At 36.8% G+C, this 243,793-nt stretch overlaps 6 protein-coding genes, 1 long non-coding RNA gene and 1 pseudogene across 16 annotated transcripts; 5 read left to right on the top strand and 3 right to left on the bottom strand.

The window, feature by feature from the left end:
* The first annotated feature begins 2,582 nt into the window (after positions 1-2,582).
* LOC137243245 (enoyl-CoA hydratase domain-containing protein 3, mitochondrial) lies at positions 2,583-6,685 on the top strand. The gene is made up of 6 exons (XM_067770741.1): positions 2,583-2,748; positions 2,806-3,063; positions 3,129-3,313; positions 3,400-3,524; positions 3,585-3,748; positions 3,817-6,685. Exons 1-6 carry the CDS (start codon positions 2,716-2,718, stop codon positions 3,910-3,912), a joined length of 861 nt encoding a protein of 286 aa, XP_067626842.1. The 5' UTR covers positions 2,583-2,715; the 3' UTR covers positions 3,913-6,685.
* Positions 4,772-21,023, bottom strand: GstS1 (Glutathione S transferase S1). Of its 3 annotated transcripts, none has more exons than XM_067770743.1 (6): positions 20,918-21,023; positions 20,756-20,807; positions 9,002-9,262; positions 8,632-8,811; positions 8,435-8,568; positions 4,772-7,485 (listed from the first exon to the last, which is right to left on the bottom strand). In XM_067770743.1, exons 3-6 carry the CDS (start codon positions 9,216-9,218, stop codon positions 7,318-7,320), a joined length of 699 nt encoding a protein of 232 aa, XP_067626844.1. In that variant the 5' UTR covers positions 9,219-9,262; positions 20,756-20,807; positions 20,918-21,023; the 3' UTR covers positions 4,772-7,317. The 3 variants fall into 3 exon arrangements, with proteins under 3 accessions (XP_067626844.1, XP_067626846.1, XP_067626845.1); XM_067770745.1 differs by having other exon boundaries at positions 8,435-8,577; positions 8,644-8,811; XM_067770744.1 differs by lacking the exons at positions 20,756-20,807; positions 20,918-21,023 and adding an exon at positions 20,162-20,315.
* Positions 21,024-30,086: 9,063 nt separating this feature from the next.
* On the top strand, positions 30,087-66,919 carry LOC137243244 (guanine nucleotide exchange factor DBS). 7 transcript variants are annotated; one of them, XM_067770739.1, is made up of 9 exons: positions 30,087-30,651; positions 40,119-40,167; positions 40,668-42,040; positions 58,749-58,841; positions 59,339-59,645; positions 63,644-63,730; positions 63,794-63,898; positions 65,054-65,188; positions 65,262-66,919. In XM_067770739.1, exons 3-9 carry the CDS (start codon positions 40,944-40,946, stop codon positions 65,769-65,771), a joined length of 2,334 nt encoding a protein of 777 aa, XP_067626840.1. In that variant the 5' UTR covers positions 30,087-30,651; positions 40,119-40,167; positions 40,668-40,943; the 3' UTR covers positions 65,772-66,919. The 7 variants fall into 7 exon arrangements, with proteins under 7 accessions (XP_067626840.1, XP_067626841.1, XP_067626839.1 ...); XM_067770740.1 differs by lacking the exon at positions 40,119-40,167 and having other exon boundaries at positions 40,674-42,040; XM_067770738.1 differs by lacking the exon at positions 40,119-40,167.
* A 2,206-nt stretch (positions 66,920-69,125) lies between these two features.
* LOC137245842 (transferrin-like) lies at positions 69,126-69,889 on the top strand (annotated as a pseudogene).
* A 3,237-nt stretch (positions 69,890-73,126) lies between these two features.
* LOC137243243 (rho guanine nucleotide exchange factor 25) lies at positions 73,127-127,992 on the top strand. Of its 2 annotated transcripts, XM_067770731.1 has the most exons (7): positions 73,127-73,579; positions 77,253-77,396; positions 78,045-78,378; positions 120,499-120,585; positions 127,008-127,112; positions 127,180-127,311; positions 127,388-127,992. In XM_067770731.1, the coding sequence occupies exons 1-7, from the start codon at positions 73,296-73,298 to the stop codon at positions 127,820-127,822; spliced, it is 1,521 nt and encodes a 506-aa protein (XP_067626832.1). In that variant the 5' UTR covers positions 73,127-73,295; the 3' UTR covers positions 127,823-127,992. The 2 variants fall into 2 exon arrangements, with proteins under 2 accessions (XP_067626832.1, XP_067626834.1); XM_067770733.1 differs by lacking the exon at positions 77,253-77,396.
* A 76,764-nt stretch (positions 127,993-204,756) lies between these two features.
* Cda9 (Chitin deacetylase-like 9) lies at positions 204,757-210,287 on the bottom strand. Its single transcript, XM_067777059.1, is given in 4 exon segments — positions 204,757-205,144; positions 206,957-207,681; positions 207,759-207,807; positions 210,211-210,287. Coding segments are annotated over 4 exon segments (1,104 nt in total). The 3' UTR covers positions 204,757-204,891.
* Positions 210,288-222,587: 12,300 nt separating this feature from the next.
* Positions 222,588-225,485, top strand: LOC137243241 (uncharacterized). Its single transcript, XR_010950477.1, has 2 exons — positions 222,588-222,807; positions 225,029-225,485. It is a non-coding gene; the product is annotated as an uncharacterized lncRNA (long non-coding RNA).
* LOC137246212 (uncharacterized) lies at positions 224,758-229,102 on the bottom strand. The gene is made up of 2 exons (XM_067777296.1): positions 228,548-229,102; positions 224,758-226,120 (listed from the first exon to the last, which is right to left on the bottom strand). Exons 1-2 carry the CDS (start codon positions 228,822-228,824, stop codon positions 225,813-225,815), a joined length of 585 nt encoding a protein of 194 aa, XP_067633397.1. The 5' UTR covers positions 228,825-229,102; the 3' UTR covers positions 224,758-225,812.
* Positions 229,103-243,793: the final 14,691 nt, after the last annotated feature.

Below are 243,793 nucleotides of genomic sequence, written 5' to 3'. Positions count from 1 at the left end.
TATTAATTTTTATTGAAATAATTCCCAAATTGGCGACCCTGCAAACATACGGCCAATACATCAACCCTACAATAAAATAAAATAAAATAAAATAAAATAAAATAAAATAAAACAAAATAAAATAAAATAAAACAAAACAAAATAAAATAAAATAAAATAAAAAAAATAAAAACATAATATAAAATAAAATAAAATAAAACGAAATAAACTGAAATAAAATAAAACAAAATAAAATAATACAAAATAAAATAAAATAAAATAAAATAAACTAAAATAAAACAAAATGAATTAAAACAAAATAAAATAAAATAAAGTGAAATAAAGCAAAATAAAAGAGAACAAAGCAAAATAAAATAAAATAAAATAAAATAAAGTAAAATAAAAGAAAATAAAATAAAACGAAATAAAATAAAATAAAATAAAATAAAATAAAATAAAATAAAACAAAATAAGGTGAAACAAACTAAAATAAAACAAAAAAAAAAATAAAATAAAATAAAAAAATTAAAAAAATAATATAAAATAAAATAAAATAAAATAAAACGAAATAAACTAAAATAAAATAAAATAAAATAAAACAAAAAAAAATAATACAAAATAAAATAAAATAAAATAAAATAAAATAAAATAAAATAAAATAAAATAAAATAAAACAAAATAAAATAAAATGAAATAAAGCAAAATAAAATACAATAAAATAGAAGAAAGCAAAATAAAATAAAATAAAACAAAATAAAATAAAGTAAAATGAAATGAAATAAAATAAATTAATATAAAACGAAATAAAATAAAATAAAGTAAAATAAAATAAAATAAATTAATATAAAACGAAATAAAATAAAATAAAATAAAACAAAATAAAGTGAAACAAACTAAAATGAAGATAAATAAAATAAAAAAAACAAGAAAATAAATTAAAAATAAAATAAAATAAAAAAATACAATAAAATAAAATGAAGTACTATTGAACAAAACAAAATAAAATAATGTAGGGTTGTTGTTTTAATTTATCATGTTACGAGTTAATTGTTGTTATTTACTTTATATAGTTTCTACATGAAGTTTTGTTATGGATTCTTGTTGTTAAATTTTCAATCTTCAATATTTTCATTAAATAAAATACACTGATAATTGTACAACGTTATTAATAATTCTTTATTAATTTTTATTGCAATAATTCCCAAATTGGCGACCCTGCAAACATACGGCCAATACATCAACCCTACAATAAAATAAAATAAAATAAAATAAAACAAAATAAAATAAAATAAAACAAAACGAAATAAAATAAAATAAAAAAATTAAAAAAATAACATAAAATAAAATAAAATAAAACGAAATAAACTAAAATAAAATAAAATAAAATAAAATAAAATAAAATAAAACAAAATAAAATAAAATAAAATGAAATAAAATAAAATAAAATGAAATAAAATAAAATAAAATAAAATAAACTAAAATAAAATAAAATAAAATGAAATAAAACAAAATAAAATAAAATGAAATGAAGCAAAATAAAATAAAATAAAATAGAACAAAGCAAAGTAAAATAAAATAAAATAAAGTAAAATAAAAGAAAATAAAATAAAATAAAATAAATTAAAATAAAATAAAACCAAATAAAATAAAATAAAATAAAAATAATATAAAATAAAATAAAATAAAATAAAACAAAATAAAATAAAATATAATAAAGTAAAATAAAATAAAACAAAATAAAATTAAATAAGTTAAAAAAAATAAAATAAAAGAAAACAAAATAACAACGCGCGAAAATAAAACAAAATAAAATAAAATAAAAATAAAACAAAATAAAATAAAATAAAATAACATAAAATAAAATACAATAAAATAAAATAAAATAAAGTGAGAAAAAAATAAAATAAAATAAATTAAATAAAGTTAAATTAAATACAACAAAATTAAACAAACTAAAATGAAATAAGTTAAAATAAAATAAGGTGCAATAGAAAAAAAAAATAAAAAAACAAATAAAATAACAAAATCAATAAAGTAAAAAAATAATAATAATTATTATAAAAAGTATAGAATAATAAATGAAAAAAAATAAAAAAAATATTAAATAAGATAGTAAAATAAATTAAAACTAAATTAGATAAAAGACTATTCATAAAAAATAGGAATAGAGTAAAGTAAAATAGAATAAAATAAAGAAACCAAAAACCAAGTAAAATCCAATCCTTCTCGCCATTTCTGCGAGAATTGAGTATTGGACTTTGATTGGATTGTTTGGATTTTTTCGGATTTCATTATCCTTTTAATTCCCGCGTTACTCTCACACACGAACGTCCGTAACTTACGACAACACCTAGCAGTATTTAGCACCCGTTCGCGAAGTTGGTTAAGTAACCGCGACATCTGTTGTTGATTAGGCGCAGCACAAATCACAAATTACTAGCTGGTTGCTATGGCGACAGTTGTGATTAGGTTTGTGAATTCTATTATTGCTGTCACGGCGATTTGTTGTTGTTGTAGCAGAGCGATTTCTTACAAGCTTGTGATTTTCTGTGATTTTTCAGTCGCAGGGACAAAATCGCTATAAGTTGAACATTTGCCCACACTAGTGCGTAAACAGCTGACTATCTTATCAAAATTTTTTGTGGTGACAATTGTTTTTCCCCCATGTTTTTGCCAATATAAATTCGCAACAAGTGGACTATTTTCATTATTAAATACTTGATCTCATATGTAAAAATGTTGCGCGCGCTATGTTCCTCCTTTTCAAAGGTAAGAAATCTCGGAAACATTACAGTTTATTCGTTTAAATTGAAACTCAATTTGCAGAATACCAACTTAAGCGCTGCTGCGACGTCTTCGTTACAAAGCGGAAGTAATCGGAAGCAAAGTACAATAATTAACCAATGCGATGGTGTACGTGAAATTATACTAAATGATCCAAAATCACGCAATACATTATCCCGTGAGGTAATGGACTGCATACTGGAGGGCATTACAAAGGATGCGCATGATGAGAGCTTGCGTTGTATTGTGATTAGCTCCACTGGGCCAGTTTGGTCGGCGGGGCATAATTTGAAGGAAATTGTAAGTACAAATAATTACAGATTCAATAAAAACAAATGTAAATATGCATGTCATATTCTATACAGTCAGCCTCAAGTGATGGTGGTCGTGAAATCTTCAGCAAATTAGTAGAAATTATCATGAATATCTACAAATCACCAGTGCCAATTATAGCGAAAATAAATGGTATGGCTACTGCTGCAGGTTTACAATTAGCAGCCTCATGTGATATGGTTGTAGCGTCAGATAAAGCAAGCTTTGCGGCGTCGGGGTATGTAACATCGGGTTGAAGTGCATTTTGAGAGATAAAAATAAAATAGATAACCCATTTTTGAATTACTATCTTTAAATAATTAGTATAAACTTGGGCATATTTTGTACAACTCCTGGCATAGCGATATCACGTGTTATGCCACGCATGAAGTCCTCTTATCTGCTTTTCACTGGTTTTCCTATTAATGCGCAGGATGCTCTAGCAGCAGGTACCAATCAGATGCGTTTATATTTGTACATAGTTATTTAGTATACCGTACATTATGTAGGTTTAGCTAGTGTTGTTGTGCCGGAGGCGCAGTTGGATGCGGAAACAGAGAGGATTACAAAATCCATAAAGGAGAAACCCCGTGCAATTCTTGCGATGGGCAAGGTATTCTACTACAAACAGTTGGGTTTGAGTGTAAAAGACGCTTACGATCAGGGCACTGATGTATGTACATATTTATAGTAAGATATATTTTATAACTTGTTTCTTGAAATTGTGTATTTTTTCCATAGGTAATGGTGAAGAACATATGCATGGAAGATGCTCAAGAAGGTCTGAAGAGCTTTACTGAAAAGCGTAAACCAAATTGGTCAAAATCAAAGTTGTAAAGCGATATTGTCGTGTTATAAATTAAATCCAACTTAATCGGTGCCTTTTTGAAAGTCTCAAGAAGTAAACAGTTCATGAATTAGCTTAAATGTTTGATGTATTTATATTTTGTATATGATTATTTTCTCCTAGAATTTAAATATTTGTGTGATGCTGTTGTGGTATGTATTTATAAAATAATGCTATGTATATTTTTTATATCGAATGCTGGATTGGCGTAAAAAATTTTATTTTTATAAAATTTTGGTGTTGGTTGTATGGCCTATTAAAATCAAATGCAGGAAAAACTATTTGTGTTTTAAGCTTTGGGAATAAGCAAGTACTGAATGAGATGAATTGGTTCAGGCCCTTTAACTGAAATTATTCAAACGCAAACACATTGACGATAGCTAAACCTCAGTGCCAAAAAATACTAATCCAAGTTTTATTAAAACAAATATGGACTTTTACGATGCGAGCTGAAATAAACTGCAACACGTTCCTTTATCCCTGCTTATGGATTTAAGGAGCACTAAAATTGGCTGTGAAGATTGCCAATTTGGTTGTCAAGCAACAGCACTATACGGGTACGCTTGTAATGTGTCCCCACATGACAACAATCATCGTTTTAATTGCAATGTGAAACCAGCGCCTCTGACAACAGTATCTCTTTGCTCCAAGTCTGTTGAAACTGCATGTTGTTTGCGGACTTCCGTTAGAGAATTTTGATGGTGTGTGGTCGCACTTAATGGCCGGGGCTAAGCACTCTACAACAATAATGGGTACGATCATTGAACTCGCCACCACTTTAGGCATTCTAACATTTTTCCCCTTTCATTTTATATTATTACACTGTAAGAAATTGAATGCACTCAACTGTTTTGTTTCCTTTTAGTTTTTCTCTTTATTGTTGCTCTTGTCTTCTGTAGCAATATAATTAAAGAAAATTTTTTACATGTTAAAAATTTGTGTTCAAAAATTAAAACAATTTTTGGTTTATTAAAATTTAACATGTTTTTTGTTTTTAGTTTTATTATTTTGTTTTTATTTGATGTGTGTAATTGTTTTGTTAATTGTTTATAGGTATTTTTTGATATATGTTATGTTTTTGGTGTTAAGTGCAAGTTTTTTTTAGTTTTGTTATTTTCAATATTTTTTTAAAAGAAATTTTTAAAATTTAACTCGTGGTGGGCATAGTCTTTTCGTTTGTTAGTTTTATCTTGTTTTTTTTTTATTGTTTTATGTTTATTTTGGCTTATACAATTAAAATTTCAAGTAGTTTCGCGCGATGTTCAGGGAATTTTTAACTTCGAAAAATGTTAAATTTTTAGATGCGGTTGTTCTGATGAATGTTTAATGTGTTTTCTAAATTTGTTATTCTCAAGGAGTGTTGCGGAGTATATACAAGTTAATTTAAACTAAATAAAATTTAGAAAAACATTACAAAAATTATTCTTTAAAGCATTTTCGTGTATTAATTGGCCGAGAAGAAATTTTACATGTGTGCTATACTATTTGCATTGGCTGTTTGTTAGTCTAAAATTAAAGTACAATTTATAATGGTTAACAATATTTGTTACTTGTAGATATATATTCAATTAACATCAAAAAGTACTACACTATTCACAAATAGCAAACAAATATACATTTTTTATAGACATTTTCTAAAAAAAATGTAGTTTGTCCTTTGACACTTGAAGAGATAAATGTCAATACGTACCTACTAATAATTTATAGAGGAGCTTGTCGCTTATAATAAACTTTTAAACTTTTCTCTTATATAGAACATTAAACTACTAAATATATATAAGCACTTGAAGCATAATTTAAATTTTTTATGAATTTTTCTCACAACTGTGAGACACTTGACACCCGTTCGCTGGAAGTGCTTAGAAAAATGAATGCAAAGAGAATAGTTATAAGTAATATAATTTTATTTGCTAGGCTAATATAAAGTTTGTTTTGAGTTTTTTGTTTTTAAATATGAAGAAATATATTTTAAAAATAGAACATGTGCAGTACCTTTTCCCGAGTTATAACTGTGAACGTGCATGCAAAATTCTGCTTTTAACAAGAATTTAAACGCTTGCTTTGAAAAAAATTCAAAACTCATAAAAAAAACAACATAAAAAGTAAATTAAAACAAAGATTTGCAACGGTCAAACAAAAAAAAGATATTCGCTAGGCTAGATAAAAACTTAAAAAGGAAAAATATATTCGAAACTAAAATGTACTAAATATCAAATAGCAAATATTTAAAATCTAAGTTTTTGGACTATTTACAAATTTATGCAGAAGAATCGTTTACTTTTTCAAAAATCTACAGGTTTTTAAGGGATTAAAAGAAAAGAAATTAAGAACTGGAGAATGTAGAAGAACTTTTATTCAAAGCTTCCAAAAGAGCAGCTTAAATTTTACTGAAAATAAGTTTTTTTTTTTGCGTTAAAAATTTTGAAAAAATTCTACTGAAAAACTGAAATTTTAAAAGAAAAAGTCGGAAGTTCAATTAAATTGTTAGTAAGAAAGATCTACATAATAAATATATACAAAAAACAAATTTTTCTGAGATACTGACAGATTGATGGGAAGAAATATTGATACAAAATTTTATTAATTTAACTTAAGAATTTTCATCAAAAATTGCTAAAGCCAACAATTTGTTTGAAGACTTTGAAAATTATTTGATACACTTAATTTGTATATTTGAAAATATAAATAAATTTGTTGAAGCTGTAAAACAAGGTCAGATAAAGTAAAATAAAAAATAAAAATAATAAAAAATAAAAATAAAAAGTTAATAACTTCTATATATAATTTATGATACAAATAAAAGAAAGAAATTACTTAAAAAATCTATTTTCAAACTTTAAAAATAAATACTAGTTATTTATAAATATACCCTTCCTCCCGTCTATATTAATTAGCTTTCAATTGTTATTTTAAATATATATATTCATATTATTAATCCGTAATTGTTAGATTTCATAATCCCATTTAATAATTAAGTAGTTAATTACCATATAAAGTATACACAAAAAAGGAACAAAGTTTTATGTTGATCAATATTTCTTTTTTCTTCAAAGATGTTTTTATTAATTAATGTTATTGTTGTTGCCTATCGTGATTATCCGTACAAATGTATATATTTGTATGTGTGTGTGTGTGTGTGTATGTGGAAAAATCTAAGCTTTTATACATATATTATTTAAGTATATGTATGTGATGTTAAAAAGCTTGTTTTAAAAAGTTTTCGTTAGTCCTCTTCCTTTTCCTACTCTCACTCGATTCGCTTTGGACGTCATTTATTGTATAACCAGATGTTTTCTGAATGGTTCTTAATCATATGTACTTTTATTTTATTATTCTGTAGCTTTTTTGTTGTTTTTACTGTGAATATGTTTTTATCTTTCTGACCGCTCTCTCTCTCAAACTTCAGTCACTGGTCTCTTTTCGATCCATGCCTTAATCGGTTCCAATGCATTGACTTCGTCTACGACGGCTCTTAGCGCTGGATATGCCTCCAAGAGATCACGTTTCACCATATAGTTCATGTAGTCAATAATACCGGCGAAATAGACATCGGCCCATGTAATCTGGAAACGTAAAAGTTACGAGATTTTTGTATTTTTTAGAGATCAAAATTTGTATTAAATTCTATTCTAATCTATTCTAATCCAACTTAAAAACTGATATTTGTGGGCTTACAGTTCCTTTTCGAGCACGTAAAGACTTCTCCTTTGCGCCCTAGTAAAATTATTGTGCCGCAAGCTATTTGCGTGGTCGAAAATAATTTGGTAAATTTCGGAACCAAGAGTTAAAATCACCGAAATTCCCCCTAGATTGAAGCACAGACCGTTTTCTCTCACTATAATAACAGAAGCCGGTTAATGGACATCAAACTCAAATTACGATATTCGACAAAGAGAGCATCATTTAGCTCTGTTAGAATTAGAACAAAACTGGCTAAGGAATCATTGTTAGCTGAATATCTACTAGCCTTGACGTGTTCATAGGAATCCCAACAAAATACTTTTGTCGTTGTTTCTGAGCCCTTAGTTCAGTTTCGGCATTCCATATAAAAAAATTTATTTACCTCCAAGGAAATTAAGTCCGAATTTCTCTTCGAATTTGCTTCGTGCTCCTTTTTAATTTTTCCTACAAGTTGATGGGACGGGACCTACATGCTTCATGCCGAAACCGAAGGGCAGCTGCAAGGCAGATGAAATTTCATTGAGAAGCTTTTCATTCAAACCAGTGCCACTGAAAAAATTTGTTTCTAAATTTTTTATATTGCTTTGTCGGGGACTGGAACCCAGAAATCATTGCTAATATAGTGCTTGGCCCTCATACCTAAGACCCGGAGTTGAAAACCGGATCTCGTGCTGACTATGACTGAATTTTTGCAATAAAGGCGACTTGAAATGTTGCGTTCCTCTAACATGTAGTAAAAAAAAATCTAGTACTAAAAGCTAGACCTAGCTTATCCGTAATAACTTTGCAGCTTTTTTTAATAATACCACTCCCCCACATTATTTCACCCACCTTTCCAAGTGCAAAATGTCCTTCATTATCCTTAACAGTTTGTTCCAACTTCTCCAAATAGAATGGAATGACTTCGGTGTTGAGTGTTACAAGTTTTTTCTCTTTGATTTCATCCTCTGGTTCGTAGGAGACGACTGCAATTTCTATAGATTAAAATAAAAATGAATCAAAACAACATGCAACATGCAAGCGCACACATTGTTCGCTACTTAGACGGAAATCGTTGATTGTATCAACAACAATATCAATTTGTAGATCCTCCCACGGTGTGGCACCGTTCAAACCCACTGTGCGAGCCAAAAAGCGGGCCATCGAAATGCTTTGATGAACACGTTTGCCATCCACTTCAAGTACTGGCATTTGACCCATGGGCATTGCTATGGATAGAGAAAAAGAAGTTGCGTATTATGAACTTAGAAATATACAAAGTGCGTGTGCAGACACGGTACCTTTTCCCTTGATAACTCATAGGGTGAAGCGGAGTGTCGATGGGATATCTTGGGAGACAAAGTTACCGTGCCTGAGTAACGTCAAATATACATAGTTGGAAATTAGTGGTGTACTTACTCGGCTTAAGTGCCGGCCACTCGTCACGCGTAACACGCACATCCTCGTACTCAATGCCGCCGTATGCAAACAAATAACGTAGCGGCTCAGCCAATGCTTTCACATTGAAGTAGAAGAGGGTGTAGGTGTGTTTAATGGGTTCAGCTGGTGCTTCTTCAGCACCCTCCGTTGGTGGCGCCTCCTCAGTTGGTGGTGGTGCTGCTGCTTCATCGGCCATTGTTTATGTTTCTTTATATATTTTTGTTGTCGATGATTGTGTAACTGCAATGAAATAATGATAAAAAAATACTTTAGTTCTAAAAAATCTAAAGTTTGCTATTGCTTTACTTGTTGGAGTGACAAGTTTTGCAGGAAATAAACAATGAGAAAAAATCGTGAGTACTCGACTTAATTTTTGGCTTTCGGCCACTGGCCAAAGTGATTTCCAGGTGCACCAGGTGCACTACCAATCGAAACGGAAAGCTTGACAGTTTATTGTAATGCCGCTCAAGCCATAAATCAAAATTAGCGAAAACTTCCTAAGCTAAGCGGCAAGGTGGTCATTGGTATCCACTCCTAGGAATCTTGTACCATATAGAAAGCCAAATCAATGACCATTAAATAGTCTGTCCAAGCCGTGAAGTACTTGGAGTTCTCGGCCCCTGATAGAAATGTAGAAGGACCCGCGGCCAGGAAAGATTTCATAAAAATGCCAAAGAGCGCTGAATTTAAAATATGAGGAGCTCCATTTTGGCCAGACTAATTTGGCAAATGTCGACAACAGAGACATCTCCGCCAACGGGGCTGATGACGACCTGGTCATGTGTCCCCACATGACACCAACCATCTCTTCCATTGTAATGTGGAACCAACGCCTCTAGCACCCCTCTCATTATGGTCCACCACTGTTGAAACAGCAAGTTGCCTTGGACTCTCGTTAGAGGATATTGATGACAATTTGTGACCGATCATACCTATTGGATGGGGAGAAGCACGGCTACAACAACAACAACAACGACCTGGTCATGATGACTACATATTAGTCAGACATAAATTAATCGTGTACCAAGCATTCTGATCTCTGTCTACATGTAAGCACTGCAAAGACGATGGGTGGCTTTTACGAACTCGTAGGTGATTTTTTTTGGAAGATTGTGCTTGTTCAAGCGGAAGGCTTCCACCCCATACTAAACTAACCTAACCTTGGAGCAACTCGAGACTAGCATTCAGCACTCACGGAGTAGGCCTTTGGCTCACTTTTAAAAAAAGTGGGAACCTCTGCTAAATGTCAGAAATTGGTTTCCAGAAGATACAAGATCATGAAAAGCTCTTTGAATTTAAAAGATAAACGCGACATATGTATGTATATTAAAAACATCCCAACTTTTTGCTTCCTTTTATGGTACACTATCTCTGTATGCCACGACTGCACAGCGAACTGTGTAAATATGGTCTCACGTATGCATTCAAGGGATTATGAAGCTTAACGCTTTGAGGGAGCTGCCAGCGTAGTTGAAAGCTTATCCAATCCAATTCTCAACCTCACATACCCGTGCTAAATTCAAGTTACTTAGAGGCGAGGCTTTGGTGACCCCATTTTCCTTATGAAAGGAGGATATTGGATGACTTAAAAGGTTCAACGTGGTCAACTTAAATCGTTCCCGGTATGGTCCGACTATTACCATAAATAAAAAAAAAAAAAAATAAATAAATTTAAGGCGCGATAACCTCCGAAGAGACCTAAGGTCGAGCTTCTCTTCCAATTTGGGTCGTGCTCCTCTTGATTTTCCCTACAAATTAGCCGGACGGGACCTACATGTTTTATGCCGACTCCGAACGGCATCTGCAATGCAGATGAGTTTTCACTGAGAGCTTTTCATGGCAGAAATACACCCGGAGCGCTTGCCAAACATTGCCGAGGGACGGCTCCGCTTAGAAAAATTTTCTTCTAATTGAAAAATCTTATTTCTAAAATTTTGATGTTGTTTTGCCCGGGGTTTGAACCCAGGGCATATGGTGTGGTAGGCGGAGCACGCTACCATCACACCACGGTGGTCGCCGGCTATTACCATAATGGTGTCATTTTCCGGAAAGAACAGGATCGGTATACCGCAAAGGACCATCAAATAAAATGGGAATTTGGTCTGAGTGGGAAGTTTATTAGACTTCGGACCGCAAAAGACTAAAAACGATTCAAGCCACATGCCTATTTGCTTTTGTATTGACGAGCCACTAAGTGGATTTTTATACCGAAGCCGTGTAGTTACAAGCGCATTTGAAGCTGTCTTAGCGCTAAAGTACGCTTTAAGTCTTTAGACACATTCCCTTTTAGGTAATATTCAATGAGACGAACATAGTATTGCATTTCCAAGTCAATTTTGTTGCGCCTACATGCGTCTACTGATTCAAATAACTAAATATGAGCATGTAAGACTATCTATGGAAAACAATAAATGCGACAATAATTTTATAATTTATTTATATAAATTTACATATGTACGTACTGTGAACCACTGTGATGCTGAGACGAAGTGAAGGAGAGAAATGGCGATATGCAAAGACATTGAGGCGTGGAAGACACCTAGATACCATTAATCAATGAGAATGGGTTAATGTAGCAATCTTGTCATTTCAGGGTCAAAGTCATGAAAAGTCATGGAGTGATTAAAATCGTTTAAGCTAGAGCTTCAGCCCAACGAAATATTTAGCTTCATTTACATACTAATAAATAGCTGCTAATTTGATATTTTGCAAAAGATCGCGTTTGAAGTAAACTGTAAATTCTCATTGTGCACCCATCCAATAAATTAGCATAGCATTGCAAAAATGGCAATGGAAGAGTTTGACTAACGGAATGAACTACCGCACTACTTAGCCCACAGATTTGGAATGTGATGAAGTAAGGAAGCTGAGGAAAGGCATTATTGTTTTACTCTAATGCTGATGTTGAAGAGGTCAACGGGAAGGGCAAATCCATGAAATTCATTGCAGGCAGTATGCTAGCTGTGAGTGGAGCTTCGAAATTCTAAAGAGAAATCCTGCATAAAGTTGGGGCGTTGCAGCTGTGATGCCAGCCTCGAGAGCAGCGAGAAACGTTCTGCTAGCATCGGCGCTTCAACAAAACATCCACTACCTCTTTCCGCTGGAGTTGCAGCTTGAATCCCAGGAGTTTCTATGTTCCCACCGAGGCTTCAACATGCAAGCACGTCTCTAAGTGAAAAAGAACATTTTGTTTAACTGAAAACACGTTTTTAAAAATTTGTATGCAAATTTACTCGTGTCTTGAACGCAGGAACTCGGTGTGGTAGGTAGAGCACCAAAAATCTGCACTACTATGCATAAGTCGAGCCATCCGCACAACGCCAACGGAGGCTATGAATGTAATACTGAACGTACTACTCAAAGATATAGTAGGCAGAAAATATGCAGCATGTGCAGCTATTAGGTTGAGGAAACTGACCACATGGTCTCACTGCAACCATACTGAAATTCTCGACAGATTCGGCATACCAGAATGGACAGATTTCTGCAAACCACATACCAACTTTAACAAGGAATACGAGATATTAATCCCTGAGAGGGAACAGTGGGTGAATGACCCTGATTTGCCCACTAACAGCATTCAGATCTACACAGTTGGATCTAAACTGGATAACAGGGTCGGAGAGGAACGATTGGACATACAAAGATCGTTTCGCCTTCCGGATCACTGTAGCGTATTTCAGGCCGAGCTTGCGGCCATACAAGACGCTGTGGACTGCCTTAGGCAGAAGGCAGTCCCTCAGAAGCTCATTTATATTTTCTCAGGCAGTAAAGCAGCACTGAAAGCCCTTGATTCTGTCACAACTAATTCTGAAACTGTAGTAGGCTGTCGCAGATCACTTAACGTGATGGCTGAACAGTTTACTCTGCATCTGGTATGGGTTCCGGGAGATAAGGGCATACCAGGTAATGGGATGGCGGATGAGCGTGCAAGGAAGGGTACCTCCCTTCCACTTTCTCCATCCTGGAAGAGGTTGGGCATGCCGCTCTCCACCTGCAAGCTCAAGATAGCTGCTCCTCGAAGCTGCAGGGTCTGATGTACATATGTACTGGCTTCGATTGCTCAAATGTATTGTGCCCACGGAAGCTCCCTACTTTTAAGAGATCATATGTTTTTTCAGCTGAATGGAATATGCTCCTTCAGCTATTCGGGACTGGGTGAATTGGGGCAAACAAGGATCGAGGGGAAGAAACACCCTTCGGACACCCACCTACAGTATTTGGTCTTCCCTGCTTAGACATTTTTGAAGCAGTTCAGTTCTTAAAGAGCAATTAATGTGACGGAATTTTAATTGGAAATAAATCTCAATATCTAGTCGTCAGCGCTTCTTACGCTATGAGGAAAAAGAAACATGACTGACTGTTGTGGGCGTTTAATAAATGTAATTAGTTATGATTGAGGAAATACGCCCAATGCAACTTGGGATGCGAGCGCTCAAAGCGAAGCGAGCAAATCCTAGAATCAGTTGTGGTAACCAACCGCGAAGCTCAAGCGACGCCCACATATTAAGAGGCGGCGCAGTAAAAAAAAACGACATTTAAGCGCCGCTGCAGTGTCTCTGAACGATATCAAGTACAGTTTGTTTGAAAAGCTGTCGGAATCGATTTTTTTCTCTGGCTGCGCTTTTTTGTTTGTTTCGAAGAAAGAAAAGCCGCTACTGACGCCTGCTCTACTGGAGCGGTAAAAAAAAAAAAAGAAAAACAAGCGACTGCTGTCAAAAGCGGTTAAATGCACTCAAATTAATCATATAACAATGCCGGTGTAACATTGAGATTTACCTTGCGCCGGTTGCGGTTGAATTTAGGGCGTTGGCGCTTTCATCTGCTTCATTGCACAGCGGCGCCGTTTGTTGCGCATCAATTTCCTTCTAGACATGTAATTCGATGCAATGCGGTGAATGGTGAAGCCAAAAGGAAAAATAAAAAAAAGATGACCCCGCAATGAATTTTGCAAGCCTAACAAATCTACAAACGAGACGGTGCGCAGATCGGCTAGTTGAGCGCACAAACTGAGCAGAACAAGGTGAAGCTAATAGATGGATTTTTTGTTTTTTGGTAGACATAATTTGAGGTGCGTTTGATAAAAGAGCCTTTTACACGCAGCCTTTTCAGCCAAACACGTTCGAAGCAAATGGCAAAGTTTGATTATACAGAAAAGTGGAAACGGCAGACAAAAAGCCGGCAATGTGATGATTCAACGCAGCAGTTGCCGGCAAATTGAACGTAGCATATAAAAAAGCCGGTAAAAAATACCGGTTTAACGATGTTAAAATACATTCAAGAGCTTTGGTGGTCAGCAAAGAAAAATTTTCTTATGGATAAGTGGATTGAGAACAGGCGCAAGCAAAGTTGGTGAACTTGAAGACAAAGGGAAGTACAAAATAAAAAGAAAAATTACTATACGGAGGCTTTATTTAGCCTGCCAGGTAAAAAACTTGCAGGTTGAATGCGGATTAATTTACTTGAAATGGAAGCAAGGAGTAGGGTGACCAGATTACCGAAGTGAAAAATACAGACATCTATATATACGAAGTCCTGCACAATTTCAAGTCATTCTGATTCGTTGAACCGCCTTTTGAATCATTATTATTTATTGGTAGCGATAGAGGGTGCACGGGGCTTCAAAATTTTAAATTGAAGATTGATTTTTTTAATGCATGTAGCTGTTGTTTTTGTAGGGCATCATTCTGTATTGTGAACAATAGGTTAGAGTCTAAGCCTTAGACTCACGAATCGTCTTGTAGCGATTTCGTCCACCATCGTTATCATCTCTATCATTAACGTATACCCCAGCGGGTGGGGGGGTCAGAATATACCCGCGGTGGGTATGCCTGTCGTAAGAGGCGACTAAATTACCAGATTCAAGGGGCTGTGTAGCGCAACCCTTCAGGTTGCCAGCGCAATATGTAGCTTCTCCAAACCCAATTTTCAACCTCACCTATCCGCGGCGAATCCTGTTTCACTAACAGACGGGGCTCTGGCGACCCCAAGCTCCTCATGGAAATCGAAATTTCGATTGAAATATTTCCTATTTGCATTTAAACTTTGAAATATTTACTTTCTATCTGCATAAATGCTAAAAAAAAGACTAGGATAAGATAGCATAGGTTAGGTGGTAGCTGCCCTGATAAGGATAGCTCACTTGGACAACACGAAGGTCCGTTGTGATACCACATACACCAAAAATAACGGTGACTTAGATCTAGCTACTTAGAGAATCGTTGGGTAGCAGCGATAAAGCTCCGAATGATACCGATCTCAACTTTGGATAAATCCTCGGGAGATCCAAGTGAGACGCGACCGAAGTACCTTCACCTAGTTCTGGCAAAAGCAGGGCAATCAAGCATAAAGTGATTTGGTGATTCCACCTCATCATCCTCCATACAGCTGCAGCAGGATGGAGTTTCAGTATATTGAGACGTACCGCATGGATAACCATGGGACAGTGCTCTGTGAAAACCCCAATGACCATTGATAGGCGAGCCTTATGGGGGTTCACCCAATTATTTCAGCAGACCTGCTGCCATTCACTTTCGCCCAACGTTTGCTGAGCTGACTCGAGGCCCAGCTATGGAGGAGCAATCCACAGGTGGCCAGCGGGATCCCGAAATCCTTACAGCCATCTTCATCCGGTTCAGTTGTACCGATGCGGGCTAAGAGATCCGCTTGACAGTTACCCGGGATATCACTATGGCCCGGGACCCAGATAATCGTAATTGTAAAATAATTCGATGCAATCGCAAGCGAGGTCAGGCACTCCCAGACCACCCTCGATCGCACTGTAGTTGAGCTTAAGGCCTTGATAACCGCTTGGCTATCAGAGTAGATGTTAAATTCCCTAACCGTAGTAGCACTGGAGAGGATTCCATCCACCACAAAAAAGACTAACTCATCACCAAAATAACCCCAGAATTGTTCAGAGCAAAACGCCATTAAAAAAAAAAAATTTATAAAAAATTTCATTATGATTTGGAAAAAGTTAGAATTAAAAAGTAAAATAAGAAAGTCTAAGTTCGGGTGAAACCGAACATTACATACCCAGCAGTGCACTTGAATAGCTGACTCATCCCTAACATCGTGGAGTAAAGTTAAAACTCACAACTATGATATCATACTGGGATAAACGGACTAAGTTTATTACTCCAGCCCAGAAAGATCCATCCACTCTTATCTAATATTAATATTCTCTTATCTTATGCTCTTATCTTTAGATATGGGTTAGACTTGCGTGAAACTTTGAATCTTTAAATGGGAAATAAGATTCTCCTGGTATGCTTTCGCTTAGCTTCCAATACGATTTTTTTTTTTTTTTTGATTTTGTTACTCTCAGGTGAATTCCTCAAATCCCACCTTCAAGTTCGTTTGGTCTTTAATTAAAAAGTTATCTATTGGCAGTGTTCCCAGTCAGTCACTAAAGTAATTTAGTTTTATTGTTGCTATTTATAAAGAGTAAAAGTTGGAATTTCGAATACTCTGATGGCAAATGTTCTATTGTGATTCGAATTAGAATCGTATTAAGAAAATAAATTAATTATAATTAAATGCAAAGGAAGCAACAATTTATGTATGTCCGAAAACGATAAATGCAGCAGAAAAAATTTAATTAAATTAAATTTAAATCAATGAACAATAAAATACCAATTTAGCATTGCAAATTGTTACTAATTCAATTTGTGTGTTCGTCTTTCGTTGATAATTGAATTTGTTTTTATCTTTTGTGTATTTTTAACTTGCAATTTTGAATTAGACAAAAGCAACAAACACATACTCAGGTGGGTCGGTGAGTTTCTGTGATTTTTTTTTTTTTTTTGGTATATTTTTGTTATTTTCGAATTTAATTTCTCATCTGTTTAGTGATTCGGTTTATTGTTGTTGTCGGCATTATTTGAATGTTATGCAGCGCTAATGGGCGTACTAATTGATTGACAACATTCATAGCTATGGGAAAATAATCTGATTGATTGCTTGTTTGTGGTTGATACGGACTTCCCAAATAGGATAAATCTCTAATTCACTTAAGTCTAGTACCTTTAGAGTTCCTAGGATTCCCCTAAGTCTTTGCCGTATTTGCAATAATTTTTCTTTCTTTCATACCTCATCACACCGCATATTCTTTCGAGCTGTAATACCCTCAGAGATGCCATGGTGAGAGCGAGAACAATACTTTCGCTGTTCTTTTCTTCGGCCGAGTTTTGTTCTCAGAGATCAATCGTGAGATAAATTATAAACTATGTTTTAGTTGACCAGTTTCTTGACGGCGAAATTTCAGGTCATTATTACTTTATTAGGTTAAAACCGTCTAGAAAATCATGCTAGTCGCCTATTTGCTGGTCTACCTGGCGAACTCATTCGTTTTCCACGTGTTCCTGTAATAGGGTAAGGTATTGCCAACTTTTGAGGTTTTCATAGGCGTATTCCAATATGAATATCTTCAGCACCGAAAGTTTTTCTTGCAATAAACGTTGCCTGGTCAGTACATCCTCTGTGGGCTCAGAAGGTGCACACATTTCGGACTTAGAAACCTTGTCTACAATCGATCACATCGTAATCGATTTAGTTTCATATTTTTCGATTAAGTTTGGTGACCATATTTTCAGCCGCGGAGTAGTCTATTAGGTGCCTACCATTAACAAAGCACGAACTAACGACCGCACGTGCATTCACAGAGCTTATAGAAACTTCGTTCGTTTGATGCGAATCGCTGCGAGAAACTCGTCTAAAGCTTTAATCCTCATTACATATTCACTGTAATAGAATTATTAAGATTTAAAAATCTTGATGCTTTGTCTCTTCTGTAGCATTTCTGTAGTCCCTTTCAGGCTCATATCCTTAGTATGTTTACCATAGTCGCCATTAGTCATTCCAAGCTGTTTGGTGGAAATTCCCAACACACAACCTATGATCCAGGCAGCGTTGTATACAAATATTAACACATTTTTATATACAAAAATCTTTTGAAGGCCGTGTAATCTTAGAACGCGTGGAAATTATCTTATCTTTATGTCAATAAAAGCTTTCAGTTGATATATGTATATTACTTTCTAGTGGCAACTGAAGCGATCTACGGACTCTTTTTATCAGAATCCTATATATACCGCGCATATAAAGGAAGCTAAGTCAAAGTAGTAGTAATGCATGCCAAAAGGTCTCTCATAGCTCATAGTTTACATAAAAAAGGCAACATGAGTGGACGGGAATCTCTCCTCCGCACGGATGCTTCGAAAACGAAGCATACAAGCATGAGCAAGCGAGCGATGCCACGAAGAAAAACATTATGTGATGAATGCTAGCTTCACCGCCCACCTAATCTCAACGGAGGAATGGGATGGTACTCCGAATTTAGCATGACTTGAGAGAACTTGTTTACCGATGGATTAAAATGGGGTGCAGGTTTAGAGAACTGGTTAAGAGCATTGAGTTAGGGGAATCTACTTGCTCTATGTGTATGGATAGAGAAGTATCTGTTCAGCTTTTTTTCCTAACCAACCCGATATTTCCCTAAAGTTCCACCCGTCGTTAATAGCTGTTGAATTAATTTCGCAAAATTGTTGATTTTGAATTAACTGTTTTAACAGCCAAATGAGTAACAAAAAACATAAATAAAAACTTTTGTCTAAAGATTTTGATGTCGCTTTTTCCAGCCCTTGATTCCATGGTTATCGGTGTGGTAGGCGTAGCACGCGACCATCAAACCGTGGGGCCGTCTAATCTGATGTTTCAACTAACAGTTATTAATGTCACCCTAGAAGTAACCAATGAAAACTTTTAAAATACTAGCGGACCCGAAGATGTTGCTCTGCCCTAGCTTAAGTATATCTGCATAGCCTTCAAGCAGTTTTTACCTCTTACTCTCCTTTCCCCTTTCTCCAAATTTCAATCACCCTTATCTTTTTATTCACTGTTCCCTGCGCCTTTCTCTTTATCTGCTCTCTTTCTCCCTCTCCTCCATTTCCCCCTCTTTTCCATCTATCCATGTCTCTCTATCTTCGTCTAACTCTATCTATTCTCTCTAGTTCTTCTACACCCCTTTTTCCCAGTTCCAGTCCAACACCAAGTCCAAGACCCAGTACCAGTCGCAGACGCAATCCTAGTCCTAGTCCGAGTCACAGTGGGTTCCTGTTCCATTTCCCGAAAAAAGGTGTCATAAATACTAATCTAAACATAGGGCTATCTATTACCTATGTACCCAATTTCAGGTAAATCGAATCAAGAACAGAATTTGTTCGAAAAGATCGGTCCCTGGCTTTCTTCCCAAAAAAAAAAAAAGTATCGTATATACTAATCTAGACGAAGAGCTACCTATATACTAAAATTCAGGCAAATCGAACCGTGAATAGAATTTGTGCGAATAGATCGGTCCTTGGTCCACTTGCCGGAAAGAAACATCACAGGAACGTTATCCTATATTTCAAGTTGGATCAAGGTGCACACGGTGTGCAAATTTTATTGAAATCGGTAACGTAGCTTAGGAGTCCATCGCGGACAAACAACATGACACAACAACGTGACACGAAATTTATATATATTAAGAATACAGTGGCTTTTGATAATACAGAGATTTCTATTTCAGCAGAAAAATTAGTTAGATTGATTGAGAATCTGTCAATTTTACAGAATATTGTTAACTTGAGACCAACAGTTTCTAATTTGTAGAAATGACCAAACAAATTTGTTCTCTTGACAAAAAAATTGGTTGAACAAAGCATAATACAATTTTAAAATTGAATCGAATTAAACGAAAAGGGCGTTTTTGTACAGGTTTTAAGTTTAAGTGTTAATTTAGTATTTATACCCCGTTTACATCGCTACAAATAAATTTTGAAAACCTCCAAACCTTGTGATAGTTTCTTGTAGTATGTTGTATAATCACATAAGCTGTATAATTTTTTTTTAAAGGTGTAGACATAAGTACGCTGTATATTTCTTTTTTAAGTATTTTTGTTCAAATAAAATTTACAAAAAAAAAAAAAAAAAAAAATTTTATTTTATTTTTTTATTGAGAGCTAGAAAATCCAAAAATTGTTTAATTAATAAGAAGAAAATCTAAAATGACAGCCTCAATTTATTTTCAAGTAACACAAAGGCACATAAGTATATTTATTTTTAATTTTGTGAATTTCAGAAAAAAATCGAACTCACACTTTTTGTCCCTGAAATTGTTTTTTGGTAGCACTCGTTTCACGTTCACGCACCCACTGCACCAGAATGCGTGCAACAACTACGAGGCAACCTTTTCAACGACCACCTAAACCGAATATTGATTTTTTTGGGTATTATTGAGGCACAACCTCATTAGCATTGAATTGAATCCGATTGTCGAAACTTTTTTGTTAACACATCGGTAAATTCCGAATTGACATCAATTGCAAGTATTTGCAATTTCGACAACCACGCACACACATACCCATACATGCGCACACCCCCACAATGAGTTCCTTTTCACTACATTTGATTGATTTTTTCGAAACAATTATTGCTTTCTTTTCTATACAACACTTTCTCAATTTCGAAAATTTAAAAATAAATTCGCAAATATTTCTTTACTTTAATGCAATATTACATCATTTAACACTTCTAAAATTTATTAGTTTTTTTTTTTATTAGAAAAATAAGGAAATATAAGTTATAACTTTGTTCATAAATCTTTCTGCTTCCAGCTTTCATAGCCATTTATCACTCCAGCAAGTTATCTTTTTCTTTTTTTTTAATAATTTATCATTCTTAGATTCTTACCTTAAATCCAAATTTTTGTTTACTTAATTTGCTATATTTTTTATATTTTAAACTAGAAAATTAATAAATAAAAATTAGTAACAAATATAATAAATCTCTTTGCCAAAAACAGAATTTAAAAGCTTTATGTATAGCCAACAAAAAAAGAAAATGGAAACACACTTTAACCGAATCCTGTGAAGCCTTTTTTCGCTAATGCACAGCTGAACCTACGAGTGTTTCTGAACAGACTACAAAAATTCGGTTGTGCGCTCAGCACTTAAATACTACGAACAGAGCGCATAGCAAAGACCGACAAACCAAATGGCGAGGGAGATAAAACTTGCTGAGCGCTTTGCTGCTAGTGAAGCGTAAAAAGCCGGCAAACTTATTTTGTAGCTAGTAGAATATTATCACTCAGTGGCTAATTAATTCAGCTGGGCTGAACTTGAGGAGGCGTTGATAGAGAGTGCTGTTTGGGTGCGGTTCGTTGATGGCAACGAAAAGAAAGTGCAGCTATCAGTGGTTGCTGAAGCGAGGGGCGCGATTTGTGGTGTGAGTTGAGAGTATGATGGGAGGTACGATGTTTCTGATCATAACAAAGACTATAAGCTGAAGAGAAGAGAAGCTCGGCCTAAAGTCTCTTCGGAGCCTATCGCGCCTTGCATTTATAATGTTTTTTTTTTTATAAACTGAACACCGAAATTGATTTGAGCGTTGGTGAGTTGGTGGAGCTAATATTTTCATTACCTACAGATATCACTGTCTTTTATGCAGTCAATGGTGAATTCTAAATGAAATTATGTTAGCAGCTCGCACGCATGACTCATCTGATGCGCTGAAGAAGCTATGAAAGCGCTCGTCACGCTGCCTTCATGACGGAACCATACAAGGTGGCAGCACGGTGACATACCTACAAAGATAAATAAAAGTTCCATGTACTTAGTTTTTGTAAATCGATGTACTAATGTCAAAATCGCCGGAAGTTGATGTATCAAATCATATTAAAAAAGTACAAATTAACTCTCACCGTGCTGCCACCTTGTATAGTTCCGCCATGTGCTGCCTTAAACCGATAGAAGCCCAAGCGGGTTGTAACGCATGGGAGCGAAATCGCTAGGTATATGGAAATGAAATATTAATTAAATATTGACCTTACTCGTAGAGCTCGGCCACCACCAATGGTACGTTACTTCAAGTCATAGAGAGGTTATCCTTACCCTCTGTTTAAAAGGATGAACTGACAACTATCTGAATGGTAGACAATTGTATGTTGAAAAAAAAGTTTAGAAAATCGAAGAAGAGGTGCCACAGGGTGCTAGCTTCTTCCATTTTTTTTTTTAATTTCTCCAATTTGAATCTCCTTTCCCTCCCAGAAGTAGTTAGTATTCTGTACTATGCAGATGACTCCTAATAAAGTCAACGATCCATAGCTGATCTATGACTGAAAATAAGCTGTTATCTATCCAGACTACCTAAGTAGCTTAGTTCGCCAGCCATTCAAAGAACTCAGTACTATGTATTTGCTTCCTCAGTTCTGTACATCACTAGTGCCCATGAGTAGTGTGTTTAATTACTGAAAGCGGTGAGCGGTGAGTTTTATTTAACTAGCTCTCATATTACAAGTTCCTTATAAAAAAGCCGGTTGTATTGATATTCTCGCGTAAATAAACATAAAGTAATAATGCGCTATTTGTTCATAGGCCTTTACAATTATAGTGCCACGTACAAACTCGCCGCTTAAAAAAACTGGACTGTTTACATCCAAACTTCTCATAAAGGAGGACGTATTTCAAGGTCCCCAATTCAACAGTCAAACGCCATTAGTACCTACTTTGTCCCTCCGTCCGTCCGACTTTATATTCGGCTGTGCACACGAAAACATGAGTGTCTACTTCAGTAAAATAATTTTGAATGCAAGTGGTACATACAACATACCTAAATAAGTGCTAGAATGACTTTTAACATACGGATTACTTGTTAGGGCGAAAATATATTGTTGAAGTTAACAGTAAAGCTTTTCAAAGCTTTTGCATGAAGTTTATACAGTAAACACAAGAACCGGCAGACACTGACACTGTACTATGTCCATGGCAGAAGCAGTAACACGCTAAAGATGCCGCTGTAATCCTTTTCCACAAAGCATTCAGTTCAACTGCCATAACAGACCGGTCTAGACAAGGCATATGAGAAGGTTTTCATGTCAGAAAAACATTTGGAATTTTTCCCAAACCACTGTCGAGGGGTGACATATGTGCATACAGGTGTGATAACAAACTTATAGATCATGATGTTTATTCGTTTCGAGAGACATTTTTGCTGTCTCGCAAAGAGGTCATGCCAATTTGCAATATCAAGGATGATCAAGTCTTCATCCACCTGATTTCCTTAATTTAGTTGAGTCCTTTTCCTCTCTCTGCAGCCGAATTCGGTTATCGATAGAAAAATTTCTAAGGCGAAACTTTTTTATCTAAATCGCATAAAAATATGTATCTAGTTTGTCTAGCCTTTGGGCCTTCGTTAATTGCACTATGTTCAAACTTGCGTGGAGCACGTACAGTTCTTTATTAAACTCCCTTCGATACACGTCGTCCGCATAACGGGAAACTATATATATCGTCTCCTCCTGCATACTACAAAATCGATCTAATACTCAACCGACATCGTTCATGACTTCGAGCCATACATAGTACAATTATGATGAGAGAATTCTAGAACGTTATTTTTTTTCAAAAAGAGAGGATTTCAATTCTGCTGTACTATGTCCATGGCAGAAGCAGCTGATTGCTACTTTTTTAATATGATTTGACACTTTAACTTCCGGTGCAGGCCGATTTTGACATTAGTTCATCGACTTACAAGAACAAAGTATGTACATGGAACTTTGTTTTTATATTTATAGGTATGTTACCGTGCTTACACCTTGTATGATTCCGCCGTGACTATGCCGATGTTCGCTTGTGCTTCCTTTGTCAGGGCAGATATTATTAGGAGCCATAGTAAGAGAGTAAGACTTCACTTCTGAATTGCCTACACAGTGTAAATGGAACATTTATTTTCAACAGAGAGTGTTTCCCCTTGAACTTAAAAACTGACATTCTTTTCATATTAAATTCTGGTTTCAAAACAGTTAAAGCCATTTACGATTTTTTATCTTTAGCTGTGAAGCTTGACTTGTCTTACAACCACCTTGTTCATATCTTCCTGCCCTAGATTTCATTTCATTTCATTTCATTTATTTGCAGTCAATGGAATAAATCCTTTCAGACTAAATATATTAAATAGTTCTTAAATTCAATGTAGAGCTAAAAGTATGAAACTTATATACATATATAGACCGGAGAACTTAAAATGCAGAGTTTAAAATAATTAAAAATTTAAACCTTGGTAGTAAAAAATCCAAGGAAACCGTGACGCTCAGGAGTTAAACTCACGTATAGCACGGGCAATAGGAGCATTACAGGCATAATTAGTTCTAAGATTATCACCATAAAAGGGATAGAAATTTGGGAGAGAACGTTGAGGGACATTAAATCGAAACCGCTCCAGCAAGTACGGGTAGTCAATAAACCCATTAATAATGTTATAATCGAAACTTAAGCAGATAATAGATCTACGATCCAACAAGGTCTTAAGGTTTAATAGCAAGAGACGAGAAGGATAAGGAGGCATAGGTTCAGAGAAGTTTAAAGGTCGAAGAGCATATTTAAGAGAGATCTTCTGTATACGCTCTATTCTATTTACAGCTGTCTGCTGGATTGGCCTCCAAATAAAAACTGCATATTCCAAACGCGACCTAACAAAGGCCGTGAATAATAACTTGATCGTATACGGATTTGAGAATTTTATAGTATTACGCTTAACGAAACCAAGCATAGAATATGATTTAGCAGTTATATAGTTTACGTGATTGTTAAACGAGAACTTACTATAAAAGATAATATCAAGATCTTTAATCTCATTAACACACTGAAGCTCACAATTTGAAATTCTGTAAATCGTATGTAGTGCACTAGTTGTTTTCACATAAGTTATGTGGAAACATTTGGCGGGGTTCAAGGAAAGATGAGATTCCTCGCACCAGCGGTAGAGTTTGTGTCATTTTGTAATATTGAGGCATCATCTGACCCCTTAATTGCTGAGAATAGCTTCAGGTCATCAGCGTAAAGCAAACACTTCACATAAGTTATGTGGAAACATTTGGCGGGGTTCAAGGAAAGATGAGATTCCTCGCACCAGCGGTAGAGTTTGTTAATGTCATTTTGTAATATTGAGGCATCATCTGGCCCCTTAATTGCTGAGAATAGCTTCAGGTCATCAGCGTAAAGCAAACACTTGTTGAACGAGAAGCAACTACTAATGTCGTTGATAAAAATAATAAAAAATAACGGTCCCAATATACTACCCTGAGGTACACCAGAAGTGGCAACAAAAGGCCTGGAGGATACACCATCAATATTAACAACACATTGCCTGTTAAATAAATAAGAGGCAATCCATAGCAGAAACGAGGAATGAAAGCCAAGAGAAGCTAATTTTCCTAGTAAAACTCTATGAGAAACTCTATCAAAAGCTTTAGAGAAATCTGTGTAGATGCAATCCACTTGAAGCCCAGCAGAAAATGACTATACAATATTCACTAAAGACAGCAAGATTAGAAACAGTTGACCTGCCAGTGACAAATCCATGTTGATAGGGAGAAATGAGAGATTTAACAGCAAAACTTAGCTTTGCATTGACGGCATGCTCAAAAATCTTGGAAATAGTAAACAGCTTGGATATGGGCCTGTAGTTGCGGACATCGTTCTTGTTACTACTTTTAAAGACTGGGGTAATGGAAGTTAATTTCCAATCATTAATGAACGTCCCAGAAGACAAGGATTTATTGAAGATCAGTCTTAACGGATATATTACAGCTGGACAGTACTTTAGCACTATAGGGCACAAGCCATCAGCATCAGACCGATAGGAGGATTTTAATTTATTAATGGCTTTACTAATATCCTCAGAAGAGAGACATAGCGATCCAAAGTTAACAGCGCAGTCCTGACTCTCCGGAAATTCAAATATTTGATTATTACTATCTTCTGGGTCAAAATTCGATTTGAAAAACTCCGCAAATAAATTGGCTATTTCAGTTGGAGAATTCGCAGAATTGTGATCGAGAAAAACACCTGTTGGGACACTGGCGCAGCATTTTTTTTGACTTTATGTAATTCCAGAAGGAATTCGGATTTGACTTTATGCTCGACTCAATGTTACGAATGTAATTGGTGTATAGATTCTTATCCAAATTGTTGAAACTCCTAAGATAAAACTTGTATTTAGTAAAAAACAAATGATTCTTCGAGTTTTTGAATTTTTTAAAGTATTTGTTCCTAAGATTCTTCAATTTCTTTAAGTCCCTTGAATACCATGGCAATTTATAGGATATTTTTCTTTTAACCGGGATCCAATCCAAGCAGTGGTTGTATAAAATAGTTTTGAAAGTGCGGAAGCTATTAGCAGTATCAAGTCCCTCAAGTAGCTCCTCCCAGTTTATTTGAAATAAGCAATCATTAAAACCGGAGAAATCAAATGAATTAAAATTTAAAGAAACACTGCTTTCAAAATTCTCGGAAGCAAAACAATAAAAATTAACTGTAGTAATCAGAGACAAATGATGCCTGTCACTAGGCGTAATAGGGTTCATGCACTCCCTTACTTCACAGTTAATATTATCACTAATAAATACAAGATCTAAAAGTCTGTTTAGAGAATTAACATTATTGTTAATTTGAAATAAATTTAGGCTCAATAAATTATCAATGAGGTACAATTCATGATTTCCAGAAAGATTAGAAGGCGTAAGGCCGTTATTAGATAAACTGAGTGACCAATTGACATTACATAGGTTAAAATCACCTAGCACACAGAGATGGTTATCACTTAAATCACTTAAAGCTAAAGAAACAATATTGTCTGTGTGAGCCTTGTATAACCCAAGTGCGCTCGAAGGTGGTACATATGATGCCATAACGTACAGAGAACCTTGCGAGGTGGTGCCAGTTAAGCAAACGCAGATCTGGTCCAGCAAGTATCATAAAACACCACCGCCTCGATTGAGGTGAGTTTTTTCTGCATAACGATCCTTGCGAAATACATTAAAAAGGTTGGAATCAAAAAACTCAGAATCAAAAAATGTTTCATTAAGCCATGTTTCCACGAATACGAAGATGTCATAATCTAACTTCGCGCTAAACTTGTACACCAGGTCAGCTTTGGTCCTCATGCCAGACAGATTTCAATAATAAATTTTCAATCCACGCCTTACTACCTCCGTAAATGAGTAAAAAAGGTCGTCGGAAACCGTGCCTTCTTTAAAATTTCCTGCTTGATGAACAGCCGTTCGACTATTCTCCTGAGAAATCATGCACGCTTTTACCTAATCTTCATGAATTTTCATTTTGTATACTTTGTCCTCTCTTTTCCGTTCTCTTATAGTTATGTCACTTCCGCTTGGATTTTTCATTCACTAACAGGAAACATCGTAAGTCATAAAGTCACTCGATCACGAATCTAACCTCATACTGTCTTATGGACGGACTGTTCCCTGGACGAACGTTAAAAATTTCGTCTGGGGGTTAGAGGAACCAGTATTAGGGTTCGTGGTCTCATGATGTCAGCTAGTTCAAGCTTATCAGTCCCATGGCTCTGGATCTTTAAAGTTTCTTCCGTACCGTAGACCCAGCCTAAAGTAAGTTCAAACGTCGGAACATCTGATTGATTTATGGTTTTGGTGCCGAATTTTCGAAATCGGAGTTATAACAGAGTCGTTCAAAATAAACGACCTTTCTGAAATGGAAAAGGCTACTAGGCCGAATTTTCTTATTTTCGTACAGAATAAAGTAAAACGAAAAGATGTGCAATAAAAGTTTCGGACATTTTTTTACTGAAATTTCCAGAATAGGGACAGTTTTGTCAAATAGTACAAGGTGAGGTACCTTTATTTTTGAAACTTCTGTGGTCATGAAACTATTGGAAAGTCTCCCAGATTAAAAATAAATTTCAAAAATGCTCTGGCAAAAATCTTTTTAAAAAATGCAGTGTTAACGATTGAATTACTCTGTATTTCAGAATTCACAGATAAGGCATTTTCGAAACTTCGGCCAAGATAGGGTGATATTCTTTTCAAGCTTCGAAATAAGAAGAAATGTCTATTGTATGCTTTTTCGGCTTCCAATTTCGGTTTTAGTAGATTTCGATAAACCAAATAAAAAATGGCAGCGATTTAGTTTAGCACCCCCCGAGTTCGGGGTTAAACTTGGTATCAAATGAAAGAGGGAGTTTTCCCGATCACAAATATATATAACTTAAAGTGCGCAGACTTATAGTTTACGAGTTATTTGATGTTAAAGTTTGCAAATTTAGCAAATTTCTATAGCACTTTCAGTTACAATTTACACATCTTTCAAAACCTGTATGCACATAAATATCTATATAAATTGGCAACGATACACTTAAATTTCATTTTAGTATATTTCACATATAATTCTTGCATTGTTTTTACTTTATTTAAATGTTTTTATTAAATAAATCACGCTTTTGTAGCAACATTCACATTTATGTATGTATATATTTTATCGATGACATTACAAAGCTGTGCTGCCACATCAACAAAGAAAAAACAAATATAAATATTAACGTGCCACCTTTCAGTTAATAAAGAAAAAGGAAAATATATATTTTTACTACTATGCGGAAGGACATCACCGTGGCGGTAGCCACGGTTATACCACGCACCCGGACTTGGCATGGCGTAACCCAGGGTTATTTTAAATAAGCGCGGCCGAAGGCCGCCTACGCGAAAAGGTGTTCTACGCAGAATTACTGTGCATGGCGCAGCCGGTGTTGGATCGGATAACATAACAATAAACATAAGAGTTATAAGGTAATATGCGGAAGGACATCACCGTGGCGGTAGCCACGGTTATACCACGCACCCGGACTTGGCATGGCGTAGCCCAGGGTTATTTTAAATAAGCGCGGCCGAAGGCCGCCTACGCGGAAAGGTGTTCTACGCAGAATTACTGTGCATGGCGCAGCCGGTGTTGGATCGGATAACATAACAATAAACATAAGAGTTATAAGGTAATATGCGGAAGGACATCACCGTGGCGGTAGCCACGGTTATACCACACACCCGGACTTGGCATGGCGTAGCCCAGGGTTATTTTAAATAAGCGCGGCCGAAGGCCGCCTACGCGGAAAGGTGTTCTACGTAGAATTACTGTGCATGGCGCAGCCGGTGTTGGATCGGCTAACATAACAATAAACATAAGAGTTATAAGGTAATATGCGGAAGGACATCACCGTGGCGGTAGCCACGGTTATACCACACACCCGGACTTGGCATGGCGTAGCCCAGGGTTATTTTAAATAAGCGCGGCCGAAGGCCGCCTACGCGGAAAGGTGTTCTACGCAGAATTACTGTGCATGGCGCAGCCGGTGTTGGATCGGCTAACATAACAATAAACATAAGAGTTATAAGGTAATATGCGGAAGGACATCACCGTGGCGGTAGCCACGGTTATACCACACACCCGGACTTGGCATGGCGTAGCCCAGGGTTATTTTAAATAAGCGCGGCCGAAGGCCGCCTACGCGGAAAGGTGTTCTACGCAGAATTACTGTGCTTGGCGCAGCCGTTGTTGGATCGGCTAACATAACAATAAACATAAGAGTTATAAGGTAATATCAGCTCGTTCACGAATGCAAAAAAGAGCTTTTTCAAATTTTTGGTAAATAAAGACTAGAAAAGTTAAAGATATATATACATCAGATGAAATATATTTTTATAAGTTATTTTTCGATTCTGCACTTGTTCCGTTTTTTAGATGTGGCAGCACAGCTTTGTAATGTCATCAATAAAATATATATATACATAAATGTGAATGTTGCTACAAAAGCGCGATTGATTTAATAAAAACTTTTATATTAAGTAAAAACAATGCAAGAATTATATGTGAAATATACTAAAATGAAATTTGAGTGTATCGTTGCCAATTTATATAGATATTTATGTGCATAAAGGTTTTGAAAGATGTGTAAATTGTAACTGAAAGTGCTATAGAAATTTGCTAAATTTGCAAACTTTAACATCAAATAACTCGTAAACTATAAGTCTGCGCACTTAAAGTTATATATATTTGTGATCGGGAGAACTCCCTCTTTCATTTGATACCAACTTTAACCCCGAACTCGGGGGGTGCTATTCTAAAATTTTCCCGTTAATGTTAAATAAGCTTTTATTTGTTACTTCACCGCCAGCGAATTCATTAAAAGCTGCGCTGAAAAAAAAAAAACAACAAAAACATTGTAATTGTCTGTAGTGTAAATAAGCGAGAGACATGAGAACACAGGTGGGAAGAAAATTTGGAACAACCAAAGCGAAGAGCTTAGTGCAAAAAAGCTTAAAAATACTAAAGAACGCGCAGAAAATGTAAAACAAGAAAATAAAAAAAAATAAAAAATAAAAAAAAGTAAAACAAACATGTCAGCAAGTCTTTGAACGGGGGCAGAATGATTACAATTGAAAACAACAACAACAAAGCACCAACCACTAACTAATACAATAGCGACAACAACAAATTGTTTAATTCCAATGCTAGCGAAAGGGCAATGTGCTAACAACAACAACAATGCAAAAAGTGAAGGGGTACAAACAGAATGTAATAAATTTTAATAAAACAAAAAACTTGAGACAATTTAAGAACAAAACACATTCATAGCTGGTTCTGCAAAACCCTAAAAAATTCATATCAGCATTAGACGCGCCGCAGTAGATAAGAGAAATGCGCCAAAGTTAAAAAAAAAACTTCATAAGATAACAAAAACAAAAGATAAAATACTTAAAAATAATTTTTAGCGATATCAAGGTGAATATTAAATACTGTGTTAAGAATTTTTTGCTGACTTTGAAATGTTGATTTTTTTCGCACCAGTCACCAGTACAATTTTAAAAAGTCAAGTGAATAGACGTTTTATGGAGTGGTGCGGTGAAATAACAAAAAAAAAACTGTTCGGGCGTTTGATAGCTCTGTGAGACGATACGTTATATCAAGCTAATGAAAAGTGGTGGGGAAGACATGTGAAGTATGCCAAAATTTATGGAATGCGAAGTGATGAAATAAAAAAATTAAGAAAGTGTCATGAAATTATCCAAACTAAATCTAGCGCCGCAGATTTCAAGATTTTATATTAATGCATTGATCGATAACAATGAGTAAATACGAAAGCATACGAAAGAAAAAAAATTAAAAAAATTCAATTACGGAGAATTTAAAAAATTAAAATTAAATGGTAGGGAATGAAAGACTAAAATAAAACCATCTATTTACCATTAAAAACAAATAATAATACAAAATAAATAAAATCTACATGTCCGGCAGGTGTAAGGCTTCCAGAATGAAATATGTATGTCTGAAGCGTAATAATTCAAGTTGGCGTGATGTGTTCAGGAGGAATCAAGGCGAATTCATGCCAGGTGGTGGTAAAGCGAATTCAACCAATTCGCCGTGCAGAAGAATGTCAACTCAAAAGAAAAATTGCATTCATTCGGATTAACTGACATGTTGTAGTACAAGGCGTTGTATGGAAAATAAGAAAGAAGAAGCAATCAGCTGTTGGGATAGCAACACCTGCTACTGAATTCGCCTTGGGAGGGATAGAGAATATCGACGTCACCATATCGCGGTTTCCAGTTGGAAAAATTTCTAGAGTTTCTTTGAAGAAAGCTTCATCTTTGAAGTTTTTTGAAAAACTTTTTTATCTCCGAAATTGGTTAAAGACGCCCGATTTAAAAATGTTCAACACCCGCCTGTCTATCGATACATATACTGAGAAAAAAGATATATTTACGATGATTTCTCCTGCTTGAATTTTCTCTCGAAGGTGCATGATTCCATATTCCAGCTAACATATAAGCAATAGCATACTTTTATTTAGATTGGGTGTGCAGACGTGCGCTATTCTCATTTACTCAGTTGTCGAATCGGTTGTAAAGAAGTTTTAGGGCTTGTAGGTAATCTCAATTTTCACTTAAACCACCACTTAAGGTGGTAAAAAGCTTGGAAACTGTCAAAGGACTCTTGTGAATATGCAAATGTTTCTCACCTAGTGCTGTCGGCAAGCGGTCAGTGAACGTTCTTAAATTAACTTAGAATCGTTTAACCTTCACGATTGTTATTTTGACTGGACATTCTCTTATATTTGAAGTCAGCCTCATACGGAACAAAATATAACATTACAATACAAAATTTTGCTCACAAATCGGAAGTCGTAATTACAGTTAAGGTGGATTTACATAAACACTTTGGTTGCTTCAAGCAGATTAACGCGTAATAATGATGTAGGGTACACAGTCTGAAATGCAGAATCTACATACATATATTGCAGTTTGACACCGGCAATCAAACAAAAAAACAAAAGGCATGCTAAAGCACTCGCTATGTGAAACTATTGATAACCAATTCTTCTGTCATACCTATTTAAATAATTGAAATGTTTTAATAAAAAAAATCTATTATTACTTTACATGATAATTTCATTAATTGCACTGTGTGACAGAGCTAGGTAGGTAGATCTAACCGAGTGTGGATTTAAGGTCAAAAAATTCCAGTTTTCAAATCATTTCTTGGAGTATAACTTTATTTCTGTTTAGTATAAGGACAAACCTGATATAAGGAGTTCAAAGCCAAAATGCAATAAGTGACTCGTAACAAGTTCCTAGTTAAATGAGAAAAAGTTACCTGTCTTAAATGGAGGCACATTGTCGAATTATACCTAAATAATAGGAGTTATGGAAGAACACACATGCAGCCAAAAAATCACATTTACCTGATAAATAGATTTGAAGTTAAGACCGATAGTTGTTATTGCGTTTTGGCTCGAAATTATTGCATTTTAGTTTGGATGTTATTTTATTTTGTCTACTTTGGTGTGAATAGTATTTACTATTTATAGAACAGAAGGTTTAGCATCGTCCCTGGAGAAAACGATTGAACCATGTGCACCATTTTTGTCATATTAGTACTGCCATATGAAGTTCATGGCCCAGTTCTGGCCTTGCTTGTGAGTAGTCCATTCAGTAATATTGTAACGAATTTACTGAAATTCCTCTTATTTGCAACCTTCAACTAACGTTCGTATCGCTAAACTGTCGAATAAATAACTCCAATATTCAATAATGAAAATGGCGGTTATTAAAGTACTTCACAATACCACTGATACTTCACAACCAATAGCCTGCGCTGCTTTTATACTCTTCGGTTTCCTCGTTTACATATTTCTAGGAGTTTCTAGAATTTACTACTTGTTTACCAGCTATAAACTCACCAGCTATAACTATAGATGCACGATTATAGCTTCTCGCATATCCATATGCGCGCGTATATGTAAGTGATACTTCCACCGAAGATTGCCTACTTTTGGGAGTATCTCAGATACATGCATGTGTTTGTGCGTTTCTACCCGCTGCTTGTATGGACATATGTGTAGACATAATGATTGATTTGTTTATGTGCATACAAGCTCAGTATCGGCTTAGACATGATAGTATCCCTTAGTGTTGCTAATATTCGTCACAATATTTTACTATTTGATGTCGTGGAATGGTCAGACGGAAATACAGACGTATGATTGCGCGGCTTTTAACCGATTTTGCCCATATTTACAAGCCAAGTTTTTGTCATAAATCTTAATACCAAATTTTCGTCAAGATTGGTCGATTTATGGCATGAATACATACTTAAAAAAGAGTCGGGGCCACGCCCATTTTTAAAAAAATTTCCATTGTTGGACTTTACTATAACCATAATCATTACTGAGGTAAAATATCAGTATACCTTTATAATATGCTGCAAAGATATTGCAATTTTTATTACCATTCGACTTTGGATTTTTTTTTTCTAGTAGGTGTGGTCGCAGTCTGATTTTGTTAATTTTTACTTAGTGGATATATGATAGCAAATACAACGTCAATGACAAATTTCAAGGGCGTAAACCCACGTATACGTTCACACTGACGGTAAAAAAAACCTTGACATTTGGCTTAAAGTGGGAAAGATGGCCAAGGGTGAAGGGATTTAGTGAAAATACCAAAAAATGGTAAGCATTTTTCCACATTTCAATAGAATATTCAACTACTTTTACTATGGCTACCGGTATTGCTGCACTCAGCAATCACAAAATGTTGCAAGATTATTGCAATCATTGACTCAATTCGCACTTGCCCGCAAATGATCCCTTCTCATGTTTAACATTACATTCGCCTTTTCCTTGCAAATTTTCCTAGTGTTATCGTTGTGGTAGTTATAGTGATTGTTGTTGATGTTGCTGCTATAATTACGTGTGAATTCAGTTATGTGCCTTGAGCGGCTCAGGATATGATTGATACGGCAATAAAAATGTGAATGGGAGGTGCCACTTCCTCTTTTCTAATTTAACTTACACCCCTCCATTATTCAAATAAATATGTTTTGCAGCTATATACATGCCAAATGTCATTACACTAGCATTACTAGCCTCAAAGATATATGATTTTTCATATGTTGTCCATATGACAGATGTCTTTTTTTTTAAATCAGAGAAATAAAAAGGATGCATGAGTATTCATGAGAAGGTTATGGAGACTCCTGAGACGCCAAAGGTGTTTACTTAGTACAATTTTTTGCCAGTGACTTTTTTGACTCAAGAAAAAAACTTAAATTAAACTTAATTTTTCGAACAAACCCACTGTACTCTTAATAGGTAATACAATAAACCAATCATAAATTCGTCAGTCTGTTGCGTGCAATTCGCACAACGATAAGTAGGTAAAAATGAAAATAAAAGCAACAACATTTTAAGTTAACAAAATTTACGAGCAAAAAGTAAAAGCTCATGTAATAACTTAAACACTACTTCAAAGCGAAACAAAGAAAATTTGCAAGAAAAGAAAAAAACAACACAAAACAAAACAAAAGCATTAATGAATACAAAGTACGATAAAAAATAATGAACACATTTGTTATATAATATATAAAGAATTAATATGAGCATGCCAAAAAATGTGAATTGTTAAGACAAACGACCAAGAAAGCCTGAGTGAGAGTAAAAATAGAAAAAGAGAGAAACATAAATTAAACATTTGCTAAAGATGATACTAAAAATTATATGGATTATACAAAGGCAAAACTGAAATGTTTGGTTTTTATAGGAGTTCTTACTTCAAAGAATTTTAAACAAACCCTTTGTGATCTAAGCATATTTTCGGGTACTGTATATACATACATACATGCCATATAAATTAGATTTATAAAAAATTGTTTTTTTTTTTTTTGGTTTTTAGTATATAAACTTTAATTTCAAACGGAAATTTATGTTTTGCTCTTCTGACGTCGCTGAAAATTGAATTTAGCAAGAATCACGTTGTTGCCAAATTGGTCCATTTAAATCCAAAAATGGTGCTTTTTACCTATACATACATCATCCTTTGGTGACCCTTCGACCTTTGGTAACTTTTATGAAAGTGCGTACGATCATAATTCAAAAATTAAGGATTTTTTGAGCTATTTTTTTTGAGGAAGAAGTCTTATTGCATATCATTGCACTGTTTGAAAACTTATAAAATACGTACAAGCAAACATTTGGGGTATTCATGCCACCTCATTATTTATTTATTTATTTATATTTATTTATTTATTTATTACAGCTTTCCTAAGCCTAACTTACATCTATTTTACATGTTTATAATTTTCTTCTCGACTATGCAACCAATCTGGATTAGTTACATCTATGTCCTACCGTAGAGTACTATGGATGGGAGACTTCCAGATCATGCGAACAAAGTGTTGTGCTAGTGTAGTATGTAGGCATTTTACGCATGTTAGTAAAGCGCGAAGGCAACATCTGCACGGCGATGCACAGAGTTAATCGAGTGATGGGTTTCAGTATGTGCTTCGGCAATCTTTTTTGTATGCGTACAAGAGCTTGGAAGCCTTGGCGGTACATAGCAGAATAGTTTCGCTGCACTTCTATCGATGCTATGGAAGCCCGCCTGTTCAGCACTAAATTGGTAGTGTACTACAACAATTGTACAATTTTTGTTTAAATTTATTGGAATGACATGATTTAATATCATTCGGTAGTTTATTATAGAATTTAAGACCTTTATAATACAGATTACATTTGTCTCCTTCAGTTTTATAAGCCGGCAGATTAAAATCATTTTTATTACGAGTATTTACAGAGTGCATATCTTTTACATATTTATTATTAGTCCTCAAATACGCCGGCAAATTTCCTACTATTATGTTTTTAATAAATTTCATGGTATAATAAAAACGTTTCTGCTTATAAATTAGGAAGTGGAGAGTAGTCCAGACATTTTTTTTCGTCCAGAATGAAATATAATGAATTAAAACAGCAAAAAATTTGAGATATTTGTACTGAAGCTAAAAAATTATTTGTACTCAGTGTATTCCGTTTTTGTAAACTGTTTAAAAGATATAACTACATAACAAATTAATAAATAGATATATAAGCACATTCCGCTGAAGGCATAATGCGAACTTCTTCAACCGTTTCGAATGCGGAAATAGTAAGCCAAGTATTTTTTATAGCAGCAATATACTACTTACTTAACTGGCGCTTAACTGTTTAAACGATTATGGCCGTCCAACAAGTCGCTTCTTCACTGGGCTTACTTGCGCCAATTAATCACACCAAGGAAATTTAAGTCGTCTTCTACCTGCTCCTTCCAGCGGTGTGGAGGCCGCCCTCTTCCTCTGCTTTCAAAGGCGGATTCCGATAAAATACTTTCTTAGCCGGAGCATAATATTTTATTCGCATAGTATGACCTAGTCAGCGTAGCCGCTCCGTTTTAGTTCGCTGGACTATGCTGAAAACTCGTAGATAAAGCTCAAAATTAAATCTTCTTCGGACACGCCGTCGCCAACGCGTAGAGGTCCGTAAATCTTTCGAAGAACTTTTCTCTCGAACACTCCCAGAGCTGTTCCATCTGATGATATAGCAGGACGGGTATGATAAGAACTTGTAGAGCACGATTTTCGTTTGCCGAGGGAGGACTTAAATTTCCAATTGCCCACGTAGTCCAAAGTAGAATTTATTGGCAAGACTGATTCTTCGCTGGGTCTCAGAGCTAAAGTTGTTTGTGTTATTGCTGCTTCCTGAATAAACGAAGTCCTTTGCCATTTCAAAATTATTGCAGCCAACAGCGGAGTTGTTGGCAAGGCGCGAATGTGCTATTTGCTTGGTGATAGCAAGCAGGTACTTTGTTTTCTTCTCATTCACCGTCAAACCCATATTTTCTGCTTCTTTTTCAAGTTTGGAGTAAGGAGCACCATATACGTCGAAAAATCCCCGCAGACGTTTCACATCATCATTGAGTGTATTAAAATAAAAATTTAAGGCCTTACTCTATAGTTTTGGTCATTCTTTGATCATAAGTTTTTGTCTCGAAAATAAATGTGATCTGGCAACAGTGTTTAAGTGTGCAAAATTTGCGCGGGGGTATTTTTGAGAGTGTGTGAGAGTGTAGCCCGTCTATGCCATATTTATTGTTAATATTTATTAGTTAGTTAAGATTTGTACGCGGGGTTTATTGGTTAGTTAAATAGTTAGACGTTCTATTGTTCTAACTGAGAGCGAAAAAGCAAAAACAACATTAATGTGTTTTAATTACAAGTGTTTTTTTGCTTTCCTTTGTTATGCAATTTGTTATAAATATGCTGACTTGTGAAAAACAGACAAGTGTGAAGAACGTGTTGTTGTTTTGTTTTGTTGTTTGCTTTGTTTGACACATTTTTTTTTAAATTTTACGAACATACTTAGAAATGTCTATTTCAATTGTTTGTGTGACCATTGTTGGCCATTGTTTTATAGAATGTTAGTTAGTAGACGAAACATTTGCTGTTTTGCCTGAACGTCTTTTATAGAGTACATATTAGGGGGACTCATGTAACCGTATAAATGCCTTATAAAGTGTGTAAACGTATAAATTTATCTAGTTTACGTAGGAGCTGTCAAATTTTGTATGAAAAATCATTTACACAATTTGTATAAATTTACGCGCACATTTCATTGTGTAAACGCGGTAAACTCAAAGGAATGCAACCTTGCAGACATTACAGACGGCATTTTCATCAAAAATCTCCAACATCAGCAAGTAAAGGCGTTTTAGTTTTGATTTTTCACTTAATCTTGGTATTTTTTAATTTGTAGAACAATCAAAAAAATTTTTTTGGAAATAATACAGCTGAAAAACAATCAAGTTTATCAAGAGTATTACTAGGTGCGTTCATATAACCGCGTGTGTAAATGGATATAATTTTACACCTTATAAGTTTATATGCTATCATGAGTCCCCCTATTAAGTTTGAATAGCGTCCCCTCTCTTTCCACGGGTATACTTTTTGCTTAATATTTCAGAAGCTGCCGGGTTATGAAAATTCAGCTAAGCACACTTTCGAGCCCTTATCGAGATGGGTGCCCATGAAGTAAAACCCTCCTTCGCATTTAGTTCACACTGAAAAACTTCCGGGACTTAATTTGGAAAGGGGAGCGGCTAAACACGAACACCTCATTACGTAAACCCGACAATTCTGTACATTGAGCTTTCAAGACAAATCCTGTGCAGTATTATAGCAAATATCTGGAGCTATAATTTGGCTGCACTCTTCCAGTTTTAGCTTTATCCAACTTGTTCTTTTATATTCTATGGTGAATGGAATGAGATTTTTCTGCTCCCTATTGATGCTCAGCTCAGCTCTAGGGGCGCATCATCGGCATATGCCGTTGGTAGGTAGTGATAAAAATTCAATTCTAAATTAGATAAATTGAAAACTAATAAAAATAAAAATAAAATTTACCAAATTATCAAAATATATTGGACTAAAAAAATATAATAATAGTCAGGTCCAGTTTTGGATTTTCTCAGAATCTGTATTCATTAAGAATATACTTTTTTGAAACTGAAAAAAAAACCTACGAAGATAAAATAAAATTTTAGGAAAAATATTAAAAATAAGAACGAAAAAGTTACAGCAAAAAAAATGTAAATGAAAGGTCATAAACGAATTTAATTAATAATTAGAAAAGTCTTTTATAATATATTTTGTGAGCTGCGCTTGGCTGATTAGAGAACATAATAAAAACTGCAAAACACTTGCTTTATAGAAAAATAAGAACATTTAAATATTTGTCAACTTTAACTTTTAAAAATAAAAACACATAATTATTTTCACAACTTTTACTTAAAAAAAAAAAATAAAAGAAAAACTGAAAAATTAACACATTCAAAAAAGAACAAAAAAAAAAAGAAAATCATTTGGAAATATAAAAAGACTAAAATTTAAAACTAAAAAAAAAAACACATAATTTTAATAGAAGAAAAATTACGAAAAAGAATCAAATTATAAAAAGGGACTTATTAAGAAACTGATTTTTTTTTATCAAAAAACTAGAAACTCAAAATTATAATTTATAGTTTTTATTGAAAACTAAAGAAAATTCCAAAATTTAAATGAGCTATTGGAAAAGTGAAATATAAAAATTCTATTTAATTCACAGCTATCTTAAATTTCAATGAGCCATGAACCAAATTATTTCTTAACTCCTTTTTTAAAAACAATAAAATTTTGAAAGAAAAGACAAAATTAGGAGAGAAAAAATTAATTTGTAAAATTAAAAATTCTTAAAATTCTATTCAGACATGATTCAAAATGTTTATTTTTTCGAAAACGAAAAAGGCTTCGAACAAAAATAAAAAAGTGGAATGGAAAAATAAAAAAATGCAGTAGAAAAGAAAACGTTTTTTTAAAACATGAACATAAAAGAATTAAAAAAATAAAACACTTATTTTTTAAAGTTCTTTAAAAATTAAAACTCAATAAATTCTAAGCACACATAAAGCAAATTATTTCTTTTTCGAAAATGAAATAAATTACTTGAGCAAAGACCAAATAAATAAAATTGGAGTAGAAAAATGCCACAGACAAACTCCATAAAAATGCGGTTTTGAAAAATACAATTTTATATATATGTATATTTTTTTTTTGATTTAATAATAAATAAATATATAAACTTAAACCAAACTGTTTTGAATTAGATTATACACAACATTTTATGGCCTACGAACCAAAGTATTGCTTAAAATTTTTTGTTTGAAAATGAAAGTGAATAACAATGTGTAAAAGATAAATAGTGACATAGAACAAATATATGTACATAAGTGTGCAAAAAAAAGCCGACAACTATAAAAACATTAAAAAATGATACAGATAATCTCCTCGTAGTTCATAAAAACAAATGTTTTACAAATCCGTCATAATTTTCCTATTTTTAGCAACAACGATAAACTAAGAGAAAGGGCAGCGACAGGAACACATACATATGTAAACATTGGGTTGGGTCGATTTGTATGGACGAAAGTTAATCTATATCGCATCATCGATTTCTCGACAGGATTTGGGCTCAGGAAAAAAGTTCCACTACGCATACCAAAAAAAAAAAAATAAATTTCGAGCCTGCGAAAAAAAGTCAATTTTTAAACCAAAATTCTTCTAAATCTGCATAAAAGAAATTTTTTTTCAAAAAACTGCATTTACCAATTTTGCATTTGCCAATTGACACGAAAATACATAAAAAATGATTTCGAGCCTTGAAAAAAAAAAAAAATGCATAAATAAATAATAGTAAATTTTTGTTGTTATATGTTGAATAATAATAAATAAAAATAAAAAATCGATGAAATTTCGCAGTCTCGAAAATAATTTTTTTGGGTATGCGTAGTGGAACTTTTTTCCCGAGCCCAAATCCTATCGAAAAATCTACGGCGTGATATCGGTTAATAAATCGGCCCAGTCTAGTAAGTATACATATTTATATATATAAGCAAAAGTTAACAAATCCAAGAACAACAAAACGTGAAAAAGATTTAAAGAATAATAAAAGCTAAAAAAGCGGCGAAAAGTGCGATAAAGACTAAGCAGAGAGGCGCTACTCTTGCTAGATAACAAATTATTATTCGCTTATGTGGGAGCCAGTGTATGTGTGTTGGTGTTGGCACTTTATATCCAAGTTAACACCTGCATTTGTATCTCGGTTAGCGCTCCCATACCTATCAGATCGACGAACCACCTAAAGAATACAAACTTCCATACACTCTCACATGGCCGATGGGAGCGACAATGAAAGTCCACGTCCATTTCGACGTGAACGTAATCTAAGCAACCGTAATTTCGCCAAAAGACGTTCAGCTAGACGTATAAGCGTTGAGAGTCACAGTTCAGTGGAATCGTTTAGTGTTAGTGCAGCTGATAACTCAGTAGCAAGCTCAACTCATGAGAACAACTCGAGCGTCAGTCACAATGAGCACAGTAAAGCAAGTAGCACCGGTAGTAGTGGTTCACATTCGTTAAGCGTCGCTAGTAGTAAATTACAATATTCATATTCGGTCGAATCGGATACGGACAGTGCATTTTTACGTGCATCCACACGTAGAATGATACCACCACCATTGCCCATAAGTGGGCCACCACTGGAAGCGGATGAACAAGCGTCAAATTTTGCGGAAGGCGCAGACGCAGGTGAAGATGGTGGAGAGGGTGAAAATGCGGGAGGCGAGGGAGACCGTCAATCGCCAGATCCAGCTTGGTTGGGTGTGCGACAAAAAGTGCATCGTTTTGAAACTTTGACAGCTGAGCAACGAATTTTATTTAAAACGGGACGTCATCAATTACGTAAACAACAACTACAATACAACAAATATGCAAATATAGACGCAACAGCAACTACATCAACTGATAAGATATCTACAACTGGTTTATGGCGTGTGTTTCCACCTGTAGCGCGGCAGCATATAAACGAAGGCGATAGCTCGGCGGCAAGTCAAAATTCGCCTGCAAGCTCATTTCACACGTCCATCGATGAAGAACGTTCGGTTGATGATGTGGATGATTTTTCTGATTATGCAGAGAATGAACATGCAGGCGCTGTGACTGGTGATTACTTTGTGCCAGAAGAGGCGCGTGAATTACGTGAGGATGTAGTGCCATCACCATTGCCAGGCTATTCGCCCGACGAAAATCAGTCTTTGACTGTGCATGCTCAGGAGCTGGGCTTAGATAGTTTTGATAAAGTGGAAGTGGCAGCGCGTCGTACCGTGAGCGAAGATTATGGTGCCACAATGCCGAAAAGTAGAGCAAGAGCGAAGAAGCAGAGGGAGGCGAGTAATGCAAACAAAGAAGGAAATAAAGACTTTCCGAGGTGAGTGAAAAAAATATATAAATTTGTGATAAAAGTAAATTCGTACTTAAGAGTTAGACGGGCATTTTGACTGGACACTGCCTTCTGGCATCACATGCCTTTAAATTAGGCTTGGTCAGTGATAGCAGATACGTAGGAAGTGCGGGCTGGAGAAGGAAACGATCGAGCACGTTTTGTGTTGCGGTTGCCAGGCTAAGACTCCTGCTATTACGAGTGACATAGCTGTCAGATCTAGAAGCAACAAGTGGCATAAGTCCCAGAAAGCTTCTAGTATTTGCCAAGAGGACGGAGTTATTTTATAACATAGGTCCTGGTTTTTGATAGGGTTTTTCAGTTTGGTCGTTAAATAAACTTCTGGTAACACTACGGACTCGTTCAGTCTATGTGAGGTCCTCATGGACCAGCTAGTTCAACCTATCCTAATACTGCATACGTAAAGAAAATTTAGAAAACTCGAAATAAAAGTATCGAAACTTTCGTAAATTTTTCTCGAATTTCCTAATTTTTTCGAAAGCGCGTTTGAGATTGGTTTGCATAGTTACAGTTACAAAATTCATCAAATTCTTTTAAAAAAAATGTAACTGTTGAAATTTGATAAGAATTAACACTGCTATTTTTCTGTTCGCCTCTGTACTTAAAAAAAAAAAAAAAAAATCGGTGCTTTAAAATGATTGTAGAGCGGTTCTGTGAATTTGGTTCTTGGAAATATGTTTTGTGATATTTTCTAGAGGCTTGATTGATGAATGCTGGTTCCTGGAAAATGCTTTTGACATAAGTACTGGTTTTCGGAACATGTGCATGAAAATAATATTTTCGAACTATATGTTGGAGAAGTAGCTGTAAAACGAATGATTGCTTAACTTGTTGATGGAAACTCTGATTTATAATTTGGTTTAGAAAATCTGTTTCTAGAAACCTCTCTAGAGGGAATTATTTCTGTAAAACAGTTGATCATACCGATCATCAGAAACTCTGCGTTGCATTCCTATACTTTCGAAATCAAACACACATTTTATACTAACAAAATATTTAACGACTTAAATGTGTAATAAATCAACAATGAATTTTCCCCAAAGTGCCAATTAGGTGAACACATTTAACGACTTTGTACACGAAAAACATGAGGTATTGCCTATTTCTGTTCCTTCGAAGTGTTAAGACACAATGACACAAGTGGTTTTGGCGGTCATCGCATTACAAAAACAATAAACAATTACTAAATAATAATAAAATTTGACTTAATATATATGTATATATATATTTTTGCGGCTAAGTACATACATAAATAGTACAGCTGTCAAAGCAAAACAATAATATGAATATAAACAATACGAGAGTTTTCATCGCCATATTATTGTTGTACAGCCTTATTAAGTTAAATGACAAAAATAGGCAGCCTGTTAGACATTAACTAGTATTTGGAATTACTTCGGTGTTATATTGACTTTTTTACTCTAAGATTTTGACTATTTAGCGTTACAAATTAGTTTGTACAAATTTTAAGGCCTTTTATTGCTAATTTATTTGCTCTCTGTCTTTGCCTTGTTAGTTTGCTCACTTTTCTCTCTGATGTGTATAAACATGTTCCTGATAATGTTGCGCAACTTCGTTTGCCAATGACAAACGCTTGACTTTTATACCCAGCTGTACTTGTACACAGCGTATTAAAATTTGATTGGATAACGGTTGGTTGTACAGGTATAAAGGAAGCGAGATAGATATAGACTTCCATATATCAAACTCATCAGTATTGAAAAAAAATTTGATAGAGCCATGTCCGTCCGTCCGTCCGTCTGTCCGTTAACACGATAACTTGAGTATATATTGAGATATCTTCACCAAATTTGGTACACGAGCTTATCTGGACCCAGAATAGATTGGTATTGAAAATGAGCGAAATCGGATCATAACCATGCCCACTTTTTATATATATAACATTTTGGAAAACACAAAAAACCTGATTATTTAGTAAATAATACACCTCTAATGTTGAAATTTGACGTGTGGACTGAAATTGAGACTCTTGATAAAAATTTGAAATTTTTTTTATAAACGGGCGTGGCACCGCCCACTTGTAATAAAATCAATTTTGCAAATATTATTAATCATAAATCAAAAATCGTTAAACCTTTCGTAATAAAATTCGACAGAAAGATTGCCTTTACTATAAGGAATGCTTTGAAGAAAAATTAACGAAATCGGTTAAGGACCACGCCCACTTTTATATTACGAATAAAATACGCTATATCTTTGCAAGAAGAGGTTTATATCAATGGTATTTCATTTCCCAAGTGGATTTATAACAATAAATATGAAAAACTTCAAATTTAAAAAAATGGGCGTGGCACCGCCCCTCTTATGACTAAACAATTTTCTATGTTTCGGGAGCCATAACTCGAAGAAAAATTTGTTCAAAATAGAACCATATGTGTTTGTATTATTGCGCAGCTTTGTAGCTCTATTAAGCACACAAAACAAAGAACAAAAGCATTTCAAGTGTACAGCTGGGTATGTAATGTTCGGTTTCACCCGAACTTTTACTTCCTTACTTGTTTTAACTGTTTTTTTGTGTTAAACTTTGTTGCGTTGCTGAAGCTTACGCGTGAATTAGATGTAAACAATATTTACTTAAAACTATTTTATAACATCGCACACTTTATTCTTAATTTAATCAGGCCACATTGTTATTCTCTCGCTTGCTTGTATGTATTTAAATGTGTTGTAGGCGCTGTTTTTAGATAAAGTTAATAAAAATATATTGTTTGACGTCTTCTAAGTGATGTCGCAAATTTTATATTTGAGCCATAAAAAACTGGTTTAACATGTTTATAGATAAGTTTTACTACTCTTTTTTGTTCCCTGCTTTTCAAAGCAATTGCGTCTGTATTGATGTAGGTCTTTAAGCTCTTAAATATAAACAAAATAAATTTTTCAGTTGTGGGTTGTGTCATGATTGAAACGATAATCTTGATCAAACTGTTTGATTAAAAAATTGAGAGTTCTAAATAAAAAAAAAATTGTAGTCTTATAAATAAAAATGCATATGTGTGTGTGTGTTTGTGTGTATTTTATAGGCGTCCAAAGCACTTAACCGTTCCTCACAAAATTCCGGTATTTTTCTGGCTATATACAATTTTGAAAAAGTGTGCGGTCTCAGCGCCTATAGCAAATATATAAGTTCGCTTTATTCCCGCATTTTTTGAAGCAAGTTTCCAATATTTGATGTATAAACTTCAATTATCAAAAAAAATTAGTTGCTATTGTTGGCGCGAGTAGAAATGAAGGTCGAGGAGCAAGAGTGAAAATGGAGGTGGGAATGAGTGAAACCAAAAATGTTTAAATTCGCTATATTTTCTCGTTTTGATATATATTTCATATGTGAGTTTATTTTATATGGAAGATATAGAAGGTGTGAAAGTGGGCGTGAGGGTGGAAGTGAAAGTGGGAATGAAAGTCGGAGTAGAAGTGAAATAAAAATTCAAATACGCTATATCTATGTAATTATCTGAAGGGGGTATACCATATTTAAGTAAATTGTAAATATGAGGTTATTCAGATTAAAAGATGGAGTAAGACTTTTACTTAAAAGTGGGAGTGGGAATGAGAGCGGGAGATTTAGAATGAGAAGGCAGTAAAGGAAAGTTGAATAAGCGAATGACAGGAATCAGAAGGAGAAATGAAAAAAAGTAGTAGGGTCGTGGTCTTCTCGATAATACAGAGAGCAATAGTAGGAAGGGAAGTCTACTTTTCAAATATAGGACAACACGACGTCTGTCGGGTGCGCTATTAATTTATGAAATATTTATTTATTTGCCAGATTGGTAGATATTAATACAGTAAGATTTGGATTTATCCAAAATAAAAAAAATAAAAATAAGTTTTCTCGGGATATTGGGACTGATTTCGAAATGGTATTAAACTTATGTACTACTGTAATTTTTTTTTTTAATAATTTTAAATAATGCTTCAGCATAAAATCTTACGAGAATGTGAGAAGAATGTAGCAAGAAAAAACATGAGCAACACAATTTTCTAACGATTTTTTAATCAGGAAAGGTTAGGAGTCTGAATGTTTCGAGAAACTTCCATGGTACGAATTTTTTCTAATTTGAGGTTCCTCATTACTTTAAAAAAAGCATGTTAGTGGACTAAAAGCCTAATCCGAGCTTGACGTACAATATTTTGATTAAACTTATGTAGTTCTCCCCTCAATTCGCCCACTCTTTGACTTTTCTTCATCGTCTTGCAATCAGCTATTGTTATTTGATCCTTCAAACTGGCAAAATGATGGTTCTGAGTTCAAAACTAATTAAGTCTTGAAATTAAAAAAAACACATACATTTTTTTAAGAGTATAAGACTTTCAAGAAACTTTGAAGAATATTTGAATGACTGAAACTGACATTTTTTGGAATTTTGGAAATGTTTTTTGATGAAACGTGAACATGTATGTGTGTGTTTGAAAAATTAAAAAAATGTTTCATTGCTTGAAATTTTTTAAACTGCGTTGAACTGTTCTACGATTCTTAATATTTCCACTCGTGCGCTAACTAGCAAAATTTCACCGCTCCCCTCGCTTAGTGTCATTTGTTTTAAAATTGATTTGAAGAATAAATATCTAGATCTCTTCGCTACTCTTTCTCTGCCGTGGATTTAATTGTGTAGTGGGTTGCTTTCCCAATTACACACTTACTGCGAAGTTACATAAAAATCAAACTCAAGATTCCATAATTTCTTTGGATTTTCTCATTATCTGCGTCCTTTGCCCACTACTGAAATCCAACTATTTTCAGATTTGCAAGTTAAACTATGGTAAAAATTTTATTTTTCAAAATTATCAATGAAAGATTTATCGTCAGAAACACCTTCTCGAAAATACGCCAAAATATTGAGCCTTTCAAAACTAATAGCCTTATTTAAAAAAAAAAGCTCTTTCTTCAAGATCCCCTAAAAAATGAAAATTGCTTGTTTTTGAAAAACAAATTGGCCGGACCTTGTTGAAATTTATACAATACTAGCTCATGCCAGTGGGTTCCACCCCACGTTTCTATAAAAAGATGCAAAATAAATAACACAAATTTTAAAGTTATTTTAAGGATGTGTATTTGCGAATTTAGGTACTGCTGAAACCATATGATATACAATATTTTTTGTAAATTATTTTGAGTATAAATGAAAAGATTTTTTGATGAGTCAACTCTGAATTAGGCTACCTATAATTGGCCATGGGTGAAACATGAGTTGGTAAGATTGACTCCTACTACAGCTAATAACTCTCCTTGAGCTTTATTGATAGACATTGCGAAAGCCAACCTAATAGGAAATTTGAGGCGTTTGAAATTTAAAGGCATATCTGTCGGCATTAATTGAATCCTTGGCATGAAAACTTTGTTGTTTTCGAAATTTCCCGATTAAGTCATTGCTTCAATGACATTGGAAGTTTTGTGATGATAAGCCTTGTCACATTACATAAGCGCGGAGAATCCAAATTACGAAGCATAATATTATGGACCTTTTTTAAGGATCAATCGATGAGGAGGAATTCCTGGTGGCTCCAGGGAGTTAAGAAACGCAACCGGACAATGCACAGCTTGCGTTTCTTCCACGACTGTGTCAATAGATTGATAAGTAGTATCGTTTGTTTGAATTTTATATAGATATAGAAGATGTAGACAAACTGAAATTAACAAAAAATTTTAACGGTGCAGATTACTAAAAGTCCAAACGGAATAACAGCCAAACTCAAGTCTGTAGTTAAACTTTAGCTGTTAAAATAACCTAAGTTTGTACGGAAGCCATAGTTCTCAAAAATCCCATTTTTAGGGAAGGTGCCACGCCTGCTTTTCCCCAATTCCACATTTTACTGGAGGTGTTAGGACTTAACGTCATATAGCTCCTTACCAATTTTTATTATGCTACCATTACTACATCCGGATATATAAGGTATGTTATATTCCATTAGTATGGGAGGTGCCACGCCCCCTTCTCCTTCACCCACATTTTCTTGGTGGTGTTAGGGATTGACCTCATATAACTCCTTACGGAATTTCAATGTTCTAGCATGAATACCTTCAGAGTTATGCAGTATCAAAGATTCCATTTGTATGGCAGGTGCCACGCCCCTTTTATATATCGAAATTATTTTTAGCCTATGACCATCGCTGGAAGGTTTCAAGTGGGTCGTGCAAATTTGATTGTGATCGGTCGATCCGTTTAGGACGCAACCCGATCTATACTTACATACATAATTGGAATTTTATATATATAGATGTAGATAGACTGAATTTGATAAAAAATTTTAACGGCGGCAGATTACCAAACGTCCAAAAGGAATAACAGCCAAACTCATTTCTGTAGTCAAACTTTAGCTGTGAAAATACCCTAAGTTTGTATGGCAGCCATAGTTCTCAAATATCCCATTTGTAGGGAAGGTGCCACGCCCTATTTTCCCCAATTACACATTTTACTGGAGATGTTAGGACTTAACGTCATAGAGCTTCTTACCAATTTTCACTATGCTACCATTACTACATCCAGAGATATGCAGTATGATATATTCCATTTGTATGGGAGGTGCCACGGCCCCTTCTTCCTCACCCCACATTTTCCTGGAGGTGTTAGGGCTTGACCTCATATAATTCCTTACTGAATTTCAATGTTCTAGCATGAATACCTTCAGAGTTATGCAGTATCAAATATTCCATTTGTATGGCAGGTGCCACGCCCCTTTCATATATCGAAATTGTTTTTAGCCTATGACCATCCCTGGAAGATTTCTAGTGGGTTGTGCAAATTTGGTTGTGATCGGTCGAACCGTTTAGGATGCAACCCGATCTATACCTACATATGTACATAATTGGAATTTTATATATAGATAGACTGTATTTGATAAAAAATTTTAACGGCGGCAGATTAACAAACGTCCAAAAGGAATAACAGCCAAACTCACTTCTGTAGTCAAACTTTAGCTGTTAAAAAACCCTAAGTTTGTATGGCAGCCATAGTTCTCAAAAATCCCATTTGTAGGGAAGGTGCCACGCCCTATTTTCCCCAATTACACATTTTACTGGAGGTGTTAGGACTTAACGTCATAGAGCTCCTTACCAATTTTCACTATGCTACCATTACTACATCCAGAGATATGCAGTATGATATATTCCATTTGTATGGGAGGTGCCACGGCCCCTTCTTCCTCACCCCACATTTTCCTGGGGGTGTTAGGGCTTGACCTCATATAATTCCTTACTGAATTTCAATGTTCTAGCATGAATACCTTCAGAGTTATGCAGTATCAAAGATCCCATTTGTATGGCAGGTACCACGCCCCTTTCATATATCGAAATTGTTTTTAGCCTATGACCATCCCTGGAAGATTTCTAGTGGGTTGTGCAAATTCGGTTGTGATCGGTCGAACCGTTTAGGATGCAACCCGATCTATACCTACATACATAATTTGAATTTTATATATAGAGATTTTCGAAGCTGCTTTAATATTCCTTGCGAGCAATACTTGCCTAGAAGAATAATAGCAAAGTTCCTCTTCCTTTAAAAGCTTGATATCTTGGTGGCATGCGTTATAGCAAGATATTCAAAATAGCCAATCGGAAATACCTTAATGGACGTTTGGCTATACAGATATTTATCTGCAGTTTCCACCTACATGTGTACCTAAAAACAATCTAATATGCCACTAATTATACATGCTTATCAATTCTGGGAAAATAAATTCATTTATCAATTTATGGCTAAAGGCGCTAAACATTAGTGGCGTGCAATAAAAGCCCGAAGGCTTTCGTACGCACAGGTAATTTATCGCGTACGAAATGTAGGGTAAATTTGTCATTTAAATGTATGTAGGATCTTTATTAAACTACTGACTAAAATGAAAATAGGTAAACGCAATACTAATATATGTACATCGATAGAAATTAATTTGCTTTTTGCTATTAATCCCGGAAACTTTAGGTCTTACCCTTAAAAAGTAAGCATAAATTCAAAACATATCGCACATGTAGTTCAAAACAGCGTTCACCTCAAAAAATCTCAACGTTCAGAAAACGGGAAAAACTACCCCCGGACACGGGGTTTCTGAGGGGGCCCGCGATTTAGAAGTACTAAGATATTTTTTTTAAATTCAGGAGAGTCTTTAGGTGTTCCATGTGCAATTTTAAGCTGAATTTCAAAAGCAAGGAATATTTGCATTTCGTTTTAATATTATAGTGAAATGTGAAAAATAAAAATCTATATACATATATAAAAGGAAAGACTGAAATGTGTGTTAGTTGGTCGCCGGTGTTTGAAGAGATGCGTCGGTGGATTTTGTTCAAACGTGGAGCCGGGTACCCCTGTTGTTGTTGTTGTAGCGATAAGGTTGCTCCCCGAAGGCTTTGGGGAGTATTATCGATGTGATGGTCCTTTGCCAAATACATATCCGATACGCTCCGGTAACACAGCACCATTAAGGTGCTAGCCCGACCATCTCGGGAACGATTTATATGGCCACATTAAACCTTCAGGCCATCCCTCTCTCCCCACCCTCAAGTTCCATGAGGAGCTTGAGGTCGCCAGAGCCTCGTCTGTTAGTGAAAGAGGATTCGCCGCGGAGAGGTGAGGTTGACAATTGGGTTTGGAGAAGCTGAATATTGCGCTGGCAACCTGAAGGGTTGCGCTACACAGCCCCTTGAATCTGGTATTTTAGTCGCCGCTTACGACAGGCATACCTAAAAAAATAAATAAATAAATGTAAGGCGCGATAACCTCCGAAGAGATCTAAGGCCGAGCTTCTCTTCCAATTTGCGTCGTGCTCCTATTGATTTTCCCAACAAATCGGCCGGACGGGACCTACATGTTTTATGCCGACTCCGAACGGCATCTGCAAGGCAGATGAGTTTTCACTGAGAGCTTTTCATGGCAGAAATACACCCGGAGCGCTTGCCAAACACTAACAAACATTTCTAAAATTTTGATGTTGCTTTGCCCGGGGTGTGTACCCAGGGCATATGGTGTGGTAGGCGGAGCCCATCACACCACGGTGGCCGCCAGGCATACCTACCGCGGGTATATTCTGACCCCTAACCCGCTGGGGGAACCCGAGTACCCCTAGAATGTGTTTATATAATATGGATATCAAATGAAAGCTGTTGATGAGTGCTTTAGTACAGGGTAATATATTATACCGCTTGGTGACTAGGGTATCAAGATATAGGCCAAAACGTGGACCTGGATGCCCCTAGAATGTGTGGATAATATGGATATGAAATGAAAGCTGTTGCTGAGAGCTCTCAAGTAATTTTCATTCTAATATTCGATTTAGTTGCATCAACTTTGCAAAACTGATAAATATGCATACGAAGCCGAAATAGAGACATGAATTAATAATACCCACATATCTATTTACATACGTCTTATTCGATTTGCCTGAAATTTGGTATATAAATTTGTCTATATTAGTATTTACGATTTTTTTTTCCGGGAAGACCAGAGACGGACTGGGACTGGGATTAGGACTAGGACTGGCACTGAGACTTGGAGTGGGACTGGGACTGGGACTGGAACAAAATTCATACCACCCTCTGGGACACGCAATAAGGGATGAAGAAGAATGATAAGAACGTGAAAGAAGAGAAAAGAGAGAAGGAGACTGAGAAAGAAATAGAATGAGACGAATATGGAGATAGATGAAGCGAAAAAGACGGAGGGAGGAGTGAATAAAAGGATCAGGAAAAAGTGAAGAAGTGTGGGGGGAGGGCAGAGTTTGACGGAAACAGCTTATTAAAATGTATGCAGATAGGCCAAATTTAGGGCAGAACAACGTCTGCCGGTTCTGCTAGTATGATATAAAATTCAAATTATGTATATGTCTATGTATGTATGTATGTAGAATAATGGAAATTGGTAAGAAGCTATATGAAGTTGAGTCATTGCGGAAAAGAAGGCGGGAGGTTATTTAACAGCTAAAGTTTAACTGTAGAGTTGGGTTTAGCTGTTATTCCTTTTGAACGCTTAGTAATCTGCCGCCGTTAAACATTTTTAGCTTCCGTCTAACTACATCTGCTATATACAGACATGTATACTGATATAAAATTCAAACAAATTAATTTGAAGTGCAAGTTCAGCATGCGGAAAAGCTTATGAAATCGTCACTTTATCGACCATTACGGGAGATGAATTATGATATCGAGGTTTTGCGTACATTTATAAATGCAAACAAACCATTATTGGTTTCAGATAAAAAGCTCGCATACGAAACTATTCAGCGAATGATTTTTGACAGCATGGGAGGGTTGGTATTTTTAGATGCGCCTAGAGGAACCAAAAAAACATTTCTGCTAAATTTGATATAAACTGTTGTAAGAGCAAAGAGAGAAATCGCTGTGGCAATTGTTACCTCAGGAATCGCGGCTACTCTTTTGTGTGGTAGACGTACAACTTATTCCGTATTTAAATTACAATAGCTTTTGCAAACATTTAATACACCGATTTGCAGTATAAGCTCAAGCCAAAGTGAAGTTCTAAAGACATGTAAGCTTATAGTGTGGGATGAATGCACCATCGTTCACAAATAGTTGGTGGTAGCCTTAGACTGAACCCTTAAGAACTTGGGGGATAATTATCATCCTATGTATGGACCCATCATGTTATTTAGTTAAGGAGCGCCTTCCATGCATACCAACTGCATAATATTCTAAGTCCTGGAAATCGTCTAGTATTTGCCGAGAGGACAGAGTTATTTTATAACTTAAGTCATGGTACCTAACTGGGATTTTTTCGTTTGATCGTCAAACAAATTCTGGGAACACTATGGACACACTCAGTCTATGTGAGGTCTCTATTAATCGGCTAGTTCAACCATAATATGGCACTAAGTATCAGAAAGTGTTCCTATCGGAACCCGCCTATGGAAGCAGAGGTAGAGCGCTTTTCAGGAATACTTCGGTAGTTTAGTATAATTTGAGACTGTTTCGAAAGCATTTTTGGACTACTACAGAATCGTTTCAAGATCACTTCAGTTACGTTTTCGATATAATTTCGGAACAATTTGTGGAACATTTAGAGACTATTTCGAACTCATTTCAGCACAGTTACAGGGTCAATTTAGAATCACTTGAGTAATGTTTTGGCTCGCATTCCGGGATATCTTCTGGATCAATCTGATTCTGGAAAACTTTCTAAACGGTTTTAGGACTGTTACAAGATCCCTAAGGTATTATTTTCAGGTATCATTTCAGGACAACTTTTGGATCATTTTTATATTACTTCAAACTCATTTCAGGACAGTTACATGATCTTTTCAGGATGACTACGGTATTATTTCCAGAACAATTTCTACACTTTTTCGCAATAAATTTGGAACAACTTCAGGATCACTTAGGGAATATTTTAAGTAATGTTTCGAGACCAATTTTGGACCATTTCAAGTCTTTTTCGAGCCATTTTGAACTGTAATAGATTCACTTCGAGATTTTTTAAGTATCTTTTTAGGACAAATTCTGGATCATTTCAAGCATATTTTAAACTCATGTCGGGATAATTACAGGATCATTTCAGGGATTATTTTCGGAATTATTTCGGGACTGTTTCGGAAACAATTTGGAATTACTTAAGAACCATTAAGGGATTATTTATGATGAATTTAAAGTATTTTCTTGTTAAGCTAGAGACTTTAAAAAATAAAGCGCGTTGCTCGAACAAAGGCAACTACTTTTTGGATTCGTTGGTCACTCTGTTTCAAGTTATTTGACGTATCAGCAAAATCTTGCATGCATGAATTACGAAGCCAAAATTCTTTATTTATCGTCAAAATTTCTTCAATGCATATTTAAATCTGATAAACTTAATGATTTCGGCTTGCAGCTACATATATTTTTATTCTTCACACATTACTCATACGCCATGTACGCGTTCATATGTGGATTTGTTTATTATGATTTACAAAGTTCAAGAATGCTTACACCTTCATAATATTATGTTTTATTTCCAGACACTTAAAACCATATTTCTATGTGTGTATATTTCTATGATTTATTTAGAAATTTATAAGTAAATTAAGTAAGAACACTAATAATGGGACTTTGACAATTAGAAACGATTTATTGCTTGATTTTTTGTATTTGCTGCTATCAGACACTTCAATGACTCAACTATAACAAAGCTAAACATGCATGTATGGGCACACAAGCATCCCTGCAGGAAAACTGTTTTACAGTGACTACCAATTATTACTTTTTTAACTATTGGTATTTGCCAGTAGTGATAAGCTGGGCCAGTTTCCCAAAAACACAAGTAAATTTGTTCTGAAAATTGTTTGCCTTTCAGAAGAAGAAATGCGCCCTCTGGTTCAAAGCTGCGAAGAAGTAACATACGGCTATATTTGAAAAATGTCTGCACCGTGCCATTATTCGTATTTCCTACCGGGAAGTTACTTTCTATTCACTTATGTGTGCAATGTATGTATGTATATGCAAACCTAGCTACAAGTACTTATTAGCGAAGCTGATTATAGAAAATGTATAGGTATATATTTCTAGTTTTGATACAAATGGTTATATTACACATGTTTCCTTATTCATAGCCAAGATAAAGTAGATGTTTTTCTGACATATGGCTTCTCGGAAATTGTGTCAAAAAGCTGAAACTCTCTTTAGCGCCTTCTTTTTTTAAGATGAATATGGGCCAATATTTTTAAAAATATATTTATCTAAATCGAACAACATCTTTCAGTTCAGGAGCATTACCATTAGCGCTTATTAGCATAATACGACTGATTAGCTGGGAATATAAGAACGAAATATGAAAAGTTATATCGTTCAACGAAAATCAAGTTTCTTTAATAAGAGCTGGTGTGAAAATTAGCAAAAATAAGAACTGTGTGCGTGCATGAGTAAATGAATGAGCAAATGAAAAGGTGGAAAAAAGAAAAATATTATAGTTTTCTAAAATATCTCTTCACTGCCTTTTAAATTTTTAAGTGTTGCTTATACAAAGGTGATAACAAAATTTTTAAGCAAAATTCTAGGTAAAAAGGCGACCGCCGTGGTGTGATGGTAGCGTGCTCCACCTACAACACAGAAGATCCTGGGTTCACGCCTCGGGCAAAGCAACATCAAAATTTTAGAAACAAGTTTTTTCAATTAGAAGAAGAATTTTCCAAGCGGGGTCGCCCCTCGGCAGTGTTTGGCAAGCGCTCCGAATGTATTTCTGCCATGAAAACTCATCTGCCTTGCAGATGCTGTTCGGAGTCGGCATAAAGCAGGTATGTCCCGTCCCGCCAATTTGTAGGAAAAATTAAAAGGAGCACGACGCAAATTGGAAGAGAAGCTCGGCATTAAATCTCTTCGGAGGTTATCGCGCCTTTCATTTATTTATTTATTTAATATTCCAGAGTAGTAACGACTTTAGAAGCTCAATAAGATTATTTCACATTTGTTTTGGGTCTGTTCTCTAACTTAAACTAATGATTGTATTAACATTAACTATCTCAGTTTATGGTAATATTTAGATATCTATATACATATGAAAGATAGGACAGCGTATTAAGTGGCTCTCGAGTTTCGTCGTTATCAGTGACGCCGCTGGCCTTATGCAAGCACATATGTACATACTCATGTGTGTATGTGTAGATTGCTGTAGAACTGATTATTAAGTGATTGACTCATTCAAATTTGATAGAACAAATAAGAAATATAAAACAAAAGACAAAATTAAAAACAAAAAAAAAAAAAAACAAGTAAGGATGTCTAAATTCGGGTGTAACCGAACATTATATACTCAGCGTGAGCTTCAATTGCACATTTCATTTCAGATAAATTACTTTTCTACAGAACACGTGGCAGCGCCCGTTTAAAAAAAAATGTCTCCCCATTTCCTATTACAATTGATCCAAAACTATTTTTTGCTAAGTTATAGCTTATTATTCTAGTCTACGACCCATTTAAACTTGTGTTGTATCTAAGTTGCCGTGGTGTTTAACAGATCCCGTACATTTTTACTAGAAATATTTCCTTCTATAGGGAAAATATGTGCACACAATTTCATTACGATATGTTAATTTTTCTTTTCTTCGAGTTATGGCTCCCGAACCATAGAAAAGTGCTTAGTCATAAAAGGGGCGGTAACACGCCCATTTTTTTTAATTTTAAGTTTTTCCTATTTATGGAGTTCTCCAAAATCCTTTGAATTGAGCGGTCGTGGATAGTCGAATAAAAAACGGTCAAATATCGATTAAAAAAAAATTCGAACTAACATAAACAAACGCCGCGATAAGGGTCTTCTAATTTAGCCTCTATTTTCACCCCTCACTCTCGGAATCGACCTAACTTTTGCTAACCTGAATTCGTTCCACAGTGTTATTGGAGGTGTGTAATCAATGATCAATAAAATGGAAACTTTGAAACCACCCCGAAAGCAGCATTGCAAAGCATTCTGCACATCTCTTTCGTATACTTCAGGTCAGTAACATAGAGTCACAAATTCAATGAGAATTAGTTCTTGCGGCAACTTGATCGCAGGCCATACACCCATGGTATATAGTATATCGTCATGTACTTAATAATGGACGAACAGACTACCTTATCCCGTATGTACGCTTTTATTCGGATTTAAGCCATAACAGAGGTGAAGATTGGCGAAAGAAGGAAGGCAGACGACATGAAAAATGTTGACCTACAATTACAAACCAACAGAAGGGTTAGAGCCTGCAGAAAACTATGCTAATCCAGTAATGAATAGGTCCTATAGGCGACCATATCACTTTAGTGTCTGCCAGCTAGATGAAGTCAATGCACTAGATATACTAACCGAGAACAACATAAGCTGTATCAACTTTGACATTATCAGAAAAACGATCATCAATTCTAAAAGTAGATAAAAAAACAAGGTTGCGCACGGTCAGTAGAAAAGTCATGGTATGAATCGAAAACCTGTAAAGTGTCAAAGATCATGTGCAATTATTATGACATTCGACTTGCATAGTTCCTCTTAATACTAAGAAGGAAACTCTACAACCTCATGACCGGCAATCGAACAAGGTACTACCTTTAGGGATCACATGCTTGAAAATTAGGTCCTATCAGTGATAGCAGGTGTCCAAAATTCGCGCTATGCGAATATGTGAAAACCATCCGGCCCTGCAAGTATACCTGTTATCCCCCAAATTAGGAAGCAGGTAACAGAAGAGACTTACACAAGTTGGTAGAAGTAGATGGAGCTTCAGTTTTCCGTCAGTTCTCGCTAAGAAAATCCCTCGCATACTTTGTTATCAGACAGCCAAATTCGCCTGGACTATTAAGCACTAAGTAATGAATGAATAATGTAATGTTTATAAAAAAAAAAGTGTAAGGCGCGATAACCTCCGAAGAGATCTAAGGCCGAGCTTCTCTTCCAATTTGCGTCGTGCTCCTATTGATTTTCCCTACAAATCGGCCGGGGACTGGGCCCTACATGTTTTATGCCGACTCCGAACGGCATCTGCAAGGCAGATGAGTTTTCACTGAGAGCTTTTCACGGCAGAAATACACCCGGAGCGCTTGCCAAACACTGCCGAGGGGCGACCCCACTTAGAAAAATTTTCTTCTAATTGAAAAACCTTATTTCTAAAATTTTGATGTTGCTTTGCCCGGGGTGTAATGTTTATCCTATAATAAAAAGAGTTAGCCCTCAAAATATGACACTCGCAAAGCAATTCATTCAATATTGAATTACTTTTTTATACTCTGTGTGCAAAGCACACGGTATGGACTGGATAACGGTTCGTTGTACAGGTATAAAGGAATCGAGAAAGATATAGACTTCCATATATTAAAATCATCAGTGTCGAAAAAAAATTTGATTGAGCCATGTCCGTCCGTCCGTCTGCCCGTTAACACGATAACTTGAGTAAATATTGAGATATCTTAACCAAATTTGGTACACGAGCTTATCTGGAAAAAATATTTTAAAATGGGCGTGGCACCGCCCACTTGTGATAAAATCAATTCTACAAAAATTATTAATCCTAAATCAAAAATCGTTAAACCTATCGTAACAAAATTCGGCAGAGAGGTTGCCTTTACTATAGGGACAGCTTTGAAGAAAAATTAAGGAAATCGGTTAAGGGCCACGCCCACTTTTATATAAAAGATTTTTAAAAGGGTCGTGGACAAATAAAATAAGCTATATCTTGGCAAAACAGAACTTTATATCAATGGTAAGTGGACTTATAACAATAAATAGGAAAAACTTAAAATAAAAAAAAAATGGGCGTGGCACCGCCCCTTTTATGACTAAGCAATTTTCTATGTTTCGGGAGCCATAACTCGAAGAAAAATTAACGGATCATAATAAAATTGGGTACACAGATTTTTCATGTAGCAGGAAATATTTCTAGAAAAAATGGACAAGATCGGTTGAAGACCACGCCCACTTTTATATAAAAGATTTTATAAAGGGTCGTAGACGAAAATAATAAGCTATATCTTAGCGAAAAAGAGCTTTGCATCAATAGAATTTTACTTTTTAAATTGAATTATAACATTAAATTGGAAAACACTCAAATTTTTGAAAACGGGTGTGGCACTGCCCTTTGTATGAATAAGCTCTAAGGCTCACCCCTAGTTAACTTTAACTGGAGTTTGTACTCGTTCTGAAAAATCGGTCATTAAACTAAGCGAATAAAAATACACACCTGTAATAAATTGATATGATTCTAATAATATATTTCAATTTTCTTGCAGAAACTATCGTTCAACGCCCCGTCCAAAGACTGAAATAATTGGCACCAAAAATCATGCGATTTTGAATAAATGCAAGTCGCTATATCATCCAAGGTAATTCAGTTCAAAAATTAAATTTAACGACGTCCTAACCAAATTCCTTGTGCTTTTTCTAAATAATATAAAAAGATAAGAAAGTAACAAGATATACTATGTATATTGAAGGAAATAAAAGTACGACACAGCGTATGAGTCATGCGAGAAAGAATTCAAGGAGTAAAACAATTCAGTAATTTATTGAAAAGAAGTTTGAAGGGAAATTTATCTAAAGAAATTGATACGCGCTACAAAATAATAGCAGTAACAATAATAAAATAAAATTTTGCAAGATATGTATTTAAGCGACTGACACGATAGCAAAAAAGTAGATAAATTCGAATACAAATGCACAGTGTTTTCTTATCTTGAAAGTCGCGCTCTTACTTTTGTTTGTAAACTTAAACTTTTATTTAATTTATTTTTCTTATTTAATTTACGTTCTTTTACTTATTATTAAAGTCCATTATTTATAACAATTTATCTTTTCTCTGTTTCTTTCCGCTTTGACGCAGTGACGATCATGGAGAGGAAACTGAAGCTGAGCTGCGCGATAAGAGCTCTCAGCACATCAAACCCATTCTCGATGAACTCATTAAAACCGAAGAAACTTATGTGGAGAATTTACGTATGGGCTTGCAGAATTATGGCAATATATTTTCGCGTAAAGATTTACCAATTGGCTTGCGTGGCAAAAAGTATGTACTACTTGGCAATATAAGTCAAATTTATGAATTTCATATGGAGGAATTTCTGCCGATGGTACATGCAAATCGTAGAGATCTCAAACGATTGTTCGATGAATTTCAGCAATATATTGAAGTGAGTATAGAGTAGTGTACCCCCATCATCTTCATAACACCTCATACAAGTGTACTACCTTGGTGTAGCTTAGTAGTTCATTTGGCTTGAGTATTTAAATGTGGGAATACTCTGGCGTATGCAAAACACTTAGCCCTGCGTCTCGGGATTACGTCGCATTCAATGAGGACATCACCGCCATCACCGCTAACCATTTAGAGGATCGGCCACCGTGGTGTGATGGTAGCGTGCTCCGCCTACCACACCGTATGCCCCAGGTCCACACCCCGGACAAAGCAACATCAAAATTTTAGAAATAAGGTTTTTCAATTAGAAGAAAATTTTTCTAAACGGGGTCGCCCCTCGACAGTGTTTGGCAAGCGCTCCCGGTGTATTTCTGCCATGAAAAGCTCTCAGTGAAAACTCATCTGCCTTGCAGATGCCGTTCGGAGTCGCCATAAAACATGTAGGTCCCGTCCGACCAATTTGTAGGGAAAGTCAAGAGGAGCACGACGCAAATTGGAAGAGAAGCTCGGCCTTAGAGCTCTTCAGAGGTTACGCGCCGTACATTTTTTTTTATTTATAGGTGCCATTTGATTATATGCGAAAATTTATGGCTGTTCACTTTACAATGTTCTGTAAGAATAGCTGTTAGAATTCTTAGGTTATTTTTTGAAAGGTCTATGATTGCCCTACAGCAAGTTGCACTATAACTTTCTAACAGCGTTTTTTATTGTCTTAATACTGGCCCATTGTTCCAGTGATTTTTTCTCCTTTTCCAATTTTCTGCAGGACAACTGGCAGAAGCGGCTCAGGACCGATGAGTCCTACAGACGCTGCCTGTCTCTCCCGACTGTCCGCCTACTCATTGCCCTCCAGTCCCTTGTGACCTAGAAACTAGTTAGTTTATCTTTTCTACGAACTCAAAGACTAGTGCTGACTTGAAGTGAGTTGTATGGATTGATTGTAGAAAGATTACATAGACTGAAAAAATTTCAGATACAGAACTGTATAATAAGAAATAAATGTAAGGCGCGATAACCTTCGAAGAGATTTTAGGCCGAGCTGCTCTTCTAATTTGCATCGTGCTCCTTTTTTAATTTTTCTTACGAATTGGAGGGACGGGACCTACTTGTTTTATGCCGTCTCTGAACAGCATCTGCAAGGCAGTCGAGTTTCCACCGAGGGCTCTTCATGGCAGAAATACACTTTTCATGCCAAACACTACCGAGGGGCCACTCCGCTTAGAAACATATTCTTCTAATTGAAAACCTTGTGTCTAAAATTTTTATGTTGCTTTGCCCAGGGCGTGAAGCCAGGATCTTCGGTGTGGGAGGTGGAGCACGCTGCCATTACACCACGGCGCACAGAGTTTCGTGTAGAACAAGCTAGCTGGACAAAATTATTTTATGAGATTTTCCGTTTCATATGCAGTCATTTATTACAACTACGTAATTTTTTCTGCCATATGTTCTTTTTTTTATTTTTTTCCAAAATTTTACTTCATATGCATACATTTGCTTATTTCATATACAGCAACTCATGTAAATAAGTGACATAGATCCAAACAATTTTAAAGGACTTAAGAAAATTACTTTATTGTAATTAAATTGAATGGAATACAAATCTCAATACTCTAAAAAATTCTAAAAATTCGGGAAAAAAAAATTAAAATTTTTTATGAAAATTCGTCGAATTTTTTAAATATAATTTAGTTTTTGTTATAGATCGTGACACATTTTCTTATGGGAAATTAGTTAAAATAAATTTGCGAAAGCGAAAATTGTAAGAATTATCCAAAAAGGGGTGTCTACTTATTTATGTGAGTGACTGTACATATGTACATACATATTTTGTATTTATTTGAGTATTTATCCTGGCACTACAATTTTTACAGAATTATTTTATAGTACCAGTCAAGAATGTAAAAGTGAATTATAATAATAATAATAACAATGTAAATAATTAAATTAATTATGTCAAAATTACTTATTACAAAAACTTAAAAGTAAAGTATCATACAAAGTAGAAAAGACAATAGATTTAAATTGAATAAAACCTGATCCAACAAAAAGTTATAGGGTAGGTTATCTTTTATAATTATGTTATTATTCGCTATCATCACTTTCATTGGATGAGTCACTTGTGGAATAGTCATGAACATCAGGAACACTACTGTGAAAGCTTGAAACAACTGGGGTATTTATTGACTCCTCAACATTATCGGGGGACAGTAAATTTAAGACTTCTGAAGTCAGACTTTTAAATTTTCTCTTAGGTATCTCCCTAAAACTGTTAACTAAAGGATCCGATGTTATAAGCAACATATTCATAAGATCTCTATTCGTGGCTTCACGCGTCTGCTTTTGTGTGTTATAATCCCTGAATCGTCTCAAATCTTTGTTACGGGCTTCCTGTGCTTCCTCGGAAAGTTGACCAATAGGTAAAATTGCTGATTTTATAATTTCTGTAACTAACTGTATAATAACTGTAACAGGCATATTAAACCATGGATAGAGATCTATGTATAGTTTTTTAGTCTCGACCGCAAATTTTTCAAATCTTTGGATATTTATATTGTACCCAGATGCTAATGCGCGAAGGAGAGTGTCGAATCTTTTGATGAGCGTTACATCCAATCCCGTAATCTCAGCACTAGCCCCAGAATTTTCGAAAAACCTACGAGCAGTGTTGCCGTCATTGGTATTGCCGAAACCTGGTTTTGGTTTATCTTCATCAATCCATTGTATGTACCTGTTTTTATGCCTTGGTGACTGGTAAGGTAGGTTGTGGCAGGTTGAAGTCAATGATCTTCGCCTTTTTGCGTTTGGTGTGCTCTTGTTGACCTTGCGCGTTTTTTTATTTTTTGTATGTTTTATGGCTACGTGTTTGTTCCCAGTACCAGGGAATTGGTTTTGCCGTTTGTAGATCAGCTTTAAAGGTTCAAATATCTCGTCGGAGCTGGTACGTACATAGATCCTATTTGATATGTAGAGATAACTAAATCTACAAAAAAAAAAAAAAAAATTAAAAATAAATGTGCAAAGAATTCGCAATGGTTTTTTCTTTCGACTATTAGAGAATACTTGCGACTATAAAATATGTAAAATTAAGCCCGGATGTCCACGGATGTATGTAACTTTTTTGTCCCTAAAGTTAAAAATACCTTTTCTTCTTAACAACGGTTAATTAAATATATTGAAAATACTCTAATTGTGAAAGAATTACTATTAAAAAATTTTACTTACCTTCGAGCTTAGAATCCATCAAAAAAATTATGTAAAAGTGTTCACCTAAAAGAAATATGAATCTTAATATTCAACAAGAATTTTGCAAATTAATCAATGCATTTCACGGCCACTCCTGCCTTCTTACTTCAATTACTCAATATATATGAGCAAAAATCTCAAAAAAAAACCAAAACTCCCGTTATTTTGTTTGTTTTATTTCATTTCTCATTACACTTTTCTTGGAATAAGAACTTTGTTTTTGTCCAGCTAGCTTATTCTACACGAAACACTGTGCGCCGGCTGCCAATAGATATACATATACATATGTGAAAAACTTGTCACATGGCGTTCAGTGATTTTCAAAAATTAATAGAGAAGGGCTATAAAACTAAGGATATGACTTATTATTTTGAGCTAACTCTGAAAAATGGGATGAGAGACTTTACTCTTCCTTTAAAAGCAGGTTTTTGTGAGTACACTAGATGAACGCAAGTCTCCATTCTAATACATCGGCATCTCGCAAAGCCCTATGATTTATGGCAAATCAATCGAGCTTGTTAGAAGTCCATGAGCAGAAACTTCCAAACTGTTTGGGGTGTACTGTAAATAACTCAGCTTATCGATGTGTCATGGTTCTGACAGTAATCTTAATATTATGCATTCAGAGGGCTAGGTCTCCTATAGAATATACGCTTTTTCAAGACTGTTAGATTCTTGTGTTTTTTTTTTGTTAATTTGGCTATGAAATAAATTAAAATAAAGTTTTCTATCCTTTTTTATATTTTTCAGCAAAATTATTTTTACTGTTATGTTATATTCACCATGAATAAGCAACGTTCGCTCAAATTATGTGATACTTATAAGAACTATTTTAAGGTATGTAAATGTAAAACTGAAATTTAAATAATGAGTTTCTGAAGATAATTTTTTACTTTTTAGCGTATACAAAATGAACTGGACGACAAATTAGGTATAAACAGCTTTCTTGTCCAACCCATACAACGAATGGCACGATATCCACTGCTGCTGCAACAATTTATAACGGTAAGTACGTCCAAATTTAGAATAAGTAATATAGATAGCGATCCTATATTATCTATTACAACAAAATACTTAGTTTCGGAAATAGTGGCAAAGGTATCTGCCCCAGTACCGACGGTATGGTGTGCGATAAATGACGGCGTGCTACAGATCTATCTTGCCGGAGGCATGCAAATTGTCGGCTATGCAGATGATATTGCAACAGTGACCAAGAAATTGGAGTTGCTCCAAGCATTATGTAGTAATGTGTTAGGAAGAATAAAGAAATGACGAAAATAGGGCTGGAAAAGTGGTGTTGTCTTACTAATGTGGACTGTGGTTAAGTTAGTCCAAACCATCGGAGATTATAAGATAAATTCAAGGCCCCACTTAATATAAACATTGATATAAAACTAATAATTAAAATCACTCCAGAGCGGAGTAAGTAAAAGTTTCTCAAATTAGTATAGCGTTTATGCGAATAATAGTTAAACTTGGCGGCCCAGGCGAAGTTATCCGTCAGCTATTGTCCAACTTGTACGCAGTACCAGTGTGGCAATTCGACAGGAGTGGTGTTGTCCCAACCATAGGAGATTATGAAATAAATTCAAAGCCTTTCTTGAAAAATTTAGGAGTGAACATTGACTCAAAAAAACCTTTAATTGGCACTTCAGGGCGGTGGGAGAAAAAGTTTCTAGAGTAGTGGAGCCCTAACGCAAAAGGATATACTAACAGCCTACCGACTTACTACTATACGGATAGCAAGTTCTTATCGGACGGTATCCGACAACCCGAAAGTCCCAGTTGATCTACTGATCTGCTAGACCTTGGAATTGAGCGACAATGTGAAGGCTCAAAAAACGCAAGGTCGCGAGCAATAGTTGAGTGCAAAAACGGTGGGAGGAATCGGCGAAAGAGCGTTGAAGCTTCACGATAGTTTGAAGTATAGCGAAATGGTATGAGCCGAAGCACGGTTTAAAAAAGTATTTAAATATGTGTAGGGTAAAGGAGGATCCTTTTTGTCTACATTAACCCACCGAATTGAAAAACGCAGAACACGTTATTCTGTACACAGAAACTTGGGGAGGAACCTTTCACGAGGAATTTAGTTCCCCTATTGTGCAGACACATATATTGTTGGACTTCAGTAAACAAAACATTTATTTTTTACGATTTCAGACCCTTTTTAAGCATCGCGACTTTGAGATCAAACCATTGCTTGAGTCATGCTGTCGATTGGAGAAGAAAATGCGTACTTTGCTCACGACAACCAACGAATCTGAAGTCATCAACGATATTATCGAATGTAATGAGGTAAGGCATGCATTCAAATCAGTTTTACGACAAATGAAGTAATTTGCGTTTTTTTACGTTCTTGCACTTTCAGTTCAACGTCTTTCATCAGGGTAAATTTCGAAAAGTGAGCGATTTCAATATCACCGACTACACACATCGACGCAACTATCGCGGAAAAGTCTTCATCTTTGACAAATGCATCATTTACACTGAAATCAAAGGTAAACATTTGATCTTCCATGGACGTTATCCATGCGAACATATTGGAATTTTGGCGAAAACCAAACATTTTACACTCTTCTATGAGCGCCGTAAGCAACAAGAATGCGATTTTAGTGCTGATACACAACAGATCGAGACATGGCTGGAATTGATACGCGAAATGATTAGTTCGTATGTTATGGAGGAGCGGCAAAGGTTGCAAGAGCGTTATGCGCGCGAGGGTGAACAGCAATACAGGAAGCCGGTGAGCTTGTCACTATTTCGTGATTCGAATCGCTTTAGTTCGGATAGCGGTATAGGTAATATATGGGTGTTACCTAAACCGGAGGTCGAATCGGAGGTTTCAAGTAATCGGACGACATGGTACGCTGTTAATTGAGCGTATGTTTTAAGTGTGGCCATATTTGTTTATAGGAAGGAAATTATTTAAAATTTGTTAAAGACAGAAGAAAAGCGACATGGTTTTAATTTTTTCAACGAACTATTGTAAATAAATTATTTAGTTTATAGTTATTTAGTTGAAAATAATTTTTTTTATGCATACTAAAAAGTATGTATCTTAATAAAAATGCCAAAAAATTATCTATATTAACTAAGTATTGTTCCGAGTATTTTGTAGTTAAGATAATGAAATTTTTTAAAATCTTGAAAAATAATTTCTAAAACTACAAAACAAAAAAATATGTAAAACGAAAAAAAAAACCAAAAATATATTGTAACATATTTAGTTCTATTACTAAAATAATATTAATTTAATTTAAATTGCTTATTCAATATATGAAAATAGTTACTTAAATTACATATAACTGTAATTTTTTAATTAAAAAATTTTAAATAAAATTATAAAAAATTTCTAAGAGTTGCTAAAATCTGTACTATTTATAAACCGGTCGCCGCCGTGTTGTGGTGGTAGCGTGCACACCGAAGATCCTGGGTTCAAGTCCCGGGTAAAGCAGCATTAAAATTTTAGAAACAAGTCTTTTCAATGAGAAAAAATTTATAGCTGTATTTAATTAGCGAGACATGCTCATATTGCTTTATACAAATATTTATGTTATTGATATTAGAGAAAAACTACAAAAGTTACAAACGGCGCAGGGTGTGGTATTTCATCAATCTAGCTGGCCAAAATTCGATTTTTTCAAAATATTCCAATTTTTATACTCAGTTGAGCAGAGCTCACAGAGTATATTAAGTTTGATTGGATAACGGTTGGTTGTACATATATAAAGGAATCGAGATAGATATAGACTTCCATATATCAAAATAATCAGGATCGAAAAAAAATTTGATTGAGCCATGTCCGTCCGCCCGTTAACACGATAACTTGAGTAAATTTTGAGGTATCTTGATGAAATTTGGTATGTAGGTTCCTGAGCACTCATCTCAGATCGCTATTTAAAATGAACGATATCGGACTATAACCACGCCCACTTTTTCGATATCGAAAATTTCGAAAAACCGAAAAAGTGCGATAATTCATTACAAAAGACAGATAAAGCGACGAAACTTGGTAGATGGGTTGAACTTATGACGCAGAATAGAAAATTAGTAAAATTTTGGACAATGGGCGTGGCACCGCCCACTTTTAAAAGAAGGTAATTTAAAATTTTTGCAAGCTGTAATTTGGCAGTCGTTGAAGATATCATGATGAAATTTGGCAGGAACGTTACTCCTATTACTATATGTACGCTTAATAAAAATTAGTAAAATCGGAGAAGGACCACGCCCACTTTTAAAAAAAATTTTTTTTTAAAGTAAAATTTTAACAAAAAATTTAATATCTTTACAGTATATAAGTAAATTATGTCAACATTCAACTCCAGTAATGATATGGTGCAACAAAATACAAAAATAAAAGAAAATTTCAAAATGGCCGTGGCTCCGCCCTTTTTCATTTAATTTGTCTAGGATACTTTTAGCGCCATAAGTCGAACAAAAATTAACCAATCCTTTTGAAATTTGGTGGGGGCATAGATTTTATGACGTTAACTGTTTTCTGTGAAAATGGGCGAAATCGGTTGATGCCACGCCCATTTTTTATACACAGTCGTCCGTCTGTCCTTCCGCATGGCCGTTAACACGATAACTTGAGCAAAAATCGACATATCTTTAATGAACTTAGTTCACGTGCTTACTTGAACTAACTTTATCTTGGTATGAAAAATGAACGAAATCCGACTATGACCACGCCCACTTTTTCGATATCGAAAATTACGAAAAATGAAAAAAAATGCCATAATTCTATACCAAATACGAAGAAAGGGATGAAACATGGTAAGGTAATTGGATTGTTTCATTGACGCGAAATATAACTTTAGAAAAAACTTTATAAAATGGTTGTAACACCTACCATATTAAGTAGAAGAAAATAAAAAAGTTCTGCAGGGCGAAATAAAAAACCCTTAAAATATTGGCAGATATTACATATATAAATAAATTAGCGGTATCCAACAGATGATGTTCTGGGTCACCCTGGTCCACATTTTGGTCGATATCTGGAAAACGCCTTCACATATATAACTACCACCACTCCCTTTTAAAACTCTCATTAATACCTTTAATTTGATACCCATATCGTACAAACTCATTCTAAAGTCACCCCTGGTCCACCCTTATGGCAATATCTCGAAAAGGCGTCCACCTATTGAACTAAGCCCCACTCCCTTTTAAAATACTCATTAACTCCTTTCGTTTGATACCCATATTGCACAAACGAATTCTAGAGTCACCCCTGGCCCACCTTTATGGCGATATCTCGAAACGGCGTCCACCTATGGAACTAAGGATTACTCCCTTTTAAAATACTCATTAACACCTTTCTTTTGATACCCATATTGTACAAACAAATTCTAGGGTCACCCCTGGTCCACCTTTATGGCGATATCTCGAAACGGCGTCCACCTATGGAACTAATGATTACTCCCTTTTAGAATACTCATTAACACCTTTCATTTGATACCCATATCGTACAAACACATTCTAGAGTCACCCCTGGTCCACCTTTATGGCGATATTTCGAAACGGCATCCACCTATAGAACTAAGGCCCACTCCCTTTTAAAATACTCATTAACACCATTCGTTTGATGCCCATATTGTACAAACAAATTCTAGGGTCACCCCTGGTCCACCTTTGTGGCAATATCTCGAAAGGGCGTCCACCTATGGAACTAAGGATTACTCCCTTTTAAAATACTCATTAACACCTTTCTTTTGATACCCATATTGTACAAACAAATTCTAGGGTCACCCCTGATCCACCTTTATGGCTATATCCCTAAATGGCGTCCACCTATAGAACTATGGCCCACTCCCTCATAAAATACTCATTAGTGCTTTCATTTGATACACATGTCATATAAACACATTCCAGGGTTTCCATCGGTTCATTTTCCTACATGGTTATTTTCCCTTATGTTGTCACCATAGCTCTCAACTGAGTATGTAATGTTCGGTTACACCCGAACTTAACCTTCCTTACTTGTTTTTTTTAAATATACTACCTGGCGTTCCTAGATGTTCACTGAATAGTATACATACCCCAAAACCTATCGGCAACGTCAACGGAGCTAACCGCGAAATTCTAAAGTTGTATAAAAATTGTGTGCAGTTCGATCTATTTTTGGATTAAAAAGCAATATACCCTTCTAACCTAACTACTTGTTCATTTGTTTAGCCTTAATCAAAATGGCGGCCACCGTGGTGTGATGGTAGCGTGCAAAAAGGTTAGGCATGGCTGCGCTGGCCGAGCAAGTCGATGAACAAATTTATCGCATGTGCGTACCCGAAATATATTATAAAGACTGTTTGGATCTCTTGAAAGATCCCTCTGAGGCTGGAATACATATGGAATGTGTCGCAGGACGTGATCGTATCGATTGCTTAGATAAAATTAATCAACGTAAGGCTGATGTCCTTGCTAGCGTACCAGAGGATATGTATGTGGCTTACCATAAAAAAAATCAGGACTATCGCGTTGTCTCGGAAATACGCACTAAATTTGATAAAGATGCTGATTTCCGTTACGAAGGCGTTATCTTTGTGAAGGGAAACTCAAATATTAATAGCTTGAAAGAGTTACGCGGCAAGAAATCGTGCCACACCGGCTTCTGACGTAATGTGGGATATAAGATTCCCATTACCAACTTGAAGAATATACAAATACTCAAAGTTTCTGCAGACCCTGATGTAACAGCAACCGAACGTGAGCTCAAAGATTTTTCAGAATTTTTCACACAACCTTGTTTAGTTGGTAGATACATATTCGCCTTATCCAGAAACTGATCGTCTACTTAAGAAGAAATACTCTAACTTGTGTGCTCTCTGCGAGAAACCGGAAAAGTGTAATTACCCAGATAATTACTCCAGTTATGATGGCGCGATACGGTGTTTGGATAAAGGAAAAGGTGAGGTGGCGACCACCAACCAAGAATACCATAAAAAAAACAACTCCAAGAATTCTAACAAAATCTATGTTGCATCATCGCACAATTAATTAGTATTCTTGTTTTTTTTTATTATTTTCTGAATTCATAGCACTTGGCATATTGATATTAAATTTTTTTACCCACGAGGCTGAATTGGGGAGATTTTATGTTTTTTTCGTTGACGCCCTTTCTTGTTATTTTGTCTGCATAAATGTGTCAACACTTCATTGTTATAATTTGTAGCAAGAATTGCTGTTGTTTCACTTTAAAACTTCGATCTCACTGAGATGATCCTATACTTTACTTGATGTTGAAGCTCATCAGAGCTGCAGCATATTTGTATTTGATGTTAAAGATTGGCCGTTTTTGGTGATTCGTTCTAAGTTAGGGCATTCACTGGTGCTTCTTCACCTGTGTCTCCTAGGCCTCCATTGCTGCCCAATACAGGAACCTAAAGACATACTTTTTGAGCCCGAGCGTCTACTTTCGTATAACATGGTGTAACTAGCGAAGCACTTGACATTTTCCATCTTTCTATGCTCATATCTTTGTAAAGCTCCTCCATTATTATACTTCCTTCATTCGCAACGTTGGAGTCGCAGAAAAGCCCTTAAATTTTCCGGAGAACTTTTGTTCTTAGGGTCATCTCATCTTCTTTCGATAGGGTGCCAGTTTCCAGGACATACATATATTGGAACAGATATGACGAGAGAATAATAGAGCGTCGTTGTTGTTCGTCCTCTCCCGGCTATCGACAGTGGCGCTCTTTAATTTTACTTTTTAATTACCTATACTCAGCCTAAAGTAGTACTTATTGATATGAGTGACTCCCCGTTGGACTTGGACGTTTAAGAGTTGCGTTGGATAAAAGCAAATATATTCGAACGAGCTTAAGTTCGTCCAGATATACGAGGACAAGGCGAAGTGTTTGCTATCATTAAAGAAAGAATCGGAATATTCGCTCCTTCGCAATCTCGTTCCTGTTGACGGAGTCGCATTGTGAATTCTTGTTTATTCCAGCGCTGATTGGAGCTAAATAAAAGTATGAAAAACAAAAATTGACGCCTTTAAGTTGATACATGGAAAGTCTAAACACGAGCCTTGACTATCATCAAAATTTGTGCCAAAATTAACCAAAACAAAATAAAAATTCAAAAATGATTCTCATATTATAGTTAATCTGCTTTCTCAGTTGATAGAATAAATGAGACATCGCTATTTGTTTATAAACAAAAGTCAACATTATTTTTGTTTTAAACATAGTAAATAAACCGGCTGATAATAAATTTATTATAAAATGAGAATATAAGAGTAAGAGAGTAGGAGGCAGAGAGAGAGAGAAACAGAATAGAAAAAATTGCTGGAGAGCGAGAGATTATTTATAATCGCGCTAATATTTTTTTGCAATGTACATATGTATGTGTCAGATGCTTTAAGCGTTTGTAAGCTACGAAATTGCGATCGTGGTTGCCACTTTTATTTATATTAGGCCAAATTTGGCACTTTTTTCTTATTTGGTCCATTAGTTAATTCTTTGTAAAAAATTTGCTATAATTAAGAAAATTCTGAAAAAATTGCATTTATATTGAATTTAAATAAGGGTGGTCCTTTAAGCTCTTATAAGTTTATAAGTTTACCACACCTCATAAAACATTTGTCAAAATTTGTATGAACAATCTTTTACGCAGTCTGCATAAATTTTTGTTCAGTTCGCCGTGCAGAAGAGTTTCAACTCAAAAGAATATTAGCATTGATTTCGATTTACTGATATATTGTTGTGCCAAGGCGTTGCTTGGAAATTATCAAGAATAAGGAATCAGCTAATGGGATAACACTACGTGGTACTGATTTCACCCTCATTCAAGACTTCCAAGTTTTTAGCGATATTTTCATTCGGAAATCTTGTGAGAATGCTAAAATTTCGGAATTATAAGGTAATCACCAGGAAGGGTTCCTCTGCTGGGATATAGGCGTTTAGATTGCCTGTGAACGCGCTTTTCCCGTTTAGTGAGTATTTCGTTTTCGTTGTGTGGATAAGGTGACATATCGTGGCAGCTCTGGGCGCGGTGTTTTTGCAGGCCAGCAGTGTCCTCCAATATATTTCTGGCTGGCCTATTGCTTTATAAGTAGGCAGCTGCGTTTCCTTGTCCTTGACCCAAGTGCTGTAAGCGAGGTTCTGTACATTAAGTGCAAATGCGGCTGCATGTTCGTGGAAGTATACGTCACTATCGAACTACACGCCCAATACCTTTTACCATTATTGTGAAGTCATCGGGAAGAGAAGAATTCTAACTCCGTATGATGGGGTGCCTATGATGGGGATGTCTCGCCTTGCACACACCTGTGTCATCCCAAAACGTCGACTCGTAGGTGCTTGCACCCTCCTCTCGCATGCTCAGCTGGAGCCCCCTCGTGGTAACACCTGGTATCGCCTCGGCGACGAATTTGAGCAGCGACCTTTTCCTCCACCCTATAACCTGATTTTGCTTTTGCCTCAGCTCCTATCAGTTCCCCTATTCCCTTTCATCTATTTCTCATTGAGCAGGGCCTATTCTATACTTTACCCCAAGATCGTACATACATAACGAAGAGTCACACGTTGCGTAAGGTGCCCTAACTTTTCATTTAACAAATATGGCTTTTATTCTGTTTTTAATTTCAGCAATAATGATGTTACTGCAGTCTGCTTCGAGCGAATTAGCAATATATTGTAAGTGGTCTCAGCGTATATGCCCAAAGGGAATGTAGCGGGACCGCCACCTGCTATACTGGTTGAAATCACTGCTGAAGCAGGGCGGAGAGGTCTTGGCGTGACTGTGGGTGCCGATGTGAACGACAACCAGAGCATCTCTTGAAGCTCGTATACAAAAACGAGTTGTGAGTCTTTATTTACTTTTATTGTTGATGAGGGACCCTTGTATTTGTCCCTAGGGGAATGACCCGACTTTTTAATAATTTTCGTCCTTTTTCACATTTTTTGATACTTACTTTTTTTTTGTTGTGGCAACCTGGATTGCGATCATGCTTATCTCATAGCGAATTGATTCACTAAGCTTTGAGCAAAATGCTAAGTATAATATTTGCTATTTGTGTTTATGTATTAATTTTTTCAATATTTTGTGAGCAGCAACTGGTGGCACACAAAGAGACCCAGAAACGCTGCATGTGTGTGTTAATATCTGTATGCATGTTTTTATGTATGTATGTGTTTATAGGAGTATCTGTGAATTTTTTTTTTTTTGATATTATTGCAAATATTAATAAAGATAAAAATTTATAATAAATCGCATGTCGCATTTAATTGAATTTAGTTGAGTTTTTGATCTAGTGGCGGTGGGTTCTATTTTAGAAGAAGCGCGATGTGACAAAAAAAAAACAAAATAGTTTTTGAATAAGCGTTAAAAATTAAACTAAAATCCAAAACAATAACAAATTAACCTCATTATTTCGTAGTGCTTTGGTTTTGTTTCAAAAATGTTTTACGGTCTAATTCAGTTATCGTGGTTTGATGCCACAACGGCTGCTTTGCCTTTTGTTACCGTAATTTTGTTACATTTCTTTAATAAAGTCTTGAATGATAAGGCGACGCGTAGAGTAGCCAAGGCCAATGAGATAACAACAGCAAAGAATTTGTTAGACGAAGAAGGCGCTACAACAACTACGGCAACAACAGCAGCAAATGGGAAAACAGCAGCAGCAGCCAACAACAATGCAGTTAATGGCAAAGTGCAAAAACAAAAGAGTGAACAATGTGAAGAGTGAGTTTGGGTGTTGGGGGTGTTCGCAATAGAAATTATTTAGCAAATAAAAAAAGGTGGAAAGAAAATTAGAAAAATATAAACGTTTGTGAAGGTTTAACCCAAAATATTAAATAAATAAAAAAATTAAATATTTAATTCTTATGTATAATAAGGGCTTCCATGAACTGCATAAAAACTCAAAAAAAGAAGTGAAATTTTCTTGGAAAGAGTGATATTTGAAAATGCGAAAGGATTATTCAGCCGAAAACAATAAAAAATACTGAAAAATACCTACTTTTTTTAATAATTTTTTTAATTTGATTTATTTGAGCAGCTAGTTCCGGAAGTGGGTATCACCTGTGGCTCTGCGGTGTTGACTTTGAGCCACCCATTTGGGATGGCAAACCTACGCTGTCTTTGGATTATAAGCGCATGCGTGGTTTACAATTTTTTTATACATACTAAAGATATTTTTTTGTAACTAAAACAATTTCTTGATTATATGTTTTGATTATTTTTTACATTATATTAAAATTTATAAAAAATAAACTTAAAAATTTTCCTTAAAAATATATAAAATGATAGGAAACTAGCTTTTCCACCGGAAGTTCGGAACGAGTACTTTTTTTACTTGTCTGTAGGATTTGTTATTGAAACAAAATAACCTCAGGAAAAACCACAAAAAAAAAAAGCAGAAAATTAACTTTAAAACAAATATTCCGCAGTTTTTATACAGTAAAATATTTTGGATGAATAGGGACAGCCAAATTATAAAAACGTATAAGGTCTATACTCGGCGCGTCTGACTTGGGAGTCAGCTGTGCATGAGTTGAATCGCCGTCAAAGTCAAACTCATTTTGATAACCATGTCATGGCTATGTGACTAACTATAATATATTTTCACTAACACATCGAAATCTGCTTTTGACTCTGACTCGCTGTGTAGACCCTATTACATTCTTTACAAATTTGAAAAATGGCAGTGTTTTGAAATTTAAGAAGATTCAAGTGCTACACTCATTATATACAAAATTTTGAAAACGAAATTTTTTGACGCGACTCAGTCACATGATCACACATGTTTTACGTTTAAAAATTGTGCGAAGAAAAAACTTAAAAAGTGACATCGTAAGAATACGTGAGAAAAATTGGTTGAAAAATGTGAAAAGACAACACATAAATTTATGAAGTGATTATAATTCAACAGCAAAAGTTTCAAAACAAAGGAAACAACAATAAATCACCTGCAGCTTGTATGAAACACAAAATATAAATACAAAAAAAAAAAAAAAACAGCCGTAAGGAAATAATTTAATGAGGAAAGATCTTCCTTGTGATATTTTTTGTTAAATATATAACAAATAAAAGAATAAAAAATATTTAAAATAAAGCAAAATGTGGAATTTGAAACATAATTTATTTTTACAAAATTCGCAAATTGAGTGTTAATATACTATATTATTTTATGTATTTTTACTGTGCCTTAAATATAACGAACAAAAAAAAAAAAAAATAAATAAATAAAATCACAAACATATGTATTTTACCCGTTTAGGGTCTACACGCAGTGAATCATAGTGAAGAGTCATTTTAGTATTAGTCACATAGATATGACTCTGGATGACTCGTGAAAATTAAAATGAGTGACGTCGAGTCAACATATACACAGCTGACTCGCGAGTCAGACGTACAGTGTGTGGACCCTATTAATAACACGATCAATCGAATAAGAGTTATGTTTCATATGAAATTTGATAAGATAATACTATTATCGTTTCCGTATGTTTTTTATTCTTATCTGCAAACCAATTTCTTCACTCCTGTGCGTGTTTATTTATTTATTATATCTGCATGCCTATGTCCTCACTTCTTTTTCGATCAAAATAACTTTGTCTTCACTTTTATTTAAGAATTTTGTACAGTTAAAAGGTTATCATGGAATTTTATAATATTATATTTTAAACCCTTTTTCCTTTACAGTTAATTCTTTTTAGTTCTGTTAAATTTTATGTTGAACTAGATTTTTGCCAAATAATAAAATTCTTTCGGTTTTTGTGATTTGATTGTTTTTGATATTAGATATTTTAAAGAAAAATATTAAAAATATCTAGCATAAGTTCGCATGTGGAAAATATACCTAAGCATTCTTTCTCGGGCTTTGTCGTGCCCTGCTTAGCAAGATCGTCTGCAATACAGCTTCTTTCACTGTCCCAGTGTCACGGAACCCATGTAATGTGGTCGAAGAAGAGGACTATAATTGTTTGGTGCGGTAGAGTGTTCTCAGGATTTATTATTCCAACTGGACGACTCTCTTAAACGCAGGGGTAAAGTTGTCGATGCTCGGTATCCTGCTTGATCCAAGGGTAGGATATCAAGATTGATCTTAAAAGCCTTGCTTGGCTTGGTGCATAGAACACCACTTGTTCTGATCATACTCGATATGTGCACCTTTTCCAGATATTTTAGGTTTAACGCCCTGCAATTAGGTCACACAAAATTTGAGAGAATTTGCCGTGCAAGCAATAGCTAGGTCATCAGCCACAACGTTTAGACCAATGATATCAATACCATCAACATACGCTAGAAATATCTTCTTCAGCATTAGGTCAAAGAAATCGCTTAAAACAAGTACCCTTTATATGAAGCGGCGTTTGATATCGAATGGCTCGGAAAGGTCATGCTCAATACTTACGGAGCTAGTGGTGTTACTCGAAGTCATGTGGCAAAGCCTTATTAACTTTGCAGGAAACTTAAATTCAGACATAGCAGCATAAAAGCAACTTCTTTTCGCACTGTCAAAGCTTGTTTTGAAGTCGACAAAAAGATGGTGAGTGTCGCTTCTCTTATCGTGAGTCTTTTCCAGGATCTGGCGTTAAGCCGCCCCAAAAGCTCCATGAAATTTGCTTCACTTTGGGCTTCAGTATTTTGCACAGTTTGCGGGATCGCCTTTCTTGTGAATTCCACAGATCACTTTTAAATTTCAATCTTCGCGCCTTGTTATTTTTTTTTGCCTTAATATTTTCATTCTCTCTTCGCCAGCGATTGAGAAGGAGATAGAGAATGTGGACAAGAGGAAGGAAAGCGAAAACAGAAGACAAAGGGAGGAGGGCTGAAATAGTGACACAATTTAACTGTGTGGGCAGGGCGAGAGCATAAAGAAAAGTCAACTGGAAGGCGAGTGTCAACGAGATAAGAGTTTATTTTTGATAGGGATACAAACTTACACTCGACTAGGGAATCGAATTAGAATTTGTGCGGTGAGCCCGAAGTCGAATGGAAAGGAAAATAATGTCAAGAAAATGCTCGCATGCAAAAATTGATGAAATCTATGTAAGATTAACGGGGCAAATTATATATAACGCAACGAGCCAAAGTTCGTATGATATATCACACTCTCTGTAGTAAGTGATAGTAAACCTGAGTCGCTTTGTGAAATTTTTGGCATTTTATAGTACTGAATGTGCATGTGAGTGACTTCGACGCAATCTGTCAGGGCGTCATGCATAATCTGGTCATTAAAGGCTTTGCTAATCTGCTGCTAGTTATATATTATGAGTTAAAGAAATAGTTTGGTCACGTTAATTTTATTGTTTGTTGTGTAAACTATCCTTCATCTGTTTTTTACCCTCACTGCCAAATTTCATTCTAATTTCTCTGTCCATAACATTTTGTTTTATTTAATATATTTCAGCTCTGCACCGAATTTGAGATCGGCAACAACCCCACCATCTACATCTGCACGTAATTCCATCAATTTGTTATATAACAATTATGTTAATAATCTTAATGCCATCATTCCAAATGCGTCCTCTCCCGACACACTCAGTGATGAATAGTAAGTGTTTGTGTGTTTGTTACCACTAATCAAGGCATAAGCGGCAAAAAGACGTAAGCAACAAAATTTTTGAATTTGATATTTCAAAATTCTATGATAAAATGTTGAAAAGTTATAACTTAAGCAATTTGGACGGAAGCAACAGTTTTTTGACAATATTTAAAACCCACGTGCAATTTTCCTTTGTCGCTTACGTCGGTTCGTCGGCTATGTTTCGGCATTCATAACGGTATATAAATTTTCGTGTAATGTTGGGTTTGTCTGCATTAAATGTTAAATGGTTATCATTTCAAATACAAATAATATCGAGCACTAACAGCGACTTTAGTGTAACAAAAATAAAATTTTACAGTAGTACAGGAGTAGAGTTTTAAGGTGCAACCCCATGTTTCCATGGAAGAAGAGTTCAATGAAACGGTTTGCATTATATCACCCCTTCTATTGTAACATAATGTAAATTTTTTCCTTGAAATTAAGCCACTTGGAACTATGTCGTGGCACTTTTAAAACTTTCTTCTGGAGATTTTTTTTGTTGATTACACTAAAATCGCAATTAGAGATCCACATATTGTAAAAATTAATTTGTGATGCATTGTGAAAATTTCGAAAATTTATAACATCCACTTCACTTACTACGCCCTTCTATAGTCACGAGGATGAGGATACGATATCGATAGAGAATCTCTTTCCCTGCGATCAGAGCGAAATTTATGCTTCGAAAAAAATTAGTTTCATTATCGATGAAGTAATACAGACCGAAGCGAATTATGTAAATAATTTACGTAAGGGTTTGAAAAATTACGGAGAAATGCATCAGCATGCCGAAGTGCCTGAAGCGCTTAAAGGTGCCGAGAATAGCACACGACTGCTCGGCAATGTCGAAGAGATTCTTATGTTACACGAGAAACAAATTTTACCGCTAATGTTACGCAATCAACGTGATTTGAAATCGCTGTTCGATGAATTTGCGACGTGTATTGATGTGAGTACAAAATATTTTATTTATTTTTAATATTTTACTTGATATGTATATTACTTTTGATTTTCCTTAACTCGTTATAAGGTTTTATGTATAAATAGTAATTAATTTCTAAATGTTAAAAAAATCGCAGAATATAAATTGAAAAAAAAAAAAAAAACAACTTGCTTGTAGTCATAAAATATTTTATTAAGATGTTAAACACAGGGCCACAAATGTTTAGTACTCAACAGGTGGGGCGATAAAAAAAATGCTATAAAAAAAAAAAAAAAAAGCGAATTGCTGTTAGTTAGACATTCAGGCAAAACTTGACGATGTGAGAACAATATTTTATGTGAAAATATGTTTATATTAAATAGAAAAAAGTTAAAATATAGTTGCATATGGCGGCCACCGTGGTGTGATGGTAGCGTGCTCCGCCTACCACACCGTATGCCCTAAGTTCGCACCCCGGGCAGGCAACATCAACATTTTAGAAATAAGGTTTTTCAATTAGAAGAAAATTTTTCTAAGCGGGGTCGCCCTCGGCAGTGTTTGGCAAGCGCTCCGGGTGTATTTCTGCCATGAAAAGCTCTCAGTGAAAACTCATCTGCCTTGCAGATGCCGTTCGGAGTCGGCATAAAACATGTAGGTCCCGTCCGGCCAATTTGTAGGGAAAATCAAGAGGAGCACGACGCAAATTGGAAGAGAAGCTCGGCCTTAGATCTCTTCGGAGGTTATCGCGCCTTACATTTATTTTTATACCTTTCATGAAAATGAAATGGTATATTAAGTTCGTCACGAAACCGAAAATTGTAAGTCCTTAAAGGAAAATAGATAGACCCACCATTAAGTATACCGAAATAATCAGGTTGAAGAGCTGAGTTGTTTTAGCCATGTCCGTCTGTCCGTCTGTCCGTCTGTCCGTCTGTCCGTCTGTCTGTTTGTATGCAAACTAGTCCCTCAATTTTTGAGATATCTTGATAAAATTTGGTGAGCAGGTGTATTTGGGTGTCCGATTAGACATTTGTCGGAACCGACCGGATCGGACCACTATAGCATATATCCTCCATACGACCGATTTTTCAGAAAAAGAGGATTTTTGTAATATCTTACCCAATTTAACAGATTGAAGCTTCAAACTTCACCATATACTTTCGTATATTGAACATATTGTTGCCTGAAAAAATTTATGAGATCGGTCGTATATATAGTATATATCCCCCACAACCGATTGTTCAGATAAGGAACTTTTCGTAATTACTGCCCTATTTTAAGAGCTAGAGGCTTCAAATTTCAGCGAATGCTTACGTATATAGCATATATTGTTGTCTGAAAAAATCATAAAGATCGGTGGTATATATAGTATATATATGGTGGTATATATAGCATATATATATAGTATATATATATATATTTTCGCAAATTTTAGCCCCATTTTAATAGCTAGAAGCTTCAAATTTCACCGAATATTTACTTATATAGCATATATTGTTGTCTGAAAAAATCATAGAGATCGGTTGTATATATAGTATATATCTCATACAACCGATTGTTCAGATAAGAAACTTTTCGCAATTTCTACCCCATTTTAACAGCTATAAGCTTCAAATTTCACCGATTGCTTACGTATATAGCATATATTGTTGTCTGAAAAAATCATAGAGATCGGTTGTATATATAGTATATATCTCATACAACCGATTGTTCAGATAAGAAACTTTTCGCAATTTCTACCCCATTTTAACAGCTATAAGCTTCAAATTTCACTGATTGCTTACGTATATAGCATATATTGTTGTCTCAAAAAATCATAGAGATCGGTTCTATATATAGTATATATCTCATACAACCGATTGTTCAGATAAGAAACTTTTCGCAATTTCTACCCCATTTTAACAGCTAGAAGCTTCAAATTTCACCAACTGCTTACGTGTATAGCATATATTGATGTCTGAAAAAATCATTGAGATCGGTGATATACATAGTATATATCTCATACAACCGATTGTTCAGATAAGAAACTTTGCGCAATTTCTGCCCCGTTTTAACAGTTAGAAGCTTCAAATTTCACAAAATGCTTTCGTATATAGCATATATTGTTGTCTGAAAAAATCATAGAGATCGGTGGTATATATATTATATACTTCATATAAACTGTCATATTGACCCCTTTTTTACGGCTAGAAGCTTCAAGATTCATCAAATTTCATCAAATAGTTACGTTTACGTCATATATTTTTGAAATACGTGATTCGTAGCCATAGTTTTTACATGCAGACCACAAAAAACGTGAAGCTTTGCATCCTCACACAGATTACCTACCTATTTTTATACCTTTCATGAAAATGAAATGGTATATTAAGTTCGTCACGAAACCGAAAATTGTAAGTCCTTAAAGGAAAATAGATAGACCCACCATTAAGTATACCGAAATAATCAGGTTGAAGAGCTGAGTTGTTTTAGCCATGTCCGTCTGTCCGTCTGTCCGTCTGTCCGTCTGTCCGTCTGTCTGTTTGTATGCAAACTAGTCCCTCAATTTTTGAGATATCTTGATAAAATTTGGTGAGCAGGTGTATTTGGGTGTCCGATTAGACATTTGTCGGAACCGACCGGATCGGACCACTATAGCATATATCCTCCATACGACCGATTTTTCAGAAAAAGAGGATTTTTGTAATATCTTACCCAATTTAACAGATTGAAGCTTCAAACTTCACCATATACTTTCGTATATGGAACATATTGTTGCCTGAAAAAATTTATGAGATCGGTCGTATATATAGTATATATCCCCCACAACCGATTGTTCAGATAAGGAACTTTTCGTAATTACTGCCCTATTTTAAGAGCTAGAGGCTTCAAACTTCAGCGAATGCTTACGTATATAGCATATATTGTTGTCTGAAAAAATCATAAAGATCGGTGGTATATATAGTATATATATGGTGGTATATATAGCATATATATATAGTATATATATATATTTTCGCAAATTTTAGCCCCATTTTAATAGCTAGAAGCTTCAAATTTCACCAAATATTTACTTATATAGCATATATTGTTGTCTGAAAAAATCATAGAGATCGGTTGTATATATAGTATATATCTCATACAACCGATTGTTCAGATAAGAAACTTTTCGCAATTTCTACCCCATTTTAACAGCTATAAGCTTCAAATTTCACCGATTGCTTACGTATATAGCATATATTGTTGTCTGAAAAAATCATAGAGATCGGTTGTATATATAGTATATATCTCATACAACCGATTGTTCAGATAAGAAACTTTTCGCAATTTCTACCCCATTTTAACAGCTATAAGCTTCAAATTTCACTGATTGCTTACGTATATAGCATATATTGTTGTCTCAAAAAATCATAGAGATCAGTTCTATATATAGTATATATCTCATACAACCGATTGTTCAGATAAGAAACTTTTCGCAATTTCTACCCCATTTTAACAGCTAGAAGCTTCAAATTTCACCAACTGCTTACGTGTATAGCATATATTGATGTCTGAAAAAATCATTGAGATCGGTGATATACATAGTATATATCTCATACAACCGATTGTTCAGATAAGAAACTTTGCGCAATTTCTGCCCCGTTTTAACAGTTAGAAGCTTCAAATTTCACAAAATGCTTTCGTATATAGCATATATTGTTGTCTGAAAAAATCATAGAGATCGGTGGTATATATATTATATACTTCATATAAACTGTCATATTGACCCCTTTTTTACGGCTAGAAGCTTCAAGATTCATCAAATTTCATCAAATAGTTACGTTTACGTCATATATTTTTGAAATACGTGATTCGTAGCCATAGTTTTTACATGCAGACCACAAAAAACGTGAAGCTTTGCATCCTCACACAGATTACCTACCTATTTTTATACCTTTCATGAAAATGAAATGGTATATTAAGTTCGTCACGAAACCGAAAATTGTAAGTCCTTAAAGGAAAATAGATAGACCCACCATTAAGTATACCGAAATAATCAGGTTGAAGAGCTGAGTTGTTTTAGCCATGTCCGTCTGTCCGTCTGTCCGTCTGTCCGTCTGTCTGTTTGTATGCAAACTAGTCCCTCAATTTTTGAGATATCTTGATAAAATTTGGTGAGCAGGTGTATTTGGGTGTCCGATTAGACATTTGTCGGAACCGACCGGATCGGACCACTATAGCATATATCCTCCATACGACCGATTTTTCAGAAAAAGAGGATTTTTGTAATATCTTACCCAATTTAACAGATTGAAGCTTCAAATTTCACCATATACTTTCGTATATTGAACATATTGTTGCCTGAAAAAATTTATGAGATCGGTCGTATATATAGTATATATCCCCCACAACCGATTGTTCAGATAAGGAACTTTTCGTAATTACTGCCCTATTTTAAGAGCTAGAGGCTTCAAATTTCAGCGAATGCTTACGTATATAGCATATATTGTTGTCTGAAAAAATCATAAAGATCGGTGGTATATATAGTATATATATGGTGGTATATATAGCATATATATATAGTATATATATATATATTTTCGCAAATTTTAGCCCCATTTTAATAGCTAGAAGCTTCAAATTTCACCGAATATTTACTTATATAGCATATATTGTTGTCTGAAAAAATCATAGAGATCGGTTGTATATATAGTATATATCTCATACAACCGATTGTTCAGATAAGAAACTTTTCGCAATTTCTACCCCATTTTAACAGCTATAAGCTTCAAATTTCACCGATTGCTTACGTATATAGCATATATTATTGTCTGAAAAAATCATAGAGATCGGTTGTATATATAGTATATATCTCATACAACCGATTGTTCAGATAAGAAACTTTTCGCAATTTCTACCCCATTTTAACAGCTATAAGCTTCAAATTTCACTGATTGCTTACGTATATAGCATATATTGTTGTCTCAAAAAATCATAGAGATCGGTTCTATATATAGTATATATCTCATACAACCGATTGTTCAGATAAGAAACTTTTCGCAATTTCTACCCCATTTTAACAGCTAGAAGCTTCAAATTTCACCAACTGCTTACGTGTATAGCATATATTGATGTCTGAAAAAATCATTGAGATCGGTGATATACATAGTATATATCTCATACAACCGATTGTTCAGATAAGAAACTTTGCGCAATTTCTGCCCCGTTTTAACAGTTAGAAGCTTCAAATTTCACAAAATGCTTTCGTATATAGCATATATTGTTGTCTGAAAAAATCATAGAGATCGGTGGTATATATATTATATACTTCATATAAACTGTCATATTGACCCCTTTTTTACGGCTAGAAGCTTCAAGATTCATCAAATTTCATCAAATAGTTACGTTTACGTCATATATTTTTGAAATACGTGATTCGTAGCCATAGTTTTTACATGCAGACCACAAAAAACGTGAAGCTTTGCATCCTCACACAGATTACCTACCTATTTTTTATTTTATATTTATCTTAAAAATCGTTTAGATATGTTCAAATTTCACCAAATGCTTACGTGTATAGCATATATTGTTGTCTGAGAAAATCATAGATACCGGTGGTATATATAGTATATATCCCATACAACCGATTGTTCAGATAAGAAACTTTGCGCAATTTCTTCCCCATTTTAACAGTTATAAGCTTCAAATTTCACCGATTGCTTACGTATATAGTATGTATTGTTGTGTCAAAAAATCATAGAGATCGGTGATATATATAATATATATATGATGGTATATATAGTATATATATATAGTATATATATATTTTTTTTACGATTTCGGCCCCATTTTAACAGCTAGAAGCTTCAAATTTCACCAACTGCTTACGCGTATAGCATATATTGATGTCTGAAAAAATCATTGAGATCGGTGGTACACATAGTATATATCTCATACAACCGATTGTTCAGATAAGAAACTTTGCGCAATTTCTGCCCCATTTTAACAGTTAGAAGCTTCAAATTTCACAAAATGCTTACGTATATAGCATATATTGTTGTCTGAAAAAATCATAGAGATCGGTCGTATATATATTATATACTTCATATAAACTGTCATTTTGACCCCTTTTTTACGGTTAGAATCTTCAAAATTCATCAAATTTGATCAAATAGTTACGTTTTCGTCATATATTTTTGAAATACGTGATTCGTAGTCATATCAAATTTGATCAAATAGTTACGTTTTCGTCATATATTTTTGAAATACGTGATTCGTAGTCATAGTTTTTACACGCAGACCACAAAAAACCTGAAACTTTGCATCCTCACACAAAGTACCTACCCGTTTTTTATTTTATATTTATCTTAAAAATCGTTAAGGTATGTAGATCTGTTCACTATATATTTCTTATCTTATACATCCGATTATTCGGAGATTACGAACGGGATAAGATTATTGTTCAGCCCCATTCATGAAAGGTATGAAGTCTTTGGCACAGCCGAAGACAGTCCCGTTCTTACTTGTTTTCTTTTTATATAGTTGCATATTTCCACTTAACTTAAAAGAACTGGGAAAAGTGGAAAAACCTTATTTGTTTTAATCATTAACGAGGACATGAGCTGCTAACTTCTTCCAAAAAAGAGGTGACATACTTCTTTCTCAATGGCATTGAGCTTCTTCAGCTGGGATCAAAAAAATTGTACTAGTTTTGCTGTTGCTGTAACCGTAAAAATACTCGCCGCGGGCTCTAAGGACATCTTCTTTCAAAGTCAAATTCTGCGCTGGGTTTATGAGTTGAAATTTTTTTTGCTGGTTAACGCTACCTAATTTATGTATATCCATCAACAGTGACGTGGCTGCTTAGTCAAGAAAACGCTGACTTTTTCATTGACTATTGCATGTTTTTCGTTTCGCCCTCGTTCACAAGTATATCTACTTCAAAATATTATACAGGCCAGAAGGCAGAACTTATATGGTATATTTGTTAAGGCCACTGATATCGATATCATCAACACATTTGAGCAGTTTAACGGTCCAGGAATATATTCTCTAGCAACAAGTTAAAGAAATCACACGATGATGAGTTACCTTGTCGAAGCCTTGTTTCATTTGGAATGATTCGAAGAGGCCTTTTTTAATCTCATTGTCTTATCTGGGTCTACTCCAGGATATGATGTAACGTGAAAAACTAGTCGTTAGTAGATTTATCAGGTCGTAGGCCATATGAAAAAGGTTTAAACGGCTTGTAGAGTCTTTCACACAATAAGCTGGTAAGTAGTATTAAGCAAGCTGATCCTGCGGTCATTAGCGCGGTTTCAATGACATCTTTTTTTGTGCATTCGGCAGGCATGCGTTAGTTCAATCTGCCGGCGCTTTATTTCTTAGCCATTTCGTCACAGTGAGGTGGCGGAACGTCATTTCATTACAAAGAATTTGTGTTAATCTTGTACTAACGGCAAAAAAAGTATCGGGAGGTTTGAGGAGTAGTGCCAAGTGATCTCCCTTTTCTTTATATCATCTTCGGTACCCACAGCTTTTAAAATAGGTTTGATTGTACATGTTGTGTTAACTAACATATGCATATGTATATGTAAGCGCTTTAATATAATTGTTTAGTTTATAGAAATACATATGCAAAAATGTTCATTTGTATTCACAGCACCACTTACTCGAATAACCACACCTAGAATTGCCTAAATTCACGCAAATAATCTTTGACAATCAATCATAATAATTTACCAACAACAACACTAACATAATGTATGTAATTCAAGAGCAACAAAAAAGGTTGAGTACTCAATTATTTGGCTAATAAAGCTGTCTTACTAGGGCTACACGAAAAATTAAACACTCGGAAACTTTCGCTTGGTTGTATAAGATTCATACAAAAAATATTCCATCACAACCAGAAACTACTTAATTGTAGAACGAAAGGTGATGTTTCCATGCTTTCCTAGAAATACGGATTGAGAAACTATTACATATTTAAATTTGTCACAATAGTTCACTTTGTTTACGTGCACAGTTTCCCATTCATATCTCTTTTCTACTAACCCTAGCACGTATGTATGACAAAAATATGTGTTTTGAATACCGCTTTCATCGAAGTTTTATGAGAATATTGTACTACCAAAGTATTAATGTATCACGAATAGGGCAAAAGTTAATGAGAGACATGAAGGCGAAAGCCTTGAACTTAACAAAATAATGCCAAAAATTCGCTTTTAAGTAATCAAAACATAATCGGGGATGTATATAGATAAATGTACGTATGTACATATGAATACAATATTGGATGAGCTAAAACAAAGAATAACGCTAAAATAAAATAAAACAAATGCCGATTATTCCCAACAACAGAAATCTTCTTTATAATTTGCGCCTTTTTCTTTATTTGAAAACTGTATAAGTGCACTTTGGATTATATTGTTGTTGTATTTTTATTATTTAACGATAAATGTGTTTATATGAGAAAATTTCAAAACTGAACTTATATCACTTTTGAAATAAAACGCTTATTTAGTAATGTGAAAATTTATATAAATTTCGTGATTTTTAATAGCCCATTCATAAATTCTTGAAAGTAAAAAACAAAATTATGCAAGGAATGTGCAAGGAGTGGAACAAACAGAGGAAAAATAAAAATAACAAATGAAATGCATAATAATAGCTAGCTAACAATGAAAAAAGACGGTAATCCATCCAATGTGCAGTTTTTTCATTAGTAAAATTAGCATATCGGGTTTGTTCTTCTTAAATTAACACACATTCTGTAAAATTGATCGAAATTCAACCAATTTTTTGTGAAAAAAACAAATTTGGTTAGTCGTTTCAACAGAAGAGGGTTAAACATATTCTCTAATAACTGCAGATTCCTAATCTTACCGACTTTTCTACTAAATGAACTAATGTTGGTCATATCAATAGCGAACAACAAAAACATCAACTAATTTTTAAAGAGAAACTTATCATGTCAACAGCCTTCACTACTGTTGTAATGTTGACGAAAGTGTGTTATTTTTACAGCTTTCATTTGTGTTCTTAAGATGACAGTAATAACTGTTATGTTAACAGAGCTACGGCTTACATATGTGACCCGGTCTATGAAAAGGTGGCTTATGACTCACAAAAAACCAGCTGTTAACAGCTGTTTCTCACAAAAAAAAAAAAAAACAGCTGTTAACAGCTGTTTCTCGCAATTTCTTTTTTGAGTCACAAGCCACCTTTTCACAGACCGGGTCACATATGATGAAATTATTTGTTAATTTGACTGTTGAAACTGTCAATTGAGATTCAACAATTCGTGCGAAGTGCATTCAACTGCTGCATATGCACCTTGGATAAAAATTTACAGAAATTAAAATAATTGGTACATAACTCGGTTGCTTTTACCAGCTGTGTGCATTCTGTCTATGATGGGGCAAATCACATCTTGTACGACCAGCTCAATTATACATATACATATAAAAAAATTTATACATATATAAAAAAAAATTATACATACATATGTATATAAAAAAAAATTTGGCAGATGTACCAATGTTCGTCCACCACTTTTATTTGTTGTTAATTGTCCAATTGTTAAGCACATAAATAATGCGATGTGCTTTGAAAATTTAGGCACATGTTATATATTTTGACTTTTAATTGCTGATTTTTTTAAATTTAATTTAAATTTAAAATATGATTTCAAAACGTAACTGCAAAATATATTAGGCAGTTGATATGACAGCAAAATATTATGAATGACACTGAAGATAGCACCATATACACCACCCTCACAGAGGGCGCTAAGATAATCCTTTATAGGGACCCCATGTATACAGGGACGGAAAACAATTTTTTTTTCGGAGTCGAAAAAGTCCTGGTCAAAAAATTGTCCTAGCTGAAAATGTTTGAGTTCCCAGGTATCCCTATAGCAATATCATGTCGGATCATCCATCCTTTTTATTTTTCGAAATTTTTCCATAAAAGTCCACATATAAAAGTAAAGTGTATTTTTATTTTTTAAGTCCGATCGAACTAGTTAAACTCGGACTTTTAAAAATAAAAGTCCCGAAACAAGAGTTAAATCAAGACTTTTATTTTTTAAGGCCGAAATAAAAGTCCCGCTTGATAACAAAGAAACGGCTTATCCGAATCAAAAAAATTTGGTACCAATCGATTCTCCTGGATTCCTAAAATTTAAAACCTTATGGACTTTTGAAAATTTCTGTTAATAATACTAGAAATTTATCATAAACAAACTAGATCGAAAATCTCGTAGTATAAATGGTGAACTTGCAGTGGATTTTTGCAATAAATTTCGCTCCAATACAACTATTAGAGTTAAAATTGGTAAACCGCATTCTGCTATCATAGGAAAGCTTTCCAAAAAAAGAAATGGTCGTAATCGGTCAGTAGCCACACCCCTTTCTTAATGTAGAAATTTCCGCACAGAACATGTGATATTTGAGTATCTAAAGAAGCCACGGTATTTAAATTTGGCGCGTAAATTACTGACATTGCATGTAGTTGATCCACATAATTTTTTTGGACAATGGGCGTGGCACCAACTACTTTCCAAACAAGATTTTTTGGACTTTAAAGTCTGATAACTCGTACCACCGTGCGGCGGCCACCGTGGTGTGATGGTAGCGTGCTCCGCCTATCACACCGTATGCCCTGGGTTCAACTCCCGGGCAAAGCAACATCAAAATTTTAGAAATAAGGTTTTTCAATTAGAAGAAAATTTTTCTAAGCGGGGTCGCCCCTCGGCAGTGTTTGGCAAGCGCTCCGGGTGTATTTCTGCCATGAAAAGCTCTCAGTGAAAACTCATCTGCCTTGCAGATGCCGTTCGGAGTCGGCATAAAACATGTAGGTCCCGTCCGGCCAATTTGTAGGGAAAATCAAGAGGAGCACGACGCAAATTGGAAGAGAAGCTCGGCCTTAGATCTCTTCGGAGGTTATCGCGCCTTACATTTATTTTTTTTTTTTATAACTCGTACATACTTTGAGCAATATTTTTGCAAATTGGTAACAACATTATTTTCATCTAAAAAATTCTCTTTGGTTTTAGCTAATTGTAGTTTTACTCCTTTGTTCTATGAATAGTAATTTCTTCACCCTTGTCATATCAATTAATTTAACTTAAAAACAAAATTTTAACTTCTTGGTTGATTATTGAGCTCAAGGCCGCAAAGATAAATAAAACACCATATATTTTGTGGTATCATAATTTATATAATTGGTCGATATTTCGGTTTCAATCTGAAACCATCCTCAGGACTAGAAAAACACAAAATTTCGAATAACAAATATTAGGCATTTGCAGCAAATCCATGGCCGTAAAAGCTCATAATTTAAAAGATCATGTGTGCTGAACTACCGGTTTCGAAGAGTCCTTAAATGATTCCGGAAGGGTCCCAAAATGATATCAAAATAGTCCCGAAATGATCCCGATGGAATCCCGGACAAATCCCGAAAACTATACAGAAATTATGCCGGAAGGGCCCCAAAATCATCCCGAAATAGTCCCGGAAAAGCCTCGAAATTACCTAAACGTGATCCCAAAAACCATCCAGAAATTATACCGGAAGAGTCCCCAAATGATACCGAAAAAATCCCGACGCGATCACCATCCATTAATGATCCCGGAATACTCCCGAAAAAGTCCCGAAATAATACTCAAGGAATCCCGTACGGATCCCGAAAACTATCCAGAAATGATGCCGGAAGGATCCCCAAATGATCCCGAAAAAGTTCCGAAATGACCCTGACGGGATCCCGAAACTCATCCAGGAATGATACCGGAAGGATCCCCAAATGATCCCGCAATAGTCCCGAAATAACTCCGACATATTTACGTACTTAGCAATGAATTCAAGTAGCCAGTTTTGATCTTTTTATATACAAGCGGGTGTGACTTTAATTCGATTTTAAAACTTTTCCGTCGGCATGTACAAATACAAATATGAAATTCGCTTACCAATTTGCAAAAATATTGCTCAAAGTATGTACGAGTTATCGCACTTGAAAGTCCAAAAAATCTTATTTGGAAAGTAGTTGGTGCCACGCTCATTGTCCAAGAAAATTATGTGGATCAACTACATGCAATGTCAGTAATTTACGTGCCAAATTTAAATAACGTGGCTTCTTTAGATACTCAAATATCGCGTGTTCTGTGTTCGGAAATTTCTACATACAGAAAGGGCGTGGCTACTGACCGATTACGACCATTTCTTTTTTTGGAAAGTTTTTTATTATGATAGCAGAATGCGGTTTACCAATTTTAACTCTAATAGTTGTATTGGAACGAAATTTATTGCAAAAATCCACTGCAAGCTCACCATTTATACTACGAGATTTTCGATCTAGTTTGTTTATGATAAATTTCTAGTATTATTAACAGAAATTTTCAAAAGTCCATAAGGTTTTAAATTTTAGGAATCCAGGAGAATCGATTGGTATCAAATTTTTTTGATTCGGATAAGCCGTTTCTTTGTTATCAAGCGGGACTTTTATTTCGGCCTTAAAAAATAAAAGTCTTGATTTAACTTTTATTTCGGGACTTTTATTTTTAAAAGTCCGAGTTTAACTAGTTCTATCGGACTTAAAAAATAAAAATCCGAAAATAATTTTTATCTAGATCCAAGTATATTTAAAGTCTAAAATTAATAGTTTTGCAAAGACTTATATTATAAAAGGAATAACAGTTTCAGCCCCTGCTTGTATATAAATACCTTTCAAGCGTCACTTGCAGTGATAGTGGAAAGTTATTTCTGCAAACTTCTTTCTAGTAAAGTTTTCTTTTTTTCGAAAATCGGTAAGAAAGTTATATCAAAAATTTCAAAATTATTTCTTAGTAAAATAATTCAAATAAAACTGACACACGCTCAACTTTTCCGTGTAGCACTATATACTCATCAGTAATATTTTCTTTGAAAACATCTGCACTGTGCGCCAAAATATTAAAATAGTACTCAATGATACGTCATGAGTATAATTAAAAGTGTCAAAAATGTTATAGCAACATGTAAAGAATTATAATAGACAATAAGACGTACATATCTACATGTTTGTATAAACATTTTTATGCACATAAATATACTCAATGTTAAAAGAAAATCATTAAAGAAATTTATTTAACAAATAAATCAAATTGTAAAGTGATGTTGTCATTATTTATTTACAAAATCACAAAACAACAAGAAAAGCGACGCGGCCAATGATCGCAACAAAAATGTTAATCCTCTTATTCACAGCATTTTGTATTTTTTTCAAAACCATGCATTGTAGGTGAAAATTCGACCAAAGGTGGACGTGCAGCAGCGAACAGAAGAATAGCAGTGCCAACGTTTTCAAATTTAGTCAATCATATAAATTTTTAATAAACTCAATTCTTACATGCTGTGAGCGCGGTGAGTTTGAAATTTTTTATCCGAAGGGTATTTTAAATTTTCCTCTATAGAAAGCGTGAATAATTTTTAAACATGTTTAAAAAAAAAAAAAAACATGCCAAAAACTAATGCGAATATTGAGAGACCTTCACTTGTACTTTGTTAGACTAAAATTGATCCGGCTTCAAAACTGCACGTGCAAAAAACTCAGAGAACTCCAAATAATAAGTCCAAAATTTTCATATAATTGTTACTGCTATTTTCCTGTTCGCTACCGTAATTGCTTGCTAATATCTATATGATACTACTTTATTCTCTTGTCAACAAGTCAACAATAACATGTCAAACTTATTCTTTTTGTGGGCCATATTGGTCTCCCTTGTTCTCGTTGGAAATTTTTTATGTTTTTGAATTTCAAAATTTCCGATAAAGTTTCATCAGTATTTTAAACTTGGAATCCAAGCAAAAATAAAATAGTGTAATTTCGGTATAAGTGCATAGTTAACGTTTGTCTAATCCAACCTCCTAATTTAACAAAAATATTTTGAATTCAATATCTACTTATTCTTTTCCAACTTTTAGGCCCACTTACAGAACGACAAATTATTTTTTTTACCCCTGAGTTAACTTAATATTTTTGACATATTTTTTAAATTATTTCTGAATTAAAGGAATAACTTGCCACTCTGTAAGTGATCTTTAATGGTTTACTTTCTTTGTCCTTTCTTAATCAATTTAAACAATCAGTATTCCTTATTATCGTTAAAAATAACTCATTATCCCTTTGATATATTCATGTTTAGCTCATCAGTAATTCATTTTGATGGTTGTCTACGTAGAAGCATAAATTTAAAAGCTTCACAACATTCCTCATTCATCGAATATAACAATTTTTTTTATTTTTATTTAATTATTCAAATTAGTTTTTGCTTATTTCCAATATTTTATTCTCTTGAGGTTTTTTGTTTTTTGATTTAAATGCACTTTAGTTAGACACTTCTCGGTCGAGTGCATAATGATTTTTGAAATGAACATAATTTATGAGTCAAACTGCACTTGGAAACTTTGCATATCTGTCCAAATTTTTGCAGGGCTGCACAATGGCATTATTTTTGTATATGTCAAAGAAAAATATTGATATAAGGACATGTTTATGAATTTCACTTCTTCTTTAGCTAGCTTTTAGGGTGCTGACTTTTGAACTTGAAATCAACTGCATTCATACTGGTGTTATGGCACATGCCTCTATCGACTCAACCATTTGAATGTCCGTCTGCATGCTTTGTAGCCTCTTGCCTTAAGTGATGCTTTTGCTTGCTATATGTTTTTATTCCAAATTGTGTGGAATATTTTAAGGCGCGTTCAGCAGAACTTGATTAGTAACAGGCTCGTTTTGCTATGCGGATAAAGGCATCTGCCATAACATGAGATTCAAAGGGATATTCTGCGCGAAATCATTCAATATCCAACTCTGAAATCCCCATGTTTTACTTAAATTTACCTTTGGTTTTTGGTTATATAAACGTAGTCTTATATAACAGCTTATATTATCACCTACCTTTAACCATTTTCCGATGAAAATTTTAAGTAACCAAAACATTTTTTCCACTTTTAGCAAATTGTTTTCATACGATTCACTTACTAAGTAAGGCAGTTCACTAACATTTCATTTGCTTACATGTAAATTCAATTAACAGCTTGATTGTCTCATAATTATCTAACTTTTGTTTATTTCTATTTTTATTTTCCAACGAAGTTAAACAATTGCAAAAATGCACATCTATATATATAAAAAGAAGTGTACATTTTGATTGTCACTCCATAACTCGAGAACGGATAGAAAGATTGCCATGAAATTTTTAGGAAAGATTCAGGAAGGAGAGATGATGGTTAGTTGATTTTGAAATCCCAAATCGGTTTAGCCATGCTTGAGTTATGATTTTTTTTTAGAAAAAATTCAAAATTTGAAAATTTGGTATATAAATTTGCCTATATAAGTATTTACGATCCTTTTTTCCGGGAAGTTAACCAGAGACGGACTGGAACTGGGATTAGAACTAGGACCGGACTGAGACTCGGAGTGGGACTGGGACTGGAACAAAATACATACCACCCTCTGGGACAGGCAATAAGGGATGAAGAAGAATGAGCAGAAGGTGAGAGAAGAGAAAAGAGAGAAATAGAAGGATACTGAGAAAGAAATAGAATGAGACGAATATGGAGATAGATGAAGCGAAAAAGACGGAAGGAGGAGTGAATAAAAGTATCAGGAAAAAGTGAAGAGGGGTGGGGGAGGGCAGAGTTAGACGGAAAAAGCTTATTAAAAAAATGCAGATGGGCCAAATTTAGGGCAGAACAACGTCTGCCAGGTCTGCTAGTTTACTATAAATGATGATGACTTGAAGTACAATAAATAGGAAAAATAATACGAATGTAAGTCTTTTGACATAAAGTTGGATATGAAAAGCTATAAATGGGTGAATATTTAAAATTGCTTGTAATGCTTAAATGCATGCAGTCGTGTTTCAATTGTAAGTAAATTTCTATGTAGAGTGGCAAAATGATTAGAGCTTATTTGAGTTCAACGTCAACTGATTAATCAAGCGTAGCAAAGCTATTGAGCTTTGAAAAAAGATCAAACCAATTTGGAAGACTACCTTTATATAAATTTGCCAAAAGGCAGCTGCCTTAAAAAAGAGGTAGTCTTAATGCATTTTGTTTCTGATTCGACAGGTGCCATCTTCCTCTGCGTTTTGGAAAAAAAAAATTGACACCTGCTTTTCATTCCAATTAACTTAACAAATATACATACTTTCTTTTTCAGAATAAAATAGTGGGTAAGCTTAGGTTGGTTGGCAGCTGTTCAGTCAGGGAACAATGCACGTGAACAATTTTACATTGGTCCGTTGTGTTACCACATACTCCAACGGTGAAACTGGCTTCGTATGAATAAGGCAAACATCTTACGCCTCGTGCTCGCAAAGGTTGGAAGCCGAACATAAAATTACTGGATGATTGCACCTCGTAGTTGTGCATACAGCTAATATAGCTGGAGCTGGCTAGTATGTTAAGGCGTACCGCATGAGCTCTCAGTGGGCAGTGCCTTGTTAATTTAATTTAATTTATTTATTATTACGGCTGTTTAAGCCTAGAACTTAAACTACAAAATACAAAACATTATTACAATCATTTAGTTCTATTGAATATGCTGTCGGAATGCCATGTGATTCCGATCAGTATATTTACTAGCGTGACAAACGGACGAGTCTGGGAGCCACTATTTTAAGGGAGGTTGGAAAGGACGCGTTTCCAATCCTCCAGTGCTCTTAGCATAAGGCAACAAAATTTGGAACATATATCTTTGGTATTTATATTGGTATTTTAAGCTACCGGAATGTATTAGTCTCCGATCAACACCCAAATGACCATGAAAAGATGAACTATTGTAACCCTTATATATCCGTCCAGCGCCTTGAGTCAACATCGGGCCAGATAGACCTCAACACATGGCAATAGGTGGTTTCAGACAAGCATTTGCCAAGCTGACTCGAGGTTCACCTTTCTAGACTCAGAGAGAAAGTGGCAAGCATAATCACAAAGCCTCCACTGACAGACACGTTCGACTTGTACCTGCCAGGCCACACCAAGAGATCAGTCTAAAAGTTGCCAGGAATATTCTTCTGCCCTGGCACTCAAATATATTTTTAACAAAAAGTAGTAAGATGCCGCCGCAATGGAGGCCAAGCAATCCCTGCCTGACAATCTGAGTATATGCTAAATTCCATAACAGGTACAGCGGCGGATGGCATTCTTTACAGTGACGGATGCTGTAGTGGTCGTCCAGCCTGTTGTAAGAGGATACTCAAATATCCAAACGATTCAACGGGTTGTGTAGCGCAACTCTTATAAGGGGTTGTCAGCGTTTAGAGCTTCTCCAACTCAATTTTCAAACTCTTTTACCAGTGGCGAATCCTCTTTCCTTAGCAGTAGAGGCTCTGGCGACCCCTGGCTTCTCATGGAACTAGTGGATGGGGGCGGAATAGCCTAGACGGTTCAATGTGTAAATATTAAATCATTCCTGAGACGGCCGGTTCGTACCTTAATTGTGCTTATTATCGGTACGTACCGGATCCGTATCTGGCAAAGTACCACCAACATCGATAACATTCCTCAAAATCTTCGACGACAACAACAAAAATTCGAAGCCAGTCAGAATACTAAAGTGAAGATGATATCCCGCGCCTCGAAGCCGCATTGATGCCCGGACTGCGGCCATTTTGCCCCACGTCAACCGCGAATAGCTTCAGCTTCGCGTTTAGTGCCAGTATAGGTGTTGTACGAAGGGCCCCGCTTATGTCAACCATTGCCAATCGCTGCACCGCTTTCAACGTTTTGACCGTGGAAGAAGTGGCTAGTGTTTTCAACCAGACCAGAATGGTGTAGAAGGATAAGATATAGAAAGATCATTCAAACCAAAATCTTTTTCGAGATTCACCGCTATTTGAATATCACGATACCAATTGAACCTTCAGTAAAAGCGGTGGGTTGGGTTTGAGACGCGAAAACGAAAAAATACTAAGTAACGATTCTAAGGACGCAGGAAGAATAACGTTTTACCTATTTTTTTTTTTTCCTGAGTAATGCATAAAAAATTCTTTTCGATCAGCTGTAAGTTGTTTTGAAACTAAAGCGTCTGACTTTGTGCCCATTTTTCCGCCTCCCTCATATTTTTCAAACAATGCATACAAAAATTTACATTTACAAACGTCGAACTGTCAACACGTTTCTAAAAGATACAAGTAATGTAATGTATTTATTTATTACGGCTTTCCTAAGCCTAACTTAAATCTATTTTACATGTTTATAATTGTCTTCTGGACTATGCAATCTAGAATAGTTACATCTATGTCCTACCTTGGAGTACTATGGATGCGAGACTTCCAGATCATGCGAACAAAGTGTTGTGCTTGTGTAGTATGTAGGCATTTTACGCATGTTAGTAAAGCGCGAAGGCAACATCTGCACGGCGATGCACTGAGTTAATCGAGTGATGCGTTTCAGTATGTGCTTCGGCAAACTTTTTTGTATGCGTTCAATAGCTTGGAAGTCTTGGCGCTAGATAGCAGTATAGTTTCGCTGCACTTCTATCGATGCTATGGAAGCCCGCCTGTCCAGCACTAAATTGGTAGTGTTCTGCAATAATTGTACAATTTTTGTTTAAATTTATTGGAATGACATGATTTAATATCATTCGGTAGTTTATTATAAGATTTAAGACCTTTATAATACAGATTACATTTGTCTGCTTCAGTTTTATAAGCCGGCAGATTAAAATCATATTTATTACGAATATTTACAGAGTGCATATCTTTTACATATTTTATATTAGTCCTCAAATAAGCAGGCAAAGTTCCTTCTATTATGTGTTTAATAAATTTTATGGTATAATAAAAAGTTGTTGTCTAATGCTAAGCCAATTAAGAGAGCATAGCTTGCTAATGCATAAGTATTAGTACTTTAGCGAAATAATTCATTTAGTTAGAGGGTAATTTGAAATCAATAGCACCCTTTGGTTTTTTCTTACTTTGCCTTTACTTCATTTCATGCAATAATCAGAACTTAAGGCTTCCATTTCGTTCTTCATGATGCGACATATGTATATTTAGCCATAAGAGAGAGGAGAATGCTTTAAGGATAGAAATAATAATAAGCAGTTCCAAATAAACAAACAAACAAATTACAAAAAAAAAGTTATCAACAAATAAATTCAAGACGAGGCTGATAATTGGCAAAACAAATGCAAATAATACTTTTATGTATGTAGCTATATATGACATTCGTACATACTTAAACATATGTACGTATATACAATACAAACAATTTGTATGAAAAAGATTTAAAGGTTAGGGTTCAGTGAAGCCAATAAATTGAAAGATGATGTCAGAATATTTTAAATCAGACTCGCAATCGGTTTTGCTGCAACAAAATTTCTTAATTTACAGATGTGGAAGCAATCTGCCTTAGGCGAATGTCACACGATGAGGCAATACTCTCAATACTGGATCACGATCCATATTGATGTATTTCAAAATTTCTAGATATTTTGTTATACGGACCATGATCTATCAGTATTGCAGCCACTGCCTCATCGTGTGACATTCGTCTTAGGCGTGGTAAATACGAAATCTGTTATGGCCGCGTCACAATGAACTTTTTCATATATGTAGCGCAATCTTCAACTCTTGCTACATGAAGAATTCGACATTTATTTTGGCTATGAGTGCTTTCAGACTATGCAAGTGTAATTGTTTTTCCCACTCGCTGGTACTTTTCTACCATTTTTCACAATTAAAAACTGCATTTTAACAAAAGAATATGAAACAAAATATGTTAGGACGTATTTTTCTTTTATAATTAAAATGCTTTCAAGGCGAAATAAAATTCATCTGATAAGTCTGAAGTGCTTTTTATACTTATTGAATTGAGCGCACTTGCATATATGAAACAGTGTAACGCGGCCATAGTACCAAATAAGAAGATAAAATGTTGTGTTTGTGTAAATATTATCTACATCTATTCAAAATAATACACTACTAATTTGTAGAAGCTTTCAACGCTATCAATTAGGTACAATTTTTACTTTATTTGAAAAGCTGTATTATGTCATTCTATATATTCTAGCACTAGTGTTTTGTGCGTCTATGTAATAGAATATGCAAATCGGCACAACAATTTAATTGCTTATAATTAAAGCGGGAAAAATTATTTAACTCAATCGCAGTTAAATACTGTGTGCAAATGAACAAGTGAATGTGCATACATAACGGTATGTAAATTATTTTATAAATTGATAAAATAACTACTTTAAAGTAAAAAATCAATACAAACTACAAATATCGAAATCCAAAGCAGCAAGGAAAATGGTATCCGTATTTAGCACCGTTTAGTATAGCTAAGTGTTTTTTTATAATATTTTATGTAAAATTTTGTTTAATACTGCCCACTGTGCGCCGCCGAGTTAGGCGTAAGAAACACTTTTTCGCTTTAAAATAATTAATTTTAATAACGCATGTGCCTTTTACAAATTTTTTTTTATTTTTCTTTTTTCTTTTTTTGACATATTTCTCCTTTTCCTTAATATTGTGCTGACAGCTTTGCACGCTCCCCAGATATTTCAGGCACTTAACTGGCGTTATGAGTGACGTCATCAATTTAAAACGTTCTTTACGAATACCCCGGGCTAAAGTAAATTTATAATTTTGCATACCTATGTTTGTACATATGTTTATTTATATGTGTATGTCTATATGAATACAACGTGCTTGCTTGCCTACCTTTGATGTAAATTTTTGTTAAGCATTCCACTACTCGTTGAGCTATAGAGTTTGAGAACAAGCGTAGCTTTGCGGTTATATACCCAAAATCATAAGTATAACTCTTTTTACTATGTATTTTAATTTAAATTTTTTTATCTATGTTAAACATGTTTGAATAATCGGCTGTATAAGATATGTAATATATAGTGAACAGATGTACACACTTAAGCGAAATTTTCGATTAATACAAAAAAAAAAAAAAAAACAAGTAAGGAAGTCTAAGTTCGGGTGAAAACGATGTACACTTGAAATGCTGTTGTTGTTTGTTTTGTGTGCTTAATAGTGTTACAAGGCTGCGTAATAATATATATATGTACATATGGTCCTATTCTGATCTAATTCTTCTTCGAGTTATAGCTCCCGAAACATAGAAAATTGCATAGTCATAAAAGTGGCGGTGACACGCCCATTTTTAAAATTTGAGTTTTTTCCTATTTATTGCTATAAATCCACTTGGAAAATGAAATACCATTGATATAAAATTCTTTTTTGCAAAGATATAGCATATGTTATTCGTCCGAAACCCTTTTAAAAATCGTTTATATACAAGTGGGCGTGGTCCTTAACCGATTTCGTTAATTTATCTTCAAAGCATTCCTTATAGTAAAGGCAACCTCTCTGTCGAATTTTGTTACGATAGGTTTAACGATTTTTGATTTATGATTAATAATATTTGTAAAATTGATTTTATCACAAGATTTTTTATCAAGAGCCTCAATATCAGCCCACACGTCAAATTTCAACATTCTAGGTGTATTATTTACTAAATAATCAGGTTTTTTGTGTTTTCCAAAATGTTATATATATAAAAAGTGGGCGTGGTTATCATCTGATTTCGCTCATGTTCAATACCAATCTATTCTGTGTCCAGATAAGCTCGTGTACCAAATTTGGTGAAGATATCTCAATATTTACTCAAGTTATCGTGTTAACGGACAGACGGACGGACTTGGCTCAATCATATATTTTTTCGATACTGATGATTTTGATATATGGAAGTCTGTATCTATCACGATTCCTTTATACCTTTACAACCAACCGTTATCCAATCAAAGTTATAATACCATGTGTACAAGTACAGCTGGGTATAAAAATAGATAGGTACTTTGTGTGAAGATACACATTTTCACGTTTATTTTGGTCGACATGGGATATCTATGGCCATGCCATCACTTATCTGAACAATATATGACGTATACTTAAATTTTTGATGAAATTTTAAGCTTCTAGCAGAAATGACGAAAAGATCCTTACCTGAACAATTGGTTTGTATGTGGTATACACTATATAAATTACCGATCTCTACGATTTTTTCATGTGTCATATACAAAAGCATTACGTGAAATTTGAAGCTTCTAACTGATAAATTGAGGAAGATATAACAAAAACATATTTCTTTGAAAAAACCGGTTGTATGAAGGATATTTTCTGCAGTAGTCTGATCAGGGAGATTCTGACAAATGTTTAGTCCGACACAAAAATATATCCACAGACAAAATTTTACTAAAATGTTTCAAAAATTGAGGGACTAGTTTGCGTTCGAATAGACAGATGGACAGACGGACATGGCTAAATCAGATTGTCATCCTGATCAATACGGGTTTCTCATTGGTGGGTCTATCTCTTCTCCTTTAATGACTGACAAATTTGAGATTCGTGACAAACTATTTCATTTTCATGAAAGGTATACAAATAGCAGCATAATTACTTTGCTAATAGCATCAGTGTTTCTGGCCAATTAAAAAAAATCTTTAATGAATTTGTGTAATGAAAATCAATTTTGAAAATGTTTTCGAAGTAATTCGAGAAATTTACTTAAGTTTCATGAAAATTTCAATTAAAATATCATTTTAGAAATTTTTATGAACAGTTTTGAAAACTTAAAATTTCAAATTTTTTTTAAAATAATTTCAAAATTGGCCTACATAGTTCTTCGGATCAGTTAAAAGAATCTTTATTGAGTTTGTGCAACGAAAACCATATTTTCGAAAAATTTAAAATACTCACTCAAAAAGTTTCCTGAAACTATATATAAACTACCAACGGAATAATGCAAAAATGCGCATGCTTATGTAGTTTCCCCCACGGAAGTCCCTAGGCATACTTTTATCTGGCTAGGTGGCTAGGGTCTTGAGATATAGACCAAAACTTGGACCCGGGTAATCATAGGACCCGAGTACCCTAAGAATGTGTTTGTGCACTATGGATATCAAATAAAAGCTGTTGATGAGAGCTTTAAAGTAAAGTAATTTTTATTGTAATATTCGGTTTAGTTGCATCAATCAGGCAAAACGGATAAATATGCATGCGAAGGCGAAATAAAGACATGAATTGATAATATCTACATACATATCTACATAAGTCCGAAATGAAATGTTTAGTTCAAACGCATAAACTCCGTGTTGCTATTATCGATAATTCTCTTTTGGTGCCGCTTAAAGTGTAGCCCTTTACCTGGATAAGTACTTACGATGCTTTTTTAGGGTAACGATCTATCCGAACAAATTCTAGTCATTGTTCGATTTGTCTGAGATTCGGTATATAAGTAGCCCTTTGCCTAGATTAGGATTTACGATCGTAGAACTGGGATTAGGGTTGGGACTGGACTGAGACTGGGAGTGGGACTGGGACTCGGAATGGGACTGGAACAAAATACGTACCACCTTCTGAGACTGGCAATACGGGATAGAATAAGAAGAACTAGAGAGAAGAGAAAAGAAGCAAGGAGAAAGAGACTGAGAAAGAGATAGAGTGAGACGAAGATAGAGAGATAGGGATAGCTGAAGCGAAAAAGAGGTGAGCGAAAAGGCGGAGAGGAAAAAAAGACGAAGAGAAGGAGAAATGCAAAGGGAGGAGTGTGAAGAGGGGGAAGATGCAGATAGACCAAATTTAGGGCAGAACAACGTCTGTCGGGTCTGCTAGTATAAAATATTATTGACCATATTTTTCGACACCATTTCGTATAGATAACAATATTCCCAATTTTTTTTTTTTTTTTTTTTTTGAGAATATCAAAAGCTTGCAATCTGTATAATTAGTTTTCGTCTAGTTATTAAGCGCTGGGCTTAATAGCTACTATACCAAAATTGTTATTAATGTTTGTTAATTTTATTTACACGTATACGATCTGCTGAATAAACATAAATAGGTACATGTCTACATATGTTTGTGTATTTACAAGAGTTAGAGTTTCTAATTACATTTTTATCTCAAATCAATCTTAGCTTAAAGCCTATCACGTTTGTTCAATTTGATTTTAATTATATGTATCTAAGAATATAAGATTGTATCTATTCCAATATTTGCATTTGTTTTGACAAACATTCAGTTGATTGTTTATCTTGAGGCGTGGTAATAACAGTTAATTAAATTCTTAAAAGTGATACAAATGATTTTTATACCAGCTTTTGTTATGAATTTCGGTTTTCAAATGTGTTTGGTTTACAATAGTCTGAAATAGTTTATGGTTTCAATTTTATTATCCGCCTCTCACAAAAATTTCTGGCATTGTCGCCTACAATTTCAGTTGTAGTTATTAATTTTGAATTGAATGATGACAGCTGTCAATATTTGCTATTAAATGAATGAGAATGTATGTATTTAGCTTTACAGATACATATACATCTAATATAACATCCCCACTAACACTGAAAACAAAAATCTCAAATGTTTGAGCAAAACATTGATTCTGAGTTTGATATTCAACATTATTTCTCATTTGAAACACAATATTTTCTCGACTTTTCTCAAACGTCGATCTTCAACTTGAGAATAATTTGAGACATACTTGGATATTTTTTTCTCTCAAATGTTTGAGAAAATATTAATTCTCAGGTTGATATTCAGCATTTTTAATATTTGAAGATAAATATTCTCTCAACTTGTTCTCAAACGTTGTTCTTCAACTTGAGAATGGTTTGAGATATACTTGTATTTCGTTCTATTCTGGTTGATAACCATCAATATCATGAAATATTTTCATTAATAATAATGTGAATACTTTTTGCGCCAATTTTAAAGTACATAATAAGTGTTCATGAAACCCAAAAATAAAATAAAACATACTTAGTACAACATGCTTATTTTAAATCAATGCTATCGATAGTGTCGTCGATAGTGCCGTTGATAATTCGTCGATCTCTAATTTGCATACTTTAGCTGGAAATGTAAACAAGCGATTTTATTGAGTGAAGCTGGGCATAAAGTGAAAAAAATAAGGAATTATTTATACATTTTAATAATATTAAGTGATATTGTACTACATAAATCTAACCGATTTAAAAGTGAAGTGAGGCAAATAATAAATTTTCTTACTGAAAGTGGCACAACAGTGGATTCCATTTCGTTCCGCTTTATTCTCGTTTGAGAAAAAGTTGAGAATCCAAAAATTCTCAATTTGAAAATAAAGAAAATTTCCATATTAAAAATGTGCCTTTTAGCTTGAGAATGCTATCAAAGGTTATTTGAAATGCATTTGAAAACCAACATTTGAAATATGAGAAATGGACTGATTCTCAAATGTATCTCAAACTGAGAATTGACAAAAATGTTTATTGGCATATAATAAAAACATAGTATTACAAAAAAGACAAAAGTGATAATACCTAGCCTGCCGTTTTTTTTTTGTTGTAGATCCTGAAAATCTAAGAATCATTGCATAAAAAATGTTCCCCGGAAACCTCTAAAATCGTGAGTTACGGGTAAAAAAACAGTTTTTCGTAACTGTGAACCCTTACTAGCCTATAACTTTGTTGGTTATGAACCGATTCTCAGTTTCTTGTCGGATTTTGTAATAAGAGACGTAAACCTTTCCAAAGGTTTGAATAACTGAGTCAGTTTTGAGTTTATTTGAGAAAATGAATGCTCATTGAAATCATAATTCATTTTCAATTCTGATACAAGTCAGAGTTGGTCTGCATATAAATTAGTGCATACAGAAAGCACCAAAGTTGACAAAACCCGAAAAAAGTTGAAACAATTTGTTCATTGGAAAAATTTTCACAGTTTTGTTAAGTTTTCTTATTGATATATATTAATTAAACTTTTGATTTAAGTTAACAATACAAAGATTCCGGACCAGTTTTATAATTCGATATAAAACTTTTTTGAAATGTTTTCCAAATCTTTTCCAACTGTTAAAGTGGAAGAAGACGAATTCTTATGGGCAATGCTTTACTGAGAAATTCAATACATAAACGTAATTGCAAACATAAAAATTTATCCTAAAAGCGTTAGAGGCATCAATTATTTAGATACGACGAGTTAGGCGGCATTTTTACTGAAGATGGTTCTGCAGTAACCGGTTTACTTGTCAGCATCATTTTGTTTAGCGACGAGACACTGAACGAGCGATACCTGCGTTAGCGATATCGTCTGTTAATGGTACTCTGAAGTTTGCGTTGTTGCGTATCGTCTAGCTTTACATTATTCTACAATTAACGGAAGTAATTGCCAAGTTTTTTTTGTATTTGACACTTTGTTTTCGCTTTAACAGCCGTTGAAATACGATGCTGATATTACGCAAGAGTCAGCTGTTATCGTTTTGATAATTGCTAATCGTGCTAAAAACAGACGAATGACGATCGTTTTCGACACGATATTATCAAAGGTAATGACGCTGTTGAATTTATACGAGTAATTATATGGTCCCGTGCTTGGCTTTGAAAGAGATCTTGGGGTCACATTTGAGCCGGCGGCTTGATTCACGGTGCAGAAATGACAGAAAATACTACACATGTGTATACGGATGGTTTCAAATTAATGGAAGGGGTCGGGTCTGCTGTTTACTGCCTCGATCCAGAAATAAGTAGATCCTAGAGGCTGCCAGATTTCTGCAGCGTCTTTCAGGCAGAAATTAGAGCGGTGAAGGAAGCAGCAGAATTTCTGAAGGAAGTATGCTTAAGCTGCAGTTGCGTCAATATATACATTGATAGTCAGGCGGCGATTAAGGCAATAATCTTATACAGCACTTCATCGCGAAGTGGTCTGGAATGCAAAGAAGAATTGCAAAAACTTCGCTCAGGCCAAACATCTATACTGGGTTACCGGTCATAAAAGGATAGAAGGAAACGTAAAGGTCGATGAAATGGAAAATGAGGGTGCAACACTCGCTGGACGATAGAAGTCCCCATCCGTTTAGGAGAAATTAGAAACAGGTAGTAGTTGCATATGATCTATCAAGCAGGAAAGGCGTGTACAAAAGCGCGGTAATGCAAAATTTCTAACATCATTTGCAAAGCCTACGATATTAGACTCCAAAAGTGGCTCATATCTTTGAAGGTAGAAGACTTAAGGGTCACGATGGGCATACTAACTGGGCACTGCTTCTGCTTATAAGTTAGGTCTCGTCAGTAACAGCAGGTGTAGGATGTGCGAGCTGCAGTAAGAAACAGTTGAGCACGTTCTGTGTTCGTGTCCTCTGCTCGCCAGGTCAAGGCTCTAGTTATTAAGGGTTGGCAGAGTTGCCAGATCTCGAGGAAGCATTTGAGCTAGAAAACTTTTTGTATTTGCCAAAAGGACGCAGTTATTCTATAACATAAATCTTGGTACCTGATTGGGGTTCTTCCGTTTGGTCGTCAAACAAATTCTGGTAACACTATAGACACATGCAGTCTATGTGAGGTCTTTATTGACCGGCCAGTTCAGCCTAACCTAGTAGTTTTCTAACATTTTTCACAATTAAAAACTGCTTTTCATCAAGAGAATAAGAGACAAAATATGTTAGGAAGTATCTTTATCTTATAGTGAGAATGTTTATAACAATGATTCGCGAAGTTTTGTATGTGTATGGGCAAGGCGAAATAAGTTTAAAATGCTAAATCCGAAACTCTTTATATTTACAAAAGCGACATCTTGTGAGATTTTGCGATGCTACTGTCATGCATGCGATTGCATCGAAAAAGTACATTGCGGCTGGGCCATTGAGCTCTCAAGATAGCTAATAATATTTCCTGCATATCTCTCTTCGTTCATTCAACCTAACACCGCATACATTTGGTTTTCAATGTCACAAAATCATCATAATTTAGACATTTAATGCTTCCAGCGCTTACTTTCACCAAAACAGTATATATCAATAGGTCGAGTGAAATTCGTACATCAAACCATCATATCACGTGACAGTCTGAATTTTATATGACAGCAAAAGTAGTCGCATGCATGACAAAAAAAACCAAACTCCATAGAGGTTTTAACGAAAGATGATGCGAAAAAGTCCCACACTATTCATTTGTAAAGAAACAATGTCACGTAAGCGCATCGCTTAAATGCATTTAAATTGCCTTAATGAACTCATTGTAAAGGTAATGGGAATTTGCGAGAAAAAATGGGCGCAGTTGCGTGATTGTATTTAATATCACAGGTGGTATTGTGTAAACTTTTGCGTGTAAGTAAATTAAATTGTTTGCAGAAAGAGTTATATGTGAAAAATGAAATGCTTTAATTGTAGACAATGAATCGTGAGGCTAGAATTTTTCAATTCAGATTTGAGGCGAGTGAAAATATATGCATGTATGATTTTCTTCAATAAAATAATGAAACATGTAGATAGTTGAGCCCTTAGCGGGTTAGGGAGCTTAGAATATACCCGCGGTAAGTATGTCTATCGTAAGAGGCGACTAAAACACCCAAATGATTAAAGGGGTTGCCAGCGTAACTTATAGCTTCTCCAACCTGATTTTCAACGTCAGCCACCCTTGGTGAATCCTGTGAATATTTAGTAGCTGAGGCTCTGGCGACCTCAAGTTCCTCGTGGAACCAGGTGGTGGGGAGCCGGTTGGCTTAGAAGGTAAAATATGGTCATATTAAATAGTTCTCAAGATGATTGGGCTTGTACCTTAATGATTCCTGTTACCAGAACGTACCGGATCTATATCCGACTAATTACTATCAACATCGACAATACTCCTAGGAGTGTCTTTATCGCTACAACGACATCTGAACAGATTGATAGAGTATTGAGCTAGAACTCGTAGGGTATGGCTAAACGCTAGTCAACCTGCAGAGATATCAGTTGGGTATACCAGCCACATTTGAACACATATTGGTGTTATCACCTTTTCCCAACGAAAAGGGCTGAAATTGTCTTGTCGTTTTTCCTTTTCGTATCTGTGCATATTTTTTTGATAAAAGTCTATTCCCACCACGTTCTTGTCCTTACCTTATCTGAATGTCGTAAAATGTTGAAAGTAATCATGTTTCTCCTCTCCGTTCGCGGAATTTAGCTATATACAAAGGAATCAGCAAATGTTCTTACAAATTTCGGAAGAACTTTTTTGTGAACCTACGAGTATTATTGCGGTTAAATGCCACTGCTTGTGATATAGGCATTTTTTATAAACGTATATTTTCTGTCCAATATTTTGACGTTCGAACTGAACTTAAAACAAGTAAGGAAGGCTAATTTCGGGCGTCACCGAACTTAACATACTCAGTTGAGAGCTTTGGAGACAAAATAAGGGAAAATCACCATGTAGGAAAATGAACCTAGGGTAACCCTGGAATGTGTTTGTATGACATGTGTATCAAATGGAAGGTATTAAAGAGTATTTTAAAAGGGAGTGTTCTATAGGTGGACGCCATTTCGGGATATCGCCATAAAGGTGGACCAGGGGAATGTGTTTGTATCAAATGAAAGCTGTTGGTGAGTATTTTAAAAGGAAGTGGGCCTTAGTTCTACAGGTGGATGCCTTTTCGAGATATCACCATAAAGGTGGACCAGGGGTGACTCTAGAAAGTGTTTTTACGATATGGGTATCAAATGAAAGGTGCTAGTGAGTATTTTGAAAGGGAGTGGGCCTTAGTTCTACAGGTGGACGCCTTTTCGAGATATCGCCATAAAGGTGGACCAGGGGTTACTCTAGAATGTGTTTGTTCGATATTGGTATCAAATGAAAGGTGTTAGTGAGTATTTTGAAAGGGAGTGGGCCTTAGTTCTACAGGTGGACGCCTTTTCGGGATATCGCCATAAAGGTGGACCAGGGGTGACTCTAGAATGTGTTTGTACGATATGGGAATCAAATGAAAGGTGTTAGTGAGTATTTTAAAAGGGAGTGGGCCTTAGTTCTACAGGTGGACGCCTTTTCGAGATATCGCCATAAAGGTGGACCAGGGGTGACTCTAGAATGTGTTTGTACGATATGGGAATCGAATTAAAGGTGTTAGTGAGTATTTTAAAAGGGAGTGGGCCTTAGTTCTGCAGGTGGACGCCTTTTCGAGATATCGCCATGAAGGTGGACCAGGGGTGACTCTAGAATGCGTTTGTACGATATGGGTATCAAAGTAAAGGTATTAATGAGGGTTTAGAAGGGAGTGGCCCTTAATTGTATATGTGAAGGCGTTTTCCAGATATCGACCAAAATGTGGACCACGGTGACCCAGAACATCATCTGTCGGGTACCGCTAATTTGTTTATATATGTAACATCACGAACAGTATTCCTGCCAAGATTCCAAGGGCTTTTGATTTCGCCCCGCAGAACTTTTTCATTTCCTTCTACTTAATATGGTAGGTGTCCCATTTTACAAAGTTTTTTCTAAAGTTATATTTTGCGTCAATAAACCAATCCATTACCACAGAATTATGGCATTTTTTTAATTTTTCGTAATTTTCGATATCGAAAAAGTGGGCGTGGTCATGGTCGGATTTCGGCCATTTTTTATACCAAGTTCAGATAAGTACGTGAACTAAGTTTAGTAAAGATATACCGATTTTTGCTCAAGTTATCGTGTTAACGGCCGAGCGGAAGGACAGACGGCTGACTGTGTATAAAAACTGGGCGTGGCTTCAACTGATTTCACCCATTTTCACAGAAAATAGTTATCGTCATAAAATCTATGCCCCTACCAAATTTCACAAGGAGTGGTAAATTTTTGTTCGACTTTTGGCATTAAAAGTATTCTAGACAAATTAAATGAAAAGGGCGGAGCCACGCCCATTTTTAAATTTTCTTTTATTTTTGTATTTTGTTGCACCATATCATTACTGGAGTTGAATGTTGGCATAATTTACTTATATACTGTAAAGTTATTCAATTTTTTGTTAAAATTTGAATATAAAAATTTTTTTTTAAAAGTGGGCCTGTTCTTCATCCAATTTGCTAATTTTTATTTAGCACACATACAATAATAGGAGTAACGTTCCTGCCAAATTTCATCATGATATCTTCAACGACTGCCAAATTACAGCTTGCAAAACTTTTAAATTACCTTTTTTTAAAAGTGGGCGGTGCCACGCTCATTGTCCAAAATTTTACATATTTTCTGTTCTGTATCATAAGATAAACCTACCTACCAAGTTTCATCGCTTTATCCGTCTTTGGTAATGAAAAAATTTTTTTTCGATCTCGATTCCTTTATACCTGTACAACCAACCGTTATCCAATCAAAGTTAATATACTCTGTGTGCAAAGCACGCTGAGTATAAAATTCGAATCGCGTTAAAAACCCTTTAGTTGTGCAAGTCTGCCACTAGGATTGAGAATTTTCATACCCTTTGTAGCAGGGAAAATTGCCGTCGATACACTTTAAATGCCCTTTTAACATTAGCTTGTCATTGGAGGTGACGTCTTGTCACATGTAGCAATCTAAATGCCTTGAGAAATATCACACCATGGCTCTTACGGGAAGCAGGCTCTGCCACACACTGCAAACTTTGGGGTATACTTTTTCTCATCATCACCCACATTGTACAATAAATGCCTTGAGAAATATTCACCGAAGATACTTGATAATGGGCATGGGAATAAGGCCCTGAGAAAGCGCCTGTCGAATTGGGTATCTTGTTATAACAACAGGAAATGATTTCAGTAACGAGTATCAGACAAGTGTGGCTTTAATATCTTAATAAATAAACTATTAGCCTAAGTTATTTCATTCGAATTAAAAATATGCAAGAAATAGGTGAAGAATGGACGTGGCAAATCTGATAGCCTAATTATATACATATTGTAACGAATTTACTGGAATTCCGCTTATTTCAAATCTTCTACTAAGGTTCGAATCACTAAACTGTTAAATAACTAACACCACTATTCAATAATGCAAAATGGCCTTTATTAAAATAACACTGCTACTGCTCGACAGATAGCGTGCTTAATAAAACTGATCGTCGCGCCTCTACTGTTGCTGCCTTTTATAGTGTTTGGTTTCCTCGTTGACATTTATTTGCGGTTCCTGTTCTAGAATCTACTAGTTGGTTATCTGCTATAAGTTTCCCAGCTATAACTACAGATGCACAATTTTTATAGCTTCTCTCACAGCTCATACACGTGCCTTTGTGCGTTGCTTCTCCGCTGCGTGTACGTGCATATGTGTAGACATAATGATTGAATTAGTGATGTGAATACACGTCACTGCTTATGATCGGCTTAGAGATGACAGTACCCCTTAGTGTTGCTAATATTCGTAACAATAGTAATATTTAACTATCCTAACTTTTCATTAGAATCCATTTAAGTTCGTATAATTTTTTAATCAAATAGTAATATATGTTTTTACACAAACTAAAATAAATACACTTCAAAGCAAACAAGGAAAGTACGCAAGTCGTTTTAGCTAACCACAAAAGCACTCATTCATTTACTCCCTTTATTGTATATTTGCATTGTAATTTTGCATTGTGTTGTATTAGGCGTCAAATATAAAAGTAAAGAACAACGATAAAACAGCAAAAATAATATTTACATATGTAGATCCATATGTAGCTTATCCTAGGCCTCTCACTCTATAATTGCTCCCTCAATCGTTGTGCAAATAGTCATAGATCATAATACAGTGCACTGAACTAAAAATAGGGAATGCTGGCATGAGTATTTGAGATTGTATGAATGAATGAGTTGAGTTTATGTAAGTAATAGAGTGAGTGTTGTAGTGATTGTGCAATAACTAGTATGCAAATTACAGTTATGCTAGCCATTTAATGCCTGCTATATATGAGTATGTGAAATCACACACACACATTCATACACACACTTATAAACTCATTTAAATTATGATGATAAAATGTCGTAAAACGACAAACGACAATTGAGATAATGGTTTTATAAATGTTCCTCCTACTAACGCCAGCAAATTTAGTATTTAGAGCAAGCAGAAGATATGATGATTGGTGTTGGAGGCTTAAGGCAAACGATGAGGAGAGGTAATACATAAATTTTTTGATATGAATACAAAGAGAAATGGAGCCTAGAATTTTTATGCAAACATGCTGCAGATATCTGCAGGCAAAGTCCGTTGAGGCATTTAAATCGAAAAGTAAATATTTGATGCCGACTTGTCTGTCGGCAAATGAATGACTTTATTAAATTCGCATATATTTAAGGGTATGGAATAAATATCACAGGACATACGTGTGCATAATTTTGCAATACACTGCAAGGCATTTAACTAGATTTATGGGGTTTACAGCGGATATCGAAAATAAAAGTTCTCGTAACCAATATTTTCAATAAAAGGTTAAACAGTTAAATGTCGGTATTGATGAAGGAAAGGAAATTAGAAGGAAATGTTCGCAAACATTGTTCCGTAACTATCTTGAAATGGTCCGAAGTGGTCCGAAATAATCCCAAGATGATTCCATAGCGATTTCAAAATAGCTCCTAAACAATTGCGAAATAGGTCCGAAATAGTCGTGCAAATCGTCTAGAAATGTGCCCTATTATCTTCTGAATATGATCTCGAAAAAATACCTACATTTAACAATCAAAATTTCCAGATGAATAATAATTCTTTGCAGACCCTAATAAAAACCTAATTTTAAATCTATATTATGGCCGACTTATGGTGATAGCGTGCTCCGCCTACCGCACCGAAGATCCTGGGTTCACGTCCTGGTTAGGTTGAACTGACCGGTCAATAAGACCTCACGTCCTAGGCAAAGCAACATCAAAATTTTAGAAACAAGTTTTTCCAATTAGATGAGAGTTTTTCTAAACGGGGTCGCCCTCCGCGTGTATTTCTGCCATGAAAAGCTTCTCAGTGAGAACTCATCTGACTTATTTTGTTTTGTTGATTTTCCGACAGGGTGGATAAATGATGTATGTTGGAACGATTTTCCGTCATCCCTTGTCACAACGCCGAAACCGGTTTGTCTCAAAACCAAATTTGACAAGGGATGACGGAAAATCGTTCCAACATACATCAGAACTCATCTGCCTTACAGATGCCGTTCAGAGTGCATAAAACATGTAGGTCTCGTTCCGCCAATTTATAGAAAAAATTAAAAGGTGCATGAGGTAAATTGAAAGAGAAGCACGGCCCAAAAACTCTTCTAAGCTTATCGCGCTTTTTATTTATTTATTTTTATTTAATATGATAAACCTAATAGAGCAGAGGAGAATTTAATCGTTCCCGAAATTTATTTTGGTCGCAAAATAGCAGTTTACCAAAAAATAAAAAATAAATTGCAATCGATCGGTGCGGACGTGTTTATTTTTGCTCCGCAGTTTTTGTGTGTATTCCTGGTTATCTTTATGTTTTTTTTTTCCAAAGTGGATCTGGGAATGGTCTTTAATCCTCAATTAATAATTGATTTGAGTTAGTGACTGGAATCTTGTTCCAAAGTATATACTTTCTATAATTTATCTACAAATGATAAATGCAAAAATAACTAATCTTTGCTTATTATTAAATTTTTTACTATGCCGTGTGTGTGTGGTCAAAAGGTTGATCGTGGTCAGCCGAAAGTATGTTATGCGAAGTGCAATGACCTCTTCCACTTAAAGTGTGTGAACATATCATCGACTGATCTCGAATTTCTTCTCGCATCAAACAGACATTTTTTCTGTAAATCTTGTACGGCAGAGCGGCGCGCCTCTATACGTAGTCCGCCACCAAACTCTCTCTCTAGTGCCGTAAACAGTATCGGTAACAATATGTGTGCAAGTGAAAATATAAGTAACCAACAACTACTTTTGCTTGACTTTTCTAAAAATATTGAGGCGTTACGCGCTGAAAATGCTCTCATTCTCACTACAATGAATGCGTTAAAAGACGATAACATTAAACTTTCGCAAAAGCAAGATGCTCTATTTGCTGAAGTTCGCTCTCTAAAATCTTCGATTGTTGATAAAATCACAGAAATCTCTACTTTATCATTGGAACTAAAGAATGTGCATAGTGTTGTTGCTGCTTTTGCCAATGGGCAAAAATCAACTCGTGCTGGTTCTTTACAAAAAGATGACAATAAAGAATTGGCTGAAAAAACAAAGAAGCCAAGCAATAACAACAAAGACAATAAATCTGATGCGAGTGCAAAATCAATGCAGGCTGAATTGTCTAAAAAAACAAAGCATCCAAGCACTAAAAACAAAGACAATGACATGCTCGCGGGTGCAAAAACAACGCAGCCTGTAAATAAATCGGCGACTAACAATGTCTCGGCCTCTAAAGCTAAACAATTAGCTAATATAGCTAAACAAAATGCAAATACCAATTCGGCTGCAACAACAAATCAGCCTCTAATTGATTTGTCTTTGACAAACACAACCAGTAGTGACTCTCAATCGGTTGCCATGCAAAGCAATAACACTATGACTGCAAAGAATGTGATGCCGTTGAAGTCTGCCAGTGAAACTGTCCCTACTTATGCTGACGTCACTATTATGGTGAAAGGTAATAATAAACATTCTGCATCTGATGACGTTGCTTCTGCCAGTGAGACCGTGCCTACTTGTGCTGGCGTCACTATTATGGATAAAGGCAACAATAAGCAATCTACATCTGATGTCGTAACTTCTGAAATTAAGACAAATAAATCCAAGAAGGCTGCTACTATCGTTGTAGGCAGTAATGTAAATGCTGATCTTAATCTAGCTGTTCGCCTAAAATGGTTACATTTATCCTCATTCAAGCCGTCAGTTAATGCAAGTGATATTATCAGTTATGTATCAAAAAATGCGAATATTTCGCCATCTCTTATTCATTGTTATAAGTTAGTAAAGAAATACACAGATTCTAGCTCGTTAGTAAGATGCAATTTCAAACTTGGGGTCTCGACTTCAATCTATAGTAAATTACTAGACCCTTCTATATGGCCAACTGATGTTAAAGTAAAGCCATTTCGTTTTTTTCAAAAGGGCAAAGGCCAAACGCTCAACCCCTAGTAAATAATCCGCAAAATTCAATTTTTAATAATGTAAATATTTACTACCAAAATATCTCGGGGATGAGAACTAAAGCTAAGGATATTTTCTTAGTCACTTCGCGCTGTGAATATGATGTGTATGTCATAGTTGAGACCTGGCTCAACAATGATTTCTTTGACGCAGAATTTTTTGATACTACTTTGTTTCATACCTATCGTAAGGATAGGGATCCAATCAAAACGGGATGCCAAAGAGGTGGCGGGGTACTAATTGCCGTAAGACGTACCCTCCTCTCTTCTTTCGTTCAGCTCCCCAATACTGACTCGCTACTGGACCAACTGTGTGTCTCTATTTGTGGGCTGTTTGGAAAGCTGTTTATTTGTGTTTCGTATATTCCGCCTTGTAGTAATGAGTCTCTGTACTGCGCGCATGTGAATAATATTTTTGAAGTTTACGAAAAAAATGTAAACAGTCATTTTTGCGTTTTGGGTGATTTTAATATGAACAGGGTTGTTTGGTCAAAATTGCTAAATGACAATCTATTAACACCTATGAATGTCAATCATCAACATGAAATATATTTTTTAGATACTCTTTTTAGTGCCAACTTTGTTCAGATTAATTCATTTGTGAACCAGCTAAATAACATACTGGATCTTATTTTTGTCGATGAAAATTTAATTTCTCACTTATCTGAGTGTCAATTTCCTATCTGCAAATCGGACATGCATCACGTACCCTTATCTTTATTATTAAATTTCATTGAATTTGTACCTAACAACAATACCACTCAAAATACTCCCTCCTACAATTTCAAAGATGCAAATTTTGATGCACTCAATTCGAGTATTGCTGAAATTGACTGGAAGTCTATTTTCTGTGCTAAAAATGCCTCTGAATGCTTTGAAATTTTACTGCTGCAGTTATCTGATATATTTAGTAGAAATCTCCCCCTTCTTCGAGGCAAAATACATAAATTACCCTGGTACAATACCAGGTTAAAAAAGCTTAAAAATCTTAGAAATAAGTATTTTAAGTTGTACAAAGCAACCAACGACTTTTCATTTAGAGATCGATATTTATTATACATGAATCAGTTCAATGTGCTTGATAAGTTTTTATATAATAAATACATCTCCCGTTTCGAAGAAGAGTTAAAGCAAAATCCCAAGGCCTTTTGGAACTTTGTCCGTACAAAAAAAGGTTGCTCCAATATTCCAACCTCTGTCAATTTTAATGGCATTAGTTCAAACAGTTTAGTGGAAACAGTGAACCTTTTTGCTGATTTTTTCAAATCTAATTTTGTTGTTGACTCTAATATTTCTGATGTTAGGGTTGGTTCTGATACAGCTAATTCCTTGGACTTTGGCTCATTATTGGTATCGGAATCAGATATTATTATTGGCATCTCGTCCCTACAATCTTCTTTAAAAAAAGATATTGATGGGCTGTCTTCTTTTTTGGTTAAAAAATGTAGTAGTTCGCTATGCGTGCCGTTGTGCCATATCTTTAATGTGTCATTGTCCACTGGCGTTTTCTTTGATCGATGGAAATTGGCTTCTATTACTCCAATCTTCAAGTCTGGAAATAAGAGCGAGGTAGCAAACTACAGGCCAATCTCTAAACTATCAACCTGTTCAAAACTGTTTGAGAAAGTAGTAAAGGAGAAGTTGGCTTTTGCTATTAAAGGAATAATCGATCCATGTCAGCATGGGTTTGTTGCGTGTCGTTCAACAGTGACAAACTTAGCTGTTTTTTCGCAATACTGTGTTTCTGCTTTTAAGGATGGGTATCAAGTTGATACTATATATACAGATTTCTCTAAGGCGTTTGATACAGTGTCCCACAAGATACTTCTTCAGAAACTTGAGTACATTGGTTTCCATTCAGCTTTTCTGTCATGGTTAAAGTCATACCTGACAAACCGAATTTTATTTGTTGAAATCGAGAATATGAGGTCGTATGAGTTCTTGGCAACCTCTGGGGTGCCACAAGGTAGTATTCTCGGTCCAATCTTATTTGTTATCTTCATTAATGACGTCGGCTTATATTTAAAGCATTCAAATTATTTACTTTATGCTGATGATTTAAAACTGTTTAGGCGTATCACCACTGTATCTGATGCATTGCTCCTACAGAGAGATTTGGATGCTCTTAATGTGTGGGCTTCTAATAATCATCTGAGACTTAACAGTAGCAAATGTTGGCATATAACGTTTTCTAGATCTACAAGTGCGCTTACGTCAACATACTATATCGCTAATACATATCTTGCCTCGGTCAAAGAATTTCGTGATCTTGGTGTCATTTTCGACTCTTCGTTCACTTTCGTTAACCATGTTAACTATCTTATACCAAAAGCGTATGCTAATTTAGCTTTTTTACGGCGTTATGCGAAGGATTTGAAGGACCCATACACTAGGAGTATATTGTATAATTCATTAGTGCGATCTAAATTAGAGTACGCCTCTATCATATGGAATCCCATTTACAGCACATACTCTGCTAGAATTGAAAGGGTTCAACGTAAATTCATTCGATTCGCCCTCCTACCCCTTCATTTTGTTAATCCCCTACCACCTTATATAAACAGGTGTATGCTTATAAATGTTATGCCACTGCATGTCAGACGCTCAGTACAACATTTAATGTTTATTTACGATATTATCTCTGGTACTATTGATTGCTCAGCTCTGTTGGAGCAGTTAAAATTTCTAGTTCCTAGTAGATCTCTACGCTCTCATAATATATTCTACGGTGAAGTTCTGAGAACCAATTACCTTAGCTTTGCCCCTCTCACAAGAGGTCTCGAAGAGTTTAATAAAATTTCCAGAATGCTAAATCTTGACTTTGCAATGCCCAGGCCTTTGTTTAAGTTACGGATTGAGTCTTACTATCGAGAAAATTTATCTCATCCTTGAATTAATTAATTTTAGTTGCTTAGTTTTAAGTTAATTTGCAAACTTGTAAATCTAGTCAGTAAGGTTTCTGCCATTGACTCAATAAATATGAATATGAATATGAATATGAATATGAATATGAATATGAATAAATATCCAAAAAATATCCAAAAATAAATAAATGTAAGGCGTGATAACCTCCGAAGATATTTTAGGCCGAGCTTCTCTTTCAATTTGCGTCGTTTAATAATAAAATTTACGCAATAAATCATGCTAAATAATTCTCGGTGATAGTGAACATATAAATCAATCACTATGAAAGACCGAAAAAATTTAAAAATAGTTATACATATCTCACTGCGAAAGCCATTTTTTCTTGTGTATCGGTTGTTATCCGTGGTAAACCGAATTCCTTTTGCTGGTTAACCGTTAAATGCAATTACTGGTTTATATTCAAATATGTCAAAGCAGACACCGTGATGTATAGGAAATATGCTGGCCTAACTAACCGAAGGTCCCCAAAAAACTAAATTCCAAAAATCTGTTAAAATCATGTCTATTTGGCGCATTGCCTTTTTATCCGAGGCTTTACTGAGTTTTTCATTGGAGTGTGGTTTCATGTGGCGAGTCCCAAGCCCAGCGGACAACTCGCTCAGCGGGAATGAAACTATTATTTGCACGTTTATATAGCGAGCCGCTTGATCCAAGACAGAAGCCCTCTTGCAGCCGCACCTCGTGGTGGACAGACGCTGCCGATGAAAGATCCCCCAGCTAGTCCTTAAACCGATTATGTCAGAGTGGCCTAGCCAGGTTTGCGCCTTCTCACATTAACTCACCCAGAGGTTACTTGACCGCAAGCGACCGGAAGTAGTAAGCTGCTTGAACCGCATGCAAAAGAATCGCTCTAGCCATTCCGTTGGCGGTCAGAAGCTTTCCCCACTTTCGTGAACTTCAACACACGGTTCCACCCTAAGCAAATCTGCATAGTAATTATTTAGAACTCATGTTCAGGGGATCGAATTAGCAATAAAACTTTTATATTGAAATGAAATAAAACTGAAATGAACTATTTGTTCTCGCATATTTTTTTTATTGTTGAATGCTAGAAAACAATTCGTGGTGACAAAGCTGCAATGATTTATTGGAGGTATTCCTACCGATTCCTAAATATTCATTTATTTGTTTTATTTTGATACAAAGTCATGTGCGTGGTTATGGCGGGGTGCTATGTTTAATTGTACATATTGCAGTGTTTTTTGTTTGTACTTAGCGACATTTTCAACTCAGAGCAGAGCGAAAAAACTTAAAAGTAAAAAATGATATTCGTTTATCTGATTTGAATGCTGATTAAACAATGCTGTACATGCCAAGTATTTCGGTGCGGCACGTGCAAATTAACAACAGAAAATAACAGTGGTAAGGCCTCCGCAGACGACTCGGCTCCGGCTCGTGATCCTATCGTACTCATATCCTTCATAAAGCGACGATGCCGATAGGCTTTGAGATCTACAAACAAGGCAGGTATGCCTATCATAAAAGGCGACTAAAAACCAAATTGATTCAAGGTGTTATGTAGTACAACCTTTCAAGGAGTTTCTAGCGCAATATATAGCTTCTCCAACCCACTTGTCATCCTGTTTCTTTAATAGCCGGGGCTCTAGAAACCCAAAGTTCCTCATGGATCTACACTCACAAAAAAAATCGTGCTAAAACGAACGAAACAAGTTCAAAATCAAGAACATTCGTTGACAAAAGTGTGTAAAGTACGTTTTTTCTTAACTCGTGACCGATGGGCTTGTTTTAAGAAAAGTTTTTCCAAGCACACCGTTCGTATTTTATGACCAGTTTGGTATTGATGTGTGAACCTTCTGTGCTCATTTCAAGCACTACTTGGGCTTGATTTAAGATTTTTCGTTCTCACGCTTCGAGAACGATTTGGGTCGATTTAACATTTTTCGGTCTCAATTCAAGAACGGTTCGTATTTGGTCTTTGGTGGGAGGGGAAAGTATTTCTTTATTATTATTTTTTATTAATAATAATTTTTTGTCATAAATAAAAAATATTTATAACAAAAAATTTGTATTAAATTCCAAAATTTTACGAAAAAATGCATAATATAATGGATGCATTTTTTCATGTTTCTGTTATTGAGAAATTATTCTTATTTGTAGATGTAATCTGCATATATACTTAAAACATTTCATAACAAGTTTGAGAATTATCTGTGCATAAGTGAATGGAAAAATAATTGAACGAAAAATAAAAGTTAAAAAAATTGTTTTGAAAAATCTTCAAGTTTGACGGTGATCGAAATCGCGCCACGCGATCACAACCACAACATCATAACTGCTGGGCCACTACGACCGCTTGATAGCTTGTGCCAAATGTTGTATTTAACATTGTCGTGCACACGAATTGTACCGTTTCTTTTTTCTTTAACTTAATTTAGGAACATTGTTCTCATTATTAGAACATTTGTTCATATTTTAAGACCAGCCGTTCTCTTTTCAAGAAAATGGTGTCAGTTCAAGCACAAGGTTGTTGTTTTAAGAACTGGTCGTTCGTTTTTCAAGAACCAAAAAGTAAGAACATGAAAAGCTTGAATTGAGTCCGGTGGTGTTGGATTTTAGAACGGCGTTTTTCTCTTAGTGTAGGGGGTAAGAAGGCAGGATCAGCCTAGAAGCTTTCATGTGGTCTTATCAATTCGTTCCCGAGATAGTCATCAATTCCTCGCGAATTATGAAATTTCTGAAAACTGAGGGCATAAGTATCTTCATATATACATTTGAATTGGACAGCGAAAATTTTTTAATTTTTTTTATTTTTCAGGTAATCGCTTAATTTGAATTATTCACCACAACTATTTATACTACATATATCGTTATTTTTATTTAAAATTATTTTAAACCATATTGAATTTCACTTAATTCGTTCATTTGTCACGTTTATTCAAAGATTTTGTTCAGTTTTGGCTTCAGCATTTTAAAAAAAATTTATTTTTTTGTTTAAAATTTCGTATTCGTAGTTGGTTTTGGCCTCGCCATGAGCATTATTTATAAATTGTTTGTTTTTGCTACTTAACATGTTGTTTGTTTACAGACATACATACATACATACATACAAATATGCAAATTTCAGCATTTAGTCAAGTTAAAAGTTGACTGGAGCCAATTGAACAAATAAATAAAGACATTTATTCGGCTTAAAAACTATTTGAAAACTAAAATCGATTTACCAACAAATTTCTTTCACCTAAACTTGACAAGAAAACACTTTAAAATGCTATGAGTAATATATACGATGCTTTTATTTCCTATTTATTTAATTATATTTTAATATAAATGTTTATTTATTAGTTTTATTTTTATATAGTAGATTTTCAAATTATTTTCATTTTGGCCATACAATTATTTTCTAATGATTTTTTCTTTATTTTCTCTTATTTTTCCAGAAAAACGAATTTTATTGCTATGTGATATTTATGATGAATAAAAAGACATCGATGCAACTTCGACAGGAGAACCGAGAGTGGCTACAGGTAGGTAGGTTGAACTGGCCGATCCATGAGGACCTCACATAGACTGATTGAGTCCGTAGTGTTACCAGAAGTTTGTTTTAACGACCAAACTGAAAAACCCTATCAAAAACCAGGACCTATGTTATAAAATAACTCCGTCCTCTTGGCAAATACTAGAAGTTTCCTAGGACTTAAGCCACTTCCTGCTTCTAGATCTGACAGCTGTATCACTCCTAATAGCTGGAGTCTTAGCCTGGCAAGTGCAGGGCACGAGCACAGAACGTGCTCGATCGTTTCCTCCTCCAACCCGCACTTCCTACACCTGCTATCACTGACCAAGCCTAATTTAAAGGCATGTGACGCCAGAAGGCAGTGTCCAGTCAGAATACCCGTCATGAGTCTACAGTCCTCTCTTTTTAATGATAGAAGCAACTGTGTTAGTCTAAGGTTGTAAGACCTACACATAATCTTCGACACTTTACAGCCCCGCGCTTGAACCCACGCCTTTTCTGCTTGGTCGATCATGTGCACCTCTCGCATTCGCTTAATCTCTCCCAATCTAATTGGGACGTCTACGGAGCAAGCTTCAAGGGATGCGCCCTTTTTAGCTAATTCGTCCGCTTTTTCATTCCCATCTATTCCCATATGCCCTGGGACCCAATATAGATGTATGCTTCTCCCTGTCCCGATTCTCTCCAGAGACTGCTTACACTCTAACATGCATTTAGATGCTGTGCTATGCGAGATTATTGCCTTAATTGCTGCTTGACTGTCAATATAAAAGTTAACACGGCTGCAGCTTAAGCTATTCTCTTCCAGGGTGTCTACTGCTTTGGTTACGGCTAATATTTCCGCTTGGAAAACGCTACAGTAATCCGGCAGCCTGTAGGATCTGCCTAATTCCGGATCAGCGCAGTATACCGCAGACCCTACTCCTTCCACTAATTTGGAACCATCGGTGTACACATGTATCGCCTCGTCCGCCATTTGCACACCCTTGCGCCAACCGTCCACCTCTATTGTGGCCTTAAGATCTCCCTCAAAGTGCAGGTAGGGAATCATGTAGTCTGTTCGTCTTGTGACTGAGGACGCTATACTATTATGGCCATATGGTCGGCGCTCAAGCTGCCCCGAAGCATCGAGCCTGGTTGCGGTCGTTAACGCTTTGTTCTTTGCTACCAGGTCTACAGGTGGAATGTGCAGAATGGCATACAGTGCAGCCGTCGGGGTTTATTTCAGGGCTCCCGTAATGCAAAGCATCGATAGTCTGCATACCCCCTCTAATATTTTGAGGTATGTTGTTTTTTGTGTGGCTTTCCACCAAACAAGAACTCCATAGTATATAATAGGGCTTACAATCGCTGTAAAAATCCAATGAGAAAGAGAGGGCGATAGGCCCCACGTACACCCCAGCATTCTTTTACATGCATAGAGTGCCGTTGACGCCTTCTTGACCCTCTCCTCCAAGTTGAGCTTCCAAGACAGCTTACTGTCTAGGATGATTGCTAGATATTTTGTGCAAGGTTTCTCCTGTAAGGTCACCGCTCCTAACTTAGGCCTGGTCCAATTTGGGACCTTGTACCTCTTTGTAAACAAGACCATATCCGTCTTCTCCGCATTGACTTTCAGCCCGATATTAGATGCCCAGGTATGAATATCCCGAAGCGCCCGATCCATCAAAGAACTAATCGTTGGAAGGCATTTTCCACTTATGACAATTGCAACGTCATCTGCGTAAGCCGTAAGTTTTACGGGTCCCTCATCGAATTGCCTGAGCAGTTGGTTGATGACCAGTGTCCACAGCAGAGGTGATAACACCCATCCCTGCGGCGTGCCCCTGTCCACTGATTTCGTGGCCTCGTACAATCCCCATTGTGATGTAATCTTTCTGCAATTTAGCATGCAGCCGATCCATCTGATTAAGGCAGGATGTACTTTAATGTAATTAAGACCATCCATAATCGCCCATTTTGCAACATTATTGAAAGCCCCGGCAATGTCCAAGAAGACTCCTAGAGCATACTCCTTATATTCCAGGAATTTCTCTATGCTTATTACCACCCTATGCAATGCGGTGTCTACCGACTTGCCTTTGGTGTACGCATGCTGTGTTGTGGAGAGCAGCTTTTCATCCACGTTGGACTTTATGTACACATCTATCAGCCTCTCAAAGGTTTTGAGCAGAAATGATGTTAAGCAAATGGGTCTATAGTCTTTGGGATACACGTGACCGATCTTCCCCGCCTTTGGTAGAAAAGCTACACGAGCAGTTCTCCAAGAGTGCGGTACATGATTCAGTCTTATGCACCCATCGAATATTATTTTAAGCCATTCCACGATCGCCCTACTTGAGACTTGTAGCATGGCCGGGAATATACCATCTGGGCCCGGCGATTTAAACTTAGAAAACGTCTTCACTGCCCACTCGATCTTGGTATCGGTCACCAAGCCCGGCACCACTAGCTCCGTGATCGAAGTGTGAGTGATGTCTGCTGGTTCTTCTAAACCGTCTCCCGATGGGAAATGTGTATCGAGAAGCACCTCAAGGGATTCCTCACTATCACGTGACCATTCCCCGTTCTCTTTCTTTATTAGTCCCTGGACTATGTTTCCCTTTGCTAGGACTTTTTTCAACCGTGCTGTTTCACTGGAGCACTCTATGTCCGTACAGAAACTTTTCCATGAGTTTCTCTTCGCCCTGGTAATTTCACGCTTGTAGATCCTCAGTAGATCCCTGTACTCGTCCCGACACGCTTCGCTTTCCGCGGTCTTTGCGAGTTTAAACATTTCTTTTACCTGTCTTCTTAGAAGACTCAGCTCATTGCTCCACCATGGCGGCTTTGCTTTTCCTCTGAATCTTCTTATAGGGCAAGCTTTGTTATACGCAGTCATAAGCGTCCTTGTTAGGAATTCATTCGACTCCTCCAGTTCCTCTACATTAGCAACCTCTTTGAGTTGTCCCAGTTTCGTTTCTACATGTTTCTGGAATTTAGTCCAATTCGTTGCCCTAGGGTTTCTAAAGGTTCCTCCCTTCTCTACCCTCTTTAGTGGGATGCTGAAGCTTATATACGCATGGTCGGAGAAGGATGGTCTATCGAGAACCATCCAATCATACCTTGATATATCACGCTCGGAGCTCAATGTAATATCCAGAACATTGCTGGTTGTTGGACCAATGTATGTAGGAACATTTCCCCTGTTGGCTATCTGCAAATTGGTTTGCAGGATGTAACAAAATAGAGATTCGCCTCTCTCGTTCGTATCTGCTCCTCCCCACGCATTGTGGTGCGCATTTGCATCTGCACCTATGACCAACCGCCCTTTGCGCCCTTCCTCCTGTACTAGCCTTTTGCACTCCATCGGTGGAACCTCCGCAGCATGGGCCATGTAGCAGGACGCCAGGATAAATGCCTGCTTATTATTTTGCTCAACGGCCACCGCTACGAGATCCTCGGTGGTGTAATTAGGCAGCATATATTACTACAGCTCGCACCCGTCCTTCCGTTTGTGCGTAGTAAACGCCAAACCCGCGCGCGCTAAGTCCAGAAACCTTTCCTCCCGATGAGAGCCACGGCTCCTGGATCAGCGCCACGTCAAACGAACCCTCCTCAAGGGTTAGGAGGAGTTCGCTCGACGCCACTTTACTGTGTTGGAGGTTTATCTGTAGGACTCGCAGCACCATTGGGCTGTTTGTCCCCCTCCAGCATCTTCGTCTTGACGTCGTCGTCCTCCTCTTGCCCTTTTGGTTTAGAGTATTCGAGGCCCCCTTCAGCCCCTCGTGAATGTTGTGCCGTGTGTTCCTCTGTGCGAGTCACAGCACCATTTAGCGGTTGGTCCTCTTCTAGCACGTTCGTGGTGACGTCGGGGACCTCCACCTGTCTTTTTTCCCTTAGGCTTCTGAGGTCCTTTTCGACTTCGCCCACTTCCAGCGTGTTAGGATTTTTATCCTCGGGACTTCTTTTCCTGAGTCGCATGTAAATTTTGCCAGTGCCAAAGGACATTTTGCCAAGCTGCGTGTACAAAATATCCTCCGCCTGCTTGTTTATTTGGAAGATGTAGAACTGACCATCCTCGGTAGGCCGAGATACAGTAAGTACCTTCCAATCCTGTGTCGGTATGTTCGGATTCTGATTCTGCAGAAGTCGCAGTGTATCCTCCGACTTCATCACGCATGGTATCCATACCTTAACTTTTGGTACCGTGGGGATTTGCGCTTTATCCACCACCTCAAACCGCGCGTTCGTGCCTTGCCTTTGGAGGTTTGGAACGACTTCCTCCAGCCACCGCAAGCTCGCGATGTTGTCGCACGCTATCATCTTCACACCATTATACCATCCCCCCGAATCAAAGGTTGGAAGGGGCTTACTTGGTTGTTCCCGCATCATCTTAAGCATTAAGCTAATAAGCTCCCTTTCCACAGATCTCCACCTTTCAGTAGTCATTTGTCCGAACGGACTGCTACGATCAACCAGCGCCACAGTCAGTGACTGCTTTGCCACATCACTCATCTTCTCGGGAAAAGCAGGAGTCTTAGTGTTATCTCCCTTTGGAACCTCCGAGAACACCGGAGTCTTCGCGTTAACTCCCTTTAGCGCCTCCGAGAAAGCCGGAGTCTTAGCGTTATCTCCCTTTGGCTTATCTCCTACTTCCGTAGTTGGAACTTCCCTCTGACTGGCAGCTTTCGAGGTAGTTGCTACCTCGCTATTGGAACCCATCTGTCTTACAGCTTTGGGCCTACTTGTCTTGTCTATGCGACTGCCCTGCCTCGCGGCTCTAGGACTGGGTCCTTTCTGCCTCTTGAAAGCAGGCTTGTCGCCTTCTGCCGAACGTTGCCTCTTCATTCTGCCATTCGACGCTTCTTCCTCCTCGTACCGGTTGCAGAACCGAGGGTTTCTCGCAGCAAACCTTTTGAACTGCCTTCTACCTACTTCTACCGCTTCATGGGCCCATTCCAAGCGCTCGATCTCCACTTCTGTTGGGTCGACCACTGCTCCCAAGCGTTGTACAATTCTTAGTGCTGCACGGTACTGCGAGAAAGCTCTTTTACTTCCTCTGCTCCGTACCCTTCTCCACTCTTCTACTCCGTTTTCATTTGTGTGCTTCTCCAACACGGAGTTCATTGAATCAGCACTACTCTCGCTCCCCGAGTCCGACGCATCGCTTAATTCGTATTTGTCGTCCTTGGATTGCGACTCAGTCCTCCTCTTTACATCCTCCTTATTACATTCAGGTAATGAGTTGTTCATCTTGGTCGTACGACCACCTGCCCGACAAGGCGGGCTCAGCAGTCCAGTATTATATACGGGGAAAGAACCGTCCGCCACAGCAGCGCCCCTTACTGCGGTAAGGCCATAAATACTTCCCGAGATGGCCCGGTATCGGGAAGGCTCCGTTCGAATACAGCCGAATTTATCCCCTGGCTGCAAATCGTCCAATAGGCACGGTCCGCATAACACCCTGGATTAGGGGGTTGGCAGTTCTTGGTCACCGACATCCTACAGGTAAGTTTTGATATAAATAAAAAAATACTTGGCGCGACTTATATCCAAAGATATTTAGGCCGAGCTTCTCTCTAATTGGCGTCGCGCTCCTTTACTAATATTTTTCATGAATTGGCGAGCTGCGAACTGCATATTTTATGCCGACTACGAACGGCAGCTGCAAGGCAGATACATTTTCAGTTACAAGCTTTTCATGCCAAGAGTGAAGTAATTGTTCCACCTTATCAACTTAACACCATACCACTATTCCGATTATGCGAATCGCCACTTTCCAGTAGCCATCTGCAATAGGGATTAGTGCCACAATCAGGGAATGCTTTGTCACCTCGTCAGTCTTATCAGAAAAAATCGGAATCGCAGATTTATCTCCCTTCAAAATCTCTTAGGTTAGATTAATCTAGCCGATCAATAAAGACCTCACATTGACTGAATGTGTCAAAAAGGTTACCAGAACTCGTTTGAAGACTGTACGTAAGAATCCCAATCAGGAGTCAAGACTTATCTTATAGAACTTCTCACGAATGGATCCCTTCGAATCAATTGGAACGCTTACCTTCGATTCAGCGAGTGCTGCATCGTACTTTGCCAACTCACCGGCCTTTTCGTTACCGTTTACTTTATGACCGGGAACCCAGTACAGCTGTTTGTTCCGGCATGAGCGAGGTTTTTCCAATGCTTCTTTGCATTACAGGACACTTCTTGATGAAGTACTGTGTGAGATTATTGCCTTATCGCCGCCTGAATATAAATATATATATTGACTTACTTACTTAATTGGCGCTTAACCGTTTAAACGGTCTTCTGAAGCTGCCTCAGGAAGGGCCGAAAGTAAGCCTTTTTCCTAGCCTGAGCTAATAAACTTATTTGTGTGTTATTGAGAACCAAGCTTACCCACATTTTTTTCATTGTATAATAATAAGTAACGCTTTTTATACTTTTCAGAGTTGGCAAAATAAAATCAACGACAAATTGGGCATCGACAGCTTCCTCGTACAGCCCATACAAAGACTGACCAGATATCCATTGTTGCTGCAGCAATTCATATCTGTAAGTGTGAGCTTAATGGATGTATTTATCCCATAACCTAATATTTACTCTCTTCACTCTCAAACAGGAATTCTACAAAAGTGGCATAAGCTGCAAACCCGTACTGGTGTCCGTATGCAAGCTGGAAACGCGTATGCGTCGCCTACTCGAAGTGGTCAATCAGGCCGAAGATGTGCCAGCAATTGAGGATTTAGCTGAGGTGCGTACTTATTTTGTATAAAAATTTAAAACAAAAAATTTTTTATCAACAAAACTTTCCTCTTTATTATACACAGCTCAAACTGCTAGAGCAAGGCTACTTTCGTCGTGCCACCGATTTCGAAGCCTATCATCATCGTTCCCGCAAAAGATATACCGCTAAAGTATTTCTCTTCGATCGTTGTCTTATTTGTGCTGAGTTGCGCAAAAAGCGGCTGACCTATCGTCATCATTATGATTGGCCAACGATAGAGTTGCAGCTAAATGGTAGTAAAAGCGTAAAAGTCTTACTGCGGCCCAGCGATTCGAAGGAAGCAGTAAAAGCTTCAAAAGAGGAATATGATTTCACAGCGCAGGAAGCGAACACGGTCACGCAGTGGTTACGTTGCGCACGTAAAATTCTCGAAGTTGAACGTGTGGAGTCGGCAATGCGAGGGAAATTTTCGCTGCCAATGGATTTGTTGCTCGCAGTGGTGGCGATCATTTGGTATTTTTGGAATTCTTTGTATTAGAATTTCATGCAGATAGCCGTGAAGTTAAGGGCGGGGTAGGTAGGGCGTATAATCGAGTGATTTTAAGATTTCAAAAATTTATAGATTTAAGTTCGTTTTTTTAATTAAGAATTGTAATGAGTAATTTATTTTTTGAAGAAATTAAAAAAAAGAAAACTCCTATGGTAAGAAGTAAACTAAATAGTCTGATCAGGATTTTAAGGTATCCCATTCAGTGGTTAGAATGGGATTGAATGAGTAGCAGCTGACCCAAAATAGCAGCAGCTCTCTTGGATAACTTAGAGGTTCAACGTAATACCTCATGAAATAACAGTAACTCCGAATCGTTTTACTGAGCGCGTCGCTGCGTTTGCAAAGATTTAATTCACCGTATGACTGATCTCGACCTCTTCAGTTCCAAAAAATCCATGACCAAAGTACTTTCGGCCTGGATAACTAAATATGAAGTGATTTGATAATTTCAACTCTTGATATTTCCATACAGCTGCTGAAAATGACGATATTCTGTAGGTTGAGCCAGACCGCATAGATTGCGATTGGACATTGTTATGTCAGAATACAAATCACAAGAAATAAATGAGCCTGTCTAGTCGGAACATCGGTTCTTGAAAGATACGTGATGGATTTAACAGAGTTACGCAGGAACCAGAAGCCAGACCGCATAGATTGCGATTGGACATTGTTATGTCAGATTACAAATCACTAGAAATAAATGAGCCTGTCTAGTCGGAACATCGGTTCTTGAAAGATACGTGATGGATTTAACAGAGTTACGCAGGAAGAAATTATCTTAATCTGATAAAATCCAGGTTTGTCATTCACAAGTCCTAAGAGATCAACCTGATAATATGTTTTGGGGACCAGAATATACATAGATATTCATCATCAAGGATTCCCGCTTATCAAAGATTTTAATCGAGGCCTAACAAGTCACACTCGCTGTACCTATGCCGTGATAACTAAAGCCAATGTTGGGAGAACACAGGAAGATCAAGTCACCCTGTACCTGCCTCTTCCAACTAAGCCCCCCCCTCTCCTCTCCCCCTTCCTTCCCTTGCTTTCGAATACGAGCATAGGATAGGAATAATTTCTGAGACCGAAAGGTTCTTTCGTTTTCATTACATCATCTAGCAAGCGAGTCCTTGGGACTTTAATTCATTACACAATGTTCATGTGTGCATAAGATTCATACAGCTGATTGTGGAATCTCTTTCGAAGCCCAGTGCACAATCCGGGTACGGTATGTGAACTTTTGTCGCCTAGCATTTCAGACATGCCTTACGGTGGGTATATTCTGAGCTTAAAGCACTTCCGGAGTTGTACTATGAAACTCAGAGCTGCCATCAACTACTTGGGCTTACTAGAGACTGTGTGTGAGGGCGGGCTACTGCGACAAAAACCAATGGGACCAGTTTATTAAAAAATAATTTGCCAGAATTCGTACTGCCAGTTGGGTAGCATGCGTCTCTGCTGGCTAGTTGTGTGGTTGTTGAGCCAGGTCTCTCATTGCTGTACACTGTGGCGTTTTATTCCACATCTTTATTTTACGAAGGCTGACGAACTTTTATAAGCCACGGTGGAAAACCCGTCCCATTAAATTCAGATATTTGAGAAACTCTACCAACCTAATATATTTGTGCTCGAGAGGCTCTCGAAAAAAGTCTTCTAATACATTTCATCCAAATCGGTAATACCATGTTCAATCGCACAGTACGTGATCTACCGTTTCTCCAGCTCCTGGAAAATTTGAGCTGCGTTAAGAGCCCTAATAGTCTACTGCTCAGTGAGCACCGCAACTAATCTAAAAACGAGCCTATTCTTCATCATGAAAACAGCTGATTATTGAACTTTGGCCTTCCTACCGTCATATGTTATCTGTGAAAAGTAAAACTTTTCCTCCTTTATACGTAAGATTTTGGATTTAAATACGTAATAGGGGAAATGAGTGGGGCTATTCACGATATTTTCTGCAATGCTTGCAAAAACTTCCTGTGGGAGCCAGAACAGCGTAGGACCCTGCACAAACATTCCTTAGCAAAAATTGTGAACTACACAATGTTAAACAAATAGAGATATCTCCCAATTTCAACTTGAGGGAATGGGAATCTGAGAATCCTATCTGAGTCCTATCTGAGAGTTTGTTTCAAAATCACCCTTTCTCAGTTGAAAATGTATTTAATCTAAGTTGAGAAACTGCGCGTCTGGAACAAGTTATGATATAAGGGATTTGTATAAAATATGCTGAGAAAGGGCATTTTTTAACCGGCAGCCGCAATAATATGTTCTTTCACCGAGCCATCGAAATATTGTGGTTCGTGACAGTAAGTTTGAAAAGCTTTGGTGTGACTTGCAACTCAGTGACTCATCTACGGATATAACTTCTAGGCCTACTCACTATCAATATTCCGCTTCCATTCACGTTTGATGCTAGTGTCAACGTAAGAGAACTTAATAAGAGGGTAAATCGACACGAAGGTTCAAATCACCGCGGCTACAGTCAGGCTGGTACCAGTGCCGCATTCATATCCAACAAAGGACTGCCTATATCAGCAGGGTGTTTTTGCATTTATAACAAAAACAACTCCCTATGCTCTAAAGTAGTGATATCATAATCGGTCAACTCGCCTGAGTGTAACTCTACGTCTAGGGTTTAAGATGGCTTCGCCAATATTAATTAAATTGCATCAAGCTCGAATCCGAAAATAGTGCAACTTCTTCAGTGTTCTTAAACTTCAGAGACAACCGCAATCCTAGTGGAATTTGAAGGTTATCGAAGCATCACAGCGTGAATATTTCTTCTGCAGATTTTTTTTGGCATTTTCTCTAAAATTTCACAGCTTGTTAGGCATAAATAATAATACTTCCTGCTTGTATTAACTACTGTTATTTGTATGTTAATATCATATATTGGAATAAGTTTTGGTGTGAATGTTTATGTGTGTATGTGTATGAGCAGCATATTTATCATACCATCCCCACTGAGGACATGCATCATTATACGCGACCGGTTGCAGCAGTCAACGAAGTGCCAGCAGACTCCTCCTCTGTGCGCAAACAAAAATGTTGCTATTTTTGCATACAAAAGATTAGCAAGAAAAAACAAAAAACAAATACAAAATACATGCATTGCAGCTTATGCACTGAGCCGTAAAATAACTATGTTTACCAGCAGCCAAGGCAGTGATTTCTTTGTAAGCGCAACTTGCAACTTAATTCTCGGCCTCCCACTGCGGTCATCAAGGGACCTCCATCTCACTCACTTCTACCCTCTCACAACCTCTGCACATACGCTTCTTTTGTTTTTGGTTTTATTTTGTCTTTGTTGTTTATTATTGCCCGCCAGCCTTGACAAATATTTATGATAAATTGCCTTTTGCTTTGCTCATTCGAGCGTTTCCATTTCATTTGCCCGCATGCCACTACGTCATCTTATTCCTTTTTGGTGAGTCTCATTTGCTCGCCTCGTGGGGAGTCGTTTTTGTTTGATGTATGTTTTACTATGCACGTATGTGTGGACACTGCATAATATATAAAATATAAAACGGTTACTTTATTCCTTTACAGTTTTTAAAGATTTTTGCATATGTGCAAATAATTTCTTGTTCTTCTTCTTTTGTATGCTCAGAAGCTTTTGTTTGCTGTTTTGTTTGGTATTCTGTCGTTCTTGTTTGCTTTTGTATCATCAGCAGTTTATTTACCGAGTAACACAAATGTGTGTGTGTGTGAGTTTGTATTTGCTTTTGTATGTTGCTGGCTTTTTGTATGTTGCATATACAAATATATTTGTGTATGTGTTCGTGTGTGTTAGCGTTGCGCTTTTAGGAATCTAACGTATGCAAAATGCTCAAATTGTGTGCCGTTTCTTGGTCAATGGAACTGTGAAGAGAACATTCTTAAGATGTACAGTGGATGGGAATGCTATAATTAGGTAAAAAATTTCATTTATGAGATTTTAACTTGAGATATTTTGTTTCAGCAGACCAAAATCGAAATGATTAAATGCTCTCTCAAGGTCGTCATCCCTACCATTAATTAATAACTCTACAGCAACCACAATTGATGGTTAGAAGTACAAATACTGGCTATATTATTTAAACACGCCAAAACGGCTGGAGTGATTTGAATAAAATATTACACAGAGAGGTCTAAAAGCCTGCAAGTATCTGGGGATGCTATTTTGCAAATGTGGGGTTCTATGCTCCCTATGAATATTTCCTTTTTATATATTTTTGAATCGTCATAGTTCTTAGTCTACTTTATCTAGTAATCACGGCCTCATCAGTTTGGTAAAATTTGGGAGAAGTTTCCTCCGCGCATCAATAGGGAAATTTTTTGAAATATAACAATGAGTATACTTCGCCTAACCCAGTGTACAGGGCAGCGGACAGAAAAAAAGCAGTGGCAACTTATTTTCGATAATTTAAGAGAAAACTTCTATGAATTTTGAACTGAAACTATACAAACCACTCTCGAAAACATTTTCGAAAAAAAATTTTGAATTCCAGAAATTTTTTTCAAAAAATTCAAAATTTTTATTTAGATTTTTCTGCATTTTTTTAGTATTTTATCTTACAAATAACAAGCTCTAGGTCTCGCAAAATTCACATTCGATTTTTGACAATTTTTTTTTTCATCTCTCTTTCGCAGCCCAACTCTCTTTTACCTTATATTCTTTTTGGCTGTATGAACTTCTGTCCGAAAAGGCTTTCTATAGGTTCTCAAAAGTATGCTTCAGGATAAGAGTGCAGCCGTGCCCCTTACTGCTTTAAGGCCATTATTAGTTCCTGATGCGGCAGAGTTACGGTAAGGTTTTATTAAAATACAGCCAAATATAACCATAGTTGCATTGCATCGAATAGTTTGCGGTCTTCGTTATACCCCGGTGCGACCATATCTCTCTTAAGTCATCGAAACAGCGTCAAGATTTTCGAACGGGTTAATAAGCAGTCGTTGGAAGTATTGGAGAAAGTTTCGCAAGAAGTGGTTGGTTCGCATAAAATAATAAAACGTAATTTGGTAGAAAAAAGGCGAAACCTCAAAGGTTTTGGGGAGTGTTATCCATAGCGATATTCCTTTGCCATATATAGATCCGGTACGTTCCGGTAACAAGCACCATTAAGAAACTAACCTGACCATCTCGAGAACTGTTTAATGTGGCCATATTGAAACTCTTGGGCATCCCGCACTGACCCCTAGCTCTATAAGGAATTTAGTGTTGCAAGAGCCGCTTCTGCTAAATATATTTATGATACATTCATATTTGTAAAAATATTCGCCTCAGGTATGTGGGGTTTGGAATACGGTTGGAGGCTTTGAAGCTAAACAACTTTGTATTGCGCTTAGCAACCCAACTTTAAGGCCTACTTGCGTACACATTACACTCGTTTTCTTGCAATATTTACCCGTAAGAGGTTCTTAAGCCACAAAATTTTTAGATATGCAGTAATGATGCTTGGCTCCGTCAGAGATGTGAGTTTTGATGTTGACCCCAAATGGCCCTTACCGTAGAATTCAGTCTCTCGTTTTTTAAATACAATTTCTTGCCACATTCAGTGGTGGAGTCGTCTTTGCAATAGAGATCTCTTCATTTGGAAACCTTGTGTAAAACCAGACTATCTCCACAATCATTTTAAAACTAGGTCGAGCTTAAAGTACATTCCTATTCAAACGGTTAATAATATAAATAAAATATGAGCAGACATGTGATCCAATATGAGGTTTTGGACGCAATGCATAAAATGTGGGCACAGGTTCGAACTATGAGTAAAAAGTGGGTTCGTTTACTCAGAAACTCGAGTGTGTGTGAAATAAACTTAAATTCCAATAGAATAAATTGTATGCCCTACTTAAACTAGCCGGCCCAGTGTAATTTTTGCTGCATTTGTATGCTCATAATCAAGAAAATTGTTTGTGAATGTGTTTTTGTCATGATGGACTGCCCGTAATCAAAAAATCTGTTTGACATGGCACGTCTCGGACCGGTAGTGTTGTATATTGCGCTGATTTTCCGGCCAGCGAGCTGCCAAAAATCTAAAATTGAAGATAGATAAAAATAAATCTTCAGCAATAAGCCGAAAATGCAGTATAAGAAATTAATGTTTGGGGGAATTCTTAAAATCAAATGTGAATTTATTATGTGAGATTTAAATACTTAAGTAAGCCGCAGGGTTTCAAGAATAAATAATGAGCTGCTGCAAAATTTATCATACGTGTACAACATTTTTTTTATTTTTTATTTTAGTTTCCTTTATTAACACTCAATCAATCTCTGTTAGGTGACGCGAATCAATGTGTTTCACATTTTAAAAGGAGGTTTTTTAAAAACAAAAAGGTCGGTTGTGCCTGCTCGGGCGCCAGTTAAGAAAATCACGAATGTAGCCTCGAACTACTTCAAGTTGGCACCCGTCCCGTTGCCTCAAGAAAATTTGTTGAAATTAAACAACCCAATAAAGTCGTCCCGAGTATATTTACCAATAAAAAATTTGAAGTACCTCAATTGATTGTAAAATATTTTCTTATATCGTACAGCCCTTATCAAGATTATCACATAATTTGCCAAAAGTTGTTGTGATTTTCTTGATGTCTCCTACATAGTAAATATTTTAGAACCATTAAGCCTACATGTGAGTATGATTGACCATGAGCATTCCGTCTTGTGAAACGTACTCACTCACTACGACTCAGTACAGCTTTTGTGTATGCAAAAATAACTTCTCATTCTGACAGTCAACTACATCAACAGTAGAATAACTTATGTAAGAAAATAGATTATTTTGCTTTTATATGACTTAAATTGTTTTTAATCCAAATATAAACAATCAACACTTGTCAAGCACTCAGAACGAGCAATCAAAAATTAAAACAAACAACCCAATATCCTTCTCGGAGTGTAAATATACGAATGTTTGTATATTGGATGACGCGGTTGAGTATCCACAAGCAGGCAAGCATCATGAGTGTATCAAGAAAGAGCTTGTGGTTTGAGTGTGTTTTCATCTTAATTTTGACAGCTTTATCAAATCATGATTATACTAAACGTCAACAAGTAGCAACAGTGTCCGAGAGTTTGGGCATATGCTTGTAGGTGAGCATACCCCATACCTCCGCACACATGCACATATGTATATCTTTAGCTTGGTTTTGTTGTACGTCATGCTTGCTTCCAAATTTTGTTTTGCCCTTTATAAATGTATACATCATTTTAAAAGATGCAGTACTTCTACCCACAACATAAGCGGACTATCTATATTTACATCGGCAAAAAGTGCGGTAAAAGAAATAAGGTGAAGTAAAAATGGGACTATTTAAACTAGGACACTTCAATAATAAACCAGGGAATCAAAGGTTTCTTCCATAAGAAGGAGACATACCATATCATCGGAATCATTTTGACAAATACTTCAGGACTAATTTAGAACTATTTTAATATCACTTCGTGATTTTTTTCTTTTGGATCATTTCGGTATATTTATTGGATAATTTTGAGACTATTTTGAAACCATTTAAGGACTGGTGCAGGATGCCTTCGGTAGTATTTCCAGAATCATTTCGAGACTATTTCGCTACTGATTTGGAACATTTAAAGAACTACTTCGGGACTGTTGCGGAGTCACTTTGGGACTATTTCAGGAATAATTTTGAGGCTTTACTGAAATCAACCAGAAATTTTGCAGGATCACCTCGCGACTATTTCAGGGACTATTTCGAAATCATGTCGAAACTATTTTATGAGTCTAACAGAATTGCCTCGGGTTTATTTTCGGAATCATTTCGAAAGCATTTATAACTCTAACAAGATCACTTCGGGACTATTTACGGGATCATTTCGAAACTATTTTGAAACCATTAAGGACTGTTGCGGGTTCAGTTTTGGACTATTTCGGATCAATTTTATACAATTTCAGGATCACTTCAGGATTATTTTATGTAATATTTTGGGATGACTTATAGATTATTTTGGGAAACCATTAAAGGCTATTATAGCATCACTTTGGTATTATTTCCGAAGTCATGTCGACACTATTTCAGGACTTCACCTAAGCCAACTCTTTCTCTATGTCTGTTCCTTCAATTTTATGTTCCTCTACAGTCACCATTTTTCTTTCTTCTGCCTGTAAGCCTTGTCAAGTTAGTATTTTTATTATCATTTTTATTCCTGTGGTGGCGGCCGTGGTGTGGTGGTAGTGTGCTCTGCCTATCACACCGAAAGTTATGGTTTCATGTTCTTAAAATTTTTATAAAAAAAAAATATTTTTTTCTAAAGGGATCGACCATAGACAGTGGTTTGGCAAACACTTCGCGTGCCGCTCGGACTCGGCATAAAACCTGTAGATCTCGTCCATCAAATGTGTATGAAAATTAAAGGATCAGAAGTTCGATCTAAATAATCTCGGATGTAGATCGCGATACACATTTTTTTCTTTTTTATTCTTCTTTCTACTAGTGTTCCTGTTTCAATCCCTATTCCTTTTTCCATTCCTATTACCATGCCTATTCCTATTCTTATTCCTATTTCTATCCCTATTCCTATTTCTATCCATATTTCTATTCTACTCCTATTCCTTTTTTTTTATTCCTATGCCCACACCAAATCATATTTTTATACTCAGAGAACTTTGCACCCAGAGTATATTAACTTTGATTGGGTAACGGTGGGTTGTACAGGTATAAAGGAATCGAGATAGATATAGACTTCCATATATCAAAATCATCAGTATCGAAAAAAAATTTTATTGATCCATGTCCGTCCGTGCGTCCTTTCGTCTGCCCATCTTCCGTCAACACGATAACTTGAGTAAATATTGAGATATATTCAACAAATTTGGTACACGAGCTTACCTGGACCCAGAATAGATTGGTATTGAAAATGAGCGAAATCGGATGATAATCACGAACACTTTTTATATATTTAACATTTTGGAAAACACAAAAAAAATGATTATTTAGTAAATAATACACCTAGAATGTTGAAATTTGACATGTGGACTGATATTGAGACTCTTGATCAAAATTCGAAAAAAAAAAAATTTAAATGGGCGTGACACCGCCCACTTGTTATAAATTAATTAATTATTAATCATAAATCAAAAATCGTTAAACCCATCGTAACAAAATTCGGCAGAGCTGTTGCCTTTACTATAAGGAATCCTTTAAAGAAAAATTAAAGAAATCGGTTAAGGACCACGCCCACTTTTATACAAAAGAGTTTTAAAAGGGCCGTGGACGAATAAAATAAGCTATAGCTTAGAAGAATAGAGCTTTGTATCAATAGAATTTTTAGAAATGGGGAGGTATTTTTTTTAAACGGGCGCTGCCACGTGTTATGTAGAAAAGTAATTTATCTGAAATGAAATGTACAACTGAAGCTCACGCTGAGTATATAATGTTCGGTTACACCCGAACTTAGACACCTTTACTTGTTATTTCTTTTTCCATTCTAATCCCCTTTTACCATTCGTCTTTATTTAACTTCTCCTTCACTTTCTCTCTCCCCCTGACCGATTCTATCACAATATCTTTACGTCAAACGGACGCCTAAATAGGATCCACTGAGGTGTAGGATTTTGCTTATCATCAATTTTAATATAGCGCTCCTTAAACAAAATTTTGTTAACTAACAGCAACGAATTTTGTGAGTGGTGTTGAAGAAATCGTAAAGAGGTCCCACGTAAAACGCATCGACATGCACCGTCGCTTAGTCGACTGTATGCAAACGTGCATATCAGAATTTAAGTTCTCTATAAAGCTTAAGTTTCTTTAAGATTAGAAAGGACCTCTCCGAGCCGTTCGAAACAAAAGGAAGCTTCAAATGAAGCTACCTCCGATCTCACGGTTTTCCTAACCTCATGCTTGACCGATCAATATAGTTTGGGGTCCCTGGAAGCCGATAAAGAACACACAAACATTTCTATTTATAATGATCTTATCGAATAAACCTTAGCGTATGTAATTTGCGAAAGATTTTGCGAATCTCCTGTCTTGTATCAACTTTCAAACTATCATACTCTCAAATCTTTGTTTAACCCTCAAATTATTTTGCAATTTATCAACGAGTAAATCCAACAAACTTTTGTCCTTTACCAAATTCATATAAAACTGTCAAAATATTTAAAATAAAAAATTTCAGTTAAAAAATCATTTGAAGTAAAACAAACCAAACACAACAAAAACAACAAAGGGAGCAGTACAGCAGCAACAATTACAACAACAAATATGTGACAAGAACGCCAGTGACGCGCGCTTGACAAACATGACAAGACATTAATACACTTAACAAGTAAGGAAGGCTAAGTTCGGGTGTAACCGAACATTACATACTCAGTTGAGAGCTTACTTACTTACTTAATTGGCGCTTAACCGTCTAAACGGTTATGGCCGTCCAACAAGGCGCGCCAGTCGCTCCTTCGCTCCGCCAACCGGCGCCAATTGGTCACACCAAGGGAGTTTAAATCGTTTTCCACCTGGTCCTTCCAACGGAGTGGGGGCCGCCCTCTACCTCTGCTTCCATAGGCGGGTTCCGATAGAAACACTTTCTTGGCCGGAGCATCATCTTTCATTCGCATAACATGGCCTAGCCAGCGCAGCCGCTGCGTTTTAATTCGCTGGACTATGTTGATGTCTGCGTATAGCTCGTACAGCTCATCATTAAATCTTCTTCGGTACTCGCCATCGCCAACGCGTAGAGGTCCATAAATCTTTCGAAGAACTTTTCTCTCGAACACTCCCAAAGCCGCTTCATCTGCTGTTGTCATGGTCCATGCTTCTGCCCCATATAGCAGGACGGGTACGATAAGTGACTTGTAGAGTATGATTTTCGTTCGCCGAGAGAGGACTTTACTTTTCAATTGCCTACCTAGTCCAAAGTAGCATTTATTGGCAAGATTGATTCTTCGCTGGATTTCAGTGCTGATGTTGTTGCTAGTGTTGATGCTGGTTCCCAAATAAACGAAGTCTTTTACTATTTCGAAATTATGGCTGCCAACAGTAGCGTGGTTGCCAAGGCGCATATGCGCTGACTCTTTGCTCGATGACAGCAGGTACTTCGTTTTGTCCTCATTCACCATCAAACCCATCTTTACCGCTTCTTTTTCCAGCTTGGAGTAAGCAGAACTAACAGCGCGGGTGTTTAGGCCGATGATATCAATGTCATCAGCATATGCCAGTAATTGCACGCTTTTATAGTATATTGTTCCAGTGCGGTTAAGTTCTGCAGCTAGTATAATTTTCTCCAGCATCAAATTAAAGAAATCGCACGATAGGGGGTCACCCTGTCTGAAACCTCGTTTAGTTTCGAACGGCTCGGAGAGGTCCTTCCCAATTCTGACTGAGCTGATGGTGTTGCTCCACGTCATTTTGCACAGCCGTATAAGTTTTGCGGGGAAACCAAATTCAGACATAGCGGCATATAGGCAGCTCCTTTTCGTGCTGTCGAAGGCGGCTTTAAAGTCGACGAAGAGGTGATGTGTGTCGATTCTCTTTTCACGGGTTTTTTCCAAGATTTGGCGCATTGTGAAAATCTGGTCGATGGTAGATTTACCAGGTCTGAAGCCGCACTGATAAGGTCCAATCAGCCGGTTTACGGTGGGCTTCAATCTTTCGCACAATACACTTGAAAGGACCTTATATGCGATATTAAGAAGGCTGATTCCACGATAGTTGGTGCATTTTGCAGTATCCCCCTTCTTGTGGACTGTGCAAAGAACACTTAGATTCCAACCGTCGGGCATGCTTTCGTCCGCCCATATTTTGCTAAGAAGCTGCTGCATGCGCCTTACCAACTCCTCGCCGCCGAACTTGAATAGCTCCGCAGGCAATCCATCAGCGCCCACGGCCTTGTTGTTTTTCAATCTGGTTATTGCTATTCTAACTTCGTCATAATCGGGCGGGGGGACATATATTCCATCATCATCGATTGCGGGATCGGGTTCTTCATCTCTGCGCGGTGAATTGCTGCCTCCATTTAGGAGAGCAGAGAAGTGTTCCCTCCATAATCTAAGCACTCTCTGGACATCAGTGACAAGGTCGCCGTTTTCATTCCTACAGGAGTTTGCCCCGGTCTTAAAACCTTCCGTCTGTCGCCGTATTTTTTGGTAGAATTTTCGGGCGTTATTCCTGGTGGCTAGCAGCTCAAGCTCCTCTGCTTCTGCTTTTTTCTTCCTGAAAAGGCGTCTCGCTTCCCTTTTCAACTCACGATAGTGTTCACACACTCCTCTTGTCGCGCTCGCTTTTAACGTAGCCCTGTAGGCAGCGTCTTTTCTTTCGGTTGCAACGCGGCATTCTTCATCATACCAGTTGTTTTTTCGTGGCCGCCGGTAACCAATTTTTTCCTCGGCGGCAGTATGAAGTGCTTTGGAGATATGCTCCCACTGCTCCTGTATTCCTTCAGGATGAGTTGTGCCCTCAGAGAGCAGGTGTGAGAGTCGAGTTGCGAAATCATTGGCAGTCTGTTGTGATTGAAGCTTTTCGACGTCTAGCTTTCCTTGTGTTTTTTGTTCCTTGTTTTTAGCCGCGTTGAGGCGGGTGCGTATTTTGGCTGCAACGAGATAATGGTCCGAATCGATGTTAGGTCCTCGGATCGTTCGCACTTCTAAAACACTGGAGGCATGCCGTCCGTCTATCACAACGTGATCGATCTGATTGCGAGTATTTCGATCAGGAGACAGCCATGTAGCTTGATGTATCTTTTTATGCATGAACCTTGTGCTTGATATGACCATGTTTCGAGCACCGGCAAAGTCAATCAGCCTCAGTCCGTTAGGAGAAGTTTCATTGTGTAGGCTGAACTTTCCGACTGTAGGGCCAAAAACACCTTCTTTGCCCACCCTGGCGTTAAAGTCGCCAAGCACGACTTTTATATCATGACGGGGGCAGCGCTCGTATGTGCGTTCTAATTGTTCATAAAAAGTGTCTTTCACCTCATCGTCTTTCTCCTCTGTCGGCGCATGGGCGCAGATGAATGATATATTAAAAAATTTTGCTTTTACGGAAGGTATTGAAGAGTATTTTGAGGGGGAGTGGGCCATAGTTCTATAGGTGGACGCCATTGAGGGATATCGCCATAAAGGTGGACCAGGGCTGACTCTAGAATTCGTTTGTACGATATGGGTATCAAATGAAAGGTGTTAATGACTATTTTAAAAGGGAGTGGGCCTTAGTTCTATAGGTGGACGCCTTTTCGGAATATCGCCATAAAGGTGGACCAGGAGTGAGTCTATAATGTGTTTGTTCGACATAGGTATCAAATTAAAAGTATTAAAATGTGGACCAGGGTGTTACACCCATTTTACAAAGTTTTTTCCTAAAGTTATGTTCTGCGTCAATAAACCAATCAAATTACTATGTGTCATTCCTTTTTTCGTATTTGGTATAGAATTATGGCATTTTTTTCATTTTTCGTAATTTTCGATATCGAAAAAGTGGGCGTGGTCATAGTCGGATTTTGGCCTTTTTTATACCAATAAAAAGTGAGTTCAGATAATTACGTGAACTGAGTTTAGTAAAGAAATATCCATTTTTGCTCAAGTTATCGTATTAACGGCAGATCGGAAGGACAGACGGTCGACTGGGTATAAAAACTGTGCGTGGCTTCAACCGATTTCGCCTATTTTCACAGAAAACAGTTATCGTCCTAGAAGCTAAGCCCCTACCAACTTTCACAAGGATTGGTAAATTTTTGTTCGACTTATGGCATTAAAAGTATCCTAGACAAATTAAATGAAAATGGGCGGAGCCACGCCCATTTTGAAATTTTCTTTTATTTTTGTATTTTGTTGCACCATATCATTACTTGAGTTGAATGTTGACATAATTTATTAATATATTGTAAATATATTAACTTTTTTTTTTTATTTGACTAAAACATTTTTTTTTTAAAGTCGGCGTGGTCGTTCTCCGATTTTTGTAATTTTTATTAAACATACATATAGTAATAGGAGTAACGTTCCTGCCAAATTTCATCATGATGTATTCAACGACTGCCAAATTACAGCTTGCAAACTTCTAAATTACCTTCTTTTAAAAGTGGGCGGTGCCACGCCCATTGTCCAAAATTTTACTAATTTTCTATTCTGCGTCATAAGTTCAACTTACTTACCAAGTTTCATCGCTTTATCCGTCTTTGGTAATGAATTATCTCAGTTTTTCGATTTTTCGAAATTTTCGATATCGTAAAAGTGGGCGCGGTTATAGTCCGATATCCTTCATTTTAAATAGCGATCTGGGATGAGTGCCCAGGAACCTACATACCAACTTTCATCAAGATACCTCAAAATTTACTCAAGTTATCGTGTTAACGGGCGGACGGACGGACGGACATGGCTCAATCAAATTTTTTTTCGATCCTGATTATTTTGATATATGGAAGTCTATATCTATCTCGATTCCTTTATATATGTACAACCAACCGTTATCCAATCAAACTTAATATACTCTGTGAGCTCTGCTCAACTGAGTATAAAAATTGCATAATCACAATGTTACGTATACGCAGTGGTGGGCGTGGAAGAGGACTTTTTTCTACATACATATATGACCATGGAAGATGTAAACATGACAAAGTAACAACACAGAACAAGTTGTTTTGTAGTTAAATTTTTATTTCATCTTGTGTGTGTGACATTATTTGCTTTACAAATTATTTTTTGTTGTTTTTTTTTTGAATTTTATTTTTTTATAATTTCTCATGCATAGTTATTGTATTATCCTTTAAGACAACAGCAGCTTTGACTATGCATACTAATAATATTCGTAATAGCAGTGAGAGGGGACGGATGTTCGTATGCAGTAAGAAAAAAACTGAAATAATGGCAATGCAATAACGGCATTGAAATGGCAAAAGAATTATGATGTAAATGCAAAAAAAAATGATGTATGCTGAGTGAAGTTGCGATTTAGGAAGGATGAGCACAAGCTAAGAAGCGTGACTACTGCCCAAAATCAACTGTTTTACATAATCAGCTTCGAAATAAGAATATTTTGTTGTAATGGGAATGACAAAGCAGAATTCGAAATGCGACAATTGTGTTAAACATTCAAAGGTGCATTAGATGGTCCCAAAAAAAAATTCGATTAAACGACGGCTCTTCTGATATACTGCCTGTAAGAATTGTCTTCGCAATCATGGTGACAGTAGAAATACAACGAGTAGGCTTTAAGGTCTTTGCCGTCAACGAGCCATTGTGTATGATTTGAAATCCATTGTAGTGTGTCCCACCTATATAAGTCGGGTCGGATATCAGCCAAATGCTCATGCAATTCCCGGTGTATGCAGATGGCGTTTAAGTAATCATAACTAGCAGATTAGCTCCCTTATGTGTGCCTGGCATCTTATGTCGGGTTGATCATCAACGCGCAGAGGGTGGATCTCGTCCTGCTAACTACAGAATATAAGGTCTGAAATCTTCGCTCAGTATGACATAGCATGCACGTAGGGCCAATTGCCTATACTCCCTCATTGAGTTATTACTGCGATTGTGAAGCTTATTCTGCACATGACACCTGCAGACTCAGTGGGCTATTTCTATTGCGTTAACAAATTCTACCAGACTTAATACATCGTAGCAGCTAGAGCGCAGAATGTACGGTCATAGGACTATATCCTCATCTAATATTGGGTGGAATTACCACTTGATCATGTGCCTTAGCTTCGTTGCAAGTCCCTAGGACATCATAAAGATGAAAGGGGCGCCCTCCTCGGACTCGGAAATGGTGGTCTTTACGGGACACATGAATATCAACAATTCCAAACTAATGGATCTGGTAGGTCTGCGCTATACTTTGCCAATCCGTTGAAATATAGACCTTTTAAGCTTCCAGATCACTATACATAGTGTCTTTTAAGCAAAAGTGGTAGCCGTGAAAAAAGCAGCTGAGATACTGAAACTGCATGAACTTGGGCAGCGTAAACTTTAAGTTAAAAGCCATTGAGTACATCAGCAAGAAATGTGTTAGTGCGAATATTTGCTAGAAAGACTTGCATCAGGAAAACGGGCATCTGTATTGGGTTCGCGGCCACATAGGAATAGATGACAGGCAGTTGAGCTGGCACAAGTATAGAAGTTTATACGTCCCTATTAGATTCGGTAAGAGGAAAGGGATGCACGGATTGCACGTCAAGCCGGAAAGTTGTGGAGCCAAAGACGGCGGGGCTGAAAAGTGTAAAAAATCATCGAAAAGCCTTATGGCATTCGACTTAGAAGGATAGTACTTGTTATCTCTATAGAGAGACAACTGTAGGTTCATGAAGGGTGCTCTTTCATCGGTTCTGGTTCTACATTTTGGCATCATATGCAAATGCGGTTTGGTCAATTACAACAGAAATATGAAGCGCGGATTGCAGTGTTAGTGTATTGCGCTCGCCTGCTCTTAGGAGTGTGTAAATTTTCTAAACTAGAAGCAATAATTTGGTTGTGTCCTGAAAATGTCTGCTATATATTTATAACAAAGGGCTTGGTTCTTGATATTGTTTTTCAATTTGGTCGTCGAACCAACAGCTGATAAAAGTAAGGGTACATTCGGTGTACGTTAAGTCCTGACGGTTGGCTAACTTCAATATTATCTTTCCTGATGCCAGAAGACGTTTTCCTATAAACAATCTTCCTTCTATTTGCGTTGAGTTGATCGAGCTTATGAAGCTGTAGATAACACTTGAAACTACCACGATCTAAAGGAATGCGTGTGTCAACTCAAAATGTTAACTTATCGAAAGCCAAATGATAACTAGACGCCCGGATTTTAGAAGTGCTATTGATAAAATTCCTCTGAAAAAAGTCCTAAAAGTAAATCCTCTGCGCCAAAAAGTATGCAATGCTTAGGCTTCTTATTTTAACTCATCTTAAGAAATAAGCTGACTCTGAGGCGGCACTTTTACTAAAATCTACATGCATCTGGGTTATGAAACTTTTCGATTTGGGCCATAAATTTCGCTCTTTGTACTTTTTAAAACAAAATCAAAAAAAAAAAGCGTCAGGGTTTACTTTGGAGCACTGAAGCAAGACATGATGACATGCATGTGACACTACGAGATAGCTCAGAAACCGATTTTTAGGCCATTAAGCAAATACACATTAAAGTCGCCCAAAACAATGAAATTAACCACAAATTAACCAATTTGTTTGCTGCACATGACCTCAATGAGTCATAAAGTGTGGCCAAGTCATTAAACTACAAAATAATTATTGTCGTAAGGTGAACCAATTTTATGGCATACTTTCAGGCACTAAAGCCAAAACATAATGAAAGGTAAAGAATAGCACGAACACAGTTATTTTTTAGTGGATTGGCGGTATAGTGCACCACTTGTAGGAGTGAACGAAGCTTAGAAATGGGATGTGTCACAATATAATGTGAAAACAATGAACTCAAAACTACATAAACATACATTAAATCGTATTGGAATGGATGCATGGGCAAACATACAAAATAAGTCTATAAATAAGTGCGTATGGCAAAAGGCCATTACAAAGCGTTGAAGAGTGTGGAATAGTGCTAAATAGTATATGAAAACTCGCTTAAGTCGAACATTTGTATGGGAAAGCATGCACAAATCCTCTGCGAGGGTTCAGAGACATAGCGCAAATGCCAATAAACTGGTACAAAAAAAAAAAAAAAAAAAAAAAAAAAATTAAATGAAACAAAGTAGTCATTGCTAGCTCAAACACTTTTATAAAAGTGCCAACAATATTGGATTTTATATTAAGAATTATGCCTGTTTGTATGTGTGTGTGTCCAAAGTCATTTGGTGCGGATTAACCTTTGTTGATGTACGATGGATAGCTGTCCGAAGTTGGTGCTATTGCTGGATGCCGGTACACATTTAAAGGAGGTATCGTTACAAGTGAGGCAAGAAGACTTCGAAATATACGAGAGTTGATGGATTAGTTTTATTTAAGATTACAATTGAAAAACATAAAGCTGATTCGATGACGACGTTTCCTCAGCGTCCTGATTTGGAATAGTAGTCGCAACTCAGAACTTTCCCAACAAATATGCTTAAGTAATGAATGCAATAAAACCTTTACGACACCATTTGATAGGAGCAGGAAAAGCTGAAAAAAGTTTACTTTGAAAAGACTTTCAGAACCCGTAATAGAGCGGCTCTTTAATAATAGCGTGCTCTACGATAAGCAACAAACTTTCCAAAAAATTCAATATAAATATATTTTCACACCAGTTTCACGAACGACGCTAGTAAATTTTATAAGCAGATAGTTAAAAGGTGAGAAGGTGTACTCCTAAGGAAGGTTTTCTTTATCCGCTGCTTTGGTTCTCAAAACGTTACGTACCTTGTAATTATTCTTGACAGCTAGCTGTCATAGAGGTTTAATGTGGCGGACAGAGCCAAGAAGGCTTTGGTTGCCTTTTACTGCTGTCAAAGAAATCGGCTAACACTGGGGCTCTCTCTAGGGGTAGTACAATGGTTGTATGATATGATAGTCAAACCGATTCTACTCTATGGGCTTATGGCCTAAAAAACTCACCTATCCATAGTTATTGGATTATCGATAGGGCACTGGCCCAATGGTAGTCCATGCCATACTAATTGTGTTATGAATATGGCTGTCGTCGAGATGGATCACTCGAGATGCTCAGCTTTCTAGCTTTCTATGTCGTAAATATCACGGTAGGCACGTATTCGGCTCTCCGGAGGAAATGTCTTAATAGTAGCTTTATGGTTGCCACGCAGCGATTTACTTAATTATTGGAAGTCAATATCACGTTAAGTATGTGGTAACCCAACGGACCAATGCAAAAGTTTTTTTAACTGAAAATCGTCCACCTAACCTAACCCAACCCATACGTTCGATAGCTAACTTATTTATCAGCCGTTTCTCGTATAACGTGAAAGGAAATGCATATATAATTCAACCCTCTATTGCAAGCATAAGGCGATCCGGCGTATTTATATGAAATTGTATTGCATACTTTTACGCGCTCAGACCATTTACTTACCCTTATTTGTTGCAACAGCATTACACCACCCACAATTCTTTAATGTCTGGACCCAAACGATTGTAATTTGTATATCGAATTTTGTGCGTGTTCTGGCATAAACGATGACAAACATTAAAAATATTATTAGTCCTATGGGTTGGTGGTTGGCATCTTACATACCCGCTTAACTCAATGTATTTATACCTCTTACTTCGGCGGATATTCGAGGTTTTCTAAGACTGTTTTTAAACCCGATAGTCTCATCTTACTTTTGAGCAGTAGATGTGTAGTTCTGCGCTGTGGTATTATTTATTAGGAATATTAGAGGAGTTCGACTATGATGCCATAATGTCGGAAAATCTAATAGATCTAGTCTTCTGATTGCGGTACGGAACTCGATAAGTAGAAAGTTTTTGCATCATACATTAGCCAAGTGGAAATATTTCAGGGTTACTCGGAGACGAGTTTGATTCTGACTAAGCAAATTTATAATATCCGGCTCCGATTCCGAATCCGCTAAACTCAAGTCCGTAATATCCCTGCTAATTGAATGTTTCCTAGTTATTTTGTCATGCCATTAGAAATTCAATTCATGTATCGAGATTTTATGAGTTATCAAGTGAACAATATGAACATTGCAGTATGTCGCAATAACGGGAGTAAAACTTGTCTACATGAATGAGTCTAGAGCGGTTTTTTAAACCGTAGTTACGAGTGTAACTTATATGAGCTTGTTTAAGCTATTTGATATGTTAAGCCCTACAAATCTCTGGAGCTCTTGCGGACCTGCAAAAACCTCGAGAGACTTTATGCTGATGGCTGGCTTCTATTAATCTATTTGAGTAAGCCTTGGATATAGTTTTAGTTACCTTCATTTCTAAAGCAGGAAAACTTTCTCACGTCACCTACAAGGACTTCAGAACAATCAATTAGTCGTCGTTCCTCTTTGCGCGCCTCACACTCTTCACTGCACTTTACATATGCAGTAGAATTTATCGAGAGCAGTCATTGACTTCGCAACAAAACTTTTGTAAAAGCAGATATCTTAGTAAACTCTTCTAGCCTTTTACTCAATAACAGAATATTAAGCAGAATAACAGAACAATGCTCAATTTGAGCATAGAGAGGAATTTCAGCCAACTGTGAGCTAACGGAATATGGAAGCGAGTAGATTCTGATCGTACGTATCAACAAACTGCTGAGCCGTAGGAACCTCAAAGGTAAATGGTAAGGGGCAGTGGTCTAGAGAAAAGTGGAAACGAGAATGTTGCAAACTTTTTTTTAAGTGGACGATAACAACACTTCGAACCAACGTTCTCCAGATGTAGCAGGGCACCCAGCAAAACCGTTCCAAGAAACACCTTCCTATGGCGCTCAATTCGTCAGAGATTAACGCTGGTACTATGTTGGGGGAGAAGCACACTTTCCATTATACTAGCTGCACAACATGAACAAAGTCAGGGCTAATGGGGAATTTTAAACATTTTAACATACAACATATAATTATGTTGCATTGAAAATGTAAACAATATGTCTTTTAGGCACATGTCGTGCCGAGAAAGCAGATATTATTAAAGCTATCATTATCCTGTAACAAATTTACTGAAATTCCGCTTATTCCAAATCTTCTGCTAACGTTCGAATCACTAAACTGTTGGATAAATAACTCCAATATTGAATAATGCAAAATGGTCTTTATTAAAATACTTCACAACAACACTCATACTTCGTAACTAATAGCTTGCTTAAACAAAACTGATTGTCGCACCTCTACTGTTCCCGCATTTTATACAGTCCGGTTTCCTCGTTGCATACTTCTAGGCTTTTCTATTCTACAATTTACTAATTAGTTATCAGCTACGTTCATAGCTTCTCAAACTACGTTTATAGCTTCTCATATGCGCGTGTATACGTGAGTAATACTTGCACAAATTATTGCCTTCTTTTGTGAGCATCTCAGATAAGATATATGCATGTGTATGTGCGTCTATTCTCCGCTGCTCGTATGGACATATGGTTAGACATAATGATTGATTTGTTGATGTGGTGATGAGTCACTGCTTAGTATCGGCTTAGAGATGATAGTACCCCTTAGTGTTGATAGTATCCGTCACAATCTGATAACTTAATCCTTCCCCTAGATTGAACCAATATCAGCCACGCCTAAAGGAATGCAACATTTAGTACACAAAGAAATAAGTTAATAAATATTGCATACTTGCGGACGAGGAGGCGAGGAAGCTAATAAGAACTTTGGCATGAAGTGTTATTGACCACGCTGAAAAAAAAATAAAAATAAGTAATACCTGCAACATTCAGGAGCTTTAACCAGGCGGTGGCGTAAGGAGGCGACCCAAGAGAAAGACGTAGAAAAGCCATTTCTTTTACTACCATCACCCACATTAACATTGAAGGCTCTTATAATCCTATTATTTTTGTATATGAAATTCTTAAAAATACTTTCTCCTACATATTTTCGACGCCGCCAATATTACACTTCTTTGTGTCTGATTCATTTCCTTTTTACTACAATTGGTTGTAGTGAATTCTGTTTAATGTTGACATTAATATGATTATTGATCATCTTTCGAAATTACAATTTTTTTGGTATTTGTTTACAAATAGAGCAATAAGATGGCGTAAAGGATGAAGGTATGGAAAGGTATAAATGCGCTTTTATTAGTTGAAATTTATATCGATATTGATTGCATACAAATAGGCGTCAATAAACTGTATACTACAAATTTATATGAAAATTGGTGCTATATATTTTTAATAAGACTCTATGAGTACTATGACATGAATAGGAATTAATGTATTTGGTATATTTAGCTATTTTGGCAGTGTGAATTTTGGTAATTTGGTTTTGTTTGTATACATTTTTATGTTTATACTATGTATGCTGATGGAATATATCATTCCAACGAATTGGTGCCACTTTTTCAGACAAGGGTTTTCCAAAATGCCGAATGTAATCCCCAGAAGTTTTGAGTATAACCTTACATTCAATACTACACCTCCAATAATTTCCTTTTTATTTAAGACCAGCTGAAAGTAGTATTAATCTGAATTAAAGTTTTATGCTTCACTAAAAGCTGACAAAATATGTATAATTTAATATAATAATTTAAAGGCAAACAAAATTATACCTATTAAATGAACATCTGCAAAACTTTGCATACCTATAGGCGCCTCCAGCAACTATCTCTAAAATTGCGTGAGATATCGCAAGAACTGGAGTTTAGGTGGTGGAAACTATATGATAAGATTTCCAGAAGTACTGCCGGAATGGCCTTAACAGAAATCAAATACACAACGCCAATTGGTGATGCTTTGGCGAAATGAGAAGACATACCGTACCCGAATTCCTAGTCAAAAAAATGACTACTTCTGTTATTTATCTCTCAGCAATAAGGGTAAGAGATAACAATTTTTTCTTTGATGACAGCACCCTGTTCTCGTTTGCGGTAAATTCTACTTTTTGCAGCCTAACTTCAGTTCAAATGCGCTCTCAAGTTTATATTAACTTTTACCACACCTCAGCTTAGGTTAGATTAGGTGGTAGCTGCCCTGGTAGGGGAGCTCACTTGGACAGCATGAAGATCTGTTGTGATAGCACATAAAAAACGATGACGTAGCTATAGCTACTTAGGGAGATGTTGGGTAGCAACGATATTATTTGTAGTGAATCCGATCGCAACCTTGGATAAATCCTCCGGAGATCCAAGTAAGTCGCAACCGAAATACTTTCGCCTAGTTCTGGCAAAAACTGGGCAATCAAGCATAAACTGCTCCGATGATTCCACCTCATCATGCTCCATACAGCTACAGCAGTATGGAGCTTTAAGTATACTGAGGCGTACCGCGTGGATTCTCATTGGACAGTGTCATGTCAAAACCCCAATGACCATTGAGAGATGAGCCTAAGTGAACCCAATCATTTCGGCAAACCATTTGCCATCCACTTCCGGCCAGAAAGCTCTTGCTACCCTGCAAGAGGTGGTGTTCGCGCAGAGCAGACCACATGTGCACAGCGGCATCTCAAATCCCTAAAGCCATATTCATCCGGTTCATTTGTACCAATGCGGACTAAGAGATCCGATCACAGCTGCTCGGGATATCACTATGGCATGGCACCCAGATAATCTTAATCATAAAATAGTTCGATGCAATTGCGAGCGAGGTCAGGCACTCCCATACCAACCTCTGTCGCACTAGAGTTGAACTCGAGGCCATCATAGCCACTTGGCTATCAGAGCAGATGTTAAATTCCCGAATCGTGTTACCACTAGATAGCATTTCATCCATCGCATCCTTAACACACACCTCAAATCACGATTAACTAAATTTAATAAAAAATGTATATTTACTCCTCATTGAAAATAGCGTTGAACACTTTTTTCTATTCATCCCGCTTGATTTTAATAAGTTTACTCTAACCCTAATTCTTGCTTCGCCTTCACTCTTCGTTAAAATTCAACAAAACAATTTACGCTTTATGGTCGTATTCTACTTAATGTCCACAACACTTTATTAAAACATTAAATAGCTCAGCTGCGGGCAAAATAGCCATTGTCACTTGCTTCGCAACCCTACAACAAACTAAAGCGCTCATCTTATATCTTCATTTACCACCAAAGCCTCGTACACTTTTTTATTGCATAGCTACAGTTACACGTGTTACTCCTTTTGCTCCCTTTACTGCTCATTCACTTTGCAAGCGACTTTAAGGCTTTTTAATTATTTTTAATGTCCTCACCTGAATGGCTTGTACTCTGTTGTCATTGTTGTTGGACACTTGGTTAACTCGTGAAATACAATAACAATTACCTAGAACAAAAACAAACAAACACAAGTAAGGGCGGGACTGTCTTCGGCTGTGCCGAAGACTTCATACCTTTCATGAATGGGGCTGAACAATAATCTTATCCCGTTCGTAATCTCCAAATAATAGGATGTATAAGATAATAATTATATAGTGAACAGATGTAGATACCTAAACGAGTTTTAAGATAAATATAAAAAAATGGCAAAAAACCCCTTATCTGAACGATCGGTTGTATGGGTTATATATTATATATAGCTCCGTTCCAAACGATTTTTACAGGAAATCTTCTATGATATATTAGAATATATATCACCAAGTTTAACGTTTTTATATCGGAAATTAAGGGAGAAATTGCCAAAAATCTTTCTATCTGAACGATTGGTTGTATGGGATATATACTAGATATAGCTCCGATCAAAGCGATTTTTTCAGAAAATCTTCTATGATATATTAAAATATACATCACCGAGTTTCACGTTTATACTTTCAAAATTGCGGCAGGAATGACCAAAATCGTCTTATCTGAACGATCGGTTGTATGGGAGATATATGTTATAGTGGTCCGATCCTACCGTATCCTACAAATGTCTAATATAATATAAAAGTGCATTCTTGTGCCAAATTTCATTGAAATATCTCAAAATTTGAGGGACTAGTTTGCGTTCAAACAGACAGACAGGCGGACAGACGGTCATGGCTATATCAGCTCAGTTCGTCGCCCTGATCAATTCGGTATACTTAATGGTGAGTCTATCTTCTATATTTCTCAACGTTACAAACATCGGACCAAAGTTAATATACCATTTCATGTTCATGAAAGGTATAAAAAAACAACAAGTTGTAACAAAATGTATGTATAAATTACCGTCAAATATAACCGCACTATGAAAGCGGACTAGAAAAGGGGAGTAAATAAGAAAGGAGTAACAGTATTTTCATTTGTCTCTTGCAGACAATCCGTCTTTGCATTTATTCGCGTTGCTGATGGCAACTTCAATTAAGTTTATGCCTCCTAAAGGATTTATTATATGGCGAGTGATGTTTTCTCACATTTTTTATATTTTCGTGGTTTGTTCTTCTGTGTTGTTTTCATTTTATTTATTTTTCGTTGGCAAGCATTTAGTCATATTTTTTTCCTTTAGTAGCTCTCGTAGAGTTAATTCGCCCTTTTTAATCGCTTTTGTTATGTATTTTATGTTCATTAAAAAAAGTGCGTTTAATTTGTGGTTAATTGAAAGGAATTATATTTTATGAATATCGTGAGGAATTAGCTGTTGAAATGAATATTTGTTGTGAGTTGAGACAAAGAAATTGCGAAAAGCTTAAAGATAAAAAAAAGTTTTCTCTGTATATTAAATGTACACCGACTTTAAGAGTTTAAAACACTCGAGGCGTGCCGTGACGTCCGTCTATTTCAACGTCGTCGCTCTGGTTGTGCGGGTTTCGAGCGCGAACAGCTAGGTAGCTTGATGAATATTTTTATGCCTGTAACTCGTAATGGATATGCCCATGTTTCGAGCACTGGTTAAGTCGATCAGCCTCGGTCCATTACCAGAGGTTTCATTGTGTGGGCTGAACTTCCAACCATGGGCCAAAAATACTTGCTTTCCTCACCCTGATGTCGAAGTCCCCAAGCACAAATTGTATATCATGTCAGAGGCAGTGCTCGTATGTGCATTCTAAGCATTCATAGAAAGCGTCTTTCCCCTCATAATCATTCTTCTCTGTCATCATCATCATCTACAGGCGTAAACAACAGTACTTGGCGACAGTGTCTCACTCCCAACGCAAATTAGACGCCAAAACTTTGTTTATTTGTATGGCCGCCCCACAGTGTTTCGTGTAGAACAAGCTAGCTGGACAAAATTATTTTATGAGATTTTCCGTTTCATATGCAGTCATTTATTACAACTACGTAATTTTTTTCAGCCATATTTCCTTTTTTTTTATTTTTTTCCAAAATTTTACTAAATATGCATACATTTGCTTATTTCATATACAGTAACTCATGTGAATAAGTGACATAGGTCCAAAAAAATTTAAAGGACTTAAGAATATTAATTTATTGTACTTAAATTGAATGGACTACAAATCTCAATACTCTAAAAAAATTTTAAAATTCCGAAAAAAATTTTAATTTTTTATGAAAATTCGTAGAATTTTTCAAACATTTTTTAAATATAATTTAGTTTTTGTCATAGATCGTGGCACATTTTCTTATGGGAAATTAGTTAAAATAAATGTGCGAAAGCGAAAATTGTAAGAATTGTCCAAAACGGGGTGTCTACTTATTTATGTGAATGACTGTACATATGTAGATACATATTTTTTATTTATTTGAGTATTTATCCTGGCACTATAATTTTTACAGAATTATTTTATAGTACCAGTCAGGAATGTAAAAGTGAATTACAATAATAATAATAACAATGTAAATAATTAAATTAATTATGTCAAAATCACTTATTACAAAAACTTAAGAGTAAAGTATCATACAAAGTAGAAAAGACAATTGATTTAAATTAAATAAAACCTGATCCAACAAAAAGTTATAGGGTAGGTTATCTTTTATAATTATGTTATTATTCGATATCATCACTTTCATTCGATGAGTCACTTGTGGAATAGTCATGAGCATCAGCAACACTACTGTGAAAGCTTGAAACAACTGGGGTATTTTTTGACTCCTCAACATTATCGGGGGACAGTAAATTTAAGACTTCTGAAGTCAGACATTTAAATTTTTTTTTAGGTATCTCCCAAAAAATGTTAACTAAAGGATCCGATATTATAAGCAACATATTCATAAGATCTCTATTCGTGGCTTCACGCGACTGCTTTTGTGTGTTATCGTCCCTGAATGGTCTCAAATGTTTGTTACGGGCTTCCTCAGAAAGTTGACCAATAGGTAAAATTGCTGATTTTATAATATCAGTACTATGTACTAAGATTTTATGAACTGTAACAGGCATATTAAACCATGGATAGAGATCTATATATAGTTTTTTAGTCTCGACCGCAAATTTTTCAAATCTTTGGATATTTATATTGTACGCAGATGCTAATGCGCGAAGGAAAGTGTCGAATCTTTTGATGAGCGTTATATCCAATCCCGTATTCTCAGCACTAGCCTCAGAATTTTCGAAGAACCTACGAGCAGTGTTGCCGTCATCGGTATTGCCGAAACCTGGTTTTGGTTTATCTACTATCAATCCAAGTACACTTTTAAATTTATTCTGGATTTCGTTGGAACATAGCTTTACACTCTCTTTATCTGCCTCATTCATAAGCTGCCATTTTTTTACTTCGAGGCGATAACTTATGTGAAGCAAGCATTCAAAACATCTTATCCATGCATGGAGAGTAGACAAACCAAAACCAAGATTATCTAGGTTAGGCGTAAAGTCCCTAACTCATTATTCATATCTTTTGAAGTGGCTCCACAAATATAACACTTTTGTGCGAAAGAAGTTTCAGTCAAAGCATTGCAAACTTTTCTGTCAATCATTGTAAGAGGCATATTGTGATTTACGGAAACTTTGTATTCTTCGAGCATGTACTTTGTTGGCAACAACGCACTTATCTCCTCTAAAACTTTGTTCGTTTCAAAAAGAATAAAATCTTTTGTTTCTTTAGAAAAAATAAATTTAATTGTTGGAAGAAGGTCGAGGATTCTGCCAAACAATGTTACCTTTTTCATCCTGTAATTGAAGAGGAACGAAAGAAAATATAAACAAAAACTCATCAGTGTCAGAACTGCATGTAAACTTTTGCTTATATGTGCTATGGCCAGAGCTTCCATCGCAACCCCACTTGCTGATTAAAGTATACGTCAAGTTTGTAGGTAATAAACTAACAAAAACTTCTTGATTTGCTAAAACTAGACGCTCAACAGTTTTATCTAATACGGACTGGACTTTAATTTCCGCACGTGTTTCACTCACATCAATTTCATTTGGATAGCATTCTGCTTTAGCTTTTCTTAGACTATAAAATGATGGATAAACCTTATGGCCTGCCTTGATGCTCCACTTCCAAGTCGTTTTGTACCCATGAGTCGTCGACTTGCTATCTACTTAGTATGCTAAAGCTTCTACATTGCTCAATTATCTTGCATCTGGCTCACTTGTCATCTTTTTGCCGGATATTTGAGTGGTTTCCTGTGATTTTTTGTATAATGTTAGCAACATTTCTGTTGCCGGACATATGCGTTAATACTTCTGTCGCATAAAGTAACTCACCAGGACTTCTAGATTGCAAGAGGTCATCCACTTGACGCCGTTTGGTTTTTTCACTGCAGCTAACAAAGTCCTTCTTTCGTTTTCCGGGGTCGGGGTTACCTGAAGAAGTGGTTGGTTGGTCTGATGGCAACTTTGAATCCACCGTTATTGTAAATGTGAAGTCTGGACTCGAAAGCCACTCCGAGTTTTTATTCAAAAATCGCTCCTTATGTCTTCCATAAGTGTTTCACTTTTGATCCAGCTTCGACGAATATGCCGATATTTGTAAGCTTAAACTTTTTATCAAATACTCGGCTGCTTCGCTTAAATCGTACTTAAGTACAACAAAACTCAATAATTCTTTATATCTGGTTTCCTTCGAATGTTGAACCCAAATGTCAAAAAACTCCGTTCTTGGTACGGGTATAACTAAACTGCTTTGTGTTGTTGATTTTCCGAAAGGGTGAATAGTTGATGATTGTTGTGCTGCCATCTTAAGTGTCGTTGATCGTTCTGATTTGTTATCAGTTGTGCAGTATTTATATTACATTCAGGTATTGGCGTAGATGCTACCAAATGGGGTTGTTTTGTGTAGCGTTCCTGTGTGGTTATACCTGCATTACGATTGTTTTGTATGTACCTGTTTTTATGCCTTGGTGACTGGTGCGGTAGGTTGTGGCAGGTTGAAGTCAGTGATCTTCGCCTTTTTGCTTTTGGTGTGCTCTGGTTGACCTTGTGCGTTTATTTTTGTGTGTTTTATGGCTACGTGTTTGTTCCCTGTACCTGCGAATTGGTTTTGCCGTTTGTAGATCAGCTTTAAAGGTTCAAATATCTCGTTGGAGCTGGTACGTACATACATCCTATTTTATATGTGGAGATAACAAAATCTACAAAAAAAAATTAAAAATAGATGTGCAAAGAATTCGCAATGGTTTCTTCTTTCTACTATTAGAGAATACTTCCGGCTATAACATATGTAAAATTTAGCCCGGATGTCCACGGATGCATGTAACTTTTTTGTCCCTAAAGTTAAAAATATAGAGAAAAAATACGTTTTCTTATTAATAACGGAATGTTAAATATATTGAAAATACTCTAATTGCGAAAGAATTACTATTAAAAAATTTTACTTACCTTCGGGCTTAGAATGCATCAAAAAATTATATAAAAGTGTTCACTTAAAAGAAACATGAAGCATAATATTCAACAAGAATTTTGCAAATTAATCAATGCATTTTACGGTCACTCCTGCCTTCTTACTTCAATTACTCAATATATATGAGGAAAAATATCAAAAAAAAGCAGAAATCCAGTTATTTTGTTTGTTTTCTTTCATTACTCATTACACTTTTCTTGGAATAAGAACTTTGTTTTTGTCCAGCTAGCTTGTTCTACACGAAACAATGTGCGCTCTAGTAAATGACACAGTTTTTGATTTTATTTTTTCCTTGCTTCGTTCATGACATTTTGGACGATTACCAATTTTTGTCGGAAATTTCGTATATTTGCCCCATGTACAAACATCAATAATTTTCCTTGCGTGAATATTCCAAGATGAGGCAATTGATGGTATACTACTGTGGTGTAGAGAAAAAATTAACAAACGGGTATGAAGTGATAAAAGTAAAATTGTAGCTGTGCCCACAAAAAAATATGCTCCTGTAAAAAATTTACGCAACCAAGTGCTTCCACTTTTCTGCCTCTACCTTCAAAACTGAAAGGGGCATATCGAATTTGAAGCCCCAGGAATTTTTAGTCCCTGATAGGCTATTATCGTGTATAATCCAAATTTCAATACTTAGTTGCCTCAAAAAGCTATAAGCAAAAAACTGTTAATATTGAAAATGACAAAAAAAAATATCGCTACTTTGATTGATGATAGTTTTGAGTATTGGAGGGGCACATTAATTTTGCTGATACTTTTAGAATCTCTGTCTCAAAAACAAGTTTAAATTCCATAGCGTTTCAGCGATGTCTCAAAATTTTATCGAAAAAATTCAAAAAAAAAAAAAAAATCAAGGGTATCGCTTGAAAAAGTGTAAAAATCGACGTTTTTTACGTTTCGAATTTCTGCAAAAACTTACTATCAACTTTCTTGATTTTTAAAATCATCAGATCGTAGAGTCAAAAGGTCAAACTTAATGTCCTTGTACTTTTTTCTGGCCTTAAATTTTTTGCCCTTGTGTAAAACCCGAGTATCAAAAAAAGTGAAAGTTTTTGGGATTTGCCCATATAACAAGTAAATATCGGTAAAAAAAATAAAAGCATGTTTCTGAGGGAAATGATTGCGCTTTCAAACGGTATATGTAGATTTTTAATAAAATTTATTTTTGTTGCCCAATTACATGTTGAATGAAAATGTGATTTTCGTACCTCAATTTAATATTATATCACGAAAACAAGAATCAAAATGAAAAACATGGCTGGATGTGCAGAATTAGTGAACCAAAGATCTTTCGAAAAGTGTTGGCTCATTTCTGCGTCTGGCCTTTTTTCAAATTTTGTCGGCCTGTATTAAAATTGAAAATCCTCGGCAGTTGTACTGGAGTTTACACATATTTCTTTCCTTGTCGAGGCCAGATCAGAATGTTCCTTTATGAATAGGTTTTTTCATTGCATAAATTTTGAGAATTTACATTAGTTATATAAAACCTCCATCATTCCTTTAAATTTATATAGCAATAGCTTAAGTTAATTCTTCTCTTTCTGCACCAAAATCCAAAGGTTGTAATCAAAAAAACTTTTATTGCTTTTCACTTAACAAATTTGTAATTCATTAGTCAAATTGCGAGGGCATAAATAAATGCAGAAAGAAATTTTCGGCAACAAATTAGGATGAAATAAAGTGTTTTGTGAAAAGAGTCTTTCAATCAAAAAAAATTTTGCAAATGAAAAAGTTATTCATACAAATGAAAAAATAATAAAATTTATGACCACACGCCCATACGAATGCGGTTAAATAAAGTTCGTGGTTTAAGAGAAGCCCGTCACTCCATTTAATGACGTAATATAGTAAATAAATTGATGAAAGCCTTATGCACTTAAATATACGACAGTTCACTGCCCCCAAAAATAGACTTCTTTAACTTTAGTGGCAATGAGTGTATAGCCGGATATACATATGAAGTCTTTTTGTAGTTAAAGGACATGTCAATGAAATAACATTCACTACATAGTTTTTATCTGCATATGTGTTTTTAAGGAAATTTTTTGTATTTTTACGCAAAAGTGCTAGTGTATGTTGCACTTTATTATACCACCAACAAAGGTTGTAGACAAATGCTATTACAAAGTTCTACTACAATTTTACTCGTATGCAAGTCATTTCCGCCACTTTTATGGCTCATTTGACACGCGCACGCATCGTAAAATAAACGCGTTAGCTAGTCCAAAAAACATATACCTACCGAGTCATAAATAATGAGAGACACCACTACCATTTCGAGATCCATAAAAGTCTGTAGTATCAGAAAAAATATGGGACGTGAAAAAAAAATAAGTTGTACGCTTACTTTATATGGCTACAATTTGTACAAAATTTTTTTTTTATCTATTCTTAGCCGAGTCTGTGTTTATATGCATCCACAAATGTGCAGCTGCAGCCAGAGTGAATTAATGCTTCAATGGTCAAACTGTTTCATCTCTTTACATACTTTTAGTAGTTGCAAAGGCCATTACCGGATTTATCAATTATTTAGTAGTATACATTTTGGCGCTTTTGGAAGAGAAACAAAAAATTGTGGGATACTATTTTTTAATACATAGTTCACTTTTTGGTTTATTGATACAAATACTTTAAAAAATCTTCGCATTTATTTTGAGTTGAATTTTGTATGTCCTGATCTTAACAAAATTACTTGTTGCCCAACCTTATTTCGAGCATTGTAATTTCAGTAACTTGAGCTAAAGACATTTCTGAACGAATAGCACACGAGCCGCTAAGTATGCAATTCTTGCTTAACTCACACTTCCAGAAGTAATTGTCAATAGGAGCTTTCAGAAAACACTATTTGAGTTGAGTGATAGCAAACTTGTTCCCTGAACGGCGAGTTAAGCCAACTGAAATAGCTATTCTTAAATTTTAAGGAAAGGACTTCTTAAACTGTTTTTTACACTTCACCATAACATTAAGAGGAAAAATTGTATTCATAACCAACACTTTAAAATGTCAAAAAACTGCCAGACAGCCGAACAAACACGTTAAGCAAATGTAGCGAACAAATTTCTGCTCAGTTATTTGACGGATCGTAAATACTCAATGGTGCGTTCAGAAAGTTATCACTCAACGACTGATCCACAGTTATGTTTTCTGAAAGCACCCAACGTGAACTGTATGAATGTCGTGCACTTCACGTCTCTATAAAAGTTGCCTGATTTTAGGCGCACTAATATTTTAAAGCCTTGCGGTATAGCCCCCAAAGGAAGCATGTATGCTGTGAGGTACACTCTTGGGGAATGTTTTGGATTGATTTTGTCTACATACTCATCACTTCTCCAGGAGACATTAGTTCGACCAGAAACTTCCTAGCAAATCAGTGTTAAGAAATTTGCTTCCCGATTTGATTGAGAAGCGAATATATATACCACCTTTGCTTTGACGTTAAGCACTTTTTAATGGTTCCATTACCATGCCCATTATAAAGCCACATCTACGGATATTTCTCAAGGCATTTAGCTTACAATGTGCGTGATGTAGTCTGCAGTGTGTGGCAGGACGCCCTTGCTCTGTCAAGTGGCTGATATGTCTAAGTTTGCTATGCCTTCTCCTATGACATGCCTATGTTAAAAGGGCATATGCAGTGTATAGACGGGGGTTGCCCCCTTTATAAATGGTATAAGAACTATAATGCTCGTGGCAGCCCCGCAGAACTGCAGCGATGATTTAGAGTACGGGAACAAGAGATGTATACTCATAATAGCCTTTTTTACGTAGATGCAACAGCCTATTTTCTGCCCGTAATAAACTTTGATAAGATCTTAACAACGAATTGCCCTCCAGAAAGTAAATTGGAAAGGTTGGAGTAAATTGAACGCAGACGTATCTTACTTTATGGAGACGTAGCCAAAATGTACTACATTGCCGAGACAGCACACGTATTAAGCATTCAGAAAGCCTTTGGTTTTTTATTTGAAAAAATTGAAGTGTGCCGGTTATATGCAAGTGTATGGGTATGCCAAGTGTCGCCAACGAGATGTTGCATTCGAAACAGGCTGTACTCGAAAATAAAATGTAGCTGTAATTGAAAGGATTTCTCGAAAACTCTTACTGGCACAAATCCCAAAGATTTGCGTCTTCGTTGGGTTTCTAGGCTGATCTTACTTTCTTTATTTGCGCTGATTCCTAAAAAGACACTCTTAAAAACTAATTTACATAACTTTGAACCGTCCCACATTTCTGAGCAAACCGAAGATTAAAATCAATCAACACGCTTTTCGTTGCTATGCCATCCACCTGAAAATGCATTTCTCTAAAGGTATTTACAAGTTAGTGAAAATCCATTAATTTTACCATCGAAACGCAGGGCGTGTGCGAATCCTCGCAACGACAATGGAATGTAAAACATGCAAAAGCCACAATACGACTTGCTTACGCCTGGGCTTACATATTACTACATACAATGAAACAGGACATTTTTAATAGACGCGCCTGGAGAAGATGACAAGTAAGAAATTGAAATTGAAAGAAGTGGGAATTATATATATGGAATGAAAAATAAGTAACCAGCCTAAAGTGAAGACGAATAATAGGATATTCAAAGGGTGGTTTTAGAATTAGGACGTTGATGAAGTGGGAAGCTAGCGAGTTGGGCTACGAATGCTGCTTGAAAGTAGCGCTCAAACTCAAGCCAAGAACAAAGTGCTGCGAAATCAATTGAAATGCAGTTAAAATGCTGAACATATAAAATGAATGCAGGAAATGTTGTTAGCTCAACTATATAATGCCCACACACACACACACACACACACATGCATACACATACGTTGACATTTGCACGCCCAGCAGAACAATAGCTAAAGCATAGAACATAAAAAATTGCATTGTCAATGAGGAGCAACAATTGTGGGCACTATTTGTATTTATGAGTTTACATTTGTATGCATGTGTCTGCTTTGCGAAGTTGTTTGTATATGTGTATGTGTGCCCATGCCTAGATATATGCGTTGCCCTTTTTTACTTAAGGCCAACAGCAATGTCATGGATCCCAAAGGAAATAAATTTTCCATTATACATTCTATTAAAATCGCCCGTCATTGGTGTCGTTGACGATGATGGCGTCTGCTCCTGCTTGCCATTAGATACGCCCTTCCCATCTGGTACTTCTTTGGAGTTGCAAAAAAATTCGCATTAGTATGCTTTGTTGAGGTGTTAGTTTATTGACATTACTCGTTGGTTGTGCTGTCTAAAGACTACTATCGGCTCCCTTCCCTTCCCTGACCACCATTGAAATTCCTCTCTGCGAGGGCATTTTGGCATCTCATTAGTACTTAGGCCACTTCGCCGTTTTGCGCGTCTTCTCTTTCACACTACGCTGGTGAAGTTTCATCAGAATTACCTTGTCGTTTACGCTTTGGTTTCTTTTTTAGCCTTTAACTGTTACGATTTTAAACCTGCAGCTTTTTGCTTTCCTTTCTGTATATATGTCTTTAAAAAGGCATTTTATCTCCAGAGACTTCACACCTGTTACTGTATACTTTTTGCCAAAAATTAAACGCCTTGGCAACTCTATTTACTTCTCTAGCACACACATTTCACATTTACGCTATTCTTTTCCGTGTCAGCTCGTAAATCGCATGTCGTTAGGGTAATTTGTATTGCTGCCATGTTGCATTGGCCTGAGTTGACATCCGGAGCCAAACCTCATCACACACGATCTATGTGTATAAGTATTTCTCCGTAGACGCGGCAGCTTTGTATGCTTCTTGTACTCACTTTGCACGTTTGGCGTTTGCATTTTTATTGGTTTTCGTTTTAAATTTCAATTTCGTTGCGTATTTTCTAAAGAAGATATATGATCATGTTGCAGCACATGCCCAAACTCCAACTCACACATATGTTGTATGCTACTACAAGATTGCATTCTTAAGCTTTATCTAAAATCGACTACAGTTCTTCGTCAAATAATAGCCATTGCCTTTTACCTTTAGCTTTGCTCGTCGTCTCTTACCTCGTTAACGAAATGTCATCTCAAGGTAGCACGCGCCGCAGACACCTGTGCGATTTAGAGGCATACGATTTATTACTGTCGCCGTCAGCTAGCCATTATGTTATTATATATTGTTGATATTGTTGTTGTTGCTGGTGTCTCATTGTTTACTTAAACCATAAAGAAAACTCTTGTTTTATACGAAGACTCTAGTTGGGTTTCCTTTGCTTTAATTTTTGGAATGTTTTCAAATTGTGTGGTTTTAAAGACGGCGTCGTTCTTCATAATTCAGCCCTGGCGTCTAATTTTCTTACTATTCAAAAGGGAGAGCGCCCATGTTTATTTAAGGGCTTCCAATTTTGGATGACTACAATCTCCCGAGTTCGACTGGAAAAACCTCCGCCTTAAGTCATAGAAAGGCTTTCACAGCGTCATCCACAGCAATGAATACAGGCAGTGTAAGCTGCTTCTATAGACAATACTTGGGCAATGCTCACACTATTTCACCAGCTCATGCCCCCTTTCTTCACGACTTTGTGATGAAACTTCTTCTTAAAACCTATCTACATTAATTAAACCGAAATCATAGAGCAAATAAACAGAAGGCAAAGAAAAGAAGGAAAGGAAAGGAATGGAAAAAATGAAAAGGAAATTAAAATAAGGACGGTAGAGAAAACGAATGAATAGAAGTCAAATCTGAAGCTGTAATCGAAACCGGACAGTTCGGTATTAATTTGTTGTATTATCCATTTCTAGGTTAGCTTAGCTAATAAGGTTAAGACGAGAAATCGGTTTTTTTATCGCATTTCTGTCGATAACAAAGGTTATCAATGAGTGACCAATTTTTTATTGACGAGTAATTGATATATTATCTAAAAGTTATTGATTATTTGTTGAAAAATTATCAATTATTTGTACTCATGAAGTTATCGATATTTCAAAAGTTGTCGATTTTCTATTAAAAAACTGTCGATATGTTATCAAAAAGTTATCGACGTGTTACCAATTTGTTATTTGAAAAGTTTTTCAAAAGTGGATTTTTTATAGCAAGATTAACAAAAATTACCGATACATTATCAAAAATTTATCAATTTTTTTTATCAAAAATAATTGAATCCGTACTTAAAATTTATCGGTATGTTGTGAAAAATGTATCCATTGGATATTGAAAAGCTATCGTTTTCTTATCGGCGTGTAACCAATTTGTTATCGAGCGTATAATCGCTTTGTTATAGACGATTCATCGGTTTGTTATAAAGAGACTACCCATAAAATTTTGATAAAAAATGGGGGACACATCTGTAAACTGTTGGTAACAAGCCGATATGAAACCAATGAGAAACAAATGAGTGTCGTTATCGATTGTTATCGAAAAAAAGATGAAAAAGCTCTACTTTGAAAGTCCGAAATTTTTTGTTTGTGATAAAGTTATCTCTATTGTAGTTTAACTTCAACACCAGGGCGCCCTCTATTTAACCAAACACATTAGTTTTATAGACGTACATATATGTACATACCTATATGCTTACACATCGAAATTCACGAGTTCTTAATACTCTCGCCTTTTTTTTTTTTGCTGTCAGTGTAGAATCTAATATCTAATACCGATATAAGTGGTTTGGTACGATATATCAACTTTCAAAAATTATGCTTTCTCATCACTGCCTTTGATTTTGCATCCTACTTGCTCATCTATTGCACCTGTCACTCTTTCTCCTAAACTAGTTTGTTCTCCAAATTCCCTAAGTGACGCTACTCTACCATTTTGCCGCTTTAAACATATGTTTACTTTTCTTCACACCACGTTGCATTTGTTAAATGTCATTGGAAAATTTCTTTACATTGCGTTTCGTAAATTACAAGCAATTATCTTCTCCTTCTCACCCCTCAAAACATGTTTTCGGCACCATGCATTCATTCTTATTTCGTTCATTTTTCTTCGTTTCCCATCTAAGCTTTTAGATTTTGGCATAACATCACTGGCGCCAATGTTTACTTAAGTGAACTGTCAACTTGTGACAGCATGTGTCGTTAGTTGATGTACAGCCAAATGTCAGTGGCGAGATTAGCTTTAGTGAGCAATCCATTGCGATTGCGAATTTAAAAGTAAAATATGAATTTTTGTCAAACATTTAAATATTTTTCTACTTATTTCCAGTTGTTTATGAAAAAGAGTCAATTGAAAATGCGTCAATTGAAAATATGTCATATGGAAATGAGCATAGTCAATTGTAGGCCTCATTTTGGTATGAGAAAAGGAAATTGTCAATGAAAAAGCAGGAAATAAAAATGCGAATATGGCATTTGTAACTAAGAATCATTGTGGACAAAACAAGTGTAATATCTTATCCGTCAACTGCCCGACAGGATGTTAAACATGGCGCCTTTTTCGTGCTTTGGCAGTTTTGACAGGATGTTCAATATGGCGGCGCATACGGCCGGCTGTCTTACACGGGTGTTATAAAGAGATGCAGGAAGAGACGATCATAGTTACTTAAAAAGTCAGATGATCGGTTCTATTTGTAATTTTGATGTATGCACCGAAGATATCACACTTGTTTTATCCACAGTGTTAAAAATATAAAATAGTTATTTAGACAAATTATGTATGGGGCCAACGGGCATGTCCCGGAAGTATAAATACAATTGACTTTAAATTTCTTATGTTCCGACTGACATATCTTGAAGTGGGAAAACTTTTCCATGGAACAGTGTAGCATGGTCGAATGCTCTCGTGAAGTCTCTTTCTGCTTCTCCACTTACTGCGATCCCTTCGCATCATTCACCAATTGTTCTGAATAATGCAGCTATTGTGCCTCAAAATACCGTCCGTTTGTCGGTGGAGTGATAATGTCCCCCCTGGTGAGTGATAATGTCCCCTGTTTCGTTCGGCATAAGCGTTGGCGAGCACTTTGCTAAAGGCAGCTCTTCCATTTAGTCGTTTGCAGCACTATTAACCGCTGGTTCGATTCTGGAATGGCATGGATCATTGTCGCACCCCAAAACTAAGCCGTTTAAATGATTCCCTATCTCTCCAAAGTTGAATAACTAACTTTACAAGGCAGCGCATGTGCTTAACCTAAGAAACCCCTCTGTTGGTCAATTGACGTCAATCCGGACATTGATATTGCACTTCCTAATAAGAAATAGTGCGTTTACATATGCAGTTTATGCTTTATCGTTTACTATCGACTATTCTCATTCTCATATAACGTTTTCGCATTTATATCGAACGCTTTCTCATTTCGAGCTGACTAATCGGAAATACAAATGACTTTTGTGCATTTTCATTTGGCGTTCTCTCATTTACAAATGATTCTTGTCATATCGAAGTGATATTAAAAAATATACTTGGCGCCATCTCCGACGAGATGTAGACCTAGCTTCTCTTCCGATTTGCGCCGCGCTCCTTTTTAATTAAATTGGCGCGACGGGACGGGACCTAAATGTTTTCACTGAAAGACTTTTCATGGCAGAGATACAATTACCGCTGAGATGCGAACTGGCTTAGAAAGATTTTTGTTTGTTTTTCAACAGATTCTTTTAAAATTTTGATGTTCACTTGCACAGGGAGCTGGGACCATTGGTTTGCTAGGCTTCCACCACACCACGAATCTCGCAGTCTACTAATGATTATTCTGATTTCCATAAGAGGTGTTCCCATTTTTTTTTTTTTTTTTTTAATTGATGTTCATTTTCACGCAAAAGTGGTTTAGTTATTCGGAGATTTGAGTATAAAATTTGGAAAATAAAGTTTTTCCGTTATTGATATTAAGCCAGGTTGAACTAGCCGGTCAGCAAAGACCTCACATAAATTGAATGTGCTCATATTGTTACCAGAATTTGTTTGACGACCAAACGTAAGAACCCCAATCAGGTTCCAGAATTTATGTTATAGAATAACAACGTCAACTTAGCAAATCCTAAGAGTTCTTATAGCGGGAACCTTGACCTGACGAGCGGAGGACACGAACACAGGCGGGCTCAACCGTTTCTTCCTGCAGCTCACACATCTGCTGTTACTGACGAGACCCTACTTATTAGCTTGTGACGTCTTCTTAAGTCTTCCTTTTCAGATTTATGAGCCACTTTGTTAAGTCGAAGGATTTGCACATGATCTTAGAAATTTTGCACCTGCTCCGAGGCCTTAATCCTTCCTTATTGCAGTGGCTAATGCGTTTTTCAGTAAAGGTTTGTTTTGTGTGGTTGTCCACCAAACAAGGACCCCTAGTAAAGAATGGGTTCGACAGTTGCCGTAAATACCCATTGAGAGAGTTTGGGTGATAGGTCCCACGTGTACATTTACACCTTCTTGCATGCAAACAGTGCCGCGGATGATTTCTTGGCTCCCTCTTCCACATGGAGTTTCTAGGACAACTTGCTATCTTGTATGACTCCCCTTGATACTCCAATGCCCAGGCATGTACAACTCCAGATGCACAAGCATCAGAGAGCTGATTGTTGTTAGGCATCTGCCACTTATGGTGACTGAAACGTCATCTGCATATGCCGTAAGGGTGACTGGTCTTCCTACGGAACGCCTTAGTAATTGGTTGATAACCAGCATTCACAGCACTGGTGATAAAACCCCATCCTCTGGCGTAACAGATTTTGTAGCCCCGCATAGGCCCCTTTGCGACGTGATCATTATGCAGCTTAACATGGAGCCGATTCCATTTGTTAAGGCCGGATCAACTTCAATCGAGTTGAAACTGTCCATGATTGCGCAGTTCGTAACATTGTGGACTCTAGGGTTTTGATATTTGAGAAAAATATATAAAAATTTGCACACGGCGATGTTTACTAGGACATATTGCGAATTCCACTCCTTCACCAGCTCTCTTCGGGTGCTGAACTCGAGTTTATCTGCATTCATACTGGTGTTAGAGCAGATGCCTTTATCCCTATTTTCCGATACAGCTTTTAGAAAGTTCACATATTTTCTATGCTAATTTTAATTATTTTGGCGAAAAGAGATTTGCTTGCTTAAATTTTCATTAAATTATGATATTCTCTTGCGAAATGAATAAATATGGCTTTGATTTAAAAATCAGGCTAGAAATTATGCTTTGTGCATATCAAAATAGGATTACCTAATACATTATTTCTACAGCGAATGAAGTAGCGAGCGATGGAAGTAAGGGACAAATAAAATTTCTTAAGAAGCGAATAGACCTTTTTGCTTTCATATGCAAATTTTTGCAATGCAACGAGGCACAAAGGTATCTGAATATAATTATATATGGAAAGGAAAGAGACTTTTTAAGATAAGGAGGTAATTTACAATTTCCTCTGTTTGAAAGTGATAACTTCTGTGCCACAAATTCCCAAATGTGTGTAAGGCATAAAATTATTTCTAAATGTACGCACACGTGTATGTGAGAGTGTGTGTATTGTAAGGAGAATACAAAGTAGTAATACCGAAATAAATCACATGCTATGGTTGTAATTGCTACAATCACACAACTTGTAGCCGCCAATATTACGAGCGTGGCATATATCAGAAAGCGCACGACTAAGCAGCGATGTCGCATGCAACGCAATTCAATGAGCTTTCAAAGAAGCTGCGCTACACACACACATACACACACACACGCGCATTCTATGTTGTAGTAGGCGTGACAATTAGATGTCATCACAGTAACTTGGCTCCAACAAACTGGTCTAGCGATCACGATTAGCTGATTAGCAACGATACTTCTCCAGTGTCTGCAACAAGAAAGTTGCTTCGGTTGCATAAAATCAGGCGCAAAGTAAACTCATTTACATTTTCTAGCACTTTGCGTTTTTGTGTATTTGTCATTCGTATTGGTTTGTTATTGTAATGTGTTGTTGCAATTTCGACTTTGATCTGCGCTGAGCTGTGCGACTGTAGTTCGTTTGGTGTTAATGGCGAAGGCGTTCTGGTATGTGACTTGAAATCGTAGCTCTCACAAAACGCGTTAACTCAATATGGCGCTATTGCCTCTGTTGTTATTGTTGGTTACTGATTGTGATGTCGAATGTATGTAAATGTAATAGCATTGTTTTGTCTTAACGGTATAATCTAATCAACGGAAAATACGTTTTTAATTTAAAACCAGCTATGTGTCGCATTGCTATGCATCTCATTGAGTTTATGAGTTCTCAACATTATGCTCGACACATTTGTTGCTGTAAGTTGTAATTTTTTTCGTTGTTATCATTGGAATTTCAATGTGGTTTCATGATTGCGATTCTGCGACGCAAGTACAATGTAATACAATCAGACTAAGTTCTTTTCAAGTAGCTTTGGTGGTTTATCGGTAGACTGGAGGTCAATCCGACCGGTACTGTAAGGCCGCCCTTCGTCAAGTATACATATATCTTTCAGCCTGTTTTCCTTGAAGACACACCACCAAAGATTTAAGTTTGTGCTTCGGCTATGAAGACAAGAGTCGATGACTGGGCTGCAATTTCCAGCTTTTCGTATTCGGTTCTTTAAATAATTAGTAGTTGTTACAATGCCAGCACAAGTAAATGAATATTTCTAACGTACTCAAATAGCAGATGTCAAGCTTTAGTACACGGTTCGTGAGGCTCTCGTTTTAGTTTTTCTTCAGGTTTGAAATTCCGGAATTGGTTACGTCTTGTTTCCAAGGAAGATCAGAGCTCATATCTTTCCGGACTTTTAATGCTTATTTGGAAGTAAGTTCCAGCTTTACAAATGCACCTATATACGTGCCCGCCGATAGCTGCTGTCGTTTTAGTAATATTACTTCATTTTGCTTTATTGGAACATTAGCATAGTGAATTTCACACGTGAGTTGAATGCAGGTTTGAATTGGGTATGTTTAAGTTCAGACTAAGAGTTAAGTAAGTTAGGACAGAGTACCTTGAATCTCGATCTGTATAACACTAATATCGAGCGACCATCTGAAGAAGCCAAGAAAGGAGCAAGGACACAAACAATAGCTAAGTCGCAAGAACGGTGGGAGGCCTACAGTAAAGGGCCTTGGACCTTCACGCTAGTTTGGACCGTAGCTCAATGGAATGAGTGGAAGCACGGCGAACTGAACTATCATCTCACGCACATACTTAGTGGACATGGCGGTTTCAAAGAGTATTTATGGAAGCGTAGGATAGAGCAAGATCCTCTTTGTCAATTAGAGTTAGAAACCGCAGAACACATCATGTTCCACTGGAACAAAATGGCATTTATAGTCATGACACGCCTGATGGTTTCTAAGAGAGGGCAGAAAAATGCGCGGGCGAAGCAGTGGTGATTAAATCGACACTCAGAGCAAATAGCGGAAGCCTGGACGCTCTTGAAAAATGAGAAATATGGAACGCCACCCTGAAGTAATGCGAAAGTGGGACTGAGGTGGGCGACAGTTCCAAAACGGGGCTGTTTTTTAGTCTACAGACACATGGTTGCTGCGATTGCAGCAATTATGGTACATTAGGCACTTTGCAGCCCTCCCGCAAAAAAACAAAAAAAGAGTACCTTGAATCCGCATGGACAGGTGCTGTTTTTCTTTTGCTTCTGGTGATAAATCAGATCTTTTTACGGTATTCCACGGGGGGTGTTGGCCAAAAAGTATGTTGAATCTATTTGGGTATCGGTGGATCCCCGAAAAAAAAGTTAAATTATGTATTGTCGGATACTGCCTTGGGGCTTATTTATTTGCAATATCTTTAAACTCGGAAGGAACAGAACATTGTCCAGTTTTGCGTTGCTTTTGGTCTGATTTATTGCCATATTTTTCGAAATCCTGCTAAAAAGCAGTTGGATAAAAGTTACCGAAGTAAGAAGAGAACAGAACGTTCACTATTGTATTCCCTATTAGCGAGAGATGGGTTATCGCCTGATATAGCTCTTCTTGGTAGGCTGGTTTTCTAAGTATCAATGGTGACATCACATTTCCCGGATGAACTATTCGAGGCATGACGATCGTCAGTAAAGACAGGTTTTAGCATTCCTTCTTAGCAATGGCATTTTGGCATAGTCAAGGCGATACTGTCGGAATATGTAGCTCAAAGTGATTTGACCTTTTTGCTGGCTTTTCAGCCACTCTGTTTATGATAGTCGGGTTCGTGTCGTTTGCTGCCTGTTGATACGCTTGTCTAATGCTTGCTCGGTTGACAGGGTCTGCAGCTTGTCTACCGAGGTGATCTTCATAGAGCTATCATGTGTCATCCGTCATCTCATACCAGTTGCTGTTACGCACCAGGTTTCTTTGCACGGGAAACGAACCCTCTACTCAACGTTGACTCCTCTCCTTAGTTCTAAAATCAAACTCCCTGACAATAGTTATAGAATAAAATACAAGTGAAGATTAATGACGGTATTTAAAAAGGTTTTCACAAAAAATAATTTTTCAAATAATTCCTTTCGCTTCAACAAAATTCACTTCCATGGGAGCGTACATCTTCACTCTTCCACGTTAAGTATTTTTTTTGCCTAAACATTAAATTTTCGCAACAAAAAACATTTATTCTACTTCATTAGATTTCATTTATTTTTTTCTCATTTTCATTCTTCTGCAAAGCATAAAACAAAAAAACTTTCTTAGCATGCATTTAGGCGTTTTAGCACGCACTTCCCTTTTGGCAATATTTCCATTACTTCTTCTCAAAATTCAACAAAAGTAGTCTTAGGGATAAAAACAAAACCTTTAAATTTTTTTCTTCCGTTACGCACGCCCGCAAATTACACATCAACGTATAAATTATCTAATTCACACTTCACATATGTTCGCATAACAAAGAGCTCAAAGTAGGGATCATCCCTCTTGTGTCATGTGTCGACTCGTGCTGTTGATAAGCTGAATTCAATTCACTTTTCTCCCCCTCCTCGACAGCTTTGTTGACATTTGCCCACCATTTACTCACGATTTGCACAAATTTTGTTTTTTTTTTTATCTGATATTTTGTTTTTGTTTTCATGCAACGCCCGCAAGCGTTAAATATGTATATGAATAGCATGAGGGGATGAAGCGTAAAAAATTGGAAAAATTCTTGTTGGAATTTTAGGTTTTATGGATGAAATTAGTTGTCGAATGTATGATGAGGTGCGTGTATTTGTGCGCCATCGTTTAGGACATTTTTTTTTACCTTACACATCTTTTAAGGTCTCACTTGTTTTAGTGTAATAGCAAATTTGTATTATCTTGTCATCAAGTTCATAAAAGACGCTGAAGTAATGCTAAATACAAACTTGATGTAATGTAACTCCGAAAAGCTTAAAGTCAAGCTTCATTTCCTACTTTTGACTTTACTCATCCCAACAAAAAGTTGCTTTATCCCTTATACGGGTATACACATTAGACTGGTGTTGAAACGGTTTCCGTGGCCAGATGCCTAGCAATGAGAAGAAGCATTCCCTTCGAAGCTTGACCATGTTCTGTACATCGGTTATCGCATGGAGTTTTCTGCCTCTCCCCCTCTTGTCGTGGTTGTAAGCGAACTACAGCAAGACCTCGAATACAAGGGCTGCTAGTAGTGGCGGATGCTGAAAGCCTGGCAAATCTAGTAAGGGGGTTTGTATGAGTTAATCGGGAATTGCCCGTATTGCTTTAAATATATGAAAACATTTATTTCAAGCAATTATTATTTTTATAATTGAGTTAATAATTTGAGAAAAATTTAAACAACGTGACACCAGGACGGACAAGGCGACTGCTCTTTCGATTATACCTTCTAATTCTCTTCAAAGCCTTTTCTCCCGGGAGTGTGAGTCGAACCCGCACTCCTACGATAGTTGAAATGGTTACAAACGCATTCAGCTATGTCGTGCCTTAGTTGTTGTAAAGTTTTTCGCAATTGCCTTCTTTTTGCATATATTAATCTTCTACACATCACATACTTCGTATGTAGTTATGTGTTGAAGTTATGCATGTTTGTAAGGCGGTTTCAGAGAAACTGGTATTGTTGCTGTTTTTGTTCTATTTATAGAACTAAGGTAAGGGGGAAATTTTCTTACTTCCTGCGAGACCTTTTACGTCAACACTAGGTACGTAGCTGTAGCTGTCAGCCCCAATACAATGGTTCTATTCATAAGATGCTACAATATCCGCCTATTTAGATCTCGCTCTATTGGCAGAGTATCGCTGATACTGTCGGACAGGGTTAAGTGCATTGACAATATGCTTGGCGCAAGCTGTCTGGATATCAAATGAAAACTGTTGCTGAGAGCTCTAAAGTTCACTGTGATATTCGATTTAGCCGCATCAACCTGGCAAAACTGGTAAACATGCATGCGAAGCCGAAATAAAGACAAGAATTAATAATACCCACATACCTATTTACATACGTCCTATTCGGTTTGCCTGAAATTTCGTATATAAATTTGCCTTTCTTAGAATTTGCGATGCTTTTTTTCCGGGAAGTATACCAGAGACGGACTGGGACTGGGATTAGGACTAGGACTGGGAATGAGACTGAGACTCGGAGTGGGACTGGGACCAAGACTCGGAATGGGACTAGAACAAAATACATACCACCATCTGGGACTGGCAATAAGAGATGAAGAAGAATGAGAAAAAATTGAGAGAAAAGAAAAGAGAGAAGGAGACTGAGAAAGAGATAGAATGAGACGAAGATGGAGATAGATGAAGCGAAAAAGACGGAGGGAGGGGTGAATAAACAGATTAGGAAAAAGTGTAAAGGGGTAGGGCAGAGTTAGACGGAAAAAGCTTATTAAAATGTATGCAGATAGACCAAAGTTAGGACAGAATAACGTTCTAACTATCGAAACCGTTCAATGAACCGCACTGATTCGAAGAAGCGTGACTCTTCCCCTCTTCTACCGCCCCTTTCAGCCTCAGGTTTCGTTCTTCTAACAAGTCTTCTCTCACTCCACTTTGCGTCAAAAATAACTTCACTTACACCGCGCCGTGCACCTAAGTAAAGAATTCATGTAGGGAGATGTCTTTGCATACTACAAGCATGCAGTACTACTGCAGTAAATGTCGCAAGACCCTCTTCACATCATGCCTTGCCCCGTCCTTTGTATTTTCTGAACTACAGTGATTTTAGCTTTTTATTTACGAGGATATATATCCTGTGGGCAACAATATCTTCCTTTAAAAGGTTTCTGATATTCCAGGGCTCCACAGTCCTTAAACTGAGCAAGAAGTTTTTAGCATTGTTTTCAATATTTCCGTATCAATCTAACTTAAATGCATGTGTGTATATATCTAGCTATGTAATATCTCTTTCCGTATGAAAACATGTCATGCTGTTGGGATGAACTCATAACCCCTGCCATCCTGTGGTTGAATTGAATGTATAAGCCAACAATGTAGTAATTTCAACAACAATAGAGTGAAGTACAATCTCCCGATAAGAAACTCAAAATTCGTATGTTACGAAGTAAAGAAAGACGATACAGATGAACAAGAAGCACACCTCAATGGGTGTCTTGAGGCGTTATGGATTGCCAAAAATGTGCGCAGATAAGCACCACAATCACCTGAAGGTGACAAAAAGACTGAACTAAGGCGTGTGAGTTGGGTGTACAGAATCCACGACGATGAAGCAATACGACAGTAGATTGTTAGATTTCAAAATTGAGTTAAAAAGTGCTAACAGCGTAATCGAAACACAACGTAATCACATAAATGAGTTACGCCTCTAAGTATGCTACAGCAAAAGTGGCTAACAAACGGAGTGGAAGATGTGTGTGCTTCAGATTGCTGAGCTGTTGCCGTTAATGCGTCACTGATGGGATCAAAATCACGTTTGAATCGAAGTGTGAAACATGTCCCAAAGGCTGATGATAAAGGCGGAGATATTGCTGTGAGGTCACAAAATGTGTACCACAACTGAATTGAATGCGATAATCAGGCGGATAGGTTGGGTAGGAGGAGAGTGAAAAATAGCGTTTCTATGTTTCAAGCAATTTACTGGTATAAATATGTGAACCGTTAAAGTAGCATAGCGCATAATGGTATGTTCTTAAGGTGGAGTGCCGATTCGTGTACGATTTAAGCAGCAGATTGGGGTATGGGTTTAAGCATATTTTGTATATGACCAAATTCAAATTGAGGTGACTGTGTATAAGGACAAAGCTGGTGCTGCTCGCAAGTATAAAATGTTATTGTGATAATTTTGTCGTATGGCATTGAGCGTTACACATGGGAGGTGTGGAGATATGCGTTTAGGCGTGAATGCAGTTAAAAGTAATTTATGAATTTTATGAAATTTATTTAGCAATTTTTTGCTTGAGTGGGAAAGAGCAAAGCTACTCATTGATGGCCTGTAAGGAATTTAAGCGTGATTTCTTCAATATTTAGAATGAATTTATTTGAGCTAGTTAAATGTATGTGCATAAATTGTAAGTTTGTGTTTTGGGGGAGAAAACTTACCTCAATAAGATTTAATAGAAAAGAGAGTTCGTGGCTCCCTAATTACACCTAATCCGAAACTGTTTTAAACCTTTTCAATCGAACCTCTAACTGCTTTAAACCGCATCTTATTCCAAAACCTAAGCCAAAACGGTAGCGGAAACCATTTGAAACTGTGTAAAATTTGAAACATGAAACTGTAAATTTAACCATTAGAAACTATTTTAATTTTTATAACCGAGATACAAACTTTTCCAATAACATGAACCGTTTTAAACCATTACATTTACCAAACTATATACCGTAGAAAACCCTATTTTAAACCGGTTTTCCTAAATGTCTTCCTTGCATATTGTATTCTTTTTGCGCAGTACATACTTTGTATGTAATCATGTGTTAAAGTTATGCTTGTTGATAATGCGGTTTCAAAGAAACTGGTATTGTTCTTGCTTTTTGTTCTATTCATAGAACTACAAAGAATTTACCATCGTTGTCTATTTGTATGAATTAAGCGGGAGTTGTCCTCATTGCTTTTAAATGTAAGAGAACATTTATCTGAAGCAATTTTTAATTTATTTAATAATGCAAGGAAAGAAATTGGGATAAAGTTTACAACAACTAAGGCATGACGTGGCTGAATGCGTTTGTAACACTTTCCGCATCGTAGGATTGCGGATTGAAATCCCACTCCCGGGAGAAAAAGGCTTTGAAGAGATTTACAAGGTATAATCGAAAAGGCTGCCGCCTTGTCCGTCCTAATGCCACCTTGTTAAAATTTTTCCCAAATTTTTAAATAAATTTATTATAAATTGCTTCAAATAAATGTTCTCATACATTTAAAAGCAATAAGGGTACCCCCGCTTAATTCATATTAATACTGTTATATTTTCCAAACCGCACTATTTCCCAAAACCTCAACCGAAACCCATTGAAACCCGAAGGCGAAACTGTGATCCGAACATTTTTAAAGCGCTTCAACTTCTAAAACCCAAACTCTTCGAATTTTCCCGTCTTCAAAATAGAGGCATTGCCAATGGCTAGATTATGTATGATGCGGTGACACTTTGCGTCGCAGTCACTGTCTTCCACATTCAACACTACATAATACCAAAAATTTCACCAAGGCACTGAGGTTTACTGGTACTCACTGAAGTGAATGAATACTTTTATATCACACGAATTTTTGTTCAAACGAAAAAAAATGACTCGTTGCGCTATACATACAGAAACCGGTTCCATTAGGTTTTGTGAAAAATAAAATAGGTCAACTACCTTACGGGTGTCATCTAATTTTTTACAGTATAGCTGATAAGGACACCACTTTCAATACGATAAAATACAATATCGGTACTTCTGCTAATCGATACCCTTATCTTTGTCCCAATAGATATAGAAAATTTCTAGTCGCTAAATATCCCATTTTAATCATCGAATTCGAGTATAAAATCCGTAGCAGCTGTGTAATCATTATGGGTTTTATACCCCTCATGAGCAAGAAATGGTGTAATAGTTTTGGTCCGATGTCTATAAAGGGATAGACTGTCTAATAAGTATAACAAAATGGGAAGGTGGCATAAGGTAAACGGCCATAACGTAAATTTATCTTATGACTACTTAAAATGGCCACAGAGTCAATTGATGTTATGGACATTTGAAGTGTTCTCAAGATCAAATTTCAAATGGTTACAATTTAACGATATTGACATTATGACCATTTTGGAGGTGCTTTAAGCTCGGCTGCACTATACATGAACCATTTTGGTATTCTAGTCACCTCTTACGATATCATGTTTTTCACAGATAAAAGGATCGTAGTATTTAAGATTTTTAAAAGATACCAATTTCCAAAAAGCAGTGATACATGGTATTAATATCAAAGTGAAAAGATGTTTCTAGAATTCTGCAATCTTTGATGGGTAGAACGACAGATAGTCAATACTCATGGTGTAAAACATGTCTTGGCTAAGCTAGGGAAACTCTTAGCAAAACTTTTTTCACTCTCTAAGTAGGCTGCTTCATTTCCAGATCGCCTCTAAATTTTTAACTTTATGAAAGGAAGCTACAACACTTGTTTTAAGACACAACGGAAAACAATCTCATTTGCACCCTTCATCGGTTAGATCAAGGCATGCACACATTTACCTTTATTTATACAGTAAAATTTAGACTTTAATGATACAAAGTTAGCCAGTTTATTACATTTTAAGCTTCAATTCAGAGATAAGTTGTAACAAATGTGCTTTAAATTGACTACCTTGCAAGATTTTGCTATGGCAAAACTATGAACTCAAGCCATATGGTCATCACTTCCGTTTTAGGTGTTATCGGCGAGTAACTTTATATTGACGATATGCCACAATGACCATTTATGTGTTTCTTAAGAAAAGCATTGTTAGTATTTTAAAAGTATTTGTTGCTGTTCTTAGTTTTGTTGCATCAAAAGTGGCTGTAGTAGCTTAAGAATATACTGAAGTCACCTTTATAGCTAGATATGAGACGGTGCATTTTCAAAGCAACGAGTGTCATATAATTTTACGACCTTACATACATATTTACTTGCACATATGTTTGTATCCCCCTTCAAGAAACCTAATACCACAATACAAGTAAATTGTTTAAGCTCAAGTCATTCCAGTTGACCTTAATGTTATCTACACGACAAGGTGGTGGTGTTGCACATCAAATGACAGCAAAGCAAACTGAAACAGTTTACAGTTAACACAAACAATAAAAACAGCTTATTTGCAATAACAACAGCTTGAGTAGTGAGCGTAACAACAGGAACAAGAAAAACAAGTAAGGAAGGCTAAGTTCGGGTGTAACCGAACATTACGTACTCAGCTGTGCCAAATTACAGCTTGCAAAATTTTAAATTACCTTCTTTTAAAATTGGGCACTGCCCCGCCCATTGTCGAAATTTTTTTTAATTATCTATTCTGCGTCATTCGGTCAACCCACCTACCAAGTTTCATAGCTTTATCCGTCTTTGGTAGTGGATTACCGCACTTTTTCGGTTTTTCGAAATTTTCGATATCGAAAAAGTGGGCGTGGTTATAGTTCGATTTCGTTAATTTTAAATAGAAATCTGAGATCAGTGCCCACGAACTTAGTTTATGCCGTTACGGAGTACGCTTGTGCGAACAAAATTAATATACTATGGGAGCTCGGCTCAGCTGAGTATACAAATTTACCATTTCTATTTGTGTTGCCTACTGCAGCCATACTCTTTTATGCCAGTTTCTATGACTTTGTCTCGGGTTAATATGGCCCATACGAACAGGTAGATACTTCTTGGTTTTGTTAACAATGTTGCCGCTATGTATCGCCATAGCATATGAAAAGTAGCACCGTACCTTTTGCGACTGACAAAAATTACCACTCTAGGTTTGAGAAAGACAAAAACTAGCCCGAATATCTTAGAGCTAAGCAGCCATCTACTGGAACGATTACTCTTGTTCAAAATTGAAACTCACACATTTGCACAACAAAATGACAAAGCGGCATTTTGAAAGAGAAATTATAATAAATAGATTATTTTAATCACAAATATTACTAATAATACTTTACTAGACCCTTTTGCCATTGTACCGTTTGCAGAGCATCAACAAACTAGATACGTGCGGACCTCGCATAAAGTGATAGAGTCAATAGTGTTGTCAGACGTTTTTTAAGGACCAAACTGATAACCCTATCAGCCAGAACCTATGTTATAAAATAGCTCCGCCCTCTCCGCAAATAATACAAGCTTTTTAGGACATATGCCGCAGCTTTATCACTCCTACTAGCTGGAGTCTTAGCCTGGAAAGTGGAGAACACAAGCACAAAACGTGCTCAAAGGTTTCCTCCTCCAATCCGCACTTACAACATTTGCTACTACTCTCCATGCCTAATCTGAAGGCATGTGACGCCATAAGGCAGTGTGCAATCGTAATCCCCGTCATGAGTGTACAGTTTTCTCTTTTTAATGAAATGAGCAACTCTTTTTATCTAAGGTTGTAAGACTAACACATGATCTTTAACACTATACAGCCCGGCACTTAGTTCCAGGTTTTTCCTGCTTGGTCAACCATGTGCAGCTCTCACCTCCTTTTAATCTTGCCCAATCAAATTGGGACTTCTACGATACATGCTTCGCGCCATGCGCCCAATTAAGCTATCTCATCCGCTTTTTCATTTCCAGCTATTTGTGTTGCTACTGCTTCAGTCCCGGCTACAACTTCCGGCTCAAAAACCAACAGTGATTAGGCAGCCTGTAGGAGTTGTTTATTTCCGGATCTGAGCAGTATACCACATACCATATTCTGTCCATTACATTGGAACTATCGGTATAGAAGTGTATCGCCTCGTCTGCCATTTGAGCGCCCTTGCATCAACCTCCCACCCCTTTGTCGCTCTAAGAGACCCATCAAAGTACCGGTTGGTAGTCTGTCCATCAAATATTTCACGGCGCTATAATAATATGCCGCCTGCTAATATGTTAAACCAATACGGTTGACGCTTTCAGGTTTCCCGTAACGGTCCGGGTAGAAGCTACACAGATACAAGCAACGGTACCAAATCGGCGTGTAAGGCGTTTGAAGATACGATGCACTTTCTGAGTCATATTTTATATCTACCAATTAAGTCAAATGAAGGTTGTTGTATTAACGACAAAGACACTCCCCGAAGGTTTTGGGGAGTGTTATCGACCTTTACCGGATACATGTCCGGTGCGTTCCGGTAAAAAAGCACCATTAAGGTGCTAGCCCTAGTTCCATGAGGGACTTGGGGTCGCCAAAGCCTCGCCTACTAAACATGTGTATGATACATTCATATTTGTAACAGGATTCCCCTCGCGTAGGTGAGGTTGACAAATGGATTGCGGAAGCTTTGAAGCTATGAAGCTTTGTATTGCGCTTATCAAACTCAAAACGACATCGGTAAGGTATGGTTTTGCTGAGAGGATATTCATAGCAGGACATACTAGAGTGATTTGGCTAATCAATGACGAGGGACTAACTCGTTTACAAAAGTTGATTGATGCAATTATCGCCAATTTAAACCAAAACAAAAATTCCGTCAGGTCAACATTAGCTGGGTTTGTGAATCATTGATACCCGCTCATATTAGCATCCTCCTCTCCATCAAACTATCAGCAAAGCTTTTCACCGAACTCCACAGAATTTCAATTCTTTCTTCGAAATTTATTTATTTAAGTAATATTTTCAATGTTATTTCCCTCTTAATTTCATTAACATTCTTCATTAGCCATCTTCCTCTCTAGCTTTACTTTATATACATCATCCGCCGGCATTTCCGGTTTCCGCATATTTTCGGAGTCTTTCGTTATTTACTCCGGTTCTCTGCGTTCATTGATTTTGTCATTGGAGTCAGAGGAGCAAATCGGTTGGTTTTTGCCAACTTCACACCAACAGCTAATACCCAACTTCTATTTTCACCCTACGCTTCTTCAATTGCAATTGCATCAGCTATTCCTTTGCTGTTAATTCGCTTTGTCAACATCTCAGCAATCTTTGATGCTCCTAACAGCGTCGTCGCTTTTATATTCTTGGAAATTTACACAGGAAAACATTATCCCGAATTTTTCTTATTTATTTTGCTCATAAGCTTTTAAACGTTTGATGCTTGTGTAAGTGTTTTGTTGTTGCTGCTACAAACTTGGTGTTTACTTGCTCTTGTTCCTTCAAAGCTCAGTAAGGACGTCGTTGTGTGCTTAGCACATTCGATTTTGTCATTTCGTGAGGCTTGTCTCCTATACGTGTATACCAAAAACATAAATTGCCAATAGATATTTAGTTCACAGCCACATTAACTTATCTTTTATGTTAAGACCTCCGGCTTTGAACTTCGGTTGTGACACTACAGCAATTGCTTTGCATTTTTCAAAAGGCATGTTCGTTATTTCGTGTCTTCTGGTGCATATCCCAATCACCTTTTTTTGCATTTCGTTGCATCCTTATTGACTTTGCGTCTCTGATCTTTTATGTGTGTGTGTTTATTCTTCATAATGTCCAACGTCAAGGTCTCCGCTTTCCTTCGTTCCGCTGCTTTGCACTTTTGTGCTTCGCTTTCCGCTGTGTGACTTTTGCAGAGTCAATATTATTTTACGACCCATTTCCAAAGCTAAGATTCGATTTCTGTGTGACACATCTTTGTGCAAAGTGTTTCTACATCTTTGACCTGCCATTTTAGTGTCTTTCGACTTCATTCTAACTTGAGAAAAAATTGAGTAATGAGTGAAGAAATTGCAAAGTGTTGTTTGTATATTATTGATTGGACCAACATTTTTTCTTCTGTATTATATGTGTTTTTTTGGCTGAGGAGAGCTAAAGTAGGTGAAATTAAGCGTTTTGGTGCTTTTTTGCACCTCCTACAGGGAGAACAGTTTTATGAAAAGGTAACCAAACAAGTAGCAAAGCAAAGAAAAACGTCGATTGGCCTAGGTATAATCTCACTGAACAGATTGAACTGACTGTTATGTGCCAGAAACATATACATGCGTTACAGGACGCTACCTGCTATGGTTCAGAAAGTACTCATATCGGCAAGAGCAATTGAAAGCAAAAGGAAGAAGGATACCTCCAACGAGTTTGCCAAGGCAGTTATGAGAAGAATGTATATCCCTTGTTGTTTCCAATTCATATCAGTTGTCGCTAAAGAGGTATTGCGGATCTGGCTTGTACTGGAACCACCAAAGTCGCCTAGGCACTTGAGCACCAATTAATGATAAAGACCTGTTGCAGCATTGGCAGCCATACCCAAGTTGCTATAAGTGCTTTCTCAGATTGAGAGATCTACTTCAAAAATAAATATAAATAAAATAATTTAAAAAAAAATTTTAAGTTAAAAGGTTTTATTGAAAACAATACTTACATGAAATAATAATAATACGAAAAGCTAGAAAATAATTAGGTACTAGTCATCACACTCCTTATCAATCTAGGGCGTTGATCAGACAATTAAATAAAAGCGTTGGGCGCGTGAAATTTCTAAAAATGTGAGGCGTATCATAACCTGATTAAGGTTCAGTTGGTTTTAGTTTTGACTATCAATAGAAATATGACGCGTCCAACGCTTTTATTTAATTGTCTGATCAACGCCCTAGATTGATAAGGAGTGTGATGACTAGTACCTAGGACCTACCTAATTATTTTCTAGCTTTTCGTATTATTATTATTTCATGTAAGTATTGTTTTCAGTAAAACCGTTTAACTTAAAATTTTTTTTTTAATTATTTTATTTTCAAGCTTTTAGTCTTTATTTAATTGCCTATTATTTCTCATTCTATTTAGTTCATTTAGTGACTCCTTTATTACAAGGGCTCTTTCCTGACAATTTGTTACAACCTAAGTCCTCAATACATAATCCTTCCAAAGACTTTAAACGACTCTGCGCCACGTATGCTTGTCTCTCCTACAACTCCAAAATATTTTGATGTCACTTCTACCGGACTGTATGCAATATTTGTTCCAAATATGAGCCAAATCGGGCATCACAGGTTGCTTTCTATTCATGTATGTATTATGTGTTCCAAATTTAATCGAACCACAAATACGATTTTTGTGAATATCTCGATCTTTGCGCCACCTAGCGGCGATTTTTTTTGATATGTCGCTTTCTATTCTTGTATGTATTATGTGTTCCAAGCATGAGCCAAGTCGGACCACAAATACGATTTTTGTGAATATCTCGATCCTTGCGCCACCTAGCGGCGATTTTTTTTTCACAAGTCGCTTTTTATTCTTGCATGTATTATGTGTTCCAAATATGAGCCAAATCAGACCACAAATATGATTTTTGTGAATATCTCGATCCATGCGCCACCTAGCGGCGATTTTTTTCACAGGTCGATTTCTATTCTTGCATGTATTATGTGTTTCAAATATGAGCCAAATCGGACCACAAATGCGAATTTTGCAAATATCTCGATCCATGCGCCACCTAGCGGCGATTTTTTCCACAGGTCGATTTCTATTCTTGCATGTATTATGTGTTCCAAATATGAGCCAAATCGGACCACAAATGCGAATTTTTCGAATATCTCGATCCTTGCGCCACCTAGCGGCGATTTCTTCTAGTCCACGCCTCCTTTCTCTCACCCGCTCTTCTACCTTTCCTTCGCCCGTCATAATTTTCTTTTTGTTTTAACTCTTCATTTCCCTTCTCTAAATGTTCCCTTTCTTTATATTTTCCCCGTGCCCTTTTCCTTCATTTTGCTCTACCCCTTCAGCTTGTCTCTACAATTCCTACCATCCCATCCCTCCTACTTTGCGACTTCTTGAACCGCTTCCTCCTTTCGTCTTTTTCCACTACTCCACTCTTTCTTATTACCTCATACTTAGTCTTAAGTTCTTTCGTTTGTCATAGTTTTCTTTTTATTTACTTTGCCCTTATTCTTATTTTCTCCTTCGTCCTTTTATCACAACCCCTCCCTTTTTAAATTATTTTCTACTGCCACTTTATTCTCCTTCACTTCTGTCTATCACCTTCGGCTTGCTCTCTATGTTTACCTCCTCTTCTCTCTCTCTCCAGATATCTGACTTCTTTTTTCACTTCTTTCTTTTATATCGGCCACCGTGGTGTGATGGTAGCGTGCTCCGCCTACCACACCGAATGCCCCGGGGTCACTCCCCGGGAAAAGAAACATCAACATTTTAGAAATAAGGTTTTTCAATTAGAAGAAAATTTATTTAAGTGGGGTCGCCCCTCGGAAGTGTGTGGCAAGCACTCCGAGTGTATTTCTGCCATGAAAAGCTCTCATTGAAAACTCATCTACTTCGCAGATGCCGTTCGGAGTCACAAGTAGGTCCGTCCCGCCAATTTGTAGAAAAAATTAAAAAGGAGCATGACGCAAATTGGAAGAGAAGCTCGGCCTAAAATCTCTTCGGAGGTTATCGCGCCTTGCATTTATTTTTTATATTTTTGTCTTCTTTTATCTTCTACTTCCCCTCCTCGTCTTCCCTCCCTTCCTTTAGCTCTCCATCTCGTACTTTCCGAAAATGCCTTCCTCAACTATTTTCATCGCTACTCCTATTTTCCTTTCGCCTTTTACTTTCCCACTTCTCTTATATCACCTCGTCTTCTCTTCATTATATTTATCTCGCTTTCTCAGAGCTTCATTATAGTATACTTGTTAGACACATCTCCCCAATGCTGACCAAAAAGAGATCTTCTTCCTCTTTAAAAAGTTTCGCGTTTCGTTTTCCCTATATTTCCCTTCTGTGTGACTAGTTTAAAATCTCATATTGATATTATTTAGGAGGGAGTGCTATCGCAGCCACCTCGGTATGAAGGTAGTCTCTCCTCTACTGCAGCGAAGGTCCGTATTCAAGTGCTGAAAAAAGGAGCATTATTTGGTTGTATTATTTCTAAATGGGAACACACATCGAGAGTATTTTGGCAAACCCTGTGAGTGATTTGACTAAGATTCTGCGTGCATTTATGCAAAAAAGAACATCCCTCGGTAATTTTTTGGAAAATACTAAATTGGCAGATAACAAATTGAAGAAGGGAAGCTCGGTCTAAATTTCGTCGTAGTTGCAAAGTTCTGACAGTGAGAGTCCTTAACCGCTGGTGTTAGGCCCAAATGCGCATCTATCTAAGTAATTTCCTTACAAGCCCATATAAGCCTATCTTAAAAGGGCCCGCGTATCACCAGAAAACTTTTTGGCTGCCAACTCACACTTTTCTAGCCCCACACATACGTCAATAAGAGCTCTAGACAGTCATTTCATGCTTGTCATATTTAGGCCATCGTAAACCATCGTAAAGACCATTACGATTACTGCAGCAATAATTAACAACAACAACCACTGCTCTTCCCTCAGAAGCTTTACCATTTCCTTTCGGGGTTTGTGCGAGAATTTGCTTCTTGATGACATTTCAACACAAATGACATTTTCGTGAACTTTGTAAAATTATCCGAGTGTCACTGGGAGTTGTTAACAGCAACAGTTTTGTTATTATTATTTTTATTGTTGCTGTTTCTTACAAAACGGATTAAGTACTGCTGTAGTTTAATAGTTGTCCTGTGGCGCGCAGTCGTCTTGTCGATTTGCTTTGATGGCTATGCTATTGGCGAGCATTTGTGTGATTGTGTATATTTATGTGCTTGTCATAATACAATCAACAACTAACTTGGCTAACAAGTCAAGAGCAATAACAACAACACAAAGTGTGGAAGTGTGGAGCCAACATGTTTTAACATCGGCAGTGTGAAATAAGGGTCTCACTCTCTCAAACTCTTGCTAGAGTTCGCGCGATTGTGAGTCCCCTTTTTTTCACTTCCTGTTTTTACTTTATTTTTGCATACTTCGCTTCTGCTTTCTTCCCTTATTTCTTTAGCTCTGATTACAGTTACCATGCTTTGCTTTGCTTTTGCGTTTTTTGTTATTAGTCGCCTTGGGATATTAAGCTTTCGCTCAGCTTCTTCTTAAGCATAGTTTCTTGTTGCATGGTTTTTAGCTTTCCTACAAAATGTTTGTTCACTCTTCTCCTACATCTTATCTTACTCTCCTACTTCTTCTGTATTTACATTTCTACGCTACCTCACTTTGCTTTTGGCCGGATGTCTCAGGGTAATTTAGATAGCGCTGCCACTCAACCAGCGCTAGACGCCGCCGATGTTTGTTCAATTGTTTGCTATAACTTGAATTTGTTTATGGCAATAGTTTTGTTGTTATTTATTTTGCATAAGGATTTTATGTTCAGAGCAATGTGGGTACATTGTGAAGTAAAGTCAAAATATTTGATTGGACAATCGAATTAGGACATGTACAAGAATGCATCTGATCGATATGGAAGGGCAGACATTGGATATATACCGAAGCGTTTTTAAATATAGTGACTTGTTAAAGAGGCAAGGAGATTTAAAGACCATCAGCGCCACAATGAAGCCTTTGTAGAATCGAAGTGATGTGAAGACTTGAATGGTAGTTTTCTGAGCTTGAATTTCGTTTTTCAGAACCTAAATTGAGAGTACTGAACTTAAACTTCAACCTTCTGAATTTAATCTGGAAAAGTTGTAGGTATCCGACGACAGTAAAATAAAAGGTCCTGCCAGCCTTAAACTACCGGTTCTCTAACATTGTCACCAGAATAAGTCTCCTTAAAACCTGGTTACGTAGACTACAGTGAACGTCTTTGCTGGTTTCAATATATTCAGAGAAGAATGGGGCAAGGAGATCATTCAGTGAGTAGATGAACTTGTTCATGATGGATCAAATCTGGAGGGGAATACTGGAAAGGGTTGTGGTATTCTTTCAGAACCTCGATATAAGCCAACTTACGTGGAAACTCCATAGGAAGAGGCACCTGGGCTCGCCTTTGGTTTTTACTGTTGTGGTCAGTTGAGAGAGCCCTGATAGTTGTCAAGTGAAATTCTTGTTGAGAATAGTTACATGTGAACCTGAGAACACTGTGCTTCTATCTTGTTCCTATAGACTTGAATTCATCTGAGAAAATGGTGAGCAAACACAATCTTTTTCAAGTTAGCGACATATTACGTCCCGTAGACATTAGGCTTTCTACAATAAAACTCCATGAAGTTCCACTCAATATAAGTATTTGCTTTATCGAAAAATAACAAAAAATAATACACCTCATTGGGATTCAAGAGGTTGATACGTGCAATGTAAAGCCTTACAACTTCACAGCTTCCACATTCTCATCTACCCGAGGGGAATTCTTTTACAAATATGAATGTATCATGAACATATTTAGCAGGCGAAGCTCCGATGACCCCAAAGTTCCTCATGGAACTAGGTGTTGGGAGGCAGGACGGCGTAGAAGGTACAGTGTGGTCACATTTAAAGATTCCTGAGATGGTTGGGCTAGAACCTGTATGGTGATTGTTATTGGAACGTACCGGGAGTATCTTTATCGCTACAACAATAAGAACAACATGAATGAGCCCTTAGATGAGGAATCAAATGGTTACTGAGTGAACGCTGAAGTATTCTCTTGATAAGAGTCCCTATGGGTTCACAGCTTTGAAGCCTAAAAGTTTTGCAGGAATTCAGTTAATGACTTTGTCAATAATAGCGAACACAATGAGCTCACCAGTAATATCACGAAGAAATGCGGCACTGATTCTACAAGCTTAAGTTATGCCAAAAGATTAGTAAAACGGGGATACTAAATTCAGCGGTCAGTAGGTACTGGGAAGGAAATATTGATCGAAGATTTTATTAATAGTACAAATGCTACTTTTCGCACGTCGGATGTAACGAATAGTTGGGTGAGTAGGTAGGTAGTGGAAGTCGAAAAGTTGCGACACACTTCAACCAAATATTTAAAAGTTAAATGTTTGAAACCAGCCAACAAGCCTAATGAGTTTTTTACTTACATTAAGTATATATCAGCTAAGAAGGTTAAAATGTCTAGGAAAGTAGCGCACCAGTTTTCAAGACCATTTATCACGGGGATCCAATGTGGTGTTAATACTTTATGTATCCGGTAAAAGACCATCAACATGGATAACACTTCCCAAAACCTTCGGGGAGTGGCTTTAAAGCTATAAGAAGAAAAAAAGAGGACCATTCTTAGAGTTTCTTGTAAAATTTGATATTAGTTTTACCAACTCGCCGTTTCAGCATCTTTTTCCTGCCCTTTGGCATTATCTATCCCACCTATCCCCTTTGATTAGCCACCACACTTAGAGGACCAAAAGCAGAGCGTGTCTCAATCCCACAGTGATGTTTCATCGGTAAATGTCATGGATAAGTCAACACCAAATTACAGCTGCTGAATTACAAGTGCAGGTGGCACATCCGATGTACCTTCCCTTGCTATTCTCCTAAATATAAGACTTTGCGACAGCGGAGTCTTAGGTTTAAGGTTTGCATTTAAAGTTAACGAAGCTCTGTATGGGAAAATATATCTTTTAATACAAACTGCATCAGAGCTTTCTTTGACGTTGTGAAGTAAAAGTGACCGCTTTTGTTATGACTGAACCGCCCCTGTCGTAAAATATTGGTGATTCTTCTTCTTTTGTTCAAATTACAAGCACTATACGGCATTTACGTGCCTACCATGCAAAGGCGGACATCATAACGTCATTACCGTTAAAAGAGAAAAGACAAGTAAACAAAAATAAACGAGCTGGAGAAAACAAAACAAAGCTATGACAAATGCAACATTACAACAACAACAGAATGTGAGTAAAGCAAGAAAAAAAATTCAAGTAGCTGCAATCATAAGAGAGGTGAATTTGAAATATAGGAGAACTTTGCAAGTAGCAGTGTTGCCACTCTCTTGTGTAAAAAATCACGAAAAATCGCTTTCTTCTTGGAAAACCCGAAAGGTCTCTAAGCTAGGGTAAGTTTCTCCCTCACAAAGATGTTCCTATATCGTGTTTCCGTCTTTTCGTTGTTATTGCGACTTTTCTTTGTCATCAAAAAAAAAGGAAATTTTCATTTTCGCTAACAGATTTTCTAAACTAAAACCTCTGTACGAAAATCGCTGAGAAGGCAATACTGTGCATAGATGCAATGTAAGGATGTGGTGAAATACCATGGTGAGTTTGTTTAGCATATCATTAAGTAGGTAAAAAAAATAAAGGTAAAATAAAATACAGTTACAAAAATACATATACACACACGTACATGAATCCTTATAGCATGTATTTATACATTCCCAGCAGGAAACACAAAACATAAGCAAAATATTGGGTAAGTGATCAAGTCCCGTATGCTCGCTTTCCTTTTTCACATTTCTTATTATCCTTTTGTTCGCTTTTCAAACTCAAGGGAAGATGAGTTAGAGATTTTCGGGCTTTAGACCCTATAAAGATTCAACATAGATTAAAAATGTGTGCCTGTGATGCGCAGATCGAAATATTTTCGCGGAAGTAAACCCAGAGCGCACTAAACACTTGAAGAAACTAATTTATAATCTTTTAACAATACGATAAAAAAAGTTCCACTAGGTGGCGCAAGGATCTGTTCCGGATCTTTTTTAAAGCATACATATTAATGTATATAAGACTGGGTCTAAAAAAGGAGTTGCAAAAGTTGGTGTGGGAGTCGCATAGGGTGTTTGGTAGATGAAAAATAATAGAAAGGAAAATACTTTTTCCTATGGTCTTTTGAAGACTGGGTTGTTCCCCATACGAAATAAAAAGTTTGCGGAGTCCATCACTAAACTTGAAGCTAATGTTGAGAGGATTTTATTATTTTGGTCTTGGGAAGCTGTCTATTATTTTCTTCCATTATTCTTTTGAGCTGTGACGTAGTTTTCAGTAGTAAAACAATTTCGGCTGTATTAGCAGGGCTTGCTAGAGCTGGCACCTCGAAATGCGTTTTTTTAATATAAAACTAGGTCGTCGTTTGCCTAAGGTTAGCCCACATTTTTTTTTTTTTGCACGCACACCCTTGAAAAAAATTTTATTCATAATTTTTCAAGTTGGAGGACTAACAAAATAAAAAACAAGTAGGGAAGGCTAAGTTCGGGTGTAACCGAACATTACATAATCAGCTGAGAGCTTTGGAGACAAAATAAGAGAAAATCACCATGTAGGAAAATTAACCTAGAGTAACTCTGGAATGCGTTTGTATAACATGTGTATCAAATGAAAGGTATTAAAGAGTATTTTAAAAGGGAGTGGGCCATAGTTCTATAGGTGGACGCCATTTCGGCATATCGCCATAAAGGTGGACCAGGAGTGACTCTAGCATGGGTTTGTACGATATGGGTATCAAATGAAAGGTGTTAATGAGTATTTTAAAAAGGAGTGGGCCTTAGTTTTATAGGTGGATGCCATTTCGCGGGATATCGCTATAAAGGTGGACCAGGGGTGACTCTAGAATGCGTTTGTACGATATGGGTATCATATTAAAGGTATTAATGAAGGTTTTAAAAGGGAGTGGGACTTAGTTCTATAGCTGGGCGTCTTTTTGAGATATCGCCATAAAGGTGAACTAGGGGTGACTCTAGAATGCGTTTGTACGATATGGGTATCAAATTAAAGGTATTAATGAGGGTTTTAAAAGGGAGTGGCGCTTAGTTGTATATGTGAAGGCGTTTTCGAGATATCGACCAAAATGTGGACCAGGGTGACCCAGAACATCATCTGTCGGGTACCGCTAATTTATTTATATATGTAATACCACGAACAGTATCCCTGCCAAGATTCCAATGGCTTTTGATTTAGCCCTGCAAAACTTTTTCATTTTCTTCTACTTAATATGGTAGGTGTCACACCCATTTTACAAAGTTTTTTCTAAAGTTAAATTTTGCGTCAATAAACCAATCCAATTACCATGCTTCATCTTTTTTTCATATTTTGTACAAAATTATGGCATTTTTTTAATTTTTCGTAATTTTCGATATCGAAAAAGTGGGCGTGGTCAGAGTCGGATTTCGGCCATTTTTATTCCAAGATAAAATGAGTTCAGATAAATATGTGAACTAAGTAAGGATATATCGATTTTTGCTAACGTCGTGTTAACGGCCGAACGGAAGGACAGACGGTAGACTATGTATAAAAACTGGGCGTGGCTTCAACCGATTTCGTCCGTTTTCACAGAAAACAGTTATCCTCATAGAGTCTATGCCCCTACCAAATTTCACGAAGATTGGTAAATTTTTGTTCGACTTACGGCGTTAAAAGTATTTTAGACAAATTAAATGAAAAAAGGGCGGAGCCACGCCCATTTTGAAATTTTCTTTTATTTTTGTATTTTGTTGCACCATATCATTACTGGAGTTGAATGTTGACATAATTTACTTATATACTATAAAGATATTAAATTTTTTGTTAAAATTTGACTTTTAAAAAAATTTTTTTTTAAAAAGTGGGCGTGTTCGTCTTCCGATTTTGCTAATTTTTGTTTAGCTCACATATAGTAATAGGAGTAACGTTCCTGCTAAATTTCATTATGATATCTTCAACGACTGCCAAATTACAGCTTGCAAAACTTTTCAATTACCTTCTTTTAAAAGTGGGCGGTGCCACGCCCATTGTCCAAAATTTTACTAAGTATCTATTTTGCGGTAAACCCATTTACCAAGTTTCATCGCTTTATCCGTCTGTGGTAATGAATTATCACACTTTTTCGATTTTTCGAAATTTTCGATATCAAAAAAGTGGGCGTGGTTGTAGTCCGATTTCGTTCATTATAAGCTTTTATTTACTTTCACTTTTGTTGTCTGTAATGGAATCTTGCAAGTTAAATTTGAGACACTTCCCGGTGTCCGATTAAGCTGAAATTTTGCACACATGTATAACTCCGATGACAATGCAATATTACTTTGTTAGAATTCGATAAATTAATCGATAACACAGTTATCGGTAAAGATTTGTATTTACTTTGGCATAACAGCCTAAGTCCCATACAAACACGCCGGTACCTATCCGTGGATTGTGATATTTGGACGTGGTGAATCACGTGTCACGCGTGGTGAATCTCATCGCTTGCGAAAAGCGGAGACACAACCCTCTGTTGTATTTCTGTGTATAACCAACATAGCTGAATTTTTAAGGCTGTTTAACCCTGTAATCTTTTCTGTAATTTATTTTAAAAAAAAAATAAAATAAATGTAAGGCGCGATAACCTCCGAAGAGATCTAAGGCCGAGCTTCTCTTCCAATTTGCGTCGTGCTCCTCTTGCTTTTCCCTACAAATTGGCCGGACGGGACCTACATGTTTTATGCCGACTCCGAACGGCATCTGCAAGGCAGATGAGTTTTCACTGAGAGCTTTTCATGGCAGAAATACACCCGGAGCGCTTGCCAAACACTGCCGAGGGGCGACCCCGTTAGACAAATTTTCTTCTAATTGAAAAACCTTATTTCTAAAATTTTGATGTTGCTTTGCCCGGGGTGTGAACCCAGGGCATACGGTGTGGTAGGCGGAGCACGCTACCATCACACCACGGTGGCCGCCAATTTATTTTGCTTTTGGAAAAGTTACCTATTTGAAAAAAGCTGGCTGAAAAATATTGGCATAACAGCTCAAGTTAAATCAAGAATGGAAAATCTTTGGAAAATTTGAGCAGATGTGGCAATTTCGCGCGTCCGTTGAACGAAATATTGACAATCTGCTGATCATCGCTAAGAAATTAGCGACATTCCATCAACTAAGCAGCACTTTAGCAATACTCCTGTTATTATTTGGCCGCTCAAACACACAAATATTAATTGTGCATTAAATCTAAAATATACAAATACACCATAATAATTTACACGGCCAAAGCCATAATTATTCACACGGGTCATCAATTCTTTCTCTGATTCAAAACCTGAACTACCAGCGCTACCGTCAACAGCTCAGTGTCATCACTGCCAGTAGCGCCAATAACACCAAACTCGTGCCTGACACACAAAAGTCGTTTCACTCAATAGCGCAAGTAAAATGTACTACGCACTCACTACTAAGAAGCGTCAAAAATTCGCTTGGAGTAATTTCGTCAATGAGCTACCATTGAGCTGGCACCGCATTGGCGCTGGCGCCATGCAATTTACATCACTAAAATTGCGCGAATGCCCAGGCTCATGACTTCAATACTTATATTTACAATGCTTTAAACTTTAAATACACCTCTGAAGTTGCTGCGCATAAAATGTGTACTAATAAATTCCAATACTCATTATAGGCAGATGTAACTGATATATGTGTTTTTGTTTCACCCCCTATACTTATATTTAAAGCTTTTATAAGAACAAGCTTCTATTACTTGTTAATAAAACGAACTAAAAGTAAAAAATAAAATTAAAGAAAAAAAAACTTTTTTAAAAATAAGCTTTTATTATTTTGGTTAATAAAATTAACTAACAAGTAAGGAAGGCTAAGTTCGGGTGTAACCGAACATAACATACTCAGTTGAGAGCTATGGAGACAAAATAAAGAAAATCAATCTGGGGTAACCCTGGAATGTGGTTGTATAACATGTGTATCAAATGAAAGGTATTAAAGAGTATTTTAAGAGAGAGTAGGCCATAGTTCTATGGATGAACGCCATTTAGGGATATCGCCATAAAGGTAGACCAGGGCTGACTCTAGAATTTGTTTGTACGATATGGGTATCAAATGAAAGGTGTTACTGAGCATTTTAAGAGGGAGTGGGCCTTAGGTCTATCGGTGGACGCCTTTTCGAGATGTCCCCATTAAGGTGGACCAGGGGTGATTCTATAATGTGTTTGTACGATATGGGTATCAAATGAAAGCTGTTAATGAGTATTTTGAAAAGGAGTGATCCTTAGTTCCATAGGTGGACGCCGTTTCGAGATATCGCCATAAAGGTGGACCAGGGGTGTCTCTAGAATGTGTTTGTACGATATGGGAATCAAATGAAAGGTGTTACTGAGCATTTTAAGAGGGAGTGGGCATTAGGTCTATAGGTGGACGCATTTTGAGATATCGCCATTAGGGTGGGCCAGGGGTGACTCTAGAATGTTTGTACGGTATGGGTATCAAACGAAAGGTGTTACTGAGCATTTTAAGAGGGAGTGGGCATGAGGTCTATAGGTGGACGCCTTTTCGAGATATCGTCATTAGGGTGGGCCAGGGGTGACTCTAGAATGTGTTTGTACGATATGTGCATCAAACGAAAGGTGTTACTGAGCATTTTAAGAGGGAGTGGGCATTAGGTCTATAGGTGGACGCCCTTTCGAGATATCGCCATTAGGGTGGGCCAGGGGTGACTCTAGAATGTTTGTACGATATGGGTATCAAACGAAAGGTGTTACTGAGCATTTTAAGAGGGAGTGGGCATTAGGTCTATAGGTGGACGCCTTTTCGAGATATCGCCATTAGGGTGGGCCAGGGGTGACTCTAGAATGTGTTTGTACGATATGGGTATCAAATGAAAGGTGGTAAGGAGTATTTTAAAAGGGAGTAATCCTTAGTTCTATAGGTGGACGCCTTTTTGAGATATCGCCATAAAGGTGGACCAAGGGTGACTCTAGAATGTTTGTACGATATGGGTATCAAACGAAAGGTGTTACTGAGCATTTTAAGAGGGAGTGGGCATTAGGTCTATAGGTGGACGCCTTTTCGAGATATCGCCATTAGGGTGGGCCAGGGTGACTCTAGAATGTGTTTGTACGATATGGGTATCAAATGAAAGGTGGTAATGAGTATTTTAAAAGGGAGTAATCCTTAGTTCTATAGGTGGACGCCTTTTCGAGATATCGCCATAAAGCTGGACCAAGGGTGACTCTAGAATGTTTGTACGGTATGGGTATCAAACGAAAGGTGTTACTGAGCATTTTAAGAGGGAGTGGGCATTAGGTCTATATGTGGACGCCTTTTCGAGATATCGCCATTAGGGTGGGCCAGGGTGACTCTAGAATGTGTTTGTACGATATGGGTATCAAATGAAAGGTGGTAATGAGTATTTTAAAAGGGAGTAATCCTTAGTTCTATAGGTGGACGCCTTTTCGAGATATCGCCATTAGGGTGGGCCAGGTGTGACTCTAGAATGTTTGTACGATATGGGTATCAAACGAAAGGTGCTACTGAGCATTTTAAGAGGGAGTGGGCATTAGGTCTATAGGTGGACGCCTTTTCGAGATATCGCCATTAGGGTGGGACAGGGATGACTCTAGAATGTTTGTACGATATGGGTATCAAACGAAAGGTGTTACTGAGCATTTTAAGAAGGAGTGGACATTAGGTCTATAGGTGGACGCCTTTTCGAGATATCGCCATTAGGGTGGGCCAGGGGTGACTCTAGAATGTTTGTACGATATGGGTATCAAACGAAAGGTGTTACTGAGCATTTTAAGAGGGAGTGGACATTAGGTCTATAGGTGGACGCCTTTTCGAGATATCGCCATTAGGGTGGGCCAGGGTGACTCTAGAATGTGTTTGTACGATATGGGTATCAAATGAAAGGTGGTAATGAGTATTTTAAAAGGGAGTAATCCTTAGTTCTATAGGTGGACGCCTTTTCGAAATATCGCCATTAGGGTGGGCCAGGTATGACTCTAGAATGTTTGTACGATATGGGTATCAAACGAAAGCTGTTACTGAGCATTTTAAGAAGGAGTGGGCATTAGGTCTATAGGTGGACGCCTTTTCGAGATATCGCCATTAGGGTGGGCCAGGGGTGACTCTAGAATGTTTGTACGATATGGGTATCAAACGAAAGGTGTTACTGAGCATTTTAAGAGGGAGTGGACACTAGGTCTATAGGTGGACGCCTTTTCGAGATATCGCCATTAGGGTGGGCCAGGGGTGACTCTAGAATGTTTGTACGATATGGGTATCAAACGAAAGGTGTTACTGAGCATTTTAAGAGGGAGGGGGCATTAGGTCTATAGGTGGACGCCTTTTCGAGATATCGCCATTAGGGTGGGACAGGGGTGACTCTGGTATGTTTTTGTACGATATGGATATCAAATTAAAGGTATTAATGAGTGTTTTAAAAGCGAGTGGCCCTTAGATGTATACGTGAAGGCGTTCTCGCGATATCGACCAAAATGTGGACCAGGTGATCCAGAAAATCATCTGTCGGGTACTGCTAATTTATTTATATATGCAATACCACTAACAGTATTCCTGCCAAGATTCCAAGGGCTGTTGATTTCGCCTTGTAGAACTTTTTCATTTTCTTCTACTTAATATGGTAGGTGTCACACCCATTTTACAAAGTTTTTTCTAAAGTTATATTTTGTGTCAATAAACCAATCCAGTTACCATGTTTCATCACTTTTTTCGTATTTGGTATAGAATTATGGCATTTTTTTCATTTGTCGTAATTTTCGATATCGATAAAGTGGGCGTGGTTATGGTCAGATTTCGCCCATTTTTTATACCAAGAAAAAGTGAGCTCAGGTAAGTACGTGGGCTAAGTTTAGTAAAGATATATAGGATTTTGCTCAAGTTATTGTGTTAATGGCCGAGCGGAAGGAGAGACGGTGGACTGTGTATAAAAACTGGGCGTGGCTTCCACCGATTTCGCCCATTTTCACAGAGAACAGTAACCGTCATAGAATCTATGCTCTTACCAAATTTGAGAAGGATTGGTAAATTTTTGTTCGACTTATGGCAATAAAAGTATTCTAGACAAACTAAATGAAAATGGTCGGAGCCACGCCCATTTTGAAATTTTCTTTTATTTTTGTATTTTGTTGCATCATATCATTACTGGAGTTGAATTTTGACTTAATTTACTTATATACAGTAAAGATATTAAATTTTTTGTTAAAATTTGAATTTAAAAAAATTTTTTTTTAAAAAGTGGGCGTGTTCTTCATCCAATTTTGCTAATTTTTATTTAGCACATATACAGTAATAGTAGTAACGTTCCTGCCAAATTTCATCATGATATCTTCAACGACTGCCAAATTACAGCTTGCAAAACTTTTAAATTACCTTCTTGTAAAAGTGGGCGGTGCCACGCCCATTGTCCAAAATCTTACTAATTTTCTATTCTGCGTCATAACGTCAACCCATCTACCAAGTATCTGTCTTTTGTAATGAGTTATCGCACTTTTTCGGTTTTTCGAAATTTTCGATATCGAAAAAGTGGGCGTGGTTATAGTCCGATATCGTTAATTTTAAATAGCGATCTGAGATGAGTGCTCAGGAACCTACATACCAAATTTCATCAAGATACCTCAAAATTTACTCAAGTTATCGTGTTAACGGACGGACGGACGGACGGACGGACGGACGGACGGACATGGCTCAATCAAATTTTTTTTCGATCCTGATTATTTTGATATATGGAAGTCTATATCTATCTCGATTCCTTTATATATGTACAACCAACCGTTATCCAATCAAACTTAATATACTCTGCGAGCTCTGCACAACTGAGTATAAAAATGCAAAACGATTGTTTACGCACTGTGTTTCCTTTGTCTAAGATTGCCATAGAATTGCCCATGCTTTTTTTACGTTAGCCCATCCTTGGATAAAAATTATAGGTCAAAAAATGTGTTTCGATTACTCAAGATTAGCCCATCCCTTCCCATCGCTAGCAAACACTTGGAAAAAAAAATTATTGTCAAAAAAGTGTTGAAGTTTGACTTTGGAAAAAGTAAAAAAAATCGATTTTTTTCTGACTTTAGCTCGTTCTTTTTAGTTAAGCCTAGAGTAACCTACCCCATTTTGTTTCGTTAGCCCCATCTTCGAAACAAATTATCGTAAAAATCATTATATTTAAAAACCCTGAAATATCTTGTTTCTTGTTCCCACTTACACTTCCACTTCCACTTCTACTCCCACTGCCACTCTCACTTCCACTCCACCTGCCACTCACACATCAAATCGCATCTCACTGCCCCTTTTCCAAAATTCTATGGAGACTAATATTTAGGGTACCTATATCCCAATATCATTAATTTGAACCAAACAAATAAATTTAAATTATGTGGGTTCATATCAGGGTTCATTTTATAAAAATTCGATATAGTGCTTCTTCTTCTTGTAGGGATAAGGAGATAATCATAAAGTTTTTTGGCGTTGTATCGATTTTGCTCGCCATTTCCTGGATATTGATCCAGTACGGTCCTGTCTATTGGCATCGACCATCGCGGAAACGAATTGATATGATCACGTTGAACCTTCTAGGCCATCCAAAACTCGATGTCCTTGAAAAACTTACAAACACAATCATTTTAATATCTCTCAGTGTTTTATTGTTTTTTGCAAAACCAACAAAAAAGAAAAAATGTTGACCTCGAGCCAGGAATACTGAGAGATATTAGTAAACAAAAGTTCGCAAAAACATCAAGATACAATCATTTTAATTTATAAGCCAGATAAAAGTAAATGGAAATGTAAAACTGATAAAACAATTTTTAAGTACAACCTTTATGTGGGTCAGCAGATGTAAGAAGTGAGGGCTGTAGGAAGAAACGGTTGAGCACGTTCTGTGTTCGTCTCCTGCGCTCGCCAGCCAAGTCTCCAGCTAAAAAGGGCAGTAGAGTTTCCAGATCTCGAGATAGCAATTAAGCTAGGTCCCAGAATTATTCTATAATATAAGTCCTGGCATCTAATGGGGTTCCTCCGTTTAATCGTCAAACAAATTCTGGTAACACTATGAATACTTTCAGTCTATGCGAAGTCTTCACTGACCGGCACGTTTAACCAACCTAACTTTACATGGGTCGTAGCTGGGCACAGTGCACTAGCACTAAAAATATTCACAAATGTATTTTGTGATATTGAAAAATATTAGGGCACTATGCCCAACCACATATATTAACTGAAAAACAGCTGGCAGTGTTTCCATAAAAACGAAATTTTCGTAATGAATTATCTAGTATATATCTTTTTTAAGGCAAGGATATCTGCTGCTATTTAAATTTTAAAAGTAAATTTAGTCCTATATAATATTGTAACGAATTTAGGGAAATCCTGATTATCTTGCACCTTCTGTTACGTTCGTGTCGCTGAACTGTCGAATAAATAACTCCAATATTTAGTATTGCAAACAGGTCTTTATTTAGATAAATTCGGGAGTAGTACTTCACAATTATACTTCAAAACAAATATCGTGTTTAAATCAAAACTGATTAGTTATTACTCAGCTTGCGCTGCTTTTATACTCTCGTTTTCCTCGTTCACCCATTTCTCCTAAGGTCTAGTAATTTCGCGAATAGTTGTAGCGCATGCTTGGTTACCAGCTATATACATGTATATTTGTAGTTTATAGCCATATGCGTGTGTATGTGTGAGTAACTACTTCGTCTGATGACTACATGTGTGTGTGTGAGATATCTCTTCGTCGCCTTTTATGTATGCGTATAAATGATGATTGATGTGTTTAAGTACACAAGTGTAGCTTGCTTTAATGTTTTTGTTGTTGTGCCTTTATTTACTAACAGCTTAGTTATGCTAAAATTCGCCACAATATTTTGAATCTTATTACTTATAATTTTTTATTAGACTATTTCTATTCCTTCAGGGTATCTGGAATATCTTTCAATTCTATCTACAAGCGTACGTACATACATAAACACATTAATGTGTATGTATGAAATAACGGATGCATGAGAGACGAAGTCCAAAGCCGGTAAATAAATTCAACTCACAATACATACTTATTGCCATCTTGGTACCAACAACAACAAGAGAACTGTAAATTTCAATTCAACACTATGAGCAAGTATGTATGTAAGTACACTAACAAAAACGACTAGTTCCTTTTAATGTTTATTACTGCGCTTTTGGCTTCCTTTGCTGTGTGAGTATGAGTGCATGGTGGTAAATGGTGAATAAGAAAAGTTCCTCATACCACACGTCCTACATTGACTGGCAGCACCAACAACTGCACTACGATACAGAATTACAAACAAATAAATAAAATGAGGAGTGGTGGTTTTCTAGATTTGTATTGTTATTTTTGTTGTTCTTTGGAAACTTAATTTTGTAATTTTATTTTTCTTACTTTTACTATTGTATTTTTTGCATACAATTTTCTTTCTACTGCTACTTTCGTTGTATTTGTTGTTGCCACCATCATCTGCGCACGAATAACCAACAAACGAATGTTGACGAACATATTGCATAAACGAGGTTAGGTAACGCCCCATTACGTGACTTTCGGCACCGAAAGGCGTCATCCGATTGGTGTTCACAAGCACGCATACAAAAACACAACAAGAAATTAAATTTGTATGTATGGGTTAGCTATGAAATATATAATTTAACTATAAATGTAGGTGCTCGCTGTACTTGGCTAAGTACGTGTGTGTGTAGGTGTATGCGCTTGTAGGGAGCATTTGAATGCATAATTTGTACAGATGTTGCTGGGACTGCAAAATTATGGCTGTGTGTGGGTGTATTGCATAGTTGGCATAGTTGGTTCGTTTCACCTACGAAATGTTCAAGGGATGTTCTTAAAGCTGTTGAGGGCTGTTGAGACCCAGTAGGTATTTGCAATTTGACAAATGCAGTTGCATTTTCGGAGGCGGATTGATTTCAACCTTGATTGAAATGCAAGAAATATTTGAGCTCTGTAGATTTAGTATGTTTTTATGGTCATATAAATATGTTGTCAGACCCATCTATTTTGAGTGTGTGTATCATATTTTTTCTATAACATAAATGTCAGAACTCAGAATAAAAATCGAAAGTCCGTCCGTCTTACTGAGGCTAATGGCAAGAAAGGCACTTTACTTCAAGGCAGTTGTTTAGACAATTTATATACATATGGAAAACATTGTGCTACCTATCATCTTTCTTGGAAAACTTTGAGTCATCAAGGTAATCTATGATATCAGTTGGATTTCCCATAAAATCTTTGAAAGTCTGACGCCCTCAATTGGCTTCAAAATACAAGTACCTACCTTGCCAACCTTGTAACAGGCTATCTAACTAAAGTGGTTGCCCCATTGAGGCAAATAAAACTCAAATGTTGAAGAATGTTATAACAATTAATATCCTCTAGCTAGTAGGAGGAAGCGTTAAAAGACTTTAACCGCGCAACTACTAAATGTACAACTACTATACTTAAGAGGAATATTAACAAAAGGCAAGTTCCGAACCGAATGGGGTTGCAAATTAAAATGGGGTTAAACTGAAATTAAAGCTCTTGGCCGTGAAAAACCCCTAGTCGCTTCGGTACATAGAATCAGCTGCCGTGGGAAATCAAAACGCGTCCGACCTTTAAGCTGGGAATTGGCCGACGAACCACTTTCAAATACCCTAAGCTCGCGGTAGTGGAAAGCTTCATCCCCAGTGAGAGGCGCGTCACTCTAGCTTAACTTCGATTTGGATGCTATAATAGGTGAAACCCTTACCTATCCACAATAAACTCTGACATACATAATATATGTCCTGATTTTAAAGTATCCCCACATGACACCAACTTTCGTTTCAATTGTAATGTTGAACCAACGCCTCTAACACCCCTTTCTCTGGCCCACAACCCTGTTGAAACTGCAAGACTCCTTGGAGTGCCGTTAGGGGATATTGATGGCAATTGGTGAGTAGTCGCACCTGCTATACGGGGCGAAGCACTGCAACGAACCCTTGCGGATTAGAGGGCTTAGAACATACCCGCGGCAGGTATGCCTGTCATAAGAGGAGACAAAAATACCAAAATAATTCAAGGGATTGTGAAGCGCAACCCTTGCGTATCAGCATCCGGCAAAGGACCACCAAATCGATAACACTCCCTAAAACCTTCGGGGAGTTTTCTTACCGATTTAAGAGCAACAACAGCAACGCACTGCCACGACAACAATAACAACGACTAGACCGAACCATCACAAAGCCGGAAGAGAGCAGCTTAAGGAGCTTTGGTTGCATTTTTTGTCATTTATGCAAATTTTGAGTAATACCCCTTGATGGAGTCTTATATTCTAAATGAAATAAGGTTATGATATTTAAAAACCCTTTAATCAATGTAATTAACAACCCCTTGAATACCCCGACTGCAGCATCGGCAGCAGCAAAGCGGCTTTATTTTTCAGTTTTAGTCTCCAACACTTATGACTGTCTGGCTCAATCTGTAAAAGAAAACTATGATAGAGATAAGCTGGGGACCTATGTAGGAAGACTTAATCTCGGAAGTAAGACATGGCTAAGAGTTCAAAAAGAATAAATATGCTCCAGGATTAGAGGTAGACGCTACTACCACAACGGGTTACCCAAATGATTCAAGGGGTTATATAGCGGATCTCTTTCAAGAGATTGCCGGCGAAATTTAAAGTTTCTCCAACCCATACGTCAACCTTAATTACCCATGACGGATCCTGTTCAATGTGATCATATTAAATCGCTCCCGAGATGATCGAGCTAGTACCTCTATGATGGCTGTTGCCGGAACGTACCGAATCGCTACAACAACCACAACAGGTATGCGCTACACAGACACCAAAATCTATTATTTATATACTTATTTATTTATTTATTAGTCTACAAATTTAACAATTAATCACACCACATATATTTACGGATTACAGAATAAATTACAGAAGCATACATAGTGAGCAATATTATATTATACAACATGTATATGGGGCATTCCATCCCATTTCGACCAATATTGAACCCGACGTTTTCTTCTTTTTCTAGCTTACGAAAGACGTTTTTCAGAATTTTTTCATCCAACTCAAAAAAAGTTATGAATTTTAAAAAAACACCGTTTTTGTTTTCAAAATGCTATAACTTTTTCAAAAATTTACCGTTTGGGATCTTTTTTTTTAAATTTGTTTTTAAATGTACTTTTCGGAAAATATACAAAAAAATTTTTAAAGTTTTTTTTTAATTTTTCATTTTTTCGAGATTTTTCGAATTTCGCCATTTTTTTTTTTTCTCATAAAAAACTTCCGATTTTTTTTTTATATTTTTTTTATTTAATTGAAAAAAAAATTTTAAAAATAAAAATTTTTTTTTTATCAGTTTTATTTATATAACAAAAAAATTTAAGAAAATGATTTTTAAGTATTCTTTTCTTTATATATTATGGTAATCTACGATTAAAATGACATGTTTACTGTGTCAGTCATTAACGGTGTTTTTTTAAAAATTCATAACTTTTTTTTAGTTGGATGAAAAAATTTGAAAAAATTCTGAAAAACGTCTTTCGTAAGCTAGAAAAAGACGAAAAACTTTCAGCCAATTCTAAAGGGGTCGGGTTCAAAATTGGTCGAAATGGGATGGAATACCCCATATATATTATTAAATCAGTTGTCGGGATGGACTGTGATGCCGAGCAACGGATGTACATTTAACACTCAATAAGTAGGGCTGCGATATGTGGGAGGTTGGAAAGGGCGTGATTCCAAGCCACCCGCCCAAAGTAACTGGAGCTGATGATAAGAGTGGGAGGTTGGAAAGGACGTGATTCCAAGCCACTCACCGGAATCAGTTCGTATTTATTTATTTATTTATTAATCTAAAGATTGACAAATCTTATGCTTATCAATCTAAATACAAAAGAATTTGCAAAACAAAAGAAATAACAGATTTAGTTTAACATGTCAATTTTGAAACAGTTATGTGTTCAAGGCAGTGAGTATAAATTGACACATTATTGAAATTATGACAACGTTATTGTAATTCGCCAGGCAGAAAAACGGCTAGGATTTTGCGGATACTTACTTATTTCTTCCACTGTTGAATTCTGCTCGAACTGCTGATTCAGACCCGGAGAATCCTTCGAATCCGACAGACATATTATTGCACTTGACATATGTATATAGATGAGGGGTCTCAATTCAATTGCGCTCTCATTGCATATGCAGAATGGCAATCGCTTGCAATTTTTATAGACCCATTATATAGATGAGACTTTTTCTACCATAATATTGCAACTTATCTTCAAAATTTTAGTACGCTATTCATAATCCATAGTATCTAAACCAGCTATCGCTTTGCTTTTGAGTATTCGATGGAATACTTATGTGAGTCTAATTTCAAAAAAAAAAACAAAAATTACTTCTTGTAGTACTCACAAGGAAAGCGTGATCTAGAGTAGACAGTTTGCCCATTAAAGTATTTTTTTGCAATTTCTTAGAAGGTATACCCATGAGTGATCCATTGGAGTACTAGTATGTCCAAAATGGAACACATGATCCAACCATTTTTTGCAGGGGACTTGGTATCATGTGGTATGATGTTTGCATTTCTTTTCCCATAATCGATTCAGGTGTCGGACAAAAATTTTTTTTTAAACTGTCACTGACACGGTATCTCTCGGCTATTCTATTTTCACCTCTTTAAGTGATATTTCATAGAGGTCGCCCTATGAAATCTTGGTTAAAAACCAGAACTCAAATTATGCTAAGCTATTTTGGAAACTTTTGTTTATAGTTATAAACTTGCAGCTCGTGCTCTGAACTTTTGTTTTGGTCCAGACTTAAATACTTACAGCAGTTACAAGCAGTCAATCCTTTAGTCACTTCAATACATATATGTATGTCAAGCCGAACTCACAAAAGATAGATATCCAACGCAAAAAAACTAATTTTTTCACATCTCCGACTAATTTAAAATTTAAATCGTTTGTCCCTGCGTCTGTTTGCTCAATAAACTTGTGCCTACGAACTTCGATAAGTACAAATCAATGACATACTACATAATTTTATCACTCAGCCAGGAAGTCATCATATGCTCAACCATGCCACTTGACTCACCTCACTACTCCTCTCATCACTCACTCAAGTGCATTTGTTCAGAACTCTTGTTACCACTTACTTTGTGGTTAAGTGTAAAAAACTTTTATTTGTTTCTAACAAATCAATGACCTTTGACCCTTGCATAGGAGTTGTGAGTGGCTAAAACAAACAAAAAATCAAAGGTACTCAAAAACTTTGCCACTTAATTTTTGGTTATGATTTGATTTTCTAGTACGCGACATGCTCAAGAATATTGAAAAAGTTATGCAGAGTGTCTGGCGTAGATTTGAATAAGCCAAATAGCGCCTGTAACGGTACAGCTTAGGAAGCCATATATCAACCTTGCTTTTTAAACTTTTATACACCATCACACCTGCAGGTCGTAAGATGCCACGTGTCTTTGGGACTTGAATTTATTTCAAAGGCATTTTAAAGCAATATTAGTTTCAATACAATTTTCATGCCTTCAATATTTCCAGCGTCCAAATCTACATACTTACCTCTCCTTCACTCAAAAGTATTGTCCTCTCTTCCCTTGATTTTTCATGTTCCTTCACTTTTGTTATTTCTCAAGTACTTTGTGAGTTTTAAAGTTTACAATTTTTCTTTATTTGTTTTAGCGTTCTGCAAGTCCAAGTGGATTGCCTAGCCATGGATAGACTTCGGGACAACTATCACATACACTCATATAGCGCATTTCATCGGTCTGCATTTTTCTCAATCTACAAGTGCGTTTTGCACATGAAGTTTTTGGCTTTTTAGCGCACCTCTGAAATGGTTTGCCTAGCTTTGGCTGCTGCATGTACTCGATGACTTGCGAGGTTGTGGTCAAATAAACATCAGGCAACTTGGTCACATACTCGAGGAATCTGTAAAGTAGATGAGATTTTATAAAAAACTTGTATCTACTGGTTTGAAAAAACTTTTTGAGTAGACGATGGAGGGGAGTAGATGAATTTCTTATGCTTGTATAAAGTTTAAGAGATCGAATGCGTCTCAAATTCATATTGAACTTGAAGCTGTGGTAGCTGAATATTAGATTTGCATCCTAATCAAGGGGATACATTTTTCTTTACAGAGAGATAGACTCGAAGGAAAAATCGCTGGCAAACCGTAAAAGAAGTGAAACTGCTGGGAAGCTCTTCTCTAAACTCAATACGGAGTCGTATATTCTACGAGTGTTAGCTAAAAAGCTCTCAAGATTTTTGACTAGACAAAGGCTGTTTACAGTAACTGAACTTCACTAAGAGGCATTTTGAAAAGCTGATAATATATAGTATGACTGAGGTCAATTCCGGCCGGTAAATATCGTGTGATATTTTGAGGTTAAGAGAATTTGGGATCACCAGGTGGTTTCGAGTTTGGAATATTCACGCGGAAGGCATGCCCATAGCAAGAAGCATCTAAAATGCACATGCCAGGAAGGTTCAAAGTTCGAACAGAATAGTTCCCGAGTTGGTCGGGCTGGTATATTAATAGGACCATTCGCCGGAACATACCGGATCGGTATCAGGCAAAGGATTATCATCACCGGTAATACTCCGCAAAACCTTCGGATAGTACTTTAATGGTACAAGAAGAGAAGTACTTTTGGCCTAACGGAGGTTCGTCGGTCTGTTTAAGTTACACTAAGCTCCTCAATACTTGGTGGAAAAGTCATCTTGGATGATGTCAGTATAGTTATGTGGCGGAGTTAACGCAACAGTCCAATAACAGAATTTTACCACTTCTCTGACATAATAACGCCCCAAACACCATTACATACGAAGAAACAACCACAGTAGTCTGAACAGATTGGTAACTCAATCATTTAGCTAGAAGAAATGACTCCTTTCTACTCGTTTCCTACCCAATTTTTTTTTTTTTTGCGATAACAGGTTAGGGTGAAGGCACGTCGAGATACGCGGTTTTTCCTAAACCATGGGAAATCACTGCCGTGAAAATTACGGCATCATTTTCGAATCTATTCTAAAGATCTATTTGGATGACATCCCTTCAATTGCAATCAGTGGCTGTCCGCTCTTTCCGTAAATTTTGTCCAAAATCTTCTTAAGGGCAGATGTGGGCAGACTAGCTGCGACCCACGTCACACAAGCATCTGTTAAGGGGCCGTGTGGATACCACAAAAGTTGTCTTAACCTACAAAGGTGAATTGGAGGTGCTGGTACTGTGCTGTACCAAGAAGCTCTTAATGAAGTTAGACATATTTTCAATCGGTTTTTCAGGCAAACGTCCCAAAATTTCCTGCAAGGGCTTCCTTAAAGGGTTTAGACGGGATCTAAGCAGATCTGGGCATTTGGACAGACATTATCTGTAATCTATCCCAGTATAGTTCTTGCCTTGATTTCATTTCAGTCAGTCTAAATGGATCTAGATTATGCAAAAATAGTGAGATTCTTACACTTTTAGAAGGTAAGAAGCCAATGATCGCATTGTGTCAACTAGACTTACTATTTTCTGTAATAATAAAAAGGAGGAAACTAAATGTGTCACAGAAACGATTGGTTCATGAGTGTTCAGTGCGGACGGGGAGTTAAACTAGGACAAATGGCATCCCTTCTAAATAGATATAATTGAAAATAGCCGAAAACCGCCAATCAAAATATCGTCGTTATATATAAATGCTTGACATATTGCATCCTAGCTCACCCTACACTGACCTTTGTATATTTTTTACTCACTTCCGTAGCACCTCAAAGTGGTGTCGTCCACGCTGGAACCAAGATGCATGCAGATACACACCAAATTGTGCGCGGTTACCTTGATAATGTCTATTAAAGTTTTGCAACATCCAATTGAACAGAGCCTTAACATCATCTTTTGGGGGAAATACTCAACCATCTAGCATAGCGCAAGCATAACCCAACGTATCAGTCCATGTAACCATTGGATTTACCCAAAAGCCCGGTATTGCTGCTTCTAGACACGGCCAAATTTGACAATCTTGTACCGCACGATAATCCAGTGTATACGGCCACATTGCGGGATTGCGATAACGTTGCGTTAGCCATGAACTATCGTAGCGCAAACCTAAATGCTTAGCAGCAACAAAGCTATTATTTCCAGCTAATTGCATAAAAGGTAAACGTATGCCACGTATATCCGTACGATTGATTTTTGCAAATCTTTCCAACATTAGAATTTGTTCACCAAACTCAGCCACTATACGATCAACATTCGCTTCACGCCAGTGATCGGTGCCAGTGCCATGTGATACTGAATGGAAGGCGATCTCATGACCTTGTTGATAGAGTGAATTCAGGAGCGCATAATCAGTGTACTCGTGTGAGACCAAGAAAGTGCCACGTACGGTGAAATTATCTGGATTCACCAACCCATTGAAGAGTTTCTGATAGTCAGGTTAGTTGTAAGCGTTCACGGCATCGTCGAAAGTTACTATGATGAGCTGATGATTTGGGGTAGGAGAAAGTGTTTCACTTAAAAATCAATTTATACTTCTTCTGAACTTCCTTCAAAACATACCTGCGGTATTTCCTTCTCACGAACTGTGAACTCGGCGCAACAAAGCGCACTTATTTAATATTTTTTTATTTTATTTTTTTATTTTACCTATTTTATTTTTATTTTATTTTATTATTTATTTTTTTTTTTATTTATTTTATTTCATTTCATTTCCTTTTATTTTATTTATTTATTTATAGTTTTATTGTGTTATATTATATTTAATTTGCTTTTATTTTATTTTACTTTATTTTATTTTATTTTATTTCATTTCTTTTTATTTTGTTCTGTTTATTTTTTTATTTTTTTTTTTATTGTATTATAATATATGTAATTTAACTTTACTTTACTTTATTTTATTTTTTCCTTTGAGCTCCACTTTGGGCTATACAATATACATCGGTTATATACAACAAGACATATAAAGCTGTTTATACTAAACTAGAAGACCCGGCAGACGTTGTCCTGCCCTAAATTTGGCCTAACTGCATACATTTTAATAAGCTTTTTGCGTCTGACTTAGCCCTCCCCCTCTTCACTTTTTCCTAATCCTTTTATTCACTCCTCCCTCCGTCTTTTTCGCTTGATCTATATCCATCTTTGTCTCATTCTATCTCTTTCTCAATCTCCTTCTCCTTCTCTTTTTCCTCTTCTCTCAATTCCTTCTCATTCTTCTGCATCCCTTATTGCCTGTCCCAGAGGGTGGTATGTATTTTATTCCAGTCCCAGTCCCACTCCGAGTCAGTTTAATATATATAGATTTTTATTTTTCACACTTCACTATAATATTAAAACGAAATGCAGATATTCGTTGCTTTTGGAATTCGGCTTAAAAATTGCACATAGAACAACTAAAGACTCTCCTGAATTAAAACAAATTTCTTAGTACCTCAAATCGCGGGCCCCCTCAGAAATCCCGGGCCCCCTCTCGCTGGCCCTGGTTATGTGCTATATATATATATATATATATATATATTATATGTATGTAAAGTTAAATAAGCACGTGCACAAATATATCCATACCAACTGAAAAGAGGTGCACCACTGCGTATACGTAACATTTTATTCTTACGTATAAACAAATAAAAAAAATTTCCAATAAAATAATAATATTACGACTATAAACTGAAATTTAACCTATCCTATATTTCAAGTTAGATCAAACTACACACGGAGTGCAAAACAAATTCAAAATCGGTTCAGTAGTTTAGGAGCCCATTGGGCTCAAACCTGTGACACGTGTTTTTTATATATTAAGATTATATTAAATATAGGTACATTCATAATAATCTGTAAATTACATGTCAGTGTATAAAAATGAACGCACAATGGATGTTGTTGATAGAATTACTGCCTTTTGAATAGGTAGAAGCTTATCTTCTAATTGTAGTTTCTCCAGGGTCGTCATAAGGGTTTTGGGTACCACGCCTGTTGATGAAATTACTACAGGCTCTATGCTTATTTTATCAAGGTGCCATAACTGCTTTATTTCCTGAGCAAGTCATATGTACTTTCGTTTCTTTTCTGTGTGCACGTCTTTCAAGTTGTGCGTGTTGGGAACCCAATATCAATTAAATACGCGTTCTTTTCTTTCCTTTCTAATAGGACTACATCCGGCCTGTTATGGGGTACACTTCTGTCTGTATAGTGCGGTCCCAGTATATTTTATATTTATTTTTTTTTTTTAATTTTTTTTCTTTTATTTTTTTATTTTATATTGATGATTTTAGCGACTTATTTTACTCAAATATTAATTTTTTGCCGGCACAAGGTCTAAAAACCCAATTGAAAAACATAGTTTTCGGTTTCTTTAATTCTTTAATGCCAATATATTTCGGCTACTCTGCGGTAACCTTCCTCAGGGCCCTTGATGACAATATAAAAATATAGAAAACAAACAATTAATATCACATACTTCACTAATAAAAATTACATGTTGTAAAAATCAATATTTTTGCCGGCAAAAAATCAATATTTTTTATTTTATTTTATTCAGTCTTATTCATTTTATTTTGTTTTATTTTATTTGATTAAATTTTTTTTTTGCGTTATTTTAATTGAAATAACTTTTGTTGTCTCATATTTTATTTAATTTTATATTACTTTCTTTTATTTCAATTATTTTGTTCTTTTTTAATTTATTTACTTTTTTTTAATTTTATTTTATTTAACTATATTCGCTTTTATTTTATTTCATATCATTTTTTTATTTTTTTTATTTTATTTTATTTTATTTTTTTTTTATTTATTTTTTTTTATTTTATGTTCTTTAATTTTATTTTATGTTATTTTGTTTTTCCTCCGTATTGTCTTTCTTTCCTTTGTGCTCTACTCAACTTGCCATTAACAAATTACTTGTTTTATTACCCAGTCGCTCTGTACTTAAACTCCCTTAACACAACTTAACTCATTTAAAAGCTAGTTTTAGTTTTCTCAAGTGCAACTTAAGTGTTACTTAAGTGCAACTTTTTACAGTTGCCAGCGCAGCATGTAATATAATTCATCACGTTTTGCCGCTATCTTAACTTCAAATGCTACTTTCTTAAGCATTTTCTATTTCTTTTGCTTGTTCGCTATCTTACTTAACATTAACCTGAAAAGCTCGGGTACTTAGGTACTTTAATAAAAATTACAATATCGTGACAGTTGACCATGCTACAACGTTAATCGTACAATAACAAAAATACTTGTGCTTTTTTTTTTGTGCATGACCTCAAGCATATATAAAATGATGTATACTCGTACTTACCAAGAATAATAAAAAATTGTCTCTCGTACTCACGTAAACTCATAATTTGTAAGTAAATAATGCATTTGCTTAGAGAACGTGAATTTTTTGTCTCAACATTTTTTTTTGTCGTTTAAAAATAGTTATTCAAGGAAAACTTATGACTTACGCTTTTTCGCTGATCAGCATTATTTAGCAATTTTTCTTATTTATCACCCTAATCGCTTTTGAGGTTACTTTACTTACTTATGCTGTTTGTGGACAGCCATATTAGTTGAAAATCTACCTTTTATACCAAAATTTATTAAGAGGTAATTGGGAATATGTACTTTATAGCATTTCAGGGGTACTTGTTAATTATGACCTTTTTATTCTCGGTCTGGTGTTATGGAAGCTGCCACACAGCCATTTGAATGTCCCGCTGCACGTTTTGTAATTTGTCTATTACTTTTGCCTTTTTGTTGCAACTCCTTTTATTCACACTGTGGTGCATATAAATTACATGTTTTAAATCACATTTTTAATCCCAATTGTTTGGAATATTTTTCGGCGCGTTCAACAGAACTTTTGTTAGTAACATGGGATTCATAGCACTGCGCTATAAAAAATTCTTCAGTATTTTTGTTATAAAAACTTTAGAATTGTGCGGAATTGGAAAAACAGAAATTTCAAACTTTTACATACCGACTGGGTAAAAAGATCAGTGAGGTGAACCTTTCTACATTATTGCAGATACAAGCTGGCCAATTATCAGAGCTTGCTTTGCCCTGGCGAATAGGTACAGCTACAAATTCACACTTGAATATGAACAAATTTCATCACACTCCCCTATGCCCTGACATATATAAATTTGATTAATATGAAAGTCTCTGAATTTCATATAAAAGTGCAAGGAAAAAGCACTTACATATGAATCCAAGGCACTTAAGTATGATATTAAAATTTACACTAATAAATTGAACCCAAAAATTTTTCAAATTTATTGTAGCACTTAGAAAAACCTTAAATCAAATTTTTTTCATTAAGGGGTCCATCATAATTCTTTAAACATTTGAAAGAATTTTTTTTTTTATTTAAAAATTTTGAATATGTATTATGATTTGCACTTTAATATACAAATTTTTGAACAGCCCTTTCAATTATGAACGCTGAATGGAAAGAAAAAACTTTTGAAATCAAAATTCATGAAAAAAATGTTTGTCTGCTGTGATTCACTTTTAAAGTATAGAAGCTTTATAATCATTACACTTTTAAACTTCATGTGAAAGTGTGAACTACCGCTCTCTGTATCACTAAGAGTAGTCCAAGTATTGGGCCTGTGTACACCAGTTCAGTAAATGTTGTCTGCTTGTTTGCAGTTATGTCTGAATTTGATCACCCGCAAAGCTAGTAAGGCTTTGCGAAATGACGTTGAACAACACTAGCAGCTCTGTAAGGATTGGAAAGGACCTCTCTGAGCCATTCAACCAAAAGGTGTTCTTGCATTTTTTGCCTAAGAGATTTTCTTAGCACAACTCGCTACCATAGCCTCGTCAAAAGACCAGTGCTTTTCTTGGAGACCAGAGAGTGGAAGCCTTAAGTGAATAGTATCCCTTAAGCGGAAGCTGACAAGTAGACACAGATCTGAAAAACGAATTCAGCTATTTAAAAACAATATTCACCCTGAGACCTGTATGTTAGGAAAAAGAAGATATGACTTCAAAGCAAATTCATTTCAATTGCAAAAAGCTTTCTTCAGTATTTACAATAAAATAAAGAAATAAATTTAACTCTGTCCCGTCTGACAGGCGTACAAATCGAAATTCTACGCAAATTGCATTACATAATGACATTCACAGGAAAAAGTTCAATGTTGTTGTCCTTCCTTATAGAAGTTTTAGTAAAAAAATATTGTTGTTGTTGTTCGCTTACTTGCTCTACACACTCAAGTCACGTACGCGTGCGTGTCGCACTAACTCTCGACCAGCTGAAGAAAATATATACCTAGACATATATTAGAAGCTCTAAGTATTTATATAAAGCAGGCGGCATCCTCTGCACCCACTCACACACACACACATCCTCACGCTTAGCATGCTGTGAATTTTTTTGAAAGTCAACATGCCAAATGTGCATAACCAAATATTTGAGTAAGTGTTTATGCATTTGTGTTTGACTGCGTGTCACGCACGTTTCTTGCTTTGTGCAACTAAATTAAATGCAAAATTCCTTTTGTCTCCTAAAAGATGTGTCAACAACAAATTGTGTACAGTTTTTGTGTGTCGTCGAAGGTTTTCCGAACTCGCCCATCCAAGAGAGGCAAAAGCACAAAAAATTGGATACCGTTTTGTTAAGAAGGAAGTTATATGCACCAAAACACATTTAAATATTTGCCGATTTTTACTCCAAAACTATTAAGAAGAGAAAACCCAATTATTTTTTAACTTAAAGGTGGCACCCTTTATTGAATAATTAATGCTTGTATGTATAGTGAGTTTGGAGAGTGCCTGTTGGAGACAACAGAGCCGAAACTGTCAGATGGTAGTAGTGGAGAGAAAATATGAGCGACTGGAAATTTAGAGAAGATGGGAGCTGGAAAGTCGATACTGGGAATGGAGAAAATAAAGTGGAGACACGAGAGTGCAGAGAAAACACTAGCGAGAGGAGAAACTGACTAGAGATGGAATAGCAGAATCTGTGGAGTAAAAACTACTGACTCTATAAAAGGATTTCAGATAAGGAGGCTGGAGACTGAACAGTAAGACTGCAAATTGGAGTTGATATTGAAAACAGAATAGTAGAGTGGAGAAAAGAAAAGGGAAGTGGAAACTGATGAGACTTCCTTGGAAGTATACACCTATAACTTTACTAGGAAGTGTTTACTGAAGAGTTGAAGTATACCGCATAGATCGAAAACCGTATATTGAATGCAGTTATTGCTTATTAGAGATTGTGGGCCCGTTAATTAAGACTAAGACCCGCTAATTGAAAGCTATAGATTCAACACCGAGAGTTGCACAAACTTAAGATTAGAGAATGAAGATGAACACAGTAGAGGTTGAAATGAGGAACTGTAGAGTTGAGCGCGTTAACCTCCGAATAGATTTTAGACCGAATTTCTCTTCCGATTTGCGAGTGTTCCTTTTAGTTTTTTCTTAAAATTGGCGGGCATCAAAAAGTCCCATGTTTTGTGCATACTCCGAATGAAATCTGCAATGCAAATAAATTTTCACTGAGAAGTATTTCATGGCAGAAATACACTCTGAGTGTTTGCCAAATCACTGCCGCGACACCGCTTAGAAAAACTTTTTTTTTCTAATTGAAAAAACTCTTTTCTAAAATTTTAATTTTGCTTTTCCCTGGATTTGAACCCAGGATTTTGGTGTAGTAGGTAGATTACGCTACCACCACACCACGGGAATTGGGGAACGGAAATTGAAGGTACTGTAAGTTAGCATGACAGCTTGAAGAAGGCCAAAAAGAATGTATATGAACTGGAGACGATTGGAAATGAAAAAGTGACGACTGAAAATCTGAAGAGAAAACTTAAAACTATTATCGCGAATTTTAGGAAATTCTTTATTACTCTGCACCTTCTCTTATCGTTCGAATCGCTGAACGGTCTAATAAACAACTTAAATATTCGGTATAAAAAAATTTTCCTTATTTACAACACTTATATGGTAGTAGTACTTCACAATTTATGTACTCGCGTACTTCACTTCTAGCGTGCTAAAATCAAACTGATTGATCATCACTTAGAATGCGATGCGTTTAGTTTATACTCTCAGTTCGCCTCGTTCACCTTTTTCCCACTGCGAACAGCCGTCTCGAATAGTTGCTTATACACTTTTCGTTTCTGTATCTCACAGCTGTAATTGATTCTGCGCTTTAAACTGTTGTTTACATATAACGTCTTAGCGCTTGTGCGCTCTTTATTGGTGTGTACATCTCTGCTTCTCATATTCACTTCTGTGCTAGCCTTTCTCTTGTTGCTTTCCAGCATTTATTACTAGCGGTATAGTGAAGTATCGAAACTGCTAAATATTGAAGATTCGAAATCGGTAATGAAGAATGACAGTTGGAGGCTATATAGAAGGGTTAGAAACAAGATATCGGCAATAACGAATTTTCGCGGCTAAATATTGGATATTCTGGAAGAGTGACGGGGTGAAAATTAAAGACTGAAATTGAAAAACTCAGATCTGGTTATTGGAAACTGCATTCCTCCAACTAGAAACTGCGGCATAAAAACTCTGGACAAAATACTGGAGTTTGAAAACTGCGAAATCGATACTAGAAACGGTGATGCAGACTTAAAAGTGCTTATGAAGACTAAGCTTTAAAACCGGAAAGTATGACGAACTTATCAGCTCACCAAGACCCACATTCTACAATTCATTGGAATAATAGCGAGGCTCTACACTCCCCTCACAAAATATTCGAGTGCCAAATCATCAATCAGTGGGAATATTGCAGGAAATACGATGTAGAAAATAAACTTAAACTTAGCTTAGAAAACAAAATGACCATTGCAGAATTTCAAAACCGGTCTGCCTATAAAGCAAATTTTACCAGAGGTGGTGGAAAATGGGTCAAATACACATTAATTAACAATTAAACTTAAACCTCTTCATCGACCTGTTTTAAATATTTCTGCTTTGAAAAGTATAAGTTTTAAGTTACTCACCAGACTCGCCGGAAGATAAGAATGGATCAAGTAGAAATTGAGAGTATACAAGAAAACTACCTTTCCATTAGCTTACTATACTTTACTGCGATATTAAAACTTCTTACGTATCTCAGTCGGCCGACCTTCTGATCGTTACAGGGTGCTCCCCAAAAGGTGCTCGCAAAAGATATTGTAACGAATTTACTTGCAAATCCTCTTATTTGCCCTTTTGCTAGGTTCGTACCGCTAAACTGTTGAATAAATAACTCCAATATTGAATAATGGAAAAATGGCCTTTATTAAAATACTTCACAATAACACTCAAACTGTGCAACGAATAGCTTAATAACCAAACTAATAGCTCAAATGAAACTCCACTGTTTAAAATAATACTGCTATTGCTCGCTAGATATCGTCTTAGTCGTAACTGCTTGACAACTCAAATCAAACTAATTACAGCGCCTCTACATCTGTCGCCTTTTATACTCTTTTTTTCCTCGTTCGCATCTTCTAGACGCTTCCAAAATCTATTAGTCCAGTAGCTCTCAAACTTCTCAGATGTAACTACAATTGCACAATTTTATAGTTTTTCTCATTGCATACTTATAGGAGTATCTCAGATATATGCATGTATTTGTGCATTGACTCTCTGCTGCTGGTACACGTACATGGTACATATATGTAGACGCAGTTATTGTTTCGTTTATGTAGACACATGATGATTGAATTATTGATATGCATTCAGGTCACTGCTTAGCATCGGCTTAGAGCTGGCAGCACCCCTTAGTTTTGCTAATATTCGTAACAATATTTAAAAATAGTCCATCGTTTCAGGCATTTCCATTGTTTCAGGGATTCCGACAAAAAAGAGGAAATTAAGAATGGTATAAACTCTTAAAAAAATATTAATTGAACTCAGATCCGACGTTTATTTGAAGATCACTATTTGAAATCAGGCAGATCTCTTGAACAGCAACAGAATAGGGTCCAATTCTTACTGTAGAAAATGAAGGGTTTTTTCTGCTAAGATACATGCATATTCTTTCTGCCTTTGTAATAAATTTATTGTTCCTGAAATTACTAAGAAGTTTACAGCCGATCTCAAAAGATGACTCCTGATTGAACTTGATTTCCACCTTTGCTAACCAATTCACGCATCTGTTTCATGCACTTAAGGATACGCGTGATGTGATGTTATCACTATACCTTACAAATGAAACCAAGTAACTTACATGTTTAGGTACCAACATAGGAAAATACGAACATAACGCTGCCTAGGAGGCAGAGACTGTCATTTTGCCACTGATAAATGATGTGGAATTATGTCTCGTCGTATGGTGCTTAATTAACTCATTCAGCCGCAACATACGAAAACAAGTGAGGATAGCAACAACACCAACAGATAGATACATACATTGATATGCAATACCTACCTTTTTCTAGTAAGATGATGAAGTTGTTATAGGAGGCAAGGCAGACTATGACAACGATAACAACCAATAGCAACAACAACCACTAGTGAACTATGTAACCTTAACCATGTTTTTGTAGCATATTTAGCGGCGCTTATTCAATACAGGTGACCCCTGAGGGTAATCATAGCGCGAACAAAAACAATATACCATCTATTTACATGGCTAAGTGACTGAAAAGAGGAATAGACTACATAGGAAGAAGTAAATAAGAAGTTAATGAGAGCATGCTACGACCTTAGCGAAGCAAATGGGAAATAATTTAGTTTTAACATGTCCGTGTATGTATGTATGAGTTTTTAGGTCATATCGTTTTATAACCAAGCATGCATAGGAGTGAGTGTACATTTGACTAATAAAATCCTCCATGTTCAAATATATCAACTGCACCTCGACGCTTCAATGGATTCATCAGCGTTGACACTGACATGACACTAAACTAGGCTTGTCTGTATGTAAGCATGTAGTAAAAATAAGGACCTTAACCGTGCCTGCCACCGTGGTGTGATGGTAGCGTGCTCCGCCTATCACACCGTATGCCCTGGGTTCGCACCCCGGGCAAAGCAACATCAAAATTTTTGAAATAAGGTTTTTCAATTAGAAGAAAATTTTTCTAAGCGGGGTCGCCCCCCGGCAGTGTTTGGCAAGCGCTCCGGGTGTATTTCTGCCATGAAAAGCTCTCAGTGAAAACTCATCTGCCTTGCAGATGCCGTTCGGAGTCGGCATAAAACATGTAGGTCCCGTCCGGCCAATTTGTAGGGAAAATCAAGAGGAGCACCACGCAAATTGGAAAAGAAGCTCGGCCTTAGATTTCTTCGGAGGTTATCGCGCCTTACATTTATTTATTTATTTAACCGTGCCTTTGAAAACGCTTGCCGTACCTAAAACTTGTTGCAATTTTTTAAAGGATTTGACGTGAAGGCGTAATGGCTAATTGACTTACTAGATCTGAAGCCGCGTTGGCACAAGCCAATCAATTCTTTCGTAAAAAAAATATTAGATTGAAACTTTATTCCGTGGTAGTTTGCACAATTTGGTTTGTCGTCTTTTTATAGATAAGGCCATCGAATTTGGAGATATGTAATGAATTTTCTATTCACAATGTGCGAAAAAGTCGGGTTGTAGAAGTCACATTCCATCGTCATGCATTGGTTACATTAGGTGTAGGTTAGCGATAAATGTGCTCAAATAGTCAGTTGCACCGACAGGTGAATTTTTCTCTCAGAGAGAAGGTGCGAGAATAGGGTAGGGAAATGATCAGCTGTTCGTTACAAGCAATTATCGATGGAGAACTTTACTCATGCTGTTGGTGTTGTATTCACTATAAAGACACTTATCGATGTTGATGATCTTTTTGAAAAATTAACCTTATAGATCGTTGAACCTTCTGGATCATCCAACCCACTACTTGCGTGAGAAACTTGAGATCGCCAAAGCCTCCCCTGCTAAATGTTCACAATTGGGCTGAAGAAGCTATAAACTGCGCTTCCATCTCCCTTGAACCATTTGAAAATGAGTCCATACAACTTGCTTTCAATTTTAAACATTGATATGACTTGTATTTAAAAAAAGTTAAAAAATGTGTGGCCCGTTGGCAGGTTTCGTATCGAAGTTCGTTGGATCGGAGTAGCGCATTCTACTCACTTAGCCATCGTAATGCTGTGAAAAAAGAATCTGACTCCAGCTTTCTCACAAATTAAGGTTTTTTATTTACACACTTTAAGCAGCAAGCTTAAACTTAAAACCAGAAATCTCTTTAAGTTTATATTTCTAGACTTTTTAAAATTTTCGGTTTTGTTGTAAAACCAGAAGTAACTACTAGCATGATACAAAAAATGGAGGTAGTTCCATTTAGTGTGACATTAGCCACTTGAATTTTGGGGGGACGATGACAATTTCACCAAAAACAAGCTACCAGATTGAAAAATGGTACGAATTTTTCTAATTTTGATGGATTTCATAATAACGGATACGACTAAATTAGTTTCATAGTTATTTTAAATGAAAAAGAAAAAAAATTAGCTGCATGAGTTGGAAATATTTTAATACGAAATATCAGCCTAGGAAAGAAGGTTTTTAATAAGTTTTTCGGGCTCTCGAAAATTGCTTTGGTGGAAGAAACATTGATCGAAGTATACAAAGCAAGGGAATATAGCCTTCTTAAGTGTCCGTATGTTTACTGCAGGTTACTACTAGTTATGAGAGTTCTTTTGCCCGTTGTGCCAGGGGTCACCTTGGGGCAAGCACCGCCTATACACCTTCTGTGCCCTTTTAGCATTAACATGGATGTGGCGTCCCACAAACGTAACAAATAAAACACACCAGGATTTTCCGTGTATTTTCATTGGTATGAGTCATTAACCAATGTATGAGTCCTCCACTATTTTTCAATAAAATTGCATGATTTCCTGATTCTCAATAGATATGCAAGCACTAAAATCGTACTAAAGCGTATTATTATTGTCTTTGCATTTTCATCCTGAAGGAAATTTCCATCCCGAAAACCCACAAATTGTAAAACTTCAAAAATCCCCCAATAACGTAAAAATGTTGAGTGGAACTACCATCTTTTTTATACCATGACTACAAGTTTTATTTTTTGACAGCTTTTTGGTTTCGTTTTAAAACCAAAAATGTGTAAAAGTTTTGTTTTTAGATCTTTTAACTTTTTGGTTTTATTTTGAAATCGGAATCGCCCAAAGGTTTCTGCTTTTAGATTTTTAGCCTCTTTTAAGATTTTGTAATGTTTAGTTAAGTTTAAAATAAATTTTTTTTTATTAGTTTAAAATTGAGGCTCAAATTTGTAATCGTTTTGAAGTGTACAGTAACAGTTATCCTTTGGATACGAGTGGCAATAAAGAAAAAAAAAACTTCTTAAAAAATTTACAAAACGATGTACTGACATTTTCAGAGTGGACGATTGTTTAAAAGCGAAAAGGGGTATTATCAACACCCATTTCCCAAAAATTTCCTCAGCATCGCCACACTGCTTCTTCCAATACAGAAATTTAACAAATCTTGGTTCAACAGTGCTTATTTAACCGAATTGTTAATAATGCTTCACTTGCATTTCAGAATTCTGTCGAGTTTTCTTTTGCAACTCGTTTACAAAAGAATACCCTTATTAATAAAAACCTGTATCTTTTTCATGCTTTATTCACCACACAGAGTACATACATATATTATTTTAAATTTAAAATTTCAATATTTCATCTTTGCTACTGATGGAAAGCGGCAACGTCCTGCCACAAAAACACGCCCATTGGTGCAACTAAAGCCATGCACTTGCAACAACACCAAAATAATGAAAGTTATCCAAGCGATTATGTAAAGGCATTTGGAACCATTTTGATTTTTGTTTTGTTTATTATCTACTTTAATGTTGTTTAAATTCATGTTGCGTTGTAAAGGCATATTTCAAGAAAATACCGAGTAAAGGATTGAAGCGATTAGCTAGCTGCGAGTTTCCACTAAGTAAAGAGTTTTGGTTATTGGTTATTTTTAATTTTTTTTACTATTCACAAATATATTTTGCTTAATATATTTTTAGAAATTTTTTTTTTGTGGAACTTTTTTTTAGATTTTGTTGACTTAATACTCGCCACTTTGAGTTTCGCTCGATTACTAATTAGTGCGTTTAGTTTTTCGTTAGGTTTTAAGTGTTTTCGCTTCCTGCCTTTACCATATTGTCATAAATATTTCGCAGTCAATGCACACACCCTTTTTTGCTGTAACTGTAAGTAATGAAATAACTTTTATCGCATCCCAAGAGTGCTATAAACTGTTTTTTTTTTTTTATTCCACAAACTCACGTATTTTGTTATGAAAATGAAATAGCAAGAAGTAAGGAAGTCTTAGTGAGATTCAAATGGAAACGGGATTGTTATGCGATTATTTTCGGGATCATTTCAATTGTACCATGACTATTTTGATATAATTTCGGGACTGTTTTGGAATCTTATTCTAGAAATTTCAAGACTATTTCAGGGACCAATTCAATTATGCCGAGCATTCTTTTCGGTATAACTTCAAGATAACTTCTGAACTCTTTCGCAATTTTTTTTAGGAATGTTACAGGACTCGATTGGATCTGGATTGCTTATGAAACCATTTCAACACTATTTCTGAATCACTTCAAATAGTTTTCTATAAAGTAAACAGTACTCTAGCCTAACATTTTGGCTGCAAGTCATGTACAGAAGTACTTTTTTTTAAACTTCGTCAGTTAAGTTATTATGTTTTTATTTTCAATATATCTTAAAACACCTGTTTTAAACTTTGTAGCTGAAACTATATGCAAAATAGTCTCAAAAATTCTTTTGAAAAATTTGAAAGCTCGACAGAATTTTAAATTCTCTGAAATGTTTGGTGCATGCAGGTGCGTACCCCAATCAATTTTAGTGTTACAAATTGCAAGTTATAAATTTTGGGAAGAGTGTTGCAGATTTCCTTCTACATCAAACATAGTTTTGCACACTTTGTATGAAGGAAAATTTTAAACATCCTTCCCAAAAACAATAAGCAATACGAGCCTTTTCAGACCTATAACTTGTACTTTGCGAGACTAAAATTGATTGGGCTACAAAGCTACATACTCAAAATTATACAGAGAACACCGAATAAAAATTTAGAAACTTTTGAATTTTTTCTAAAAAGTTTTTGCGATTGGTTTGTAAAGTGTCAACTAATAAGTTCGTAGAAGATTTTACTTGAATTTTTAAAAAATTAATAAGGGACAAATTAAATTCACAAAATTTGATACAACTATTGTTTTTCTGCTCGCTGCTGTACATATTGCAATTTTTTAGTGGCGCCGATATATCAATTGCTTTTGAATTGTATTTATTTAGGAGAATTTAAGAACAAATTTAACCATGGAAACCGAGAACACAGCGCAATTGAACTGTATAAGAACCCTTTACTGGAAACACGCTAATTGAGGTAGAGGGTGTTAATTCATATCCAATGCTTTTCAAGAGAGCGCTCTAGTAACGGGTGTGCCTTCACCAACTCAACTTCTTTTTTGAACCAATTGTCTGCATTCGCCCGAAGGGTGCTCTCCCTATACACTGCAATACCTATGCTTTTCATAAATTTACCTCCCTCTCTCCTGAAACAGCTGTCTATAGGAATACTTGTTAAGCCTTCATAAAGCTCGCAGAACTCATCACTGCATCTTTTCAGTGCTCAGCAAGAAGAGAAGATCTATGAATCATTGTCTAAACTTTTATCACGAATCATTCAAAAGATGCAGATGATGAAGTCATCATCAATGCTTTTCTATAAATAAAGCTATTTTTAAGATCTTTACTTCACAATTGCTTTCTCAATTTAAAAAGGCATCAAAATAAGAAAAAGTTGTTTGAAATTGTAAATTTGTAGCTGTGATCATAACAAAGCAGGTGAGGAGCAATTAAGCTGACTCTTAGGCAAATCAAAGCAAGAGGAACCCATCGTTCACCGGTTTAAGAGCCTTATCCCTTCGAATGTTTATATAGTCTAACACTATCTTGCTGACTGAAGTAGTTCTGGTCCTACAAGTTCAACGGTGTCATCCTAAATCGTTCCTGAGGTGGTAGGGCCTCAATGGCGCATCTTACCGGAGCTTGCCATCAACATCGATAACACTCCCAGAAATCTTCGAGGAGTGTATTTATCGCTAAAAGAATAAGAAGAAGAAGGCAAAGTTAAACTCCAGCCAACTTAAACTGTAGTTTAAGCTCTCACTGAAAACTTAGGCCTAAGAAATTATCAGCTTAAGCATATAATTTTATTGCAATTCGCATTCGGCTGTTTATGGCTATATACATATATGTAAATAAACTGAAAATACATTAATTACAACCACTTGCTGATAGCAAACTAGTGAAAGACATCTCAGCTAAAGCGTCATACGCAATTCATTGCTCAATAAGTTCATGAATAATCATAATAAGTTCGCAGCCGATCTTTTTCAACGCATTTAGTTTGCGATCGAAGGCGGGACAAGAAGATATAAAACAAAAATATTTTAACCAAAATAAAACGGGATCATTATATACAAATTAACTAAAAAACCAAAAAATATAAATAAAATGTTTTCATTTAAGCTAATAATAAACAAATTAACAGTCTTGTTAACGGGTCTGATTTTGTTGATGGAATTTAATCAACAGACAATCGCAGCTGCTCCCAGTCAAATACCTCGCTTTTTGAAAACGGAAACTGAACTTGAAGATGGTAAGGTTTAAAGGGAGATAAACATTTAAAAAAAAAACTTACTGCATAAAGAAAAGTTTAGATGGCATATGTTCGCTTTTGCGGTTTTCGAAATTTTTGAAATTGTGACAATAGGCGTAGTTGTTTGGGAGTTGGCTATGTGAGCCAATTAAGGACAGCACAATTTTCACAAATTAGTTCTGATATATAAAGTACTAGCAGAGTACCCGACGTCGTTCGGGTATAAATAAAAGCAGAACTATATAGAATAATGGGAGGTGCCACGCCCCCTTTTTCGTTATACCCAGTTTTTCTGGAGGGGGTAGGGATTGGTCTCATATAACCACTCACCTAATTTCAGTCGTCTAGCCTTAATATTTTCAGATATATTGACTACGAAAAATTCCAGTTGTATTGGAGGTGCCACGCCCCCTTGTCGAAAACTTCTTCTCTATAGCCTACCATAGATCGGCGCACTCAGGGTATGTCATGGCAAAATTTCGTGCGATTCCATTCTGCGGTTTACGCTGCAAGTCCAAACATATATACAGCCATAAAAAATAAATAAAAAAATAAATGAAAGGCGCGATAACCTCCGAAGAGATCTAAGCCGAGCTTCTCTTCCGATTTTCGTCGTGCTCCTCTTGATTTTCCCTACAAATTGGTCGGAGAGGACCTACATGTTTTATGCCGACTCCGAACGGCATCTACAAGGCATATGAGTTTTCACTGAGAGCTTTACATGGCAGAAATACACCCGGAGCGCTTGCCAAACACTGCCGAGGGGCGACCCCGCTTAGAAAAATGTTCTTCTAATTGAAAAACCTTATTTCTAAAATTTTGATGTTGCTTTGCCCGGGGTGTGAACCCAGGGCATACGGTGTGGTAGGCGGAGCACGCTACCATCACACCACGGTGGCTATACTTGATATCATTCGCTATAATATTTTTTATTGATAAGCAGGTTGTTTAAATAAACACCAAGCAATTACACGGAAGTATATCCGCACCACCTGAAAATATGATCGCCACTGCGTATACCTAATATTTTATTATTGCGTATAAACAAATAAAAAAATTTGCAATAAAATAATATTGCGACTATAAAAGTTATAACCTATCCTATCTCTCAAGTTAGATCAAACTACACACGGGGTGCAAAACAAATTCAAAATCGGTTCAGTAGTTTAGGAGTCCATCGCCGCCAAAAATGTTGTGATACGTGTTTTTTATATATTAAGATATGACCAGATGCTCCAAAGCAACAAAAAATTCAAAGAAGCTTGCAATGTCATCGCCGCAGTGGTAACGACTAGGCAACAAAACCAGAACCAAATCGCGTATTCGAAACATGGGCTTTCCAACCGCATAAAAAGTCGTAGGCATGGATTGGGGACAAAGTCTCCAACTGTCCAAATAATAGCAAACTCAAAGCTTTCGTACTTATGAAGGTTTAGCAACACCTTGGGCACGGATTGGGGACAAAGTCTCTCCAATCGTCCTACCTGCGAAGTAATACACACTTCAAAGTACTGAAAGGCAAAAAATTATAAAAATTAAAAAAAAAACATCATAGTCTTAAAAAAAATACCAAAAATTAAGAAAGAAAACACTTATAAAGGTACTTTGAATAGAAAAGCGCGAACTCAGCCACGGATAGGCGATGCTTTCGATGTATCCTCTAAAAAAAAAACCATGCTATCATTCTAAGTATATGGATTACAGGTGGATGACGTTAGGTGCTGTTATCGGTCATCGAGTCTTTTGCTTGGAGTGGACAATATGTTTATCGAAAGTAGACTAAGCTCAAAACTAATCAAAATAAATCGAATCGTCTGGACTTCGATTAATTATTTGTTAAAATTAAATGACGAATGAGTATGGTCAAAATCAATTAAGAATTTGGGGTTCGTTCATCGCGATTGCGATTATTTATTTGTAAAGACTAAATGATTGATTAAAACTGAGTGATTAGTTGTTAAGTATTTTATTGGACTTTATACCATTGCCATTTTTATTACAAATTTTCCTTTCTGTACGATTATAATTCTTTTATTTAGTTAATTAATCGAATTAGTTAATCGACACTTCACTTACTACATAAATGATTAACTGAGCTATTGTTTATTAAACTAAAAGCAGCATACCTAACTACTTCTAATTATATAATAATAAATTAATTTTTCTTAAAATATTAGATATTTTTTTAATCATACTTAATTTATCTTAAACGCCTCTTCAGCTATCGAAATTCCATTAAACAGCCATATGAACTCGATAATTAACCTGAGCAACATGGGGAAAAATCATATCTTGTACGAGCTAGATGAAAATCAAGGAAAATCCAATGCGCGCACTGAATACAAAAGCAATAACTTGGAAACACTGGATGTATTTATTGAAAACCCAAAAAATAAAACTGTGGTAACTCTGGAAAATCGTAATTTGCTAGAAACTTTGGCACGCTGTCCATACGGTTATATTCTTGTGGGAAGGCGTTGTAGGAAATTGGTATGAAGAAAAATATTTATTAAATAAAGCAAAAAAAAAAAAGAAAATCTCTTAATAAAAGAACCAAAAAAAAATTTTAAGTATTAAATATTCGAAAGCCCCTTACAGCAGATAATAAAAATGCTCTAACATAAAGCATAAAAAAAACAAATTTCTTTTAAAAAGTCTAGTTCAAGCAAACCAAAAATTTCATTTGACAAATTAACCGTCCTGTTCATGAATAATTTTTCTTCTTAGTTCGCATGGCTGGGTACATGGGTACCACAAGGCAGTTCATACGTGAGAACTACTATTGGTACCTGGGTATCCCAGCCATGAGAACTAGTAATAAAAAACTAATTTATTAAAAAACCATCTTTATGAAAATATATTTAAAAAAATTGTCTCTCCTTTTTGTAGAAAACTTATTCCCATACGATGTCACAAAATTTTAACTCGTTTATATTTGTAGATTATTTAAAAATGGCTTTTGAATATGCAAAAGGTACCCGGGTACCCATCTATGCACAGGACGGTTAAACCCGCTTACGGCAACGTTGATTAACTACAATATGTCCTTCAGGGCAGTGGGGCGCTAAATTTAAAATTCCCAAACGATCATCAAGAGATTTGATTGTTGCATTATTACTCGTGGAATTTTTGTTGTCCGTTTCTGCGAGGATCGTGTCAACTGTTGTTGTTTCATCCAATGACGTTAAATCGGTGGTTTTCATCGTATTAACTATTTGGGTTTGATCTTTTGGTTTTGGTGTCGTCTTTAGACCATAGATATCGAATTTAGTTTCTTCGTCTGAATTGTCGTGCGATGGAAATATAACTTTTACTATCCAAAAGAAAACATACATTAAATTAATAAAGGGAGAAGGGCTAATTTTAGGTTAAAATATTCATGTGTTTGCATTTAGATATTGTTTGCCGACTGAAAGACTTCCCATTTTCGTCGCCCGGTTCAATGAGACTCTATAAAGTTGTATGGTTCTATAAACAAGGAACGTGTCAGCTGTAAATGTTGACAACTCCATAATCATATTCTTCAATGTGGTGTTCCTTGCCATTAGACAATGTGGCAATCGATCTGAACATCGCAATCAATTTTCAAAATGTGGCGTTTGAGCTTTGAAAACAGGTAGTCTTTGAGGCAATATAAAAACGTGCAGTACTCTAACGAAGTTCTTGGATTGACTATGGTGTGTTGTAAAGGTAGAAGCAGTCCATTCCCCTTGACTTTGAGTAAAATACTAGCAAGAGCGCTTTAAAGGATTGAATCAGGCCTGGGCAGCAAGAAGCGTGCTCAACGTTAACCCTAGTAAGGCGGAGCTAATACTGTTTACTAACACAAATACAAAAACATAATTTCGACTAGCCTCTCTAAATGGGAACTGGAGGACCACAAGAAAGACAGAGTTTCGTTTTATACAGGCAAATTCAAAATGGACTGTGGCGTCGGAGCTGGTGTCTACTCTGAGCAACAACTTAAAGCGTCGCTGTCCGTCCACCTTCTCAACTCGGCTAGTATCTTTTAAGTAAAAGTGGTTGGTGTAGGGGGGGGGGGGGGGGGGGGTCATGCACGCTCCGGCTGGAAGGCTCGGTAAGAGGGCGAAAGGTATGCAGTTTTTTAGATAGTCAAGCAGCACTCATATCGCTTAGTGATGGGGGATTATAACTTCGTGCCGCAGCTAACAGCTTACTTCGCGAACAGTATGCTAATATGGATTCCTTGTCACAGGAACATTAAGGGCAACGAAAAGGCAGACAAACTTGCAAAAGCCCGTGCGCTTCTGGATATTTGGGAAGCGATCAAGATGCATCAATCAAAAGTATCATACATAGCAGTTTCCAAGTGATAGCAGTCTCCTGCTGGTACTGCACGAACTCTGGCAAGATAACCAAGCATACTTAGCCGAATTACGGTAGTAGAAGAAATGAGGGCCTGCTAAATGGGTTAAAAACAGAAATCCTTCAATCACGGGTCACAAACAGCTTGAGCTGCATGGTTAAGAATGGAGATTGGCATCAAAGAAATAGTCACGCGCTACCTGTGTGAACACCCAGCTCTAGCTCATACCATGTTTAAAACTATGGGTACCTATATTCTATCGGATATTCAGGAAGTTGCTAAATGCTTCGTTAAAGATATCAGCAGGTTCATTGACTAAAGCAAAAATTTTGAACGGAGCACTGACTATCCCTACTAGAAGTGACTGCTGAACATCTATGCCAGCATCGTGACTGCAGAATCAGCACACCCTAAGACAAATGTCAAAGTTTATCGAATCAACGGCCCCTACGCTCAGAATCTTACGGAAATTTTAGGTGTCCATTGTGAACAGAACACTTTGGGAAACAGGAAATCCATACAGTGATCCTGGCTCAGTGGTTTGGTTCACAGATGGATCGAAATTTGATGAAGGAAAATCGAATCTGACATCTATGGGCGAAACTTCAAGAAATCGATACCTATAAAATGGTACACCACTATTTTGCAAGCAGATATCCATGCAATATTAGTATGCAGTAGAGAATGCCACACAACAGGTTCTAATCTAGTAGATGAATGCATTGGAGCCCTAAGTAATCTGGGAGCTAAAAACAGGATGGGCTCACGAGCATCGGGAGCATGAAGATAATGAACTGGCAGATTACCTAGCCAAGCAGGATGATATAGCAGCATTCTATGGCCAAAGCCCTTCTGTGGACTCACAAAGTCACACACTAGGGAAACCCTTAAGTAACTGGGAAACAAAGCAGTTTAGACAAGACTGGATTAAGTGCCAAGGGCAAAGTCAGGCCAAATTGTTTATACTCAAACCAAACGTGTTAATCTAAGCAAAGAGGACCTTTGAACTCCCACTAAGTACTATATATAATACAGTAGTCTATAATATCACCTAAGTAAGTTAGATCAAACCGATACACAAATCTGTTGCTTTTGTGAGCTTATGAGCTTGCGATTGCGGCGCTTTAGCAAGGCAGAAACTCTACTCTCTAGGTGGAGTGACTCTTAACCACTTTGGGATGTGGAGTATAAAGCTTGAAGAGGTACTTAAAAACATTAAAAGCCTTCACATAGAGTAATAGACTTAAAGTTCAAGCACAATAGATATAAGTAAAAAGTTCGTAGTGAATCCAGGCCGAATAATCACAATTTCGGGATCAAGTATGATGTTTTTGGGTTTTGGCATTTGTAAACTGGCAAATAACTTTGGGAATCTTACACTCAGCCGTCAATACACACCAGCTTTATAATTACCATTCTTTTCCAAAGTTTCTTTTTTCGACAGATTTTGCATACCGCCAATCTGCATAAGATTGCCTCTTATATTTAAAGTTGCTTTCGCCGTCGTCGTCGCTGTTGCTGGTGTTAGTGTCGCCGGCGTCGCACTCGTCACCGCCATTTCGGCTGCTACTGTAGTTGTGTTGTTTTGTATCTCTCGCTGCTGTAATTCAACGCATTGTACTGACGTTGTTGCAATTAGCAACTGCAACAACAAAAACCACAATATTTCCAACTTTGTTGATGATAGCATCTTTTTTCGCTTTGCTTTTATTTTCTTTAATTGATTTTTTTTACGTTTGATTGTTAACTTTTTTTGTTTTTTTTTTTATGTTTTTTTTTCAAGCGGTTTGTTGTTTTGGTTTTAATATTATTATTTACTTTATCACTTAACGTTTACTGCTTCACCGCATCCGTGTTTACTTTTTTAATTTATTCAGATACACTCGCTTTAACTTTTAACATCGCACTTCATTCAACGCGATGCTCACACTTTAACGGTCACTTTTGAACTGAGCGACTGTGAGTCGTCTGCGGGCAATATTTAGCTGTAACACAGAGCTGAGCTTTGCATTTAATGTCTAATCTCTATTATAAATTAGTTGTTAGTTAATTTTTAATTTTCTATAAATTTGTCAGGGACGCCGCTGCTTTGAGGGGGACGAGTTTTAGGACAACCGTACACAATAATAATCTTTCTCCTGTATCTTAATATCGACTGCCTTCGATGGAACAGAATTCCCGGCCTCCATGCGAGTCAAGTACTCCAACGCCGAAATAGACTATCTGGAAATAGTTATCTGGAAGCTTAAACCCAAAAGAAGGAAATAAAAGGCCTGCTTTGCATACTATTCGTGGTTCAAAATGGTTAGCAAAAACTGGCACTTGAAACCATAATTTTTTATGAGGCATTACATTAGCTGTTAGAGCCCATATCAGCGTAGCCTCAGAGAAGCAATACAGTATTTAAAAAACTAAACAAAAACAAGTAAGAAAGTCCAAGTTCGAGTGAAACCGAACAATACATACCCAGCTGTACACTTGAAATGCTGTTGTTGTTTGTTTTGTGTGCTTAATAGTGTTACAAGGCTGCTCAAGAATATATATACATACGGTTATATTCTGAACTAATTTTTCTTCGAGTTATGGCTCCCGAGTAAGTCATAAAAGGAGCGGTGCCACGACCATTTTTTTTTTTTAATTTGAATTTTTTCCTATTTATTGTTATAAATCGACTTGGGAAATGAAATAACATTGATATAAATCTCTTTTTTTGCAAAGATATAGCTTATTTTATTCGCTGTTGTTGTTTTGTTGATTTTCCGTCAGGGTGGATAAATGATGCATGTTGGAGCGATTTTCCGCCATCCCTTGTTAAATTTGGTTTCGAGACAAACAGACAAAAAATGACGGAAAATCGTTCCAATATACATTATTTTATTCGTCCACGACCCTTTTAGAAATCTTTTTTATAAAAGTGGGCGTGGTCCTTAACCGATTTCGTTAATTTTTCTTCAAAGTATTTCTTATAGCAAAGGCAACCTCTCTACCGAATTTTGTTACGATAAGTTTAACGATTTTTGATTTATGATTAATAATATTTGTAAAATTGATTTTATCACAAGAGGGCGGTTCCACGCCCATTTTAAGAATTTTTTTAAATTTTTATCAAAAGTCTCAATATGAGTCCACACGTCAAATTTCAACATTCTAGGTGTATTATTTACTAAATAATCAGGTTTTTTGTGTTTTCCAAAATGTTATATATATAAAAAGTGGGCGTGGTTATCATCCGATTTCGAATACCAATCTATTCTGGGTCCAGATAAGCGCGCGTACCAAATTTAGTGAAGATATCTCAATAGTTACTCAAGTTATCGTGTTAACGGACAGACGGACGGACATGGCTCAATCGAATTTTTTTTTGATACTGATGATTTTGATATATGGAAGTCTATATCTATCTCGATTCCTTTATACCTGTACAACCAACCGTTATCCAATCAAAAATATAATACCCTGTGTACAAGTACAGCGAGTGTAGGTTTTACGTGAGTGCCTGTCTTCGAAGACCTAACCTCACGCATGTACCAAGTACACAGGTCAAAGCGGGTCTGACCAGCCCCCAAGGCTCGCTTACCTTGGTACCAATCGATAATGTGAGTGGACACATCATCACCTTGGTGGGGTTGGAGGCCTATCTAACACCTCTTCCATTCTATGGGTCATGGCACCCGGTTGCAATGCAACTCCACATTCGAGCTGACCAACTCTTACCGCATTCGGATATCAACCACAGCCACCACGATGCTCCCAAAGGGGCCAACCGCAATGAACAGAAACGGAGCAAGCTCCGCGGGCTATCTGTTCCCCGTGGTACCACTTTAAAGTCTTGGTCTGACTTTCGCAGCCGAAGCCACTTCCGGTTGAGTATCCACCTACTCCGGACCGGCCGCCTAGGGGTGAGGTGGGGTTAGAACCCCCCCCACATCCACGAACACACACACAGTTTAACCACCACGGTCACCACCACGTCTCCTCCGTCTAAACACCTCAAAAGCATACCTATTGAGCAAATCAATAGTCCGACTAGTGGAGAGCGCTCCGCTTACATCAACTCTACCTTCATCAGCATTAACCCCAAAACTACCCAAATCCCTTATGTCCGAGTACTCCGGGCACTCGCACAACACATGCAACCAATCCTCATATGCAGCCCCACATACACACCCCTCCGTTTCGCTCAAGCTCCTCTTATGCAAGAATGCATTAAGAGGACCATGACCAGTAAGCAGAAAACCCAGGCTCAGACTAAATCTGAAGTCTGGATTTTCCGCCACAAATGAAACGTCCCGGATGTACCCGTACGTTACCCTGCCGTTGGGACTATTGTCCCAGCGCTCCTGCCACTTCCCTCTAACCACCCCTTCTAATCGACGCCTATTTTCCAACCATCCACTCTCCACATTATCGTCGGCGGCCCATTCATCCTCCAACAGCGGCAAACTTGCCCTCCTTCTCAGCCTGAAGGAAACAGCAAGCTGTATAACCACCAGGTCGAGAGGGGGTGCACCAAGAAGCACCTGCATCGCATCCGTGGAAACGGTACGGCACAAGGGCAAGCATGGGAGCATCATGCACCTCTGTATGCTCAGCACGCGCCTCTGACCATGAGCAGTCATGACCGTTCGGTACCATATGGCGGCACCAAAGGTAGCGCATGCTACGAATAGGCCACGATATATTGTACGAACGGCACGGCGACTCAGGCCCCAGTCACTCCGAATGATTCGTCGTAACTGCCCCGAAACATTCTGCATCCTATCTCTGACAGCATCCAAGTGTGGCAGGAAGTTCATTCGCTCACCCATTGTCAGCCCCAGGTATTTGACTTTCGTCGCGTACCTGATGCTAACCCCGCCGATACGGACAACCGGTGGGCGATTCTGTGACAATCTGCCCTTGAGCAGCATCATCACAGTTTTGTCCACCGAGATCTCTACGCCAACATGGGCGCCCCAGCCAGCCACTACTTGACATAGTGACTCGCTGGTACGCTCAATGCTGGCGCGAGAATCCCCCTCTACTAATAAGAGGAGGTCATCCGCATAGGCGCTGAATTTGCAAAGATGCTCGAGTTGCCTTAACAAGGAGTCCATCATCATGTTCCATATATATGGACCACAGATGGATCCCTGCGGACAACCACGAGCCACCTCCCTTTCCACACTTTCGCAGGCACCAACGATAGTAGCTCGTCTGTCCGAGAAATAGCTCTGCCACAAAGCAATTTCCGGGCAGCCGAGCTCCACTAACCGCTCGATAACCCTGTCCCAGCGCAGGAAGTCAAACGCCCCCTTGAAGTCAATAAATATGCCAAGGGCATATTTATTGGAGCTTCTCTCTACACAGTCTTGGACATGCATCCAGGCGTCTTCAATGCTGCGTCCTTTCCTGAACCCAAACTGTCTATCCGATTGGTTACCCCCAACTAGCTCCTGAAGCCGCTCAACCATAACCCTCTCCAGCACTTTACCAAGCACTGGGAGAAGGCTGATACCTCGGTAAGACCGAGGATCAGATCTTATTTTGTCAGGCGACTTCAGAAGAACGACAACCCTAGCAGCTTTCCACTCACGTGGGAAGTAACCCTCCCATATGCATTTGTCATAAACGGCTTCCAAGTATTCCGGAATAAACTTCCACAAACACTTGCACATTTCTCCGTTTATTCCATCCAAACCCGGAGACCGTTTAGACCTAACCAGGCCAAATGCATAGTCCAACTCTTCAACTTCTAGTGGAGGTACAGGTACGTCTTGTGCAAGGGGAGGCACCTGGACCTCCGCCCTAGGAAAGAACCCTTCAATAAGCAGCTCCGAACATTCCCTCCATGTTGATATTGTTCGCTCGCCCACACGGAGGGAATTAACTTCGGTCTGGCGGCGACCCCTACAGATCTTGTAGACCTGTCCCCAGGGGTCGTTCGAATTTTCAGACACGAAGTTGCGCCATTGTTCCTCTTTCACCTCTACAACCATTCTCTTATACTCACGCGTTTCCACACTTAATTGACTTCTAAGCTGGGACAGACCATCGGAATCGATATGCCGGGCGCGTTGAAACCGACGTCTCAGGCGCCTGACAGATCTCCTCTTCTGGGTCAGTTCGCGCGTCCACCACCTGACACAGCGAAAACGCTCCTTCTTCCACCTTTCAAACATGCTGTCATTGACCCGCCAGATACAGGCGTTCAAGAGGGCAATCTGCTGATCTACTGGGAGCTCTGCAAATACATCGAGGGGTGTAGCAGTCACCTCCTGCTCGACGTATAACCCGTACAGAGTCCAATTTGCCCCGGCAGTACGCCACCCCATTACGGAAGGCGTACCAAGCATATCCGGGGTGGTACGGGGAGCAACCACAATCTCAATGAGATTATGGTCGCTTATCCCCTCACCCCCCCTTACTCTCCATCCGCAACTGAACGCTCTCGCTGCTGGCTCATTCATCAGAGTAACATCAATGTCACTCCTGCCCATGGGCCCATCGAATGTGTACCACCCACTCGGTTCGTTCACAACATGAACGTGAGAGGTGAGTACCCACTCGCCCAACGCCTCGCCCCGTCCATGACTAGCATATCCAGGAGAAGTCCTGGATATTTTGCTATGCCATATAGGGGATACGGCATTGGCATCCACACCAATGATAACTGGCGTGCTACTCGCCAGTAGTAGCACCGTATCTAGGTATCGGATGTATGGTTCCATGGGTTCTCCAAACTTACAATATATGCTTGCAAAGACGGCTCTCCCGAAGGAGCCCTCAATGCTCACACATATTCCCCATTCAGACGCATTCAACAACAAGCATTCATAATTAGGCTCATTCACCACAACTGCAGCATTGCCCCGAAGGTCACAAAAGGACCTAAACCCTCCAGGAAGCCCTCTCACCACACCATTGGTAGTGTAGGGTTCCTGGAGCAGGGCAATACTGCAACTCTCCTCGGCCATGCGCGCCCCCAATTCACACACAACGGAGTACGCTCCCTGACAATTGAGTTGAAGGACTAAACCCATCAATGTCTGGCGAGTGCACGGGCAACAACGGCAGCATATGTCGGGCATTCCGCCGACATCATAAGATGTGCGGCGGGTCTGCCCCTGAATGCACAATTTCGGCAATGCACCCCGTTAGGGCACTTTGCCTCAATATGCCCTTCCTGTCCGCACCTCCGACAGACGGCAGCCTTCAACCCACAATCCCTCACCTGGTGGTCAAAACTCAGACAGCGGAAGCAGCTATAGGTTTGACTCTCCGGCCGAACCGGGAAGGAAAACCATTTGATGTAGCAACGGCCCGCATCCAAGAGGGGGGACATTAACTTGTCCGGTCCCTCCAGGGTGACGGTCACCGTTGCTCCATCGACGTCTGCCTTCCAAGGTCGACTGATCAGCCTAACCTCTGACTTCTGGCACTCAGGGTCAACCTTCGCGAGGTTCAGACGGAAGACCTCCTCCATGAATTCATCAGGGGAGATTTGCGCATAAACCCCCCGAATGATCACCCTAGTGCCTTGCTTCCGGTTTTCGCTCACTTCTAATCCCACCTCGGAGAACTTCTTGTTGGCGAGGACTTTGTCCCGCTCCTCCTTGGAGGGTAGGCGAATAACTACCCCCCCCCCGACCGCACAGGTTTCACTTGGTGCACACGTACACCAAGTGTCGGCCCAACCTCCTTGTTAATCTTCTCCACTACCTCTTTTGTAGAGACCCCGGTTTGCCGCCCTTGACGACCGCCGACCAGGTGTGGAGCGGCTTTGGTACAGCAGGCGCAGGTACGATGGCAGCCGGGATCGTCGTGACCGGAGGCGGCATCGCCAAACGATCTGCGGCGGCAGGTCCACCGCTTCGCGGGGATGCACCTCCCAGCACGACGCCCCGCAGTGACATCGCCTCAATTTGTCCGCGGAGTCGGGCATTCTCGGCTATAGCCGTCATTAGGAGGGCCTCATATTCTGAGGAAACCTCCATCAGCCTCTCAGCAGACTTGAGGTCTGCACCGCTGTCTCCAAAGACCACCTTGCTAAATCTAGCGGTGATCCTCTTTAGGGCAACAACCCAGGAGCCGTCCACTCCAGGGGCAGCTCTCGAAGCACTAGCGCTCCCTCCAGCTGCAGGGGATCCCCCGCTCGCAACCTTACCTCCAGCGGACTGGCCGCCGGAAAGCTCGGTGCCAGCGGGTGGTCCACAGCTGTCAACAGCGCCAGCGCCCTTCTCCCCAGAATTTTCTACAGTATTCTTTCCCCTTAGCTCCCCCCCTAAAGACTTCGCCGGCTCGTTTGCGTCATTGCCCGCAGATTTACCACCGTCGATTGCACCCTCAACGTCGGCAGCAGTCTTTGGCACGCCATCGGCTGCTCTACCTTCGGTTGAGGGGCCAGCGACAGTAGTCACCACGGACTCAGCAGCGAATCCGGCACCCCCCACTACATCTGATTTGTCCCAACTTAAGGGACATACCCCGGATACCCCGGATTCGGGCAGACTGGGTAAGTCCGCGTCGTCGTCGGATTTCGGGAGAACACTCTCCTCATCCTCTGACTTCGCGGACTTACTCGGCCCGCCCTTGCCTCCCCGTTCAGCGATTTTTGAGGTGGTCGCCCTCCCCGACGCCACCGGTATCCCCGACTTACCCGTCTCCTTTACCGCTTTGCGACCGGGTTGCACAGCGGTAGCCTTCCCGGTGTTCGTTTTAAGGAACTGCCTCGAGCTTACCCCTTTTTCGTCCCCCGAGGTCGACCCATCAGCGGCGGCCGCAGAAGAACGACCTCCGGCGGAGCGCGGCCCCGGACGCTTCCTTACACCGCCCCTTGTACCACCCTTCATTTCCCCAAAGCGCCTGCCGCCAGAGACAAACCTGGTCACACTTGCACGACACGGATGTGGAAGTAGTCACCAGGAGAAGACCGATGCCCACTGGGCGAATGTAGGCTGTCCTAAATTAGAGGGCTATAACCACTCGGAACCAGTGGTCAGCAGCAGTAGCAGCCCAACCCGTCAGCTATAGCAAAACGCGGTGACGTAGCTCGTACGCTGTTTGTCAGCAAAATGCTGACGTGGTCACTACCAACGCCCCGACGGACGGAACACTGTTCCCCGTATCGGGGACGAGTCGACCGGCACGAAGCTACGCCGAGCTGAACGGACAGACTATAAATGCTACAGCTGATACTGCCACTAATTCGAGTTTGGGTTTATGCCCCCTTACGCAGGCAGTCCACAATTGCTCACTGAGCGAGTAGACCAACACTGGTCCCAAGCGGAACAGTGTATAGTCACACACAAGTTTTCACCTGGGTACTCACACACAACCGGTTTAATGCGCGCACACACACAAGTCTACCTCCACGTGCAAGCACTTTGAGGTTAGGGTGAAAATTGGTAACAACCAAAACACGCGCACAGAAATTAGGGCTCCGCCGGAGATTGACCTTCGGCTGACCGCTAACTTGGGGCTCCAATTGTCCAATACTTACAGTAATTGCTGTAATTGCTTACAGTAAGTAACACAAACAACGGTTTTTACAACTTTGTTTTTCTACAAAACGCACTAATCACACTCTCTCGGTATACACACTGAATTTGTTTAGCACAACTGTCCGCGACTACAAAACACGTCTGTACACAGCGAAATCCACACTCAGAGTGAGTGTGTACAAGTACAGCTGGGTATAATGAAGCTCTAAAATCGTCACCAATAGACGCACTGAGTGGCACAGCCATTTGAATCAAAGCGAGAAGCAGTATAGCCGCATTGGTTTGCAGGTGTGGACGGGATAACAGACTTCGTTTCTTCCATATTCAACTTCGAAGAGAATTTTAAACCTAGGTTTCCCTCTGGAATAGACTGGGGAGATAGCATGTATGTAGCACTCTTTATTCGTCTCCCCGACTCAGCTAGTATCTTCAATGGAGTGGTGCGTGGAATAGCATGGAGCTGTTGCATCACCAGGTGTCACACTCAGGGCGAGGTTTTGTTACACTGATATAGCTAACCTACTTCGGTACTGTCGGCTCCTCCCCTAGGAAATTATATTTCCAAGCTCATGTATATTCTATTATTGACATTGTAAAAAATGGGAAATATTTTGCTTTAAAATTATATAAAACTTCTGATTAACTGCATGCGAGACCAACAACGCTATTTGAAAAAAAATGCAACTTTTTTTGTAAATGTAAAATAAATGATGACAATCGTATGACTTCATTGTGTGTTGGCGATGCCGAATCGCACAGTAAATAAAACAAGTAAGGAAGGCTAAGTTCGGGTGTAACCGAACATTACATACTCAGTTGAGAGCTGTGGAGACAAAGTAAGGAAAAATCACCATGTTGTAAAAAGAAGCTAGGGTAACCCTGGAATGTGCTTGTATGACATGTGTATCAAATGGAAGGTATTAAAGAGTATTTTAAGAGGAAGTGGGGCATAGTTCTATAGGTGGACGCCATTTAGGGATATCGCCATAAAGGTGGATCAGGCCTGACTCTAGAATTTGTTTGTACGATATGGTATCAAATGAAATGTGTTAATGATAATTTTAAAAGGGAGTGGGCCTAAGTTCTATAGGTGGACGCCTTTTCGAGATATCGCCATAAAGGTGGACCAGGGGTGACTCTAGAATTTATTTTGTACGATATGGGTATCAAATGAAAAAAGGTATTAATGAGCATTTTAAAAGGACGTGGGCCTAAGTTCTATAGATGGACGCCTTTTCGAGATATCGCCATAAAGATGGACCAGGGGTGACTCTAGAATTTGTTTGTACGGTATGAGTATCAAATGAAAGGTGTTAATGAGTATTTGAAAAAAAAGTGGGCCTTAGTTCTATATGTGGACGCCTTTTCGAGATATCGCCATAAACGTGGACCAGGGGTGACTCTAGAATGTGTTTGTACGATATGGGTATCAAATTAAAGGTATTAATGATGGTTTTAAAAGGGAGTGGCTCTTAGTTGTATATGTGAAGGCGTTTTCGAGATATCGTCCAAAATGTGGACCAGGGTGATCCAGAACATCATCTGTCGGGTACCGCTAATTTATTTATATATGTAATACCACGAACAGTATTCCTTCCAAGATTCCAAGGGCTTTTGATTTCGCCCTGCAAAACTTTTTCATTTTCTTCTACTTTATATGGTAGGTGTCACGCCCATTTTACCAAGTTTTTTTCTAAAGTTATATTTTGAGCCAATAGACCAATACAATTACCATGTTTCATCCCCTTTTTCGTATTTGGTATATAATTATAGCATTTTTTTCATTTTTCGTAATTTTCGATATCGAAAAAGTGGGCGTGGTCATAGTCGGATTTCGGCCATTTTTTACACCAATACTAAGTGAGTTCAGATAAGTACGTGAACTGAGTTTAGTAAAGATATATCGATTTTTGCTCAAGTTATCGGGTTAACGGGCGAGCGGAAGGACAGACGGTGGACTGTGTATAAAAACTGGAAGTGGCTTCAACCGATTTCGCCCTTTTTCACAGAAAATAGTTATCGTCCTAGAATCTAAGCCTCTACCAAATTTCACAAGGATTTGTAAATTTTTGTTCGACTTATGGCATTAAAAGTATCCTAGACAAATTAAATGAAAAAGGGCGGAGCCACGCCCATTTTGAAATTTTCTTTTGTTTTTGTATTTTGTTGCAACATATCATTACTGGATTTGAATGTTGACATAATTTACTTATATACTGTAAAGATATTAACTTTTCTTTTAAAAATTAAATTTAAAAAAAATTTTTTTTTAAAAAGTGGGCGTGGTCGTTCTCCGATTTTGCTAATTTTATTAAGCAGACATATAGTAATAAGAGTAACGTTCCTGCCAAATTTCATCATAATATCTTCAACGACTGCGAAATTACAGCTTGCAAAACTTCTAAATTACCTTCTTTTAAAAGTGGGCGCTGCGACGCCCGTTGTTCAAAATTTTACTAGTTTTCTATTCTGCGTTATAAGTTCAACTCACGTACCAAGTTTCATCGCTTAATCCGTATTTGGTAATGAATTATCGCACTTTTTCGATTTTTCGAAATTTTCGATATCGAAAAAGTGGGCGTGGTTATTGTCCGATATCGTTCATTTTAAATAGCGATCTGAGATGAGTGCCCAGGAATCTACGTACCAAATTCCATCAAGATAACTCAAAATTTACTCAAGTTATCGTGTTAACGGACAGACGGACGGACGGACGAATTTTTTTTCGATACTGATGATTTTGATATATGGAAGTCTATATCTATCTCGATTCCTTTATACCTGTACAACCAACCGTTATCCAATCAAAGTCAATATACTCTGTGAGCTCTGCTCAACTGAGTATAAAAAGACAATTGTAAAAGACAATAGCTATAAAAAAACGTGGCAAACCCATGACTAACAAAATTTTGATTCAATAGGTACATTTAATAGCGAAACCGGAAAATGTTATTCCATCCCAACTTTGGTTTATTTATTTCCTCACTCCCACTCTTACGTTCTTTCAATTGCTCCCCCTACAATTATTTCGCCTCCATTTCCATTCTATAAAACATTCAGTTCCACTATTTTTCCTCCTGTCTACCTCTTTTTATTTTCTATTTTTCATTTGGGGCTCCCACTCTAACTTTCTCTCTTTTGCTCTCCCTATACCTATCTCTGTACCTCTCCTCTTTATTCGATTCTCAACCCCTTCCTCCTCTGTTCTTTTATCTATGATTTTCGCTTTATCTCTTCTTATTTTACACTTACCCCGGTTTTCTCCCTTTAACTTAAAGTTTCACTTTCCTGTTTGAATAAGAACCGAAAACCGATTGACTTCTCCCTATCATGAATTTTCGTCGCTACGCTCACGCGGCATGTTTTCGAAATTCTACGAACAGCTCTGCTATAGACTAGAACATCATCTTTCGGATACAACAAACTATATACACTACTCAAGGAATGAAACCAAATTGGAATGTAAAACACAACGCTGTATATTAGACCTTACCACTCCAATTACAGTTGAGTTTCCTAGGCATCGTTTGGTATTAAATTTTTTACTTTGAATAAATCGTTCCTCTGGTATTGGGTCGGAGTTTTACCATGCAAGACAAAAGTAAAAGACTAAAATTAAACGCTCATGTATCAAAGCTGCTCATCTTAGCCGGGACTATAAAGTCCAAAACCGGCCTTAATTTTCCTTATTATAACGACTCTCTCGGTTTCGTTCCTGCACTTTTCTATGAGTGGTGATATTTAAACAATTAAAACATCATAAAGTCGGTAAGGAGGCTTTAAGCTCGTGAAATCTCACAAAAATATGTGAAATGGACAGACCAAGGTAACAGTTTACAGAATGCTTTAAACATTTTAAAGCAAGGTGGCTCGATTGGCTCTGTATGGCTCCCAGCAATATCACTTTGGCTCCGGCTCGCCAACAAAAACCAATCGATTTCGCCAATATTTTTTTTACTTTTTTAATACTTAGTTTATTCATATAAATTAGTTTTTTAGTCACAGCTCATATCAACATTTTTATTTTTATATTTTCACTGAAATCTCTTTCGGTTTTTCTCCTTCCCCTGTTTTCACTCTTCTGTGGCATCGTTTGTTAACCAAAATATAGCCTTTAGGGCATTGGGGTAGCGGTCTAGTGATCAGTATATTATATGGCTGTATCGTCTCATTGGAATCCATTTGACTCACTTCATTTCGCTCGTACTCGATAACCTTCGCAAATGCATTCTCACCTGTGGTTACATCCTCATTATAAGCTTCGACGATCTCTCCAGAATGATCTACTAAATACGTGCCACAACCAACGATGATAAGTAATAGAAGAGAGATGATGTAAAGAAAAATTGAGTTGACAGCCATCTCGAGCTAAAGAAATGGTATCTACGAGAAGTTAATATTAGAGAGAATTGTATGAATTATTTTTTCCAATCTTTTTTGTTCTAACTCTACGTGTTTTCGCGTTAAACTGTCGGCTTATGCAGTTTCTTTCTGCATATTTATAGACTTCTAGCACATAAAAATTGCTTAAGCTTTAACCCTCAGTTGATACTTAAAAGTGCGTTTGTTGATCAGCTACTGCCATAAACTGCTGCTTTAAGTGAGAAACCACCGGAAGTACTTCACAGCGCACTTCTATTGATCTTTTTTAACTATTTTCTATTGGAAGATGAGTATTTTTGTTAAGTGCATCGCATAATCTAGTATAAACTATTATATAAGAGCATATTGACATAATAATTGATCTACAAAGGTCAAGGTTATCTTGCCGGCTGTATTGCATGTCTAGCCATTCACTTAAACTGAGCTTTCAGCGCTTGCAAAACGACTACTTGAGGGCTCGTCAGCGGCACTTAAGACACATGCAATCACTGAAGTAGGTAATATTACACGTTTACGTGTTATGTTATTTTCGTATCTTTAAGAGTGAAGGTTAATGTACAGTGAAGTTGTTTTTTTCGGACATTTCTAGTACAATATTCTGTGAGCATTTACATGTCTTAGAGCACCAATTAAGTATGGTCAATGATAGTTTAAGACATACGATAAAAAGAGTTCCCTAGTCTTGCACGGATCTAGATATTTCGAAAATTTGTACGAATCGAATGAAATCTTACGATAAGTTTTTGAGCTACTTCTCACTGAGCTACAATATCAATAACGGATACATAGTCGAGAACCCGACGATAAGGCATTTAATAAGGGGAAAAACTTTGATAGGTGGCGACTCGGAATTAACTTCCCGGCGAGCTAGAATGAAACCTTACACATAGCGCTGAGAAAAGGAGAACCAGGTTCCATTTGCAATAAACGTCGTTGTAAGAGCTAAGTCACAAATATAAGTAGAAGAGCGAAATCTGCCCAACAACATCTGTACGTAAACTTTGTCAAACTGAAATTGTACACATCCAGATTGGACTCTCACTTACTATTGACTATCAGGCTTGCTGAGAGGGCACGCACAAAATACGAAGAATCTTTCCCCAATTGTAAAACTCTGTGTATCGATCATTATGTGTCGGTATTAATAAGGGTATCGCTTTGTCTTGCAAACCGTGCACGGATTACACAGATTTTAAAGTACCAACAACAAAATACACGTAAAAAATTATTTGCAATCCGTGCAATTTCCCTGCAAAAATCGTTGGACCATGTGGTCCACTGGAGTACTTACAATTCTACTCCACTGTAATGCAGCGATGGAGCAAATCATATTTCTACACGAACATGTTGTAACCCTGCAAAAATCGCGAGTACTCCATGCATGCATGTATAGAGTACTCGCTATGGACCAACCGAGTACTCCAAAATTAACCGCAATTCATACAAAAAATATTGTCCAATTAACATTGCGATGTCCTATGACTGGACCATATACTCCAGCTCCGCATTACATCAGAGTAATCCATGGAGTACCAACAGTCCAATAAACATCGTGTAGTGATTACAATCGTTAAAAACGAGAAATGATCGCCTTACAATGTGCTCGTGTAGAAACATGAGTTGGTTCATTGCTGCATTACAGTGGAGTATAATGGTAAGTACTCCAGTGGACCACATGGTCCAACGATTTTTGCAGGGAAGCCGATCATTGCTCGTTTTTATACTCAGTTGAGCAGAGCTCACAGAGTATGTTAAGTTTGATTGGATAACGGTTGGTTGTACATATATAAAGGAATCGAGATAGATATAGACTTCCATATATCAAAATAATCAGGATCCAAAAAAAATTTGATTGAGCCATGTCCGTCCGTCCGTCCGTCCGTCCGTCCGTCCGTCCGTTAACACGATAACTTGAGTAAATTTTGAAGTATCTTGATGAAATTTGGTATGTAGGTTCCTGAGCACTCATCTCAGATCGCTGTTTAAAATGAACGATATCGGACTATAACCACGCCCACTTTTTCGATATCGAAATTTCGAAAAACCGAAAAAATGCGATAATTCATTGCCAAAGGCGGTTAAAGCGATGAAACTTGGTAGATGGGTTGACGTTATGACGCAGAATAGAAAATTAGTAAGATTTTGGACAATGGGCGTGGCACCGCCCACTTTTACAAGAAGGTAATTTAAAAGTTTTGCAAGCTGTAATTTGGCAGTCGTTGAAGATATCATGATGAAATTTGGCAGGAACGTTACTACTATTACTATATATGTGCTAAATAAAAATTAGCAAAATTGGATGAAGAACACGCCCACTTTTTAAAAAAAATTTTTTTAAATTCAAATTTTAACAAAAAATTTAATATCTTTACTGTATATAAGTAAATTAAGTCAAAATTCAACTCCAGTAATGATATGGTGCAACAAAATACAAAAATAAAAGAAAATTTCAAAATGGGCGTGGCTCCGCCCATTTTAATTTAGTGTGTCTAGAATACTTTTAATGCCATAAGTCGAACAAAAATTTACCAATCCTTTTGAAATTTGGTATGAGCATAGATTCTATGACGTTAACTGTTCTCTGTGAAAATGGGCGAAATAGGTGGAAGCCACGCCCAGTTTTTATACACAGTCCACCGTCTGTCCTTCCGCTCGGCCGTTAACACAATAACTTGAGCAAAAACTGATATATCTTTACTAAGCTTAGCCCACGTACTTATCTGAACTCACTTTATCTTGGTATAAAAAATGGCCGAAATCCGACCATAACCACGCCCACTTTATCGATATCGAA

This window comes from Eurosta solidaginis, chromosome 3, assembly GCF_040869045.1.
Source record: "Eurosta solidaginis isolate ZX-2024a chromosome 3, ASM4086904v1, whole genome shotgun sequence".
Lineage (NCBI taxonomy): Eukaryota > Metazoa > Arthropoda > Insecta > Diptera > Tephritidae > Eurosta > Eurosta solidaginis.
Note: the sequence above shows the minus strand (reverse complement) of the source record. Positions and strands in the feature narration are given on the sequence as shown.

Bases quoted from the DNA above. Each gene is read 5' to 3' on its own strand.
- GstS1 (XM_067770743.1), bottom strand. From the start codon at position 9,218: ATGGCCGATGAAGCAGCAGCACCACCACCAACTGAGGAGGCGCCACCA. The intron at 8,812-9,001 runs GTAAGTACACCA...CTCTATCCATAG, and splicing joins GTGGCCGGCACTTAAGCCGA to CAATGCCCATGGGTCAAATG. The intron at 7,486-8,434 runs GTGGGTGAAATA...TTACGTTTCCAG, and splicing joins GACATTTTGCACTTGGAAAG to ATTACATGGGCCGATGTCTA.
- LOC137243244 (XM_067770740.1), top strand. From the start codon at position 40,944: ATGGCCGATGGGAGCGACAATGAAAGTCCACGTCCATTTCGACGTGAA. The intron at 42,041-58,748 runs GTGAGTGAAAAA...ATTTTCTTGCAG, and splicing joins GGAAATAAAGACTTTCCGAG to AAACTATCGTTCAACGCCCC. The intron at 58,842-59,338 runs GTAATTCAGTTC...GCTTTGACGCAG, and splicing joins AAGTCGCTATATCATCCAAG to TGACGATCATGGAGAGGAAA.
- LOC137243243 (XM_067770731.1), top strand. From the start codon at position 73,296: ATGTTTTACGGTCTAATTCAGTTATCGTGGTTTGATGCCACAACGGCT. The intron at 78,379-120,498 runs GTGAGTACAAAA...TTATTTTTCCAG, and splicing joins AATTTGCGACGTGTATTGAT to AAAAACGAATTTTATTGCTA. The intron at 127,312-127,387 runs GTGCGTACTTAT...TATTATACACAG, and splicing joins CAATTGAGGATTTAGCTGAG to CTCAAACTGCTAGAGCAAGG.
- LOC137243245 (XM_067770741.1), top strand. From the start codon at position 2,716: ATGTTGCGCGCGCTATGTTCCTCCTTTTCAAAG. The intron at 2,749-2,805 runs GTAAGAAATCTC...CTCAATTTGCAG, and splicing joins TATGTTCCTCCTTTTCAAAG to AATACCAACTTAAGCGCTGC. The intron at 3,314-3,399 runs GTATGTAACATC...TTAAATAATTAG, and splicing joins GCAAGCTTTGCGGCGTCGGG to TATAAACTTGGGCATATTTT.
- LOC137246212 (XM_067777296.1), bottom strand. From the start codon at position 228,824: ATGCTATCATCAACAAAGTTGGAAATATTGTGGTTTTTGTTGTTGCAG. The intron at 226,121-228,547 runs GTAATTATAAAG...TCTTTTGGATAG, and splicing joins AGAAACTTTGGAAAAGAATG to TAAAAGTTATATTTCCATCG.